General features: G+C 41.3%; 25 protein-coding genes, 2 long non-coding RNA genes, 2 other non-coding genes and 1 pseudogene across 41 annotated transcripts; 19 read left to right on the top strand and 11 right to left on the bottom strand.

Annotated features, from left to right (window-relative positions):
* The first annotated feature begins 1,082 nt into the window (after window positions 1-1,082).
* On the top strand, window positions 1,083-4,970 carry LOC115739399 (annotated as a pseudogene).
* Window positions 4,971-10,637: 5,667 nt separating this feature from the next.
* LOC115739389 (AT-hook motif nuclear-localized protein 10-like) lies at window positions 10,638-16,079 on the top strand. Of its 4 annotated transcripts, none has more exons than XM_030672455.1 (6): window positions 10,638-10,726; window positions 11,623-12,191; window positions 12,975-13,027; window positions 13,691-13,822; window positions 14,889-15,050; window positions 15,453-16,079. In XM_030672455.1, the coding sequence occupies exons 2-6, from the start codon at window positions 11,663-11,665 to the stop codon at window positions 15,687-15,689; spliced, it is 1,113 nt and encodes a 370-aa protein (XP_030528315.1). In that variant the 5' UTR covers window positions 10,638-10,726; window positions 11,623-11,662; the 3' UTR covers window positions 15,690-16,079. The 4 variants fall into 4 exon arrangements, with proteins under 4 accessions (XP_030528315.1, XP_030528306.1, XP_048130543.1 ...); XM_030672446.2 differs by lacking the exon at window positions 10,638-10,726 and adding an exon at window positions 10,896-11,039; XM_048274586.1 differs by lacking the exon at window positions 10,638-10,726 and adding an exon at window positions 11,181-11,297.
* A 5,924-nt stretch (window positions 16,080-22,003) lies between these two features.
* LOC115739354 ((R)-mandelonitrile beta-glucosyltransferase-like) lies at window positions 22,004-28,758 on the top strand. 2 transcript variants are annotated; one of them, XM_048274449.1, is made up of 4 exons: window positions 22,004-22,595; window positions 23,153-24,091; window positions 24,986-24,987; window positions 28,747-28,758. In XM_048274449.1, the coding sequence occupies exons 1-2, from the start codon at window positions 22,061-22,063 to the stop codon at window positions 24,085-24,087; spliced, it is 1,470 nt and encodes a 489-aa protein (XP_048130406.1). In that variant the 5' UTR covers window positions 22,004-22,060; the 3' UTR covers window positions 24,088-24,091; window positions 24,986-24,987; window positions 28,747-28,758. The 2 variants fall into 2 exon arrangements, with proteins under 2 accessions (XP_048130406.1, XP_030528251.1); XM_030672391.2 differs by lacking the exons at window positions 24,986-24,987; window positions 28,747-28,758 and having other exon boundaries at window positions 23,153-24,099.
* A 1,009-nt stretch (window positions 28,759-29,767) lies between these two features.
* LOC115739377 (7-deoxyloganetin glucosyltransferase-like) lies at window positions 29,768-48,193 on the top strand. 3 transcript variants are annotated; one of them, XM_030672421.2, is made up of 2 exons: window positions 29,768-30,376; window positions 47,193-48,185. In XM_030672421.2, the coding sequence occupies exons 1-2, from the start codon at window positions 29,854-29,856 to the stop codon at window positions 48,125-48,127; spliced, it is 1,458 nt and encodes a 485-aa protein (XP_030528281.1). In that variant the 5' UTR covers window positions 29,768-29,853; the 3' UTR covers window positions 48,128-48,185. The 3 variants fall into 3 exon arrangements, with proteins under 3 accessions (XP_030528281.1, XP_048130407.1, XP_048130408.1); XM_048274450.1 differs by lacking the exon at window positions 47,193-48,185 and adding an exon at window positions 31,679-32,628; XM_048274451.1 differs by lacking the exon at window positions 29,768-30,376 and adding an exon at window positions 45,320-45,901 and having other exon boundaries at window positions 47,193-48,193.
* A 37,825-nt stretch (window positions 48,194-86,018) lies between these two features.
* LOC115739370 (7-deoxyloganetin glucosyltransferase-like) lies at window positions 86,019-88,973 on the top strand (the record flags this gene model as incomplete). The annotated part of the gene is made up of 2 exons (XM_048273533.1): window positions 86,019-86,409; window positions 87,934-88,973. Coding segments are annotated over 2 exons (1,326 nt in total), but the record flags the coding sequence as incomplete, so codon positions are not given.
* A 2,451-nt stretch (window positions 88,974-91,424) lies between these two features.
* On the top strand, window positions 91,425-94,117 carry LOC115739385 (7-deoxyloganetin glucosyltransferase-like). The gene is made up of 2 exons (XM_030672432.2): window positions 91,425-92,069; window positions 92,921-94,117. The coding sequence occupies exons 1-2, from the start codon at window positions 91,547-91,549 to the stop codon at window positions 93,847-93,849; spliced, it is 1,452 nt and encodes a 483-aa protein (XP_030528292.1). The 5' UTR covers window positions 91,425-91,546; the 3' UTR covers window positions 93,850-94,117.
* Window positions 94,118-107,032: 12,915 nt separating this feature from the next.
* LOC115739363 (7-deoxyloganetin glucosyltransferase-like) lies at window positions 107,033-109,508 on the top strand. The gene is made up of 2 exons (XM_030672403.2): window positions 107,033-107,638; window positions 108,473-109,508. The coding sequence occupies exons 1-2, from the start codon at window positions 107,116-107,118 to the stop codon at window positions 109,405-109,407; spliced, it is 1,458 nt and encodes a 485-aa protein (XP_030528263.1). The 5' UTR covers window positions 107,033-107,115; the 3' UTR covers window positions 109,408-109,508.
* Window positions 109,509-117,659: 8,151 nt separating this feature from the next.
* LOC115735240 (probable inorganic phosphate transporter 1-9) lies at window positions 117,660-122,688 on the top strand. The gene is made up of 2 exons (XM_030666377.2): window positions 117,660-118,629; window positions 121,356-122,688. The coding sequence occupies exons 1-2, from the start codon at window positions 117,932-117,934 to the stop codon at window positions 122,260-122,262; spliced, it is 1,605 nt and encodes a 534-aa protein (XP_030522237.1). The 5' UTR covers window positions 117,660-117,931; the 3' UTR covers window positions 122,263-122,688.
* LOC115735249 (cysteine protease XCP2) lies at window positions 122,570-124,327 on the bottom strand. Its single transcript, XM_030666389.1, has 4 exons — window positions 123,810-124,327; window positions 123,383-123,618; window positions 123,065-123,205; window positions 122,570-122,943 (listed from the first exon to the last, which is right to left on the bottom strand). Exons 1-4 carry the CDS (start codon window positions 124,279-124,281, stop codon window positions 122,728-122,730), a joined length of 1,065 nt encoding a protein of 354 aa, XP_030522249.1. The 5' UTR covers window positions 124,282-124,327; the 3' UTR covers window positions 122,570-122,727.
* Window positions 124,328-135,595: 11,268 nt separating this feature from the next.
* On the top strand, window positions 135,596-138,307 carry LOC115735793 (protein CUP-SHAPED COTYLEDON 3-like). The gene is made up of 3 exons (XM_030667196.2): window positions 135,596-135,919; window positions 136,796-137,070; window positions 137,470-138,307. The coding sequence occupies exons 1-3, from the start codon at window positions 135,718-135,720 to the stop codon at window positions 138,271-138,273; spliced, it is 1,281 nt and encodes a 426-aa protein (XP_030523056.1). The 5' UTR covers window positions 135,596-135,717; the 3' UTR covers window positions 138,274-138,307.
* Window positions 138,308-141,739: 3,432 nt separating this feature from the next.
* LOC115735964 lies at window positions 141,740-142,389 on the bottom strand. Its single transcript, XM_030667448.2, has one exon. It carries the CDS (start codon window positions 142,360-142,362, stop codon window positions 142,084-142,086), a length of 279 nt encoding a protein of 92 aa, XP_030523308.2. The 5' UTR covers window positions 142,363-142,389; the 3' UTR covers window positions 141,740-142,083.
* Window positions 142,390-142,897: 508 nt separating this feature from the next.
* Window positions 142,898-146,223, top strand: LOC115736072 (protein PLASTID MOVEMENT IMPAIRED 1). The gene has a single exon (XM_030667587.2). The coding sequence runs from the start codon at window positions 143,450-143,452 to the stop codon at window positions 146,009-146,011; it is 2,562 nt and encodes an 853-aa protein (XP_030523447.1). The 5' UTR covers window positions 142,898-143,449; the 3' UTR covers window positions 146,012-146,223.
* Window positions 146,224-148,979: 2,756 nt separating this feature from the next.
* On the top strand, window positions 148,980-153,722 carry LOC115744311 (monosaccharide-sensing protein 2-like). Its single transcript, XM_048274632.1, has 6 exons — window positions 148,980-149,178; window positions 149,256-149,701; window positions 149,887-150,447; window positions 151,217-152,175; window positions 152,599-152,786; window positions 153,010-153,722. Exons 2-6 carry the CDS (start codon window positions 149,623-149,625, stop codon window positions 153,452-153,454), a joined length of 2,232 nt encoding a protein of 743 aa, XP_048130589.1. The 5' UTR covers window positions 148,980-149,178; window positions 149,256-149,622; the 3' UTR covers window positions 153,455-153,722.
* Window positions 153,723-153,938: 216 nt separating this feature from the next.
* On the bottom strand, window positions 153,939-156,348 carry LOC115744651 (protein MULTIPLE CHLOROPLAST DIVISION SITE 1). Its single transcript, XM_030679973.2, has 5 exons — window positions 156,177-156,348; window positions 155,826-156,071; window positions 155,307-155,473; window positions 154,775-155,162; window positions 153,939-154,284 (listed from the first exon to the last, which is right to left on the bottom strand). The coding sequence occupies exons 1-5, from the start codon at window positions 156,267-156,269 to the stop codon at window positions 154,087-154,089; spliced, it is 1,092 nt and encodes a 363-aa protein (XP_030535833.1). The 5' UTR covers window positions 156,270-156,348; the 3' UTR covers window positions 153,939-154,086.
* A 53-nt stretch (window positions 156,349-156,401) lies between these two features.
* TRNAW-CCA lies at window positions 156,402-156,473 on the top strand. The gene has a single exon. It is a non-coding gene; the product is annotated as a tRNA-Trp (tRNA).
* A 562-nt stretch (window positions 156,474-157,035) lies between these two features.
* LOC115744571 (MLO-like protein 9) lies at window positions 157,036-162,291 on the bottom strand. The gene is made up of 15 exons (XM_030679853.2): window positions 161,567-162,291; window positions 161,242-161,299; window positions 160,814-161,097; window positions 160,028-160,144; window positions 159,881-159,938; window positions 159,627-159,715; window positions 159,430-159,504; window positions 159,271-159,359; window positions 159,111-159,160; window positions 158,967-159,007; window positions 158,685-158,858; window positions 158,404-158,439; window positions 158,256-158,323; window positions 158,059-158,119; window positions 157,036-157,799 (listed from the first exon to the last, which is right to left on the bottom strand). Exons 1-15 carry the CDS (start codon window positions 161,696-161,698, stop codon window positions 157,464-157,466), a joined length of 1,668 nt encoding a protein of 555 aa, XP_030535713.1. The 5' UTR covers window positions 161,699-162,291; the 3' UTR covers window positions 157,036-157,463.
* Window positions 162,292-162,735: 444 nt separating this feature from the next.
* On the bottom strand, window positions 162,736-162,807 carry TRNAD-GUC. Its single transcript has one exon. It is a non-coding gene; the product is annotated as a tRNA-Asp (tRNA).
* A 229-nt stretch (window positions 162,808-163,036) lies between these two features.
* On the bottom strand, window positions 163,037-168,890 carry LOC115744434 (protein S-acyltransferase 21). Its single transcript, XM_030679658.2, has 10 exons — window positions 168,491-168,890; window positions 167,672-167,785; window positions 167,465-167,585; window positions 166,982-167,187; window positions 166,076-166,144; window positions 165,391-165,462; window positions 165,125-165,253; window positions 164,730-164,810; window positions 164,411-164,614; window positions 163,037-164,095 (listed from the first exon to the last, which is right to left on the bottom strand). Exons 1-10 carry the CDS (start codon window positions 168,533-168,535, stop codon window positions 163,205-163,207), a joined length of 1,932 nt encoding a protein of 643 aa, XP_030535518.1. The 5' UTR covers window positions 168,536-168,890; the 3' UTR covers window positions 163,037-163,204.
* A 1,046-nt stretch (window positions 168,891-169,936) lies between these two features.
* On the bottom strand, window positions 169,937-173,472 carry LOC115735957 (MLO protein homolog 1-like). Its single transcript, XM_048273532.1, has 14 exons — window positions 173,350-173,472; window positions 173,150-173,207; window positions 172,762-173,015; window positions 172,532-172,648; window positions 172,152-172,212; window positions 171,969-172,048; window positions 171,774-171,848; window positions 171,596-171,684; window positions 171,429-171,478; window positions 171,292-171,332; window positions 170,812-170,985; window positions 170,647-170,682; window positions 170,391-170,519; window positions 169,937-170,185 (listed from the first exon to the last, which is right to left on the bottom strand). Exons 1-14 carry the CDS (start codon window positions 173,470-173,472, stop codon window positions 169,937-169,939), a joined length of 1,536 nt encoding a protein of 511 aa, XP_048129489.1.
* Window positions 173,473-174,623: 1,151 nt separating this feature from the next.
* Window positions 174,624-176,843, top strand: LOC115739639. 2 transcript variants are annotated; one of them, XM_030672851.2, is made up of 6 exons: window positions 174,624-174,659; window positions 174,732-174,826; window positions 175,293-175,416; window positions 175,819-175,921; window positions 176,231-176,317; window positions 176,473-176,843. In XM_030672851.2, exons 2-6 carry the CDS (start codon window positions 174,766-174,768, stop codon window positions 176,605-176,607), a joined length of 510 nt encoding a protein of 169 aa, XP_030528711.1. In that variant the 5' UTR covers window positions 174,624-174,659; window positions 174,732-174,765; the 3' UTR covers window positions 176,608-176,843. The 2 variants fall into 2 exon arrangements, with proteins under 2 accessions (XP_030528711.1, XP_030528720.1); XM_030672860.2 differs by lacking the exon at window positions 174,624-174,659 and having other exon boundaries at window positions 174,667-174,826; window positions 175,825-175,921.
* A 1,716-nt stretch (window positions 176,844-178,559) lies between these two features.
* Window positions 178,560-180,837, top strand: LOC115739624 (glucan endo-1,3-beta-D-glucosidase-like). 2 transcript variants are annotated; one of them, XM_030672840.2, is made up of 3 exons: window positions 178,560-179,745; window positions 179,894-180,181; window positions 180,525-180,837. In XM_030672840.2, exons 1-3 carry the CDS (start codon window positions 178,665-178,667, stop codon window positions 180,554-180,556), a joined length of 1,401 nt encoding a protein of 466 aa, XP_030528700.1. In that variant the 5' UTR covers window positions 178,560-178,664; the 3' UTR covers window positions 180,557-180,837. The 2 variants fall into 2 exon arrangements, with proteins under 2 accessions (XP_030528700.1, XP_030528691.1); XM_030672831.2 differs by having other exon boundaries at window positions 178,565-179,745; window positions 179,888-180,181.
* A 1,270-nt stretch (window positions 180,838-182,107) lies between these two features.
* LOC115739605 (glutamate receptor 3.3) lies at window positions 182,108-187,627 on the bottom strand. Its single transcript, XM_030672800.2, has 7 exons — window positions 186,617-187,627; window positions 185,169-186,511; window positions 184,804-185,081; window positions 183,889-183,920; window positions 183,396-183,802; window positions 182,412-182,872; window positions 182,108-182,334 (listed from the first exon to the last, which is right to left on the bottom strand). Coding segments are annotated over exons 1-7 (2,847 nt in total). The 5' UTR covers window positions 186,942-187,627; the 3' UTR covers window positions 182,108-182,333.
* A 3,213-nt stretch (window positions 187,628-190,840) lies between these two features.
* On the top strand, window positions 190,841-203,140 carry LOC115739586 (Fanconi anemia group J protein homolog). Of its 5 annotated transcripts, none has more exons than XM_048273580.1 (29): window positions 190,841-191,308; window positions 191,625-191,715; window positions 192,260-192,335; window positions 192,931-192,995; window positions 193,090-193,134; window positions 193,210-193,310; window positions 193,396-193,537; window positions 193,754-193,815; window positions 193,889-193,962; window positions 194,046-194,116; window positions 194,732-194,819; window positions 194,900-194,972; window positions 195,064-195,159; window positions 195,691-195,799; window positions 195,992-196,085; window positions 196,174-196,257; window positions 196,349-196,505; window positions 196,746-196,933; window positions 197,252-197,296; window positions 197,415-197,443; window positions 197,525-197,646; window positions 197,834-197,881; window positions 199,574-199,698; window positions 199,818-200,092; window positions 200,306-201,251; window positions 201,410-201,475; window positions 202,230-202,343; window positions 202,427-202,513; window positions 202,793-203,140. In XM_048273580.1, exons 1-28 carry the CDS (start codon window positions 190,933-190,935, stop codon window positions 202,469-202,471), a joined length of 3,807 nt encoding a protein of 1,268 aa, XP_048129537.1. In that variant the 5' UTR covers window positions 190,841-190,932; the 3' UTR covers window positions 202,472-202,513; window positions 202,793-203,140. The 5 variants fall into 5 exon arrangements, with proteins under 5 accessions (XP_048129537.1, XP_048129536.1, XP_030528633.2 ...); XM_048273579.1 differs by having other exon boundaries at window positions 202,780-202,817; XM_030672773.2 differs by having other exon boundaries at window positions 191,634-191,715; window positions 202,427-202,817.
* Window positions 203,141-204,475: 1,335 nt separating this feature from the next.
* On the bottom strand, window positions 204,476-219,247 carry LOC115739653 (high mobility group B protein 3-like). Its single transcript, XM_048273584.1, is given in 10 exon segments — window positions 204,476-204,766; window positions 204,850-204,939; window positions 205,055-205,135; window positions 205,271-205,296; window positions 205,299-205,314; window positions 205,429-205,486; window positions 205,728-205,823; window positions 206,070-206,119; window positions 206,224-206,259; window positions 219,226-219,247. Coding segments are annotated over 8 exon segments (426 nt in total). The 5' UTR covers window positions 206,111-206,119; window positions 206,224-206,259; window positions 219,226-219,247; the 3' UTR covers window positions 204,476-204,748.
* LOC125313710 (pentatricopeptide repeat-containing protein At2g01860-like) lies at window positions 212,425-214,463 on the top strand. Its single transcript, XM_048273581.1, has one exon. The coding sequence runs from the start codon at window positions 212,875-212,877 to the stop codon at window positions 214,363-214,365; it is 1,491 nt and encodes a 496-aa protein (XP_048129538.1). The 5' UTR covers window positions 212,425-212,874; the 3' UTR covers window positions 214,366-214,463.
* Window positions 214,517-215,625, top strand: LOC125313712. The gene is made up of 4 exons (XR_007197302.1): window positions 214,517-214,608; window positions 214,727-214,854; window positions 214,976-215,220; window positions 215,461-215,625. It is a non-coding gene; the product is annotated as an uncharacterized LOC125313712 (long non-coding RNA).
* On the bottom strand, window positions 214,777-216,823 carry LOC115733453 (transport and Golgi organization 2 homolog). The gene is made up of 5 exons (XM_030664109.2): window positions 216,459-216,823; window positions 216,179-216,362; window positions 215,534-215,740; window positions 215,090-215,281; window positions 214,777-215,009 (listed from the first exon to the last, which is right to left on the bottom strand). The coding sequence occupies exons 1-5, from the start codon at window positions 216,539-216,541 to the stop codon at window positions 214,842-214,844; spliced, it is 834 nt and encodes a 277-aa protein (XP_030519969.2). The 5' UTR covers window positions 216,542-216,823; the 3' UTR covers window positions 214,777-214,841.
* On the top strand, window positions 215,620-217,089 carry LOC125313713. The gene is made up of 3 exons (XR_007197303.1): window positions 215,620-215,754; window positions 215,945-215,981; window positions 217,046-217,089. It is a non-coding gene; the product is annotated as an uncharacterized LOC125313713 (long non-coding RNA).
* Window positions 219,248-221,616: 2,369 nt separating the features above from the next.
* On the top strand, window positions 221,617-223,650 carry LOC115732505 (pentatricopeptide repeat-containing protein At2g01860-like). The gene has a single exon (XM_030663159.2). It carries the CDS (start codon window positions 221,985-221,987, stop codon window positions 223,473-223,475), a length of 1,491 nt encoding a protein of 496 aa, XP_030519019.2. The 5' UTR covers window positions 221,617-221,984; the 3' UTR covers window positions 223,476-223,650.
* Window positions 223,651-223,853: 203 nt separating this feature from the next.
* LOC125313711 (transport and Golgi organization 2 homolog) lies at window positions 223,854-225,593 on the bottom strand. Its single transcript, XM_048273583.1, has 5 exons — window positions 225,511-225,593; window positions 225,231-225,414; window positions 224,586-224,792; window positions 224,151-224,342; window positions 223,854-224,070 (listed from the first exon to the last, which is right to left on the bottom strand). The coding sequence occupies exons 1-5, from the start codon at window positions 225,591-225,593 to the stop codon at window positions 223,903-223,905; spliced, it is 834 nt and encodes a 277-aa protein (XP_048129540.1). The 3' UTR covers window positions 223,854-223,902.
* Between the last annotated feature and the right edge of the window lie 256 nt (window positions 225,594-225,849).

The following is a 225,849-nucleotide window of genomic DNA, read 5'->3' as shown; positions in this document are numbered from 1 at the left end:
TTTTAAGTGCATCCACTATGCAAAAGCTGTTGGGCAGTCATTTAAGTGGGGCTTACGCCATATTGGACTTCATCATAGAAACATGTGGATGCCATGAAAATGGATGATTGGGGTCACCCAAGTCCTTCATTATCGCAACAGCAACAGCAACAGCATCGGATTAGATTAGGCACCAATTCTCAACACAGTCCACTCATGGAGTCCTCCAAATCGGAGCCAAACCACAAGAAACACAAGTGTCATTCACTAACTTCCCCTGTTAACCCTATTAAGAGTTTCCAGTCTATTTGAGATAGTCAACTAGGCTACAAAGCCAAAGCTTGGTACATTTGGATGAAACCACAGCAAATTATACCTAAGGAACCTTCTGCTTTCTCATCATGACTAAGATTCCAGCAATCAGCAGAAGAGAAATCACCACTAGAAGCCCAGTAAACACCACACTTGCGCGAATGCCCGAACCAGTCGTACATGACCCTTTGAGGGAAGACAACAGATAACACAGAGGGTGCCAATTGTCATGCTACAAGGAAAAATAGTTGCCGGTACCGATCAAACACTTAACGCGCAGCTGTAAGAAAGATTTTGCATTGAGAAATTTCCTCCAAGCATATGTGCTTTCACATTATGAAACAGATAACATCTAGCCCAAGCAACCCAGATTAGGAGCCAGCCAGATTGCATCAGTAAACCTCCATAGATTCTTCAAAGTACCGAGTCATGAAGCCTCCCTCACTTCTGGGCAGGCATAGAGCACCCCAAGAAACTCTTGCTTCCCCCCCTGCAATTTTAGGTTGACTATTCCACAAGAAACCCCTGCATCTCTGCTCAATTCAACTTCACAACCCTCTTAAGGAGGTTCGACCAAAAAAAAAAAAAAAAAAACTTCTTAAGGATGATCAAAGTTTGGCACCAGTAATTTGCGATGCTGCATGTAGCAGATTTGATGGGCTCAAGTCGACCAGAAGCACCAAGTCATCATCCGAGGAAGCACATGTCGTCACGTATTCGTGTCAATAATTACGTGATTGATTTCTGTCCGCGGGGTCGTTCTCCATTCATGCATTATTTCAGAGACTCGACCGACTTTTACGCACAGGCCCAGACCCACCAGCCACCGTGCATGTCCAAATCCACCACCGACCTCGGCTCTTCCATCTCCCGCTTTTTCCATAGCCGGCTCTCCCTTTTTAGTATGACATGATTCCTTCCTCTCTCATTCGCGCTTTTTCCATTCTCCAGTCATCATCATTATCGGACCCTCTTCTTCCTTCGCTTCTCTGTATAAACATGTTGATGTTTCCCATCATCTCTTGACGAATTCAAGAGGCTCTTTTGTTTTTCGTTCTCCAAGATTCAACGAGCTTGGTTCTTCTCAACTTGCAAGTTCGCATTTTTCCCAGATTCTTCCTCTTTTGAACTCTTCCTTCCCTTTGCTTTTGTTCCTCCCCGCTCTGTTTCGCAGTATATACCATTCGCTCGCTCGCTCATGGCGCATCGGCCGGTTCCGAGTGGTGTTCAGCTTGAGTTTGTCTACTCTCCCTTTGGAGATACCACTTACACGAAGGTGTTTATTGGGGGTCTAGCTTGGGAGACGCGGAGCGAGACGTTGCACAGACATTTCGAGCGGTTTGGTGAGATTTTGGAGGCTGTTGTGATCACTGATAAGAACAGTGGACGATCCAAAGGCTACGGCTTTGTGAGTGATTCATTTCTCTTGCTTTCGTGATATGTTGATCTTTTCATTTTGGTATCTGATAGAATAAGCCTTCATATGAAGTGAATCTATCTTAGTAATCATTTTGAAAAAGGGGATATCTTTGGTGCTTGGATTCCTTAAATTAGTATTTTCTTGGGAAGTTTCGAAAGGAAGCCTGGTAACGACTGTCTCAGTGGATGAACTGCACGTTAATGAGTACCCTGAGAGCGCCCATCACCCTAGTTTCAATTCTGTGAGCTGCGGGCCTGAATCTTTATGGCCACAGACATGCTTTCTTTCTTGCCTTCGTGTGAAATTCGTTTGGATACGGGAATGACTTGGTTTCTGTTCGTTCTCCCTCTGGAGGGTGTAGGTGACTTTCCGAGATCCTGACAGCGCCAGGAGAGCGTGTGCCGATCCGACTCCAGTTATCGATGGTAGGCGGACAAACTGCAATTTGGCATCTCTAGGACGGTCTCAACTGCCTCTCTTTTATGGTATTTGTCTTTCCCATGGCTTGCCATTCTGAAGCTCTGAATTAGCATGCAAGTATATTGACTCAGGGTTCTCGGTCTTCTTGCAATCTTGATCCATAGTCTCTTCATTCCACTGGGGGCAGAGTGCTGGCTGCTATTCTTTTAGTTGTAGGCTTCTGCTTAAGAGATAATTGAGATTTCTGTCAGCACACTAGTTCTCCCTTTATGCGATTTAGGCTCTAGAAGTGAGTAATTTCATCACAAGCAAACTTCTCCTTCTAGGCACTCTTAAAGCTACAAACTTCTTGTTGGTATACATATATACGTACATTTTTTTTTTTGGTGGGGGGTTGGGGGTTTGTTCTTCACAATTTGATGATGGTTACAGAAAGTTGGATAAATCGTTCTCTTTCTGTATTTACTGATAGGTTGCCTTTTCTGCTAGTCTATGAATCCTTATTAAGCGTATTGTGTCTGTTATAGGACATTTGAGACCAGTGACAGCATATGGAGGAGGTGTGCATGCCACTGGAGGAACTCATCTCGGAAGTCTTGGCTACCAGCAACCCGTTTCTTACAGCTTCCAGCAAGGACATGTATACCCTCCTCATGGGTGAGCTCTCCATGCCATACGGTTATTCTGGGGCATCAAATTGGAGGGTTCTTTCTGTCTGGGTCAGGATGTTGAAGTCTGGGGAAGTTGATGTTTGCGTATGACCTTATTTGATTGCATCACATTCTCCTCCTGTTGGAATTCTGACAATGATATCTCGGTGCATGTCTGATTTTCTGGATGAAAACACGTGTTCTTTTCTCTTTCTATATCCGGATCGTTAGTTTACACTGAAAAAAGATTTGCTTATCTACTGAAGCAGAAATGCTAGGCTTGTTTTTTCAGTCAGCAAAAAATTACTGGTATGCCGTTAATTTACAAAAGAATGAAAATAGTCTCTATAGTGAGTCATCTTACTTAAAAGGAAGACTTACTGTAATATCATAGTATCTTCAGTTTGTTAGGGAAAAGCTCCTATTGGTCATTAGATGGGGCATGTATCCTTTGCAGCGACAAAGTTCTATCGGTTTCTTGTTTGTTCATGCAGTTCTTGCATTTACCGCTCACAGAATGCAGCCTTACGTAGGAACTTTAAATGCTTTGGGAATTGCTCTTGGTTCCTTAGAGTCAGGGTTGTTTATCCAAACTGCATAATTGTGACGCGGTGCGATTGGTAATTGCAGGAATGCAAAAACTGGTAGTTGCTGAGGATATATGATCTGGCTCAATGTTTGTTGAAGAGGCAAGAAGCCTGATCTGTGCTTTCTGATAAGAGAAAAACCTTAACATTTCAATAGTCTTATGGATTTTCTCCCTTTCATAACTTCATCAAACAACTTCATCCGCTACCTTTATCGTTATTTCCTCTTATGCCTGTCTTAACTTGAAGATTTACTTTAGAGTTGGCAGAATTACGACTTGGGTAGATCTTATATCTATTTGTTTTACACAGTTCCTTCTATCTGTACATCATTGACAAGGAAAAGTTGACTTGACCATCTTTGAGATTCCCTTTTTTTCCGATGTAGTGGAAAGGAGGAATCAAATCGATTGCTCTCACTTTCCCATCTTAAGGAAAGATTGTCGAAGGGTGTTGATTTTAATTTGACCAAGTCAAATTGTGGCATCGGAGTAAAACATTTGTTTGTTGTGTTTTGGGGACATGTATTCCTCTTTCGTGATCGTTTCATTAGTTGATTTTGACTGCTGAAGTTTTGAGGTCAGTTGGTAAGGGGAATGTGACTTCTTGGTTCATGATTCTATTCATATAGTTTAGTGAGCATGGGGACCTGCATTCTGTAAATCCAGTCTGTAACAAGGATGCTTTAATAGTCATTGAACTACTTAATTCTGGTGGCGTGTATGCAGATATGCAGCATATGAGCCTGAATACGTCATGCAACCGGTAAGGGACTTTCCATTATCAGTGATCCAGATTTCAAATTTGTTTTGCTTTAAGCTTTGGAAGAATTCTTGTTGTATGGTCGTATCTTCTTCCTGTTGCCAAGCTCATGTGGTCTTATTTCAATGTTTTTTATGCAGGGTGTTTACAACCCTTACATGGGTCAGCAGTACCTTCAGATATATGGAGATCCTAGGCCACTTAATGCCACTATCAATCCTCATGGACATTTGGGTCCACTAGTTCCCAATGGTCATAGTTATACAACAATTCCGAGGTATGCAATACCTGGTCATCAGATCGTGCAGTACACTGGACCCAGTGTACATGCAATACCAGCTTCACCTGCGCCTGCGATAATACAAGGCATCATACCCTGCAGGTAAGGATTCTGTCAGGAAATTGTTCTTCGTCAGTTGTCATGCTGGAATCGTCTTCACATTAAATTCTATGATAGGTAATGGTAAACTGATGTTCTTGGGGGCAGTAAGTGATTTTTTTTTTTGGGGGGAATTGAAAACAGCAGCAATTGGCCATAATGTCATGTTAGGTCTGTGATAAAATAACAGAAGGTTGAAGAAACAGTAGAAGTAATAGATTTTCCATGACAAGATGTGTCAATGAAGTGGAGTTCAAAGAAAGTTGCTCTCAGACCGAATTCCTGTTGCTAGAGAAAGCAGGATGAGTACGGAGAAGATAGCAAATGCATAATCCTAAAAACCAAGTGAGTTTGTTTTGCCAGGTACTCCTGCACCTATCCATGCACGGCCACCATGTTTAGTGCCCGCTCCTACTCCACAAGGCAGTGGTTTTCAGGATCTTAATCAGACAGCTGGCTGAGGGATTGGCAAGGTGCGTGATCTTTTCAAGTTGAGGAATATGATACTTTAGGAGTTCTATGCCCACATGCTTATATCTTCCTAAAAGATTTTGCAGGTGTCTTTCGGTTCAGACGAGACAGGAAGAAGCAGAACCAGAACTTCCAGTGGAGAATTCGATCTAGCCTTGCATATTGTCACATTCTAGAGGTACAGATTATGACATGCTTATATGTGCATTTGAATCAATCTTTTGGTTCCTCTTCCTGTTCACGCATTGATGGAACGTTGAGTAAGCATCTCGCAAGTTTCGCGCATTGAAATAGTTAGGTTCTCTTCCTTTTGGAGGCTCCAAATGTCAGAACTTCTCACAGTCTAAACTTTTCACCTGAATCTAGTAGTCCCTCCCTCCCTCCCAATGTGTGGTTTGTTAGTCATAATAGATTCAATCCTTACCTGAAGAAAAATTGATCGAAACTTAGAGCTTGGTCGGAACTACTTACAAACAGTCACTCCCGTTTTTCACGTTTGAAGTTTACGGTCATTCAACATCGGGGCCGACGTACTGAAACTGATATTAACATGAGGAAAGGCGAGTCGGGCTTGCACTGCCTGATTTATCAATGATTGATCTTTCCTAGCTCACTCATTCTTTAGCCTTGCTATAATTCGAGCTTGCAAAACTTGGCTTCACGGTTTTCTGGTTTCCTGGTGCGCCGCTCAGGTCAAAGTCAAGTCATCTTCATTAGAAGTCCAATGTCGAAGTAGTTTGAGCTCCTTGCGGAGGAGCACGACGGAAGATGCACATCGCTCTTCCTTCATGGCATCTTACCGTTCCTGTGGGGTCCTGCTCGGTATCATCGCGGGGTGCGCATGGATCCATGGATGCCAGAAGCGGTCTTCCCGCAACCAATGGAAGGAATGGAAATCTGTAAAGGGTCTTGCATTTTTGTATTCTCGGTAAATTCGATTCGTCGCACCACGCACGATAGAGGTATGATTTCATGGAAGCCGAAAGCATTGTGCTAGAAGCCCGGCAAAAAAGGATTATTTGGCCTTCGTTTGCTACCGTGGTGCCACAAATTTTCTTCAACTCTGCCTGTGTTCGTTTCGTTTTTCCTTTTGTCTGAAAGAAAATGTTCATTTCACGTTGTGAACAGTAAATGAAAGAGAGCAATTTTTCTTATTATGATAATACTGGCTTACATCCATAATGTATAGCTCACTAATCATAAATAGGACTAAAATACCCTTGCTAACATAATTAACGTTTCAACACTCCCCCTCAAGTTAGTGCATAAATATCAAAGAGCCCCAACTTGTTACACAAAGTAATCACTCTACTACCCCGCAATGACTTAGTAAAAAGATCGGCAAGTTGATGCTCGATCCGTGTGCATTGAAGTGTTATTTCCTTGTTCTAAATCTTTTCTCGCACAAAATGACAATCTACTTTAATATGCTTGGTGCGCTCATGAAAAACTGGATTTGAAGCAATATGCATAGCGGATTGGTTATCACAACACGTAACCGAGGGAGCTGATGATGGCATGCTGGGTTTGGATAACAACATCCTCAATCAAAGTAACTCGCTAGTCACATGAGCCATGGCCCAGCTCAATCGGCATCGTAGTAGCTAGTGACACTAAGATGTCCATGATTTTTTAACAAAAGGCCTTTACCTAGTGCTCTCTTCAAGTCCTTAACAACACGTAGTACTGCCTCCCAATGTGTCATGCGAGGAGCACTCATAAACCGACTAATCACGCTAACAACAAAAGAAACATCCGGTCTAGTGACAGTTAAATAGTTGAGCTTGCTCGATACTTGCCCGGATCATGAAGTAAGTCTTCATGTTCTACATCAAGCTTCACATCAGAATCCATTGAAGTATCGATAGGCTTCGCTCTAAGAAAATCAACCTCACTCACAATGTCCAGAACTTATTTCCATTGTGATAATGAGATACCATCACATGAGTAGCCCACCTCAATGCCTAAGAAATACCACAGAGAACTCATATTTTTTGTGCCGAACTATGTTTGTAAAAAATGTTTCAACTTTTATATATCTACAGAGTCACTACCGATTATGATAATATCGTCCACATATACAATCATAAGCACACACCCCCTAGGGGAAGTGGAGCTAAACACCGAATGGTCCACGGTTACATCCCCTTGACCGGTGATATGGGACCGTGAATCGTCAGCAAAAGTAACAGGACTAGGAGACATAGAAGTAATATCGGACAATAAGTTAGAATTACCGGTTATACGATTGGTGGCACCCAGGTCTACGACCCAAGAAGTGGGCGCAAGAGAGAGTAAACAAGACGGATTACCTAAAGAAGACTGTGTCAAAGTAGCGATAGAAGCAGATGAATCTACCACTTGGTTGGGATAAACTAAGGACTCATACTCGGCATGAGACAACATAATAGTGCTAGGCAGCTCTTGTGACCGATCGGGAACTTTCTTCACTTGAGATTCAACAACATCGACATAAGTAGCCCGTGGTCGAAGCTTGGGATGTAGGGTATAACAATAAGCTTCGGTGTGGCCAGCTCGGCGATAGTAGTGGCAATAACGAGAATTTCCGGAACCCCTAACTCCATCACGGCCACGACCGGGAGAGAAATCGGATCTGCCACGACCACGATGACCGCGCCCCCCGCCTCCACTACCGCCGGACGATTGAGAAACCATAGCACTTGCTATAGGCGCAGAAGAGAGGGCGGATGATGAGTTAGGCGTGTACCAAAGGACCCGAGAGAAGACCTCATCAACCGATGGAAGAGTGTCTTGAGAAATAATTTGCCGTCGTAGAGCGGGATGAGTAGGACGAAGCCCTCGGAGAAATAACATAACTCTCATGTCCTCTTAACGCTTGGCCAATTCTTTAATGTCATTAGTAGCAGGCAAATAAGTATCTAGCCTGTCGCAAAGAGTGGTGAACCTGGAATAGTAATCTAATATATATATATATATATATATATATGTATGTATGTATGTATGTATGTATGTATGTATGTCTCATGCACTACATCGGAAACACGGGTCATATTATTTCGACACGAAAACATAAGAGCACACTTGTCACAAATAGCTTTGGCTGATGTACATCGCATAAACTAAAGACTAATTTTGAAATCCATGGTATTCCACAATAATGTCCAAATGGTAGCATCGCCGGAACGCCAATCATCCACCTTCGCTTTATCCGAAGGTGGAAGAGAAGTTAGATAACTCTGCTTCTTGGCAGCCAAGAGATATGTCTCAACTGTCATAGACTAAGAAGGATAATTGATCCCATCTAGTTTTATAGAACTCAACTTCGGATTAGTAATACTAGTGTTCGGGCTCACAACGGGTTCACTAGTAAACACTCTAGCAGTAACTCAATAATAATCAGTGAACTTAACCTTGGCAAATGAATAATCAAATACAATTGTAACTATATCACCACCTAATAAAGTCCCCATGACCCAAGAACATCATCAATCAACCACTTGCATTAGCAAATGGATTCGATAATATCGATGTCACTATATATAACCACTTGTCCCTTCAAGAATCAACAATTGAATTCCATCACTCCACAATAAAGGCTCCAAATATCACGGTTAGAGGACAAATAGCCATTCCTTTCATTAAAATCTGCTTACGTAGATCAAAGGGCAACACAAAAAATACAGCTATGCGTGGAATGAAGAACGGCATGGGACAACCTCAAATCATGGCTTGTTGGCATGGGGGACACTCGTCGGCTCTAGATCGGGTCCCGCCGGTGCCGGAATAGGCCTTGCCGGCTTAAGTGATGCGGGTTAACGCCCTTACAAGGCTGGGTGAGGTCGGGTCTAAGGTCACCCGCCTAGGCAACGTCGGGAGGCGCTAGCACGGGCCTTGCCGGCGCCAAAATAGGCCTTGACGGCCTAGGCGACGCCGGTCGATGCCCCTATAGGGTGGGGCGTCGTCGTTTTTGACTCGTTGGATCCGTGCGACACCAAATCTGGAGGTTCTGAAGGTTCGGGTGAGTTGGTGATATGATTTTCAAGGGTTTAGGGTTAACGGTAGTTGACGGTAGTGGTGAGTGGTTGATATGTTTTCCTAGGGTTTAGGGTTGATGGTGGGGAGTGGCTCTGATACCATGTGAACAATAAACGAAAGAGAGCAATTTTTGTTATGCTAATAATATTAGATTACGTCCATAATGTATAGCTCACTAATACTAAATAAGACTAAATTACCCTTGCTAACATAATTAACGTTTTAGCACACGTGAAAGAGAAGTATATAATTTCAAGATAAAGATGTAAATCCAACGAAGCAAGTTAGTATGAAAGATAAATCAATTTGGTATGGCTGCTGGATACTCACTCATTCTATAAAGACAAGTCTGTCATAACATACAAGCACAATTGGCGGCTTATCATCGATTCTTGCATCAACATCAATAATGAGGACACGCCTAGATTTCTATCTTCGGTAGTTATGGCTTTGCTAAAAGACGGCGCGCTCCTAAATTCGACATTCTTAGCATCACCACCATATAAAAGTAACAACAACACCAATGAGTTGAAAGAGCATATAAAACTATCTTGTAAATTCTAGATCTATTTCTAAATTGGAATAGAAGAGCACCCAAACTTAGATTTAGCTCACTCTGTGTCAAACGTGGTAGAACGAGGGTGAGATTGTAGGCGATGGAAGATATACTTCATTACTCGGATGAGTATGGGACGAGGAAGGAGATGAGTTTGTCATAAAATACGGATCATCGATCGCGCATTCTCGTACAACTTTATTCCATAGGAGCCGCAGGTGCAAGCGATTTAAGGCTCAAGCCAACATTTGACACGATAAGAACGAGCGGCATGTAAATTTTCTCACGAGAAACTTAATCGATGCACGCCGTGCGGCTTTTTGAAAGCACGGCGAGTCGGTTCTTGATCGGAACAACCCGTTGTAAATTTGATCGGCTCGTAGCACGGCAGCATCTTTTCCTCCTTTGGGAGAGAGAGAGAGAGAGGGAGAGAGAATCTGCAAGGCTACCACGTGGCATATCAGAAGATCTTGTTTCTATTGGCCTGAATTTCATCTACACGGCCCGACATTTCCTGGGGCCCACCGAGGCGGTGAATTTCCGACAGGGCCCCACGCGGTGAGTTTTCGAGTTCTCGATCCTCAACCGATTACCAAACTCCCAAACTACTTCCAGGATATTTCCTCGCGATGCCCGAAAACTCGATTTAATTAGGTGACCCCACGGATTAATTTCCCCCCACAAAAAGAAAAAACAGGAGTTGGACTGACCACCAGATTTTGCAACTGTGCAAATTTTGAAAGCTAAAATTTTTTTTTTTTTGAAGACTCAATTTTAGTAAGCGCTTTCATGAAGGTAATTAATGGCCTTAATTTAAGAAATAAAAGGCAGAAGCTTTAGAAAAAGCAACGAAAGGTAACGGACCCAAAAAAAGGAAAAAGGAAAAAAAGAACAAACAAAGAATAAAAGGAAGGAAAAAGCGAGGATTTACAACACTGCCACTGCCTCGAGTGGGGGGCCCACCGTCTTCCGTTGCTCCTCCTTCTCCTCCTCCTCCTCGGCTCGTCTCTCTCTCCCTCTCCCTCTCCCTCTCTTGTCTCGACTCGACAGTCACCTCGTTCCTTCTTCTTCGATATGTTTACGTTCCCTGCTGCTGGTCGGCACGGCACGGCACAGCGCGAGTCGTCCTGTCCTGGCAGAGCGAGCTCAGTGCGTTGACTCGAGCGAGTTTCGGTCGGTTTCTCGACTCGAGCGTTAGGAAGAGGAAGGGGGGGAAAAAAAAAAGCGAAATTAGGCCCTGCTTTTTCCAATAAAGCCCGTAAGCCGGGGGAGGGGCATGAAAAGGGGAAATCCAATTTTCTTCTTTTTCCCAATTTTAAATAAAGAATGGTAATAAGGTGCCTACTAAATATCTCGAATTCTCAGCATTTCTTTAAAGGAAAAAAGAAAGCAATCGTAACCCCTCTGCCTTCCCACTCTGCAACCCTAGCATTGTTGCTGCTCCTCCGACTCCCACCCTCTGCTCCCTTTTTTTGCCAATTTATTGGTAAGTTTGTCGCAGTTTTTTTGGCCGTTTTTTTCCCGACTATTTCCCTTTTAACCGTGTTTTTTTTGGGCATTTTTAGGCCTTAATTCCCGTGAAATTTAATTATTTTCCAGAAATTTGTTTTCTTTCTTCGTTTTTGTCGATTTTTTTACCTGAATTTCTCGCATGATCTACTGCTCAATGTCGGAAAATCGCTTGGTTTTGCTTTTCCCAGTGGAGTCGGAAAACATGCCGTGTAATTTCTGGAGATAATTCTTAGTGATTGTGACTTTTTCTTCGGATTGCGAGAGATTTTTGCTTGGAATCTAGGAATTCCGAGGTTTTTAGGGTCTACATGTTCCCAAATTTTGATCTTTGTCGGAGTTGTTCTTAGTGCAGTTCTTCTACTCTTGCCGATATTTTCTGCGAAAGGTTTTTTTGGCTTACGGAGCAGAACATGCTAATTCTTCTTCGTAAAGCTCTCTTCTTCAAGAATTACCTTTTCTCTCGCTACCATTCTGCTAAAAATTTAAGCTTTGGGGAGTTGAGCTTCGAAGGTTTAGTGTTTTCCGTCGCTGATCTCGTGGAAGAGATTTTTTTGCAGGTGTTTCTATGGAGATTTAAGAAAACCCAGAACGGCAGAAATGTCAGGATCTGAGACAGGAGTCATAGCAAGCAGAGGAGACCCCTTCCCGGTCGGGCTCCAGAAGGCTTCCCTGCCGTCACAGCCGGTGGTGCAGAACATGCGCTTGGCCTTTAGCCCCGACGGGACAGCTGTCTACAAGCCCGCCACTGTCTCGTCACCCTCCTACAAGCCCCCCTCTGCCGCCGGGAACGGCGGCGCCGCGGAGGCCGCCTCAATGGATGGAGGTGGTCCTGCCGCGCTGGCCCACGGGATCAACATGAATGTTGGCGCGGAGCCGGCGAAGAAAAAGAGAGGAAGGCCCAGAAAGTACGGGCCGGACGGCACAATTGCATTGGGCCTCACGCCGGCGGCCCCGGCGAGCACGGTGGCGCCAGCTGGCGGAGGGTTCTCCTCCCCGCACCCGGTTTCCACAGTGGCTCCCCTGACGTCGGCGGGCGAAGGGTCGGGCCCTGCATCGCCGAATTCGTTCAAGAAGAGAGGGAGGCCTCCTGGTTCTAGCAACAAGAAACGGCAGTTGGAGACTCTAGGTAACTGGAAAACATGCGATGCGTACGTGGGTGTTCAAACCTTTCTCGGATCTGGGTCTTTGACTTTTGCAATTTTTTCAGAAAAAGTTGGTGTCTGATCTGGTGGTGCTCGTTCAGCTGTCTGAAGTCATGTGGCCTCTCTCTTTTATGCTAATTCTCCTGGTTTCCAACTTGGGTGTCTGATTGGCTAACCAAATGGCTGATTGGTCGTTGTTGATACATGATGCTGTGCATTTGCGTGGGTTTGTGGATACCATTTCACTAGGATACGTCTTTAAATAAGGGAAAGCAAGCGGGTATCTGCTGCAACTTGGGGGGATCTGTTGTTGCGGTCTTACTTCAGATCTTTTAGGTCGAATGACTTCCGTACCCCTTACTTCTTGTTCTGCAATTTCCCATTTTTCTGGCTTTGGTTTATGTGGACCTTGCCTTGTGTTATTCCTATGCTTACTTGGTGAGGTCAGGTGCCTTGACGGTCTTGGTTTATGCGACTTTAAACGTCGGGGAATTTGCTTTATGAAGATTTTGACTTCTTCCCCCAATGCTTCGTTTCTTTGATTCAGGGGAGTGTTCCTTTTTTTGGGGCTGGATATCCAAACTGTTCATTGCTATATACCTTTTTGTGTGTAGTTTTTCGTGCTTATGATTTCTTTTCTCCTTTCGATTAAGAGAGTTCTCAAATGTGTTTTTTTTTTTTGTATGAAGAATACAAAGGCCTACCTTTCTTGTTTATGGTTTTGCCTGGGAATAAGGTGACTGACTGATTAGAAAATCTTCTTGCAGGATCACTTGGAATTGGATTTACACCACATGTGATCACTGTTAAAGCTGGAGAGGTTCCCTTTGGCCCTTTCAATTTTCTTTTCATGTTTTCTCGGGCTGCATCTTTTCTGTGGAATTTGTACTAGTGATTCCGGAATATTGTCATTTGAGCCATGAATATTTTCTGGTTTATTTTGATAAAACCTTCATAAGGTTACTGAATTACATTCGTGTATAAGACTGGCCATTTCACATGCTAACTAATTAAATCCATTATGTTGTGATTGGTCTTCAACTAAATTCCAAATCAGTCTTCTTTGTGCACTGGTTGGTTCTTCTGCGCTTTGAGTACAAATGCTTGGAAATTTTTCCTGTTGAGTTCAACATAAATGGGTAGCTTTGAGCTAATTCCTTAACCTACATGATACCGGAAGATCCTAATGACGAGTGGAAATATGTACATTGATTAATAGATTTGTATTCACGATATCTTTCTCTTTAATATAGGATTGTTGAAGCTGTTCCCTGCAAAAATTGATAACTAGATATATGCTAAAAGTATATGTGGCCAAAACAGCACGCCTTTACCCACTAGAAACTACAACAAGCACATGAAGTCAAAACATTGAGCAAATTTGGCCTATAGATAGTAATATTGCTTTTCTGTCAAGCTTCTGTTCGTTGACCTCCAAAATTTTTCTGTATGGTTAAGTTGATTTAGTGAGTTGGTGTTTCAGGATGTTTCCTCCAAAATAATGTCGTTTTCTCAACATGGTCCGCGGGCCGTTTGCATTTTATCAGCTAATGGAGCCATATCGAATGTGACCCTCCGCCAACCTGCTATATCTGGTGGGACCGTAACTTATGAGGTTTGTGAGACTGATATAATTCTCTCCTGGTCTTGGAGTTGATATTGAGATTTTTAAGCAATGAGTTGTCAGCGTCTGGACCCATCAGTTTTTTTCTAAAATATTACGCCCTCATGTATTTTCAAACCGAATAATGCTCCATCTGACTAGGAAGTCTCTCTTTTTAAGTGTTACTTTTATTTACTCATCTATTATTTTCGGAATATTTTTTGAAGTGGAATGATTGAAAGAAAGAATAATATCTGTGGCTCGTCCAAGAGGAAAACTGAGATCCTGATTTGTGGGAATTGTTCATTGAAATTCTGTTGAATCGCGTACTTTCTTTCCTCTTCCTTTTGTGCTCAACTGTTAAACTACTGACTGCCATTTGGATCATACTCCAACTAGCCGCATGTTCTTTTTGGTGCATGGAGAGCACTAGGGATTTAGGATGGACGCTGTCTAGTTGTACTCGTCAGTACAAGAAACTGAAACCAAGCACATATAATGTTCGGAGAGTTGAGGAGGAAATATTGTGGGTCACATCATCGAACAGGAGAAGTTGATAGTCTTATAGTTCAATACAAGTTTTCTGGTTTGGTTGTTATGTGAGGCCAAACTGATATAATAGAAAGAGTAATGCCAGGTGTACTAAGATTGGTTTACAGAATTTGTATATTGAGTGATGTAGGATACTGTGAGTGAGTATTTAAATAAATGGCCATAACCCAACAAGAGTCGGCCATACTGGTTTATTCATTATTCATAAGGAAAATGCTGGTCGAACCCGTACAACTTTGCTCTATACACCTTGGCCCTATTTAGGAATAGCTATTAAATACCTGTAACATTTCTTCTGGCCATTTAATCCATCTATAGCTACAACCTCTTTGCTCAGCATCTTCATGTCCAGATTTAAGCCTTCTATATTGCTTTCTGTTGGCATTTGCATTCCGAAATCTTTGTTGCTGGCATTTTTTTACTTGTATGGGTTGAACCAGAATGAACTTTTGCGCAAAAGTAATCACAATAAAGCATCTGTTGTAGCACTTAGCTTCTCTCATTTTTATGATTTCTTTTAATGCAGGGGCGATTTGAAATACTGTCGCTCGCTGGTTCATTTTTGTTATCAGAGAGTGGTGGTCACCGAAGCAGAACTGGAGGTTTAAGTGTGTCTTTGTCTGGGCCAGATGGTCGTGTTTTAGGGGGAGGGGTCGCGGGTCTACTAACTGCTGCCTCCCCTGTTCAGGTTCTTTTTACTCTTTGTACACCTCTTTGTTTGTAGGAGAGAAACTTACAGAACCTTAGATTCAGAATCTCTGTTTGTGTGGTAACTCCACTCATTTATATTTTGAAAATAAATTTCTTCGTTAACTTACAATCTGGTCTGGCCCAAATCTGTGGTGAAGCAACAGTAGAGATGTACTAAGAGAAGATGTTTGGAGGCCAATGTGGGGTAAAGAGATATTTTTTCAAATTTAGCTGAGTACAGGAGGTTCGAGTTTTCTAGCATCTCATAACTTTCTGTCTTAAATTTTACCTTGTGCTTGGCTTAGCGTGCATCACGAGTTTTAGGGAAATAGTCTAATTTGATGTTTATGTTCTCGGTTGCTGCAAACTTATGAAGTGTGCTTTGTGTTCTACATTCCAGGTGATCGTGGGAAGCTTCATCGCTGATGGTCGCAAAGAATCAAAGTCAGCAAACCACGCAGAACCTTTTCTAGGCACAGCGAGGATTGCATCGTCTGGTGGGTTTACAGGGGCCAGCAGCCCGTCTCATGGGACTCTCAGCGAATCCTCTGGCGGCCCAGGAAGCCCGCTAAACCAGAACACAGGAGCGTGCACCAACAGCACCCAACAAGCCTTGCCCATTGTGCCCTGGAAGTAAATCACCTCTCGTCTAGTTAACCTAATTTGTGTGGTAGGCTCCGCATGCTGATAAATAGATGGCTAATCTATGTGATCGTCATTCGTTGCCTCTAGTAGTGCGAGTCCTTGCATGAGATTCTTAGAATAAGGACTCCATAGTGTGTTTGGCATATGTGAATTAAGTAGATAGCCGCCTGTTATGTTTCACCACGGTGTTTGGTCTAATGCTAGAGATTCGCTTTTAGAGTTTTATGATTAGAAGCTTTCATTGATGTGAGATCGGCGAACCTCGTGTCATATGGTCCCCCATGTATTTATGGTATCGGTTTGACGATGGATGATGCTGGAAGGGGATTCTTATCGGCTAATTTGATTTATGAAGTATGATTTGTTGCTTTTGAGTGGAAAACTGAGGCAAAGGTTCTATGAGTTTTTTTTTTTTTGATGAGTTGCATGTACTTTATGATAAGTGATTGAAGTCCGAGAATGACCAGAACTTTATCCAATTTGACAAATCCTTCATTTCCTGATCGAATTCTGGTTGTATCTGTGAGCGGGCCAGAGTCGAAATATATTAAGTAGTATCTCATAGTTTGAATCAGTAAAATGACATCATAATTGCCTACTTCGGAGAGAACAGCAGATGTTCTAGCGGGAACGGGTCGGTAATGAATACTTCCGGAGAGCCTGAGGAGTTATTGGATCCCTGAACTGGAACCCTGCTCGTGTTGTGTTCTTTTTTCGTCGGCAAAACGCTTTCATTCGTTGGTTGAGGAAATCATAAAAAAAAAAAAGTCTTAAATTTGTTATAATTTCGTCAATTTAGTTATAAATTTTTTATGTTTATGCTAATTCAATTCATCCGATTAATATCGGATTTGCATATATGACGTGACAATGTTTTTTTTAATTTTTTTTACTTTTTTTTTAGAAGCTCCTTGTGGAAGATCAATTGAAAGAGGTGACCGTTGGTAGCATTGATTGAGAATTTTTTTTTTTTCTTCTTTTTCTTTCTTCAGCCGGTTGCCGGATTGGCAACCGGCCAAAGGTGAGGGAGAGAGATGAGCTTGCCCAGCAACGTCGCTGGATCGGATCGGAAACTTCCCATCTGATGAACCTGAAATATTGACCATCCCATTCCTTCAACACGCTTGTACTCCTGGAGGGCACGAAAGAAAGAAGGTACATGTTATGCTCGCTCATTCCGCTAATGGATGTGGTCAGTGACTCATTGGAACGACATTACTATTTTACTCTCTCTCTCTCTCTCTCTCTCTCTCTCTCGTACTTTTTGAACACGTGGGTTTAATTTCAAGAACCCAAACAAACGTCCAGTGGACCATCTGGTCCTTGAAAACGTTCAGAAATCTTGAAACCGACAGCTCATGTATGACCACTGACGGAATTAATCAAGAACAGAGAGACGACTCAAACCTGAGCAGTTCCTTAAAAGGCTTAAAGGGAGATAAAAGGAAGAAACTACTCGGCATGGTGGATGGATTTCCCCGTAAATTTTCTCCGTATTTCCTCTCTCCGAAGAAGAAAAAGATATATGAAGAACTTAGGGCCTTTGGCAAGGGAATGTAGAATCTGATCAGCTTTGGCTAGCGATTGCTGGGTAGGCAGGTGTAGTAGCCTCCCGCGCCTGAAGTCACATAGAGGAAGCTTCGGCCTTCTACTAGGTGGATCTGTGCATTACACAGTATCTGATAACCAACTTGTCCATCTAGTACGAATGTTATCAGACAGCGTGTGAACTCTAGGGCAAGACGAAGACTTTCATGTTTACCACTTTCATACTTCCCAATGACTTCCGCAATTCAACAGGTGTTTTTTAGTCACAACAGATGTAAGTAGCCAGTCCCTGTTAAACTTAAGGCAACGATGCAAAACATTTGCATCGCACGATGGATTTTGTATGTTGGAGTTTAGTGGACCCACTCAGTTATACACTTTTTTGAATTGGTACACATTCAGTTTGTTTGGTCAATTTTGTCCGAAAATCGCTAACATGAACAGTCTTTAATTTGCACGGTCAGCTGTGGATATTTTTTTACAATTTTTTTTGTTTACTTTTTTTCTTTCATTTGGCCGGCCATTGGCAAGAGCCATGACCCTCGGTCATTGGTCTTTGGCAACAATCACTTTAAAGAGCCATTATCGGGGAAAAGTACTAAAAAATTCTTAAATCTATTGCGTTGATACCAATTTAGTCCTAAACCTTTAAACTGAATCAATTTAGTCATAAACATTTTTCAGTGATACCAATTCAGTTCATCCAGTCAATTTTTGCCGAAAATCGCTAAAGTGGATGCCAATAGTTTACATGGTGTGGTCGGCGATGCCATTGACATTTTTTTTTAATAATATCTTGTTAAAAAATTATATTATGAGTTATATTTTTCTTTTTTGCCATACTTTTTTTCTTTTAACAACCCTCGCATGCCAAAGTGAAATAAAAAAAAAAGAATGAAAGAAAGAGAAAAAAATTAATTAAAAGTGTTCAAGTCGGCGCCGGCCGTTCTACGTGGCGCGACCAACGTCCACGTCCGCAATTTTCGATGAAAATTGGCCGGATAGACTAAATTAGTATCAATACAAAAATGTTTAGGACTAAATTTGTTCAACTAAAAAATTTAGTATTGAATTGATATCAATGCAATAAATTTAAAACTTTTTTGGTACTTTTCCCCGCCGTTACCGTGATCCTTGGCTAACTAGACCCAGTTAGTGTGAGATCTTTAGTTATAACCAAATAAGCGATTCTTTCCCTTATTGGCTTGAAACTTCGCCACTCCTGCCAAAACTTCATATGAGGGCAAACGAGTTCCACGGTACCATTGATGAACCCCGTTTGCTTTAATGTTGCAGGTTATAGATGTCAATCACAACAAGATTGCGGGTGCATTCACGGATTGGTTGGAACCCTTCCTCAACTACGAGTCCTGATTCTCAGACTCGGATGAATTCTCCGGCACAGTGAACAGTCCGATGACCGATCGGACCTTAATGTTAAGAATTTGGACTTGTCTGAACAGTAACTTCGCCGGTGCTTTTCCTACCGAGCACATTTGTTGTAATATTAATGCGGAATCATAACTGAATTTTGTAAATAAATCAATACGAAATCATCGGAGTAACGAACGAGGTATAACAAGGACATATGAATAAGCCGACATCGGGTATCACTTCATTCGAGATGTTTTAACGAAGAGTATATTTATTGTAAAGAAGATAGAGAAAACGGAGAAACTTTCATATGATGACTAGGTATCTTCTTTTGGCAAAACTCAAGTTGTACTTGAGCACAATTTGTATCTATAGAGAGTGAGCGCCTGCAAGGCATTAAGACAACAATATGGATGAAGAGTACTATGGCTTAGATATAAATCGTGCTATGATGAAAAAATGTTAAATTATACGTCGGGTTTAAGCCTTTTACGGGATTCGACCCCGTTAGAGGACGTCCACCCGTTTATTAAACCGAATCTAATAGAGCGAAAAGACATATCCATCCATTTTCTATTTTGAATTACGAATTTTTTCTTGAAGCACACGCAAGTCCACGTGATGGTAACTTTTTTTTTGGGGGGGTCAAACTCGTGGTGGTACCTGTTTTTGGAGGATTGTATCACGTTTGACCGGATGTGGACTTAATTTTCAAAGACCTACAGTAATTTATTCTCTTAGACTTAGAGGAGACTTAGAGGGCCAAACAGTAATTTTCCTGCAGAAGCCGCACGGTTGAGGACCATACAGTTATTTTGTGATGAATTGATATCTCTCAAGTCTTCTTTCCCAATTTAGAATTAATTTTGGATTTGCGCCCGCTAAATTCTTAATTCCCTACCCTCCATGCATCAACGATGATAAACTCATATCATCCTTGAAGACGAAAGAAGCTTACTCGAATCAGTCGTGTTGTTCGACGAATCATACTGAAAATAATTTCAAATAAATCTTGATTTAGATGAGTCATATACATCGAGGTATTAATTTTGATAATTGATCAGTTTTTCAAACTAAAACTACTTATGTCAATGGGCAGTGGAGGTGGATTGCAATCCGTATGCAAGCATATGGATATTTTATAACAGGCGACTATGGGACTATGTCATGAAAATATAAAGAATGAATTGGAAGAAATGGAATTTTTGAGCCGTGAATTCATCTTTTTTAAAGAAATTATTTTTCCATGATGTTGTTAATGGTTATTAGCAAAATCCTCCAAGATATAACAAAATTCGGAATGAGGATATTAATTGCGGTTCTAATATTTCTCCAAAAACTCTCAAAGAAAAACAATTGAAAACAATGGCCATAGTTTTTTTGAAAAGTAATGAAAATGAAAGTTGTTCTTAAAGATAATGTATGTCTATTAGCGAAGAGAACACAATTCTTCATTCCGAAAACTGTAAATTCGGACACAGTTCCTCATGTCCAAAATCGATTAATTCGGACGCATCTTCATGTCTAAATAACAGTAAATTCGGATACTTCTTTTTGAAGGTTGTAAGAGACCCCAATAACAATTAGAGATAAATAAATAATTAAAAAATTGAAATTGAAATTAATAAAAATAACTGCAATTCCTAAATGAATAATCTGTTTCGGACACATCGGTTAATTTATTACTATAATTTTGAAAATTAAAAAATAATTGTTGATTAGTGTCAATTCTGAACCACGATTGTACAAACGTGCTAAGCGCACCTATTAATCGCACAGTGCACACCCCCACATAAATATAATGAGGTTTAGCTCAATTGACCAATTTCTTCATTTGAAAGACTATAATAGCCTTTTACTAATAAAATATTTTACACTTTCCCATCTAACCTATATGGGATATGAAAAATGTATTTTTATTTTTTATTTTTGTAAAAAAACAAACATCAACAGACTCAACCCCCTATCGACCCATCCCAAAACATAGAAATGTGAGGCGGCGTGATTTGCCCAACGTCCATTAGAATCGGTGGCTCCAACGATCCTATCATCAAGTTCATAGTCGAGGCCACGGGGACCATGGTCCACCCTTCCGAAGCACTCGAGCCGAATGTAGTGCTCGCTCTCATCTCAACGATCCCCGAGGTTCATGCAATTGGAAGCATATCCTCATCTTTCAAAAACAGATCTATTTGATTGGTGGCCCAATTAACGCCGAGATCTCCCATCCCATTTGCGGTGGCCGCGATACACATCGAAATTCAACTCGTTCGAACAGTATCTATCTTTGACAAAAAAAAAAAAGGATTTATCTATTTAATATTAATCATGCTAAATGTTAATTAATCTATTGAGCAGAGGTAGAGACAATATAATGGCTTATGTAACTTTCTTGGTATCTTGGAATGCCGCCTAGGAGAAAATGATGTGCGGTCAAAATCTTTTGTTAATTAGGAGATGTGGGGCTTCATACTTTGTTATTTCATTAGTAAATTTCTGTATCATTTATAAGTTTTAGGACTTTGAGCGAACGTATCTTTACAAGAAAACAAAAAGAATCAATTTTGTATTCCGAATTAGAAATCTTTTCTTGAAGCACACGTTAGACCGGGGTATGGATGGATGGTTCCAGGACTTCTCTGTTATAAAAATCTTTTCTTGAAGGACACGCTTGACCGGACGTGGATGGATTTTTCAATGACTTTTCTACTTTTTTCTTTTTTGTCGGAAAAGACTTTTCTACTCCGAAGTGGACGTCTCCTTGCCACATCTTGATTTATTCTCCTTGAGGGCCATACAGTAATTTTCCTTCAGAAGCCAAACAGTAAAGGACAAAAGAGCAGCCGCCCGAGGACAAATAAAAATGTTTTATTTGTAAATATTTTGGATTTAGGTGTATCCTTCGTGAAAAAGAGCCGCCGGCCGAGAAGAAACAAAAGGTGTTTTCTTTACAAATGCTTTGAATTCTACTGTTGAAAAAGCACTTGCTCGAGAGCGATTATAATATTAATTTTTCGACTATGATTGATTATTTATTAATGGCTTTCTTCGCGATATCAATATTTAGACCGAATCAAGTAAATATTTGATATTTTTTTTTTTTTTTGTTGTTAATCAATCTTTGTTGTCATTTACTGTTCATCATTTATTTATAAAATCCTGCCTGTTATCGCATTAATAGAACAACGTACGAGAGTAAGAACAAAAAAGTTTTGTCTTTGGCCGGCGAGTACAAAAAAGTTGACGGAGTTCTATATAAGCAGAGAAGCTCAGCTCAAAAATTGTCAAACCAAGTTTTGTCTTTGGCCGGCGAGTACAAAAAAGTAGACGGAGTTCTATATAAGCAGAGAAGCTCAGCTCAAAAATTGTCAAACCAAGCCGAGTTTGAAACTCATCTTAAGAAAATCAATTTGAGCCGTCGCTCCCTTAGTGAGAATAAAGATGAGCGCCACTGGGCTCGAATCGGCCACAAAGCCACACGCTGTTTGTGTTCCATTCCCACTGCAAAGCCACATCGGGGCCATGCTCAAGCTAGCGAAGCTCCTCCATCGCAAGGGCTTCCACATCTCCTTCGTCAACACCGAGTTCAACCACCGGCGGCTGGCCAGAGCCCGAGGCCTCGAGTTCGCGGACGGAACGCCGAGCGACTTCCGGTTCCTGACGATACCGGACGGCCTACCTCCTTCGGACGCGGACGCGACGCAGGACATCGCGACGCTCTGCGAGTCGACGAGGAGCCATATGGTCGCCCCCTTCGGCGACCTCGTATCGAGCCTGGTCTCGAGCCCGAGCGTCCCGCCGGTGACTTGCATCGTCTCGGACGGGGTCGTGACGCTCACCACGAGTCCTGCGGCTTCAAAATTTGGGATTCCACTCATACACTTGTTTACTGTAGCCGGTTGTACCCTCATGGCGGTGAAGCACTTGCGAGCCCTCAGAGAAAACGGTCTTGCGCTACTCACAGCCACAACCACAGGTAATGCATAAGGGTAATGTCGGAAATGACGAGAAAAATATGTTTGAGTTCCAATTAATACAAAAAAAAAATTTAACATTAAATTGATATAATTATTATAGGTTCAAATTATTTTTTGGTTAATTTCCCGAGCGGAGAACTGTCGTGCTCAATGGGCATCATCTCGGCTCCTACTCTTACGGGGGATCCTTTGCTCGTGTGCCTACTTTACTAACTTTTTCTAGGTCAGCAAGCTTTTTACATTTTTCTCTGCATATCTCTAAATAATTTTGACTTTGATCACAACATAAGCTAGAATTTGTTAAACTTTTTTCTTTTTTGGTATCCAAAATTTGTTAAACTTCACTTGGCAAGGAATTACACATTATTCCATTCTCCTGGAAATTAATTTATCGGTCAAATCATTTTCCATTATGACTTTGATCGGACATGAAGAGCGTAATACTATGGAGTAGATCTCCAAGACTTGCATTGTATGTGATTTGTGACTTAGAATGCATTCAAGAGCGAGGAAAAGTCACCTTAATGAAATTTTCCACCGTTTGATGATTTTGCAGATGAATCGCAATTTATGAACGCATATGGGAACACCCCTATCGATTGGATCCCGGGATTGAAAAACATGCGGGTGCGCGACATGCCCAACTTCTTCCGAATCCCTGGCTCCGACGACGCCGTGTTCGATTTCTCCGCCGATGTTGCCGATAGGATGGGCGATGCCACAGCAACCATCGTCCACACCTTTGAGGCGCTCGAGGCAGACGTGCTGCATGCCCTCTCCTCGATGGTCCCTAGGGTTTATGCGGTCGGACCACTTCACCTGATGATCGATCGAATCGCTCCAGAAAAATCGTTCCCCTCGAAACACATTGAGTGCAATCTCTTGGAAGAGCACGACGAGTGCCTCCAGTGGTTGGACACGAAGGAGCCCAAGTCCGTGATCTATGTGAACTTTGGGAGTGTAGCGGTCCTGACGCACCAACAATTGGTTGAATTTGCGATGGGACTGGCTAATAGCAACCAGTGTTTCTTGTGGATCTTGAGGCCGGATGCAGTGAATGGAGACGCAGCGATTCTTCCCGAAGAATTCGTGGAGGAAACAAGAGAGAGGGGCTTTCTATCTGGGTGGTGCTCGCAAGAGAGAGTGCTGTACCACCCTTCGGTCGGAGGGTTCTTGACGCACTGCGGCTGGAACTCGACCATCGAGAGCTTATCAGCCGGAGTTCCGATGCTGTGTTGGCCATGCTCTGGAGACCAGCAGACGAACCGCAAGTACATCTGTGATGATTGGGGGGTTGGGTTGGAGATGGATGGCGATGTGAAGAGAGATGAAGTGGAGAGGCTGGTGAGGGAGTTGATGGAAGGAGAGGTGGGGAAGAAAATGAGAAGCAAGGCCATGGAGTGGAAGAAGTTGGCGGAAGAAGCAGCCGGTGAAGAAGGGTCGTCTTCCATGAATTTGGACAAGTTGCTAGACCAGGTTTTGTCTACATGATGTAGTTTGATATTTTTCCTCTTTTTTTGGGTCTAGGATATTTATGCGCTATGTTTACTCGTTTTCTAGTTGAAGGAGAAGAGTTTCTTCAATAAAGTCATAAAAAATATTTATTTGGTGACAATACCAAAGCTTACAATAAATCATAAAAAAATAAAATTCACATATTCATAAAATTGATATATATATTTATCCAACAAAAGAACGTCTAACTCAAAAGCTGAATAGCTATGTACAACTCATACAAAAAGATCTCCCTATCAAAAAGTCCTCATGCTGACAATACACTCACGTCCTAATTGTGGCTCGCTGAAGAATCTGAAAAGTACGTAAGATGAAAGGAATGGCTACCACGACTCAGGAAATAATATATTTCTTTTAAGCGGATCGAACAATCACTATGGATATTTAATATTACAAAACATAACTCATTTACATCAAAGTCGTAATATAACAAACCTTTATGACCAAAACAAATTATATATTACTTCAACATATCCATAGCAAAATTATTCACTTCAATCAATAATATCGAAACAAAAATCAATGTTTCAACTCATTGATCAATCTCATCGAAAACACACATCAATGGTCCATCCGTTGACCAATCTCGTGTTCAAGTATCTAACCATGGTCAAGTATAACACCCCATGACAAAGGCAATCAAGATCCCTCTTGGCAAGATCTCTAACTATAATGCCGGTGGCTCGGCTAAAAAAGATACCCTAAAGCTAGTATAAGCATATCTACAAACCGCTTAAATGGAGCACCACACCCACATCGTTCAATATCCATGAACCATTTAAGGCAATCGACGCAAACCGTAATCAAAAGATAAATTTCCATTTCAAAATGACAAAACGACACTAAATGCTCGATCATGTTTTAGGCAACAAAGATGTCATTTCTTAACTCACAACATATTTTAGTACTTATCGTTTTTTAGATATGAGTTTACAAACACAAAGAAGAAGTAGTAACACTCACTTGGGAAAGCCGAAAATCAACCTATGATGATTATTCGAGCCGACGCACTTGTCTTCCTATCAAATAATTAAAAAATAGTCTGAAAAAACTTAGTTAAACGAGATTCTAATGAATGACTCGGCTAAACCAAGCCCATCCATTGATAAAATGATACATACGTGCCAACGAAAAGCTCCCCGATAGCGAAAACACATTACTCTCTGCTATGGACAGCTTGCGCCTTGAAATCTTTTGGGCCAAAACTTCCTCCATCGAACTTCATTTCAAGCAAAATTATAGTCAATTTAAAGCTCTTTTGAAGCACTGCAAAACCCCTGGCTTAACTGACCCAAAAGACAGACGAAAATGGGAACAAACATCACTAAAAATAGAATTTCATGACTGGTCGACAATGTGCACCGAACTTTAAAAATTCGCTCCAATCAAACTGTAACCCCAAATGGATTTCCGCCAACTTCCACGACTCCATAACACCCTAATATTATACGCAGCTTGAAAACGCCTCAATTGAATGCACAACTCAGAATTGACATAGCTCGGAATTTAAACCTTAATTTCGAAAATTCCTTCGATTAGACGAATAGAGGTTTTGTGTACTCACTTAGCGTTGTGAAAATTCGGCTCCGGATCGAGAACGTGTTAAGGATTTCTCTCTTTATTCTGTTCTTTCCCTCTTTTTCCTCTCTTGGTTGAGCTCCTCCCTTTTCTTCTTCTTGTCTTCGCCGATTCTTCTTCATCAATCGAAGAAGAAAATTAAATGATGGGCTGGGCTGAGGCTATGGAAGACATGGCCTGGGATTGGGTTTTACAAAGATCTGTTAGTTAGGCCCAGTTTGGCCAGAGACCCTTCCCCAATTGCGAGTTCCGGTTCTCAGGTCCAACAAATTCTCTGGCTTGACGAAGACTCCTGTGGCTCATCATCCCTCACCCAAGTTGAGAATCTCCGACCTTTAAAAGAATCACTCCACCGGTCTTTTGCCAAGTACGTCGTAAACCATTCCAAAGCTCATTTCTTCCGAACGTTTAAATATTCCGGCAATAACGTCAAGGTTTCCATACCTTCTTCTCCAGCGAATCTCGCGCTGCTTGAATGGGTGGACTTTTCTTCAAATAAGCTCAAGGGTGCGATTCCTCTAAAGTTGGACTCTTGACATCTCTCTCATTAAAACTATCTTACCGTCCTATAGCACAGGGGAACTGTTTCGATACATTTAACAACAATTTTGACCTTAAGTTACTTATCATGCTCAGACATGAAGCTCAACTACCGCCGCGTTCTAAAACTATTGAAGAAGATGGTATGGATGGACGCGAGTGGAAGATTGAGGGGACGGATTATGGATGCGGACTAGTCCGTGGACTATCCAAAGGACATGTCACGATTCGACTTATGAGACCCGCATGGTTTGTGATTTTTTTTTTTTATGCCGAACTTTGTGGAAAGAAAATTTGGACACGGCATTTCGCGAGTCGGTTTCTCATCTAGACCACCTATTTCTACCTATGATTTCTAGTGGGAAGAAGGTATTTCCTTCGATATCCATTACGATTAACGACTGATGGGTACAAGAGGACTTTCATCGAAAGACAGAAAGACGTTAAATCGGTCGCTTTCTAGAGGATAGAATACAAGGCCATTCGAAATCCTTTTGGTTCAGATTCTCATATGAGTATCGCTAGCCTAACGTTACTATTAGGTAATGGTGCAATCCAAATCACATATTGGGAAAGAATTGATTCTTATTTTAAGAAACAGATCTACTCATATCATTCAAATGGGAGAATTGAAGGCGGAGAAGCCACCGTTCCATTTGCAAGACTTACCACACCCTCAACTAACCATTTCCCCTTCTCAGATTATGAATCCATACTGGTACAAGCTACGGCATTTCAAGCACCCTGCTCCATCACCCTGGCTTGGAATTAGTGACAAAGTTACACTCCATGGTTGAGATGCTGGTCAGCTGCCAAATCTTACTTTCTCAAGAATCGCCATCCACGCAAAAATTTATGTGCAAAGCGATAGAGCCATAAAACAAGTCAAACCACATATAATGAGAAAGCTGGGTAGAATAGGCTTTAATGGTTGCATCGCCAGTCGAAATCTGCACGTTCTCATTTCTTTTACATGAACACTGAGCTCCTAAATGTTTACTTAGCTACAAAACATTATATTTCATTAAATGAAAAAGATTAGTTTAGTTATTTAGATGTACTAATTGAAGATCGCAATTACTGAATTGGTTTCCCTATAAGATAAAATCCGCAAAGTTAGTTCTTTCATTTCTTACACCAAGAGTTGTAGCATAAACATGGTTGATCCATCCGACATCGGAATAGCTCATAAATCATTAAAGTTAATTTTACGGCGACTTAATGAAATCATAAACAAGGGATAAACTGGAAATCCTAAAATGTGAATGGTAGTGTGACATGTATTGAATGAATTGACTTCTTTAAACGCCCAATAGCAACAATCTTTTGTCGACACACTGGCCAGCAACTATGATGTAGTGATAGAAACAACCGACTTGAATGGATGTAATTAAATATTAATCTCTGTTAATATGCTATTGATATAAAATAACCCATGTATTAAATATGCGTAATTGTATAACTATGAATAAATAGATTGAAATGTCTCGTGCAGTATAAATAAGCAGGTCACTATGACCAAAAAAAAAAGCAGGTCACGAAGCTCAAATGTTACATCACATAACTATCTGATTATTTGCAAGAGTTAATGAACTTTCAAAGCGTATTGCATGTAATATTGTGTATTGTTTTATCTCGTTTGGCTTGGTGTCTAGTCGTTTCATGTTGTCACAATCGTGTTAAAAGTTTGAGCCAATGAAATAGGAATCAACTAGATAATATATGGTCTACAATATACAAAATGCACAATGTGAGACTTTTCCAACACCTCTCACACGGGCACTTGAATATGCTCAATAAAATTATACCATGTCTTAATTTGGTGATATTGGATCTTGGCATTGCCACATAAAAATTGTAGATGCTAATAATCAATTACGAAAAATTATTGAAAAGGTCATAAGCCTATTGCGATTGTACCAATTCGGTTCTAAATATTTTCTTTTGTGCCAATTGAATCCCAAATTTTTTACGTTTGTGACAATTCAGTCCATCCACCCAAAAAAATTGGACGTGGACGCCATCCCTCTACGTGATACAACCGATGCTAAAGTGGATAATTTTTAATAATATTTTAACATTTTTAAAAATATTTTTATGTTTTTTCCTTTTTTATTTTCTATTTTTTTCCTTGAAAGTGGCCAGTGAGGGACACCGAGCCCGGCAGCTACTGTCGAGGGCTGGAACGCCCTTGCCGGTGGCTGGGGAGAGCTTGGGGACCTCACTAGCCACTTTAAAGGACAAAAAGAAAAGAAAAGAATCAACAAAATTTGATAAAATATCGAATTGCAGCTTGTTGAAGCTTATGAGTCCGAGCCAAGGGCAAATAAATGCACTTAGAATAATTAGTGAGATAGAATTAACTTACCACAATAGGTATACTATTACAAATAAAATAAAGAAGATCTTCAGCCTACCTCGAAAGGATGCTTTTCTTGAGGTTGTTCTTGTCCCTAAGTTTTGATGTAATTGGAAAAGAGCTACTGCTTATGCTTCACCTTGCTTGCTTGGAGTTAGCTCCTTAATGCGGACTAGAATCTATGGCTCTTTGATTAGGATTTTCAATAGCTTTTGGGGACCAAAGAGCAGAGTAAGCTCTCGTGAGGGTCTTCCTTTTATCGGAATGAATTAGATCATGGTTTTTTTTCGATTTCTAAAAAGAGCCATGGAATCGAATGCATTTCTTCATCAACGCTTGATAAAAAATTGTCCATGTTAGCGCCGATCACACCACATAGGATAGCAAATGTCTATACCAACGATTTTCGGCTAAAATTGATCGGATAGACCGAGTTAGCACAACTGCAAAAAGTTTTGGATTCAATTGGCTAAAACAAATATTTAAGACTAAATTGGCACAATTACAATAAATCTAAGATTTTTTTTTTATCAATCTAATCTATTGAGAAGAGACAGAAAGAAACACAAAAGAGGGCTTATGTCATTTTATTGGTATCTCCGAATGACGCCTAGGAGACAATGAGGTGCGGTGGAGAATTTTTTGTCAATTAGTAGATTTGGGGCTTCTTCCGATGCTATTTCGTTCGGCGTGACTTTTGAAGATCCCCCGGTGAACAGATAAGTCATTTTCTGGGGACAAAATTGGCTTGTTACTTAGTGGTCCCCGGGGAATAAGTGGTCACAATTGAACATTTGTGTGGTCAACTTCTATTTATCTATCAGCCACAAAACAGCCAATCGGACATCAATTAAGAGAAAAAAAACATTTAAAATGAAAAGTATAGATCATATATCGATACTAACACGAGACCACTTACAAGTCACTCAATACGCTTGACGACATCATATAGATAACTCAAAAATAGGAATATTTATACAAAATTCAACGATATGAGACCAAACGCATCAATTAAAACATACATTACCCAATCATATCTTTCTTTAATTGGGGACAAAAGAAACAAGGAGATGAAATCAAACTAAACATGACAACTCATTTTATAATGTGGTGCCATACTTGGAAATTTACGCACAAAATCAGAACAAAAAAGTTGATCAGGTTATATATAAGGGGAAGATCGACTCAATGGTTCTTAAACCAAGCCGAGCTTAACTCATCTTAGAAAAGTCATTTGAGTCGTCATTCTCTTGGTGAGAAGAAAGATGAGTTCCCCTGGATTCGAATCGGCCACAAAGCCGCACGCAGTTTGCATTCCAGCCCCGGCACAGAGCCACATCGGGGCCATGCTCAAGCTAGCGAAGCTCCTCCATCACAAGGGCTTCCACATCTCCTTCGTCAACACCGAGTTCAACCACCAACGGCTCGCCAGAGCCCAAGGCCTCGAGTTTGCGAGTGGAACGCTGAGCGACTTCCAGTTCCTGACAATCCCCGATGGCCTTCCTCCTTCGGACAAGGACGCGATACAGGACATCCCCATGCTCTGCGACTCGATGAGGAACCGTATGGTAGGCCCCTTCAGCGACCTCGTATCGAGCCTGGGCTCGAACCCGAGTGTCCCGCCTGTGACTTGCATCGTCTCGGACGGTTTCATGACGTTTACCACGAGTCCCGCGGCTTCAAAATTTGGGATTCCACTCATACACTTGTTCACTATACCCGGTTGTGCCCTCATGGCGTTGAAACATTTGCGAGGCCTCGGAGAAAACGGTCTTGCACTACTCACAGGTAACGCTCCTTCCTCCACCTTTGCTTAAGGCCCTAGTTCTAACACCATATTTTCCATTCTTCTAAGGCCATCCTTAGAAACGCATACGCGCGTCTTCAATAATCAACTATATGTGTGGGACGGGAGAACTGCCACACCTAATAAAATTAGTCTAACGATGGTCAATGAACAGCTCGACTCCTACTCTAATAGCGTACGCTTAGCTCGTGTGCCTTCTTTACGACTTTTTTTAAGAAAAATTATCCACAGAATCCTTAATTTATTGCACTTTTACCAATTCGATTCTAAATCTTTTCACATTTTGCCAATTGAATCTATCTAACCAATTTTTGCTAGAAATTGCCAACGTGAACGTCAACTGTCCTTGGCATGGCCGATCTTGGCGTGGACAATTTTTTATAAATTTTTATTATTTTTAGAACTTTTTATCAATTTTTTCCATTTTTTTATTTTTTATGTTCTCATTTTTTTTTGTTATTTTTCCTTTTCTTTTTTCCCCCTCTACGGGCCATCGCCAAGCCTCGTCGATGGCCGGTGGAGGTCGCCAACCTTGGGCGAGCGACGCCCTTGTCGGCCCCTAGCCAGGGCGGCCCTCACCCTTCAACGGCCATCAATGAGGCCCGACGATGGCCAACAAAGGGAAAAAGAAAAAGAAGAGAAGGAAAAATTAAAAACGGAAAAAGAAATAAAATAAATAAAATATTTAAATCCTTAAAAAAATGTCAATTTCAGCGATAGTTGGGTCATGTAAGACAATCGGTATCCATGTCAACGATTTTCGGTCAAAATTAACCGAATAGACTCAATTGACAAAAGATGAAAATTTTTAAGGCTGAATTGGCAAAAGCATAATACATTTAAGATTTTTTGGATAATTTTTTCCTTTTTCTAAGCTAGCATAAAACAATATTAACTTCCATCAAAAAAGTCAATCATAGTTGTACCGTTATTGGGATTGCATTTTCCTGAGAGTTCACTTACTTTATGCATGCATCATACCATTAGACTTCACTTGACCAGGAATTACACATTATTCCATTCTCCTGGAAATTAATTTGTCGATCGGATCATCTGCCATTTTGTTGATGAGTTTGATCACACATGAATTGCGCAAATCCATGGACTAAATCCAAGACTTGGATTGTATGTGATTTGTGATGGGAAAAATTAGAACTCAATTAGCACAATTGCAACATGTATAGGACTTTTTAAGTAGTTTTTCCGATTTGTGACCTAGAATACATTCAAAAACGAGGGAAAGTCGCCATTGTTAACCGTATGATGATCTTGCATGCATGCAGATGAATCCCAATTGATGAGCGGGTATGGGAACACCCTTGTCGACTGGATACCGGGAATGAAAAATATGAGGCTGCGCCACATGCCCAACTTCCACCGACTCCCTGGCTCTGACGACACCTTTTTCAACTTCATCGCCGACACCACCGACAGGACCGGCGACGCCATGGTGACCATCGTCCACACCTTCGAGGCACTCGAGCCGAACGTGCTACACGCCCTCTCCTCAATGATCCCTAGGGTTTGTGCCGTCGGACCGCTCCACCTAATGGTCAATCGAATCGCTCGAGAGAAGTCGTTCACCTTGAAGCACATTGAGTGCAACCTCTTGGAAGAGCACGATGAATGCCTCCGGTGGTTGGACTCGAAGGAGCCCGAGTCCGTGATTTATGTGAACTTTGGGAGTATAGCGTTCCTGACGCACCAACTATTGGTTGAATTTGCGATGGGACTGGCTAATAGCGACCAGTATTTCTTGTGGGTCTTGAGGCCAGACGCAGTAGATGGAGACACGGCAATTCTCCCCGAAGAGTTCGTGGAGGAAACACAGGAGAGGGGCTTTTTATCTGGGTGGTGCCCGCAAGAGAGAGTGCTGTACCACCCTTCGATTGGAGGGTTCTTGACGCATTGTGGCTGGAACTCGACCATCGAGAGCGTATCGGCCGGAGTTCCAATGCTGTGTTGGCCATGGTTTGGAGACCAGCCGACGAATTGCAAGTATATCTGTGATGATTGGGGGGTCGGGTTGGAGATGGATGGTAATGTGAAGAGAGATGAAGTGGAGAGGCTGGTGAGGGAGTCGATGGAAGGAGAGGTGGGGAAGAAAATGAGAAGCAGGACCATGGAGTGGAAGAAGTTGGCGGAACAAGCAGCTGGTGTGAAAGGCTCATCTTCCATGAATTTGGACAAGTTGCTGGACGAGGTTTTGTCTAAATGATGTAATTGGGCTTTTTTTTTTTTTTTTTATCTCCATTTCTGGTTGGAGGAGAAGACTTTCTTCAATAAAGTCCTCTAATAAATTGAGTTATAAGCATGGACATCAGTCACTCAAATTTAACTAAAATGAAAGTGAGTGTTTTCTATCTCGATTGATGAAAATACCTTTGCTTTTTTTGGGGGATTTTGGAAAAGGAATTTAAGAAGCTAACATTGTAATAGTGTAACGGTGTAATTTCAACTGCAAGTGTTATGAATGGCAAAAAAAAAATATTTAGCAATCGTGACGGGACTCACCTCTGATCTTATGCTTAGCATTCCACAGTCATATTGCCACATTATTATGCTAGTAGGACCCTTTGGAAAAATAGCTCTAATCGGTATACAACCATATTGGCATAACTTACATGCAAACTTGCCAAAAAAATAAATGTGGGTGGTGTCCATTTTTATGAGCCATAAAACTCTCTTTCCATTGAAGAAAGAGATGACATTTTACATATTCAACGGAAAGACGCATTTTTCGATTTAATAACATAATACTACGAATATTAGGGTTTCAAAATTTTTTAAAATTTGACTTGGGCAGAATTAAACGTGTTGGCTCTTCTTTTTTGGACCAAGTCTAATCGACCATAGGCTTAACCAAGGCCAACGTTAATGTACGTAACATAGATATTTCATCATGGGCTCTGATGTTCTATAGGGGAAAACTTTCTCCATTCAAACCTTTAATTAGTAGGTGACAAGAATAGGAATCATACAATTACAAAATTAAATAAATGAGTGTGCGTTATCCACATTTACAACACCATGAACAGTACCACCATTTTCTTCAATTGATATATTTCGATAAAGACTTAGTTATTTCGGAATTTGGATTCGATCAACCCAATTCATTTGAGTATACAATATCATAAAACTCAGCCAACCGTGGTTTGTATATCTTAAAACATGTATTCCAACCCATATATCTGGTATTATAATATTTATTACAACGTAGCGTCTAGTATGACTTGGCGCATTGATTGATTGATTGATGTTTCATTAGCCGTCATTTTTGGGACAAAAGTAACTCGTTAATCATGCGGTCCACGTTGGAATGTGACATCATTACACATGAATTGACGTATGAAGCGCTGGAATTAGGGATGAGTATGGTCCGGGTATCTCCGATTCCCTCGGGAACTGGGGATCGGACCAATTCAGTCCGATTTCCGAATGGTCCAATGAAATCGGTAAAATAAAAATAAAAATAATATATGTATATATATATATATATATATATATATTAAAAAAGAGACTTGTTCGATATTAACATATTTACGTACAACATTCTCGTGATTCACATGAGGGATATCCATGTCACAATGAATATCAAATATAATGTTCGCTATTGTACAGGGTCAAGCAAATCTCATTTCTATATGTAACATCGTATTTAATGAGAAAATATTTAACCAGAAATGTTTCTCCATGTGCAAGTCCCGTTCTTTGCCTAGAATCTCATTTCTACGCATATAAATTATATTTAAATATAAAAAAATAAAATATGTTGATCCGGGTGGTCGTTGATCCATAGGTTCGGTTCCCTCCTAGAATTGACAACCGGAACACCCGGATACGGGTTTCACCTTGAGGAACCGGGGACTAAACTAGTGACCTCCAAAACCAAGCAAGACCCGCCGGTCCGGTCGATCCATCTTATTCACCTCTAGCAGGAATCCCCGTTGGACCTCTATCTATCCGCCACTTGTCCAATTTGCCACGCCAACATGCAATGCTTCCAAGCAAACCACAGACAAGTCGTCTGAACTCGAGCCCTCTAGCTTGCTGATGGAGACCTTAAACGACTTCCAGTCTCTGGCGATCCCGGATGGGATTAATCCATCAGATGCGAACGCATCACAAGACTTAGGGGCTCTATGTCCCATTTTGGAAAAGTACTTAGCCTCCGTTTATTTTTGCGAAAAATGAATAATTTAAAAATTAATTTCTTAAAAATGATCATTTATATTGTTTCAGAGAATTAATAATAAAAAATATTTTCATTATTAATGATAATTTACGTATAAATATTTAGATGGATAATGAAAATATTGAATGATTTTTTTTTGTGTGTGGTATGGTAAAATATTGAATGATTGATATTGCGTAACTTTTGGAAAAAAATATCCTCGTTAATCACGTGGTCCGCGCTTGAGGAGAGACATCATTGCACGTGAAGGGTTGATTTTTTTTTTTTTTTTTTTTGGTCTGGTAAAATAAATGTAAATAAACAATAATGTTTAGTTACTTTTGATGATATCATTTAGGGTTTATTATGATTGTGGTTACCATTACTAGATAGCGGATTAAAATAAAGGTACATTTGGACAAAGATGTGGCCAAATGTGTATATATGTATCATTAAACCAAGCCAAAGTTGAAATCACCTTAAAATCCATTTGACTCATCATTCTCTAAGGAGCTTCAAACCCGTTCAATTGCGGGTGCAAGAGCGTAGCGACCAGCGAGAGACGGCACGAATGGGTTCGAACGAATTTGAACCGGGCCAGAAACAACATGCAATCTGCGTTCCGTTCCCGGCCCAGAGCCACATCGGAGCCATGCTTAAGCTGGCGAAGCTCCTCCACCACAGGGGCTTTCACATCTCCTTCGTCAATAACGAGTTCAACCATAGACGACTCGTCCGGACTCGAGGCCTCGAGCTCGCAGACGGTACCTCTAGTGGCTTCCGGTTCCTGGCCGGTCAACGGGCCTGTTTCGGGCCAGTTCCGGGCCCATGGTTCCAAATGGCCACCTCTACATCGAGGTATTGATTTCGATGATTGATCAATTTTCAAACTACCACTACTCATGTCAATGGGCAGTAGAGGTGGATTGCGATCCACATGCGTGCATATTGATATTCTAAGAAAAAGAAATGTGAGGCAGCATAACTTGCCCAACATAAATTAGAATTGGCATGCAAATGATAATCATTATGCTCCCGAGAGCTATTTTTTATCAGAAATAAATTTTTTTATTTCTATTCCTTGGAAGGGTTTTTTTAGAAGAGAAACGTCTTTGATAATGACACAAAATTTTTATTCACAAAAAAAAAAATCGTTTGATAACAACATAAAATTTTTACCATTGCTAGCAGTAGTGCCTCAACCGTCAATCGGCTGCCCGGAGGTTGACAATGAGCGTGCACGGCGGTCGGCGATAATGACGCGAGCGATGAGAAGAATTTTTATTTTTATTTTTGCTCCAAATTTTATGCCAAATCCTTCACTCGGGTACCTTAACACTACACGTCAATTAATCCATTAAGCAAAGGCAGAGACAATGCAGGGCTTGTGTAACTTTCTTGGCATCTCCGAACGCCGCCCAGGATAAAATGACGCGCGGTCCGGAATCTTTTGTGAATTAGGAGATGTGGGGCTTCATACGATGTTATTTCATTCGTCATTTTATGGCTTTTTACTTAGTCGTGGTCCATAGAGTAAGTTGTCTCGAGTGAATATTTGTGTGGTCGGCTTCTATTTATCAGCCACAACATAGCCACTCATGTACCAATCAAGAAAAAATATATATGAAATGGAAGGTATAGACCATATGCTATATTGACATGATATCACTAATAAGTCACACGATAAGAGATACATGTGTTTTAACCAATTATTTATTAATGGGGAGCAAAAGAAACAAGGAGATGAAATCAAACTAAATATGACAAATTATAAAATCAAATTATGTCTCCAATTTAAGCTGTTTACGGAATTCGACTCGATTGGAGGATGTAGATCGGATTGTTAGACCGAATCTATTAGAGATAAAAGATGGATGGTGCTATTTCCACCCTGTTTTGGTTAAGACACTCAATTTTTCTTGTTAAGTTACCGAAATACCCTCTCTCTCTCTCTCTCTCTCTCTCTCTCATTTATTGTTTTTTTTTTATCAACTAATCCACAAAACTGCCTTTACTTTTATCATCTCTCTCATCAATTTCACAATACAGATATTCAATTACACCCATTAGTATAACAATTTATCATATCTCATTATCATTTTGCTAGAGAATGTTGTTAATTTTAATTCATGGTATCATACTTTCATTCATAAGAAGTTTCTATTTATGATAGCATATGAACGCATAGTTAATTGCCTCTTTTTCAAATAGTGTGAGTGAAACTATATTTCAAAGTCAAAAATTAAATTTTAATTTAATTATTTAGCCGATCTTAAGAAAAAAATTGAAAAGAAAAATTGATCAAAATATGGAAAAGGTTAATTTAACAAAAAAGCATGATCAAATGTTAAAGATATTTATATTCAAATCATATGTAAACATTAACAAAGGATAAACACATAAAGGAAAACGATATGAAACTTCTTACTGTTTAACTCCAACCATGTTCAACCAAACAAAAAAAAAAAAAAAACAACTTCTACTATGAAGAAAGTAATTAATATCGATTGTAAATTCAATCTCATAGCAAGTGGATCAAAACTTTAGAAGTTGTTTTCTCCTAAAAATAATATGATGGGAGTTTGAAAGTGCAAAATCTTTTAATAAATTTTCAACCCGTCTTGCAATTCATATTAAAATGTGAAAAGCTCAAAAGAAAGCACAAATCAACGATGTTTAACTTTAGAAACCTATAAATTTGTTCCGGAAAATCAATCACAAGGTCAAAATCTGCTAGATAAATTAGATTGAAGTCTAGTTTTCAACTTTGAATCAAAGTTCCCTCAAACTATTGCATAAAAAATCGGCAGTTAATTGTGTGTTCATAAGCCGTTATAACTAGAAATTTTTAACTTTTAACACAACTTTTGTAATTACAAGGATGAGACCATAAATTAAAAATAACGATCTTCTCTAGACAAAGTAATAGCATGATGCATAATGAGATGATATTTTATTGGGAGTAATATAACAATTGTCTAGTGAAATTGATAATTAAGAGAGAAAATAGAAATAAAGGTAGTTATGTTGATCGAGTTGATTAAAAAAATAACAAATTGAAGAGAGATAAGGATATTTCGGTCGTTGATCGAAAAAAATGAATGGCTTAATCAAACTAGGGTGGCGCGGTCATGAAAGAAGTCATAATGGATCACTTTTCTATTCTGAATTAGAAGTCTTTTCTTGAAGCCCACGTTTGGCCAGGCGTGCATGGATTTTTCAAAGGCTTTTCCATTTCGAATCAAAAATATTTGTGATCGTTTTTTTTCTCAATTTTGTCCGTCTTATGTTATGACCATCAAATATGAACTCAAATGTGATCGTTTTTTTTTTAATAGAAAGAAAATCATTTTATTGTTAGGATATGGCACACATTCTCAACAAAGTAAAACGTAAAAGTGAAAAAGAAAAATCGAAACACGATATTTTATCCGAGCTCACCTTTAAACTAGAACTACGTCGGACAGATAATTCCACTATAATTAGCACATCGCAACTCTCATTACAGCACTCAATTACAAACAAAAAATAGTATATATAGTAGTAATTATTTATGAGTTCAAATCCAAACTACATACTTTCCTGTCGCATGGGAATCTAAATCACACCCCAATATTTATTCCATCAAGGATGATCCCAATGACTACTAAAAAGGGTTCCAGCACATATAAGATTCCAAATGGTTTCCGGAAGGTTAAAGACCCAATTTATTTAAATTTTTTGGGTCAAAAAATTTACGCCTTTGGGCCTTAACAATCGCGTCTGCCACTTGATTTACTTTTCTATTACAATGGGCCGAAAGAAAATTTCGTAAATGGGCCAGCAGAAGAGGGAGCAATATCTAAGCCTAAAAGACAATTAATCAAATTCAAGTTGTCAGATTCCAGCAAGTACTTCACTTTGTCTTCTTCCCTTCGTGCATGAAGCATTTTTAGAGTTTCAATTCAAGGCAAGGGTTTCAACATTCATCTCCGAGCTTGTCCTCACCAATTCAGCGAATCCATCCACGATCCTACCCGAGAAGTCCTGGCAAACACCTGCGATGGAGCCTTCTGTCGACCCTTCGATGTAGGATCAGTCGATGTTCCACTTCAGGGTCCCTTTCTCAGGTGGTCGCCACAAATCGAGTGAGCGGCTGTCCTTTGAGCTGATGTTCTTCTACAATTTAGTCCATCGACTTATATTCTGGAACATGGCCACAGCAGAGCTCGCGAGTCGATCTCCGGTGCAAATGTGATTGTCACCATGTGGTTGTTTCCTAGAAAGTTTCATGATAGAGAAAAATGCTTTTCAGGAAAATATTTTCCCTTTTTAGATTAGGAAATTCATTTTTCTAACTTTAAGCATGCGAAATCATTTAACCATAAATGATTCTCTGTTGACTTATCGTTTTTAGCAAGACAAACGCGTGAAAATCTCAAAGACTAATCGGCAGAAAATTCATTCAGCCAAGTAAACACACCCTTATTGTCCGTGCCTGGGTGACTGTGGACATTACCATACTGCTCTTCCAAAATTGGGTGTGTCTAATTTGATTAGATGGTTGGGCTTGGCCCAGACTTCTTATGTTGGTTGGGTTCGACTTGACCATCTGTATACAATTTTGCCGGCCCTCAAGGATCTTGGCTCGACTTGCTCATTGAAAAACTCTATGTTTACGTTTAGTTTAGTCATTTAGGTTTCTAACCATATAAAATTGGATATGAAATTCTGGAATTTTGCTATTTCCTGTGCACTGTTTGGTGAATTGTAGTAATAAAACCGGACATTTCATATGTTGTCCAAGATTTCGTATAAACAACACATAAGTGTAAATGAACCTAAAAATTGCACACAAAAAAATGGTAGGAATCTCTCACGATTCTCTTGCCTACTTCATTTTTTTATTATTATTTTTCTTCTCTTTTTTTAAATTCTTTTCCTTTTTTTTTCTTTCCTCTTTCTTCATTCTGTAATAAATTTTTACTAAATAGTAAACTATCCTAATATACCTAAAATTCCTAAAATATGCAATAAATATAAATATAAATACGAAATATAGATTCATATATATTGAACTTACATAATATCATAGAAACAAACCAGGTTATATAAATACAAATATGAGTAAAGAAAAATGAAATTATCGTTGCTTTTTTATTTGTATATATTTGAATTCAAAGTATTATTCTAATTTGATTAATTTAAGAAGCATATTTCGAGAAAAATAACTTTTATATTATGCTTATTAGAAATCCTATCCACCTTTATCCCACCCCATGGGATAATTTTATTTGGGCCATATCCTTGCTATATCCCATTTTATCATGTCTTGGGCATACACCAAACACAAGATAGGATAAATCTTATCATATCCTGAATTTTTATTCTGAATACCAAACGCAAGAGTAATTGGGGCCTATAAAAAAGCAAACTCACGAGCTTGTATAGCATAGTTGTAATTGCCGAGATGTGTTGTAATTTATATATGATCTTTACATACTTTAAAATTATGGGACACTATAAACCTGGGGAGAGACGGTTTCCTTAAAAACCGTCGTAATAGAGTGAAGGTGTGCCAATTTGAAATTTCTTAAAAATCTCTTTGTAATTATTTGATATTTTTTCATTTTGTTAATATTTCCTTTTCTTTTTCTTTTCGTTACTCCTTTTTTTTATTGAGAGGTGACGAGAGTCGCCGACCAACCCCTACATAACCCGGGCGATAGCCGGGGATCCTCGCCGGCACCGGGCGAGGGTGTCGTGACCCTCGCAGGCTTTGGGTGACGGTTGCGACACCCTCACTCAATCTAGGCCAATTGAGGGCATCACGGCTCACACGGGGTTTGGACGAAAGAATTTTTGATCCAATTGCACTTTGGGTGACGGTTGCGACACCCTCACTCAATTTCAGATTTGGTATTTTAGGGACTAAAGTGAAAGAATTTTTATGCAATTAAGTCCTTAATGTCGAAATTGAGCAAATTAAAGTGCAATTGGATCAAAATGTGAAATAGAATGTTAGAGAATCATGTCACAACCCTCAATAGTAAAGAAAGAAAATAAAAGGACCCCAAATGGTATTTTTGTGTCTAATTTGCGGGGTGCATTTGTGAAGGAACACACAAATCCGAATTGGAATTTTCGAATTTTAAGAGGTCAAAATGAAAATAAAATGAAAATAAAAATACTGACTATTTTTCTGTATTTTTGTGACCTCGACTGGTATTTTTCTTGATTTTTGGGGAATTTTCCTATTTTCTAAAAAATATAAAAAAATACGAAAAATATGAAAAATTATTTTTTGATCAAAAATGGTTCCTTGAGCTTGGCCAAGGCTACCAAAGTTGATTTTGCAAATTTGCAATTTTTTTATGAATTTTTCAAAAATAAATCGAAAAAAGATTGATTAAAAATCAAGTGTCAACAGTGCTAAACTTTAAAAACTCACTCCAATCAAACTATAACCCCAAATCGATTTCCGCCAACTTCCATGACTCCATAACACTCTAATGTTATAAGCAGCTTGAAAATGCCTCAATTGAATGCACAACTCAGAATTGACATAGCTCAGAATTTAAACCCTAACTTCGAAAATTCCTTTGATTAGACGAATAGAGGTTTTGTGTACTCACTTGGCGTTGTGAAACAGCATTGATTCGGCTCCGGATCGGGAACGTGTTAAGGATTTCTCTCTTTCTTCTGTTCTTTCCCTCTGTTTCCTCTCTTGGTTGAGCTCCTCCCTTTTCTTCTTCTTGTCTTCGCCGATTCTTCTTCATCTATCGAAGAAGAAAATTAAATGATGGGCTGGGCTGAGGCCATGGAAGACATGGGCTGGGATTGGGTTTTACAAAGATCTGTTAGTTGGTCCCAGTTTGGCTAGAGACCCTTCCACAATTGCGAGTTCCGGTTCTCAGGTCCAATAAATTCTCTGGCTTGACGAAGACTCCTGTGGCTCATCATCCCTTACCCAAGTTGAGAATCTCCGACCTTTAAAAGGATCACTCCACCGGTCTTTTTCCTACCAAGTACGTCGTAAACCATTCCAAAGCTCATTTCAAAATATTCTGGCAATAACGTCAAGGTTTCCATACCTTCATCTCCAGTGAATCTCGCACTGCTTGAATGGGTGGACTTTTCTTCAAATAAGCTCAAGGATGCGATTCCTCTAGAGTTGGACTCTTGACATCTCTCTCATTCTGAAACCTCTCAAAAAACTATCTTTCCCATAGCACAGGGGAACCGTTTCGATACATTTAACAACAATTTTGACCTTAGTTACTTATCATGCTCAGACATGAAGCTCAACTACCGCCGCGTTCTAAAACTATTAAAGAAGATGGTATGGATGGACGCGAGTGGAAGATTGAGGGGACGGATTATGGATGCGGACTAGTCCGTGGACTATCCAAAGGACATGTCACGATTCGACTTATGAGACCCGCATGGTTTGTGATTTTTTTTTTTTATTTTTATGCCGAAATTTGTGGAAAGAAAATTTGGACACGGCATTTCGCGAGTCGGTTTCTCATCTAGACCACCTATTTCTACCTATGATTTCTAGTGGGAAGAAGGTATTTCCTTTGATATCCATTACGATTAACGATCGATGGATACAAGAGGACTTTCATCGAAAGACGGAAAGACGTTAAATCGCTCGCTTTCTAGAGGATAGAATACAAGGCCATTCGAAATCCTTTTGGTTCAGATTCTCATATGAGTATCGCTAGCCTAACGTTATTGTTAGGTAATGGTGCAATCCAAATCACATATTGGGAAAGAATTGATTCTTATTTTAAGAAACAGATCTACTCATATCATTCAAATGGGAGAATTGACGGCGGAGAAGCCACCGTTCCATTTGCAAGACTTACCACACCCTCAACTAACCATTTCCCCATCTCAGATTATGAATCCATACTGGTACAAGCTACGGCATTTCAAGCACCCTGCTCCATCACCCTGGCTTGGAATTAGTGACAAAGTTACACTCCATGTTTGAGATGCTGGTCAGCTGCCAAATCTTACTTTCTCAAGAATCGCCATCCACGCAAAAATTTATGTGCAAAGCGATAGAGCCATAAAACAAGTCAAACCACATATAATGAGAAAGCTGGGTAGAATAGGCTTTAATGGTCGCATCGCCAGTCGAAATCTGCACGTTCTCATCTCTTTTACATGAACACTGAGCTCCTAAATGTTTACTTAGCTACAAAACATTATATTTCATTAAATGAAAACGATTAGTTTATTTATTTAGATGTACTAATTGAAGATCGTAATTACTGAATTGGTTTCCCTATAAGATCAAATCCGCAAAGATAGTTCTTTCATTTCTTACACCAAGAGTTGTATCATAAACATGATTGATCCATCCGACATCGGAATAGCTCATAAATCATTAAAGTTAATTTTACGGCGACTTATTGAAATCATAAGCAAGGGAGAAACTGGAAATCCTAAAATGTGAATGGTAGTGTGACATGTATTGAATGAATTGACTTCTTTAAACGCCCAATAGCAACAATCTTTTGTGGACACATTGGCCAGCAACTATGATGTATTGATAGAAACAACCGACTTGAATGGATGTAATTAAATATTAATCTCTGTTAATATGCTATTGATATAAAATAACCCAGTATTAAATATGCGTAATTGTATAACTATGAATAAATAGATTGAAATGTCTCGTGCAGTATAAATAGGCAGGTCACTATGACAAAAAAAAAAGCAGGTCATGAAGCTCAAATGTTACATCACATAACTGTCTGATTATTTGCAAGAGTTAATGAACTTTCAAATCAGCGTATTGCATGTAATGTTGTGTATTGTTTTATCTCGTTTGGATTGGGGTCTAGTCGTTTAATATTGTCACAATCGTGTTAAAAGTTTAAGCCAATGAAATACGAGTCAACTAGATAATATATGGTCTACAATATACAAAATGCACAATGCGAGACTTTTCCAACCCCTCTCACACGGGCACTTGAATATGCTCAATAAAATTATACCATGTCTTAATTTGGTGATATTGGATCTTGGCATTGCCACATAAAATTGTAGATACTAATAATCAATTACGAAAAATTACCAAAAAGATCATAAACCTATTGCGATTGTACCAATTCAGTTCTAAATATTTTCTTTTGTGCCAATTGAATCCCAAATTTTTTACTTTTGTGACAATTCAGTCCATCCAACCAAAAAAACTGGACGTGGACGCCATCCCTCTACGTGATACGACCGATGCTAAAGTGGATAATTTTTAATAATATTTTAACATTTTTAAAAATATTTTTATGTTTTTTCCTTTTTTTATTTTCTGTTTTTTTCCTTGAAAGTGGCCAGCGAGGGACATCGAGCCCGGCAGCTACTGTCGAGGGCTGGAACGCCCTTGCTGGTGGCTGGGGAGAGCTTAGGGACCTCACTAGCCACTTTAAAGGACAAAAAGAAAGAAAAAGAATCAACAAAATTTTATAAAATATCGAACTGCAGCTTGTTGAAGCTTATGAGTCCAAGCCAAGGGCAAATAAATGCACTTAGAATAATTAGTGAGATAGAATTAACTTACCACAATAGGTATACTATTACAAATAAAATAAAGAAGATCTTCAGCCTACCTCGAAAGGATGCTTTTCTTGAGGTTGTTCTTGTCCCTAAGGTTTGATGTAATTGGAAAAGAGCTACTGCTTCTGCTTCACCTTGCTTGCTTGGAGTTAGCTCCTTAATGCGGACTAGAATCTATGGCTCTTTGATTAGGATTTTCAGTAGCTTTTGGGGACCAAAAAGCAGAGTAAGCTCTCGCAAGGGCCTTCCTTTTATCGGAATGAATTAGACCAGAGTTTTTTTTCGATTTCTAAAAAAAGCCATGGAATCGAATGCATTTCTTCATCAACGCTTGATAAAAAACTGTCCATGTTAGCGCCGGTCATGCCACATAGGATAGCAAATGTCTATACCAACGATTTTCGGCTAAAATTGATCGGATGGACTGAATTAGCACAACTGCAAAAAGTTTTGGATTCAATTGGCTAAAAAAAATATTTAAGACTAAATTGGCATAATTACAATAAATTTAAGATTTTTTTTTATCAATCTAATCTATTGAGAAGAGACAGAAAGAAACACAAAAGAGGGCTTATGTCATTTTATTGGTATCTCCGAATGCCGCCTAGGAGACAATGAGGTGCGGTCGAGAATTTTTTGTCAACTAGTAGATTTGGGGCTTCTTCCAATGCTATTTCGTTCGGCGTGACTTTTGAAGGTCCCTCGGTGAACAGATAAGTCATTTTCTGGGGACAAAATTGGCTTGTTACTTAGTGGTCCCCGTGGAATAAGTGGTCACAATTGAATATTTGTGTGGTCGACTTCTATTTATCTATCAGCCACAAAACAGCCAATCGGACATCGATTAAGATAAAAAAAATATTTAAAATGAAAAGTATAGATCATATATCGATACTGGCACGATACCACTTACAAGTCACTCAATATGCTTTGACGATATCATATAGATAACTCAAAAATAGGAATGCTTATTCAAAATTTGACGATATTAGAGCAAACGCATCAATTAAAACATACATTACCCGATCACATCTTTCTTTAATTGGGGACAAAAGAAACAAGGAGATGAAATCAAACTAAACATGACAACTCAACTTATAATGTGGTGCCATACTTGGAAATTTACGCACAAAATCAGAACAAAAAAGTTGACAAGGTTATATATAAGGGGAAGATCGACTCAATGGTTCTTAAACCAAGCCGAGCTTAACTCAGCTTAGAAAAGTCATTTGAGTCGTCATTCTCTTGGTGAGAAGAAAGATGAGTTCCCCTGGATTCGAATCGGCCACAAAGCCGCACGCAGTTTGCATTCCAGCCCCGGCACAGAGCCACATCGGGGCCATGCTCAAGCTAGCGAAGCTCCTCCATCACAAGGGCTTCCACATCTCCTTCGTCAACACCGAGTTCAACCACCGACGGCTTGCCAGAGCCCGAGGCCTCGAGTTCGCGAGTGGAACGCCGAGCGACTTCCAGTTCCTGATGATCCCCGATGGCCTTCCTCCTTCGGACAAGGACGCGATACAGGACATCCCCATGCTCTGCGACTCGACGAGGAACCGTATGGTAGGCCCCTTCAGCGACCTCGTATCGAGCCTGGGCTCGAACCCGAGTGTCCCGCCTGTGACTTGCATCGTCTCGGACGGTTTCATGACGTTTACCACGAGTCCCGCGGCTTCAAAATTTGGGATTCCACTCATACACTTGTTCCCTATACCCGGTTGTGCCCTCATGGCGTTGAAACATTTGCGAGCCCTCGGAGAAAACGGTCTTGCACTAATCACAGGTAACGCTCCTTCCTCCACCTTTGCTTAAGGCCTAACACCATATTTTCCATTCTTTTTAAGGCCATCCTTAGAAACGCATACGCGTGTCTTCGATAATCAACTATATGTGTGGGACGGGAGAACTGCCACTCCTAATAAAATTAGTCTAACGATGTTCAATGAACACCTCGACTCCTACTCTAATAGGGTACGCTTAGCTCGTGTGCCTTCTTTACGACATTTTTTAAGAAAAATTATCCACAAAGACCTTAATTTATTGTATTTTTACCAATTCGATTCTAAATCTTTTTACATTTTTCCAATTAAATCTATTTGATCAATTTTCGCTAGAAATTGCTAACGTGAACCCTGGCTGTCCTTGGCATGGCCGATCTTGGCGTGGACAATTTTTAATAAATTTTTATTATTTTTAGAACTTTTTATCAATTTTTTCCTTTTTTTCCTTTTTTATGTTCTCATTTTTTTCTTTATTTTCCTTTTCTTTTTTCCCCCTCTACCGGCCATCGCCAAGCCTCGTCAATAGCCGGTGGAGGTCACCGACCTCGGGCGAGCAATGCCCTCGTTAGCCCCTAGCCAGGGCGGCCCTCGCCCTTCAACGGCCATCAATGAGGATTGACGATGGCCAATAGAGGGAAAACGGAAAAAAAGAAAAGGAAAAATTAAAAAAGGAAAAAGAAATAAAATAAAAAATATTAAAATCCTAAAAAAAATGTCAATTACAGCGACAATCGGGTTATGTAGGATGATCGGTATCCACGTCAACGATTTTCGGTCAAAATTGACGGGATAAACTCAATTGACAAAGCGTGAAAATTTTTAAGGCTGAATTGGCAAAAGTGCAATAAATTTAGGATTTTTTGGATAATTTTTTCCTTTTTCTAAGCTCGCAAAAAATAATATTAACTTTCATAAAAAAAGTCAATCATAGTTGTATCGTTATTGGTATTGCATTTTCCGAAGAGGTCACTTACTTTATGCATTCATCATACCATTAAACTTCACTTGACCAGGAATTACACATTATTCCATCCTCCTGGAAATTAATTTGTCAGTTGGATCATCTGCCATTTTGTTGATGAGTTTGATCACACATGAATAGCGCAAATCTATGGACTAAATCCAAGACTTGGATTGTATGTGATTTGTGACGGGAAAATTAAAACTCAATTAGCACAATTGCAACATGTATAGGACTTTTTAAGTAGTTTTTCCGATTTGTGACCTAGAATGCATTCAAAAACGAGGGAAAGTCGCCATTGTTAACCGTATGATGATCTTGCATGCATGCAGATGAATCCCAATTGATGAGCGGGTATGGGAACACCCCTGTCGACTGGATACCGGGAATGAAAAATATGAGGCTGCGCCACATGCCCAACTTCCACCGACTCCCTGGCTCTGATGACACCTTTTTCAACTTCATTGCCGACACCACCGACAGGATCAGCGACGCCATGGCGACCATCGTCCACACCTTCGAGGCACTCGAGCCGGACGTGCTACACGCCCTCTCCTCAATGATCCCTAGGGTTTGTGCGGTCGGACCGCTCCACCTAATGGTCGATCGAATCGCTCGAGAGAAGTCGTTCACCTTGAAGCACATTGAGTGCAACCTCTTGGAAGAGCACGATGAATGCCTCCGGTGGTTGGACTCGAAGGAGCCCGAGTCCGTGATTTATGTGAACTTTGGGAGTATAGCGTTCCTGACGCACCAACTATTGGTTGAATTTGCGATGGGACTGGCTAATAGCGACCAGTATTTCTTGTGGGTCTTGAGGCCAGACGCAGTAGATGGAGACACGGCGATTCTCCCCGAAGAGTTCGTGGAGGAAACACAGGAGAGGGGCTTTTTATCTGGGTGGTGCCCGCAAGAGAGAGTGCTGTACCACCCTTCGATTGGAGGGTTCTTGACGCATTGTGGCTGGAACTCGACCATCGAGAGCGTATCGGCTGGAGTTCCGATGCTGTGTTGGCCATGCTTCGCAGACCAACCGACGAATTGCAAGTATATCTGTGATGATTGGGGGGTCGGGTTGGAGATGGATGGTAATGTGAAGAGAGATGAAGTGGAGAGGCTGGTGAGGGAGTTGATGGAAGGAGAGATGGGGAAGAAAATGAGAAGCAAGGCCATGGAGTGGAAGAAGTCGGCGGAACAAGCAGCTGGTGTGGAAGGCTCATCCTCCGTGAATTTGGACAAGTTGCTGGACGAGGTTTTGTCTAAATGATGTAATTGGGCTTTTTTTGTTCTTTATCTCCATTTCTGGTTGGAGGAGAAGACTTTGTTCAATAAAGTCCTCTAATAAATTGAGTTATAAGCATGGACATCAGTCACTCAAATTTAACTAAAATGAAAGCGGGTGTTTTTTGTCTTGATTGATGAAAATACCTTTGCTTTTTTTGGGGGATTTTGGAAAAGGAATTTCAGAAGCTAATAATGTAATAGTATAACGGTGTAATTTCAACTGCAAGTGTTATGAATGGCAATATATATATATATAGCAATCATGACGGGACCCACCTCCGATCTTATGCCTAGCATTCCACCGTCATTTTGCCACATTGTTATGCTAGCAGGACCCTTTGGAAAAATAGCTCTAATCTGTATACAACCATATTGGCATAACTTACATGCAAACTTGCAGAAAAAATAAATGTGGGTGGTGTCCATTTTTATGAGCCATAGAACTCTCTTTCCATTGAAGAAAGAGATGACATTTTACATATTCAACGGAAAGACGCATTTTTCGATTTAATAACATAATACCACGAGTATTAGGGTTTCGAAATTTTTTAAAATTTGACTTGGGCAGAATTAAACGTGTTGGCTCTTCTTTTTTGGACCAAGTCTAATCGACCATAGGCTTAACCAAGGCCAACGTTAATGTACGTAACATAGATATTTCATCATGGGCTCTGATGTTCTATAGGGGAAAACTTTCTCCATTCAAACCTTTAATTAGTAGGTGACAAGAATAGGAATCATACAATTACAAAATTAAATAAATGAGTGTGCGTTATCCACATTTACAACACCATGAACAGTACCACCATTTTCTTCAATTGATATATTTCGATAAAGACTTAGTTATTTCGGAATTTGGATCCAATCAACCCAATTCATTTGAGTATACAATATCATAAAACTTAGCCAACCGTGATCTGTATATCTTAAAACATGTATTCCGACCCATGTATCTGGTATTATAATATTTATTACAACGTAGCGTCTAGTCTAACTTGGCGCACCGATTGATTGATTGATGTTTCATTAGGCGTAATTTTTGGGACAAAAGTAACTCATTAATCATGCGGTCCACGTTGGAATGTTACATCATTACACATGTATTGACATATGAAGCGTTGGAATTAGGGATGAGTATGGTCCGGGTTGCTCCGATTCCTTCAAGAATCGAGGATCGGACTAGTCCTGTCCGATTTCCGGACGGTCCAATGAAATCGGTAAAATAAAAATAAAATATATATATTAAAAAAGAGACTTGTTCGATATTCACATGTCTACCTACAATATTCTCGTGATTCACATGAGGGATATCCATGTCACAGTGAATATCGAATATAAAGTTTGCTATTGTACAGATTTAAGCAAATCTCATTTCTACATGTAATATTGTATTTAACGAGAAAATATTTAACCAAAAATGTTTCTCCATGTGCAAGTCCCGTTCTTTGCCTAGAATCTCATTTCTACGCATATAAATTATATTTAAATATATAAAAAAAAATATGTCAATCCCGATGGTCGTCGATCCATCGGTTCAGTTCCCTCCTAGAACTGACAACCAGAACACCCAGATACAGATTCCACCTTGAGGAATCGGGGACCAGACTAGTGACCTCCAAAACAAGACAAAACCCGCTGGTCCAGTCGATCCATCTTATTCACCTCTAGCAAGAATTCCACGTTGGACCTCTATCTATCCGCCACTTGTCTAATTTGCCACGCCAACATGCAATGCTTCCAAGCAAACCACAGACAAGTCGTCTGAACTCGAGTCCTCTAGCTTGCTGATGGGGACCTTAAACGACTTCCAGTCTCTGGCGATCCCGGATGGGATTATTCCATCAGATGCGAACGCATCACAAGACTTAGGGGCTCTATGTGACACGATGGAAAAGTACTTAGCCTCCATTTATTTTTACGAAAAATGAATAATTCAAAAAATAATTTCTTAAAAATGATCATTTGTATTGTTTTAGAGAATTAATAATAAAAATTATTTTCATTATTAATGATAATTTACGTATAAATATTTAGATGGATAATAAAAATATTGAAGGATTTTTTGTGTGTGTGTGTGTGGTATGGTAAAATATTGAATGATTGACATTGCGTAACTTTTGGAACAAAAGATCCTTGTTAATCACGTGGCCCGCGCTTGAGGAGAGGCATCATTGCACGTGAAGGGTTGATTTTTTTTTTTTTGTGTGGTCTGGTAAAATAAATGTAAGTAAACGATATTGTTTAGTTACTTTTGATGATATTATGTCCGTACAACACTTCACATCACCTAAATATTATTACTAGATATTAGGATTTATTATGACCGTGGTTACCATTACTAGATAGCGGATTAAAATAAATGTACATTTGGACAAAGATGCGGCCAAATGTGTATATATGCATCATTAAACCAAGCCAAAGTTGAAATCACCTTAAAATCCATTAGACTCATCATTCTCTAAGGAGCTTCAAACCCATTCAGTTGCGGGCGCAAGAGCGTAGCGACCAGCGAGAGACGGCACGAATGGGTTCGAACGAATTCGAACCAGGCCAGAAACAACATGCAATCTGCGTTCCGTTCCCGACACAGAGCCACATCGGGGCCATGCTTAAGCTGGCAAAGCTCCTCCACGACAGGGGCTTTCACATCTCCTTCGTCAACACCGAGTTCAACCACAGACGGCTCGTCCGGACTCGAGCTGGCAGACTGTACCTCGAGTGGCTTCCGATTTCTAGCGATCCTGGATGGGATTCCTCCGTAGGATGCGGATGCGACACAAGACTTGGAGGCTCTGAGCGACGCGACGAGGAAATACTTGGTCGGCCCAGTATGCGATCTCCTGTCGAGTCTGGCTTCAGATTCGAGTGTCCCTCCGGCAACGCGCGTCGTGTCTGACGGTTTCACGGCGCTCGCGACGAACCCCGCCGCTGCAAAATTTGGGGTTCCGCTCGTACACATGTGGACTATATCGGGCTGTGCCCTGCTGGGGCTCATGCACCTTCGCACCCTTGAGGCAAAGGGTTTTACATTACCCAAAGGTAAATGCAGAATTCTATTATTCCACTCCAAAAGATATGGAATTTATTTTTCCGATTGTTCACCCCCACCTTTGATAAAACAATGACCAGTGACTTTTCTTGTTTGGCAGGTACCATCGTACTAACTTTTTTTATAAAATTATCGACTTTGTTTTGCAATCATTATAGATTAAAATTGATAATTTCTAAGAGGAGTTAGCAAATTTAACCAGTTGGCAAATAAGGTGGATAAAAATTGCTAATTCAACTTCTATTTATTTGCTGAATAGATAGATATTACTTTGAATTTTTTAAAAACTGTCAACGTTATCAAAATTGGCATAAGTGATATCTGGTCAAAATTGGCCGAAATGACTAAACCGACAAATTATCAAAAGGTTTAGGGCTAAATATGCAATACATATTTATAACCCACTAAGCAAAAGACTGGTTAGATGAAGTTTCATTCAGTAGGGACGACGAAAATATGGCACCTTATGGATAATACAAGTATTGATCTTCCAAAAACAAATATTCCAACAAAGAGTCATTTTAGAACTGAATTGGCATAATTATAATAATTTTAAGACTTTTTTTTTGTAATTATCCCGAGTTGCACCCCTCTACATTATGTGAGATTCCTAATTGTCAACCATACGCATCAATGACGATTAACGCCTATTGTCCTTGAAGGCGAAAGAAGCTTACTTGATTCGATTGTATTGTACAGCGAATTGTAATGAAACTAATGTCAAATACAATCTTGTTTAGACAAGTCATACCCATCGAGGTATTGATTTCGATGATTGATCAATTTTCAAACTACAACTACTCATGTCGATGGGCAGTGGAGGTGGATTGCGATCCACACGCGTGCAGATCGATATTCTAAGAAAGAGAAATGTGAGGCGGCGTAACTTGCCCAACTTAAATTAGAATCGATATGCAAATGATAATCATTCTGCTCTTGAGAGCTATTTCCGGTCAAAAATAAATTTTTTTATTTCTATTCCTTGGACAAGTTTTTTAGAAGAGAAACGTCTTTGATAACGACACAAAATTTTTATTCACAAAATAAAAATTCGTTTGATAACAACATAAAATTTCTACGATTGCTAGCAGCCGTGCCTCTGCCGTCAATCGGCTGCCCAGAGGTTGACAATGAGCGTGCACAGCGATCGGCGACAATGACACGAGAAAGAGAGTGAGCGATGAGAAGAATTTTTATTTTTATTTCTGCTCTAGATTTTGTACCAAATCCTCCACTTAGGTACCTTAACACTACACGTTAATTAATCCATTGAGCAGAGCTGGAGATAATGCAAGGGCTTGTGTAAGAAGCCACCTAGGAGAAAATGACGTGCGGTCCATAGTCTTTTGTCAATTAGGAGATGTCGGGCTTCGTACGATGTTATTTCATTCGTCATTTTCTGGCTTTTTACTTAGTCGTGGTCCATAGAGTAAGTTGTCTCGAGTGAATATTTGTGTGGTCAGCTTCTATTTATCAGCCACAAAATAGCCACTCATGTACCAATCAAGAAAAAATATACATGATATGGAAGGTATAGATCATATGCTATATTGACATGATATCACTAATAAGTCACACGATAAGAGATACAAGTATTTTAATCAATTATTTATTAATGGGGAGCAAAAGAAACAAGGAGATGAAATCAAACTAAATATGACAAATTATAAAATCAAATTATGTCTCCAATTTAAGCTGTTTACGAAATTTGACTCGATTGGAGGATGTAGATCGGATTGTTGAACCTAATCTATTAGAGATAAAAGAAGGATGGCGCTATTTCCACCCTGTTTTGGCTAAGACACTCAATTTTTCTTGTTAAGTTACCGAAATACCCTCTCTCTCTCTCTCTCTCTCTCTCTCTCTCTCTCTCTCTCTCTCTCTCTCTCTCTCTCTCTCTCTCATTTATTGTTTTTTTTATCAGACTAATCCGCAAAACTGCCTTTACTTGTGTCATCTCTCTCATCAACTTCACAATACAAATATTCAATTACACCCATCAATATATCAATTTATCATATCTCATTATCATTTTGCCTAGAGAATGTTGTTAATTTTAATCTATGGTATCATATTTTCATTCATAAGAAATTTCTATTTGTGATAGCAAATGAACACATAGTTAATTGCCTCTTTTTCAAATAGTGTGAGTGAAACTATATTTCAAAGTCAAAAATTAAATTTTAATTTAATTATTTAGCCGATCTTAAGAAAAAAATTGAAAAGAAAAATTGATCAAAATATGGAAAAGGTTAATTTAACAAAAGCATGATCAAATGTCAAAGATATTTATATTCAGATCATATGTAAACATTAACAAAAGATAAACACATAAAGGAAAACGATATGAAACTTCTTACTGTTCAACTCCAACCATGTTCGACCAAAAAAAAAAAAAAAACTTCTACTATGAAGAAAGTAATTAATAGCGATTGTAAATTCAATCTCATAGCAAGTGGATCAAAACTTTAGAAGTTGTTTTCTCCTAAAAATAATATGATGGGAGTTTGAAAGTGCAAAATCTTTTAATAAATTTTCAACCCATCTTGCAATTCATATTAAAATGTGAAAAACTCAAAAGAAAGCCCAAATCAACGATGTTTAACTTTAGAAACCTATAAATTTGTTCTGGAAAATCAACCACAAGATCAAAATCTGCTAGATAATTAGATTGAAGTCTAGTTTTCAACTTTGAATTAAAGCTCCCTCAAACTATTGCATAAAAAATCGGCAGTTAATTGTGTGTTCATATGCCGTTATAACTAGAAATTTTTAACTTTTTACACAACTTTTGTAATTATAAGGATGAGACCATAAATTAAAAATAACGACTTTCTCTAGACAAAGTAATAACTTGATGCATAATGAGATGATATTTTATTGGGAGTAATATAACAATTGTCTAGTGAAATTGATAATTAAGAGAGAAAATAGAAATAAAGGTAGTTATGTTGATCAGATTGATTAAAAAAATAACAAATTGAAGAGAGATAAAGATATTTCGATCGTTGATCGAAAAAAATGAATGGCTTAATCAAACTAGGGTGGCGCGGCCATGAAAGAAGTCATAATGGATCACTTTTCTATTCTGAATTAGAAGTCTTTTCTTGAAGCCCACGTTTGGCCGGGCGTGCATGGATTTTTCAAAGGCTTTTCCATTTCGAATCAAAAATATTTTCTTGAAGAAGAGGTTTGACCGATATTGATGGATCTTTCTATGACTTTTCTATTTTGGAGTGGAGGTCTCCCGTCAACACCTCAATTTATTCTTTTTGAGGGCCATGCTGTAATTTTCCTGCAGAAGCCGCACGTTAAGGACCAAAGAGCCGCCGCCCGAGAAGAAAGAAAAGATGTTTTATTTGTAAACATTTTGAATTTGGGAACAATCAAGCATGTGAACTATCTCTCTTATTATGGTGGACTATTTGTTAGTTGCTCTTCCCGTGGGTGTAAATATCGACTCGGATCGAATCGGTGAATTTTTTATATCTTTTATTATTTTTTATTTTTTTTAATGCTCTCGCTTTAGCTTATTTGCAAGGTTATATCACTTTCCACGTTAATATGGTAACATACAAAAATAAGTACAGAGATTTTTTTTTTTTGGTTCCAAGAAGAAAGAAGTTGACAAAGTTATATATAAGGAGAGAAGCTCATCTCAAAAATTGTCAAACCAAGCCGAGTTGAAACTCATCTTAAAAAAAGTCATTTGAGTCATCATTCTCTTCGTGAGAAGAAAGATGAGTTCCGCTGGATTCGAATCCGCCACAAAGCCGCACGTAGTTTGCATTCCAACCACGGCCCAAAGCCACATCGGGGCCATGCTCAAGCTAGCGAAGCTCCTCCATCACAAGGGCTTCCACATCTCCTTCGTCAATGTCGCGACCCTCCTCCTGGAAATTCCCTCATTTCCCGGGGGTGGAATAGGGCTAACGAGCCGATCCCCTCCTTTTATAGGCATATATATGGGGGATCGCGAGTCTCTCCCAAGACCCATTACTCGAATCGCGATGTCGGGTAAAATTTTTCAAATATCGAAATTGACCTTGTGTGGTCGGGTGGCATGTGCGAGATGTACATGCAATTTGGAGTCGCCACCGATCGATTTATTGGAAGGTACGATCGGAAAACCTTACCGAGCGGTCGGGAGAAACCGTTCGGTTCCGCGAAAACCAGAGATTTTGGGTCCGGGGATTTGGTTACGCCAAGTTTCATATTTGACGCCCTTTCGGTTACCGATGTTGATTGTTTTTCTAACCTAAGATTTCATGCGGATGCGATATAAGATGAGGTAGGTCCTAAAAAATCTAAGTATTCATACGGATGGGATTTTTCTATCCTAATCAATCACAATCAGCAAAAAATAATGTACAATCAAAATCATTACAAGCAATCAAATCAATCAATCAAGGTTTGATATGTCTAAAATGGCTCTATCGGCCCACACAAAAATCAATTTTGGGTATCGGGGTGATTTGGTAAAAATTTGGGGGCGAATGGCCCGGAAGGGTAGAATGGTCATTTTTTGGGGTTCGGGACCGAAAATCACAAAATTTCGATTTGGCCAGTTGAATGTGGCCATTTCTCATTTTTTGTGATTTTCTTGAATTTTTCTAATTTTTTCTATTTTTTGGAATTTTTATTTATTTTTAAAAAATATTGGAAATTTTCCGGATCGAAATTAATCGACCCCCGAAGTCTCAAAAATTTTCGATCCAGACTTTATGAGTCCCGAATCGATCTACAAATTTTTAGAAATTTTTTTATGAAAATCCGGGAATTTTTATGAATTTTCTAAGTATTTTTACAATTTTTTTGGATTTTTGGAAATTTTCTTTTTATTTTTTATTATTTTTTTTATTATTAAACCGGACCGGGTCAACCCGGTCAACGATCGGTCAACCCGGTCCGACCGCTCACAAACCCGCCTACAACACCAAAACGACACCGCATATGCATTTTCTATTTATTTTCGATTTTCTAATATCTATTCCTAATATTCGAATATACTAAAATAGAACGGACGGCCGAGATCAACTCCTGGATCAATCTCAGCCGTCGGTGTGCCCAAGATCAAAACGACGACGTGTTTGGCTATGTCCCTAAAACGACGCCGCATCGGTCAAAAATGGACGAACGGCTACGATTAAATCCTATGACTCGATCTCAACCGTTAACTCATCACTAATCAAAACGACATCGCATCGCACATTTGATAGACGGCCACGATTGATTCTCAAACTAATCCTAGCCGTCGCTCCACCTAGCTATAAAACGACGCCGCATCAACTAAAAACTCGAACGGCCGGGATCTATTCTAGACTAAATCGAACCGTTCAACCTTCAAATGCATAGAACGACGCCCGTTCATTCCTAAGCTAAACGGCAACGTTTTTGATTTCTTTTATTTTCTAACTAATATACCTAATATCCGAAAATACAAAATAACGATCCGACGGTCATAAATCAAACTAGGCGAATTATCCTAGCCGTCGGATCGCGTCCGAGTCGGCTCGCTCGCGCCAACGGCCGAGCCGACTCGGATCCGGGGTGGACCAATGGGGATTCGACACGTGGACGTTGACTACTTTGACCGAGCCACATCGTCGTCTTCAACCTCGCGACTATGACGGAATGGACGGCCGGAAGCTTCCGGCGACGATCCAACGGTGAATCTCCGACCAAATCATCACGAAACCAACTCCTATCGACTCATCTAGACCTCCGGTTTCACATATATCAAAATCAAATGAAATCATTAACTAAATCTCGAGAACCGGACTATGCACGATCGCGACATTGCGAGACTTCGATCGAGCAATATAGAGCAAGATAGACCAATTCCTTCACAAAATCACATCACGGGAGGTCGAGAAGGCTTACCTCGAACTCGGATCGAGTTCGGAAAGGCTAGAAAAGCCTGGCCGGTGTTCGGCCGCACCGAGGGATATGGGAGGCTCGACTCATGTATTTCAGGTAAGATCGATGCAAAGAAGATATGCGAACATGATTAGTAAGGTTCCGGAACAAAAACGCACAAAATAATTTCAAGGATCGTGCTCGAAACCGTGTGATGCCATTGATGCACAGTGATGAGAGAGGAAGTTCGACTCACCCGATTTGGACGATTCAAGCGGGCCGAGCTGGTGCGATCAACTCGCCCGAGCTTGGAGGGAGTTCCGGTGATGATCCGCCGCGCCGATTTGGCCTGGATTCGCCGGGCTGAAGTCGTGCGATTCCGAGTTGAACTCCGGCGAAGACGTCGCCCGAGAGCGTCTCTCTCTAACTCTCTCGCTTTCTCTCTCTATTCGGTTCTTGGACGAGCACCAATGAGCCTCCTCTTTCTAGAATCCTCTCTTGGCTATTTATACTCGGATTTTGAATTGGGCGCGCGCGGGTGAAGCTTGGCCGAGGCTCTCACGTGCCATTCACACGCGTTTTTTGGTCACCGGAGGTTGAACGGCGACGGGCATGAAGACACGTTCCGTTTGGTTCTCCGTTAGTCACGAATTAAGCTTGAATTTGTGCGTTTTTGCGAAATGTTGACTTTTGTATGCGCTGAACCTTTGACTCGATCGCTGGAGCATCTCCGGTGACGATTGGTCCCGGCGTCGGTGGCAATCGACTCCTCTTGAGTTGAACCACAAAAGCCCTACAAGAATTGCATCAATTAGGATAGAATTCCCCTTCAATTTGGTCGTCAAAATCCAATGTTGAATTCTGCAAATCGGCTTGTGCTTCTGAAGAAGACGACATTGTTTGGACCGGTTCGACCGGTCCGACCGGCGATCAGACCGGTCCGAACCGGTTCAGACAGTGTTCTTTGCGAAATTCTCAAAATTAGTTGAAATTGAGTGGGGATTTTTGCAATTAAACTTCAAAATTGCACTTAGGGGACTGAATTCTATATAAAAATGTGTTTTTGCCCAAAATTTCTCATCAATTTCTATGAAAACCCCAAATTTTTCAATTTGCCCAAATTGGGGAAATGTTCAATTGAGTGTCAATTTGACCAAATTGGATCCTGAAACCCATTCCAATCGATTTAGAATGCATGAAAACATAGGGTGACAGTCCGATTTTGCAATGATAGTCCCTCAATTAAAAGTAATTTCAAAAATTGACCGATTGAGGGACTAAATTGAAAATATTTTGGGGATTTTGCCTAATTCGTGCAATTCGTGCAATTGAGGGTGGAATTGATCAAATTAAAGTTCAAAGGGACTGCAATTGAATGTCTAGACAACAAATGTGCAAAAATTGCAAATAAAGAGACTCAATTGGTATTTTTTGTGCAAATTCAACCTTAGGCGTTGTGAAGAAACACCTAAGATTAAACTCAATTTTTGATTTTTATTGAGGTCAATATTAAAAGGGAATTAAAAGAAAAAATATTGAACATTTTTATGTATTTTTGCGACCTCGAAAAGTATTTTTTTATGAATTTTTTCAAGTATTTTCCTATTTTCGAAAATATTAAAAAAATGCGAGAAATATGAAAAATTATTTTTTGTTCCAAATTGGTTCCTTAAGCTTGGCCAAGGCTTCCAATGTTGATTTTTTAATTTTTTGATTTTTTGTGAATTTTTAATGAATTTTGGAAAATAAAACTAAAGGAAAACCGACTAAAAATTCGGGTGTCAACAGCTGCCCCTCTTTGAAAGTAATCTCGGTTAGAGGTTGCTTTCAAAGACAAGGTGACACCTGGATCCTTAATCGACTCTGCTGGGGAAAAATCTAAAGAAAATAAGTCTTTGACATTCGATTGCTTTACCTTCGCAGCTTTAAGCTCCGACTCCGTGGGGAATTATTTCGAGTTCATGCTCATTTTATGTGAAAGAGAAATGAGAAGAGAGAGACTTACCCGTAGCTCACTTGTCTATGGTTTGAGATTTGTCGATCCGAGGTTGAAAGATTCGGTGTATGGAATTACCCGTGAATGGCGCGACGAGATTTGCAATGGTCGGCGTCCGGTATGATGTCGAGTGGTGGTTTGAAGATTTGGAAGGAAGGTTCACCCTTGTAACAAAGGGGTTTCACCTATTTAAAATGGGTTTGACTATCCACTAGGGATTCATCATTTAAAAAGGGGGCAGATCGGCTTTCGTCTCTCCAGCTACTAACCGTCCGAAAGGGGAGGTTCACCCTTGTAACAAAGGGGTTTCACCTATTTAAAAAGATTGGCTATCCTCCATGCGGGGACTCACCATCTAAAAAGCGGATCGGCTTTCGTCTCTCCAGCTACTAACCGTCTGAGGGGGAGGTTCACCCTTGTAACAAAGGGGTTTCACCTATTTAAAAAGATTGGCTATCCTCCATGCGGGGACTCACCATCTAAAAAGCGGATCGGCTTTCGTCTCTCCAAACTACTAACCGTCCGAGGGGGGAGGTTCACCCTTGTAACAAAGGGGTTTCACCTATTTAAAAAAGATTGGCTATCCTCCATGCGGGGACTCACCATCTAAAAAGCGGATCGGTTTTCGTCTCTCCAGCTACTAACCGTCCGAGAGGGTGCCATCCGAGGACCTAGGTTAACTAGTGTACCTACGGAGCTCAAACCCTATTTCAAATTTTCAAATAAGCGAGATCGGTTTTCGTCTCTCCAGCTACTAACCGTCCGAGAGGGTGCCATCCGAGGACCTAGGTTGACTAGTGTACCTACAGAGCTCAAACCCTATTTCAAATTTTCAAATAAGCGGATCGGTTTTCGTCTCTCCAGCTACTAACCGTCCGAGAGGGTGCCATCCGAGGACCTAGGTTGACTAGTGTACCTACGAGCTCAAACCCTATTTCAAATTTTCAAATAAGCGAGATCGGTTTTCGTCTCTCCAGCTACTAACCGTCCGAGAGGGTGCCATCCGAGGACCTAGGTTGACTAGTGTACCTACTGAGCTCAAACCCTATTTCAAATTTTCAAATAAGCGGATCGGTTTTCGTCTCTCCGGCTACTAACCGTCCGAGAGGGTGCCATCCGAGGACCTAGGTTGACTAGTGTACCTCTGAGCTCAAACCCTATTTCAAATTTTCAAATAAGCGGATCGGTTTTCGTCTCTCCAGCTACTAACCGTCCGAGAGGGTGCCATCCGAGGACCTAGGTTGACTAGTGTACCTACTGAGCTCAAACCCTATTTCAAATTTTCAAATAAGCGGATCCGAGGACACAGGGACTCCGGAAGACTACGAGAAAATCCAAGTTAATCAAATCTTAAAATGCAACTTTTCGAGGATTTGGGGTCACCGGGGAACCCGAGAAAGTTCAATCAAACATGATTAATATGACAACTTTAAGTTCTTGGGAGAAATTTAAGAATTCTAGACAAATTTTCAAAGTGTATTTGTGAGGGAAATGTGTCCAATCACAATTTCAAATCTCCACTGAGGATGGATTTTGAATGACACATCCCGAGTGTTCTTCAAAAAGGTTGTTTTAAAAAAATTTTCAAAAGGATTTTCCTTCATCCAAGAGGGCTTCTCACCGTTTTGGAAAGGCTTTTTCTTAAAATTCAAATCTGCTCACAGGAAACCTAACCTCGAGGTTTCGGGATCATTCGAGATTCATACAATCTGACTAATCGTAGAAGGCATTTTAAAAGGGACCGTAATTCGGGCCGGGTCAAAGGCTTTTCAAAGGATATTCATTTTGAAGTTTAGAAATGAATTTTGATCAACAATAGTTTCTTCGGGTCTACAAGTCAAGAACCCTGAAGTCATGATAAGACAGGATTGTACTTACCCCTTTAGCGGTAGCTTCTCGTATGATTTCTTGCATCGACCAGAAACACCTCTTAGATCGGAAAAGTTTTGGTGACAGGTTGTATCTTGGTTTAAGGTGGGCTCTTTAAGAACGGCCATATTTTCAAAAGAGGGTGAACTTTGGTGATCACCTTGACATTTCTCCAGCTTTCATTTGCCTTTTGCGAGAAGATTCACGATCATTCTTTTTCCAATTGATTTTGAGGATTTTCCTCTTTTCATCTTAATGATTTTTCTTTAGGATTTGCCCCTTTTCGGGATGCTCTTTTCATGGGCTTTGGCCTTGCTTTTACCAGGCACTTTGCTTTTTCTAGCCCTTTCATTCTTCATCATTTTCGCCGACCGGCTCTTTTGAGACCGATATCAAAATTCTTCCGATCATGCTTTTTGATTCATTGCTGGTAATTCCTTTGCTTTGCCCCGGTGTGGGGGGGGTGATCACCAACAAGGGTTTAGAAATGAATATTCAAAGGCTCAAATTGGCTTTTCAAAGGGTAAGTGTTTGGGATATAGAAATGAAATGCTTTTCTTCACTTTGAGGTGTTCCAAGTCTTTGCCGAAATCACCTGAAGCTAATCACAAAAAGATTGATGCGAGTCAAGTACAATAAAGTCTTACCCGACCTTTTCTCCAAGGAATCATCCAATGAACCTCCAAATATGCCCCATTGTGGGGTGGTTCTTGACAGGGTTATATTCATAAAATTCTCCCTTTTTGGCTCGAGTGGTTATCAAGGGATACAAATGTGTATGGATAATTTTGAAATGGAAATGCCTTTCATCATTTAAATCCATGTAATCACCGCGAATGATCCCTACGTCCCAAAATTAAGCTCTTTCGCTCTATCACTCTCACTCATCACTCAAGTGTGTCGGGGACGTGTTTAAGGACAAAGTTTGCCTCTTTTCATTTGAAGGATCATTCTTTTGAAAAGCTTTCAAAGCATGCCCTTTTATAGAAACTCGGGCGTTTTCGTCAAAATTCATCGTTTGCCAAATGTTCTCATCAAAGATAATATTCAAAAGATGTTTCGTAATTTGTAAGGAATATTTCTTTGAAAGGGCCTTGTGGCTCTATAATTCCAAGTTTTTTTTTCAATTTCAAGCACGACGGCGTATGAAAATTCTTTGTAAAGAAAGAGAACCTCAAACCTGTCTTCTTCAAATATTGGCTTCGTCCCCAGTAAAAACAAAAGGAAACAATCAGTCAAGGTATTCAAAATTTTAAGTTCCGAAGCGATTTCTTCTCGTCTCCTTCGGACGTTGACCCCTGTCTCCTGTAAAAAACAAAAGGAAACAATCAGTCCAAGATATTCAAATTTTCAAATCCCGAAGTGATTTCTTCTTGTCTCCTTCGGATGTTGACTCCTGTCTCCTCTTTCGGGTGTCGACTCCTGTTTCTGTAAAGAACAAAGGAAACAATTAGTCCAAGATATTCAAAATCCGTGATCCAAAGTAACAGATAACTTCCCTGTTTTGACCGGTTGCTCTGCAAAGTTCTTCATGATTCCCAGTCCACCTACAAAATACAAACGTATGCAAATGCATGTATGCAGATGTCATGCAAATGCAAAATTTTCATGTGACTCATATCTGCTCATCAACCGCTCCGAAGCTCAATTTATTTCAAGGAAAATATCTCTTCACGGCATCCGAATTCACTGGACTTGCCAATTCTTCTCCATCCATGTTTACAAGTATAAGAGCTCCCCGGATAAGACCTTCGAATCACATAGGGGCCTTCATAATTTGGCATGAATTTGCCTCCTGGGTGTTGTGCGTTTGGGAGCATTTTCTTCACAACTAGCATCCCCGCTTCAAAACTTCTAGGTTTAACCTTCTTGTTAAAAGCTCGGCCACTTTCTTCGATAACTTTGACCATGACGGATAGCCCTTAATCGCTTTTCGTCAATCAAATTCAATTGTTCGTGTCTCTGTCGACTCCATTCATCTTCGTGAGCCCTACTTGAGACAGAATCCTTAAAGAGGGGATTTCCACCTCTACTTTGGTAGGGCTGCTTCCATACCGTATACCAAAGAGTAAGGAGTTGCCCCGGTTGAAGTACGAATTGAAGTTCGGTAGGCCATGAGAGCATATGGCAATCTTTCGTGCCAATCTCGATATTTCTCGCCAGTTTTGGCCAATATCTTCTTGATGTTCTTGTTTGCCGCTTCCACGCTCCATTCATTTGCGGGCGGTAAGGCGAAGAATTAAGGTGTCGTACCTTAAATTGTTCCAATAGTTGATCGACAACCTTGTTGTTCAAATTTGAGCCATTGTCTGTAATGATGGCTCTTGGCACTCCATATCTTGAGATGATATCTCGCTTGATGAACTTAGCCACACTATTCGCAGTGACATTGGCATATGAGCCGGCTTCAATCCATTTAGTGAAGTAGTCAATAGCCACCAAAATAAAGCGATGTCCGTTTGAGGCCTTTGGGTTGATAGGGCCAATCATATCAATTCCCCACATGCGAGAATGGCCATGGCTCGACATTTGATGTAGCTCGGTTGGCGGCGCATTTATCCTGTCGCCGTATACCCGGCATTGATGACAGGGATCTAACATGCTGGTTGCAATCCGACTCGATAGTCAACCAAGAATACCCGAGTCTCATAATCTTCTTGGCGAGGAGGTGGCCATTCATATGCGGTCCACATTCCCCTTCATGAATCTCTTTCATAATGAGATTTGCTTCTTTGGAATTCACGCACCTCGGCGGGATCGAGTCAAAGGATCTCTTGTATAGGATCTGTCCGCTGAGGAAAAATTTAGATGCCATCTTGCTTATGTACTTTTTATCTTCGGTTGACCGTTCAAGGGAATTCGCCCTTCAGTGAGGGTAATTCTTGATGTCATGATACCACGGTTCCTCATCGGGTTCTTCTTCAATGACCATGCGGTATGCGGGTTGCTCAAGGATGTCAATCCTTAACGGTTCTATCTCAAGACCATTTTGCACTTGTAACATGGCTGATAATGTGGCCAAAGCATCAGCAAAATGGTTACGAGTTCTCGCGAATATTCGAAAGTAATCTCCTCAAAGTGTTGGATCGGCTCTTCGAGGTATTTATGATAAGGAATAAGCTTGGGATCCTTTGTCTTCCACTCCCCTTGAGTTTGTAAAATGATTAGCATGGAATCTCCATATACCAGTAGCTTCTTCACCTTTAATGAGATGGCCAATTGTAATCCTAGTATGCGGGCTTCATATTCGAAATGTTGTTGGTACGGGGAATACCAACTTGGCTGAAACTGGATAATGTTGATCTTCGGGGGATATCAAAACCGCCCAATGCACGATCCGAGTGAGGTTCACTGCGCCGTCGAAGTACATTGTCCATTTGTCTTCGGATATATTCGGGATTTGACCTCCCTTGTTTTGCTCTGAAACCTCCTTAGGAGGGTTCTCGGCTAGCATATCAGCAATCGCTCTTCCCTTGACAGATTTTTGGGGAGAGGTTTTGATATCGAACTCTGAAAGCGTATTTGCCATTTAGCCATCTTTCCCAGCAATGTTGGCTTCTCCAAAAGGTATTTGATGGGATCATTTTCGGTGACCAGCTCTATATGATAATGCGATGTATATCTGCCTCAATGCTGGAGGACCCAAACCAATGCTACGCAAGTCCTTTCCACTTGTTGGGTATTTGACTTCGAGATGTTGTAAACTTTTTGCTCAAATAATATATGGCCCGCTCTTTACGATCCTTGGGGTTAGTTTGGGCAAGTAAAGCTCCCAAGGACTCATCATTAACCGTCGGATATAGAGTTAAAGGAACGTCGGGGATAGGAGGTACCAATACTTGGAGGTTGTACCAAATATTCCTTGATCTTCTCAAATGCTTGTTGGCATTCCGCATCCCATTTCATCTTTGCACCTTTCTTAAGCAACTTGAAGAAGGGTTTCGCCGTTTCGATAGTTGGGATATGAATCTGGATATATAATTCAATCTTCCCAAGTAAACCCCTTACTTCTTTAACGATAACAGGAGTTCCTATTTCCCATATGGCTTTAATCTTGGAAGGGTCAATTTCAATACCACGGCTGCTCACCACAAACCCTAGCAGCTTTCCGGATCTTGCGCCAAATACGCATTTCGCGAGGATTCAACTTGAGCTTATACTTTCTCAATCGATCAAATAACTTCTTCAGCACTTTAACATGGTCTTCTCCCAGGCTTGGATTTGGCAATCATATCATCCACATAGACCTCGATCTCCTTATGTATCATATCATGAAAAAGGGTCACCATAGCCCTCGATATGTTGCACCTGCATTTTTCAACCCAAATGGCATCACCTTGTAACAAAAAGTTCCCCATTGTGTAGTGAATGAGGTCTTGATCTTATCTTTTTCCTTGAGCATGATCGATTATATCCCCGAGAATCCATCCATAAAGGAGAACAATTCAAAAACCGCAGATGCTTGTCGACGAGCACATCAATGTGCGGTAGGGGAAAATCATCTTTGGGACTAGCTTTGTTCAAGTCCCGATAATCCACGCATATTCTAATTCTCCCATCCTTCTTCTTAACCGGTACGATATTGGCGACCCAATCGGCATATGGGACAGCCTCGATAAATCCAACTTTAAGGAGCTTCATCACCTCTTCCTTGATTTTATCCGCCGGTTCAGGATTCATTCTTACGGGCGATTGATTTACTTGGTGTGCAAGAAGGATTTGTGGGCAAAGCATGCTCCACAATCTCACGATCTAGACCCGGCATGTCGGCATACGACCAGGCGAAGATATCTTGATATTCCTTGAGTAACACCGTCATTCTTAAAATATCTGCTGCGAGACGGTGTCCTCCTATTTTCACTTCCTTGACGCAATGATCGAGAATCTCCCAAATTAATAGTGATAGGTTCTTCGGAAATAGGAGGCTTAGATTCTTCGAAACAATCCCATTCTTTCTTGATATCGCTCACATCAACCTCGTCTATATCAACTTCGCATGCATAGTCATCGAGCTGATATGAGTCACATATTAACCTTGTTATGTATGGGTGGGATGACATGCACGAAATGCACCATGATAGGTTAGTATTCAAAGATGATAAAATTGAAGGATGCATGATTCCTATCATGAAAACATTTTTCAAATTTCAATTTTCTTAGATAAGGAAAGGAGAACTAGTCCACGATCTTCCGGACATCCCCGGTTCTCAAAAGCTGTTTAAAATCCTAGATCATATGGCGGATCGGGCCTCAAGTTTCATGGTAGAATCAATTGTCATCATCGGACCAATCCGTTGCTCCACATGTACGTAATCAAATTTGAAATGTTTTTCATTAATAAATGCAACTAAGAACAATACAGATCTTGCACTTCCTGGATCACGACATGTGACCCAAAGGTGCTAAAACATCAAAAAGCTTTAAAGCAAATGCAGTAATCAAAATGCATTAAAAGATAAAGTTCGGAAAAGAGCCTTTTACTCGGGGGTGGGGAAATCATCGTCCAGCCACTCAATTATCACGTTCACCCGATTATCCGGGAACGGGTTGAATAAGTCCGGCTCTGCATCCTCGGAGATGTCTTCATCTTCCAGCCATTTGCCTCCCTTAGAGAATACCTCGAATAAAGGGTTTAGGAGCATTTTTCCTCTAGCTTTCCATACATCGGTACCTATGAAACGGCCACCTTGGCGTCCACGGCGTCCATGGTCTCCATAACGATTGTTTCGACCTCGGCCTCGACCTATGTTATTTTCCACTATTCCGCTATAACCCGGACCAACCTTGTGGTCATTTGAGCCCAAATTCAAAGGGTTACGGATTCACGACCATATTTCCCTAATCCAAGACCCGGAATAAATCCATTCGAGAGTAGCACTTTTCCCGCCATAGTTGCGGGTCTTGAAAGCTCTGGTATAGCCACCTTTGCATCCGGTAACACATGCATGACGGATACAATGTCGAAGGTGTGATAACTCAGCTCCTCCTCTTTTGAGGGTTCGACGTATGGAACCATCCCTTTTAAAGCGGCCCGATGTCCTGTCTCGCCATGGACGGTGATCAATTGACCCTTGACCACAAATTTTAACTTTTGATGCAGAGAGGAAGGTACCGCTCCGGACACATGAATCCACGGTCTTCCCAGGAGCAAGGTGAAGGCGCTTGGAATATCCAATACTTGGAACGGTATAGAGAAAGTTCTTGGTCCAATGTCAATGTCCAGCTCAATCTCTCCTACAACATTCTTGGAGACTCCATCAAATGATCGGATGGTGGCCTTGTGTCGCGACCTAAAAAAATAAACGAGTTAATTTTCAGGCTAATGGATTATCGGGTTAATTAATTAACTAACCTAACTCGGACTCTCCCAAGTCCATACCAAATCGCAACTTAAGGTTCAAATAATTAACATGCAATGTGATTTGAATTTGGAGTCGCCACTAATCATTTTCGGTAGGTTGATTAGAAACCTAAATAAAATAGCGGGAGAAAACTATCTTATTTCCGCGAACCAGAGATTTTGAATTCGGGGATTTGGTTACGTCAGATTTCTCTAACGCCCTTTCGGTACCATTTTCATGAAAAATACTTGATTTGGCAATTTTGATGGATTTTACTTGAAATTCAAAGATGCAATTTTTTGGTTTTTTATCTTCTATTTTATGAGAATGTAAAACATTGAACTTTGTGCGATATACACCATGGATGATTTAGAAAGAAAGAAAACGCAGCCAAGCACGAGTATTTACAGAAATAAATTAACACGTAATAATGCTAAATTTTGGAACACGTGGCATGTCTAAAATAAACAAACAAATGTTCAAACCAAACGATTACATTTTTGTAGATCGAGATGGAAAGGATTACCTTCTATTACACAAAATCTTACTCACATACACGTTATAGTTCCCTTCAAGATCTCGGAGTTGGAAGAACGCGGCTGTCGTCGAAAATGGCAAGCAATGGCGTTGTTGGGTTGCGAGGGCGAAATATGTGTCGGGACTCGTCGAAGATGATGCTCGACTAAAACACTTTTCTTCACTCTCGAATTTTCTCTTCTGATTTTTCTCAAGAACTCTCTTTTTCCTCTCTAAAAATTCCTCTCAAAAACTCTCTCAAAACTCTCTCAATTCTCTTCCACCTCCCTAAAAAAACTCTCTTAATTCTCTTCTACTCTCTCTCTCAATTCTCTTCCACTTCCCCCTTCTAAAACTCTTCTCAAGAGCTCTCTCTTTTATAGGCAAAGTTCTTCATCCTTCATTCTTCACCTTCATTTCTTCACCTTCCATTTTCATCTTCTCTTCTTCATCTTCATTTCTTCACCTTCCATTTTCATCTTCCCTTCTTCATCTTCATTTCTTCACCTTCCATTTTCATCTTCCCTTCATTATCTTCCCTTCATCATCTTCCCTTCTTCATCTTCTTTTCATTATCTTCCCTTCATCATCTTCCCTTCTTCATCTTCTTTTGGTATTTGCAATACGATCCCCGAAGTTCCAAGTATTTGCAATACGGTCCACGAAATTTTAAGTATTTGCAATACAGTCCTTGAAGTTTCAAATCTTCTCGGTGTATTTTTCCATCCCGTGCCTAGTCTAGACGCATGCTAAATTAAGTGTTCTGCTTGCCCGATTATATGACAATGCAATGTACGCTAAAAATAAATATGTGAGATGATTTTTTATAATTTTTATGCAAAAAATAGATTAATCAAAATTTAGGCGTCAACAGCTGCCCCTCTTTGAGTGGAGGCTCGTAGAGGTTCCGCTCAAAGACAAAATTGAATCCTAAATTTTGACAGTGCAAATTATGGATGAACTTTTTGGCGGGAGTTTTAATCCCATTTTTTATGTAATGAAGTGATGCATGATATGCAAGACTGTAAATAACACGTGTCATAATTTCCCTTTTTCATGTTAGAGAAACCTGCACATGGATCGCATACAAGAATACCTGTTTTACCAAATTTCTCGTAAGCTAATGGTTCTCTTAATTTCCAAGCTTCTTTTTGCGGATGCAAGGATTTTAAGGTATTTGGCCTATCTGTTATCGGAGACTTCTCCATAATGCAAGACAGCGCAAGATATGTGTGTCGTTTGAGATCACAAGAGCTACGTCGTTGTGAGTCGAAAGAAGTGGGATCAAGTTCACAAGAGCTACGTCGTTGTGAGTTGATTAAATGTCGAAATCGCCGGTGCATATGTCTTCACGATTCGATAAAGGGAACCAAAATCATAAGAGCTACGTCGTTATGATTTGGTTTGGATAAAAAATATGGGTGCTTATGTCTTCATGATTTGATAAAGGAGCCGAAAATCATAAGAGCTATGTCATTATGAGCCGACTAAAGGTCAAGATCACTAGTGCATACGTCTTCGTGATCGATCACGAAATCATAAGAGCTACGTCGTTATGATTTGAAGAGATGTCAAGATCGCCGGTGCATATGTCTTCACGTCCCGAGATTGAAACCATAAGAGCTACGTCGTTATGATTTGATAAGATGTCAAGATCGCCGATGCATATGTCTTCACGTCCCGAGATTGAAACCATAAGAGTTATGTCGTTATGATTTGATAAGATGTCAAGATCGCCGGTGCATATGTCTTCACGTCCCGAGATTGAAACCATAAGAGCTACGTCGTTATGATTTGATAAGATGTCAAGATCGCCGGTGCATATGTCTACACGACTTGACGGAAGAGGCATATTGCCCGAATTGAACAATATTTGATAGGAGCACCATCGAATGGAATCGATAAGTACAAAAGGGGCATATTGCTTCGAATTGAATCATAACAACTATCATGAGAAGAGTTGTTAATTTGAAAAGGGGTTCGAGAAAACTTACCCGGGTTCTCCAAACGATTAATCAAGGAACGAAGCGATTGCTTTGTATCGTACACGGTAGGCATTTGCCAGCAAAAATTGCTCATTCAATAATCCTTGGATGAATTTCGAGACCTTGGGAGGGAACTCGAACATCGGGAATGTATTACCTATCATAGAATGTCATAGGTAACACACACAAACATATTCAACAATGAGTATAATGCAATCACTCATACTATGGTTCATGCATAACCATTCTGTCAAGTTTGCATTACCAATTTTGTCCAGGGAGGTTCTCACATTACGAATACCTCGAATGTGAGCTGAATGGGGGGACTTCGGTCCGAAAGGGCTTTCTCTCACTCTCGAGAAAAGCTATTTATCCTGTCTGCAGGGATTCAAGAGAAATCACTCAATCTTTCCATCATCGCATTCGATAAGGATCCAAGTAATCTCGCAATTGATACGACCGAGTCGATCCGGAGGTCTTGATTAGGACCGTAATGAGAGCTAGGTCAAAGGTTTACAAAGGGGACTCCGGTTGAGTCAAGGTTGCTTTGAAATGAATTTCTTCATCATTTGCTCCGGATTTACAAGTCAAGAATCCTGCAAAAATGAGAGAGAAATAATCTTGCTCGAACTTTTTCGAGTGATGCTTAAAATCATTTAACTCTACGTTAACTCAAGTGCCCTAATCGGAAGAGACTTTGGAGGGTTATAACGTAGGCTAGGATTGGGGACCGAGGAACGAAAAGGCTCGTTTTGGCTCGAAAATTAAATGAGAAGGGGCTTGACGTTGGTGATCATCGCCGACTAGTCACCGATCTTGGTCTTCCGGAAATGTCTTCAGAAAGAATACCATCATTGAATGAGGGATGTTAGTTTTCTACTGAGAATTGCACTTTACAAACCGATTTCTTGGGGAGTCTTCTTCATAACAAGTGTCTGTCAAGGATTTGCAAGAGACACAATGCAAACATGTACATGGAATTTACAACTTAACATGCAAAAATGTACATTCAAAATTCAGAAGTACTTTACAAATGAATGTGCATTGGCCTTACTTTTGGTAGGCACTTTGCTTTTCCTATGCTTGAAATTTTCATATGAGATCGGCCTTTGCTTTTCTTACTCCCGACTCTCATTTTTCTTTTTTTCTTCTTTTTTTTTTTTTCGAGAAGAGATTTCTTTTCCTTTTTCTTTGAGAGCTCTTCGACATCTCTTTATTTTACTTTTTTTTTTTTTTTTTTTTTTTTTTTTCGAGAGCGGGCCCTTCTCCTTTAAGCTGAGTTTGCCTCTCCTTTTTTTTACAATCCCATGATTTTGAACCACGAATTACAACAAACATAAACATTTACAAAGAAAAATTATGTAAACATAAAAAATCTAGCATACAAGAAATGAGTCCATTCGGGAATTCTCTGTTGACCCGACCATCTCCAATTCTAATCCTTGGGAAAATGCTATCTTCGTCTTTGAAATGAGCAAATGATCACCAACGGGGGTTTAAGAAATGAATTTGCGGGCTCAAGTGGGCTATGCAAAGAATGAAGTGTATAGGATAGAGAAATGAATGCTCTTCATCATCCTAAGGCACTTGAATTAAAATTCGAGTATAAATGCAAAGAAACACCTGAAGATTAATGTTAGTCCGAGCAAGAAAATTTCTAACCATTTGCCTCGTGTTGCTGCTAGAATTAACCCATCTGGACCCCGATGTGGGGTGGTTCTTGACAGGGGTAAAGAAATGAAACCACCGCTCAAAAGGGGTAATCAATGGATAACCTGTAGTGTTTAGGATAGAGAAATGAACGCCTCCGTCGCTTCGGTTATCGTACCTTTCGTGAGAAAACTCTTTACCTCGGGGAATGCGGAATTTTGCCACTGTTTATCTCGCCTGAAAAAATTGGACGTGTTTGGGAAAGGATTGCCTTACATCATCCTGTCGTGCCCCATTCCATACATTCGATGTATCTTATGTAGTTCATGTTCCTTATTCAGAGTTGGTAAATTAAACATGAGGAACAGTCATGCGCAAACTATGCAATGTATGAGTGTTTTTGAGCATATAAAATGCAGCAACTTTTTATCTTGGTGGACAGAATTCGCAAGCACATAAGAAACTTCTTAGGGGCGTGGATCGGGAGTTACCCCTACTCATGCAAATGAGTTGCAAAACTTCATTATCCGGTTCAAGACATGAGATTGTCAAAGGCTCCAGGAATTTCTCATTTCATTAATTTTTCGGGGAGAATGGATACTTTCCTATCCGAAAAGGCGGTGACCCCTGTAAAAATCAAAAGGGAAAGCGTCAATGTACGTTCTCATGTTCTAAACGAGTTGAAACGATACCGCTTTACCCTTGTACGAATTTCTTGTGAACTTTGAATTGAAAGGATCAACTCATCTTGATCGGATTGTATGTCCGGGATGTTATCTCTCCGGTCTTGTAACCATCTGGGCTGAGCTTCAATTGGCATTGAACTCATATTCTGGATTGGACTCATCTAGGTCGTATACTTCTGAATCCACTAAGTTCTCCTCCTCATGTATCCCCATGATGACAAACTTGTTGGTCGTTGGTTATCGTCATCGGGTTGGTGGTTCCATCATACTTCTCAAAGTCGGGCATCTTGAACTTTTACGGCACAATGATCTTTGAAAAGACAGACAGGTCGACACGGGGTATGTTGTGAGTCCCCTCGACCTCTCGGATCCTCTGTTCCATTTGGGCCAATAGCTTGGCCGTATCACCATTCAATCCGGGGGCCACGGGGCTGGCTTGGGGGATTGGGACTATGGGCGGCGTGCTCGACTTTACGCTCGTGATGATCACATCCTCTAGCGGCATTGTCGGATAGGGAGTAGCTTCCGGGGGCTTTACCAAAGTTGTCCGTAGGAGGAACTAGAGCGAGGAAGCGACGGGCTGGCGGGCGATGATTGAAGTTTGGTGGTGAAGGCGGCCATCATTTCCTCCATCTTTCGGGACATCATCCCTTCAAAGCGCTCGGTCAATGAGTTAAGTTTCTCGTCCAGGGCAGCACCGATAGTGGCGTTGATGTCGGCCATCCTCTTTGCGGCGATCGAGTAATATGTGGAGGATCCGTGATAAATTACCTGTACACGAGTAACAAACCCAAAATTAGTACAGGGAGCAAGAATAGCGAGCCGGCCCATGGCATCCCTCTAGACTCAAATGAACAAAGTGATTATGACCAAAGGATTGAAACATGTAATTTTCAGTTTGTCCGTTTTTACGAAAAAATTCGTATTAATTCGTACGTTGATCAAAACATGTCCAAATTTTACGAGCTTGTAGTTGAAAAGATGATGAACAACTTTTATGTTGGCCAATCGGACTAGAAATGCGCGGATCAAATCAGTTTGATGTGTCTTTCCAAAAAAATCATGCTCAGAAAGCTGTTATAACCACATGTTGTTGAAAAAATGAAGGGCCATCTTAAATTATGAATTTAATTCTGAAATTTTGCAAGATATTAGTTGAAACATAGGTCTACAACTTTCATGTTTGGCACTTACTCAAAGCTCGATCGTAGAATTTAGTAAAAATCGTACAACAGGAATAAGCCAAATCAGAATTGAGGACAACCGATGAAATTGTAAAAGCTGCGGAAGCAACGTGCGAAATTGGAAATAAGACAATGAAACTTCTAAACAATCAACCTAAACCATGGACTGGCCCAAAATAAAAATGAGATAACAGGGTACAAGAGACAAGAAATTACCTCTCATACGAAGAAAATGCCAATTACAAAGACATGCGCATGAATCGTGAGTTTAAATCTTATTCTATCTATCCAAAAGGCTTTTGCAAAGTGAAATGATGAACGAAACGACATGTCGCAGCCTCGCGCACGGTCATCATGACTAGTCGCAACCTCGCGTACAATAGTCATGACTAGTCGGGTCCAATCACTTCGGCTTGGTTCGGTCGACAAGGGCAATTCTCATGCATCGTAGCCTCACGTGCATGAGAACGACCCTTGAGCCATTTTTTGAAAAAAATTTCGGGATCCGGATGGGATAACCTTTAGCGAAACCTTACCGCCAAGGTTAAAGAACCATCTAAATACCATCTTAAAACTATTAGTGTGACCCGGGTCCGGTCACGGGTTGTGTGCGAGTGTAGTGCAAATACGATAAATCATGCACAACAATTAAAGGCAAACACCGCTTCAATGATTCAAAAGTTAAATCACAATTCCAATTCACCAAGCTCGCAAAACAAAGGGTTAGCCGATCACTCCTCCCCTTATAACTCCCCATCTGCAAAAACATTTAACACCTAAGAATAAGAATTCAACCAAAGTTTACCAAATCAAGTGATTTCTTTTTCATGAAATTATCCGGCCTAAGTCCTCTTTAAATCCCCAGTGAGTCGCCAAGTCTGTCGCGACCTAAAAAAATAAACGAGTTAATTTTCAGGCTAATGGATTATCGGGTTAATTAATTAACTAACCTAACTCGGACTCTCCCAAGTCCATACCAAATCGCAACTTAAGGTTCAAATAATTAACATGCAATGTGATTTGAATTTGGAGTCGCCACTAATCATTTTCGGTAGGTTGATTAGAAACCTAAATAAAATAGCGGGAGAAAACTATCTTATTTCCGCGAACCGGAGATTTTGAATTCGGGGATTTGGTTACGTCAGATTTCTCTAACGCCCTTTCGGTACCATTTTCATGAAAAATACTTGATTTGGCAATTTTGATGGATTTTACTTGAAATTCAAAGATGCAATTTTTTGGTTTTTTATCTTCTATTTTATGAGAATGTAAAACATTGAACTTTGTGCGATATACACCATGGATGATTTAGAAAGAAAGAAAACGCAGCCAAGCACGAGTATTTACAGAAATAAATTAACACGTAATAATGCTAAATTTTGGAACACGTGGCATGTCTAAAATAAACAAACAAATGTTCAAACCAAACGATTACATTTTTGTAGATCGAGATGGAAAGGATTACCTTCTATTACACAAAATCTTACTCACATACACGTTATAGTTCCCTTCAAGATCTCGGAGCTGGAAGAACGCGGCTGTCGTCGAAAATGGCAAGCAATGGCGTTGTTGGGTTGCGAGGGGCGAAATATGTGTCGGGACTCGTCGAAGATGATGCTCGACTAAAACACTTTTCTTCACTCTCGAATTTTCTCTTCTGATTTTTCTCAAGAACTCTCTTTTTCCTCTCTAAAAATTCCTCTCAAAAACTCTCTCAAAACTCTCTCAATTCTCTTCCACCTCCCTAAAAAAACTCTCTTAATTCTCTTCTACTCTCTCTCTCAATTCTCTTCCACTTCCCCCTTCTAAAACTCTTCTCAAGAGCTCTCTCTTTTATAGGCAAAGTTCTTCATCCTTCATTCTTCACCTTCATTTCTTCACCTTCCATTTTCATCTTCTCTTCTTCATCTTCATTTCTTCACCTTCCATTTTCATCTTCCCTTCTTCATCTTCATTTCTTCACCTTCCATTTTCATCTTCCCTTCATTATCTTCCCTTCATCATCTTCCCTTCTTCATCTTCTTTTCATTATCTTCCCTTCATCATCTTCCCTTCTTCATCTTCTTTTGGTATTTGCAATACGGTCCCTGAAGTTCCAAGTATTTGCAATACGGTCCCTGAAATTTTAAGTATTTGCAATACAGTCCTTGAAGTTTCAAATCTTCTCGGTGTATTTTTCCATCCCGTGCCTAGTCTAGACGCATGCTAAATTAAGTGTTCCGCTTGCCCGATTATATGACAATGCAATGTACGCTAAAAATAAATATGTGAGATGATTTTTTATAATTTTTATGCAAAAAATAGATTAATCAAAATTTAGGCGTCAACACCTTGGATGTCTTCACAAAATCTTCATTGATCCCCAAGCTTCTCAAAGTGCTTAGTGGACACAGGTTGAAAGCGGAACCATTATCAATCAAGACGTGAGGAACCTCCTTTCCGTGACACCTCACAGCTATGTAAAGGGCTTTGTTGTGAACTCGCCCTTCTTTCGGGAAGTCTTCGTCCGAGAAGGATATCTGGTCCTTCAGAAGGATAGCACCCACAAAGTCTCCCAATTGCACTTCGTTAATTGTCTCTGGAACATGCACCTCATCCAGCACCTTCAAAAGGGCGTCTTTGTGCTTTTCAGAATTTTTGAAGAGATCCAATAAGGAAATGCATGCGGGCATCTTCCGCAGTTGGTCAACGACATCATATTCACCGGTCCTCACGACCGATTGCAACTTCTCAACCTCTTCCGCAGTTGGGATTCTCTTTTGGAATCCACTTCTCTCGGGGATAACATCTTCCGGATCTCATTATGGCGTCAATCTCGTCCGTTCCATAATCCCAATGAACTGCCCTTGAGTTGTACTCTTCCACAAGCGGTAATTTAATCCTCACCGGTATGATCTTTTCTGGTAGTGATTCGGATGTTGATGGTTTTTCCGAACTAGAAGCTTCTAACTCCCAGCTATCAACTTTGTTCAAATCAATCACGAAACGAATTGGGGCATCTATCATCCCAATCATCTCATCCTCATGAACCTCCTCGGGGTTATGTTCGGACCGGGCCTTATCGGCGTGGCGTTTTCTTCATCCAGATCTCTCTGCCTTTCCCTTTTGACTCTTAGGATAATCCCCTCAATTCTCATACCAATCTCCACCATATGTTGGAACGACGAGTAAGTGTATGCATACATGCGATCAAAGTATTCCGCCGGAAGTGACTTGATACGAACTCCAACATTTCTCTCTCCGACGGTGGCGGTTGTACCATCACGGCGTGTTTCTTCCACCTCCTAGTGAAGAGTTCAAAACTCTCGTCTTCCCCTTTCCGGATATTCAACAGATTAGCCTTAGTGAAATAACCTCGATTCCAGCTTCAAAGTGTCGTATGAAGTGCTCGATAAATCCTCCCGGCTCGGGACCCGGTCTAGATCGATTGATTGAAACCATACCAGCGCGAGGCCCATTAAACTTTGTCCAAAGTTCCGGATCGGTGTTTCGTCATCTTCATGGTGGCCAACCATTTGGCGAAGATAGTATGAGACATGCGCCGCGAGGACACCCAGCGCCATTATACTTCGTGCGGAAGACCACCCTCGGGTTCACACCTTGAGGCGGGACATTTCTCGCTTGGGTGAGTGGCGTAATCAGCTCCTTCAACTCATCCATTTTCCTCGACACGTCATCTCCTTGCTCTTGTAGTAGAGCGATCTTTCGATTCTGTGTTTCCATGGCCCGCCGTATCTCCGGAATCTGCATATTCTCTTCTATTCTTGTGGCGTTGTTCCTGGCCATTAATTGCGATAATTCTGCTACCATAGTCGTCAAATGACGTATATGCGTCTCAGATTAGAAAGTCGCATATCAACCTCTTGGTTCCTCTTGTTCATCCCGAGGAGCCGCTTGGTCCTTAACTTCATCGATCGTTCCCACAAATTCGTCACTTGTGGGGTCATCCATTCCACCCCACCCATCGGGGACTACATCTCCGAATTGACAAAGAAACTCGGGGGCGCCGAATATAGCACTTTAAAGTTGTACCCACCACTATCTTCCCCCGGGTTATCAACTATTTCGCCCCTCTCTAGGGCTTTACTGCAAAAATCTCCTGTCGCCTCGGCGGGCCTTATCCAGACGGACTTCATATTCGTCTATCTCTTCAATTTCTTGACCATCTTTGACGCTCATCAAATATCCCGAGGGTATTTTCAAAAGAGCTCCCCTCGTAGGTTTCATTGCGAACTCCTCGGACAAAGCATGTTTACCGCCACGTAGGTTCCCTTGAAAGCGACATTTTCCATTCTTCCTATGACACCCAAGCTAATCAATTTTTCCAAGCAAGCCTCTTTTTGCTCTCGGGAAATACTCTCTCCTTCCGGGTATTGCGAGGCTAATGTCAAGACATCCCGCATTTTATCCATATTCACTATGAACTCCCGAACCTCTTCCTCTTCATCTCCAAAGATCGCGTTCACCTCACGATGCTCGGGTAGCGGGTTCTGCTGCACATTCGGTTCGGCTTTATCAAATTCCAGAACTTTTCCGTCGATCAATGCTTGCACCTTGAATTTCGGAGCGAGACAGTTTATCCGCGTTATGCCCCCTTTCTCCCATATGGTATACGCACGTCCTGGGTCTCATCATACCCAGGAAATCTTGGCGGGTGAGCTCGAGGTGGCTCTTTTGCAACTAAACGATTCTCCAAAAGCATGGGTAACAATTTGGATAAGGGTCGGGGTAGTGGGGTGAAAACAACTGGGTTTTTCTTTCTGAATTCCGGTGGTTTGGAAGCGGTCCAGGAGGACGTTCCTTGGGTAGGAATTGAAGGCGAGAAATTTCGGGCTTTGGCGGATTAGGGACAAAAGCTACTTCTCCAGGTTTGCTCCCTAATATCCCTTCTCAAAGGGTATTGGCGTTTGAAAGGCGCCTCGGGTATCTTCTTCTCTCTCGGTGCCCACTCATGACGCTCCGCCACCTTGATCGGGTGTGCAAATGTCGACACCCGAGAGGTGTTCGGCTTGTCGAAAAATTCAAACGGAAGGGCCTTGAGAAACAGATCTATTAGTTCATCTTCCGGGACGGGCGGTTTTACTTGCACGCGCCGGTGCTCTCCATCTCCGGGCGTAGGCGCGAACGGCCTCGCTCTTTCCTTTTTACTTGTCCTTAAAAGGTCCTCTCTAGTTAGGGCGGTCAAAGTGTTAAACTTGTATTGCCGAAGGAACTCGTCTCGCCGTTTATCCCAATCGGCGAGCCTCTCCGGCTCCAATTCAATGAACCACGCTAGGGTCGCCCCGAGATAGGCTTTCTGGAAAGTGTTAACCAAGTAGTGGAATGTTGTCGGAGAACTGCGACATTCGACGCAAGTAATACTTCAAGTGCGCCTTGGGACACCCGGTCCCATTATATCTTCTTACAAAGTCCGGCTCCTTGTAATCGCGAGGAACCTCTATCTTTTCGAACGGTGCAACCTTGTCGAATCTCGAGAGCTCATAACCTTGACTCGCCAAACACTCTTCGATCTTAGCGAGCCTCTTAATTTCCTCTTCCATTTTGAGGACTTGCTTCTCCTTTTTCTCCAGGTCAATCACAATGGGAGGATCCTTAGGCGGTCTTTCCGGATTCGAGTTGGATTGGCGGCGGGCGCCGGATTAGCGTTTGCTCCATCGGATGGCCCCGCAGAGCTTGAGAATTAAGGTCAACGGGGTATCTCCCCGGCTTGCAATCATCATTGCCTTCATCTCCGCCACCATTGTGGCGATCACATTCATTTGATTCTCCAGATTACCCACACGAGGTGCGAGCTCTTCTTGTTCCATCCTTAACTTGCGCGTTTTTTTGCGAGTCCTCGTATTTATCACTCACCTGTTTTCGAATATCAAATCGGTATGGGAAATATTAAGAATTGGAGACATTGATCCGTGGTAATTGACTTTTCTATATGTATGCATGAAATGCTCATAAAAGAAATAGTATGTATTCATTACAAACCAAATTGTTCAAAAGTATCTAAAAGATAACAAATATGTAAAATCTAAATGGGGGAATGGATCTATCCAAGTCGGGCGCTTCCACTCTTCTTGCTCTTCGATCCATCGGAATTCCATAAGTATGGGTCTCCTCCCTCTTCGATATCCACTTGCTCTGGATCTTCGGGAATGTACGGTTCTACTCCCGGTACATATGGTACTATGTACTCTGGCTCATATGACTCTACTTCTTCAATCCGAGGAGATACGCACTCGGGTACATATGGCTCTACCATTGATTGGCGATACTCCTTAAACTTCTGGATATACTCCTTGGAGGCCCCGTGAACGTTCATCTCATCGTCCAAATAGTCCGGCCATTCAACTTGTTGCGGTGGGGAATTCTTCAAAGCGTGAAGAATAAGCTTGATCCGGGCCCGATACAACTCCCTTGTTTCCTTAGTGAGCTTTCCTCGTATCATATCGAATGAGAAGATCCCGGGACAAACATCCGGTGGTATCTCTTGTAGAACTCCAAATTGCCTCACCACTCGAATGGGGTAATACGCCACAGCGCCGGTACATCCCAATAAGGGAATAGGGTTATCTTCAATACCCGAAATGCGAGCTTCTACGATCTTGGGCCAAGTCAAACGCCATCTAATATGCTCGGGTTTCAAATTGTCCAATAGCTCAACCCACTTTTTGAATGAGTATTTGGGTACAAGGGATTGACACTTAAGGAAGGATCTAAGGGGGTGAACGTGCTCATTGATCTCATAACACCCCACCCGGAGTTGGAAAGTCTTTATATGAGAGGTGAACCACAAGTGGAGTAATCCGCTAGACGCTTGGAAAACGGCCTTTTTTGAAGACTTGGAACGATTCATGGAGAGAAAAGTCTCGGCTAAGATCATGTACGAATAATCCCAGCGACAACACGCTTGTCCGGCTATATGGGTTATGGAGGGGTCAAAAGTAGTTCTAGAAGTCGGGAATAGAACGAATGCAAAGAAAGCCAAAATGAACACCTTTCCCGATTTATGACCGGTTTCGGTGGGTAGAGAGGAATAATTATCGAAAAGGAACGAGAATGTGAACTTGTTGGAATTGGACTTGTAAACTTTTTCAATTTCAGAAGTTTTAAGGCGAAGGAAACTCGATAACGAACGAGTGGAATCCATGTCCAAAGGGGGTTGAGCTATACGTTCTTCAAATTTGGCCCCGATAATAGCGGTATACTCCTCAAGCGTAGGGGTCAATTCCAATCCTCGAAAGTTGAACGTCATTGTTCGCGCGTCCCATGCCTTGGCTAGTGCTTGAATGAGCGCCGGTTGGCATTCCACTTTGATCAAATCTACAAGTCGTCCCAAACGTCCTTCCACATAGGCTTTGTTGACGATGTCGAGGCGATCCCACCATATAGCGAGTTCCTTGCGCGGTATTGGGATGACTTTGATGTCTCCATTCCCCATGATCTAAAAATGCAAAAATGATGATCCTAAAGTCAATTACCACGGTTTAATATGCATATGCATGTAATGTGATGCAAATGTGCTAACCAAATTCCATGTCATCTTTTGGTAACATGAGGGTCAACTACTCCCACTTGACCCAAATAAGCCAAATGGGGTAATTATGGACCAAATCTCACCCAAAGATGGCATGTAATTTGATTAGGATCGTTTAAGCGTAATCGGGGTAAAAAGGTCGTTCACAAATTGACAACTCATGAAATTTACAAGTCTAATAAAGTCAAAAAAGATAGAACATGATAATATCCAGAGATGTTCGGACAATAAATGTCGATGAAAGTACATAATAGACTCAAAATATAATGAAACCTAGAAAATGCCCCAAAGTCGTACTAATCTAGACAATGGGAATGGTATCCTCATCCGATGAAATCTCTACTATCTCGGGAAGCTTGATATCTTCTTCATCATCGGAGGATATGGTGATGATTTCCTTCTTCTTAATCGGAGAATGTTTTGGGGCCGTCTTGGTAGCATGAGGCTTCCTCGCCAACTTCATGTACAATTCCCAGATTCTTTCTTTCTCGCGCTCGAGCTCCAAATATCGTCCACATCGGGTATAATCGCAACTCTCGCTACGGATGCGGTTCCGTCCGTTGAGCTCTCGTCCGTGAACAAATCCGAAAACTCGGAATGTAGCGGGTACTCGGTCCTCGCGTCGAATGGTCCTCCGCTCCCATGTGAATACATCGGGTGCATCAACACGACTTTGGGGCGCCATCTATCCTAAAAAGGAAAATTTGACTTTCAACCCCGATCACTTAAACGATCTTACAAATTGTGATGATATGTAGTGGAAATGTATGATATGCAAAATTTAAATTTACAAGTTCAAAATAAAAAGGGTAGAAAGCCTTACCAACCGATGTTACTCTTTTTTTGGTTTTTGGTTTTAGGTATACCAACCATCCATTTCACATGCGCATGAGACAGGTGAGGTTTAACTCTAAAAAAAAATCAAAAAGGCTCGGGTATGGACCTAAAAAGGCTCCCGCTATACAAATCGATGGGCCGCCCACAAGCGCAATCAAACAACAAGTGGGTAGGACCATCAATCTTACATAGCGAGCGGGATCAAATATGGTCAACCCAAGTGCAATCAAACACAAGAGCTTCGCATACCGATCCCTATCTATGGCGACCTAAAAGGTGATTTCGCGGCTCGGGTTTAGGCGCTTGTGTGTGCGGTGTCGTGATCCTCGAAATATGCAAGACATGCACCACAATTTATATTCAAAACACCGCTTCAAAATTTGCATAAATAAACAAACAATCCAAAACTCCATATCTGCATCAAAAATGGTTAGCACAGACGCCACCCCTTATAACTCCCATCTGCATCAACATTTAACACTTTTTTTTGTTAGTGGACGTACCTCATCTTCAAGAGCATCTCGAGAAAACGAGGTTAGAAAACAATCAGCATTTTTATCGGCTTAAATCCTCTTAAAGTATTCCCCGGAGTCGCCAGATCTGTCGCGACCCTCCTCCCCGGAAATTCCCTCATTTCCGGGGGTGGAATAGGGCTAACGAGCCGATCCCCTCCTTTTATAGGCATATATATGGGGGATCGCGAGTCTCTCCCAAGACCCATTACTCGAATCGCGATGTCGGGTAAAATTTTTCAAATATCGAAATTGACCTTGTGTGGTCGGGTGGCATGTGCGAGATGTACATGCAATTTGGAGTCGCCACCGATCGATTTATTGGAAGGTACGATCGGAAAACCTTACCGAGCGGTCGGGAGAAACCGTTCGGTTCCGCGAAAACCAGGAGATTTTGGGTCCGGGGATTTGGTTACGCCAAGTTTCATATTTGACGCCCTTTCGGTTACCGATGTTGATTGTTTTTCTAACCTAAGATTTCATGCGAGATGCGATATAAGATGAGGTAGGTCCTAAAAAATCTAAGTATTCATACGAGATGGGATTTTTCTATCCTAATCAATCACAATCAAGAAAAAATAATGTACAATCAAAATCATTACAAGCAATCAAATCAATCAATCAAGGTTTGATATGTCTAAAATGGCTCTATCGGCCCACACAAAAATCAATTTTGGGTATCGGGGTGATTTGGTAAAAATTTGGGGGCGAATGGCCCGGAAGGGTAGAATGGTCATTTTTTGGGGTTCGGGACCCGAAAATCACAAAATTTCGATTTGGCCAGTTGAATGTGGCCATTTCTCATTTTTTGTGATTTTCTTGAATTTTTCTAATTTTTTCTATTTTTTGGAATTTTTATTTATTTTTAAAAAATATTGGAAATTTTCCGGATCGAAATTAATCGACCCCCGAAGTCTCAAAAATTTTCGATCCAGACTTTATGAGTCCCGAATCGATCTACAAATTTTTAGAAATTTTTTTATGAAAATCCGGGAATTTTTATGAATTTTCTAAGTATTTTTACAATTTTTTTGGATTTTTGGAAATTTTCTTTTTATTTTTTATTATTTTTTTTATTATTAAACCGGACCGGGTCAACCCGGTCAACGATCGGTCAACCCGGTCCGACCGCTCACAAACCCGCCTACAACACCAAAACGACACCGCATATGCATTTTCTATTTATTTTCGATTTTCTAATATCTATTCCTAATATTCGAATATACTAAAATAGAACGGACGTGCCAGATCAACTCCTGGATCAATCTCAGCCGTCGGTGTGCCCAAGATCAAAACGACGACGTGTTTGGCTATGTCCCTAAAACGACGCCGCATCGATCAAAAATGGACGAACGGCTACGATTAAATCCTATGACTCGATCTCAACCGTTAACTCATCACTAATCAAAACGACATCGCATCGCACATTTGATAGACGGCCACGATTGATTCTCAAACTAATCCTAGCCGTCGCTCCACCTAGCTATAAAACGACGCCGCATCAACTAAAAACTCGAACGGCCGGGATCTATTCTAGACTAAATCTGAACCGTTCAACCTTCAAATGCATAGAACGACGCCGTTCATTCCTAAGCTAAACGGCAACGTTTTTGATTTCTTTTATTTTCTAACTAATATACCTAATATCCGAAAATACAAAATAACGATCCGACGGTCATAAATCAAACTAGGCGAATTATCCTAGCCGTCGGATCGCGTCCGAGTCGGCTCGCTCGCGCCAACGGCCGAGCCGACTCGGATCCGGGGTGGACCAATGGGGATTCGACACGTGGACGTTGACTACTTTGACCGAGCCACATCGGTCGTCTTCAACCTCGCGACTATGACGGAATGGACGGCCGGAAGCTTCCGGCGACGATCCAACGGTGAATCTCCGACCAAATCATCACGAAACCAACTCCTATCGACTCATCTAGACCTCCAGTTTCACATATATCAAAATCAAATGAAATCATTAACTAAATCTCGAGAACCGGACTATGCACGGTCGCGACATTGCAGACTTCGATCGAGCAATATAGAGCAAGATAGACCAATTCCTTCACAAAATCACATCACGGGAGGTCGAGAAGGCTTACCTCGAACTCGGATCGAGTTCGGAAAGGCTAGAAAAGCCTGGCCGGTGTTCGGCCGGACCGAGGGATATGGGAGGCTCGACTCATGTATTTCAGGTAAGATCGATGCAAAGAAGATATGCGAACATGATTAGTAAGGTTCCAGAACAAAACGCACAAAATAATTTCAAGGATCGTGCTCGAAACCGTGTGATGCCATTGATGCACAGTGATGAGAGAGGAAGTTCGACTCACCCGATTTGGACGATTCAAGCGGGCTGAGCTGGTGCGATCAACTCGCCTGAGCTTGGAGGGAGTTCCGGTGATGATCCGCCGCGCCGATTTGGCCTGGATTCGCCGGGCTGAAGTCGTGCGATTCCGAGTTGAACTCCGGCGAAGACGTCGCCCGAGAGCGTCTCTCTCTAACTCTCTCGCTTTCTCTCTCTATTCGGTTCTTGGACGAGCACCAATGAGCCTCCTCTTTCTAGAATCCTCTCTTGGCTATTTATACTCGGATTTTGAATTGGGCGCGCGCGGGTGAAGCTTGGCCGAGGCTCTCACGTGCCATTCACACGCGTTTTTTGGTCACCGGAGGTTGAACGGCGACGGGCATGAAGACACGTTCCGTTTGGTTCTCCGTTAGTCACGAATTAAGCTTGAATTTGTGCGTTTTTGCGAAATGTTGACTTTTGTATGCGCTGAACCTTTGACTCGATCGCTGGAGCATCTCCGGTGACGATTGGTCCCGGCGTCGGTGGCAATCGACTCCTCTTGAGTTGAACCACAAAAGCCCTACAAGAATTGCATCAATTAGGATAGAATTCCCCTTCAATTTGGTCGTCAAAATCCAATGTTGAATTCTGCAAATCGGCTTGTGCTTCTGAAGAAGACGACACTGTTTGGACCGGTTCGACCGGTCCGACCGGCGATCAGACCGGTCCGAACCGGTTCGAGCAGTGTTCTTTGCGAAATTCTCAAAATTAGTTGAAATTGAGTGGGGATTTTTGCAATTAAACTTCAAAATTGCACTTAGGGGACTGAATTCTATATAAAAATGTGTTTTTGCCCAAAATTTCTCATCAATTTCTATGAAAACCCCAAATTTTTCAATTTGCCCAAATTGGGGAAATGTTCAATTGAGTGTCAATTTGACCAAATTGGATCCTGAAACCCATTCCAATCGATTTAGAATGCATGAAAACATAGGGTGACAGTCCGATTTTGCAATGATAGTCCCTCAATTAAAAGTAATTTCAAAAATTGACCGATTGAGGGACTAAATTGAAAATATTTTGGGGATTTTGCCTAATTCGTGCAATTCGTGCAATTGAGGGTGGAATTGATCAAATTAAAGTTCAAAGGGACTGCAATTGAATGTCTAGACAACAAATGTGCAAAAATTGCAAATAAAGAGACTCAATTGGTATTTTTTGTGCAAATTCAACCTTAGGCGTTGTGAAGAAACACCTAAGATTAAACTCAATTTTTGATTTTTATTGAGGTCAATATTAAAAGGGAATTAAAAGAAAAAATATTGAACATTTTTATGTATTTTTGCGACCTCGAAAAGTATTTTTTTATGAATTTTTTCAAGTATTTTCCTATTTTCGAAAATATTAAAAAAAATGCGAGAAATATGAAAAATTATTTTTTGTTCCAAATTGGTTCCTTAAGCTTGGCCAAGGCTTCCAATGTTGATTTTTTAATTTTTTGATTTTTTGTGAATTTTTAATGAATTTTGGAAAATAAAACTAAAGGAAAACCGACTAAAAATTCGGGTGTCAACAATCAACACCGAGTTCAACCACCGACGGCTCGCCAGAGCCCGAGGCCACGAGTTCGTGAGCGGAACGCCGAGTGACTTCCAGTTCCTATCGATCCCCGATGGCCTTCCTCCTTCGGACGCGGACGCAGTGCAGGACATCCCAACGCTCTGCGACTTGGTGAGGAACCGTATGGTCGGCCCCTTCAGCGATCTCATATCGAGCCTGGGCTCGAATCCGAGAGTCCCCCCGGTGACTTGCATAGTCTCGGACGGTTTCATGACGTTTACCACGAGTCCCGTGGCTTCAGAATTCGGGATTCCACTCATACACTTGTTCACTATACCCGGTTGTGCCCTCATGGCGATGAAACATTTGCGAGCCCTCGGAGAAAACGGTCTTGCACTACTCACAGGTAAGGCTCCTTCCTCCACCTTCGCCCAAGGCCCAAGTTCTTCCACCATATTTTCCATTCTTTTAAGGCCATCCGTAGAAACGCGTACGCGTGTCTCCGGTAATCAACGTTTTGTGTGTGGGACGGGAGAACTGCCACAGTCGAATGATGTTCAATGGACACCTCGACTCCTATTCTAATGGGGGATACTTAGCTCGTGCGCCTTCTTTGCTACTTTTCCTATGAAAAATTATCCAAAAAATCTTTAATTTATTGCACTTTTACCAATTCAGTGCTAAATCTTTACATATTTTGCTAATTAAGTCAATCTAATCAATTTTAACTAAAAATTGCTAACGTGGATGTTGATCATCCAACGTGACTAGTTGACGCTGGTGTGCATATTTTTTAATAAACTTTTATTAATTTTTTCTCCTTTTTATGTTCCCATTTTTTTTTTTTTCTCTTTTTCCCCTCTACCGGCCATCGCCGGGCCTCGTCGATGGCCAGCGGAGGTCACCAACCTCAGGCGAGGGATGCCCTTGTCGGCCCCTAGCCAAGGCAGCCCTCGCCCTTGACTGGCCATCAATAGGCCCAACGACGGCGAGTAGGACAATTGGCGTCCACATCGGGGATTTTAGGTCAAAATTGGGAGATGGGCTCAATTGGCAAAATGTGAAAATCTTTAAGGCCGAATTGACAAAGTGCAATAGGTTTAGGATTTATTGGATAACTTTTTCCTTTTTCTAAGCTCGCATAAAACAATATATACTTCCATAAAAAAGTCAATCATAGTTGTATCGTTATTGGTATTGCATTTTCCGACCAGGAATTACACATTACTCCATTCTCCTGGAAATTAATTTTTCAGTCGGATCATCTGCCATTTTGTTGATGAGTTTGATCACACATGAAGAGCGCAAATCTATGGACTAAATCTCCAAAGACCTGGATTGTATGTGATTTATGATGGGAAAATTATCAAAAAAGTCTCAAATTCATTACAATTGTGTCAATTCAATCCTAAATTTTTTCTTTTGCCAATGCAGTCCTAAATTTTTTGTAATTGTATCAATTCAAACCATTTAGTAAATTTTGGCTGAACGGCACTGATGTGGATGCCGGTAGACCGGCGAACCAATATTTTAATATTTTTGTTATTATTTTCTTTTTTATTTTTACTTTTTTCCCCTTCCCTCTTTTTCCTCCGGCCGGGCATTGGACCTCACTAGCCGGAGGAAGAAGAGGGAATGAGAAGAAAAAATAAAAAAAATTCAAAAAAATCAAAATATTATGTCATCGGTTGGTCGGCATCTACATCGGTGCCGGCGGACCAAAATTTGTTGGATAGATTGAAATGGTACAATTGCAAAAGGTTTATGATTGAATCAGTAAAAAAAAAAAAAGAACTCAATTAGCACAATTGCAATAAGTTTATGACTTTTTAAGTAATTTTCCTGATTTGTGAAATAGAATGCATTCAAAAACGAGGGAAAGTTGCCGTAATTAAATTGTTTACCGCTTGATGATCTTGCATGCATGCAGATGAATCCCAGTTGATGAACGGGTATGGGAACACCCCTATCGACTGGATCCCCGGAATGAAAAATATGAGGTTGCGCGATATGCCCAACTTCCTCCGAATCATTGGCTCTGAAGACACCTTGTTCAACTTCACCGCCGACACCACTAACAGGACCAGTGACGCCATGGCGACCATCGTCCACACCTTTGAGGCGCTCGAGCCAGACGTGCTACACGCCCTCTCCTCAATGATCCCTAGGGTTTGTGCGGTCGGACCGCTCCACCTAATGGTCGATCGAATCGCTCGAGAGAAATCGTTTGCCTTGAAGCACATTGAGTGCAACCTCTTGGAAGAGCATGACAAATGCCTCCAGTGGTTGGACTCGAAGGAGCCCGAGTCCGTGATCTATGTGAACTTTGGGAGTATAGCATTCCTGACACACCAACAGTTGGTTGAATTTGCGATGGGACTGGCTAATAGCGACCAGCATTTCTTGTGGGTCTTGAGGCCAGACGCAGTGGATGGAGACACAGCGATTCTCCCTGAAGAGTTCATGGAGGAAACACAAGAGAGGGGCTTTTTATCTGGGTGGTGCCCGCAAGAGAGAGTGCTGTACCACCCTTCCATTGGAGGGTTCTTGACGCACTGCGGCTGGAACTCGACCATCGAGAGCTTATCGGCCGGAGTTCCGATGCTGTGTTGGCCATGCTTCGGAGACCAACAGACGAATGGCAAGTTTATCTGTGATGATTGGGGGGTCGGGTTGGAGATGGATGGTGATGTAAAGAGAGATGAAGTGGAGAGGCTGGTGAGGGAGTTGATGGAAGGAGATGTGGGGAAGAAAATGAGAAGCAAGGCCATGGAGTGGAAGAAGTTGGCGGAAGAAGCAGCTGGTGAAGAAGGGTCGTCTTCCATGAATTTGGACAAGTTGCTGGACGAGGTTTTGTCCAAATGATGTAATTTGTTTTCTTTCTTTCTTTATGCGCTATGTTTCCTCCATTTCTGGTTGGAGGAGAAGACTTTCTTCAATAAATTCCTCTAATAAATTGAGTTGTAAGCATGGATATCACTCACTCAAAAGTAAATGAAAGAGTGTGTTTTCTGTCCCGATTGATGAAAATAGCTCTGCATTTTTTGGGGGGTTTTGGAAAAGGGATTTAAGAAGCTGACAATATAACGGTGTAATTTCAACCATGAGTGTTGTGAATGACAAAAAAATATTTAGCAATCATGGCGAGATCTATCTCTGATCTTATGGCTAGCATTTCACCATCATACTATACATTATCATACTAGCAGGAAAGGCGCATTTTTCGTTTTAATGGCATAATACTACGAATTTTAGGGTCTCGAAATTTTTAAAAATTTGACTTGGACAGAATTAAACGTGTTGGCTCTTCTTTTTTGGACCAAGTTTAATTGACCATAGGCTCAACCAAGGCCAACTTAATGTACGTAGTATAGATGTTTATCAATGGCTCTGATGTTCTAATTTCTTGGAAACTTTCTCCACTCAAATCTTGAATTAATAGGTGACAAGTATAGGAATCACACAAATACAAAATTTAATAAATGAGTGTGCGTTATTCACATTTACAACACCTCCCTGAAAAATGAACAGTACCATCTGTTTCTTCAATTCATAGATTTCGATAAAGACTAGCTTGTTATTTCAGAATTTGGATCCGATCAACCCGATTCATTTGAGTATACAATATCATAAAACTCATCCCACCATCGTCAGTATATCTTAAAATGTATATTCCAACCCACATATATGGTATTATAATTTTATTATGACGTGGAGTCTAATTAGACTTGGCACATTGATTGATTGATGTTTCAATAGGCTTAATTTTTGGGGACAAGAGTAACCCGTTAATCATGCGGTCCACATTGGAATGAGACATCATTACACATGTACTAACATATGAAGTGCTGGAATTAGGGGTGAGTGTGGTCCGGGTTGGTCCGATTCTCTTAGGAACCGAGGACCGAACCAGTCCAATCTGATATTCTGGCGATCCAATGAAACCAGTAAAATGAAACTTGTTCGACATTCACCTATCTACGTGCAATATTCTCGTTATTCACATGAGGGATGTCCATGTTATAGTGAATATTGAATATAATGTTTGATATTGTACATATAATATTGTATTTAACGAGAAAATATTTAACTAAAAATGTTTCCCCATGTGCAAGTCCCGTTATTTACCTAGAATCTCATTTCTACGCACATAAGTTATATTTAAAAAAAAATAGAAAATTTGTCGATCACTAGTTTTACCTTGAGAAACCGGCGACCAAATTGGTGACCTCCAAAATCAGACAAACCCGTTGGTCCGGTCGGTCAATTTTACTCATCACTAGCTAAAATTCCACTTTGGACCTATATCTATCGGTCATTTGTCTAATTTGCCACGCCAACATGCAATACTTCCGAGCAAACCACAGACAAGTCGTCTGAACTCGAGCCCTCGAGCTTGCGAATGGAAACCTTGAACGACTTCCAGTCTCTGGCAATCCCGGATGGGATTCCTCCATCAGATGCGAATGCATCACAAGACTAAGGAGCTCTATGTGACACGGTGGAAAAGTACCTAGGCTCCATTTATTTTTACAAAAATAAATAATTCAAAAAATATTTTTTTAAAAATGACTACTTATATTGTTTGAGAGAATTAATAATAAAAAAATATTTTTATTATTGATGATAATTTACGTGTAAATATTTAGATGGATAATGAAAATATTGAATGATTTTTTTTTTCGTGTGTGTGTGGTCTAGTAAAATATTGAATGATTGATATTGCGTAACTTTTGGAACAAAAAATCCTCGTTAATCACGTGGTCCGCGCTTGAGGAGAGACATCATTGCTCGTGAAGGGTTGCATTTACACGTTGGACCTATATCTATCGGCCATTGGCTAATCTGCGACGCCAACATGCAATGCCTCCTGCTAGGCCACCAACCCCCCCAAAGACGACATGTCTCATTATGTAATAAGAGTTTTTCTTTATTGATTATTATTGGTCTCTTTTATGATGGGCCTTGACCTAAATTTTTTTTTTTTGGTAAGGAACCTTGACCTAAATTTCGTCCCAAGATTTATGAATTTCCCATTAATCCAGACATAAATAAGTTGCGAATTGTACCGGAACAAGCGACCTACAAGGAGTTAATAGCACTCTACGAGTAGAAAGATCGATCTCACGATATAAGGTCACTCGTTCGAGCTCGTTTCTTATCTAGTGAAATCAATTTTTTATGATTCATTATAATCATGGTCATTGTTATTGGATATTAAATTAAAATAAATGTACGTAAACAATATTATTTAGTTACTTTTGATGATAGCGTGTCTGTACATTACTTCACATCACCTAAATATTATTAGTAGATATTAGGGTTTATTATAATCATGGTTACTATTACTAGATAGTGGATTAAAATAAACATACATTTGGACAAAGATGTGGCCAAATGTGTATATATGGAACTCGGTGACCATTAAACCAAGCCAAAGTTGAAATCACCTTAAAATCCATTTGACTCATCATTCTCTAAGGAGCTTCAAACCCGTTCAGTTGGGGGTGCAAGAGCGTAACGACCAGCGAGAGACGGCACTAATGGGTTCGAACGAATTCGAACCAGGTCAGAAACAACATGCAATCTGCGTTCCGTTCCCGACCCAGAGCCACATCGGAGCCATGCTTAAGCTGGCGAAGCTCCTCCACCACAGGGGCTTTCACATCTCCTTCGTCAACACCGAGTTCAACCACAGACGGCTCGTCCGGACTCAAGGCCTCGAGCTTGCAGACGGTACCTCTAGTGGCTTCCGGTTTCTGGCGATCCCGGATGGGATTCCTCCGTCAGACGCTGATGCGACACAAGACTTGGAGGCTCTGAGCGACGCGACGAGGAAATACTTGGTCGGCCCATTATGCGATCTCCTGTCGAGTCTGGCTTCAGATTCGAGTGTCCCTCCGGCAACGCGGGTCGTGTCTGACGGTTTCATGGCGCTCGCGACGAACCCCGCCGCTGCAAAATTTGGGATTCCGCTCGTACACATGTGGACTATATCGGGTTGTGCCCTGCTGGGGCTCATGCACCTTCGCACCCTTGAGGCAAAGGGTTTTACATTACCCAAAGGTAAATGCAGAATTCTATTATCCCACTCCAAAATATAAGGAATTTATTTATCTGATTGTTCACCCCACCTCTTATTTTTGAAGCGGCACTTATAAATTTCAATAAGTATAGACCGACCAAAACTTTTGATAAAACAATGACCAGTGACTTTTTTTGTTTGGCAGTTACCATCGTACTAACTTTTTTATAAAATTATCGACTTTCTTTTGCAATCATTATAGATTAAAATTGATAATTTCTACGGGTCAGCAAATTTAACTGGTTGGCAAATAAGGTAGATAAAAATCGTTAATTCAACTTCTATTTATTTGCTGAATATATAGATAGATCGAAAGTATCATAACCATACTTAACAATAAAATACTAGAAAAAGCACACATACGGCGAAGTAATAGAAAAGATGGTAAGTAATAAACGTTTGTAAGCAGTTCAAATAGGACTTGATAAACAAATATTGATTGGTAATCCAATTGGAGTAAAGTTTGAAAGTCATGCAAATAAAAAACGATAAATTCATATAGAGCTGATAAATCCAAAACGCTCGTATAAGAGACAAATAAAAGTTGAAAAGCAATAAAAAAAATCAATAAATATGAAAATATAAAAATAAATGTCGCATGTAAAAGGTTGTTAACATAGAATTAGATGATAATACAGTAAAAGTCACTCAAATAAATATTGTTAAATTCATATGGAAGTTGACAAATTTACGATGTTAATACCACTGAAAATTAAAATTTAACAAAACATAGAAAAAACCTTGAAATATTTAAAATCATACTAAAGGGTAGTTATTTGACAAAAGTGAAGAAAAGAAATAAAATTGTGATTTTGCGTGAATGATCATGCAGACGAATCTAGCTTGATGGACGCACATCTAGACACCCCGATCGATTGGATCCCGGGGATGAAGAGAATGAGGCTGCGCGACCTGTTCAACTTCATCGGACTCCCTAACGGAGACAAGTTATTCGATTTCACCGTGGAGGTCGTCGACAGAGCAAGTGAAGCCACATCGACAATCGTCAACACCTTCGAAGCACTTGAACCAGACGTGCTCGGTGCTCTCTCCTCACTGCTCCCTAGGGTTTATCCGATCGGACCACTTCACTTGCTCATCAATCGAGCCCGTCGAGACGAAACATTCGTATCCGAGCATATCAAGGGCAATCTCTGGGAAGAACACAGTGAGTGCCTCAAATGGCTGGACTCCAAGAAGCCGAAAACCGTGATTTACATCAACTTCGGGAGTATAGCATTCGTCACGCACGAACAGTTGATGGAGTTCGCAATCGGCCTGGCAAATAGTAAGCAATATTTCTTGTGGATTTTCAGGCCTGACCTCGTGAATGGAGATGCCGTGATCCTTCCGGTCGAGTTCGTCGAAGAGACGAAGGAGAGAGGTTTCGTCTCGGGGTGGTGCCCGCAGGAGAAAGTGCTGAGCCACCCTTCGGTTGGGGGGTTCTTGACGCACTGCGGATGGAACTCGTGCATCGAGAGCATCTCAGCCGGAGTGCCGATGCTGTGCTGGCCGAGATTTGGGGACCAGAAGACGAACAGCAAGTACATATGCGACGAGTGGGAGGCTGGGTTGGAGATTGGTAGGGGCGTGAAGAGGGACGAACTGGAGAGGCTGGTGAGGGAGTTGATGGATGGAGAGGTTGGGAAGAAGATGAGAAGCAAGGCCATGGACTGGAAGAAGATAGCCGAAGAAGCGGTTGGTGAACATGGGTCATCTTCCATGAATTTGGACAAGTTCGTGAAGGAAGTCTCGTCTTAAATAATTGAACAAGGGTTGGTTTTTATTTCTATTTTTCCTCCTAATATTTGTGCTAATAAGATGGTGTCTATCTTATATTATGACAAACAAATATGAACTCGAATGTGGTTGTTGCTGTCTGTCTTGTATTATGACAATCAAATGGGAACTCCAGTGTGGTTGTTTTGGGAAAAAGTTTCACGATAAAGGAAGATGTTTTTCAGGAAAATATTTTTCCTTTTTTAGGTTAGGAAATTCATTATCATTACTTTAAGCATGTGTATTCATTTTCACCATAAATGATTTTCAGTTGACTTGATCATTTTAAGTAAACAAAACACTTGAAAATCTAAAGACTAGTTCGCAAAAATTTATTCACTCAAATAAATACACCCTTCATGTTTGTGCCTCGGTGACGGTGGATACGAACATGCTGTGGAAAAACTACCAAAAACGTTCTAAACATATTGTAATTATGTCAATTCAGTCATAAACTCATTTTTTTTACCAATTGAGTTTTAAACATTTTATATCTATGCCAATTCAGTCCATCCGACCAATTTTGGCATGAAATCGCTGATGTGTATGTCAGTCATTTATGTGGTGCAACTCGAGCTGTCGTGGACATTTTTAATATGTTTTTGTTTAATTATTTTTTATTTTCTTTTTTTTTGGGCTAAGGGCCGGCAACCATCGCCGGCTCTTAAACCAAAAGAGAAAAAACTAAAATATAAAAAAATCTTAAATAAATTGAAAAAGATATTATAATAATATTATAAATCATTCACATCAATGCCGATCGCCCCACGTAGGACAGCCGGCATCCACGTCAATAATTTTCAGCTAAAATTGGCTGGATTGACTAATTTAGCACAAATACAAAAAGTTTAGAACTCAATTGGCAAAAAAGAGATTTAGGATTGAATTGACACATTTGCAATAGATTGAGGACTTTTTTGGTAATTTTCCCAACATACTGCTCTTCCAAAATTGGGTGTATCTAATTTGATTTAATGGCAGGGCTTGGCCGAGACTTCTTATGTCTGTCGGGGTTCAACTTGACCCTTGGGACACAATTTTGCTCTCCCTCAACGATCTTGACCTAACTTGCCAATTCAGAGGTCTTTCATTCTATTGGTGACAATGTTATTGTATATATGATCAGTCTATCCAAGATCCTGGAAACTCTAAGAGAACTCGATACCCGTAAAAAAAAAAAGAAGAAGCAAACTCTCAATTTCTGTATAACATAGTCGTAGTTGTTGATATGTGTTGTAATTTGCATATCGATCTTTACGTAATATAAAACTATGCAGCGCTATAAAATCGGGCGAGGCAATTTTCTTAAAAACTGTTGTAATAGAATGAAGATGTGCCAAGGGTCGGTATTTCATCACGGAGCAGCCTTGATCGAGTTATCCGACACCAATCGTTGGGCGAGGGCAAGCCAACCCTCTCCTAGTGGCCGGGGAAGGTTGCTGGCAACCCTAGCCGGCCAAAGCAAAACAATGAAAGAAATAAAGAAAAAAATAAAAAAATATATTTAAAAATATTCATGTCAGCGACGGCCATCTTACATGGCGTTGCTAGCATCCATGTTAGAAATATTCAGCGAAAATTGGCTGAATGGACTGAATTAATACCGATACAAAAAGCTATAGAGCTAAATTTATCCAATCAAAAGGTTTATGACTAAATTAATGTCAATGTAATATGTTTATGACCTTTCTGGTACTTTTCCCGCCATTACCGTGATCCTTGGCTAACTAGACCTGGGTAGTCCTAGATCTTTAGTTATAACTAGAAGTGGAAAAATAAGTCAAGAATCCATACATTAGGTCGTGGATCATAAATGGGTTGTTTAACAAACTTGCATGAGTCATAAATGAGTCACTTACAGGTTTTGAGTGGATCATAAATGAGTTACTTTACTAAGTTACCATTTTAAGTGAGTCATAAAAAGGTTTTCTAATTTTTTTATTTTTTTATTCTTTCTTTCTTTTACTTTTTGTCTCGACGAGTCGATGAGGGTCGCCGACGGACCCTCGCCAACACCAGGCAAGGGCTGGGCGACCCTCGAGGCCGCAAAACCCTCGCTCGATTTGGGCAAGAGTCGAGTCCTTGCCGTGGTCGGCGACCCTCACCGAATTTAAAAAAAAGAAAAAAATAAACAAAGGAAAAGGAAAAAATAAAAAAAAATTATTACTTTATTTTGAATATAAAAAATTATAAAAAAATTTCCTTAATATTTTAGCAATATATTTTTTGATAATTTATAAGTTTTGCTAAATTAGATATAAAAAAAAAATGAAAGTTTTTTAGTCATATGAGTCGAGTTGGGTATGGGTAAAAAAATTTGTATGATAATAAACGGGTCACAAAGGGATTAATGGATCATTTATGGTCCGATCCAACTCATCTATTTAACAAGTCTATTAATAACCAAATCAACGATTATTTCCCTCGTTGGCTTGAAACTTCGCCACTCCTACCCAAACTTCATATGAGGGCAAACGAACTCCATGGTACCATTGATGAACTCACGAGTGAATCTCCCTTTGTTGCTTTTGCTTAATGTTTCTCAAAATGACTTCTCAATCCATGGCCAGGGCCACGTCGCCTGGGACAAGATCATTGACATGTCGAACGATAACTTCACCGGTGCTTTTCCTACCAAGTACATCCCAAATTTTAAGGCAATGATGGATGCACATCCTGGACAAGATTGATTAACTACTGTACACACAAGGCAAATATTACCCATCTCTAGGAGCTCCATTTTTTCTTCTGAACCCATGCACAAATTCTGTGACCGTGAAGTTGAAAGGAATGGAGATCTAGCTGGTGAAAATTTGGAATGCCTTCGGAGTCATCAACTTGTCCAATAAAATTAATACCTTCCAAAACGGAAATGCCTGGGACCATTGGAGAGCTCGTTTTGCTTCGAGGTTTAAGTTTAACCATTTCCTATTACAACATCACAAGTTCCGTACCTCGATTGATCAATCGTGAATCTTGCCCAGCTTGAATGGTTAGGCCTTTCTTAAACAAGCTCGCTGGTGGGATTTCTTTCGAGTTGGTAGGCTTGACATTCCTCTCGATCTTAAACCTCTCAGAGAACAGCCTTACAGCCGAGTCCTATCCCCTAGGGGAACCGGTTTACTATACATTAAGGGACGATTCCTACCTTGGTAACTTGGAGTTATGTGGATTTTCGCTGTCGAAAGCATGCATCAAGATGCATTGGATTGGAAGATTTTGTTGATGGGTTATAGATGTGGACTAGTTCTTTTTTCAAGTAGATGTGGACTAGTTCTATGTCTCATATTTCCTTTTAATCGAAGAATAAACCTACGTGATAGAACTTGAATCCAATATGAATAAAATTCGACATGAACTCTCATGGAGAGTTTGACTAACATGAATTTTTCTCTTATCATGTTTTGATGCATATTACTTCTGTTGCGAAAATTCACATTGACTACATCATTTCTAGTCAATAAAGAATATAGTGTTAGATTCGTATAACGCAGCAACGGTATCTTTAAGGCTATATTTTCCTTTGTCCACGGTTTTCTTAAGCCACGCTTCTTATTTAGGGTCACAAGTGAAGACTAGTAGAAGACTAGTCGGAGGAAAAATTACCAAAAAAAATCCTAAACATATTGTACAAATGTCAATTCAGTCCCAAACATTTTAATTTAGCAAATTTAGTTATTTCGAATAATTTTGTCAGAAATTACTGACTTGGACACCGACTGTCCTAAATGGCATGGTATGGCTAGAGTTGACGCGGACAATTTTTACAAATTTTTCAAATTTTTTTATTTTTACCTTTTACTTTTTTTTTTTTTTCTCTTTTTTTGTCAATGTGGCCGACAAGGAAGCCGTCGCCTAATGGCCAGTGAAGGTTGCCGGCAAACCTAAAATAGAAGATATTGGCTTTCAACACCAAATATCAAACACTTATCTTTGAACTGATGATTCCATTGGTGTGGCAACCTCTCGGGCCCACCACCTGCTTGCTACTCATGCTCTATTTTAATCCAATATAAGATATATAATAGAAGACACATGCAGAAGCTAAATAAACTAAAAATAATCAGGCGGTCATACAAAACCATACACGTGCATGCAAAACCTGGTAGGGACGCCTAAAGGGTATGACCTCATAGAGTTTCACTACTGGTACCTGTTTAGATAAATAACGAAAACTTGATTTCATATGTATAAATAACCATTTTGTGCATTGTCCTTTATAACAAACCAATGTAGTACACTGAGAAGATTTCAAAAGGAGGACGTCTACTCTCGAGTACTAACTAGCACTATCTCTGTGCTCCAACGACACCACTATCAAGCTTAGCTGCCGGTACCTAGGTATCTCAAAAAGGGGCAACAACTAAAGAGTGAGCTGAAGCTTAGCAAGTAGGAATACTAATCTAAATAACTAAATCATTTATTCAGTCATGTAATCGAACAATGAATCACCAGCACCAACATTGGAATACATATGGTTCAAGCGATAGCAACATGTAATCATAACGTCACTTAATAACCACAAAAGAAACTAAATAGACTCCACAAGAATGTCAAAACCTTATGGACAAACACCTACATAGTCTCAATCACAATCGGTTTTGGCATCCATTGCACTTAGCACTATTAATACACTATATCTCGCTGCCCACGTCTTATAGCCACCTACCTAAGAAGATAACTCGACCTAAAAACCATGCAAACCTTCCGTTAAACCCCCATGCTTTCTGACCATTTACCAAGCCTTGATTCCACCACCAAATTTGCGTCGTACCGACCATGACCCAAGCAATCAGCCATTTACTCTTGACTACTCATGACCATAAGTATACGGTCCGGCAATTAAATCAACATGTTACACAAATTTGTCCAAATACCCCATAGGAGTTCTCGGCCGACCACTTCCCCTAATTCCACTTGCCCGGTCGATCACCACGACGATCATCCCTTGAAATCTCACTGCCGATCTCCATAAGGCTCTAATCTATCGAGAAAATTTGACATGCAAAACTGTTTGCTCCACCGTGCAAGACCAACCTCCATTCGATACCATCTCAACTCATGTCGACTTATTTCGCCCAAATCAAAGACTATAAACAATTTAGTGGTCCAGGTTAATAATCTACTTGCCTTAGGATCACATATGAAGAAATGGAAATCGAATTGCCGTCCGGATGGGCTCAAACCGCCATTTTCTTCTTGGTGGGTCACGCGCGAGGAAGAACTAGCGGATGAGATGAACAAGCAATTTTGAGGGGCTGAGCACGGCTAGCGGAGCTCATGGGCAGCCATCGCCGAGTTAGGGAGTCCCCAACGTGAGTTGGAGAGCGAGAGGAGTTGCTCGAGCAAATTCGCCGAAGAAGAAATAAGAAGATGGAGTAGAAGAGAGGATGAGGGAGTTGTCCACAGTGAGAGGAGGGGAAAAATGAGGGAGGAGAGAGTGTATGCCCTTAAATAGAGGGCTTGAGGCGATAGGTTTAGAGGCTGATCGGGGCTTCGTGATTTAATCGCAAACCAACTTTGCGTTGAGACCGGTTTTACCCAGAACTATCTCTCAATCAAATACCAACGGTCCACCTAAAATATCACGTCGGACTATCATTTCAAATATTTCATTGCTCAAAATACTAATAATCCCCTTATTTCACTATTGCCATAATTCAAGTCCAATAATTACTATTCCGCTTGTTAATCTAATTGGGCAAAAATGTAGGCCATCACAATTGGATCAATAAAGAAATCAAAGGAGTCGCCCGTTGTCGGCTCATGTCCATCCAAACGTATTCACGGCACGACAACACGGTGTTGGCTCAACATCCATGTATCGTAATCTTATTAATTTGATCAAATCAGACATTTCGTGATAAGAATACCCTTGATCATAGTGTGAAATAAGGCACATGGTGTGCACCAAGCCGTCATAAAGATTCGAGATAGAGTCATCAATTTGAGGCATTTTGAGAATAATGCCCCACGTTTCCTTATTTCGACACCAAAACTTTCAGAATGCAAGGACACAATGCCCACACTATTTTAGGAGTTGCAAATTTCTTGCACTATTGACTTTGGCTATTCATTAGATGAATATCTACATTTTGCAGAATGTTCTTATAACAACAACTATCATTCCAACATTAAATGGCACCCTTTGAAGCTTTGTATGGCCGTAAATGTAGAAGTCGTGTTTGTTGGGATGATATTAGTTATAAAAGACTAATCGACTAATAATTCATTCAGCAGTCGGAAGAGAAAGTCATATTGTTGGGAATGACTCAAAACAGCACAAAGTTGTCAGAAAAACTACACGGACCTCAAAAGGCGCAAGGTAGAATTCAACATGGGAGATAATGTATACCTGAAAGTTTCTTCTACGAAGCGTGTTATGAGATTTGGCACATGTAGCAAGTTGAGTTCAATATACGTGAGACCATTCTTGATCTTAGAGGAGATTGATGAAGTTGGTTACAAATAGGCTTTACTACTAGCACTATCTACCATATATAATGTGTTTCATGTCTCATTGTTGTGGAAGTATGTGCAAAATCCTAAGCATGTGTTAGGTTTTACATCATTGAAGTTAAGGGAGAACATAACGTATGAGAAGCGGACTATTCACATCAGCGAAAGGAAGGATCAAGTGTTGCATTGAAAAACCATTCCTTATGTTAAGATCCACCAGCAGAATCACACGGAGAGAGAAAGGCTATGTGGAAGCTTGAAGAAGAGGTGAGACTCAAGTTTCACAATTTGTTTGAAAGTTGAGGTAAGTTCATATATATTCGAATTTCGAGGACAAAATTTATTTTTAGGAGGGTAGAATGTAATAATTGAAATTTGACCGGGTTAAATGGACTGAGGAAGTGGGACTCAAAAAAAAAAACGTTGAAAAGTAAAAAGGAAAGAAAAAGAAAAGCCGTGACTTTGGCCCTTTTAAGAAGCAGAGAGCTCGTACGTGATCAGAAAGAAAAAGAAAAGAGGAAGAAGAAAGAAGAGGAGTCCATGCCACGGACGCCTTGCCAAGCCATCCCGACACCGATTTGCAACGCCTATAAGTAATTGCGCCGTTTGTTCTTCCAATCGGAGTAGTTTTTTGAGTTATGGCTTAAACTCGAAGTTTAGTGAAATTTGAGCCGTGTAGTCCGATTTTTGAGTTGTTGACCTTCGGATTTTCTTGGAATTGGTAGATTATGGTGTCCTAGAGTTGTGGTTTTCACAATAGTGGTTTTGAAGAAATGGTTCGGTTGGAACGAGAATTTAAGGGTTTCGCATTTGAGTTTCGCTTTGCGAACAGATTGAATAATTGATTTGGTTGTCCGATTTGTTGACGTGTAAGAGTTGATTTGTTAGCGTTTGAGTTTAATTTAGTCAATTCATCGTTGAGATAGATTTTTACTTGATTTTGACGTTGTTCCTCACTTATTTGTTAGGATCGTAAGTTCAACGATTCGAGTACCACATATTATTTGGTCGTAGGTGGTCATAGGCGAGTGGTGCTATCTTTTCTTCGAAGTTGCAACTCATATTTCGAAAGCATTTTTGGCTTAGTTATATATGAGTTAAATAATAGCTAGGGCATTTACTGTCTTTTAGTGTTTGTGAATGGTTTGAGGATGATTTTATATACTGCTTTGCGAGATGGTTCATGAAATAAGTTCGGGAATGATTTGTGAAATGCTTTATCAAAGTATTGTTGGTGGATGATTGTGTTGCGTAATGATTACATGTTTGAATTTGTGAAATTAATTGTGGTTTGGACTAATCAAGGACTAAGTGTTACACGGCGATGCGTGTCTCATGCGAACCACCTCTAGTGCTTTGTACAGTTGATATATGTTGATCAAGGGCTAAGTGCTACATGACGATGCGAGTATCGTGGGAGTCAAATCTAGGGCCTTGTGCCATTGATATGTGTTGGTCAATTTCTAAGTACTACATAGTGATGCGAGTCTCGCAAGAGCCACCTCTAGAGCTTTGAGTTTAGTATTGAGCATGAATAGACCTCAGAAATGTAATTTGACGAGATTGAGTATTGAACTAGACCGTCCATACTTGTTTTGATATTATTCTTACAAGTTTGTTATATTATGATTTTGGTATAAATGAGCTGTGTCTTAAGTTTTAAATGTGTACTATGGAGGCTATATCTGCTTGGAATGTATTACTCATTGGGTTGTGGTTGTTCATCCCTCACATCTTACATGCTTTTCGGGTTCTTCAGTTATTGGCTAGTAAGGCGGGAGCGTCATCCGAGACTTTTTGGTAGTAAGATTTTTTTATATGGTTTAAGGGAGACGTGCTTATGGTTGTTGACAATTTGTTGTGTTGGCTGAGTTCTAGTGTACATATTCTATTTTATGAACGATAGAAATACTTATGTACCCAATTTGTTGGTCTGTCATGTACATATAATTGGTTATATATATGTTGATAACAGGTTCTTTAGTTGTATTGAGGTTGCGCCCTTTATGTGGAAGAGCGGTCATGTCATCCCCTACTTTTGCTAGTTTTAGGGTGTAACAGATACAAAGGAGGCGATATAGTTACGACGTTTGCTTTCGGAATTTACGTTAGATGAGAATAGTCGATATATACTATTACAACCAGGGTAAAATTGTCTAGCATATAATCCAATTTATCACGAGCGAATGAGGCATATTGACATTAGGTACCACTCATCCGAGGTGTTTGGTTTAGCTTTCTTAAGGGGCTTTCAGCCTCCAAAGCCCCTTGAAAAATATTAAAGCGATTGGTTCATCTTTAGGCCAGCATTTGGCCAAATGCTGGCCTTGAAAAAGCTGAAAGCTCAATGTTAGTAAATTTTTACTAAAAAAAAAAACAAATTGCATCCAAAGCCTCTTTGCAAAGTTGTTTTTACCAAACACCATTTAACTCAAAGCCAATTTTCAAAGAAATTTTAACCAAACGTAATTAGCATTTTCCCAAACCCTTTTAGGTCGAAAGCATTTGTATTTTTCCAAAGTCCATTTAAACGCTGAATCAAACACAGCCTAAGCCTATTCCTTTGGCGAAGCTCATGTTCCGCTTGAGCATAACCGGCGTTTGTAGAGAGTGAATGCCTATCTAGGCATTATGAAGAGCACTATGACTTGGTTATAAATGTCGAGTTAAGATGAAGAATTATTAAATTATATTTCAATCTGATTATGTAGATCGATTTGTTAAATCTAATCTATTAAAAAAACCATAGTGGACCACTCTTCTATTTTGAATTAGAAATCTTTTCTTGAAGCACACAGGAAGTCCACGTGATTTGAAAAAAAGCATCATGTTTTGACCGGATATGCTTGAATATTTCCAAGACGTATTCTTCGTGGACGGCCACATCTTAATTTATTCTCTTTGAGGGCCATAAGGTAATTTTCCTGCAAAAGCCACACAATCAAGGACATCCTGAATTTCCTTCGTGAAAAGCAGCCGCCGCACGGGAGGAAAGGAAAAAACGCAAAACGTTGTTGGTTTTCGGCCGTACGAGGAGTGCTGTTATTTGTGCTACGGTTATTTTCTTAATAATTCTTTGAACTTGGGTGTAATTCAATTATGCGAAACATTCAAACATGTGAGCAATTATAACTGGTGCCCTTTATTATTTCTCGTTGATTTTTTTTATTCTCTCGTATTGACTTAATTGCAAAATCTTGCAAGTTTTTGCGTTAATATCACAACATATAATGTGATGCCATATAGCAGCAGATAAGGGCTTGCAGTCCCTCTCACAATTGCCAGCAAAAGTCACCAATGAATCTAAAATAAAATAAAAACTAAAAAAAGTTCAAAGAATTTTTTAAAAAAAATCAGCGTTAGCACCAACCGTCTTACGAGGCGTAACCAATGTCCGGCCAAAATCAATCGAAATGATTAAACAGACAAATTATTAAAAGGTTTTAAGACTAAATTGACAATCTACATTCTATAACCCACTAAGCAAGAGACTAGTTAGAATGAAGTTTCGACCAATAGGGACCGGCGAAAATATGGCACCTTTTGGATAATACAAGTATTGATCTTCCAAAAACAAATATTCCAACATAGTAGTTTTAAGACTTTTTTTTTTGGTAACTCGCGAGTTGCACCGCTCTACATTATGTGAGATTCTTAATTCTCTACCAACTATGCATCAACAATGATAAATGCCTATCATCCTTGAAGGCGAAAGAAGCTTACTCGATTCGATTGTATTATACAACAAGTCGTACTGAAACTAATTTCAAATACAATCTTGTTTAGACAAGTCATATCCATCGAGGTATTGATTTCGATGATTGATCAATTTTTCAAACTAAAACTACTTATGTCATTGGGCGGTGGAGGTAGATTGCGATCCACATGCATGCAAATGGATACTCTAGAGCAGGTGGCTATGGGGACTCACTAGTCACCTCTCCATCGTCCCCATCCCAAGATAGAGACATGTGAGGCAGCATACTTGCCCAACTCCGATGAGAATCGGCGCGTAAATGATAGTCATTTTGTTCCTAAGAGCTATTTTTTATCAGAAATAAGTTTTTTTTTATTTCTATTCTCCGGACAAGTTTTTTAGCAGAGAAATGCATTTGATGATGACACAATTTTTGTTCCCGAAATATAAATTTGTTTGATAACAACATAGAATTTCTACGACTGCTAGCAGCGTCAACCGATTGCTCGAAGACCGACGACGAGCAATGGATGATAGTCGGCGATAGTGGCGCAAGAGAAAGGGAGTGAGCGATGAGAAGAATTTTTATTTCTATTTTTGCTCTAAATTTTGTACGAAATCCTCCACTCAAGTACCTTAACACTACACATTAATTAATCCATTCAGCAGAGGTGGAGATAATGCAAGGGCTTGTGCAACTTTCTTGGTATCTCCGAACGCCACCTAGGAGAAAATGACGTGCGGTCCCTAATCTTTTGTCGATTAGGAGATGTGGGGCTTCGCACGATGTCATTTCATTCGTCATTTTCTGGCTTTTTACTTAGTCGCGGTCCATAGAATAAGTTGTCTCAAGTGAATATTTGTGTGGTCGGCTTCTATTTATCAGCCACAAAATAGCCAATCGCGTATCAATCAAGAAAAAACTTTACGATATGGAAGGTATAGATCATATGCTACATTGACACGTTATCGCTTATAAGTCACTCAACAAGAGATACAAGTAGTCTAATCAATTATTTTTTAATTGGGGACCAAAGACATGGAGATGAAATCAAACTAAATATGACAAACTATAAAATTAAATTATGTCTCCAATTTAAACTGTTTACGGAATTCGACCTGATTGAAGGATGTAGATCGGATTGTTAGACCGAATCTACTAGAGATAAAAGAAGGTCAGCACTATTTTCACCCTATTTTGGCTAAGACACTCCATTTTTCTTGTTAAGTTACCGAAATACCCTCCTCTCTCTTTTTAATTTATTGTTTCCTTTTTATCCGGCTAATCCGCAAAACTGCCTTTACTTCTGCGATCTCTCTCATCAATTTCACAATACAAATGTTCAATTACACCCATCAATATATCAATTTACCATATCTCATTATCAAAGAATGATGTCAATTTTAACTTATGGTCTCATATTTTCATTCATAAGAAATTTCTATTTATGATAGCATATGAACACATAGTTAATTGCCTCTTATTCTGAATAGTGTGAGTGAAACTATATTGCAAAGTCAAAAATTAAATTTCAATTTAATTATTTAGCCAATCTTGAGGAAAAAAAACCGAGACGAAAAATTGACCAAAATATGGAAAAGGTTAATTTGTTAAAAGCATGATCAAATGTCAAGGATATTTATGTTTAGATCATATGTAAACATTAACAAAATTTAAATGCATAAAAGAAAAAGACATTAAACTTCTTGCCTTTCAACTCCTACTATGTTCGACCAAACGAAAAAAAAAAACTCCTACTATGAAGAAAGTAATTAATATCGATTGTAAATTCAATCTCATAACAAGTGGATCAAAATTTTAAAATTTGCTCAAAAATCTCTCCTAAAAAAATTGTAATGGGAGTTTGAAAGTGCAAAATGTATAAATAAATTTTCTACCCATCTTGTAATTTACATTAACATGTGAAAAGCTCAAAAGGAAGCACAAATCAACGATGTTTAACTTTTAAACCTACAAATTTGTTCCGGAAAACCAATCACAAGGTCAAAATTTGCTAGATAATTACATTAAATTCTAATTTTCAACTTTGAATTAAAGTTCACTCAAACTATTGCGTAAAAAATAAGTAATTGATTGTGTGTCCATAAGCTATTATAACTAGAAACTTCTAACCTTTTACACAACTTTTGTAATTACAAAAATGAGACCATAAATTAAGAATAACAACCTTCTCTAAGCAAAGTGATAACATGGTTCATAATGAGATGATATTTTATTGGGTATAATTTGACAATTGCCTAGTGAAATTGATAATTTAAGAGAGAAAATATAAATAGGACAATTATGTGGATTAGCTTGATTAAAAATAATAACAAATAGAAGAGAGATAAGGGTATTTCGGCCATTGATTGAAAAAATAAGTACATGGCTTAATCAAACTGGGGTGGAAATCGCTAGACATATGAAAGAGATCATAATGGGTCACTTTTCTCTTCTGAATTAGTAATCCTTTTCTTGGAGCACACGTTTGGCCGCGCGTGGTTGGATTTTTCAAAGACTTTTCTATTTTGAATGAAAAATATTTTCTTGAAGAACACGTTTGACCGATATTGATGGATTTTTCAATGACGTTTCTATATCGAAGTGGAGTCCTCCTGGGGACATCTTAATTTATTCTCTTTGAGGGCCATACGGTAATTTCGCCGCAGAGGCCGGCACAGTTAAGGACAACAGAGCCGCCGCCTAAGAAGAAAGGAAAGATGTTTTATTTGCAAATACTTCGAATTTGACCGTAAGCTAAGCGTGGGAAACAGTCAAAGAATGTGAGCCATTTCTCCTACTATGGTGGATACTTTGTTAGTTGCTCTCCCCGTGGATGTAAATATCGACTCTGATCGAATCAGTAAATTTTTTATATATTTCATTAGTTTTTTGTTTATTTTTATAATTCTCTCGCCTTGACTTATTCTCGAGGTTATATTACTTTCCACGTTAATATGGCAACATACAAAGAAGTTGACAATGTTATATATAAGGAGAGAAGCTCAGCTCAAAAACTGTCAAACCAAGCCGAGTTGAAACTCGTCTTAAAACAGTCATTTGAGTCATCATTCTGTTAGTGAGAAGAAAGATGAGTTCCCCTGGATTCGAATCGGCCAGAAAGCCGCACGCGGTTTGCATTCCAACCCCGGCACAAAGCCACATCGGGGCCATGCTCAAGCTAGCGAAGCTCCTCCATCACAAGGGCTTCCACGTCTCCTTCGTCAACACCGAGTTCAACCACCGACGGCTCGCCAGAGCCCGAGGCCTCGAGTTCGCGAGCGGAACGCCGAGCGACTTCCAGTTCCTGACGATCCCCGATGGCCTTCCTCCTTCGGACACGGGTGCGACGCAGGACATCCCGACGCTCTGCGACGCAACGAGGAGCCATATGTTCGGCCCCTTCAGCGATCTCGTATCAAGCCTGGGCTCAGACCCAAGTGTCCCGCCGGTGACTTGCATCGTCTCGGACGGTTTCATGACGTTTACCACGAGTCCCGCGGCTTCAAAATTTGGGATTCCGCTTATACACTTGTTCCCTATACCAGGTTGTGCTATCATGGCGATGAAACATTTGCGAGCCCTCGGAGAAAACGGTCTTGCACTACTCACAGGTAACGCTCCTTCCTCCACCTTTGCCCAAGGCCCAAGTTCTAACACCATATTTTCCATTCTTTTAAGGCCATCCTTAGAAACGCATAGGCCTGTCTTCGATTATCAACTATATGTGTGGGAAGGGAGAACTGCCACACCTTGTAAGATTAGTCTAACAATGTTCAGTGGACACCTCGACTCCCACTCTAATAGGTTATGAGTCGCTCGTGTGCCTACTTTACGACTTTTTCGAGGAAAAAATTATCCAAACGGTCCCGTTGCATTTTTGTCAATCCAGTTATAAACCTTTTAATTTTGTCAATTTAGTCTTAAATCTTTTCACGTTTTACCAATTGAGTCTATCCAACTAATTTTAATCAGAAATTGCTGACATGAACGTCGGTTATCTTACATGACACGACTAGTATCGACGTAGATCTTTTTTAATAGTTTTTCTAACTTTTTATGTTTTCTTTTTCCTTTTTCTATAATTTTCATTTTCTTTGTGTTATTTTTCCCTCCGCCTACCATCGCCGGGCCTCATCGATGGCTGACGGAGGGAAAAAAGAAAAAGAATAAAATGAAAGAAATAGAAAGAAGGAAAAAGAAAAACATAAATAAATAAATAAATATTCCAAAAAAAAGATGAATTATTGCATTATTCCATTCTCCTGGATATTAATTTTTCATTCAGATCTCAATAGATGACTTTGATCACAAATGAAGAGCGCAAATCTATGCACTAAATCCTCAAGATTTATTTGTGACTTAGAATGCATTAAAAATCAAGGGAAAGTCACTGTAATTAAATCGGTTACAGTTTGATGATCTTGCATGGATATGCTTGCATGCAGATGAATCCCAATTGATGAACGAGCATGGGAACACCCCTATTGACTGGATCCCGGGAATGAAAAATATGAGGCTGCGCGACATGCCCAACTTCCTCCGATTCACTAGCTCCGCGGACGCCTTGTTCAACTTCACCGCCGACATCAGCAGTAGGACTAGCGATGCCACGGCAACCATCGTCCACACCTTCGAGGCGCTCGAGCCGGACGTGCTACATGCCCTCTCCTCAATGATCCCTAGGGTTTATGCAGTCGGACCACTCCACCTAATGATCGATCGAATCGCTCGAGAAAATACGTTCGCCTCAAAGCACATCGAGGGCAATCTCTTGGAAGAGCACGACGAGTGCCTCCAGTGGTTGGACTCGAAGGAGCCCGAGTCTGTGATCTATGTGAACTTTGGGAGTCTAGCGTCTATGACGCACCAACAGCTAGTTGAATTTGCGATGGGACTGGCTAATAGCGACCAGTGTTTCTTATGGATCTTGAGGCCAGACTCAGTGGATGGAGACATAGCGATTCTTCCCGAAAGGTTCGTGGAGGAAACAAGAGAGAGGGGCTTTATATCTGGGTGGTGCCCGCAAGAGAGAGTGTTGTACCACCCTTCGATCGGAGGGTTCTTGACGCACTGTGGCTGGAACTCGACTATCGAGAGCTTATCGGCCGGAGTTCCGATGCTGTGTTGGCCATGCTTCGCAGAACAGCAGACAAACTGCAAGTACATCTGTGATGATTGGGGGGTCGGGTTGGAGATGAATGGTGATGCGAAGAGAGATGAAGTGGAGAGGCTGGTGAGGGAGTTGATGGAAGGAGAGGTGGGGAAGAAAATGAGAAGCAAGGCCATGGAGTGGAAGAAATTGGCGGAAGAAGCAGCTGGTGAAGAAGGCTCGTCTTCCATGAATTTGGATAAGTTGCTGGACGAGGTTTTGTCTAAATGATGTAATTTGTTTTTTTTTTTTTTTTCGTTATGCGCTATGTTTCCTCCATTTCTAGTTGGAGGAGAAGATTTTCTCCAATAAAGTCCTCTAATAAATTGAGTGAAAGTCCTCTAATTGGTATACAACCATATTTACATCACTTACATGCAAACTTACCGAAAAAATAAATGTGGGTGGTGCCCATTTTTATAACCCATAGAACTATCTTTCATTGAAGAAAGATACGACATTTTTCATATTTGATGGAAAAAGACGCATTTTTTTTTGTTTTAATAACATAGTACTACAAATGTTAGGGGTGCGAAGTTTTTAAAAATTTGATTTGGACAGAATTAAACGTGTTGGCTCTTCTTTTTTGGACCAAGTCCAGTCGACCATAGGCTCAACCAAGGCCAACGTTAATGTACGTAATATAGATATTTGACCAGGGGCTCTGATGTTCTAATTCTAATATGGAAATGCTTCACCGACAGTCTTGTCATGAACCGTACAATCTCAACCGTAGATCTACATACCATCATCGTGTGTTTTGCATAAAGCACTCATTAATTGAGAGATCCTGTGATCGAAAATAACCGACAAGCTTGTCAAACCGTCGGGCTAGCGGCTTCTTTTCTAATATGAAAAACTTTCTTCACTCAAACCTTTAATTAGTAGGTGACAAATATAGGAATCACACATATACAAAATTAATTAAATGTGTGTTATTTACATTTATATGTTTATAACACCTACTTGAAAATTAAACAAGTACCATGCTTTTCTTGAATTGATATATTTCGATAAAGACTTGTTATTTCGGAAGTTGGATTCAATTAACCCCGATTCATCCGAGTAGACAATTTATCACAGAACTTAGCCAATCGCCGTCCGTATATCTTAGAACATGTTGGGGTGCGGTTCATACTCCCATCGACAGGAAGGCACGTCTCGCTCTTCTTCACTTGTAATTGAGTGATGTAACGAGAGGTGCAAGATGCTAATTAATTAATGTTGTTGATTGTTCCGCTTTTAAAATGTTTAGTTACCCGTGTTATTATCGAGTAAATGATGGTAAGCTCGATGTGAAGGCGGGGTGCATATTCCATGACTATGCAAGAGGTGAGTAGGGCTATCGGTTGTGGTGCTCGAATATAAATTCACCTATTTGCATTAGAAAAGTTACCTTTGACAAGTCTCCGGTACTTCTGACTAAGAGTGTTTGTGGTAATACTAATATGGATCCGGACGGTATTCAGCTTGAGGTGGAGTTGCAATAAGAAATTCCTGAAGTAGTAGGTACTAGCGTGGTAATCGACACAGATGATGCTTGTAGTGAGGTGGAGCCTATAGAGCCAACAGTTGTTATAACTGGCGATATTGACAAGGTACGTATTCCCGATAGATATAGATGCAATGATGGTTTTGCGTTATCCGTGATAGATAAGCTTGTATCGAAAAGTCCTTGCACGGCGGTTAAAGGATGTGGAGTTGGTGTTTTGATGAGATCCATGGTTATGCCGAAGTTCAAGCGCAATTTGGACTTAGATGATGTCTGTGGCGGTTGAGCCCATAGGGACTGTGAGAGAGTAGCAATGCAGTTCGGATTATTAGTGAAGCGATTGTAATTTGGCTCAAATATCAAGTCGAGGTGGAGATTATTGAAAATATGACTCAAATTTGAACTTGTGAATGAAATCCTTCCGAGATTAATTATACGGAAGCTGATTGATTAAAGGACAGTCAGATATGTTGGATATTTTGTGGATATCCGAAGTCGAGCAAAGGGAATATTTGGATATAGGTTTACTGGAGCTCGCAACAATATCCTTGTACGAATTGGAGATTTTACCCTCAACTTGAAAAGTCCAACTTCCCAGTTTGGACTTTGAGTTGGGCGACTCGGTGAACAGAGCACAAAGGATAAGAACAAATAAAATATACGGATGTTACCCGGCAGAGTCGGTTTTGGGTTTCTTTAGCAGAGTGCATAAATATGTTTAAATATGTACTCGTGGGTTGTTTTTAAGCAAGCCACGAAAAAAAGTGAAGTCTTGAAGAAGCACCAGTGACAACTGCTTGGCAGTGGGTTACCTTCTTCGTTGATTTTATTCGTGGAATTACATCAAGAATTCAAGCATCGAAGCCGATTAAATCTTGCGGTGAGATTTGTGTAATTCTTTATCGAGATTAAGAGATTATTTCGCGAGGAATTGGATTAAACACTGTGTGAGTTACTTAATGTAATTGGAACTGAAAAACATTAAAAGTATTTGAGTTACTCGAATGTGATTTGTAATTTCCATGTATCGTTTGATCTATAGTGAAATTCATCACTGTCATTCCCATAAACGTAGGTCTCTACGACCGAATCACATACATTTGGTGTTCGATTTATTTTCTTGCTCTATCTATTTATCGTTTGCTTGCTTGCTCCATGCAATAGATCAAGCTTGTCGAGACTAAACATTCGTATCCGAGCATATCCAGGGCAATCTCTGGGAAGAACACAGTGAGTGCCTCGAATGGCTGGACTCCAAGAAGCCGAAATCCGTGATTTACATCAACTTCAGGCGTGTAGCATTCGTCACGCACGAACGGTTGGTGGAGTTCGCGATCGGCCTGGCAAATAGTGAGCAATGTTTTTGTGGATTTTGAGGCCCGACCTCGTGAATGGAGACGCCGCGATCCTTCCCGACGAGTTTGTCGAGGAGACGAAGGAGAGAGGTTTCGTCTCGGGGAGGTGCCTGCAGGAGAAAGTGCTAAGCCACTCTTCGGTTGGTTGTGGTGGTGGTGGTTGTTTTTTTTTTTTGGGGGGGGAAAGGGGGGTGTTTTCTTGACGCACTGCGAGCGGAACTCGTGCATCGAGAGCATGTCGGCCGGAGTGCCAACGCTGTGCTGGCCGAGCTTTGCGGACCAGAAGACAAACAGCAAGTACATATACGACGAGTGGGAGGCTGGGTTGGAGACTGGTGGGGGCGTGAAGAGGGACGAACTGGAGAGGCTGGAGAGGGAGTTGATGGATGAAGAGGTTGGGAAGAAGATGAGAAGCAAGGCCATGGAGTGGAAGAAGATGGCCGAAGAAGAGGTTGGTGAACACGGATCTATCTTCCACGATTTTACGCGAAAGAAAAATCGAGACGCGATATTTTATCCCGATTTGCCCTTAAATTGCGACTACGTCGAACGGATGATTTCACTATAATTAGCACCTTGCAACTCTCATTACGATACTCAATTACAAGCAAAAAATAGTATATATAGTAGTAGCTATTCATGAGTCTAAATCCAAACTACTGATAAAAAATATGAGCTTCAATCGTAAAAGCCATCTGGCGTCCAAGGGGCGCTGTCCCTTGAGACCCCCACTAGGACGGCTCCTCCGGATCCCCACTTGCTCGGCGTGAAGCGGGACCTATATTCCTATCGCATGGAAGTATGAATCATACCCCGACTACTAAAAGGGGCTTCAGCACATATAAGATTCCAAATGATTTCAGGAAGGTTAAAGACCCAATTTATTTTGATTTTATTTTTTGGTCAAAAGATTTGCACCTTTGGGCCTTAACAATCCAGTCTGTTACTTGATTTACTTTTCTATTACAATGGGCCAAAAGAACATTTGGTAAATGGGCCAGCAGAAGGGTACATTCAGTTGCAAGCGAACTGGCATCCGAGGGAGCAATATCTAAGCCTAAAAGACAATTAATCAAATTCAAGTTGTCAGATTCCAGCAAGTACTTCACTTTGTCTTCAGCCCTTCGTGCACGAAGCAGTTTTAAGAGTTTCAATTCAAGGCAAGGGTTTCAACATCCATCGCCGAGCTGGTCCTCACAAATTCAGCGAATCCATCCACGATCCTACCCGAGAAGTCCTGGCAAACACCTGCGATGGAGCCTTCTGTCGACCCTTCGATGTAGGATCAGTCAATGTTTCACTTCAGGGTCCCTTTCTCTGGTGGTCGCCACAAATCGAGTGAGTGGTTGTCCTTTGAGCTGATGTTCTTCTACAATTTAGTCCATCGACTTATATTCTGGAACATGGCCACAGCAGAGCTCGCGAGTCGTTCTCCGGTGCAAATGTGATTGTCGCCATGTGGTTGTTTCCTAGAAAGTTTCGTGATAGAGAAAAATGCTTTTCAGGAAAATATTTTCCCTTTTTAGATTAGGAAATTCATTTTTCTAACTTTAAGCATGCGTATTCTATTTAACCATAAATGATTCTCCGTTGAATAATCATTTTTAGCAAGACAACGCGTGAAAATCTCAAAGACTAATCGGCAGAAAATTCATTCACCCAAGTAAACACACCCTTATTGTCTGTGCCTGGGTGACTGTGGACATGACCAATTGACCATACTGCTCTTCCAAAATTGGGTGTGTCCAATTTGATTAGATGGTTGGGCTTGGCCCAGACTTCTTATGTTGGTGGGGTTCGACTTGACCGTCTGTATACAATTTTGCCGGCCCTCAAGGATCTTGGCTCGACTTGCTCATTGAAAAACTCTATGTTTACGTTTAGTTTGGTCATTTAGGTTTCCAACCATATAAAATTGGATATGAAATTCTGGAATTTTTCTATTTCCTATGCACTGTTTGATGAATTGTAGTAATAAAACCAGATATTTCATATGTTGTCCATTATTTCGTATAAACAGCACATAAGTGTAAATGAACCTAAAAATTGCACACAAAAAAATGGTAGGAATCTCTCACGATTCTCTTGCCTACTTCATTTTTTTATTATTATTTTTCTTCTTTTTTTTAAATTCTTTTCCTTTTTTTTTTCTTTCCTCTTTCTTCATTCTGTAATAAATTTTTACTAAATAGTAAACTATCCTAATATACCTAAAATTCCTAAAATATGCAATAAATATAAATATAAATACGAAATATAGATTCATATATATTGAACTTACATAATATCATAGAAACAAACCAGGTTATATAAATACAAATACGAGTAAAGAAAAATGAAATTATCGTTGCTTTTTTATTTGTATATATTTGAATTCAAAGTATTAATCTAATTTGATTAATTTAAGAAGCATATTTCGAGAAAAATAACTTTTATATTATGCTTATTAGAAATCCGATCCACCTTTATCCCACCCCATGGGATAATTTTATTTGGGCCATATCCTTGCTATATCCCATCTTATCATGTCTTGGGCATACACCAAACACAAGATAGGATAAATCTTATCATATCCTGAATTTTTATCCCGAATACCAAACGCAAGAGTAATTGGGGCCTATAAAAAAGCAAACTCGCAAGCTTGTATAGCATAGTTGTAATTGCTGAGATGTGTTGTAATTTATATATGATCTTTACATACTTTAAAATTATGGGACATTATAAAACTGGGGCGAGACGGTTTCCTTAAAAACTGCCGTAATAGAGTGAAGGTGTGCCAATTTGAAATTTCTTAAAAATCTCTTTGTAATTATTTGATATTTTTTCATTTTGTTAATACTTTTTTTTGTTTTTCTTTTCGTTACTCCTTTTTTTTATTGAGAGGTGACGAGAGTTGCCGACCAACCCCTACATAACCCGGGCGATAGTCGGCGACCCTCGTTGGCATTGGGCGAGGGTGTCGTGACCCTCGCAGGCTTTGGGTGACGGTTGCGACACCCTCACTCAATCTAGGCCGGTTGAGGGCATCACGACCCACACGGGGTTTGGACAAGGGCCGCAACGCCCAAATTCGACGAGGGTTACAACTTCCTCACGCGGTGCTGGCGATGATTGCTAGCCCTCAATAAACACAAAGTAAAGAAAAGAAATAGAGAAAATGAAAATATATATATTTAAAAGTTTACTTCATCGTCGGTCTTATCACGTAAGACGGTTGGCGTCCACATCAACGATTTTAAGACCAAAATTATTTGGATGAACTCAATTGGCACAATACAAAAGGTTGATGACTAAATTTGCATAATTTAAAAGGTTTAAAACTGAATTGGCATTAATGCAATATATTTAAAACTTTTATGACACTTTTTCCATCGGACTTATCCATGGATTCCTATTATAGCTAGTTATTCATGGGGGGACAAAATTAATTAATTCTTAAGGCGGAGAATAGTGCGCCTCTTCTTCTCGTCTCAGTCCAGTCAAGAGTTCGGCCTCCTGAGTTATTCAAAAGTCAATGGCGGAAAAGAGCGGGCGATGAGTTTAACCAAGATTTCAATTCCCACCTTCAGAGACGCACTCGCATTTCTCTCCCCCTTTGGCTTTTTGGCCTAGCACAGCTCACCGGGATTTCGATTGAAGAAGAGCACCTCAGGATCCTTGGGCACAATTTCCATGCCATTCCAGAATTATAGCAACTTTCTTCTCATGTCTTTCATTTTTATTTTTATTTTTTGGTTCCTTCAGTGATGTGGATCTTCACTAAAGCCAATTCTATGCATATTAAACTGATTGGGAGAGAAATAGTAACGGGGAGACAAGCCGACCTCAAGATTTTCACTTTCTTTTTGTTTCTTGAATCTTGGGTGGCGCAGCTGGCTTGCGCACTCTTCCTCTCGCAAAAGGTCGAGTGTTCGAATCCCGGAGGCGTCGCAGGGTGACTTACCCGGTGGCACGTGTGTGGTGGCTAGCACGTGTTGCCCCCGGGGTTTACCCCCGGGCTGCCGGCCGTGCGGGGGTTCCCTGGGTCATCAAAAAAAAAAAAAAAAAACTTAGTCGGCCATGAGTGCTAATAAGGATAATTACCAAGAAAAGTCATAAATTTATTGCACTTTAGTCAATTCAATCATAAACCTTTTTAATTTTACTAATTGAGTTTTAGGATGCGAATGATAATAAGAGCACGAATGACAACCATTCTCTTCTCGGACTCTATTTCTGATCAAAGATAGATCTTTCTATTTCTATTCTCTAGACGAGTTTATGACCGGAGAGTGAGACACACGTGTGATAAAGACACAAAATTTCTATTCTCGATTCAGAAGTTCGTTTGATAACAATATAAAATCTCTACGGCCCAATAGCCGGTGACCGACGAATGGGAGCCGGGGACCCGAGATAGGCAACCAAGGACTAGGGGACCGACGGCGGGAGAACGGCGATCGGTGGAGGGTAGGCAGCACTGCGGCGACGGTGAATGATAAAGGACGTATGGGAGCTGGGGATCAGAGCCCGACAGCCTGTAGAAAGCGACTCGTGAATAGTGATGGGCAACCGCGAACAAATGACCGGCGGCCCGCGGCCGGGGATCGAAGATTGGCGAACATCGACAAGCGACCGACGGACAGAGATTAATGAACGATGAAGGGAAAAAAGTAGCCGGGGGATGAAGATCGGCGGCAAGCAACCGGCCAATTGAGCTATGGCCAGGCCATAGCCTCCTTTGCCCATGGCCACACCTTGTGCACCCTCACGAGGCGCCACCACAAGTGAAGGCGGCCATGGCCTCCCCCAAATATGGGCAAGGCCGCGAGGGGGCCTTGAAGCCCCCGCTAGTCACAATTGGGAGAAAAAAAATTAAAATACTAATACATTATTAGAAATTGTCCATGACCGTGTCGGTGATGCCAAGTTGGCGTCGGCCGGCAAAATAGGTTGAACTGGCACAATTGCAAAAGGTTTATGATTCAATTGACAATAAAAAAAGTTTTAGACTGAATTAGCACAAATGCAATAAGTTTAAGACTTTTTTGATAATTTTTTCAATTTTAAATTATGTCAACAAATCGCAATGAAGACAACCAAGTTATTTGTTTTTTTTTTTAATTTTTCACGCAATGTATTGAAGGGGATCATACAAATCATCTCCATGGATCAAAATAGTTTGGTATTAGTGCGACAGAGCAAATTCCGACAGAAACATACGGCAAGGGTAATGACACGCTATTTTCACATGTAGAGTCAAAACACAAATAAAGTAGGATATAGAAATATGTATCTGAATTTTGGATTGATTATCTCATTAATTTCTGTTGAGCCACATCGGCATTAATTATAGGGATTGAAGAACGTGCTTGGATACGCTCTTTGGTATATTCCGAGTTCCGAATGGAAAATAAATTCGGAAAAAATGATGGTAATAATAATATTATTATTATTATGTAATAGTGATAGCCGGGCATTCCTTATGGGGAGTTGACCCGGTCTTCGTCAGATCTCACGGCCACGATTCATCCGCACGTATGCATCGACGGCCGATTTCTATAGAAAATAAAAATGTCTCCAGAAAAATGCAAAACCCAATTTTCGTTTGTAATTAATTAATAATAATTCCCCCACCATAGCAACAGGGTAGCGACAAACAACGATGAGGAAGCGACCAGATTCGCATATGTAGCGGAATCCTATACTATTCCGCGCAACCTCGCCAGGCATCCGCCAATCCCCTCCGTCCTCCTCCTTCCTCGTCTCGTCTTCGCTTCCATCACCATCACGAAATTGCTCCGCACCCTCCGATTCACTGACTTCCACCCATCTCGCTCGCACTATATCACCGACCCATCGTCATCCCCTTCTCTCTCTCTCTCTCTCTCGCTCTGTAGCTAAAGAATTGAACCCTTGCGATACGACGATGGCGTTGAAAGTCCTCTCCGCCCTCGACGCCGCCAGGACCCAGTACTACCACTTCAAGGCCATCGTCATCGCCGGCATGGGCCTCTTCACCGACGCCTACGACCTCTTCTGCCTCCCCCCCATCATGCGCCTCCTCGGCCGCATTTACTACCCCAACGACGACGCCGACCGGCTCAGCTTCCCCGCCGCCGTCACCTCCGCCATGGTCGCCATCGCCCTCCTCGGCACCGTCATCGGCCAGCTCCTTTTCGGCCGCCTCGGCGACCTGATCGGGCGGCGGCGCGTCTACGGCCTCGCCCTGCTCCTCATGGTGGTTGGGTCCGTCGGGTGCGGGTTCTCCATATGCACCACGCGCGGGTGCGTGCTGGGCAGCCTCGTGCTCTTCCGCTTCGTGCTCGGGGTGGGGATCGGCGGGGACTACCCTCTCTCGGCCACCATCATGTCCGAGTTCGCGAACAAGCGGACGCGCGGCGCGTTCATCGCGGCGGTCTTCTCGATGCAGGGGCTCGGCATCCTGGCGAGCTCGGTGGTGACGATGGTGGTGTGCAAGGCGTTCGACCGGGCGTCGGGGCACGTGTCGCCCACTCACCCGACGCCTCATGAGGCCGACATCGCGTGGCGGGTGATACTGATGCTCGGCGCTGTCCCGGCGGCGCTGACGTTTTACTGGCGGATGACGATGCCCGAAACTGCCAGGTAACATCTTATTTTATTTTATTTTTTAATATTCCTGAGCTCATTATTGCGCAATAACACATTAACCTGTAGATGCATTCATTTGTAGATGCATTCATTTGTCCTGTCCACTGCATTTCTATAACACTTCGTGGGCTCTAAGTTCCATTTGAGAAACCCCCCATTGGTTGTCATTTTAAACCAAATTGACGAACAAATCAATCGGTCCGGTCCGGTCCCGTCATGTGGTTTAATTTGTTTTCAATTTTTACCCAGTCGAACTAGTCCAGTCCCATGACCGTTCAATTGTGAAATTGAAGCCTGATTTAAATAGGTCTTGATGTAGTATTTGCTTGATGTAATCATTATCTCCAGGTGCATTAACACAGATAAAACTTGCTCAATTTTATAAAAATATAGTACCAGCTGCGCCAATAGGTGTATATGGTGGTGATCCATGGCCTTGGGCATGAGTCAATTTTAGGTATGGAGCCAAGATCATCGCTAGTCTCGTGGCTTTTTAAGAATTATTTTAGATCGCTGTTCACGGTCTTGGCCGGGCTCGCCCTAAACCCGGTGACTGTGGTACTTTCAGTGGGAAAAACGAGAGAGATGAACGCGAAAAGATTGATTTTACCGGATCGTTTGACTAATCCCCCGGTCTGTTTTTTTGACTTATTAGGAGCTTCGTGGCTTTGCCTGTAAGAAGCGTGATTCACGTTTGGTCATTACAACGTTTAGTCACTTTTTTAACTACTTCCATAAGAAATCTTAACCAACATGTTGGTGCGGAAAACAGTCCAAAAATGCCTATAACGTATTGTATTGTGCTAATTTAGTCCTAAGTATTTCAATTATGCCAATTTAATCTTAAATCTTTTGACGATTTATTAATTTATTCATATTTTTTTTAATAATTTGTCAATGTAGTTATGTTAGTCAATTTTGGCTGGAAATCACTTTCGTTGCTATCTAGTCAACACAACCATCCTACATAGCAAAATCGGTGCTAATGTAGATAATTTTTGCAAAAAAATCTGATTTTTTTGTTATCCTTTTCTTTCTTTTATTTTTTTTTCTTTCTTTTCTTCGTCGTTGCCAGCCGGAGGCGAGGGCTAACGAGGTTGAGCCTTGCCCAACAATTGACGAGCTCGACCTCGCTGGCCTCAAGGGAGGGTCAAGCCTTTGTGGCTTGTGAGGTCGACCCTCCCCATGGGCAGGCAAGCCTTGTTGTTGCCGGCCGGCAATCACCGAGCTCGGCAACCAGCCAGAGAAAGAATGAAAGAAAAAAAAAATAATATTTTTTTTAAAAAAATGTAAAAACAAATATCTACGTCGGTGTTAGCCGTCCTAAGAACATGCTATATAGGATAGTTAACGTTTACATCTGCGCTTTCTATCTAAAATTAGCCGAAATAACTAAATTAACAAATCGTCGAAAGATTAGGATTAAATTCTTAAATCATCAGAAAGTTCAGAATTAAACAGATGTAATTGAAAATTTTATGATTGAATTGTCGTTGTACAATAAATTCAGGACTCCTTAGATAATTCTCCCTGCTCTGGTGTTGGTGTTGGGGTCTTGATCAAGAAACCCTTTCGCTGGTCGTGGATTTCATGATATAGTTGCACATGGACCAGTCACTTTCCTTCTATTTTGTGGTCCTAGAGAAAGTCTTGTCTTTTTCTTTTTATTTTTTACCAAGAGCTAAATTAATATTTGGCTTAGTCACTTCTTTTTATTTATTTATATATATGTGTGTGTGTATTTTTTCCTAGTGAAAAACCCAAAAAAATAAATATAAAAAAGCGAAGCAGGGGAGGGCCTGCGAGTCAATCTCTGCTTGGGTCTCCCATCCCATGACAAGCGACAGCCTTCCTAAACGACTCCATGAAGTTACTTGGAACTTTACCCAGTCGCGTATTAACGTTATAGTTGCTTTCAAAATTGGCAGCGAATCCTAGTCAAAGCTAAAACTGCGGTATAGAGACAGCTTTGTCGTTTGTATTGTCTATAGAACGAACTGGTGCCGGGAATTTGACTCTCTTTTGGGTCCGCAAAGTGGCCGAAAAAGAAAGCACGGATAAAGTTTGGAAAAATTTCAAATAAAGGCTTAAAAAGTCTATAGCATATTCATTTTTCTTAAATAAGAACTTAAAATGAATTTTATCTTAAATAAGGGCCTAAAGTAGTCATGTGAGTCTCACAAAAGGATCTAATCTCACCCGTTGATCAAGGGCATTTTGATCCTTTATATTTTTTTCCTTTTCTTCCTTTAAATAAAAAAAAAAAAGCCCTCCTCCACTTGTGGCCGCTGCCCCCACAGGGTCCAGTTTTCTTCTTCTAATTTTTTTTTTAAAGTTTTAGCCCTTTTTTTTCATTTTTGCAAAAGGAAAAAAGAAATAAAAAATACCTTACCAAAAAAAAAAAGAAATAAAAAATATATGTAAATGACAAAAATGCCCTTGACCGGCATGTGAGGTTAGGCCTTTTTGTTTTTTAGACTGATTTAGCTACTTTAAGTCCTTATTTGAGAAAATGACTGCACTTCGGACTCTTATTTGAAATATTCCCAATAAAAAATCATGGGCCGATAAGAGTTTGCGTGGAGATTATATCCATTTTCTGTATTTGATACTGAAGAGTCTCGTCGATTGGTTTTTTTTAAATAAAAAAACTGTAGATGACATACGAGGCATGCTCTAATGCATAAGTTCCAATGTCTCATCGTGTTCTGTTATCTCAGATACACAGCTCTAGTTGAACAAAATGTGCTCCAAGCAGCCATGGACATGGAGAAAGTGCTGGACGTGTCGCTCAGACAAATCGTGGAGGATCAGCCCCTCCTCTCGACCCCGCCGCCCTCCTACCCGCTCTTCTCCAGGCAGTTCCTCCACCGCCACGGCCGCGACCTCTTCTCGTGCGCGTGCACGTGGTTCCTCTTGGACGTCGTCTTCTACAGCAGCAATCTCTTTCAATCTCAGATCTACAATCACTTCCTCCACACTCGGAAGCTCAACGCCTACAATGAGGCCTTCGAAGTCGCGAAGCTCCAGGCCATTGTCGCCGCCAGCTCGACGATCCCGGGCTATTGGGCCACCGTGTACTTCATCGACCGGGTCGGGCGGGTGAAGCTCCAAATGATGGGGTTCCTTGGCATGGCCATAGTCTACATCGCCATCGGCATCCCTTACTATGCTTATTGGAACAAGCACACCAACAACGGCTTCATGGTCCTATACGGGCTCACCTTCTTCTTCGCCAACTTCGGGCCCAACACGACCACGTTCATCGTGCCGGCCGAGCTCTTCCCTGCGAGGTTCCGATCCACGTGCCACGGAATCTCGGGGGCAGCCGGGAAGGTCGGGGCGATTATCGGGTCGATAGGGTTCCTGTGGGCGTCGCACAATAGGAAGGAGGGCGGGTACCCGAAGGCGATCGGGATGACCGCATCACTGATAATTTTGGGCGGGATTTGTGTGGTGGGGATGGCGGTGACCTACTTGTTCACCAGAGAAACCGCAGGGAGATCATTGGAAGAGAATGAGAAGGAGGAGGAGGATGGTGAGGTGATGGGTCAACAGTTGAGATGTTTCGGAGACAATGGTCTTAGGTCGCGTTCGAATTCTAGGAATGGAGTTGATGCTGCATGACACTCAATCTCTCTCTCTCTCTCTCTCTCTCCGAGAAGCATCGAATCAAATTCAAAGCACACACACGTACACGGCGTCTGTACATAGTAATTAGGTCAGAAAAATTCCAGTGTCATACGTGTTTATTTAGTGTGCTAACAGTCAGAAATGTAAATTTTGTACCCTTTCTTTTCTCTCATCTTCAGTTGTATTCAAAGAAAGATCGACCTTGTTGTAGAAGAGTGAGTACTTACACGGAAAAGGAAGATTTCATCACAAGCAAAGTACTCTCGATTAATTTCTTCTGCGGTCTCGTGTATGGATTTTATGTGTATAAGAAACAATCGAATCATCATCGAACATGATCATTCCGACACGGGCAACACAACCGGTCTAAATACAGCACAAAACAAGCATAGGAAAATGAAATTTTCAGGACATTAAAAAGACATTTTCTTGAGGAAATTCAGACACAATAGTGTATCGTCACTTGGCTTTGGTAGGATAAGAGGCCATCTTGTTGATTCCACACAGCCCTTCAGTCTTGCCGGTGTTCCTCTTCATCCGGATGTAACCCTTCTCTCCCCATTTCGGTCCCCACGAGTTCTTCACTATGATGTAGTCCAGGCCCTTGGATGATCCGTATCCAACCGCGGCCACTCCATGATCGAGGTCACTCCCACAATGCCCATCAAAAACACCCTGCAGCACCAAAAACAAAAGAATGATAGAATGAGTTTGTGGCATAATCTTTCCTGAAGAATGTAGATAAAAAACAAAGGGATCGAGCCTGCTGTCTCTTTATATAATTGACAAGACTTACCCCGCTGTAAAACTGGAAGTCTCTGCCCGAGGCTTCGATGGCAACGCTGACCGGCTGGCCGGCGAGCGCCTTCAAGAGGCTCTGCTCATTGTTGGCTGGCACATCCTTGTAGCCGGTGATTGTTACCACCTCTGATTGGTCCTAAAGAGGAAGGCGGAGACGGGAAAGAAAGAAAAACGAGGGAAAAGGACCATCATCAGTCAGTCTATATATACACATTTTAAGCCGTAAAACGCATCTGGAATCCCAATCATTAGTTGCACATTCAGTAAAAGGCAACGCATTTTCATACAGTACTTGGCTATGCTCTCTTTTTACCTTGGTTAGCTCGCAGGTTCCTTCTTCCATGATGTAAGGATAGTCTTCTTCCTTGCGAAGTCCGCCATTTGAGACGATGTAAGAGAATGCGTAGTCCATGAGACCCCCGTTGCACCCGTTGTTGTAAGTCGTGTCACAGTCGATGAGCTCTTGCTCGGAGAGCGAAGTCAAGCTCCCCGTGACTATCTGATTTATGCCCTCAACGGCAGCTACAGTCGAAAATGCCCAGCAACTCCCTACATTTGTGGATACGCGATCAAGAACTACAGCTTACGCTCCTTCTTCTTGTTTAATTAAGGTTAGTGAGAACGATATACAGTTTTCAAGGAGCGAATTTAAAAAGTATACATCCGATACCACCATATTTGATTCGGTAAAATCAGCTTTAGACGATAATGTTGATCGAGAGAGATCCATTGTTGCTTACCACAAGAGCCCTGGTTCTTGACAGGAGTGACAGCACCGTTCTTCCTCCAATCTACAGACTTGGGCAAGTCGACGACATCTTTGTCGCCGGACTCCTCGTGATCGCCAGAGAACTCTCTTCTCCCCTCAGCCTTCAATCCCAAGTACATCTTCTTGAACTCGTCGTGGGTCAAGTCCGCGAACTCGTTCAGCCCGAGCCAGTAGTTGGTCACCTTCTTGTTGGTCTCGTCGATGTGCTTCAGGTTCTCCTTGAACACCTCGAACCGCTGCAGCTTCTCCTCCAAGCTCTGGTACCGCTTCCCGTGCTTCGCCATCCAGGACTCGAAGAGCTCGATCAGCTTGTCGATGGATCTCAAGTCTTCTTGGGCATAGCCGACGATCGAGAACTCGCGATCCATAGCCGAGCAAGCGAGAGCGAACGCCGAGAACACGGAGAGCAGTAGCATCGATCTAGAAAGAGAGAGAGCAGCCATTTTCTCTGGGGTTTCTTCAGGTTATCTGAGTAGATAGATAACTAGAAAGATGGAGGGGCTTCGAAAGAAGATGAGCTCTATATAGATTGCGTTTCTGAGGTTGCTTTCGATTAAAGTTGTTGGGGGCTTGAGGTTTGCCTGAAAACGGACGCTTTAAGATTGGTTCTTTTTAATTAGCTGACTTTGAATCTACTCATGATCAGAGTACTCTCTCTCGTTCTCGTTCATGTGCCTTGCACACTAATGGAGTGACGAATTAGATGACGGGTATAGATCATGAATTATACTACACCTCGCGATTTGATCAGATAGGAGAAAAAAATAAGAACGCATAAAATTTGGAGAGCAGGAATAAGCATTGTCAATAGGGATTTGAAAATTGTCAAAAGATCCATGCTAAAACATTACTAGGGATTTTGGGTCTGTGGAAGTAAGAACAAAGTCATGTCTGTCACATCCTTTTTTTTTTTTTTTTTGTCGGTCGAATTCTTCATCACATCTTTGATTTCTAGATTTCGGTTTGTTTTGACAGTATAGGCTTCCTTTGTTATGCTGATTTCTGAAATTTCCTACGAATTCTTTCATGTATCGTTTTAGTGATGAATGGAGATTTCATTCGACACAACCCAAAAAAATAAAATAAAATTGGAGTATGCAAATTGAGCCCTCGAATAGTCTTTCGAGATATTGTGTCGTGATATTCGAAAATCAACCCCTTTTTGCCGTAGTTCTAGAGATTCGACGTCGTACTGTATATATCTTAATCCCATATTCGGGTGAGAGAAGTTGGTCGGGGAAGGTGCTTGTCTTAGATTAAAGAGAAAGCTACTAATTGCGTGAAGGAAAACGCTGGGAACTTGTATTGGACTTATGCTATATGGAGAGGTGATGTGAGAAGCAAGAAAGTGGGCCCTTCTGATAAAAATGAGTTGGTGGGCCTCCGATGAAATAAAAAGATTGCTTAAAATGGGCCCGTCCATGGTAACTTGTACCACAAGGCCCAGAACCTTTGGCTCAAATGGCGAATGAAGGTATTTTCTTGGCTACGACCAAACTTCAATCAATCAATTGCGTTAATGGAAGATATATTCCGAGGATGTGATTTATGGCCGATTACGCTGTGATTTTACCGTGCGCGAATTGGAGAAAAAGCAGCCCGACCGATGGATCGAGATGTGATCGTCCGAGCGATTTACGAGAACGGCAGAAACGAAGAGGGCGGGATTCGGGATTCGGCACGCTTTGCAAATTGTTGTATTCGGCTCGAAATTAAGGAGTAGTTTTTGACAAGCCGTTTGTTGAAGACAGAAAAAGAAAAAGAAAAAGAAAAAATTATCCAAAAAAAGTCCTAAACTTAATGCACATTGGTCAATTCGATCTTAAAACTTTTTAATTATGTCGGTTTAATTATAAATCTTTTGGCGATTTGTCAATATTATTTTTCCGACTAATTTGGGCCAAAAAATCATTAGCGTCCTACGTGGCACGATCGATGTCGGCATGAACAAATTAATATTAATTATTTTATTTTTTATTTTTATTTTTATTTTCACTTTAAACTACTGGCGGGGACCGCCCCGGGCCCCTTCCCAATAATTAACGGTGAAAAAATAAAATAAAATAAATTCAAAATTAAAAAAATTTGTACAAGTTATCAAAGTTAGAGCTGACTATGTCATATGGGCCATAGCACCCACGTTAGTGATTGCCGGTCAAAATTGGCAAGAAATACTATATTGACAAACTATCAAACAGTTTATGATTAAATCGACACAATTAAAAGGTTTACAATTGTATTAACATCCGTACAATAAGTTTATTATTAGCATTCCGTCTATGACTTTTTGAGTGATTTCCCCCACCCCCCAAAAAAAAATATAAGAATAGCAATGGAATTTTTCATGATCCATACAAACTTAGGTGATGGCATGAGTAATTGTTTCAGGAACTGTACATCGAAAAGATAAACCAACAGAATCTCATCCAAATTAAATGAGACAAGAACCCCATTTTTGCTCCAAGCTACGACAAATCTCTCGATGAAACAAACGGCGTATAGAATGGGGTCCACCACGTGAGAGTCTTTCCTTAGAAATTGCAGCGTGCATTTTGTTTTTTGTTTTTTTTTTTTTTTTTTGGCCTTAAATAGCAAGTTATCATTTATCAACATTTGATAGTGTCAAATTTAGTCCCCCTGTCATGGGAGGCTTAGGTTTAGGTTATTATACTCCCCTAATAATCGGTGATAGTATTTCACATTGCTTTCAGATAAGGGCGGGGCGTTCTGCGGTCGATGTTAACATTTATACCAAAGCCGGAAGTCCACGGCCCAATTTCTCGACCTCTTCACCTTTCATTCATGTTATCATATTAAAAAGGCCTTGTATGGATAAAAAGCATCTAAACCCTACAGCCGCACGTGGAATTTGATAAAGGGCGTAGTCGTACGCGCGAAATGAAATCGAGGCAGAACCGTACTCCGACGCTATGTTAAGAAATCCAATACGAATGCTTAAACCGATAGGTGGGATGAGACAACGAGAACAAAAATAGTATATAAACTTTATGATCAAGAGATGTGAGATGTTTCAACACATCAATACGTGAAGAAAGTCGAATATATATTCATGTTTCGCCAACGGTTTGAGATTTTACTTCTCTATTTTGCGACTTTATTAGGCAAACCACTCACATTTTTCGTGCATTGTGCAGGAATTTGGCGATGTAGTATCGCACACTTACGTGGACGGTGGACCCATGAAAAACACCAGTGTCACGGGTATGTAAAAGCTTTCTTAAATGAACATAACATAAAAGTTTACGACCTAGGTGTAGCAACCTAAATCGCAATAACTTTAGGGGACGGGACCAATATGAATATGGCTTCGGTCTTTATCAGCCACCGGCGGAGACGGCGGTGACAGCCCTAATTGCCACGATTTGCAGATCCCCATCATCAATTCCGTGCGGTTTTATTCTTCTTTTTGCATTTGCATAGGGTAGACATTTCACTTACTGGACCACCTTCAGATACGCCGGAATTAAATTGGGGGCCTCAAAGATTTTGTACGAACTCCATCAGAAATTGAAAATTGTCAATTGCGACGCTGATGATTGGTTTTGTCGACATTTCCAATTTTTCCATTTTATTTCCTCGTTTTTTTGGAATTAATGGGCCGAGCAATTATGGGTTTTTCTTTTTAGGGTTAATGTTATGAAAAACCAGTGCAGGTGGTCCAGCTCCTGATTTCAGGGTGGGAATTGGATCAAAACAATTTTTTTTTTAGGAGAATAAACTAAAAAACAAATAAAAAAGAAAAATAGAGAATCATTCTCTCTCTTCTAGCTCACACATGTTTTAAACCATTCCACCATAGTCAGAATCTCCGGCCGTCCACGCCAGCAAAGATTGGTCGCCTCTTGACGCTGATCTCCTCTCTCCGCTACCATGCGTCACCAAAGCCACAAGCCCCTCTGTGTTTACAGCAAGTCTAATGATACTCCGGAAGCAAGCGATTGTTCCAGTGAGTACTAAACCTTCCCAGCATCCCTAGATGCCATCCCTGTCTCGAGTCGCCATTGGAAACCTGTTGTCCCTCCTTCTTGCTCAGTCAGTAATTGAGTCTTGCCGATTCTTGTTGTCATCCATTGCTCGTTGTTGAGAAGCCACCGGTTCCATTGGAACGCCAAAGAATTGGATCGCACCGGTCGGTCCAGTGCAATCCAGATAATCCGATTTGTGGATGCCATTGAATCAGAAATCGATCATCTACTGAGAAATTTACTAAATCTTGTATAAGGGGAAAATAGCATCAATAGCCTTTAAAAGTTGATCAGCATTTTTACCTTGCATTTGACTATCCTGTTTCCTAAAACTTGAGAGGACAAATAGCATTAACCGCATTAATGATCTCTGTGTTAGTGCAAGAAAGGGGAATCTTACCGTGAATGGTAAAATAGTGAATTTTGACGACTGCCGATGCGGGATACCCTTTTGAAAATTAAAGCAAGAGACTCGGAATTGAAATAAGCAAAATTCGCAATATCATCAGTCGACGGTATGAGGAGTTGAAGACTAGTATTGTCGCAGAGACAAAGTCCACGGACCAAATTTGGGCGGGTCAAGAAAGCATAGGGACCAAATGCAAAATTTGCAGTACATCGGGCGTCTCGTGTTGATTATGGCTTGATAGCTTCCGGCATTATCAGTTATGAACGAAGATTTGGCGGAAAGACTCGAATCGTTGTCCCGAGAATGGTAGGAAGAGTAGGATTATGATCGTTAAACTGTAAGGATCAAAAGTAAAAGCCCAAACCCGTAGAGGAGGCGCTGCCCCCGAATCTCCGTCGGGAGGCGCTGCCCCTAAATCCCCACCCGCTGACCGGGTAGCGGGACACCCGTATCGGGGTCGGCGTCCCGCACACAGGGGTCACATGTCGTTGGGTAACACTTTAGTTTCCCTAAGCTCATGTGGGCGTATCCATTATGAGAAACAAGAGTTCCCGAAGTATTCACCAACTCCAACATTATGATCGATAAACTGTAAGGATCAAAAGTAATATTCCGAAAATTTCATTGTGACCAGAAATGCAATTTCCCAAACTTGAGGGGGGCCTGCGTGGAATTATTCACCTTGGTCCCTACGTTGCAATAGAAAGAATCACAAACGACAAACAGAAGCGGGACCCGTACCTAAGGATCTACCGTCTGGACGGCTAGGAGCCTAGGAGTCTGGGTCCTTTGCGTGCATGCAAGCTGTCCTAGCCAACCAAAACCAGCCCTCACACGTGTGTCCCGCGTTGATAACGTTTTGAAGTAGATCGATCGGTCGGTTCCCCTGTTTTTACCCAAGCGGGGAAGAAAAAATGATATATCGTGCTCCGACCCTGAATTCAATTCCGCTACTCGATTTCTGATGAAAGTTGGTGAGCTCGCTAGTCTCCAGTTAATTTTTTTCCCCTTGTCAGCATATAACGCGACATGTTAGTGGGAAATACAAAATTTCAAATTGTGCGCACACGAGTATTGTTGTTGCAATAATATATGCGCATTGATTACCAACAAATACGAGAGGGATAATTCGTTCGGCTTGGAGATTTCGTTTGGGATGCGAAATGGAAACTTTGGAAAAGTTAGGATACAAATTGATATCGGGAAAAAAAAAATTCAAATAAAGAACCTGAAGTGACTACGACTGTTTTAAATGACGGTCTAACCTCGCCGACCGGCTAAATATTCAGGTGGTCAATGGCGGTTTCGTCAAAAGGCAATTTTAACCTAAATTTTAGTTAAATTTAATTAAAGGATTTAAAAATATATTTTACAAAAAGAATAATACCTACGGGAGGGCTGACCACCTATGGCACCCGTACAATCGCCTACGAGGGGTCGGCGATGGCCGGCGACCCTTGCCAGAACCCGGAGGGCCTAAGTTTTTTGTTTATTATTTTTTTTTTAAGTTTTAGCCTTTTTTAATTTTCAATTTCTTTTATTATTTTTTATATTTTTTCGCTTGATTTAATTAATATTTTGTGTAAAACGCAAAGCATGGCCTGTGGTTTTCAATGGCGGCCTCACCCGGCCCCTTTCTTGGCGTTGCTAGTGGCCGATTATCGCTGGAGACTAGTCACCACAAAAAGGAAAGAAAAAAATAAAAAAAGTAAAGATTGGAAAATCCCTTGACCAGTTTGTGAGGTCAAGCCCTTTTTTTCTTTACTTACACGGCCACTTTAGGCCGTTACTTGAAATAAGATATACTTCAAACATTTATTTAAGAAAATGAGGGCACTTAAGGCTTTTGTTTGGAATTTTTCATTGAAATTGAAATGAAAAGTGGAGATGTTTTTTGAAAAATTTCCTAATACTATATAAGATTGCTTTGGAAAAGCTTTAGGGTGCGAATGATAACCATTCGGTTCTTGAGAGCTATTTCTGGCCAAAAATAAATCTTTATTTATCGCTATTCCTCATACGAGTTTTTGAGAAGAGAAATGCGTTTGATAATGACACAAAATTTATATTCTTGAAACAGAAATTCGTTTGATAATAATATAAAATTTATACGGACGCCACCGCTTGGGCTTCAACTGCGGCTGGTGGCCGTGGACGTGAGAGAGAGAGAGAGTAAACGATGAGAAGAATTTTTATTTCCGTTTGTGTTCCGGAAATAGAAAAGTACAAAATTTCTACTTCTCGTTTCTATTCAAGACGTATTTCTGAGGTAAAAGGTTGTCCCATAAATGGAAAAATGGAATTATTTACCAATATTCCAAGCTTGTTTTCGAGAACAAAAAAATAGAAAAATAGAGAAATATAACGATTTTACTTAATGCATTTTCTAATAGTTCGATTCAATTTCGCCCCTAGGTCGGAAGCGACGCGAACAAAGCAACTTGAACAACACTTGCTTCCGTTAGGTAATTCGACATTTGAAAACGTTCTCGTGGATCATATCTAGTTACTCCTTCAGCTTGACCGACCCGACCCAATTGAAGAGGCGATGCCAAAGCGATCACCTACTTGCATCGCTCGGGCACGACACGAATATGACCGTGATAGCACGCTCGTGATGCATTAGATCGAACTAGCCCCTCCAGATCACCCGCTCGTGAACCAATTTCTTTCTACTAGTCTCCGTACAAAGACGATGAAAGGCATACAAGAAACGTCGTTGTCCTCGAGCAGACTATTGGAGCGGGGTCGGTGGCCATTTTCTCTTGGACTCCTGCCACTTCACACACAGTCGACTGTGTACGTCCCCTGACGACGAGCGGCCCTCCCCCTTCATTTATTGATTCTCTCTTTGTCCCACCCACCCATCACACCCACATTCATTTCCTCCTCCTCCAAACCCTGGCATTGGCAACTCCCTTGTACCGTCTCTTTGTCTCCAAGAGTCCCTTTGCATTATAAATGTGAAACATTAAGAAAATGGCTTTGTTAACATGTCAGTCATCGAGTCACGAAATTCTAAGGAAAATACTTCCCTGATAATATTATCGCGGTACAATCCCAATCATATATTCACACACTATCATCACTTGTTTTGCATAAAATAGTCATTGATTAAAAAATTATGTGGTAAAAAATAACCGACAGATCTATCAGAATGTCGAGCTAACAGCTTTTAATTCTTAAAGAAGTGGATCCCATAATAATTTTTAATTATATATTATTTTTTTGTGACCCAAAACAAATCGTTAATCATACGGTAATTTAAGGACAACCACTTAATCGTTTTTGTGAGGAAAAAAAATGAGAGACCGAAGTTGATTTTTCTTGCATAGACCCCGATAAAGCGAGACCGGATTCATCAAAATCATTTGTCTTATGTAACGCGCGTGTGGAGGACAAAGTAAGAACCCCCTAAAGGGACGGCTATGATGCACCCGATGTGATAGACCCGGGTTTCTTTCTCTATTCAAAACAGACCGTTAATTTCACAGTAGATTAAGTACAATTACTTAATCATATGTGTTAGGAAGAGTAAAAGAAAATGAGAGATTAAAACGTGATTTTCTCGATGAATGAAATCAGGTTTATCAAAGTCACCCCTCCTTATGGAACGGACGTATGGACCACGACGTAAGACTCCCTAAATGGACAATCATGATGCACTCAATATGTTAGACCTGGGTTCCATCCCCTATTAAAAAAAAAAACCACGATAAGAAAGCAGGCCTTCTGCAAACACGCGATGCAACGTTAAGACATATTGTAAAGGGCACATTAGCAACGGTAACCATGACGATCTAGCTTAGTATGTGCGATGGTGCGAGCTAATCGGCAGTTTCAAAAGCTTCAAAACTCCAAACTCCCACGACCAATGTGCACACATCGTGTCCCACAAGACTTGTTTCTTATGCGGATTATTACAGAACCGGGCGAAGGAGAAACGACGGGTGTGAATCGATCGGTCGGCAGAGGGCTCTAGCCAGCTCTATCTAACCCGAAAGGCATTTAAATCGTCACGTACCAATAATGACAAAATGCGAAATCAAAGTTTCGACGGCTGCTAGGACCACGATGTCTCCGGTCGTGGATGCCATGTCGAATTGGTGGGGTACATTATCAATTATTCCGACATACAACCATAGGTGTATAGGACTAATTATTGCAGCTTTTGTATTTATTGTTGCGGTGCGCCCGACCCTAGCGCGCCTAGGAAATCTATACGTTGTTTGTACGTTCCCCGGGACATCTTCTTGCTATAATTAGGATATAATAATGGTAAATTATCAGGTTGTTAGGATCTTCATTCATGCCCTCAGTTCTTTTCCTGGAGTTTATAAGCTATTATTATACATTCGATTACTCGTTATGCAGTCGCGGTCTATAGTACTTTTAAATTTCTTTGTAAGGGAGGGATTGGATGTTAATCAATTCATGGGGTTCAATTAACAAGATTGCGACCCATTGCATTGAATAGGACCCCCGTGACCAAAACTGATTCGAATGGTGTAACCTATGCATACGCTAAGTTTTCACCATATCTCAAGACATTGTTCTCAGCTTGTTATTGTGTTAATTTATGCTCATCTAGTGTCGAGCATGACATCCAAGGAGTCAATTGGCTTGAAAGTATCAAGCACAATCCCCCCTTATAAAATTTAACGGTACTTAAGTAAGATGCACATGAATTAATAATACATCTTTCTCGGGAGAAGGATAATTTGAATTTAAGTCGTATGAAGAAAAGAACTCGTGAAAGAGCAAGGAGTAAAACGAGTAATTGAACTCAGAAATGTCGAAATTGAATGTGCAACCGTTTGTTTTAAAAGCGTGGGCTGTTAAACTATGACGAGTCGCCGCATTCTGTAACTCAACTTAACACTATGCAATTTTTCAAGCACTTGGATTCCATGCCTTATTCCCGTCTCACCCGATCTCTACCCGAGCCTTCGGAACCAGCGATTCACACAGGCGTATTGAATCCTACTTCGAGTCGTCGCCATTGGTAATACCGCACAAACACTGCGTGCATCGCGTTCTAATGAGAAAACTAATTCATCGTGAATCGTCGGGAAACGCTTGGAAAATCTTGTCCGCAACAACATATCTACAAAAAGGGACGCACGTTAAGACTCCCTCGAAAACCAGCAACGGGTGCGAACGAAGACACAGCAGGTCCAGTGACGACCGATGAGAAGATTCTGATCAAATTTGCGTGATACGTAATCGCGTTCATCTGCGTAAACTCTTAACTAACTTCATGTGAATTAGCAACTCCAATGAACGGACGACGTAATAAAACGAAATGGAAAAGCGTTGGGTCGAACGATGATGGACTCGGCAGGTCTCGAGACTAGCGAAAAATTTATTGCCTGTAGCCTCTTTTGCAGAAAGCTAGGGTTTGTAGGCTGATGCAATATGCAAAACCCCATAAATGTTTTCTTTTTTTCAAAATAAATTTATTTTTTTGGAGACGTTCTTAATGGGGGATGGTGGAAAATACCCAAAAGAAGAAAAAAAAGAGAGATAATCGAGGGACTAGATTCTTGCAGTCATTTTTTTTTTCTTTTTGAACTTTTTTTACTTTTAACTTCGTCAAGTCGCTGTTGAAGCATGAAGCTCTCTTGCAATTATTAAGTGATGATAAACCATACGTGCAACGCCGGCGGAATCAGATTCTGGCATTGATGGTGCACAGGAAAAGGTCAGATGCATACAGACATGCACGTAAGCCTCGCTTTAATGTGCAATTTGCTTTCTCCAAAGTAATTTGCCTCTTTTCTAATGATATTGTTTCGGATAATGTCAGGAGAGAGTTAACTATATAACGATCTACAGGTAATTGCTATGTTGACAGCCTATTTTATTCATATTTATATTTCCTCAACGAAAATTGTTATATTATCAAAAAATTATTATGTTAGCAAAGTCCAATTTATAATACCCAACGAAAATATCGCTTTGAATATTTATATTTGTCATGAATAGAATATACCATTTTGCAAATGTTGATCTTTTTTTTTTGGGGGGGGAGTTGTACTGTCAATGTTTTGTCAATAAGTTTTTTCAGGCGAAACTAATCATGGTCGAGAAAAATTGCTTGGCCAACCAATCAACCAATGGCGAGCTCTAATTTTGTAGACAATATAAACTTGATAGAAAGTGAAGATTTCCTTATATCTAGCTTAAAGAGAGTTTAGTGGCTTAAGCACTTGTAGTAACTTATGACTTTGTTCGCAAAACCCTTTTCCCAAAGGGTAAATCAGTATGTCAATTGATTAATTAGATACCCATTTATGTACATTTGATATTGGTGTGAACAACTTCTTGTTCTTGCTTTTTGGTCCATTTTTGCCCTTTCTGCTAATTTTCGTGCACTATTATTTCCTACTCTGGTGTGCTTCGCCTCTCTCAACAGTAGAATTGCTAGAGCGAAGGAGGGAGGTAGATCAATGATATTTTCCCAGAGAAGAACGATATCCTGCAAGCTTTTCGGCCAGCAGCAGACCATAAACAATGAATTGGGTTACATCCCACCGAATGAGAAGAGACTTTGCAGAAGCTCAAAGATCTGGCAATCTCGTGAATGACTACAAAACAAATGTATATAAAAGAAGAAATACTCAGCTTTTGTCAGAAATATATTGTTCTTTGCTTTGTAGAGAATATGAATTTGGAGTGGTGATACCTAAAACTACTTTAAGTGGGAGATTTTGTACTTATGACATGTATAATTTTCTGATCCAAAAACTATAAGCAAGTCGATATTTTAAGCATGCACGACTGAGAGCACACATCGAAAAAATTTAATAATTAAAAAGATTAAGATGTGTTGTTATCGTTTTCACTTTTTTTTTTCGTTCCTTTTTCCCTTCTCCTTCCTTCTTCATAGAGCAATAGCTCCTTTTACGATACACAAACTAGCTTGTTTATTTAATTGACTACTTACGTATCAACTATTAAGAGGAGATAAATTTACCCTCCTCTCACAAAACTTCAAAAGATTTCAGTCCGACATTAAGTTCATTACCGGAGCTTCAAGGTAGTCTTTCACAAGTAGATCAATTTATCTCTAGATAGTTCGTTTCACCCCTGAAAAACAAAAGAAAAAGAAAAAGAAGCTTAACCCTAAATATTGACATGTTACTAGCACAAGTATTAATACAAAGCCGGACCGTCGAATCTCGTGAGATTTACATGAAACCCACATGCAATTAACTATTTTTAATGGTCCAGATTCAATTTGTAGCATGTACGCGCTCGTGCGATCAATTTAATTTTTTTTTTATACCTACCTATTACATCATGGATTGCAAAACACTTCCATTTCGTCTCCCCCTTCGATTTCAGTGCTCCTGCCTATATAACTCCCCGAGAAACCCACCATCTTTTCCCCTTCATTCATCCAAGAAATCTCTCTGTCTCTCTCGGTCTCTCTCTCTCTCTCGATCTCGATCTCGAACACACTCACGCAGAGAGTCGGTATGCTGGGAATGGAGGATTTGCTGTGTGAGCTGAGCGGAGAAGAAGGGAACGAGCAAGGACTACCGCCGGGTTTCAGGTTCCACCCCACTGACGAAGAGCTCATCACCTTCTACTTGGCCTCCAAGGTCTTCAATGGTGCTTTCTCCGGCCTCGACATCGCCGAGGTCGACCTCAACCGATGCGAGCCCTGGGATCTCCCTGGTACTTTCATACATACATTCATACCCACTGTTTGCTTTTCCCTCTCAGCTCTTTTGTGTTAGTGTACCTAGGGAAAAAAAAAAAAAATTCAGCGTTCTCAGATATAAATCTGTACATAAAGTCTGTGCTAGAGATCGGTAACATCGTTAGCTGGTTTTTTTATCCAAAAACGTCTGTCGACTGTAGTCTAGTGGAGTTACCAGTATAGCAGATCGTGGTATATACCTGGGACCAGAGAGAGCTTCAAAAAGGAAACGCAGTTTGCGCCTAGAAAAACGAATAAGCCAATATGCGCACGAGACACCAAGCTATCGCATTAATTTCGTCAGGCTTGTTCACTAGAGATGTTCCTACAGCAGTAATTGCTGTCGCTCTAACTTTTGCTACTAGGTTTCAGCATGCATCCTCATGCAAATGAAAGTTAGTAGTTTCACTTGCAATGATAAACCCTGGAAGATTAAGCCAGCATCTCCACATCCATGAGATTTTTGCTTTGCTTTCTTGTTCAAAACCATTAGCTTCCACTTAGTGAATCTGTAAACCTTGAAGCCTCTAAGAAAGTCTACCAACTGTGGATGAATATGTCGTAATCATGTTCAGGCACCAATAACTTATTGTTTGAGGAACTTTTTTTCGCCAAATTTAGTGTTGCAGCTGCTAAATTTATGTGCATTGCTAGAAATGCCAAGAACTTTGCTGATTTTTATTTTAGTCACGACTGTAAAGTCATATTCTGAAAAATTCATGCTTCGGAAACTGATCAGCCATCAGAATCACTCACGGTATCGATGTTGTGTGAAGTGTGAACCTTCTTGTTTTTCTAGCAAAGTTGAATTTTCGGGCCTCTTAATATTTTGTGAACACTCAACCTGACAGAGGTGGCAAAGATGGGGGAGAGAGAGTGGTACTTCTTCAGCCTTCGGGACCGCAAGTACCCGACAGGGCTCCGGACGAACCGGGCCACCGGCGCCGGCTACTGGAAAGCCACGGGGAAGGACCGTGAGGTCCACAGCGCCGCCACCGGGGCGCTCCTCGGCATGAAGAAGACGCTCGTCTTCTACAGAGGCCGAGCCCCCCGGGGTGAGAAGACCAAGTGGGTCATGCACGAGTACCGCCTCGACGGCCACTTCTCCTGCCGTCACACGTGCAAGGTACGACCGGCCCCTCCCCCTCCTCGCGCGTGCGGCCGTGTGGATCAAAGTTATGATGTTATCGCCCTTTTTCCTGCTTGTCCTTTTCTGGGTTGACTTGTTGTGTGGATTGATAGTGAACAATGAACTGATGGGTTTCACAATGGGTTGATTCTGGATTTGATATGATGGGTCTTTGGTTTTCACAAAACCCACAGGGACAATCTTCTGTTGTTTCTTTTACCCTAGGCTAAGGAAGTTTTTCACTGTACAGTAACTTAAATGAGTTTTGCCAGAATATGATTATAATGAAAGCACAATATTGGTCATATTTGGAGAAAGTACCCTTTAATAATGGTGGGGAAGCAAATGATATTCTTCATTTGAAGTGGAATTCTTTTCTTTGTGCCCTTTTGGCAGGATGAATGGGTCATATGCAGGATATTCCACAAGACAGTGGAGAAGAAGAGCTTGCTCTTCCAAGGCCAAAATTACATGCTCGAAGCTTGTTCACCCCCTAGCACCGGCTCTTTGCCTCAGCTTCCTGAAACCCAGATCACATCAACGCCGCCGCCAAATCATCTGCTCGAGCACCAATCTCAGGCCAATGGTTACCAGAACCAAAACCAAACCCAACCTTTTCTGATTCACCAAAGAGACGCTGATCTCAAAACCCTAATGAACAACCCATTTGTCCCACTGATGCCTGATCTCCAAGCGCCCTCGTTTGCACCCACTATCACCGCCACCGCCCATGACGACTTGTACAGCCACACAGACGCCAAGAGCATCGTCGTCGCCCCATCACTGGTCTCGCCGTCGTCGATGCTCTTCAAGTCCGTCCTCCTCTCACATCAAGACCTTTTCACAGCTGCTCCCAATTTGAAGGAACACCAACGCCACACTGTGCTCGGCCAGTGCAAGACAGAGGACAACTTTTCCCATTTCCAGCTAAGTGGTGTTGATGATGCCGATGGCCTGCACAGTGTCGTGGACAAGATTCACCACGTCCCGTTTCATCAGAATCACCAAAACCCCGTGCTTTTCGAGGTGGACGCTCGCGCCACAACTGCATGTTCTGTTCCAAATGATAATAATGCACCTCATGGGCACACTGTTCATCATGATATGTCCACGTCAACGTTGGCTTTCAACAGGGTCGGGTCGTCCTTTCAGATGCTGGCGGATCCTGCCATCCGAGAATCCTGGCCGTTGGATCCTTGAGAGAGAGATAGAGAGAGAGAGAGAGAGAGAGAGAACTCCACGTAATGTAATTTATATAGTTTTAGAAATTTTAATTAGTTGTAATGAGAAAAGAGAAATGCGCGGTTCTGACATGGGGAACCTTAAACTTTATGCGTGTGTTTCTTGTACTGTTCTGCTGCAAAATGCCAAAAAAAAAAAAAAAACTGGCATGGGGTCACATTGGTCCTGCATTGCATATCCATGGACGTAGTCTTTGTAGATTTGGGAGATTTCCTGTCAAACGTACTGATGGTGGGGGGGAGATTTTAGCTTTAGGAGTTAGTAGCAGTGTGCAGTTTTTCTTGATAATTTTAAAAGTACGCGATGGGTTCTGGTGAATTTCTTCAAGTGGGCAGGTATTTTTGATGTGACGCCAGTGGATGAGATTGTGAGAATTTCCCCCCGCACCCCCGCCCCCCCCTCTCTTTTTTAATGGGACGACGTAAATATTTTAATTATGATTAAGCATGGGATGATGGGACTCGTAGTGTACACAACATCGCTTGGTAAAAAGCCTTATGTTCTTTTATTACATTTACATGCAAAGATGGTCCTTTTTGGTGAACTGATGATGCTGGTCTAGGCTTACGAACTTATGATATTTCAGTGCTTTGTTAGCTAAGTATAAACGGGAAGGAATTTGTAAAATTGTAATGAACACATTGAAGAGAAGTGAAGAGAGAAAAAAGGGGAAAAAAGGGGAAAAAATGGGGTACTTTGCGATTTAATCATGATACCTAAGGAAAACACCACCAAAGATTTCAAACTATGATTATTGTAACATTTTTAACTTGATTTTTTTTGTGACATTAAAAATCTCGAACTATGCTCTAAACTTTTTTTCTGGGGCATAAAATACCTCAAACTTGTACATATATGACACATTTACCCTTCATCTAGATTCGTTAAATGATTTTTCAGCCATGACAAAGTCATTTTCATTTTACTTAAGCAATGGGGAGCTATGTCAACATTGTTTGATTTTCGGTGTCCATATAGGCAGATTTTTAACGGTACTCATTGATAAAGGGTACATGTGTCACCCATATAATGGCCAAAAAAAAAAAATGTGTCACGTATATTCAAGTTTGAAATTTTTTGTGTCACATAAAAAAAATTATGGTAAATAGATCACAATAGGATAGTTTGAGATTTTTGGTAGTTTTTGCCATGATACCTATAATCCCCATTTTCTACTCCATCCAAAGATTTAAGACACAAATCATAAAATAGTAGAGGTACTTTGAAAATTACATGCTTCAGCTTTAGGAATGTTCTTGGTCAATTGCTGCCTATTTTGAAAGGAACTTTCCTTTTATGGTTTGAAGGCGAATTACGTTTCCCTGATTTCTTCTCAATTGCTTTGGTTTTCTTTAGGGTTGTACTCTCTCTTCCCAAGTAATGAGGTCCTAAAACTTTAGTCCTTTCACGAGTTCCCGTTCTATATTTCTCCCTAATCATGAGAAAATTATCCAAAAAGTCATAAATCTATTGCACTTTTGTTAATTTTACCAATTGAGTTATAAAAATTTTCACGTTTTGCCAATTGAGTCTATTTGACCAATTTTGGATGGAAATCGCTGATGCGGACACCGACCGTCTTATGTGGCACTACTGGCGCTAGCGCGGACAATTTTAGTATAATTTTAATATTTTTTTATTATTCATGTACTTTTATTTGTTATCCTTCTTTATTTTATTTTTTCCTTTTCCCTCCGTCGGCCACCGTCGAGCCTCATCAATGGCCGACCACCTCGCCGGCCTCAAACAAGGGATGCCGGGGCCTAGGGTGGCAAGGGCAGCCCTCGCCCGAGTTGATGAGGCCCGACGGAGGAAAAAGGAAAAGATGAAAAATAAAAAGAAAAAGGCAAAAAAAAAAAAGAAGGAAAAAATAGATAAAGAATGAAAAAAAAAACAGAATGTGATTAAAAATCATCCACGTGAACGTTGATCATGCCACATGGGACGATTGGCATCCACATTAGCGATATCCGGTCGGAACCGGCCGAATGGACTCAATTGACAAAACATTAAAAATTTTATGATTCAATTAGCAAGGTTAAAATCGAACCGAATTGACAAAAAATATGTTCGGGGCGTTTTGTGTAATTTTTCCCCCAACCATATTCATGATTATGCTAAAGATACTTTGCAACATTGTCCAATTGTGCTAATAAAGACCTAAACATTTCGACGATCCGCCAAATTAGTCCTAAACTTTTCAATTATACCAATTTACTCTTAGACCTTTTGACGATTTGTCAATTTAGTCATAAATCTTGTTTTATAACGTGTCACTCTAGTCATTTCTATCAATATAGGTTTCTGACTAAATTGGCAAAATTTCAAAATATTTAAGACTAAATTGTTAAATCCTCAAAAGGTTTATGAGTAAAGTGGCACAATTGAAAGGTTTTCTTTTTTGTGGGTCGAAAGCACAATTGAAAGGTTCATGACTGAATTTGGCTGTTGTAAAATAAGTTTAGAGCTTTTTGGACAATTTTCCCCAACTTCAAGATAACACTCGTAAAGAATTCCCGGATCACGACAACCCTAGCATAGTCTTTTCCAACTATTGAAAGCCCTCTTAATCAGCCACACTAAAACTACCATCACGGGAGAGCCCCGATCGGCAGAAAATTAACCCGCAACTTTAGGGGGGTTCTTCTTACTATGTCGAGCCTCTCAAGCCGCAAAAGTATATGAGTGACCAAACATCTAGTGTAGCGATTAATTGATTTTCTCCCATTTGAACGTTGAGGTATTATGTTCATTTCGTTACGAATTCCGAGATGAAATTCGAAAAGGGCAAAAAGTTGTCACAACCTTTCTGATCCGCTTTCGATTTCGATTTCAATGAGGAAAGCGAGGGTAATTCACAGACATCAAAATCAGAGTCCCCGATTGGACAAACCATTCGGCTTGGCAATTTGCTTTTGCTTCAGTTGAGAAAGAAACACGGAGGCTTTTACAGCCGATTGGCTAATCTCGTATGGAGGAACAACCCCAGAACGCGCAACGGTTTAGTGCTAACGTTCCTGAAAACTACTGGGTTGTTCCCCCTCGAATCGGTTCGAGGGATTTGTCTATTTGCCAGCATATTCCCAGTAATCTTATATGATGCACGAAGTTTTCAGGAAACGCGATCGAATCCTAATAAATCCGATCAACAGACCGAGAATGAATTAGAGACATCGGATGTAATGACACTTGAGAAAATAATATGGCAAATGAGCTTGTTCCATTATACTTTATGGATTATGTGTAATTAGCGGAATGTCAAAAGTTAGATTTTTTTTCTTCTGGGGTAATACAATAAATGTGAATGCTACCAAAGAAGAGGGAGGGCTACATCCTCCTACAAGCCCAAAGGAAACAAAACAAAAAAATTTCAAAGCCCAAATGTTACCTAAAACCCAGCCCAAAAGGAAAATCTCTTACCAAAGATGCAGTCTACCTCAGTTCATTCCCATCGTCTTTATCAGAGAAATGGTTCGATCAAACAGGAAGTTTCCTTCTTGCTTGCAACTCATAATGGAAAATTACAGTGGCACGTTCGAATCGACTAAATAGGCTTTCGGATCGGCTAGAAAATTGCAAACTCTTGCTGCTAGTACGAATTTCATGAATTCGATCACAGTCGACGATCGAAGCTAAGAACACGTATCACAGAAGTGCCAAATCATCCTATATAATAGGATTGTCGTGACTATCTCCTATCCTTAATATCCAACCCTAGCACGAATCACTATTCATGGCAAGAGGTCGACGCTAAATTCTAACCTATTTTCAAGACAAAACGTGCTTGTGAACCGCTTCAACCCCCAACACGTTGGTGTCGGAGAGGCTGCTGCCGGAGCGCGTGGGAGCGTCGGTGCTGCCGCCGCCATGGCCGGGCTTGGGCTCGAGGTGGCCTTGGGTGCCGTAGGCTCTGTTCTTGTAGTCCTCCAAGTCCGTGAATTTCACGTAGGGACTGCTTTCCAATGGAAGGCCTTCTAATGATGCTTTATTTTCTCCTCCCTTTTGAGGAGATCGAGTCATTTGCTCGCTGCCACCGGAAGTCATCATCTTCTTTCTCTTAGATTTGAGGTGCCCTCTTTAGTTTGAGAAAAATGTTTGTGATCTTGTGTCAAGCTACTTATATATATGTTCTGATTTGTTAGTTTTGCGAGGGGAAGATCTAATTTTGGCGAGCGTCTGACTCGTTCAACTTCCCTTTTTTTAATCGAAGGCCATCCTCATATGTCTCTAGAGTCACCAATTTCTAAGTGTTGATTGCACCATTCAAAAAAAGGTTTTGAACAATTCTTGACCGTGGGTTGGATGTGCCATTATTTCGTCGACGTTATGGGAAATCCATTTGAATAAGCTAAATCACACCCAATGCACAATCGATGTTCACCATCGCAAATTTGAACAACCCTTTTGGATTTTACAGTTCTTTGGTGTCCAACTTAGTAATTAAAATCTCAATCGATTCGTCTTAATCCGCGTGGGCAAAGCGACGAATGTTTATGCCGTGAAAAACAAAGGTGAAATGACTTTTCCAGAAACATCTTTGATTCATCAGGAACCGCAAAAACACCCGGCTCGCAGGCAACATGCGATGGGAACAGAACGATGGAGAGTCCGCACAAGAGAGCATGCAAGCGACACCTTCCCTCAGTCTCTTTCACTCCCAGTAACTTACAAAACCAGGTCGTGGGAATGAAAAAGGTCGGAAGTCGGCACTGGTATTGGTAGGTTTCGTTGGGAAGACTACGAACCGGAAAGTGGCGACGGTACCAGAAGCAACCGCAATTAAAATCTCTGGGACCTCGTTCCTCTTCTTCCTCTTCTCCTTTCTCTTTCCTTCCAGCCGTCCCTTTCTGCTCATCCACCGACAGGACGAAACACGCACTTCGCTTATCCTTCACTCGTTCATTACTACATCCCCAACTCCGCCTGGTTCTCAGGGCCCCAGAGTGGCCACACTGATCAGCCATCAAAGACCTCTGAGCCACATAAACTCTTTGTCTTATCTTTGCCACTCCTTGTTTCCACCTCTAATTCACCTCATCGTCGTCCATAACGTTCCCCAGTTTCAGACCCTTCTTTTGCAGCCCCTGACCAGGCTACCACCTTCTCGTCTCGCCGCCCTTCCTTACATGCTCCAATGGCAGCCCAACTCTCAGAGAGGAGAAACTCCAATACCCAACTCCTGGAGGAGCTTGAAACGCTCAGCCAATCCCTTTACCAGTCCCACACCTCGGCCAATCGCCGAACCGCCTCCCTCGTGCTCCCCAGGACGTCGGTCCCCTCGATCCTTGCCCCCGATGACGTGGTCCGCACCGGGAAGGTCGAGGATAAGCCGGGGGTGCGGCAACGGCCGAGGCGCATGTCCCTGTCGCCCTGGCGCTCGAGGCCCAAGCTTGATGAGGATGGCGGCCAGCAGAAGGATCAAGCCAGAGTTTCGACTGAGAGAGAGGTGAAGAAGCTGGATGATAAGCCCGGCTCAGTCGAGAAGAAAGGGATTTGGAGCTGGAAACCAATTAGAGCTCTGTCGCACATTGGTATGCAGAAACTGAGCTGCTTATTTTCTGTGGAAGTGGTCACTGCACAAGGCCTCCCGGCATCAATGAACGGGCTGCGCCTCTCAGTCTGTGTTAGGAAGAAAGAGACCAAGGAGGGAGCGGTCCAAACAATGCCGTCTAGGGTCTCACAGGGAGCTGCCGATTTCGAAGAGACTTTGTTTGTGAAGTGTCATGTGTACTGTACTCCTGGCAATGGAAAGCAGTTAAAATTTGAGCCTCGTCCGTTTTGGATATACATGTTCGCGGTCGATGCCGAAGAGCTCGATTTCGGCAGGAGCTCAGTTGATCTAAGCCAACTGATTCAGGAATCCGTGGAGAAGAATTACGAAGGCACACGGGTGAGGCAGTGGGACACGAGCTTCAATCTATCAGGCAAGGCCAAAGGAGGTGAGCTCGTTTTGAAATTAGGATTCCAGATAATGGAAAAGGATGGAGGAATTGGAATTTACAGTCAGGCCGAAGGATCGAAAGTAGAGAAGTCGAAGACCTTCTCGTCTGCTTTTGGCCGCAAGCAGTCGAAGACGTCTTTCAGCATACTGAGCCCGAGGATGCAGAGCCGTTCCGAAGCTTGGACTCCTTCCCAAGGAGGGAAGATTGCGGAAATTCAAGGAATGGATGATCTGAATCTCGACGAGCCGGCCCCAGCTCCTTCGACTTCAACCTCGGTGCAGAAATCCGAAGAACCCGAAGCAAAGATGGAAGATCTTGACATGCCAGACTTTGAAGTCGTGGACAAAGGAGTTGAGATACAGGGCAAGGAAGATACAGGGGGTGAAGAATCTGAAGAAACCGGAGGAGAAAAATCAGCATCGAGCGAGGTTGTTAAGGAAGTTGTGCATGACCAGTTGCATATCTACAGATTAACCGAACTCAACTCAATTGCTCAGCAGATAAAAGCACTCGAATCCATGATAGCAGAAGAGAAGGCGCTTAAAATAGGGGATGAAACAGAGACTGAACCACATAGATTGGACGCGGAGGAAGAAACGGTCACAAGGGAGTTTCTTCAGATGCTTGAGGACGAAGAGCAAAATGAACATAAGCTGAGCTTACCAGAAATTCCTTCGTTGCAGCTTGAGGGAGCCGATGATGCTTCGGAGTCAGAGTCCAAAGTGTACCTGCCGGATCTTGGAAAAGGCTTGGGCTGTGTAGTACAAACAAGGAATGGAGGTTACCTAGCCGCCATGAATCCCTTTGATGTAGCTGTTGCAAGAAAAGACACGCCCAAGTTAGCAATGCAGATGTCGAAGCCATTGGTTCTTGAGTCGCAAAATTCAGCAAGCGGCTTTGAATTATTCCAGAGGATGGCGGCCACGAGCACCGACGAACTGAGCTCTCAACTTATGTCCTTAATGCCCATGGACGAGCTCATTGGAAAGACGGCTGAGCAGATAGCCTTCGAGGGTATAGCTTCCGCAATCATCCAAGGTCGGAATAAGGAAGTCGCCACCTCCAGTGCCGCACGAACAATCGCTGCAGTGAAGACAATGGCTACTGCTATGAGCACAGGAAGGAAAGAGAGAATCTTGACAGGGCTTTGGAATGTGAATGAGAATCCACTTACCGTGGAGGATATCCTGGCCTTCCCTATGCAAAAGATCGAAGCCATGATGATTGATGCTCTGAAGATTCAAGCCGAGATGGCTGAGGATGAAGCCCCGTTCGATGTCTCTCCGCTCTATGGAAATCAACATCCCCTGGCATCTGCTGTACCTCTCGAGGACTGGGTGAAGTCCAATGGATCCACGCCTCCAACATCGGTAACACTAGCAGTAATTGTCCAGCTGCGCGATCCTTTGCGGCGGTTTGAGGCAGTTGGAGGGCCTGTGGTGGCGCTAATTCACGCCATAGAAGCGGAAGTCAAAGGGAAAAAGGATGCCCAAGAAAGGAGATACAAAGTGACAAGTTTACATGTTGGAGGGTTGATGGTGAAGACTGGAGGAAAGAAGGACATGTGGGATAGTGAGAAGCAGAGGCTAACAGCCATGCAGTGGTTGGTGGCCTATGGGTTCGGAAAGCCCGGCAAAAAGGTGAAGCACTCATCATCCAAGGGCCAAGATATGTTGTGGAGCATCTCCTCGAGAGTAATGGCCGATATGTGGCTCAAACCCATGCGGAATCCAGACGTGAAGTTCGCCAAGTGAGAATTTTTTTAACTTTTAAAGAGAATTGTTTCCCTAGTAAGTAGGACAGGATCCATGTCGAGGAAGGCAAATGTGTATTCATGAAGATAAAGTGGGTTGTGCATAAGACATTAGTAAGGTCGGTTCACTTGTCCTGCCAAATAAGCTGCCTTACAATTTGTACCTTGACTGAAAATTAAATAAGGATTGCCCGTTAAGAGAGTTTGACCAGATCATGGAAGCTCTTCTCTGGTTGATGATCTTTAGGATACTGGTGCTACTGCATAAGATGAACATATCCTTTATCTATAGCGCAGAGAGAATTCCAATTCACGGTGAGTACCGTTTATCACAGAGCAGTTCCATAACTGGAATATACGGCAGAGGAAGGAAAGCAACACGATCCCAAAATCTAATTTAGCCGCCATCTCCACGGCTGTGCACCGTCGCCTCCAGAAAAATTGTGAACTACCTTCCTTTACCGAAAGGAAGACATCTGCAAGTGCAAACCAAAACGAAATGCACGATCGGGGCAGACATGAGGACGGGAAATTTCTACAAAAAGAAAACTAACACTGGTAGAACTAGTGTCCACTAGAGAGAACTTGAACTTGTCGACAGCACTACTGCCAAACCCGGCAAGTGAAAATAAACATCCTTTCCTCTAGGAACCATGGGTTTCCCATTGAATAAGCACACCATGTGGCGTCTCATCGAACTCCAGAAAACAGAGTCTCTTGGGCTCATTTTCTCAAACAGCTTGTCCTCTCTATTCAACCAAAATCAGCACAAGCGCACGACCCATTAATCATCATGTTCCTGTCCTAGCTAATAAATTCAGACCCCGACTCCTGGTATTAATCCTTCTCTTATACGCAAGCTAGAGCACTGTTCAGGTCCAGAAACCGAATCGAAACCGTTGTTGATGCAAACGATACGTATGTACAGACGGGACAGAACGAGCAAGTTTGTGCTTTATGCCATTTTCTCGATCCATGAGATCAGTGACTATTTCATAAGCCCGTAGTTAACTCGTTGGTGGCAAATTTTAGGGATCGACACGACGAGTTCATCACGGTAGACATTTACCAGGATTCATAAAATCTTCCCAAAGACAACACTTTACGCCCACCCAATGATGCATACGATCCGATGCCCGGGGTGCCGATGCAGCTCGAGTTTGCCGCGTGAACACGAATTGCTAGCTCCCGTATCAAAGCTGGATGTGCAATCTGGACATGGGTACACAATGAACACGAGGAGATCTTGACGAGGATGAAATGGGAAAGAAGAGGGAATCAAGCAATTTTGGAATGTCACGAGATCGAGCGGGACGTTGTACGTGGACGGCGCCAGATCGAGAGACGAGCGCGTCGTGGCTGGCTAGCGGCCACCGCACCAGATATGATTCCCCTGGCTGCAAGAAAGAGGTGCGACTCAGATGAAAATGTCCTTTTGGCCATGACTAATAACTATCAATCGTGTAGGTCTATGGTAGGACGACCTGAGGATGATTATCCAATCAACCTGGCAATTGCGTTTTAGGGCTTAAAGACAATTGGCACTCCCCACTTATGGCATAGAATCTCACCATCAATCGCGCTTGTAGCATGGGTTCCCGCAATCATGGGCCCGGAAATCACAAATCAATTAACCGTATATCCGAATTTGCGCGAAATTAGATGCGTCGGTTCCCGCGGTTACAGCGGGAACGGGGAGATTAAGCTTCAATTAGCGTCGGAGGAAACCCTAAACGTGATTACCATAGTTTCATCCGGTCCGATAATTGCACGGGGAAGCGGGTCTTTTCCAATTTAATAGGGGCGGATTGATTTCACCCGCGAATTGCAATGAAAGAAGATGAGCATGTGGAGCACGACGGCTCCAACCACCGGTCGAACAAACAAAGACGCAGCGCAGGTGGACCGAAGGGTTCCCAACTGCGTGGGTTTCCACATGGAAAGGGCCAACATTCTTTGCTGCGTTGGCGGGTAATTCCATACCTGTGGGTCAACGGCTCCTGCCAGTTGCGAGAACTTTTTTTTACTTTATTTTTTTGGTCAAATAGTTAAAAGAACTTGCACGAGTTCAATTTGACCCGGACCTAGGGTTTTATCCGGAGGAAACTTCCTCCGATATTAGTGAGTTACAAACATGGATATCGCTCTTATTTACATTTCATTTAATTTTTGCACGTGAGCGATGTCCATGACTTGTAATTCACCAATCAAAAGTGTAATTAGCACAGCTTCCTATGACATGAAATGTAAAAAAAGAAAAAAAAACACAACCCTTTATTTCTATAATCAATTACGACTTTTCGGTAATCAATTACTTGGTGAGTTTGTTTTAATTACTTTTTTTTTAAATTGAAAGCATTATTTAGTTTACCTGCGCATTTTAAAAGGTTTCGGGTATTTCGCATAAAAAATAAAATTCAAAATGCGTGTGTAGTAAGATTTGAATAAAGTAAGACCGAAAATGAAAAGTGTTTTGACAGATGTAGATACCACACCCTTTTGGGATCAGACATTTTTCTGTCATCGTACGAATGGTTAGGTGCTCCTCGTATCTTAGGGAACGATAGGAAACTTCGTGGGAAAGAAACAGGAGAGGAATTTCTCGTCCGAACTCAAATCTCTAGACAAGTTCATTAAGATCTAGTAATTTACGTAAGCAAAGGAGAATTATGCCACGTAAGATTTTGTAAATCTGGTAATTTACGTAAGCGAAGGAGGATCATGCCACGTAAGTGGGGACAATTGGACAGACGCAAAAGGCCCTTTCTCAGTTGCTAAAAAGATAATAAATAAAAAGTTTGCAGAAATTGGAGGGAGACAAAAAAAAAAGATCTTTTTGTCTTCTTCCCTCGGGGCTTTGCTGGGTGTGTCGAGTAAATGCAGAGCACGTACGCAAGATTGGTTTTTTTTTTGTCCTTTTTCTTCTCTCTTGACTATCGAAAATTACTCTTACTCGAACTGCAATATTGGGAAAAAATATGAATTGACAGATAAAACGCTTCGATCGTTCTCGATTGCTTGGACCATTTGGAGGCATCGAGATCAGTGTGGTGACTCTGGGCTGCCGTTGCTTTTCCCTGACGTCCATAAAAGGACATTCTTCTTCACCGTATTCGAAGTCCCAGAGTGTTTAGCTCTGCATTGCGGCTGCTCCGACTGTCGATGAGTGTAATGTCATCGTTTTTCTACACGATTCTTGTCTCCCTTTTCTGTTCTTGAGTTCTCTGGCGTTCCTCCCTCTGCAGCACTCTGCTCTTGAAGGACCGAGGCTTTTTTGAGTTTTATGGGCAAGCTGATGAGGCCTGAGCGAGAGATGTGAGCTGAAACGGGTGTGAGCGATTCCATGGCGAATTTTGTGAAGTGGGTTTAGTTGCAGGAGTTTGTGGGATGAATGGGTTGCTGACCAAGCTTGCTCTTTGAGTTCGTACGAAGGAGACAAGAACTACCTTAATCATCTCTTTAATCTCAGTCTCGCCGTTTTCATCTATTACATGTCTGCTGGGGTACGTCTGTGAAAGGGTATTTGTGATTGATTGATTCGTGAGCATCGGGCAACGCTGATTCGTGCTTCTGCCGAGCCGAATTCGAGTTCTTGATTTTGTTGGTGATAAAATGAAAGGTGCTGTCTTCGTGGCCCTTGCCGCAACGATTGGTAATTTCCTTCAAGGATGGGACAATGCCACCATCGCAGGTAGTCATAACTTACTTTGCAGGGTGAATGTTGAATCATTTTACTCAGAATTTTAAGAGAACCTTCGAAGTTCTGTCAGCAGGTCTCACAATAATGTAAATTTATGGTGTGCTGTAGATGTCTGTTGGCATTTGAACTGACAAAATTCTCCTTTCCTTTTTGTTCTTCTTATTGTTATCCTGCAGGAGCTATAGTCTACATAAAAGACGACCTTGACTTGGGATCAACTGTAGAGGGCCTTGTTGTGGCTACGTCGCTGATTGGAGCCACGGTCATAACTACATGCTCAGGACCTATATCAGATTGGCTTGGTCGCCGCCCAATGCTTATCATGTCATCACTTCTGTATTTCATTAGTGGCTTGGTGATGGTATGGTCCCCCAATGTCTACGTTTTATGCTTAGGAAGATTGTTAGATGGATTTGGAATCGGTCTTGCTGTTACTCTCATCCCGTTGTATATATCTGAGACTGCCCCAGCTGATATTAGGGGATTGCTCAATACTCTTCCACAGTTCACAGGTTCGGGTGGCATGTTTTTGTCATACTGTATGATATTTGGGATGTCTTTTTCAGCTTCACCTAGCTGGAGAATAATGCTCGGGGTTCTTTCGATTCCATCAGTTATTTATTTTTTGTTCACGGTTTTTTTCTTGCCCGAGTCCCCACGGTGGCTCGTAAGTAAAGGGAAGATGATCGAGGCAAAACAAGTTCTCCAGAGGCTACGTGGGAGGGAAGATGTTTCAGGTTCGTCTCCCTGTTCTTGCTTGCTTTCTAAGCTTAATGAAGATCATTGTGCTAGATTAATTAGATTAGTGTTTATAGATAATACCAGAGTCTCATTGATTTGATTGGTTTTGTACGATTCTCAAGACATCAATGAGCGGCATCAGCTTGTATGCTGGCTGAACTCATTTTTGCACTTAATACACGCTCCTTTTTGGCTGATTAAACTAGAGAAGAAGCATGTCCAATAATGGTACAAGTGAGGCTTGTAGCAGCTTTCATTTAGCGGACCTGCCTAGTTGCCCAGCTCCTGCTCATCACTGGCATGGATTGTTCTGTTTTTAAGGACATGTAGTCAATTAACGGGATTGAGTAACGTCATCATTGCGAATGTGGAATTCCAATGCAGCGGGAGGCTTGAAGATGGATCATCTACAAGTGATTCACTTGGCTCCACGACAGGCCATGACTTATGCGCTGGGGATTCATAATTGTTATAATCTGACATACACATCTAGCCTTGATGCAGGCAGATGTTCTGCAACATAAAATGCATTTAGTGGAAATAGGCTTTTCCTGCCGATGAAGTCAATTCTAGGGTAGATAAAAAAGCATCAATTAATCAGCTTGGCCAATATAGACGTTCTGACATTTTGTACTGGGTCTGGCATGCCCTCCTTTCCTAGGCTGAATTGTTTGGAGATTAGTATTTCCATTGTACCTGTCGTTCTTTCATGAGATGAATATCATAACCTCTTTTATTCATAGATCTTGCTGAAATATTTTACAGGAGAGATGGCTCTATTAGTTGAAGGTCTTGGAATTGGTGGTGAAACATCAATAGAAGAATACATGATAGGTCCAGCTGATGAGGCTGATGGAGTTGATGATCATGAGCCATCCGCTGAAAAAGGCAGGATCAAATTATATGGACCTGAAGAAGGTCTCTCCTGGGTCGCTAAACCTGGGGCTGGACAGAGTTCTCTTGCCCTTATTTCCCGTCAGGGAACCATGACGAACCAAAGCATGCCTCTTATGGACCCTCTAGTTACTCTTTTTGGCAGTGTCCACGAAAAGCTTCCCCAGACAGGAAGCATGAAAAGCATGCTTTTCCCTAATTTCGGCAGCATGTTTAGTACAACAGCAGACCCTCATGTTAAAGACGAGGAGTGGGACGAAGAGAGTGTGCAAAGGGAAGAAGGCGAGGATTATGCTTCAGATGCTGGTGGAGGGGACTCCGATGAGAATTTGCATAGTCCACTGATCTCCCGCCAAACAACAAGCATTGAGAAGGAAGTGGGCCCTCGTGCTTCACAAGGGAGTATTTTGAGTACAAGGCGCCACAGTAGTCTGATGCAAGGAACAGGGGAGCAGGCCGGAAGCACAGGGATTGGTGGCGGCTGGCAGCTGGCGTGGAAATGGACTGAGAGAGAAGGCGAGGATGGGAAAAAAGAGGGAGGATTTAAGAGAATCTATTTGCGAGAGGAGGGAGCTCCGGGGTCCCGACGTGGTTCCCTTGTTTCGCTTCCTGGGATTGATTACCCTGCTGAAGATGAATTTGTCCCAGCTGCTGCTTTAGTTAGCCAGCCTGCTTTGTATTCGAAGGAACTTATGGATCAGCATCCACTAGGACCTGCCATGGTTCATCCTTCTGAAACTGCCTCGAAGGGTCCAATTTGGGCTGCTCTTCTTGAACCAGGAGTGAAGCATGCATTATTTGTTGGGATGGGAATCCAGTTACTTCAACAGGTATCATGTGGTTTCATTTAGGTCCATTGCTTGCTGCTATTTTTTTTTTTTCTAAGTTCTCACCGTGGCAACATTTAGGTAACAATAGACCTAAACAAAGGTTTTTCATGAGAATTTTCTTAACACCATTGATCAATGTAATCTGCACTATGATTAAGCCTTCTTATTCCGGGGACATGGAGTCATTAACCCGATGGTAATATGCATTCTCTATGTTTGCAGTAGTCTGTAGGCATCCATCTTCCATTGTTTGATCCAGTTCTGGGATCAAGTAAATGACCCTGTGATTTGTCTGGATCTTCGTATTTGGTCCTTGCTCAATGGCAAATTGCGACAAGTCAAAGCTTTTCTTGTTTTAATTAGCATGTATAAATGGGATCATGAATTTTGATATTGAAGCATTGCTGACACGCTTATATACAGTTTTCTGGAATAAATGGAGTTCTCTACTACACTCCTCAAATTCTTGAAGAGGCTGGTGTTGAAGATCTTCTTGCAGACCTAGGGCTAAGCTCAGACTCCGCGTCGTTTCTTATTAGTGCATTTACGACTTTCTTAATGCTACCATGTATAGCTGTGGGCATGAGGCTTATGGATACCTCTGGAAGAAGGTAAACATCTCTCTCTCTCTCTCTCTCTCACACACACACACACACACACACACACACACACACACACACACACACACACACACACACCGATTTTGGAGGAACAGGGCACTGGACTTGATGGCATATGTACATTCTTCTATAATTTTATGAAATACTGAGATGTTCCAACTTTTCTCCCTTTATTTTCGGAGGTGTTCCAATCAATCAATTTGCCTTGATGCAGGACGCTCCTTTTGACTACGATTCCGGTGCTTGTGGTGACACTTGTAGTATTAGTAATCGTCGAACTGGTGGATTCTAGCTCGGTGGTCACTTCCTTGATGGCAACCATTTGTGTGGTGGTCTACTTCTGCTGCTTCATGATGGCTTATGGTCCTATTCCAAATATCCTGTGCTCCGAGATATTCCCCACAAGGGTGCGCGGTCTCTGCATCGCAATATGTGCGTTAGTCTTCTGGATGGGAGACATCATTGTGACTGACACGCTGCCTGTGTTGCTTGATTCAATCGGTTTAGCCGGCATCTTCGGCATTTATGCCGTTGTGTGTGTCATATCTTGGGTCTTTGTCTTTTTGAAAGTTCCTGAAACCAAAGGCATGCCTCTTGAAGTCATCACCGAGTTCTTTGCCGTCGGAGCAAAGCAAAAAGCTGCTGCGAAAAATGAGTGATTCAAAGCAATCAGCCTCTCATCTGTATTTACTCCTCTTTTAGGTTCTGGAGGAGAGAGCCCTCCTCAGAGGATTTAGGGGGTCATAACTACTTTGAGAGTAAAGTATGTGATGGCTTCAAGGCTACTATCATATTTGCTATGAACTTCTTGTTTTGTATTACGATGCATAAAGCAAAGATTTTTTTGGCACGTCCTTTACTTGCAGGGGGCAATACCTACAATGCTAGTATGTGCCCTGAGTTCCAGCCAAAAGGTGTCTTTTTCCTGCAAACTGTCGTATGATCATGCCAAGAGTGATGTTATCACGGTGTACGTAACCAAACAATTCATGATTTGACAAGAGCAAAGATGATCAGAAAGCTCAGATACCAATCTAGCTTGAAGCATTTCCATGCGCATTTTATTTTACGAGAAAGAACAAGTGAGGCAGCACAGAGAGAGAGAGAGAGAGAGAGAGAGAGAGAGAGAGAGAGATCAGGGCATTCCAAATAGATGCAATAACGCACATCGATGTAAGGATATTTACGTTGATACAAAATCATTGAATTTACAACCAGCTTACGTTTCTGTTCTTTTCCCAAATCTCAGCTCCTTTCAGCAAAAAAATGAAAGCACGCTCTAGAGAGAAGCCTACTGCTTTTGAATTTCCTCAGCGGATGGTTGGCTGATAGAAGGACTTGAAGATGAGTGCGCTGATTCGGAAGAATTTGATGATTGATCATGTGAGGCATTCTGCTCACCGTCTAGTGGAGACGCTGGAAATTTTAAGGGTCTTTCAAAATCCTGGGTGTTCTTCCGATCAATTACCAGTTTATCCAGTTTCTGTTCCTGTAACAATCACAAGTAAATGGATACATCAAACAAGATGATGTATAAAAACCGCAGAGGCAGCGCATTCCCCTTGTGACTGAGTGAATTCATATATGTAGATTTGTCTTGATCTTCATGTATGTAGATTGGACACAGCACAACAAGAAGATTCAACAAAACAAGAATCCAAAAAATCTACCAAAGAAATACAAATACATAAAAAAGAAAAAAAGACTAAGAAACGTTGAGATCTGACACATAACTCATTTTATGAAAAATCTAATTTTCCCATGAGACTGATTAGAGTTGAGTCATTTTTAGCATGGACCCAAGCAGTGAGCACAATAGAATGGCATGATCACACTTATAAATACATACTGTGTTTAAAGCAAGCAGAACACAAAACCGGGAACACGAACTGAAGATGATCATTTGCAACATGCAAATAAGAAAGTCTATGATCAACAACAGAACGGTTAACTGAATGACATGGAGAAATGGTGCTCACCATCTGTAGAGCTTCCAGTTTTCTTTGCAGTTCCTCATGTTCAGCTTGTATGCGGAAGGGGACGCCATGCTTCTGATACACATTAGTTTGTGCCAAGTCCTCATCTATGTCGCTGGCAGTGGTTGCAAAAGGATGATTTGCAGGAATCCACCTTACCGTGTCAGGATCGACATCAGGAGGTATCATATCACCTTCTTTCAGAAACGTGGTGGGCCTCTTCCACTGATAAGCCCGTGACCTTCTCTTCTTATGGATTGCTTGTTGCTCCTTAGTAAGAGTAACTGGAGCCAACCGATAAACCTTTCCACACATCTCGAGGGTCGAGTTTCTCTTACCAACTTTGACTAGTGGGTTGTTGAATGGATCGTCATATTTGAGGGGCCTGGTGCTGTAATGAAAACCACAGGGGATGTTAAAACATATGATGATGAAGCGAAAAGCAAACTAAATGGTACAGAGACATACACAATCCAGAGATGAATGCACAAAAGAGATGTGCCAGGAAAAGGAATCAGAGGATTAGTAATCATACATGCCTCTTCTATCAGATCTCAACTGCCCACGTCTCACAAGATCAGCTACAGAGCCTGAACGATTATAGTTTGCCTTCCTCGCTGCGAAGACTCTCACGGCAATGAACACAAATGCAGTCACAATGCATAACCCAAAAGCAAATCCAGCAAGAGACTTTCTTTTCATCTGATGGGCAAAAACAGCACCCACAAAGCAATTAGATTGAACGCCTCAACTCTCTTAACAGAACAAGCAAGCAAACTAAGTTAAGCCAAACCTACCCAAAACATGTCTTTTTAAGACAGTTCCAATCACAGATAAACCAATGCAAGTTCCAACAACCAGAAGAGACAAACTCAACATTTCAGATTATTCATTTACCACATAACGAGAAAGCTTTTACAACAACAAACAGCATCGTTGGAGTTCTAACAAGTGCAGACAGCAAACGATTTCATTTTTTTCCGTGCGTTCACTCGCGCTTCTTCCTTAAGCACTGAAGCAACCCCAGAGAGAGAGAGAGAGAGAGAGAGATTACCACATAAACAACCGGTGGCAAAGACGTGACAATGCCATGGAATTTAGCAAGTGGGTCTCCTTTCTCTGATTCAACGACCTCTTCTTGGTCAGGCTTGGGCTCGCTAGAGCTCATTGGATTCGCAATCGCTCTCAGCACGACCCTTTTGTTGGATCTAACCACATTCCACCTCACATTCTCCCGACTCAACCCGAACTCCATTCTCAAATTCGAGAAAACCCGGCGCTTCAAAACGCAGGCGCAAGGCTGTACAACACAAACCCACACGCAGTCAAAAAAACTTTTCAGGGAAGAGAGAAATTCAGAACCAAAAAGATGCCAAGAATCATGCAACCGCGACGCGTACGCCACCTGAAGAGAGACTGAAGGAATGTGAAGGCACCAAACCATGGACATGTCGGATAGGGCATGACGAGAGTGAAGATGGGTCTGGGAAGGCGTCATGATTGCTGCTACGGGGAGGGAGAGCTTTTAGGGTTCTTGATTTTCCATTGCAAAAGCAGCGAGATAGGTCACTTCGGTCACCAGATTTTGGACAGATTGAGATAACATTCAGGCAGACCATGTTCCATCCGTGGATCCGTGGCGCAATGGTAGCGCGTCTGACTCCAGATCAGAAGGTTGCGTGTTCGATTCACGTCGGGTTCAATTCCCACCATTTTTCATTTGAATAAGGGGCTGTATTTTGGTTGAAATGTGTGATGGTGTTTCTGAGTTTATAATTTTCTCTAAACTTTCTATTTTTTTAAGGAAATATGAGACAAATAATTTCTAAACTTTGGTTCAACATATAATGCTGTCTCTGACTTATAATTTATTCATTATGATATATGAATTATAACTTAATATGTAATGAGGTTTTCAAATTTCTAATTTATTCGACGTAATCTCTTAACATTACATGCTAAGTTAAAGTTTATGAATCATTTGTCTCTTTATCCCTTCAGATTATAATTTGCCGTAATATCATCTATCAAGTTTCTCGATTCTTAAAAAATTGGATGCGTCTTCATTTTAGACTATGAGGACAAAAGATGATTTATCACGAGTGATCATGCTGCTACTAACAAAATAACGAGCATAACTGGACTCGATGCAAGATAAGCATGCGATGCGGACAATTAACGACACGCACAACGAGTGAGGTACAGACTACAGAGGAATGACACATAAAGTTGGAGTCGCGTGAATATATACTCAAACCATCAAGTAATGTAATTTACAGGCTTCACATTCTCTGATCAAGTCATAAATAAGCAAGAGAACCAACTTTCCAACACATTTGCACAATCAGGTGCTGACTGGGGAGCAGGACTTGGTAGTCGGTACCGTACAGACCATTCGACAATTGTACACAAAATTTTGAGAATACTACCTACAAGATTCGGTTCCTGGGTCCTTTCGTGCTTCGGAAAGTACTTTAAGCCGATGCAGAAACAAGGCATGTGGCTCAACAGATGATGCGTCGACTTCCCCTTTTATCAGTTTGTGGGATAAACAGTACCTAATCAAGAAACAAGGACACCCCCACAACCATAACAAAGATCCACTCTCGACTTTGGAGGACATCCAAGATGATTCTCAGCATGCTCGCAGTTTGTGGAAGAAAATTGCAGACTGTCGAAGCAAATTATATGTCTAAGGACCAGATAGTAGATCATGCTGACCGAACGGAAAGCCTTTGTCATTATTCTGGGGATTGCGTTCCCTAGGAACATCCACACTAGCTGTGATGCTTGCTGCATTGTTGTCCAGAGACGGCGTGTCATTATCTGACGGACGGATGTTTCTAGGATGAGGTTGTTGTGCATGTGTTGGTGAATGCTCGGGCGAGTCTCCAGGGCTTCCACCCAGAGTCCTAGTGGGAAGTTCCGCTTTCCCATCAGCCTTCTTCTTTAAGGCATTCTTGTGCCACTGTTTCAGAGCTTTTGAAGTTTGATCGTCAAAGATTGATCTCTTCATGGTCGATCCCATCTGATATTCCCAAATGACGGGGAAAATGCATACATGATTAGCAATTTTCTTGTCTTCTTAATGCAATATATGGCAGAGATTATGGCAAGCACGCAACCATTTGCATTTTAGACAACGTGAGACTATTTCCTGACTCTTAAAACTCTCCTGAGTTTGCTTTTTGTTTTGTGTCTACTGTAAAATCTGCCTAAAAAAAATGGGAAGGAACACATTCAGCTAGCACCAGTTGATATGAAGGGATGCGGCAGTGGTCGCGTACCTGAGTGACAAGAGCATATAGGGGGAGTGTGCTGTAACTGCAGAGAATTTGGACTCCAACCCTGTGAGATTAAAGCTATCGTTCATTGTTCAATCATTTGCATGCAAATTACCTAGTAAGCTTGAACGAATACTTTTGGAACAGCTTGGTTCTTACTTACTGAGATGGAAATCATATACAAAATTATACTTGCTTACCCCAGTGCGACCCTTATCAAGACAAGAGTAAAATTGTCGTGAAAACAGGATTTCAGACCGAATTCATACTGCATCAAGACGAAGATTTAGAAAAACCAACTCCAAAATAAATGAACTCAATGGTTAGAAATCAGACTTCATTAGTTACCCAAATCCAAAAGAAGTAGGTAATCTCGAATGCGTTCTGCACAGAATGTACAAACTAGTGAGGAAATCTCCCCAAAGGATAGTATTAAAGAAATGAATGGCTAATGAGAACAAGAACAATACAATAACATTATGGGCTTTGGAAAAGCTGAACCAAACCCACCCCATGCCCATTGCAGTGTCATTGTAGATGTGCAAGTGAGCAGGTCGCATCTAAACATTTGTTGAACTCAATCACTACTGTCCAATAATCCCAACTTCCATATAAGGAAAATTTATTACCTGAAATAGGACGAAATGGATTAGATATAGCACTAACTGAGGCCAACCAAACCAAAAATGCCGGTCAGAGACTTGTACAAGGGGTATCCCTTGAACTACAGCATGTCTCTCTTGGATCTCTAGAGCCATCTGTGTTATGATAGATTGCAATTTCGTCCCGACGGCTAAGATCACCTTCAAGAAAGTACAAAAATGATATCTCAAACATAGCAAAACAAAAGAAAGCAAGGCTTCTTCCAATAGTCAAACATAACAAACATTTGCTGTCAAAAAATTTCTTACCACTACAGGTAGAATAGACAGCCAAAACATAGCTTGCCAACCTGGAAAGAGTGAAATGGTTATGAAGGAACTCCTAAACTTAGACTAAACAGAAGCTTAAATTTATAGTAATGCTATTTTTAATTTGATTGAGAGGAACTTTACCGTGGACATTTAGAAGTAGGAAGATCACTACAGAAGCCCACAGAAGCGGACTGTCAAAACAACGGTAGCACTACATCAGACAGTGAGAATACTTGAAGACTTGCCGAAGCATACGGAGCAAGAGACCTTGTACAAAGATGTAGGCGTTCCGATGCATTACCTGATTCCCACCACTACTTTGAAGTCATCTTCTAGTGACCTTTTTATGTACTTTTGAAAATCGAATTTGCTCCCTGGTGCTAAATGAACCTGTTAGAAGATAATAAATAATTCGCGAGGATGAAAAATATGGACCGAAGTGGTTTTCGGGGGAACTCACAGTAACAAATCCATGTCTCATGGTCAAGTAGTCGGCCCTGCGAACTGCCCGGAAAAATTGCCGCCAAAAGCATACCTGTACGAGATGATCTTTCATTAACTCTCCAGAACTATCTTCAAGATCAATACATCCATTTCCAACTTTTCTGAAGCGAAAAGCTAACAATGGGATGAGAAAATGCTGCAAAAATCACGTACGATATAGAAGAGAAATCGTGTCTTGTTTCCTAAGTGACTGTGTTCTCTGACAAACGACGTCTCATGGGTGAGCCTAAACCTTGAAGGATCTGGAAAAGCATGAAAAGACCTCCATTATTCAGCCCAAATATGGAACTCTTTGATGATTCTATGGGGAAAAACCAGCAGCTATGCAAGTGTCCACGAGCTTTATGCTTTCAATCAGGGGAGAATACAGATTCCACATTCGGAATAACCAAAGTCCACTTTCATACCATTCAAGAACTCAAAATCGTTCATTGTCTCCCGCTCCCACTCCTTCCATCCGCGAATCTGCATCAAGAAAATTCGCATTCGCTCCTTAGGATTGTTTAAAGTTTAGAAAGTGGACTACATTGTGAATTTTCAGATTCTTTTATCACCTTCAATCTTCCAAGTGCCATGGTCACCGCGCTATATAGAACATGGAACACTGCTAGAAAGAAAATGAAAATGTGTAACTGATGCAACGCATTAACGGAGACCATTGACACGTACCCCTACAATAAGACAACTATATTAGTAAAGATCTAGGAGAAAAGTTTCGTGCATATGGTAAGCAATTGGTATTTTAAGATCTTGCAATCTGCACAAGAAACTAAGACAGAATTGAAAGACTGATCACAATTTAGAAACAACCATTTCCAGAAAATGCTCTTGCAGAAAAGAGCTAGTGTTTTTCATGGAAATGGAGAGCTAATGCTGTCATACCTGTGACAGACCAGAGAGACAATTGCTCAGGGGTAAAACCAGTGCAGTGACTCGGATACTCAATTTACTAACTAGATTAAGGGCATGATGAAAAAAGAAAAGAACTTGAACATGTGCCAAGATACCATCCAAATTTTAAGAAACGGTGCTCAAATATTGTCCCAAAATTTTATATAGACGATAGGTCATTAAATGAGATGAATGACAAAGTCCAAAACAAAGGAGCATGATGTAAGCATCATAATTTGTAATACACTTTCCTTAAAATCATGTTTCTTCTTGTTTCAAATGATCAACCTTTCAATGAACCAAATTATAACGTGTGATTGCCCTGCCTCCATACTTTTGCCCAATCATATTTGGGCACACTCATACTTTATCCAATTTAGGCAAGAAAGTTATACACTGAAAATAGTCCAACACAAACCCTCGAAGCACTATTACCAAATCATACTTACTGCTTTACAACCTGCGCCTCCACTGTCAGCCGCCAACATCCTATGCGCATACCAGAGGAGCCGACGGTGATGTTTGCTGTCGCTGCCTCCTCCTCCTCCTCCTGCTTCTGCTACATCTCCTCCTTCTCCCCCCTTCTCGCCAGCCTCGTTACCTCCATAATGACTAGTGCGAGCAAGGGGGCACGGTAACATCGTATCTGCCGCACGTTCTGGAATGCAGACTCTAGTTATGTAGTTTTGCCCGAATGTCAATAGCAGCGAAATAAATCCCAAAACCATGAGTTCTGCAGCATTAAAACCAGATTAAGTGGCTGCACAAGCAAATTTTGCAAATTGGAAAAGAAAACCCAATTAACATATAATACGGGTGTACAATGGGAAAGCCTAAAAGCATAATGTCAAGAAGCAAGTAGAAGCAGTTGCCTCACCTCCCTTCAGCTTCTCGAGAGCTTCTAACATGGCCGCCTTGCGCTTTCTACGAAATATCTATTGGGTGCAGGACATAAGTTACTAATATGAACAATAAGGAAAACAGCGATACGAAGACGAACAAAGCTCGGTAAAAGAAGAAAGGAAAGATCAGGAGAAGTATATTTAGATGCCCAAATCTATGACATCTCCTTTCTTCCCAATTCACGAAGATCTTGCTATGCCCGCGATCCAATCCGAACCGCAAGAATGCAAGAGAACGGAAAGATGCACATCACGTGACCATGCCAAACACTTCAAACAAGAATGAGTTCCATCCATTACCGTTCCCACAGAATGAAGAACCTTCTCCAACAAGATGGAAATCAAGACGATGCCAGCGCAAACAGCCGAGACAGCCCACGTTGGCGTCTGATCGAGCTCCCTCGAACCAGCGGTTGCGCCGCCTCCAGCCATTTTCTAAATTGGCCCAGACTAAACTTGTATCATCCAAACTCTAATGCTGATCGATCTCTTCAAGGAGAACAGGAAGTGACCGTCACATTCATTCAAAGTTTCGGCAGCAGCATGCGAATTAGAAGAAGTCAAATGGAATCCAGAATATGTCGAGATCACAAAAACCAACTTCTTTCCCCCCCTCTTTTGGTCCTTACTTTCCTCCCCCAGGGACATTGGCCTAATGGAGGTCTTTCTCTCTCTCCCTCATAACGGTATTCAAGCAGGGGGATGTACGGAGAGACTCATTCGGCGGTTGTTCGTCAAGAATGACCCGATTCTCACAGACTAATTTCGAGTTTGCCCCTTGCTCAAAACCCACAAACGCAGAGTGTTAATAGGGATTTAGTTACATCATGTCCAATTATAGAATAGCCATACACACACACAGAGAGACCCACAAAGTGTCTTTCCTTTCAATCGTTAAAAAGAGTCGTCTTTGTTGCAAAAATGGAAAATGGGTTCAAAGAACTTCCATGGAAGAGAAGAAGAGAAATCATCACTTGGGGTGAGAGACATTGCCTCACTAATTACTACTGTTAGGGGCTCAAAGAACAGTATCTGGGATTAAGATCGTCAACTCCAACAACCAAAAAAGCAATAATGGAGGAACAAATACGAAATATAAGATGAGCGAATGCACCAAGGCATGATAAACATCAAATCCAGCAACAAGGACCGGCGGAGGGAGATCCTAAAAGAATTATATGTGGGCTCTGGTTTCCTCTGCAATGCACCCGAAACTTTAGCTGGGTGTAAAGAGGACAGTTCATGCAGAGACAGAGAACCTCCGAGACACAACCGTGTTGACTGAAAACATCCTTCTATTCTTGTCGCAGAGGCGAATAAGCCGGCGTAGTGAGTAGTGATCAATTCATGAAAGGGGTCGTCAATCAAACATGCTTGAATTTCTAAGCGCGAACATGATCGGAAAAAGGAATTTCTAGTGGACGATAAATAATATTAACAATTTTTTTTTTAAAAAGGAACAATAAAACCGCCGTTGCCGGGGATCGAACCCGGGTCACCCGCGTGACAGGCGGGAATACTCACCACTATACTACAACGACTTGGTTGGCCTTTCTCTGCACTATGTAAAAATTAAACATAATGATTGTATTTCGCGTCCCACATATTGTTACACCAGTAATCCCGGCAGGAAGGCCTTAACGCCAATAACAAAAAGAAAAGTTCCTTTTAATCGGATCGGTCAACTTGGAACTGTAGTATAAGGTCTCGCGAATTCAAGATTGGATGAGAAAGCATTCAATCTAGAATATATGTACCTGAGGGGGAAGATTTAAAAGGAAAATGTAGCTTTTAATAGAATGGATGAGAGAAAGCATTCGATGCAATTAAGTACATAGACCGACTAATCACCTAAAACCTGCACAAGGAAATGAAGTGGACTCGAAGATAATGCGTCTGCTCTAAATCTACGCTCGAACAAGGTGCTCGTCTGAGTGGTCAAGGGAACTGAGACGACCGTTGGTGATCACTCGGAAGAAAAACGGGTAGTTGACCACCTCTCTGGGATCTACCCTGCTGATAATAATTTGATGCCGACCCTCTTTCCCGGTTAGCAACCACAATCCCACTCCCCGTTCCTCTGTTTGGTTGTTCATTCACAAGAGGGCCGCCGAAGAATATGGATTGACCAGTGTATAGAAGCTCAGCCCCTGGTATCTGCGACGAGCCGGCACCTTTGGACGATGATACGAACCGCCCTGCTTCTGGATCCCAAAACACTGAAGATTTAGAGCTCTCAGCTGCACCGGAGTTTTTCCTGCCAGGATTCTGGGGCACATTCCCGCCGAGAGAGTTTTCATTTCCTTCACTTTGTTTGGCCGACCATGGAGACTGGCATGCTGATGACTGATACATCGGGTTGAAGTGATCTCGGTTCGGAATTTGATTGTCCAAAGGAGAAGTAGTAAGATTAGAGAGGTGAGGACTGCTCATGTTACTAAGACTGTGACCACAGGTTTCAGTATCTTCCCTACTCGTCCGACTCGGTGGATATGAACTTTTGGCTCGTGATGTCCCTGCTCTAGCATTTCTATTGTGAAACCCTAGGTCAGAACTGACCGGGCTACTTCTTCCACTTATATTGCTGCTAGATAAGTGGTCTGCATCATATGCATGATGTCGAGAACTTACGGGACGTAGAACAGACGAAGACGCTCTCGCTTGAGCACCTGCTTTGATTGCCTCCTTAGAGTCTAGCTTTGCAAGCTTCCACGCACTTATGCGAACAGGTCGTTGGGGCATCTTTCTCCCCTTGTCTGAAGGTTGTGCAGCATCTGGATCAACTGTCGAGGGGAGGCGTCCTGGCTCCAAGTGTGGAATGATTTCATCCTGCTCAGCGAAACAAGATAAACATAGGCCCAAACCGGTGCTAGCTTCATATGCATACACGCATGTGCATAGAAAGCAGCATTTTACATTTAACCAAATCTTAGATCTTACTTCGAATTTATTTTTTTTACCAGAGAATACTTTTGAAAGACTATTATTTTACTTATATAGGGAAAACCAATTTGGACACAATATTAGCTTTATATTGTAAGTTCTCTCCTAGTACACATACTTTTCTAAATTCCTCCAGGCAAGCCCAAAAAAATGGTGCACGTTAACTGCTTTAAGTGCATCTGCATACTGAACAACTTGTACCTGGTTATCCATGAAAATTCTTGGAGGGGTACACCAAGCACCTCTATATTGCAAGCCCTTTCCAAGAGAGCTTCTTCCACTAACAGCAGTGACAGCTGAACCAGTTGGGGAAGATGGAAGACTTTGCAGATCACCACCTACAGATGGTCCAGGTGCTTCACTCTGTGTTCTCATTGCAACTACATACTCATATGTCGTTATACCCTGCATCAAATAAATAAGTATACTAAAGCGCCGATTAAAAGAATGTTGGCCGGGAAGAGGCATAGGTTTTTTTTTTTTTTTTTAATAAAGGAAGAGGCATATTTCATTGCCAAACCTTTCTAATTAAAATCATGTGAAAGAAGAATAGCTCTCCAAGAGGGACAGTGGCCAGACAAGAAACAGCAGTGCATAGGGCCTACAAGGAAAGAAACAGTGATAAAGCAATATCATCTCCATAATTAATTATGATGAGTAAAGCAGGTTGCTCAGAGGTCATCCTCAATTTCGGGTTCATGAGCAGCAGAATAGTATATCAGAGAGTCTCTGACATGACTCCAACAAAGCATACACAGAATAGAGCGACCTAAAGAATTGCGTGTACTTCAAATAGACAACAATGCATGAAGAGCATGAAAGAGTCAGTCAACTGACCGCGATACACACTTTTTCATTCATATAAACATACTAAAGTTATTAAAATGAAGAGGTAAATGAAAGCAAACAATATACCACCACAATGACAAAGGGAATCCGCGTGAATCCGACTCCAAGCTTGTGAATTATCTGATCTTCAGTGCCCCTTTTATCAACAAAGCACCGGACGAGGACAGCAACTCCCACCCCAAATTCAACGACAAGCTGATGAAGATAAAGGCACGAGCAAATGCACCAGTCCGTTAAGAAATGCAATTAAGGAAATGTGACTAGGAGGAGAAAGCTAACATATTTATAGGTAAAATGAAGTTAGGGACAGTTGGCAATGAACGAAAACTCACCCAAATAAGGCTTACAGCCATGAGACACACAAAGGTGACATAATTTTTCCTTCCCACACAATTATTCAACCACTGAAAAGAAGGTGCAATACAGTCAGACAGTCCCCGACACATAAAAGCTAACATAAGCATAACATCCCAAAACACAAGTGCAAATGATGGTAGGAAATGCAGCATTAAGGGACTTTATCCTATTTGATGCAGGAGCCTAATTCAGATTTTCTATATTAGGTCTTTTCTGTTTTATCAAGTCTTCTATTACGCTTTAGGTTAATAAATAGTCACGTGCCAATCATGTGACTTTTTATGAGCTCCAGCTGTTGAGTTCGGGAGTTCCTATTTTAGATCATGGGTTGAGATTGTCTTTCTTATGCAAGCCTAGTACGTACAGGTTTTTAAGTCCCTTTGTCATTAGTTTTTTCTTCCTTCAATAAACATATTCAGTTTTCATAAACCCTAGAGTAGTTTTCTCTGTACCAGCTTCAGTTCAACTCTATTTTAGCCCTTTTTTTTGTTCTTTCTGCTATCTTTTATCCCTCCGACTATGTCAACTTGCTAGGGTTTTTCCCTGCATTGCTATTGCAAATACAGGGACCATGTTCTTTTAGAGTCATCCCTTTGTTAATATCCATGGAACTAAAGATGTTAATCCCCATAAGGCCATTCATGAGCACACAGAACTTACTCGACAGTGATGATCAAATCCATCAACACATTTGGCACAGCTTCTGCAGTGTTTGCTAAACTTGTGTACCTATGAGAAACAAAATCCAAGCTCTAGAGTAACTCATTTGTCATCCTTCTTTCAGAACGTACCGCGTAAAGCAGGATAAAATCACCAACAGGATTCAACAAGCAGATTGAAATACAATTCACATGAACAGATAATAGTGAATCACATGGAACTATTGACTTTTGTATATAAAAATGAATCAGCAATGAAATGTCGGAAGAAGTACCAATCTATCTTTGCTGGGTTAAGCACAATAAAACGGCAGTAAATAGGCATTTCCTGTCCAATGGGATAGAGCATATAAATTGTTTATAAGAACCCACGGCCATGGAGCCGGTAGCGATCGCAAGCGACATAGGTTTCCGAAGGCTACAGTAAAGGTAGCATCGAATGCCTTACGAAACTTATGTTTTTATTCAGTGGAATGCTGTTGCTCATGAATTTTCCATCGTAATTGTGTCAGTCAAAATACGTCCTAATTCCCAATTTGTCATATAACAAGACAAACAAACAAACAAGGAGAACAGACCGCCATTTAGTTCCAAATTCAGGATTCTCCATCTAACCGCGAGATCATCAAAAGACTCCAAGGAGACTGAAAAGTCCTAGAAGGTTTCCAACTAGAAAATGAGCCCATAGCTAAACAACTAATTCAAGTACCTAAGACTCAATAGAGGTAGGGATACCAACTCAGTGCGGAATTCTGTATTTTTTTTGTATCAGCCTCCATATGTTGCACCAGTGCATAAGTTATATATTATAGGAACCCTACCGCATGCCTTCCTAGTGCCTAGCCAGCTCCACATTTAAAGGTAACCCTGGGCTGGTGGAGCCATAAACCTGGTTCCAGGACTTTACCTCAGCATTGCATAAAGTGCAAAATAGAGCATCCTCATCTCCAGTTTGTTCCTCCAAATGATCTTCATCCTTGCGGCAATCTTCCTTGACAAGGAAGCCACAGAAAAATCCCCCCAATATCAAACGGCAACATGCATTATGACTATCAGATTTTTCTCCGTTCCTCTGACCTGCTTTGCCAGGCTCTTCCATTGAATCAGTATTTCCTGGTCATATATGAAGTTCATCAAAGAGAAGTACAGAAAGACCAAGTACACGTAGTGTTTCTCACACAAGCAAATTGGGTGACTCATTACTCAGCCTCTAGCAGAGACCAGAGTATAAAATAACTCTGAAAACGTTCTTGCGTGCTGAGTTGGTCCGGAAAAAGGAAAGGACAGATTGGAAAGAAAATTCAGAGAAACATCGATTAGTTTAATCGCAGCTTAATGAGCAAGTTCTTCACTGGATCACAAAAGCAATAACAACAGAAACAACACCAACCACCTAAATCAGTTCCTGTATGCGATTTGTATGCTGAAGTTCTGTCAACTTCAACCGAAATCCCAGGATCAGCAGGATTGATGGCAGTGCACCGGACGTACAGTATAAATACGGAGAGCGCCTAGAAGAAAAATGTTATAACCATGAGATATACAGGCAGCAGCATATTCACATGAAACAGGAAAAAAGAGTCCCGAGTGCACCTACCAACAACGAATAAACACCAAGTGCGACATATTCGTATATGTCTTTCCCAAGAAAGGGAGCAAAGAAGGCATAAAATGCCACAGATAGCAAGAAAAACAGTGTTATGGCCACCACCTGCAAACATAGATAAAGATGATTTTTTTTTTTTTGGCATGAGATAAAGATGAGTTAAGTATGGTAAAATGATGACCACGGTGATCGGAACACATAATGAAATTCCAGGGCTTTCAAAATTATGGACGACATGATGACATCAGCACAACATGAAAAGTTCTTCTTCAAGGAAGTTAGTCGGATTCAAAAATTGAACCCGATTCCCATAAATTAGACGAAAACACCCAGGCAAAAGTTCGTGAAAATGGTTCGTACGACTTTTGAAACTGTTTTGAGATTTCCTGTTTGGGAACACAGTATTCCATGCAATAATTACTGTGGTGCTCCATCTCGTAGTGAAAGATGTGCATCGGGGAAAAGTTATTTTCAAAAGAGAAAAGCAATCTAAATTTGACTTTGAACAGTTATGCAAAGCTTCACGGCTTAAACCAAAGTCGAAAAGCGTCCGCGGAAATCAATGACCAGATCCAGCTCCAAAAAACAAGGAAAAGACCACGGTCGCCACACCAGTACAACGGTTTATCCAAATAGATTCGCGAGGAAACCATAATTCTGTCCACATTACCCACTGATCCATAAAAAGCGAAAACTCCACAATCAGCAAAACGCAAAACGAGTAAACACAATAATGGAGAACTTTGAATGTGCAATTACTCACTGGTGCAAGCGGTTGAGTGAGCGCGGGATACACGAGAAGTGCAGTACCTGGAAGGGATGAGCGGGGAGTTCCCAGCCGTGACGCCTAGACATGGCCAAAACCGGGTCGGAGCTCGTCAATCAAGAGCATTCGGCGTTCGAGGTCACTGCGGCAAAACAATGCAGGCCGACATTGGAGGCTCTGGCGAGGGTTTCGCGACTGAACCGTCTTCCTCAGCGATCAGCAGCACCAAGAGGAGGGAGGAGGAGAAGTTACCGAGGTCATCTTAAAGAACGCGCCGAGTCAAACTCGACTAGCGACTCGGCGACACTGGCCACTCCAACGAGAGAGGAAAATTAGGGCTTGGAGTGCGAGAGTTCGAGTTCCGGCCACAGAGCCTTGGCAGAAGAAGAAGAAGGAGAAGAAGAAGCAGAAGAGGAGAAAACGGAAAGACGGAGAGAAGAAAGAAATTAAAAAAGTGTTAGACCGTATTTTAGAAATGAATTTCTTTTCGGCCAAATTCCGTATTTTATAAATGAATTTTCTATCAAATCCCGTTGCCTCGAGACTAGCGAAGAAAGTCGGTGGTGATTGCGACATCTTCGGAGGTAGTCTCGTCCGATATCATCATGTGCTTCGTTTGAATGGTCAAAATCAGATTCTCCAAATCCAAAATCAGCCCTTGGGATCTCTTTCGCGGCAATCAGAAGAACGGCCGGAAGGACAAATAGGCTATTTTCACTTTGGAGATTAGGGCTTAACATTTCCCTAATTAGCTTACAAGAACCATCATCAGTTTGGAATTTTTAAACGTAAGTCGCATCGAAAACGACTGACGTCTCGGAAAAGGACACGCTGGGAAAAACAAAAGATGACTATTTTTTTTGCGCAGATGGGGTCAAAATTGTCGGGGCATATTATTAATATTAATATTCTGCCTAAAATAAAACAAAAAATCCTTGCCTTTTGACTTGACGAGGGTTTGCCGGTGCAGAGCTCGAGCGAGCGAGCGAGCGTGCCTCGGCAAATTAAAAAAATCATATATTTTCCCACGCCCTTCTGTTTTATTCCACGTGGGACTCGATATTAAAAAAAAAATTAAATATCAAAAACTGTTTTGTCATGTCTGAAAAACTTTGGGTCGCTCAATTGCAGTAAGATCCTTCTAATCTACTGCATCGAAGATATCCTTGGATTTGTTTTTGCATGTTTCTGTTCATCGTTGATAATTGGCCCAGCATCGGTAAGTGTTCACATACGTAATAAATGGAGCATCAAGTATGCGAATCTGACCATTTTGATCCTACACTGTCCGTGAAAACGAGAGAATAATGGTAAATGGAAATCGACTGACCTTATCTAATCATACAGATCAAGGAGATAGGATATCTAATCGTTAGAGCTCGACAAGAAGGAAAACCCGATGCCGTGGAGCTCCGCTTCGGTGCTTGCTTGGTGGGTCCGTCCCCGTGGGCGCATCCGCTTGCGTCCGCGGACCCGAAGATGACGGGTGATCAGACGACAGCGAGACGGGGAGGGGCTTCGCCATTACTGGCTTGGGGCTTGTAGACAGAGGGCGATGATGGCGGTGCAGCGTGGCCCATGGCCGCTGGCGGCGAAGATTGCGATGATGGGGACGAGGTATCTCCTCCCGGCCCAGCCTTCTTGAGCTGCCTGTTCCTCTCTTTGGTCTCCTTGTGCCAATTCGTTAGGGCCTTGGCCATTTGCTCCTCGAAGATTGACTTCTTCATGTGCGACCCCATCTGCGCGAGCATAGTTTGAGCTTTATGCCAACTCTTGATTATTTGCAATTAAGGCCCATGTATTTAAGGTGTTGTTAGCTGTTTAGGCGGTCGCAACCCCCACGTAATCACTCAAATCTTTCCAAATTATTCCCAAATTCACAAAAGGAAGAGGGTAAGAGAAGGAAATGAAAGTGCGGAAGAAAGTTTTAATGGTGGAACTCACTTGGGTGACTAGGGCATAGAGAGGGAAAGTGATGTAGCTGCACAGGAACTGAAGTGCCAACCCAAGAAGAACCCTGCTCAAAATGGCTCCAACGTTCTCATGGAAGCACGATCTCCAGCCGAACTGCGACTGCATCAATCCACGTCGCAACGTTCATTAGCATCAAGTATCGCGCCATAATTTCCGAACCGTACTAATGGAGAACCCAAAGAAGAAAGGAATGAATGGAATCAGATCACGAGAAACAAATCCATACCCAAGTCCATAAGAAAAATGCCATCTGGAATGCGTTCTGCGATGATCAGCAGATGATCGGAGTTAGACGTTTCGAGTTCAAGGACGAATCGAAACAAAGATAATCCGATGTCGGGAAGAGAAGGGATCGGATGTTTTCTCCGAGCATAAAGCAGGTGTTACATACCTGGAACAAAGTGAAATGGATCAGGTGAAGAACCCACTGAGGCCGATTAAACCAGAAGAACTTGTCGTTTGGCTCAACAACTGGAGCTCCTCTGACAACGCTGGTCCTTTCCTGGATATCTTGAGCCATTTTCATGATAACCACTTGAAGTTTGGTGCCCACCGAAAGGATTATCTGGCGACCCGCCGAAAAATCGAAAGAAGGGAGAGGAAGAAGAGCATGGTAATAAGTCAGTATATACCGTGCGCCCACAGACTAATCTGATCATATTGTATGAAATACATCGGAACATGTACGCATGCGCTCGCAAGATTGTCGCAAACGATTGATTCATGCATTCCTAAAGTACCAAAGGGTCTCGCATAACATTAATTTTTTGGCATGAAGTTGGAATATTGGAGGCGAGATTGACCCGGCAATCATTCTTTCTCGTACTTGAAGTGAAAAGAGAGGCCGGGGGTCGAGTATGCATGAACTTACGAGCAGTGGAGCCAAAGCTAGCCCGGTGAGCGCGTACGATTCTGAAAAGATTCACACGAGAAGATCACGATTACAACATAAAGAGAAACGGATGCATTGCAAAAGCTCGGGATCGATCTAGAGCTATGTATACTCACTGTATACGTTAAGCAGCAGGAACAGCACAGCAAAGATCCACATTGGGAAACTGCAAAAAAATAGAACGCAAAGAGGAAAGGAGAAATCAGCTTCTGATCAAGATGTCATCGCAGGCTGCTGCTGCAATAGAACACAGTTCAGTTTTCTCCACGGAGAGAAGCAGCACCTGATTCCCACGACGGCCTTGAAATCGTCTTCCATGGACTTCTTGATGTACTTGTGAAAATTGAATTTGCTGTTAGGAGCCAAATGGGCCTGCACTTGTTTCCCATAAGAAGCAAATCACGAGTTTGATTCCTTATTTCAATGGCAAAAAAATAAAAATTTCCTCACTCTGAACTCACATTGATGAAGCCATGGCGCATTGTCAAGTAGTCGACCTTCGATACTGATCCAAAAAATTGCCTAAAGAAAGCGACCTGGTGGGAAAATTGAGGATTTTGAGGGTCAATCATGACCAAAGTGAGGCCCAAATCGAACAAGGGAAGTTAAAATTTAAGGACGATGACATATGTGCGGGAATACAGGGCAAGACGTACGATCCATATAATTCCGGGAACTTTGGAGAAGCCAAAGTGACGCCTCACAAAAGAAGTCTGATGAGTAAATCGGAACCTTACTGGATCCGGAAAATCATATCGGGACTAGCCATTACCATTCGTTGATGGTGTCGTAGTTACGGAATCGGCTCGAAAGGAAGAGGGTTAGTTAGGATGAATCACCATGAGTATATGTGTATTCCAGAGATGAGCTTTCTGCTTCCCAGGCCTTCCACTTCTTCATCTGATTAAGCGTCCAAAACCAAATTTCATGAGGACTTGCGAAATCGTTTGATTTAACCTTTTGGGGACTCAAATTGGTGGTTGCACCGACGAGAAATGGGCTATGAGCCCATTCAGGACACCGATTCATCGACCAGTTCCTACGCGGGCTTTCATGGGCCCAAGAAGTTTATGGGCTAATTGAGGAAAGCAACAACAGCCAATATCCGGGCCTCGGGTCATAATGATAGGCCCATGACGGGTATACTTATGAACCATGATGCAGCAAGAACAAATGCGTCGTTTCTTATATCTTGTGGTGTCAGGAAGAGGAGACTCACTTTGGCCCTTGCTAATGCCATTGTGACGACACTGTAGAGGACGTGAAACACGGCCAGGACAAAGATGAAGATGTGCAGCTGATGCAGCCCTGACTGAGAGATCAACGGTATCTTCCCCTGTTTTCAAATCCATCAGCATCAATGCCTTAAAAACAAAGCCAAAAAAAAAAATGGGACGAGTCACCACAAACTGTTAAAACGGTAATATTAGTTTGGGGAGGAGGTCGTACGTGCTTGGAGCAGTAATCGTCCGAGGCGGAAGCTGCCAAAGATCGGCGCCACATCATGTCCGTGGCGAGGGACAGAAGCTTCCTCTTGTCGTGATCATCGTCTTCTTTGTTAGGATGGCCACCGTCGTCCTTGTTCTCGTGATCGAACTTGCACGGAAGCATGGTTTCGCCGTAACTAGCGGGGATGCATACCTTTGAGATGACACCTATACTCACGGTGAGTAGCAGAGACATGAAGCCTAGCAGCATGAGCTCTGCGCGTCCAAACCATCAAAGCTCATTGATTTTGACACATGATAAGTTTGCAATCGAGCATATAAAATTCATTCTTTTCGAGGGACATGATATTGCGTATGGTATAGAGCGATAGAAGCATGATGGTATCTACCGGCTTTAATTTTCTCTAAGGCTTCCGCCATGGCCTTCTTCTGGCTCTTTTGGAACCACTGCCATCGTAAAAACGAGAATTACATGACTACAGCGGAGAAATTTCTCATACAGTTCTGTCGATCGATGTCAACCGCTGGGTTTCAGATTAATGGAACGCGAATCGCAAAAACGGGAGGAATGAGAAGAAAATTATGATGCCTTGGCCAGAAAATGAATGCACTGTTCCATGAAGACCGATATGATGATGAAGACGGCGCACACCACGGCAGCCGCCCACGTCGGGGCCTCTTGCAATGACTGGCCTCCTGCAGCACCTGCCATGGCCTAAGTACTCCCCTATACTGATGCTTGCGTTCAGCTGAGAGAGAGACTTGGCAAGAATCGACTTTTTTCTCCCCCTCGTCTCAGAGAGAGAAGAAAACGAAAGTTGGGACTACTTTGGCAGAGGAAGAAGAGTGATGATATGCCGTTCTGTTTCCATCAGGCGAAGGAGAAACATAAAGCGCTGGGGCTTCGTGTTCGGAGACAGGAGAGGGAATGAAAATTATGCCCCGTTTTGTCGCGGGTGGTCCGAGGATGAACATCGTTCGGCGTTGGCCCGAATTCCAGCTCCGTTCGTGTGGGATGCTCCTTTTTGTCTGGTCCGCGTATCGAAAGTTACTGTGGAATCTAATGATTTTGGCCAACATTACCGTATTTATGATGAAATTATATCGTCAAACCAAAGAATAAACTTGAACTGAGTCAAGACTCCAGAGTTGAAGTAATTATACATGCGATGTATATTAAGATTAATGCCACAAAAGAAAAAAACTTCAAACTATGCCCAATGCGACATAAATACCCAAAAAAATAAATTCGGTGTCGTAAACAATCCCGAACTTATATTAGTGCAACAAATATACTTTGTATTGAACTGTTGTAGATGGTATATATTAAGTTTGGCATTTTTCGTGACATGAAAAAAAGTTAGGGTATCGATGTCACGATAGACGTAATTTGGAATTTATGGTGATATTTGTCCTAATTATTAAGACAAATGAGTATATTTTCACAAATTAGAGAAACAATCTTAAAAATGGATATTAGATTTTTTGTTTTTGGTATAAAAAAGCGGACATTAGATTGAAAATCACATTTTCGCGCATCTTAATTTTGCAAGCTCGTGCATCATCCAACCACAAAAAGGAGAATTAATTTTACTTTCTTTTTGTAACATCTAATTTCTCGAGTAGTCTTAGGTTCCGTTTGTTTATATATATAATTTGAAAATTATTATTATTTTAAATAATTATTATATCAATTGAAATAATTAATCTATGAAAAAATTATTAATAATAATCTATATTCAAATATTTTCGAGAAAGGTCAAAATATTTTTCATTTAGCGCCGATCATTTTTAGCAAAAGCAAAGACTCTTTCCTAGCGTGGGCCCAAATAAACATTGAAAATGAAGAAAAGCAGGCTCCTGCCAGTTTGCGCATCGAACGTATCGAAACGAAGGAGTTCATCTCTCTTCTTTGATCTCTCGTCTCGTCTCGACTGAGCTGAACTCCTCTCTCTCTCTCTCAAGCAGAAGACACGCACACATCCTCAGTCCCACACGCGCCACCATGACCGCAGTTTCGTGCCCGTCGAGGCCAATGAGCAAACCTGCAGACGGCTTCTCTTTTGGTAAGTCTTATCCTACATTTCGTCCTCTGAACATCTCTAATCTCGAACGTCCTCAACGTCGTTGATCATCTGGTCCAGTGACTCTCTTTCGAGACGGCAATTTGTTCTCGCGGTCCTTCAGTCGCGTCATTGTGGTTGTTTGTTATTTCCATTACTTCCGTGTGATCTGCTTAAACGTGCCTCCTTTGCGAAATCGCTCTAGTTATTGAAATTCACGAGTAGGAAACAGTTGTAGATGAATCGTGCTTCTTCGAGATGAACTTCAGAATTACTGAACCATTCAACGAATTTGCTGTTGTCGGTCAGACAAATGGTGGGTACTAGTCATACGCTTGCTACTCGTGTTTGAACGTCAAGTATTTGTTGTTTTGTCATTGATGGAAAACACTCTCCCTTCTGTTGGAACATGGTTGTGCTCGCCGTCCTTGCCGTCTTTGAATAGCATGTTCTGATTTTGTTTCGGTAGGGACGTCTCTGAAGACATCAGGCCAATCTCATGGGAAACCAGGCAGCACGAATCTATCGTTCACTTCAAATTATGCAGGCAAAGTGAAAGTCTGCACTTCTAGGAAACTCACTGTTCAAGCTAGGTATGATTATGATTCCTGGCTTCCTGCAATTTTATGTTCCACAATCTCAGTTTGCGTCCTGTGGTCAGCGAGATTGCTAGTTGGAGTCCACCGATGTTGCATAGCCATTTGATATCACCTGATGAGTATTGAATCAGTATAAACAAGAACCTTTGAGAATATGGGTCTTGATAAAGCACGCGATGTAATGTGCGCACTTTAGGTACTTGGCAAAAGACCACGAATCAAAACGTATTCCGAACTTGTCATACTTTGCTACATACTATATATCGATAACTTTACCCGTGACTTGGTTCGCTTTAAATAGGCATGTGGTAAATGGTACAACCTCTTACGAAGATGGGACTGAAAGGTTATGGTACGAGAGAGTAATATTCTAACATTCTATCCTTTGCTGGTCAGTAATAGAGATGGTGGAAGTCCTGGCAGCACGGGCATTTTCATTGGTGGCTTTGTTCTTGGAGGAATTGTTATGGGCACACTTGGTTGTGTGTATGCACCTCAGGTGACACTTTCTAAAGCTAGTATAACTGTCCCTTTATCACAGAAGTCCACTTTATTTGATGGAGATTTGGCCACTGTTATTGGTAAGCACATGATGTAGATAGTGAAACAGGCAATTCTGGGCTACTCGATAATTTCATTACTGCAGAGCATACAAACTGATGATAGACATGATTATGCCGACATGAAACTTGCAAATATATGGGTTTCTTGTTTTGTTAAAGTTTATATTGAGGCACTTTTAGCAATAAACACATTCTCCCACTGGATATTAAAAGCCGTAGCAAACAGAATCTTCTTCTATGTGCAGATCAGCATGGCATTAGCTGGAACTGACAGAAAGGAATTGATGAAGAAACTACCGAAATTCATTTACGATGAAGACAAGGCTTTAGAGGTGAGCTCCGCCATCGTTTCTTGGATTCTCTACTAATTGCATGCTTCTTTGTTTCACAAGTCTCGGCAATATCATTCTTATTCTTAATATGTTTGACGAGAATTCTGTGAGTCCATCCCTAAAATACCCTTCTGGGAATATCACATGCTTTGCAGAAAACGAGGAAAGTTCTGGCAGAGAAGATTGCGCAGCTGAACTCCGCTATTGATGGCGTCTCGGCTCAGCTCCAGCCAGAAGATACACCAAACGGCGCAGCTGTTACTTCTGATGAGGTGGAAGCTTCTACATGACGGGCATTCCTCATTTCATAATGAAAACAGTGTTTCAATTTTCAAAGGCAATGAGTTGGAGAGCAACAAGTAGTTGGCAACTCTCCGTTGCAATTTCTTCTTTGCTCGAATCATTTAGGTTTCTAGCAGTGCTTCTTCCTCCTCCCGGCCAACTACTCTTTACTCTTATTGCAGACATTGTTCCCCGTTTTCTATGATTGCAACACTTGAAACACAAGTAAATTTTGATTATTTAATTGTGTCCCGACCCAAGCCAGGACCCCAACCAGGGAAATGAACTATCCGAAAAACTGTGGTGGGCACTTATTGAGTATATAACCAAGTATATCAGTCAGTCCATTGTTTAAACTGACTTTAGATGCCCAGTCTGGATGCTTGGTTTGGGAGGTGGCTTGGATGCCATTTGATCCTGCCAGTACTCACTCGGTGAAGGTCTCGATGTCAACACGGAAGAACAAGTCACGGATTTGCATCACGAGAGTGTGGTGTTGCATCTTTACCTTGTCCTTAGCACTTTTCTGTTATAGGAGGAGAGGAAGATGGGACCCTAGAGCCCATGTCTCATGCATGGAGGAAACGGCTCCATCAACTCAGGCAATCCCGACGTTCCCGGGTACCTTTCGCCTGACCTTTTCTCATCCTTGTGATTTCAACCAGCTAAAACCTTCCAAGTCTGAACACGCCAATCCATCTCCTGCATATCGTCTTTTGCTAGGTACTGGTGCTATTTTGTGTGTGAGCAGGTGACAATGTCTCTTCATCTTTGCCACGCGGTATAGCAACCATGGCCTTTTTCTCGGATTAAATAGGAAAAACATGGGAGATTAAGTGCCTTTGACCCAAGTTTCAGTTTCAGCATTACCTAAAATATAAATCTGTAATGTGTAGATGAAATTATATGTAGGGATTGCAAATAAGTGAGGAGTTATGAAATTGAATGCATAAGCGAAAATTTATTAATCAGAGACTATTCGATACTCGTCAGACCTTATTTATTTTGCAACATATAGATACGACGTTATAGAAGTCTCAACTACAAAAAGTACTCAGCATTTGAAGCTTTAATCACCAAAAACTCTCTTTTTTATATGCGTGATTGTAGATAATGGATGGATGTTTTATTACTAGTGTTAGGCAAGTGGAACAACTCGGCTATGCCTCTGATTATTTATAGATTGTCGCAAAGAAGTGTTGGAAAGAGCATGGGGCGATTATACGTGGGAGAACTCAACGGCCGGCCCAAGCCGACGGAACCTGGGAAGGGGTTTCGACTTTCGAGGCGATGCCGCGAGAGCGAGAACGCGACCCGGTCAGATCCCAATCGATCCGACGGAGCTAATCACGTCCCCTAATCAACGGCCAGATCACCAGATCTGGCCCACACTAGACGACCCTTTTGATGCTCCTTTTTGACAAATTCTCACTACCGCGCATGGAAATTGCAGGCAAAATGCCCCCTTCATTCGTTCAAATAAAGAAAAATATGAAACTACTACTGTGACTGTGCGTCTATAAAAGATTCAAACATCATATTAAATAAAATTAAAATTTCAGAGATCGCATTGAATATTAAACTAAAATTAAAAGATTCATTGAAGGAACTACATTAAACATTAAGTTAAAATTAAAGAGTCATATTGAATAAATTAAAGATTCAGATATCACATTATTTATTGGGTCAAAATTTAAAAATTATTTTTATCATTATCATTTCGAAAAGAAAGCTTCTAGCCTGATAATTTAACAATAATATCGGTTATTTTTTATCACACGATCTCTCAATTAACGAGTGTTTTATGTAAAATATATAATGATAATATATGAATTTAAAGTTGAGATTACATTATCTTACAGTCAAAAAAGTATTTTTCTTTCAAAAAAAAAAAAAAGTTTCTAACGTGACAGTACGATACTTGTAGGTAAGCAGTAATTAGACAAAGCAATGATTAGTCACGTCTGCGTTGCTTTTATATCATCTTCTCCACTCTGGCTCACCCAGCTCCGCTGCCCAAGCACGCAGCCCCACTCCCCATCTGAAACCTGCGAGGCTCGCTCTCATGGAGAACCCCCACCTCCATTCTCACCTTTCACCGCTCCCTCTCCTCCTCCTCCTCCTCCTCCTCGGCTCGGCCTACGGCGTCTCTGCCGTCGGTGTCAACTACGGCACTCTTGGCAACAACCTCCCCCCGCCGAAGAAAGTGGCGCAGCTCCTCCAGGCCACCCTCATCGACAGGGTCAAAATCTACGACTCCAACCCGGACATCCTCGCCGCCTTTTCCAACACAGGCATCGACCTTGTTGTCGCCGTCGAGAACCGCCTCGTTGCCAACCTCAGCAAGGACCCCTCCGTTGCGGCCCAGTGGCTCGCCTCCCGCGTCGCCCCCTTCCTCCCGGCCACATCCGTCGTCGCCATCGCCGTCGGCAACGAGTACCTCACCTCCGGTGACGACAAGCTCGAGCCGAACGACCTGGTCCAGGCAATGCAGAACCTGCACGCGGCGCTGGTGGCCCGCGGCCTCGACCGCAAGATCAAGGTCTCGACGCCGCACAGCATGGCCGTGCTCGCGGCGTCGTTCCCCCCGTCGTCGTCCACCTTCGCGATGACTCTGCTCCCGACCATGACCTCGATCGTGGAGTTCCTCGCCGATACCGGAGCTCCATTCATGATCAACGCCTACCCCTACTTCGCCTACCGCGACAACCCTACCTCCGTCAATCTGGAGTACGCATTGCTCGGGAACAAGACGACCGTCCGCGATCCGAAGGGGTACGTCTACACGAACATGCTGGACGCGCAGATCGACGCCGTGAGGTCGGCAATCGGAGCGCTGGGGTTCGGCAACCGGTCGATGGAGATCACTGTGTCAGAGTCGGGGTGGCCATCGAAGGGAGAGGACGGGGACAAGGCGGCGACGCCGGAGAACGCGAGGACATACAACACGAGGCTGATAGAGAGGGCGCAGGCGAACAGGGGGACGCCGATGAGGCCGGAGGAGAGGGTGGAGATCTTCGTGTTCGCGCTGTTCAACGAGAACAAGAAGCAAGGCGGCGTCCCCGAGAGGAACTTCGGGCTGTTCAACGGCGACGGATCGAAGTCATACGACGTGGACTTGAGCTGCCAGTTCTGCAGCGGCGGAGGTATAACTTTTCAAATCTTTTCTTTAAATGCTCGTTTGGAAGGTAGTCAGTCAGTCATTTTCCCTCCAAAAGGGGGTTTTCTCGTGATGAAACGCGATAATTTAAATATGCTAATCCTATAAAATGATGTGATTCAATGTAGTGTTAGGGTTCGGAGAGAAAGCGGTTGGGAGCAGCACGGCCGCGAGAGGGCCGTCGGTGTGGTGCGTGGCGAAGCCGCACGCGGAGGAGGGGGTGCTGCAGGCGGTGGTGGACTTCTGCTGCGGGCCCGGGGGCGTGGACTGCCGGGAGGTGTACGAGGGAGGGGAGTGCTACATGCCGGAGAAGGTGCACGCGCACGCGTCGTACGCCATGAACGCCTACTACCAGATGCACGGGAGGAACTATTGGAACTGCGACTTCAAGGGCACCGGCCTCGTCACGTTCGGCGATCCCAGTAAGTCCGATTTAGCAGTCCATTGGGAAAATGGCACCACCACTCCCTCAATTTTTGCTTCACATGCGATGTTGGTCCTTGATTTTTTAATTTGTTCAACTAGTTTCTAAACTTTTAGTATATATTCAATTTAGGCTCTAGATTATATGAAAATGTTTAATGTAAGGATCACATTAAATATGTACTAATAATTTAAAAGTTCATGGATTGTGAATAATTATATTATATATTGAGTCAAAACTCAAAAGATCATTTATGTCGTTAACACATGACGGAGGGCATTCAAGTCGATACCTTTCGATTCTACATTTCTGATGGTTTGCATCGTCTTGTCGATGATCAGGTTACGGAAGATGCCGGTATTCTCAGCAGTAGAAGCAAAGGATGGTACCCTGTGCGCTTGAACAGGGGAGCACTGTTGTCGATGAGAAAGCACTCCGCAATCAAGTGTACTCGATTAGAGATTTTGAATATGTCCCAAACCCCATCGAACATCTTGAATTTATCGCTATGGTTTCTGTCTAGATTGTCCTTAAAAGTGATGGCCTTTTCCTCGACCTTAGCAAAAAAGCATGACTTTTTGTATACAGACAAAACCAGCGCGAGCTGGTCTCTCGCTGGCTTTCTTTTCGGTGGTCGTGTTTTTCGTTTTTTTTACCCTCCTTTTTTTCTTTTCTTTTTTTGTCTCTCTTTTGGACAACAGCTAGTTTTTTTTGTTTTTGGTCGAAAGCTAGTTTCCGGGGTCCTTTGCAGGGTAGGGGTAATAGGTTGGTGGGCCAATTCTCAACCCATTTGGTCTGGACCCAATCGAGAGCCTGACCGATCGGTTCGGTTCATTTCTCGGATGGCTCCACAAACCGGCGGTACACTAATTTGTAAACTTGAGCAGCCAACTTCGTTTGTCTTTGAACCAAGCAAACTAATGCGCGAAATGAAATATTCCAAATCCATCTTGCGGTCCCTGACCATAGCAAGTTACCAAAAAAATCATAAATTCATTGTATGGATATCAATTTGGTCTTAAATTTACAATTTGACCAATTTGACCAATTTAGTTCAAAACTTTTTAATAATTTATTAATGAAGTTTTTTCAGTCAATTTTGACTAGAAATCGTTGATTTTGACAGTTTGTACAATTGTTTTCTATTTTTTCATATTTTTCCTTTTGTTCTTATTTCCCTTCTTTGATTGCCTGGGCCTCGGCATTGGTGATGAGGGCTGTCCTCACCAGCCATTGACTGGATCGTCACATCAATGATTTCTGGCTAAAATTAGTTGAAGCGATCAACATTGACAAATGGTCGAATGACTTATACATAAATTGGCCAAATTAAAAAGCTTAGGGTTGAGTTGACATCCATATAATAGATTTATAACTTTCTTTTTCATATTTATTCCCGTTGAAGGGCGAGTTTCTCAAAGGCCTCGAAATCAGATTCAAGCTGGGTTGATACGTGGCTCACTTCCCATGCTGCCTTCGTTAGGCTTTTGCTTATTGGAGCAACAATGATGTTAGGAAGCCTTTGAACATGACCAGGCCCAACACAACAATACATCTTTCTACCGAGACATTAGGGGACTTCTGTATGTCCAAATGACGCCAGGTACTTAGCAGTGAGAGATCAAACAAACGATGTTTTCATGGAACAACATTATTTAGCCGACTTTGGGTAACTCCAGAAAATGAAAGATGCGCAGACATCTACTTGTCAGCCACTACGTGCATCGTTCTCGTTCAGTGAAGCAAAATTCACCTGTCTTTTTTGCTCGACGGAGCATATCGCTCCCCCCAAGAATTCAGGGACGCATCATCCGGAGCTCGAATTTCCTTGTAAGTCCAATGCAGAAACCAAACTGAATCGAGGGCTCTGAGCACAAAAGCAACGTTCGGCCCTCGATTTGACATCTTAAATCTGCAGTCAACCGAGAAATGAGCGTGCTTTATTGCTGAAGGCTATACTGCAAAACTTCATGGTACACTATCGTTGACGTTGGACAGTTTGATTGACAAACCTCTCAGGCAAGAATCTATCTCTGCTATTGGCTTGACAGTACCATTCAGATTATCTACTCTGTACAAAAACATAGGACGAACAGTATGGAAGTGGCGGCGACCAAAAAAGAAAGGAAATTCGTATGAGCGGGTAGAAATCTATATCCCTGGAAAGAAAGATCTCGTACATTTGTATTATTAAGAGGTGATCCAAAAATTAGCTGACAGGGGCCAATCACTGCTGCTCGTCCTGAATCCCCATTTGTCTCCTCCTATTATCTCTTTCCGGATTGATGTCTATATCACTTTCGGACAGCGCCCTTTCCACTTTCCTCTTTTTACTTCTTTTGGAAGGGTCTTCCTTCTCATCCATTAGCGACAGAAATCTTTGGAGAGGCCTAGAGCGGGAGCTGCTCGCACCATCCGAAACAGCTACGGCGGGGGCGGTGTGGTACAACAGGTGCAAAATCTGCAGGAAGTATATGAAGAGAGCAATAAAGCAAGCAATGCCACAAATAAGAAAGAGACCCCAGAAGCTTCTGAGGTGAAGTCGGTCTGATTCAATCTCGGCACTGTCCGAACTGCAACCAGTTTGCAACAGCCACTTGTCATGGATCCTCTGGAGATCGCCATTCTCGGAGAGCGCTAGAATCGCAGTTGACAAGTCGACTGCTAGGGGAGAGTCCCGAGGAAATGCCTATCATGCAAAAGAGAAAGCGTGTGAATCAAGGGGAACAGGAGAGTTGAATGGGATCTTGGTACTTAAATGGGGTCTTTTGTATGATTCGACATGGATCTTCCCAGAATGACAACCAAGAATTCAAAAATAACTTTTTTTGAAGTTTTGCATTTTTCACACGCAGTCCACAGCCATCCAATGTAATTAGTCCGCTTAGGCGACAAAGATCCTTGATTTCAGCAAGTTGTTCTCGCTTGTACTGGAATATCAACAAAAGCGGAAGGAGCTGTTTCAAAACTCCTCCTTTAACAGATCCAAAAGGCTCAGAAGATAAACAAGAGAAAAACAACTGCTTAATTAATTTTTAAAGGACCTTATTTTGGCAAGTCCTAAATCCTTTCGAAAGTGAAAAAACTTTAGGGGAAATAGAAGGCCTCTGCAATTTATCTAATTTATCTTCTTCTCAAATCGGTGAGCCCAAAGACGCATTTTTCAGGGAAAAAGAAAAACTCTAGCAGAGCACTCAAAACAAATTACTTACAAAACCCCAGCCGCTTTTGGTAAATTCTGGACCAACAATCCTAAACGAGCATTGTGTCGAGAGAAACAGTTCTACATATGGAAGTTCATCAACCAGAGCAGCCACGCCTCCATTCCCTGGACCGTCTTTTAGTGCTCTAGCATATTTATCCGGTGATCCCAGGGCGATGAGCCGAGACTTAGATATCCCAAGCTCCTCTGTCAAGTAATGTTCTGCAAAAGAACCCACTTGATACCCAATAGGCTCATCACCCTTTATCAAGCTTTCAATTCCTTTAACAGGCGAAGATAGCTGCTGCACTGTGAGGATGGAAGTCAAACTTGCAGTGTAGCTTGAGTTGATTATCAGAACAACAAATAGCCATATGATTAGCACAATCCGACCAAGAGTGCTCGCAGTGTTCTCTCCTGCAAAAGACATGGTGAAGCCAGCTCAATAAATGCTGCTGCATGCCACTCCGTAGATCTGAAATTGGAGGAGCAGAGGAACTTACTGTGGGCAAAAAATAACGTTGAGAAGCTAAACCTGAGGCATCAGCAAGTCGGGAAAAAAAATAGTTATACACCAAATAAACGAGTAACAGGTGATAAATCCGAGACAACATTGCATTTGACAGAGTCTGACATTTGCTGAAAGTAGATTTAATCGCATCCTCCACAGGGCAATTCTAATTGCAGAAGAAAAAATTAGATGAAACACATCATTTCTCTGGGATACACAGTTAAAGCACATGATAACTCAAGCACCCACGGTTTGATAAAGTGCATTCACAACATGGTAGAAGTGGAATTTTCTCATTTAACAAGGAACAAAGACTGGAAACAAGGCCGCCCAGCCCCTCCCCCTTGAATAAAAACGGAAAGGAAAAAAAGAACAGAAATTCAGTCTGCCGGGTTGACACGATTAGCACCTCATAATCTTACCCATACACCTCCCTGAAAAATGGAAAAAATATCAATAAAGTAGGCAACATAATTCCTGTTTGTGCAGCAATTTAAGACTTCATCGATTCCCTTTATACTCCTTTTGGCTGTTTCGTGCCTGTTGTCTACCATCTCAAGAGGAAACAAAGAGTAGATTCATTGACAGAGAACCAATCAAGGCCTCTCATAAAAATTCTTTTATCTATCTCAAGACTAGAGTGGCATATCCAGCCTAAAGAATGGTCTCTTACTATTCACCCACTTGTTTGTATTATTGACAAATTCTTGGCATATGGAACTCCTACAACAATAGTTTAGCTGATAACAGAACCCCGCAGCGCAGCCTCCTCAGAATCTCCTATTTAACGGATTAACTTTGAAATGAATTTTACACAATTTTTGCAAAGAGTGCACAAGGGCATCTCCATGCTGGATCATGTGTACAATACCATATCGTTACAAGAAGTGTCTATAGAAGAACTCACCACAAAATGGTTGTTAGTTGCTTTTGGGGAGGACCTCTAAAGTCATCGTTTGTCCTATGCTCCAAAATCCATATCACAATCCCGATGACGAGGAAAAAAGCACCAGTCACAATCCACATGAGAGGGGTGAACGGGCGCAAGAAGGCCCAAGCACCAGTGTTCATTTTCCTTAATGGGGCCACAACGACAAGTCCAGATGCAGCATATGGCTGTGTAAAATCTACAATCCTTGTCCTATTGGTAACAATGGCAATATCACCGACGGCAGCATCAAAGAACTGTCACAGCACATGAAAACATAAGCCACCAAAGTAAACAAACATCGTAGAAAATTCTTTCAAAGCTCAGGTCTAATGAGTACTCACACCCGTTGCGATCAAATCCACAAGCTCTGTGTAGCTAGGGTTTTCACTACCATTTCCAAAAGGAATGAGTTGATATGGAACTGCATAAGGTAACAAGTTTATGGCAGCCACAAATACATCAATGCAAAACCCTTTGAACATATTTTCTGTTCCGCGAACTTTTGATACAAATTGACGGAAACTGACTCGATCGGGTACACCAACCCGTAATTGCTTGCCATTATTTGGAAAGACCCATCCACGAGGTTTTGACAGTGTCTCCCCTGGCCAAATAACACCATAGAGCTCCTGGCTTTCAGTAGAACGGTTAGGTGGCCTCCCATAAAGCACTTCAGGAGGTAGAGTTGACAACCCAGAATAATTGGACCAATAACCAATACGTCGTAACCCAGTTCCAACCACATTGATAATATCATAGGCAGGATAAATAAGACATCTATCAGAATTGAACTGAAAAGGACCCGTTAAACCAACAAAACTAGTCTGTAGAATGTTCTTTAATAAGAGTGGTCCATTGTTAAAGATGCTCATTTCTTCGAGGTGGAGGCCACCACCTTCAGTAGAGTTTATCCTGGAGTCATTAGAGAAAGAAATTACACCACCCTGCTCGAAGAACGCTTCAAGAGCATGAGCAACAAGCCAAACAGAGTCATAAGCATAAAGTCCATAAGAGTTCAGGCCGGGGGAGCCACCGGTCAGTCTGTTCCACCGAGAGGCAAATGCTCTCTTTTTATCTGAATCTGCTGTGTGTTGACGCAAAACGAGAACTCCCTGCAAAGACTCCATGGTTTCAGATGGAAAAGGAGAAGCAGAATCTAGAGCAGACGAAAGCCAGTCCGTGGCTATCCAAACATAGCCATTACCCATCATAGCAAGATAGTGTGCCACGGAGAAAACCATGAAACCTGATTCAGGAGTTACATGCAAAACAATGACCCTTGATTCCATGAGTGCAACCTTGACAAGAACATCCATGATTTCACCACGTTTAACTGGCCCTGGTGGAATTCCTACTTTATATGAGATTTTACAGCGCCTTTCCGCAAGCTTATCATTCAATGCCGACACAGCGTTTCTGCCATAATCATCATCGAGATAAATGGCAGTCACCTCCTTCCAACTATAGTGATCAACAAGCTCCGCTACAGCACTCATTTGATTCAAATCACTCTGGGTCGCCCGAACAAAATAGGGGTACTCGAGGGATGATAGGGTAGGATCTGTGGCTGCAAATGAAAGCAGAGGCACTTTGAGTTCACTGGCAACAAGTCCAGTAATATGAGCTACCACAGAAGACTGTGGACCAAGGATGGCGACGACATCAGTCTTCATCAACTGCAGAACTGCAATAGCAAGAAAACACATTAAAAAAAAAAAAGTTAAAGTGCATTTCCAAGAAGAAGTTGTTGTTCTGTTCATGAAATCACACACAGACAGAGAAGCCTGACCTTGAATCATTGCAAGGAACCCACTGCAATTGGTGTCTTGCATCGTGACAGCAAGCGTGGTTCCAGGGAGGATGCTGGAATTAAAGTTGACATCCTTCACAGCTTCCTCAATGGCGATCTTGGCGACTCTTCCGATGGGGGAATCGAATGTGAAGAGGCCTCCAACATTCACGACAGCAGGTCTTGAAGTGAGATCCTTGCTAAATACAGAGGGAAACACTCCAAGAAACAAAAATGGCAACGACAGAAGCCAAACCCTTCTCATTTTACATGACCAGCATCTCCCCTTCAATGGGCCACAAATGCCACTAGCACTCTGTAGCATACAAGACTAATTCCAAGAACTTAACTGAGGCAATGAACAAATTTCAACGGACATTCCACCACTTGGAGAGAAATGAGAGAAATGCTAAAGGAAGAAAGAAAAGAAAACAAGGAACAACTAGTGATGGGTTTCCATTAAAACTCGTCTCCGACTAGGAATTTGACCCGATACATGCTGATGTGACCAAGACTTGCAACCCTCCCATTTTCTTTACTTTTTCTCCGCAGTTCACTGGCGAACAAGGCAGAGAGTCTACAGAATAAAACAGGACAGTGCGACGCAACAGCAGCTGCTCAAGAGCAGGAACCAGATGCTGATTCTCCCAAATACAAGATTAAAGCCCACAAGCAAAAGGTCGCCGACATCATTCGATTCTTGTTTCGCGGAGAGAAGCGATTCCCACTAAGCAAAAGCAACCTCCCACGACCCCCGAGTTCCTTTTCTGACCTGTTGCCGTCTCAGAACTCGGTTCTTGAAAGCAGAGAGAAAGGAGGGGCTGAATAAACTAATGCGCAGCGAGGGGTCTCACCTGAGGAAGGCCAAAATGGGGGCGGGTTGAAAAAGGTGGTGGAGTTCCGTAGAGCTCGAGACGGAGGAAGAAGGACCTGGACCACCACCAATCACCAATCACGGTGAGGTTAGAGACTTGGGGAGGCGCGCCTCTTTTTGGCCTCGCCTGGTGAAGTTGACAGAGGAAGGTGACGTTGAAGGTGGATTTCGCCCGAAAGAGAAAAGAAGCACGCACGGGCCGGGGGGCCTGAATCAGGATCACGTGGTTATTTATGATTTTGCCCATACGAGGGGCCATACCGATGGTCGGAGAGGGGAATCCGTACCTCATCACACGTCTGATCGGATACGATCGCGGCCGTATCCGTGTGACCAACGGTCGTAATTCGTCTCTGATCCCGGTCCACGCGAGAAAGGGATAATTAAGTATATAGTCAACGTATTTTTGCCCCTCGAGCAATATTATTTCTGAACTTTTAATTTGTTCAGTATGATTTATAAATTTTAGACCACTGTACAATATGATCCCGGAACTTTTAATATGTTTAATGTAGTTTCCGAACTTTTGGTAAATATTTAATATTGTCATCTAAACATGAATTAATGTTCATGTATGTAGTTCAATGACTAAATTGAACGTGTACCATAAGTTCAAGTGTCGCATTGAATAAATTAAAAGTTCAAAGACCGCATTACACATCAAACTAAAATTCATGGATCACATTAAACAATTTAAAAATTTATGGACGATATTGCACACTAGGACTAAAGTTCATAAATTATTTATATGAGAAATTCCCGATCGAATTTTGCCCCTTTGATTGAAGGGGTTACTTGCAACATTTAAAAAGTATTAAGTTAGAGGGATTCGTGAAGCGATGCATTTGATTCCACTTGTATGTTCTTGGCTGAAAGGACAAACCCGATGTATTTGCAAGGATGAAAAGGAAAACAAAATTAACAAAAGTTGGATTTGGATTATCATGGGAAATGAATTCAAGTTGTCATAGGATGGGGAACTATTTAATTCAACTTTGGAATATGATTATATGATTAGGGTGCACGATTTTCACTCATCTTATATTAATCAAAATCATTGATTGAACCAGAAAGTCGTATAAATTGGATATTATTGAAGTCATTTTGATCGAATTTTGAGCTTGAAAGTGATTTTGAGATTAGTATAATAGAGAGAGAGAAGATATAAATGATTTGAAATTGCTCGAGAATTGAGGGGGGGAAGAAAAAAGATGACGACGACCTCCTAATTCTGTGATAAGTTCGTAATATCAAGTTTCGGAGCTTAAACTTAGAAGGTAGAAGGTTGGGATAAGCTAATGCGACAATTTAAAATACTTTAGAATTGAAAAGGGAAAAAATATAAAAGATGGCAATTTGCACACGTCTTGTCGATAATATTATGGAAAGAGTCTTAAAATTATTATACACGTGTCAATTTAGTCATAAACCTTTTGATGCGATCATGTTTGACTTAAATTTATTGAATCTATGTCAATTTAATTTTAAACCATTTACTTATGCCATTGACTCGTACGTTTTTAATTTAGCTCCGAACCTTGTGACAATTTGCCAAGTTAGGTATTTCGGCTAGTTGTGGTCGAAAATCGTTGCCGATCGGCCTTGATTGTCCTAGCACCAACATGGATGGTTTTTGTAATGTTATAAATTTTCAAAGTTTTATTTCATTTTATTCTTTTTTTTTTTTTTTTTTCCTTATTTCCCTCTACCAGCCACCGACCTCAATAATGGCCGACAAAGATCACCTGCTGTTGGTGAGGGCGAGGGCGAGGGCAAGGGCGAGGGTGAGGGTAGGGATGCCCTTGTTGGCCTCCCGCAAGGTTTGGCCTTTGCCTAGGTGATGGGTGGCCTTGCTAGTTGCCAAGGCCAACGGCCAATGGTGGAGATAAGCAAAAAAAAAACATAAAGGAAAGAACAAAAGAAAAAAAAATTGCAAAAAAAAATCATTCATGTCAACCTTAAACGTGCTAGGTATGACGATTGCTGCTAATTGAACCGTTGCGTCAACAGTTCCAACCAAAATTAGCAAGAATGACTAAATTGATCGAATTGAAAATTTTATGATTGAATTGATGCAAATACAATTGATTTATGATTTTTTCGATAATTTCTCCTATCTTTTTACGATGAAAGATATCATTCCTCGTGGCCATCCATGAGTTTTAGAGGCATCGTTTTCCCTTAACAAACAGGAACCTTCTTGGCATTTCAATCCAATACAACGAAACGTAGATGAGTACGGTCCACGTGCATCTAAAAGCTTTAAAAGTCAATCACGTATATTAACACGAGTACCCTGATTTGGTATCATCTAACGTTGGTGGGAGGCGACCGAACACCAGGCAAGCGAACAAGTTCGAACTCCGGCGCTCGACCGCGATATTTCCACCTTACGATTGGGTTGGATCGACGGTTAATCGAGCAGAGACGACGATTTTGACAAACGAACAGCTTACTGCACACGACGTCATTTTCATTTGGTTCAACAATTTGTTATTAAGTCGTCCCATCAAGCTAGCCAACCCCACACCATAAAGACGAGAATGCCCAAAACGGATCTTTTCATGACACGCAGGCAGCTTGAGAAGCCTTTTTCTTCACTTAAACGTGCTCCGCGTGATATAAATTTAGGTTAATTCAATCATAAATTTTTTAATTTTGCTAAGGAAGTTATAAAACTATTCACGTTTTATTAATTGAATACATCTAATCAATTTTGCCCGAAATCGTTAACGCGGACGATGACCGTCCTATACAGCACGATTGATATTGATGTTGATAATTTTAATAACATTACAATATATATTTTGGAAATTTTTATTTTTATTTTCTTCTGTTTTCTTTTTTTCCTTTTATTTTTATTTTTTCATTTTTTCCCTCCACCAGCCGTAGGCGAGGGCCATCCTCACCACACCCCTAGCGAGGGTTGCGCTCATTTGGGCGAGCGTGGGCCGCTCTTGCTCAATTTGGCGAGAGGCGGCCCTCACTAGGCCAACGAGGACCCTCGCTTGAGGATAGTAGAGGGAAAAAAGAAATTTCTATCAAAAGTAATTTTTTATTACTAAACGGATTTTTACTTTAAAATTTTAATTATTAAACGGATTTCTACTCCGGAATCACTTTTAAAGCAGGAAGTGTTATCATGCGCACCCTTCGTGCAACATGCAAAGCCAACATAAAAGAAAACGAACAGCCAAGTCAAGGCCCATGTTTTTGGCACGCGCGGGGTCCCACTGGCCACTGGCGATTTTTTTTTTTGTCGGACACAAGCGATTTGACTCAGCGAGTCACCGACTCAAAATTTTCTCCCAAATCGCGCTCCTTCATTTTCCCGCCAGAGAGCCAAACTTCCTAAAACGCTCAGCTGCGCTAAAACTCTCTATCTCAATCTTCACTCTTCGATCTGGTTGCCCTGAGCGAAAGAGACATCGACGAAGCGAAGATGGTGGCTGCAAAGCCAGGAAAAGGGGTGATCGTCAAGCCGAAACCGGATCCCAAGAACCCTAGGAACGTCCTCCACATCGGGGGCGTGCCGGTGGAGTTCCCGTACCAGCCGTATGGGACTCAGCTCGCGTTCATGGGCCGGGTCGTGTCCACCCTCGACCGAGCCCTGAGAGAAGGCCACTGCCATGCGCTGCTCGAGTCGCCGACTGGAACGGGGAAGTCGCTCTCGCTGCTCTGCTCGACCCTCGCCTGGCAACAGAATTACAAGGCGAAGGACCAGGTCGTGAATCCCTCGCAGTCGAAGGCCGCTCCGGAGGCGTTGCTGGATCCACTGAATTATGGCGGTGGGTTTGTTCCTGATGCCGAGCCATTGGGTGAGTTTTTGGGCTGATCATTTTCAAAAACCCAGTTTTCGATGGTAGCTCTAGGTAGTGGACAGAAAATGGCGGTGGTGTTCTTTGCTTAAATGTGTGAAACCTGGGAGAAATGTAGAAATCTAGCTCATCAAGTGAGTGTTGCAGTTGACAGAGCTGATCACGGTACTCAAAACATGCGCCTTTGTCTCTTTCCAAGGGGGACGGGGAAATTGATTTTTTTTTTTACTTTGAGTGAAGACGGGGACATTGATTGATTTGATATAGTTTCTGTTAATCTGTATCCAGTATGTAACCTGTATGTTATGTTGATTAGGCAATGCAGTCCCAGGAAATCCAGAGCCAGTTCAGTCAGTACCAGATGGCAAGAGTAAAAAAAAATCAATACCCACCATCTTTTATTCATCGTAAGTTTATTTTTATGCAATTACTCTGGTGGAATTGTTAAGGTATGGATAGTTACCTTGTAAGGAAGGGGAGAAAGATGAGAATGTTACAGAATGAAGAGAGTATATGGTGAACATGTCGGTAACGTTGACCGGTGTCCCTAAATTTAGCAGCCATGCACAGTGCTTTGCAAAATGACCGTACTTTTGTTCCGTACTTAGGTTTTTGGTGCTTATGTTGATGAGGAGTTACATTGTGTTCTCTTCTTATAAATATAGTGGCAATCCCAAATATTTTGTTAGGGAACTCCCAACCTTTATAAATTGGCTTTGGTATTCTGCTTCTATCGATATTTTTTACATATGTGTATGTGTGTGTAATGAGACAAATGTTCCGTGTGATAAGATACTAGGAAATGTTTTCTCCATGTATCTTCTGGAAATAAATTGAAGTAAGAGCTTTGGGAACAGAATTTTCTTTGACTTACATGATGACCGAGCCCAAGTGCTCACCAAGGTTTATAAGCATTATTGACAAAATGTTTGATTTGGTGTTGTTTGAAAGGAGGACACACTCTCAAATTTCTCAAGTCATTCGGGAATATCGGAAAACTGCTTACCGGGTGCCAATGGCTGTTTTGGTAGGCCACTATCGTTCCCTGTGTTTAATGCTCAATGATGTGCTTGTCCTGAGATTTTCATGTAACTTTAGGCCAAGATGCGAGCAATCTAATGTTCTTGCCGGTCCCCACTGCTTGAAAATGACCAGATGGATTAGTCCTTAAATGCAGCTTGGCAGCTGCTGTGCTGCCTCTTAGTTAATAAATAGATTGAGAGAGCAGGCAGTCATAAATGCATCCTTTCCACTGGCTATATAAAGCGCATCCAATCCCTCTGTAACCTCCCCATATTGTGGGATCCGAGCATTATTTTCGGATACATGCAGATATCGAGGATTGTATTTCTGTTTTTAAGTCAGAACATTGCAGCTGCATTTGGAGTTTCGTCTTTCTGGACATGACAATTCATTTCTGATGTGGAGATTCACTGAATCAAGAAAGTATTATTGCAAACCTGTTGAAGTTACAAAGATTAAAACTTTGTCCTGAACTTACTGGGTCCTGTAAATTGTTGTTCTTTTAGCATTCTTGTACCAACGACATCTTAAGAGCTTTGGGTTTAAATGTCCATTTGTTGAAGCTTTTCTGTCTCCATCTGTATCTTTTTTACGTTTAGGCCTCTCGGAAACATTATTGCACAAATTCGAAAGTCCGAGGGAAAGAGAATGTTGACGAAGAATGGTGATGCTTTTATCCAAAGGGCATCTGTTTATTGCTTCCTCTGTCTGGTCAAGTTTGTTTTCTGACTTTCTAAGTTATGTTATTGTAACTCCAGCAAGATGCTTCGGCGAAATCAAGTTGTTGGATGCTGCGAATTCAAGTGAGTTTTTTCCCTCTAAGTTCTTTATTGCTTTCTTCACATGGAAAGAAAAAAATAACTTGAAAGTCCTTACAGAAATGCTAATAAAGTTAAAGCGCATCCTTCCCTTCAGAAAGGGGGTTGCCACGAGGCACATGACATAGAAGATCTTGTGAAAATCGGTCAAGTTGTGAGAGGTGCACTTCATGTTCCTAATAACATTTCTTGTCTCTATCTTTCTTGCTCTGATGACTTCTCTGAAGAAACATTGTTGCATTTCAGGCTGTTCATATTATGCAGCAAAATCTATGGCAGATGATGCGCAACTTGTTTTCTGTCCATATAGCTACATCATTAATCCAGTTGTTCGGGGAGCGATGGAAGTGGATATAGAGGGAGCAATTATAATTCTTGATGAAGCCCAGTATGTCATTTTCACTCCTGGTTTATTTGTCACATCACTTAAGTCAGAAATAAAATGCCAAGAATTTCAGCGGGCACAAAACATGTTGAATTTGATCTTTCCATCAATTGTTGTTAAAAAGCACCACTAATCTAGTAAATAAAATGTTGTCAATTGCTGAAGTTGGTCCATATTGGCTTCTAATCTCATTCATAAAGCTGGTTACATTGTTGACAGCAATATAGAGGACATTACTCGTGATGCTGGTAGCATGGATATCGAAGAAGATGTTCTGCAAAGTATGCTAGACAGCTATTATCTTTGTCTTTTGTCACAGTTGATGTTGGTGGTAATTTTTACCCACTATGGCAGGATTGCATGATGAACTGGAGGAACTTTGCCCTGTCAATGCCATGATTTATCAACCTTTATGTGAAATGGCACAGGTAATAACGTCATTTTATTTATCTCATTCTACATAGCACCCAGAAGATATTATTAAGAAACTGAAAGTACTGCAAATGCGCAGGACCTCATGAGTTGGATGGAGCGGAAAAAGAGTTCATTAGAGCAGCGAGATTTTCAGCACTACGTTTCTTGGTGAGAAACCTCAGTTACTGTTTGCATCCTTCCTGTCTTTTTTCTTTTCTCTTTTTACAATTTACTATTTGTCTACCCACGGCCACTTTTTAATAGTGTTAGTTGTCCTAAGTACGCTCAAAATGATTATAGTGCGTGAAACACAAGGAATTTCATCTGTCCAACTTAAACAAGTCTATCGGTATTGGATGTGGCGATTTTTAATTTCATATGAACTTGTTTTTTCGAAATAGTCTATTGGTACTTGTGCAGCATGCTATGATACTTTTTATTTGATGAAGACTCACATGGGTACTGTTGGAAAACTTGGCATTTGATGTCAACTAATATCTCCAACTACAGGCCGCTTAGTTTCAGAAATCCTACTGGTGTTTCTTACATCGTCAGAAATTTCTCTATTTAAGTTAAGAAAAAATTCTAAGTACGATATGGATAGTTGTAAATGTTCTAACAAGTAAGTCGTTTTTAAGTTTGCATGGCATATAAACACTAATCTTACTTATCAGATTACACCTCTATGCTGACTTAAGAGATGGAATTCCTTTGCATATTCAGAAATTAATGAGATTTCGTCTGACTTGGTCCTGAACTTTTGCTATTGTCATATTTTTTCAGTTGGACGGGTGACAATGCCATGAGAGAGCTTCAAGAGGCTCATATATCACAGCAATGCTTCCCAATTTTGTTAGATTGTGCTACAAAGGTGCTATACTACTTAGGCTTTCAATATGCATTATTGTATTTATAGATTTATGTATTATTGACTCAAGTTTTCTACTTCAGGCAATTAAAGCTGCGACAGATTTAGAGTCTGAAGTACCCTATTTAAGTGGCCTGTCTGTGGTCACGCTAGAAGGTTCAGTTTCTTGTCTCAACTAAAAACTGAGCTGGCTCATTGAGCAATTTTTCTCTCAACATTGTGGATTGACATCAACAATTTGTTGCAGGGCTATTCTCCGCACTTACTTATTTTTTCTCTCAAAATGGGGATCATACATTTGATTATCAGCTTGCTCTGCAGCGGTATATTAAGCGAGATAAAAGTGAGTATGTGACGGTCTTTCTTAAATCTGGAGTATGCTTATGCAGTAGTGAAGTCTGGAAATTGTCTGATACTGAATACAAAGTTTGGTAGGAAAAGTGATTTCTAGACAGCATTGGAATAATGGCCAATTATTCTTGTTCTATTTTCCTTGATCTGCACAGTCAGTTATATCCATCGGGCTATTGTCGTCGCAATTAGACTCAGCCGCTGGAAGGTTTTAGAAACATAATATCTATCTATGTATACACCTATACTAATATCTGTATATAAACTTTTTTTTTCTATGTAATGGCGCCTCTGAAAATACTTCAATTAGGGAAATCCAGAGTGTGTTTCCTGAATTTGAGTGGCGACAAGTGGATGGACTAGTATCAAGTGTGATTAGATAATCATAACTACCGATTTAATTTTTTTAATTGTAGTAAAGCACAAATTTGTCATATCATATTTTATGTATTTGTTTGATGTTTCAGACAATATTAAATGCTCAAGTAATTACTTTTCTAAGACATAATATCACTAAATGCAGAACAGGGTATTGGCTACCCGATACACAGTTTTAGTTTGTGGTGCTTAAATCCGGCAGTGGTTTTCAGAGACATCGCTCAGCTCTCCTTGTCGGTAATTTTAACATCTGGGTAAGCAACTCAGCTTGACATTTTCGTTTTCCAGAAAACAGACTGTAGGACTAGAAATATAAGTAGCAAGCATGTACAAGAGCATTCTCACACGTGCTAAGAGACGGAGTTTCTAAACTGATTGTTGGGCTTGTCTTTATATATGTTCTCTTCGGAAGTCCTTTGTTAAATGTTATTCCCCATTCACTATAGCACATTATCACCAACGAACTCCTTCTCAAGTGAGCTCGGGGTTCAATTTGGCACTTGTCTGGAAGCTCCACATGTGATCAATGTCAAATCACAGGTACCAGCCATGTTTTATCATGCCTTGAATGTAGTCGATTACTCTGTGTGTTGACAACAGCAAGATCAAGCTTTTCTCCTTTTGGCAGGTATGTGGTGCTATAGTTACAACTGGACCGAAAAACTATCCTTTGAACGCGAGCTATAAAACAGCACATGTGTATGCATTCCAGGTATGCCGTGCTTCTTGTTCTTGGTCTACTTGATCTAGTGTAGCTCTTCACCTAATATATCACAAAGGATTTTTCTCCTGTCGTTCTGTAGGATGCACTTGGCAAAACTTTGGAGGAAATTTTTAATATTGTCCCAGGTGGATCTCTTGTGTTCTTCCCAAGTTACAAGCTGATGGAAAAACTATGTAGTCGATGGCATGAAACAGGTCAATGGTCACGGCTAAGTGCACGAAAGACCCTATTTGTGGGTAAGTTTTCCTTATGAGCTCGTCTTTGGTTCCCCTTTTTGGTTTATCTTGCAACTCTTAACCGGTCTTGCTGCCATATCATTTCAAAATTGTGTTTGGTACTAAATCTTGTATCACTCACTCACCACACTTTGACTTCTTAGAATTTTTTTTTTTGGTCGGAGACTTCTTACAACTTCAACTGCCCCGTTATCTCATTTTTTTTTTTTGTAAATTCTTTTGCTAATTCTGTGCACACAGAACCGAGGGGACAGGATGATTTCGAGCCTGTTTTGAAAGGTTATTATGATTCAGTTCGCCACGGTAACAAAGCTGTTGCTGCTAAAAAGAGAAGAACTAAGAGGCTAGAACATACCCAGTCCAGTAAAGTGGAGTCCTCAGGAGAATTGAAGAAAGGAGCTGCTTTCCTTGCAGTTTGTCGAGGAAAGGTGAATATTAGTCCTCTAAAAATCTGAAGGATCAGCAAGATTAGATTTCAAGTGATTAAAACATAAGAATGTAGCATTTTTCTCAATTCTGAAAGATTCTGCCTTGAAACGAAATGACAAGGAAGTTTAGAGATTCAAAAGTCAAGGAGTTGGAGGAAAAGACAGGAAATGGCATACTCTAATGGAGATGTCTGACATGTTATAAAGAAAATGCAAAGAAACTTTAGTTGCTATCCAGGGTAGGGCTAATTAGAATTTCTCATTCAGCTTCATATCATCACCATTGCATGTAAGATCATCTGAATTTGATACTTGCAGGTTTCTGAGGGGATTGACTTTACTGATGATAATGCCCGTGCGGTTGTATCCTCTTCAGAAATTTTTTTCCCAGCTATATGCCACTTATATGTGTACAATTTCCTCTGATAGTTGTCGGTAATGTCAAAATTGATTTCTACCTCTGATTTCTTAACTGGCTAAGATAATTGTTGGCATTCCATTTCCCAATGTGTAAGTGCTAAACTTTCTCACTACAAGTCTAGAACATCAGCTGATAGCAAAATATGCTGATTGATGCTAGCTTCTTATCAGGAATGACACCCAAGTTGCATTAAAAAAGAAATATAATGACACATATAAGTCATCAAAGGACCTTCAGAGTGGAAGTGAGTGGTACTGTCAACAAGCCTTTCGTGCTCTAAATCAGGCTGCAGGTACATTTATGTTATGAATAGTCCTTCCACTGATCAAACAGTTTCTATATGTCCATGTCCATCTTGAATAAACCTTTTATACATTTGCATTATCTCATTGGAAGTTTTGGTGCTTCGTTTTTGCGTTAAATAACATCACTGACATTTTCTGGAGATGAAAGTATTGCATTGTCTCACTTTTATGCAGGTCGCTGCATAAGACATGTGCTTGATTATGGGGCCATCATTTTTTTAGGTAAGTGTCCTGCTTTTAAGTTTCATAGATTATGAACAGTGCTTTCATACCTGGACTGGATTGGTTGAATTGGGAACAAAAGCATGGTCTGGTTTTTGTGAGAGAATCGGAGTGGTCAAGAACCGGTCAAACCCAATGTGGACCCTGTTCAACTGGTTAACGTGGTGAACCTGACGATGCTTTGACCCGTTCTTTGGCCTTAAAGATATAATTAACCTTGCACGAGCAAGGTTCGAACCTTTGTTCACGTGGAAAAGCACTGAGGCACTTTCCATTTGGCCATTGACTCTTTTTGACATACGATTATAGTTTGTTTTACTCAATATTAAACAAGAAGTAAATGACGTAGAAAAGGGTAGTGATATTGATCCACAAGAAGCTTAGAAAACTCTTGAGCTAGAGGACGCTAACTTAAGGATAGCTGAAGGTAAGAAACAAACAATTGAGGCAAATCTGAATGGGAAAACCTTATATGACCCAATATAGTTGCACCATACATCAACCCGAGAGGCATCTTCCTCTCTAGGTTGTCTGCTGATGGATTCAACAGCAGTTCAAAAGGTTGACCTATTCAGGAATCTCTTGAACTCGAATAGATAAGACGAATGGATTCGACAAGGAGTGCCCCAACCAACAGAGCTACACAGTACATGACTGTCTAGATGGTAATTTAAAGTAGTTAAATATGTAGTTTAACACAAGAAGTGTTTAAACAATTCAAAAGCCAGTTGAACGTGTTGACCCCTGGGCTGCCAGGCCTACTAGTTCTTTGACAGCGCCAAGATTAGCATGACTATCAATGACAATGTATGATAGTTTTTCTCAGTAGATTAGTTTTACGTGTTGGAATCTGACACATCTGGTACAGCCATATAGCCATCACACTTGGAGTATTATCATTAGTAATAGGGGGAACAAAAAGGCACAAAATAGTTGATATTTAACTGCAGCATGCTAAGTATGATTCCTTGGGGGCAAGACTAAAAGTAACACCATGTGGAGAAAAGAAAATGGCAGAGAATCACAGGTGGTTAGCACTGACTACTGCTTGTAGTGGGTGCTGTGTTTTTATGAAGGTATACCTTCTCACAGTGGAGGATGACAGCTATCTTATATCCTTCAGCGTTGTCATCCATCTATTTGTCTTCTTTTTCGAAGATGGAAAGGCTGAATGTGCGACTGCCCTATTAAGCCATCTATACAGCATCCTTCCTGCTTTAATCAGGTTGACAATCTTCATTTAAAAGGTTCTCATACTTTAATGGTTGGCAACCTCATTTACGGGTTGGAGATGCATGTCTTGGCCTCACACGATACATTTTCTGTCCAACACTACTTAATTATTTTGATTATAAATGGAACCGCCAATCAGAAATGAACTAATGACACAAGCATACTTTCTCACTTAATAGCTCAAGTTTTTGGGTGAGAAATCATTAACATCTGTCTCTTGTCAAATAAGGTTAAATGTAGAACGTGACAATATTAAGCAGAAGCTATGGTGTTGAACTAATAATAGCACTAGCCTTGATATTAGCGAGGATATTGCAGCTCCAGATATTACTTTTCAAAGTTTCTTTTCTCATATTACTGCCATCACCGCCTTTATTAGCTTACTAGCAGATGATGCAATCTTTAGGTGGTCTACTTACGAGTTTAGTCATTCCCTAAGACATTATATTTTGAAAGCAGATGAACGCTATCGTGAAGAAAGGAACAGAGCTTATATTTCAAAGTGGCTCAAGAAGTCCTTCAATCTGTACGAGTCCTTCTCTGACTCACTTGAGGGTTTGAAATCGTTCTTCAGAGTTGTCAGGGTATAATGCAATCCCTGTCTACTTTTCTGACTCTAATTTTTGCTGCTTTTGTCGGTAGTAAATTAATGACAGAATCTGCCAACCCACCAAGTAAATGATTCTTCTCATTTTGCTTACAGGAACAGGTTGGTGATAAAACCGTTGATATGGTAAGGGGTTGCACGGATTCGGAAACTTCTTCATTCATCAAGGAAAGTAGGCTGCTTGCTAGAAAGAATGATCCAGGTGACTCTGATTGTGTGGAACTGGAGGTAATTTCTGATTCAAAGCCAGAGGCTGCTTTCATCCAATGTCGAGGAAATCTTGAATCAAATAATCTCCAAACAGCTGTTATGGGTTGTGACAGAAAGAGGGACTATATAGACCTGGACTGCGATTTTGAGGAAAACCCAAGGTAAACTTAGAAAGCATATATTCACAGGGAATGCTCTGCAAAGTTAATTGAAAATCTTGCATCGTGAAGTTTTTTCCTCATACTAACAGCTCATGTCATTCCATAGACTTCCCAGGTTGAAATAATTGAACATTTTCTTTTGGAAAAGTCACTCTGCAACAGTTTTCCACAACAAGATAAGCTTTATCTTTGTCTTCATTTTAATGGAAGCAGGTCCCCTGCAGCATACAACAATGAGTTATGTGAGGATCCTGAAGTATCTCTAGTGAAGGAGACATGCGATATATATTGCAGCTTTGCCCCTCATGCTAGGGGACCTCTTTCTAAGGATAACGCTTCTCCCTCATCAGTAATTCAGTCTTCCGTTGATTGCCCAGATCAATCGTCACCTCATTCAGCGTCCTTGTCAGGTCTTAGCAAAACTCATTCTGTAACCAATTGTTCCGCTGTTATAACTCCTGAAAGAGAAGCTGCAACTGGAACCTTCGGCTTGAACTCAGAAAGAGAAACTCTGTGCTCTAGTGTCAATTCTCATGCACAAAAAAGGAGAAAGTTCATATCTTCTCCATTAGCTGGCACTGTCATGGATGAACAATCAAATGCTCTCAACACCAATAAGACCCGATTGAATTGTTCAACAGAAAAGTCAACAACCCATGGAGATGCGAATCGGAGAATCAAGTTTGATTCTGAAAGTAAACCTGCAGATATACGCAAGAAATCAAGTGTTGCTACATTATTTCAAATTACTGATCGTGTCGTAGCTGCTGCATCTTCCTGTCCTGCCGTGGACAAGAGACTCCAGATATCTTGTTCTCTTTGTGGAGCCCCCTTTGGTCTTCCCGAGAGCGATTTCTATGTCCCATCCTCACCAACCTCACTGTCCAAAGTCCACTTAGCAAAACTGGTGGAAGAAAAGATCGAAGCTGGCAATGCATGCATGTCAACAGGAATACAAGTGTTAATAACCGATATTTCGTCAGTAGCTCAGCAACTCTGGGATGATACTTCTGATGGATATCGAGGACAAGCTACTTGGTGTGAAGAAGATGGATGTGTGTTCAAGACCATCTTTTGCCCATTTTGTAATTCTCCTGGAAATTGTGTCGGTGTACGGATCATGGCAACTGATGCTTCTAATATCAACTTACTCAACAAGGTAGGTTCCAAATAAAAACCTATGAATTTCTCGTAGTATCTTAAATTTGCATGGTGTGTACTTTGGACCGCTTGCTGTGATCTCAATTTTTAGCCTGCTGTCATGAGGCCCTTTGTTTTCTTTTTGGTTTCTGACAGTCAAATGATTTTGAGGTGCAGATCTTGTTCTTTGCCAATCGTTTGGAAATTAAGGAGCTTAAATCATTGGAGGACAGTGATACAAAGGTGAGCTCAGTGTGTGGCTTGTTAATGGTTCCATTATTCAAGTATGATGTATCTCACATAGGGTTGGTATCTTGATTATGCTATGCTAGCATTAGGAATGTTCAAATTCTGGCCAAGCCCACAAAAAACAAATAAACAAAAGCTCTAAGCAGAACTAGTATTTTATTGTGTGTTTGTCCTTTTCTCGGATCAATTTAGATTTACTTTGGTTTATTGTGTCCATAAGTAAAGTTTTCTGTGTCCAATTTGCCAAAGATCGTTATGCAATCTGAGTTTAGTTTTAGCCGTAGAAGGTAATTTTTGTGTTGACACAGTTTTCATCCCATAGTCAGCATATTAATCTGGGACAATTCCTGCATAAACATACACAGAAATTTGATAGTATACAAAATCAGAGAAACCTCAGACATGTTTGGTTTCACTAGTCAAATTGCAATAAAAACAGTTTATTAGTTTCATTCTTTGTCAAATTTAAACAAAGCCAATAAGACCATTAAGCCAGAAACTCTGCCTTGGTTCAATTTGATTTAGTTTGGATCGGTGGCCTTCGGTTCTTGAGCTCCATGAAGGAACAGAGAAGTGAGATGGTAATGATATGAGTTTGAAGATGGTAGACTTTCTCACTAATTGAAGTGCAGAAATCATTTTGACAAGAAAAAGATTACCAGTTAGGGTTCTCTACCTTTTCGAATTGGGTGATAGTAGAACTTACCCCCTATTGTCAGTTAATTGGCAGTTCTCTGCAAAATGGCAGGTTGTAGTAAAATCCTCAGACCAGGCTGAGAATGATGCTTTGAATTCCATTGAGAAATTTGCATACAGTCCTAAAAAGCAGAACTCTGGAGGCTGGAGGACAACAAAGTCTAAGGTTAGAAACATGAATCTGCTTCATTGAGTTGAATAGTAATCTCGTTGAAAAGAAAAAATGCATAAATCCTGCGTAATTGGCAGTTGCGGCTTCCAAGGAGACCACTGCTTTCTGACTGGAAGGAATAATCCAACTGCTTGGCTGGTTCTCATCTGGCTACAATGCAAACTGTGAGGCATCTGATCAAGTATATCACGCTCCTCTGAAATTGAAGGTGGTCTCTTAGAGATTTAGATATGGGCATGATGTCTCCTGATAATTTGATGAGGTCGACCATTGGCTGGACAGCCAGTAGCGCTATACTTGCCTGCATCATTACATTTCTTCAACTTCACTGAGATTGTAGATATATATTTAGCTATTGCTTGGTTGTTTTCCTTAATTTATTTTGGGGAAGCGACTGACTTTAGCATACCGAGATAAGAAGCACGTCAAGTTCTGTTCCGCAGAGATACAGGTTGGCTTGTGGCATGACGAGAACGTGGAAAAGCAGTTCGAACAGAGGAACTCTCAGATGTCAAAGATAGTTCACATGCAAGTGGGAAATGTTCAAATGGAGAACTTCGTAAATGGTGACCTTTAGGAAACCGCAAACGTGTACGTACTATTCATTTGAGCGAGATGGGTTTGTTACTTAAGGCATTGACCAAAGGATCTCAGATTTTTACGTCACAAGCTCAGGGCATCATCTTTCGAACTTCGCAATTTGATGCCTATGGGGAATGTGCAAGGGAGAGCCTACTCATCTCGCACGTGCGGTCTTGTTGATGTCATCTTCCCCTTTCTCGGGGTTATTACCTCAACGTACCTATGAAGTGCTATAGTTCTCTGTAGTCAGATCCTGAAAGCAGGCTTTGCAATTAGGAGGCCGCGCTTATTTGGGAGTTCTAAAGTTTTTGTTTTCTTCACATCTGGATTCATTTTCTGAGACTGAGGCGTGCTGGTTAATTTAGTCTGGCAAAACATCCAGTATATATGTTACGATCAGCAAGACTTGTCATGCATGTTGTCACAAAAGAAGAAAATTCGATTGTAATGCTCGAGCCAGTGCTCAACATTTTTGTTTACTGCAAAGTGATAATGAAGGAGTTTGCTGGAAGGCTGCAAAGTTAAAATGATTCTCGGGAAAAATACTACTATTGCTTGTAAAATGGAAAAACGTGCCGTAGTCACCAAAAAGACGAGGCCAGTTTTGGGTCCCGAAATGATACATCAACATCTCACTGTATTTCCTGTACCGCTACGTGCACCAAGCATTCGGGCTCCCGTGCCTATCTAGAAAAGGCGATTGTCATACAAGCATATATCTCTCTTCTGCTTTAGTCTGAAAATCTTTCGGCTTTACTTAAAGTCCAAGCGTGCCATCTAGTACAGATGCTAAAATAACAGCGGTCCTTCCTCTTTGGATACTTCCAATTCTAGCAGATGCAAAGTGTGTTTCACCTAGGTTGCACGCTACTTGTTTGCCAATGCCAGTGGAATATCCAGGTCCAACAAAAAAACATCTTCAAAAACTCTTTTCAGCAAAAGGTACTATCCTGGCAAACAGACAAGCTCGCATGTAACCATAACCGAAAGAAAAGCGTTATCAGCAAAGTACTAGGGAGCATAAACTCTCCGCAGTGAACCATCATCTACCAAACATCGCCACGCATTACGATTTGACAAACCAACATAGCATCACAACCCATTCCAAGACTAAATTACCAATAGCTGCATATTCCATTTCACCAAATTTCAATGCACTCATTGTCGCAGAACTGATCAGGAAAACATTAGCCTGTTGAAATAGGGTTACTCATTAGAGACAAAAAGATGCAGGCCGAGTGATTAGCTGATCACTTGATCGTGCACGCAAATAAACTATCCAAACCCAACTTCAATCCAACTCAACTAGATCGCAATTCCATTGTCGAGAAAAAATTGGCATTCAGTTTACACCAGGAAAATTTACATCAACTCCCTAAGAGTTTATTTCACAACACCGAAACAACAGTATCAATCAGTAGAACAGTCATTCCATCCCATTTCATGCTTCAAGGACAAACATGCAGTAGATTGCAAGCATACCGGGAGATATTGCCGATTAAACTAGAACTAGCTATTCATTTAAGTAAAATTGAAGTGAAATATAAGAAGAAAAGTACGAACTGGATAAAATCACAAATCGAATTTACTTAATAATAGCTCTACACAATATAAAAGCCCCCATCTAAAAGTCATTAAAGCACAATACAAGTCGCTGTGCTCTCCCCCTTCCACAAGTACTCATCTTCATTCTTCAAAGGGAACAAAATCAGAGGGCCACCAAAAAATAAATGAGCATCAAACTACAGATGCCTTGACAAAAGAGAACTAAACCGATTTGATGACCTAGATAAAAACTACCTTCCCTTCCCAAATATCTACTCCTCATCATCATCCTGCAATCAGCAAAGAAATAGCAAATCACTAAATATAAGGCTGGAAAGAGCTGACTTCATTACATGACAGAGATTCAACTCACCTCATCACTGCCATCCTCATCTTCCTCTTCATTGTTCACCTCAGACATAGATTTCTCAGATTCCTCTTCATCTGCTTTGGTACCTTCAGCCTAGTTTCCACAAGAGCAATTAACCCAACAAACAAAACGCGAAAATGGTCATAGAAAACACTTTCTTACACCACCGAGAACAAGTTACACTTATATAGCCTACCGAAATATGTACCTGTTTTTTGTTGTAAGCTTTCATGTTCTTCTCATACTCAACCTTCCTTTTATCAGCCTTGGCTATATAAGGAGCTTTCTCCTGCAATTTTCATGGCCAAGTTTAGCTCATGTAGAATTACGTTTGCAGGATAAATTGAATTATAAACTTCAAATCCCCCTCGATGACAGCAACTTCAGTGATCAATCAACTTGAGACTCTAAAGAAATCACTTACAGCATCAGACAATGACTTCCACTTGTCCCCCCAGCTTTGCCAACCTTAACATAATTACAACAGACAAAAGAAAGTCATAAACTACGTCACCAGTATCTACTCAAATAAACAAAAAGTAACCGTTAGAGCCTGAGGTTGGGAAGGGCAGATCCACTCACAGCAGCAACGGATTTATTATTAGGGTGCTTCTCCTTATACTGCTTCCTGAACTCTTCCCTACAATGGTTAGAGTTAAGTCAACACATTTTAGTGCTATTCCAGAAAAAATTACAAGACATGCTTCTGCTTTGACCACGCAATTCTAGCTAAATCAACAGGTGGACTTTCATCAGATGAACCAGTTTAGCATACGAAAGTTCTTAAAAAAAAAAAAAGATAACACGTCTTATGCAGGGCGAGAAACCTTCAAGACATCCAGACAAAATAAAAGCATGTTGAAGACCACGAATAGGCTTACATGAAGACGAAGAAGGCACTGGCAGGCCTCTTAGGCTTGTTAGGATCCTTCACCTTCTTCTCCTTCTTAGTCGATTTCCTTTTGTTCACCGAGAGCCTATACAACCGCACATCACGCCGCAATCACTTCAACAATCATCGCAATAACACACACATTTACGCGAGCAATTTCCATCACGGTTTCTCGACGAGCAAAATAGATCTTAGATCTAAAATCACGGGAAGCGACGACGACCGAGAAGTAATCGGCGTTCACGAGGTTCGAAGCAGCGAATCATGCAAGGAAGGAGAAAAACACACACGCAAACACACAAGGAAAAGGCCGAAGGTAATTGCAACTCACGCAGCGTTCCTGGACTGCGACTTCGAGTTGCCTCCCTTCATGATTGAAACCTGCAAGCCAAACGAACGCCGTCTGAGCAAGAGCACCGAAGCAATGGGCGCGTGGAAAAACGAACGATTCCTCGAAAGATTGATCGGAAGCGATCGAAGCTTACCTCTTCGACGACCTTTAGGGTTTCCTCCGAGAGAGAAAGAGAGAGAATGGGAATGGGCTTGGAGGAAAGGCCGGAAGGCGGAAATAATAAAGAGAGAGGGGTTAAATCGTGAAATCAGCGCTCGGGGGGGTTTAGGCGGGATTTCAAATGTTCTTTGGCCACGTCAGCGATCCGCGTCCTCGGCCTCCATTGGCCGAGCTCCTCTCTCGATTCGGTGCTTGTGCTCCCTGTGTTTCTGCCTTTGTGCTTCTTGTGCTTCGTGAGTGAGGGCGTTTCGGGGCGGGGATGGGCCGGATTCCCGTGGCGGTCCCCGGTTCGAGCCCAGGCGTGCGCTGGCGTTCGTCTCGCGGGGTAATGCGGCCGTGTTTTTAGTTTGATCGCGTTCGGGAGACCGTGCGATGATCACTGCCCCGTTCTAACCTAAGTAAACCGTCTCGAATTCGCGACACGTGCATTGGGCGGGCAAAAACGTTCGCACAAACAAAAAAAGATGTAAAAAATCGAAGCAATGCTCGAGTGTCGCCTCCTCATTTTGATGCTCAGACGATGACGTTTCCAGATAAGACACAAATATTGCATCCATTCCTATAAAAGTTGTATGTTTATTTTGATGACTGATGAGTCGACGTGTGTTTTTATAAGGCCAAATCACGAAATGAGAGGTACTCAATTGCAAGCCACTAAAGTGAAAGCAAATCGTAGAATATCGAGACAAGGGATCAGAAACTGAATTAGGTAGTTTGATTTGGTTCGAAGTGTGACTGCTTTTGATATGCATTGCAATGCTCAGTTGAGCTTAGGATTTGTGAGGTGGCTTGTCATAGCATTTTTTAAATGCCTGCTCGAAACGATTTATCTTCGATCTAACGCGATGGACCTAAAACCTTCCAAAATATACAAATAGTATCATGCTCGATCGATCATGTATAATTTTTCATGATATTTCAAAACTGTACTTTTTTTAATGTATTTGAAATATTGGAAAGGACGTAATAAGCAATAAATAGGAGTGGTGGCGAACGGAATTTAAAAAATTACTTTGCGTCTTTAATTCAGGAAGTAAACTCGGGGAAAAAACCCGAAAAAAAAAAATACATATCTGGTTCAAATTTGCTAAAATTGGCGATGTAGGGACTTTATTGGGGGAAAAACGTACTAGTTCATGAGTCCAGGAACTTTATTGTGCAAAAGAAAAAAAAATCGAGGATCAAATTGAAAAAATAAATATAAGTTGCAAGAAGGAGGAGAGAATGCCCCCAAAATGGAGAGTAAATATCTTAGCTCATGTCAGCAAGATGTACACTCACCCACCAAATGAGTCAGCAATAATTGTTCAAGTCTACTAAGGGCACCAATAATAATCATTATCTTTTCGGACTCTATTTCTATTCATTAGGCGAGTTTCTTAATAGAGACGCGCGTTTGATAATGATACAAAATTTTTATTCTAAAAATATATTTTTTTTATAGCAACATAAAATTTATACGATTGTTGGCCATTGGGCCTCAACGGGCGAGGATTGGTGGCCTGTGATTGGCGGAGGGCGGATAGAGACCGATGGCTGGTGACAGGTGACCCGTGGCATGGACGCGAGTGAGGCAACCGATAGACGGTGATCCTCAACCGATGGCCTTGGATCGGAGATTGGTGAAGGGCAGCTAGAGACCGGCAGATAGAGACCAAGGGTCGACAAGAGGCAAACGTCAAAAAGAGGAACTGGAGTCTAGGACCGGAGACCGCCGGTAGGCAATCAGCGGCAGGCAATTAGCGGCCAACGGATGGCGAATGACGGCTAGCGAGAGGGAATGAACAACAAGAATAATTTTTATTTCTATTTATATTCTAGAAATATAAAAGTATAACATTTCTACTTTTTATTTTTGTTCCAAATCTATTTTTAGATAATAAATTTGACCCGAAAATAGAAAAATGAAATTACGTTACCAAAATGATTTTTGTTTCAAACCCGTTCTCCGGAACATAAAAGTAAAAAAACAAAGAAATATGACTATCGTCGCCCTAAGCAACTCTTTTAGCGTCGATATTATGTTATCACTTTTTTCTTTTCTTCTACGATGGTGCACCGCCTGGATACCTCGCCTAATTTTATTTTAATTTTTTGTTGAACCTCGCCTAAAAGTTCAAAATATATGGAAATTGCATGAGATAGGCTATAATTGGGTAATGGCTATGCTATATTTTTCTAGAAATGATTGCTTTTATCTTTTGAAATAATTAGTTCATGAAAATACTTTTATTATCGATAATAATTAATATTTAAATGTTTTCATAAATGACGAAAATGTTTTTGATTCATTCATACTTACAAGTAATGTAAGCCATTGTTTCTTAAAATTTTGACGGAACAAGCAGAGCGCGAGAGTAAACCCACATAAAACACCCGACGAAGCATCCGTTTTAACTTTGTCGTGCAATGGGCCAGCAACGCTTCATCAGGTCGTTAGCTCAACCTTCACATCTTTCCTTTCTTTTTCTACCAATAAATAAGCGAACTTAGGATGATTTGCTACTCAAATTATCATCACAATAGTTAGCTATTACTATTATCATCGTTATTACTGTACAATCAAAGTTGGGACCGAGAAAATGTTCGCTTCTATACTCACTCCTTACGGCATAATCGTGCCACATGAGTCATGACCCATGTTCGTGCATTCGCCTTGCTTTAGCGATTTGTCGTCCTTAAAGACCCCATCAACTTGTCCAATTTCGATTTAAAATTTAAGGATGGATGAGAAGGAAAAGTCTATTCGACCAATAATGTAGATCAAATAAAAATAAATCATCTTATTCTACTATACAAGTCATGCTATGTGGCTATGTACCGCGTGTAGGTTACGAAATGTGTGCTATCTTTAAAATTGAATGGGGCCTTGCACAGGGAAAAATTCAAGAACTGGTTAGGGTTACCTGGGCCGCACGTGCGGGCCCTTGAACAACAGTGGAAGAGGTTTGCTCATGGACGGGGGGGGCTTGTGGGCTGAATTGGGCCACGCAGGCACTGGGCAGCGGCAGCTGGACCTTTGGGTCTTGAAAGACAATTCAATATATTCACCCGGCAAAGATCTAAGTTACATCATCTAACCCCCGCCATGCGCCTCCTCGCAAATCATCGACGCAATGCCGACTTGTGCCTACGCGTTGCTCATGACGAGATCCTAGCCCAGAATAGCAACTCGGCGACTAGTCTATGGAGTCGCCCATTCATCAGAAGTGACAATATGGGAGAAAAATCGCCAACAATCAGTGCTCGTGTTGAATTGGGTCAGGTACGAATTGCTGAAAATTATATGGGTTAATTTGAATCGGACTACCTTTGATCGGATCCACTCACTCAATGGCCCTACCCGTGAGCTTAGTTTGGGTTTTTCATCTCACGTATTTTCAATTTCGGTCTTATTCTCTCATTTCTTTCAATGATTCGAGAAAGCTTTTTAATGATTACATATCATCCTGTGTTCATGACGTGACGAGCGAGTACAAAAAGACAATTCATTTTTTCTCTCTCTCATCTTCCTCCTCCGTCCACGTCCGCAGCCTATCTTCTTCGTCTAGTGACTACCAGAGTCGCCGGCTCTGCCTCAAATCCGACCATTGTTGCCAACTCAAAATGAATAACACCCAGGAGTTTCCAAGCGTTGATATGTCTTGTTTGTTTTTTTAAAAAGCGTTGAATACGTTGAATAATACACGAACTCCATGGAAACGGCATGAAAACTAACAGAATGCAAAATCAAACTTTTAATTGCTAAAAACCATAGGTGTGTCGATTTGGATCTTTTGTGTAAGTGCTCTCGAAATGTAGAAACACTAAAATGGCGAAATCACATGAACTCAATGGAATCAACGAGAGAAATGACACGAAATCCGATCGAAATCGACCACCAAGTCACCGGTGAAATCCTAGGGTTTGTTTAGAGAGAAAGAGAGAGAGATTAAGCGAGACGAATTCACATGAAATTCATTTAGATCACGCACGAAATAAAATTCAAGGATTTGGGCGGGATTTTGAATGGTGGAATGAATTTCTCGTAACGTTGATTTGATTATACGATATCTTTAAAAATCTATCAAAAAGATAAAATCACAAGAAAAGAGGATTCTTAAAGCTGCGTTCCGTCGTTAGAATAAAAATCGTGATATGATATGTTTTATCGTATTATGTGTTTGGTAGACGTCCATATAGGATAAAGGGTGACACGGATGGGATATAGTCTGGATAAAAATATCATCAGAGAGGATATGTGATATGTGATGGATTTGGATAGGATTTCTCAAGAGAGCAAATAGAGAATCAAAATTTTCAACAAACATTGCCTCTCCTTTGCACCAAGCCACCTCTCCACCATCCCGAGTCGCCTCTTCAATGGGGGGTCGGCTCCTTGCGGCGGTGATCGTCAAGTGTGGTTATCTCTTCGGCGATGCCAAGCTAGAGTCTCCGGCAACAAAGTAGGGTATTTCCACAACCACATTATTTAATCGACAATTTAGTATGATATGAGATCACATCCCCAGTTTTTTAATCTCTTTATCCTTTCCAACATTTGAAAGGTCTCGACATGTTATGAATAACTTGAGGCTAAAAATCAAATTTCAAGATAGCTCTCTTGCACGACTTGCATGAGTATATCTTCAATTTGTGAAAAGAGATAGAATAATTTCATTGTTTAACACTTGTTTACTGGCTCGACAATACAACAACAAGGTCAATGGGTCATTTTCAAAGATTTGACTTTAAATCAAGACCTTTGGTTCTACTGGATCTGCTCGAATTTAGATGGCACGAACCTCTGCTCAATAATAATTTACTCATCAAAACTTATCATTGAATAATTTCTAAAGCATTATGATGTTTCAGCAAAACGGAGTTGATCTTAATCACGCCTTGCCTCTACTCATCCGACATTATATTTGCAATTCACCAAACAATAGATAGGATATAACAATTTTTTTGGATTTCTTGTCCTATTCGATCTAGTCGTATTTTGATTAAAAATCCGGACGACCAAACGTAGTCTAAAAAATTCACAAGTGAATTGATTTGGAAATGGAGATAAGACGAGAAAATAAAAATAAAAAAATACACTCGTCTATGATTAGATTGGGAAAGAGAACAAATAAAGAGCACCAAAGGAAATTATTGAAAATATTTATGTTAGTTGAGAAAAGAAAAAAAAAAAAATGAAATGAAATGAAATCTCTTCTCAAAGAAAATCAAAAAGAGGAAAAAAAGATAAAAAAATAACAATATAGATATGGCAATCTTACAATGGCATAAGGGTGAGCAAAAAGAATCGACAAGACCAAGAATCGCCCCGGACGGGGAACCTCTTGGACTAGCCGGTGCTATTCCGGTTTCCGGTTCCATAAAAACGAAACCAAGAGTGCCAATTTGGGAGTTGAAACCGCCCACCCGGACAGGATAGACAATTTTTTTGGTTTTAATTTTTTTAAATCATTTAAATTGTTAAATTATTAGATTTTGGCTGCTAATGCTAGTCATATTAATGTGAAGAAATAAGTGTGATTATTCTTAAAATTTGCTGTAATTTATCACACGGTAAATGAGCCCATTTTGTATTTCTTCTTTAGAGTTGTCATCTATCATCTATGGGTGGAGTGCTGACTTCTCGTTGTGATATCGAGGAGGAATTACGTTGTGAGGTTTGAGTTTATTGATGAAAATAGAAGCAGACTGAGGAAGCTTTGGTCAATTTGCAAAGCCAGTGGCAATAGGATCAAGTATGGGGCTATCCTCCATGGGATAGACACGGCATGCATGTCCACTGTCCAGGTAGGCAGGCATGGCATGTGAATAGTTGTACGTTGACTCTCTCGAAGAGCTGTGAAGACATGTTTTAAGCATGTGCAATCGATTCTTTTAGACCGCCCGAGAATTAGGCCCGACTAATTAGTCCGAGCCGATCTTTGATTTCAAAAATTTATGAACTCGTGTCTTTGATTTGATTTTCAATTTCGGGTGGACGTAAATGTGCCAACACAATTCCAATAAGGTCTCTCTAGCTTATGAAAATAGCCCGATTCCGATGAGTTGTTAAACACGACGATTACATCTTATAACACCACATCTTCCTTTTTTCACTCTTTAATCAAGCTTAACATATATAACAAGCTCGGACCTTTCCATCCGAACGCACAGCATTCGTTTTGGTTTGATTTGGTTCGGTTATCCGGGTCGGATCTAACCTAAATATTGGAATCGCTCGACAGACCGGAGGAAACTAGTTCAAATACGGACCGCCCTGTCCAACTATCCATGCACGCACGGACGAACGCACTTCCGTGGGATTAATGGCTCTTCGAAGCTCCCTCTTCTTTCCAGCGATTCTCCACTGTGTGAGCGGCATTGAAGATTGATTCTATTGCTATCACCTCGATTCGAGCTTTCCTACGTTTGTACCTCTGCTCTGTTCCCTCCTACTTTAATACCCGATTGTGCAAGATTTTAGCGCGATCTGCCTGGCAGACCAACCGCTCGATGAAATGCCCGTGTGGGGTTTCCGGTTTTATCTGCGCAGAAAACTTCAATCTCCAAGTTGAAGATTATTGGAGCGATCTCGTCTTGGTCTAGTCGATTTGGTCCGTTCATTTTCTCGTCTGCGTGAACCATGCCCCGTGTGTTGCCGCCACCATGTGAACTCTCAAGCGGACATTCACTGAAATTGAATACTTTAAGTTGTAGCTTGACAATTTTTGCAGTAAACCATGGTAATAGAGTTCGCGGCAAAAGGCTACCCAAGAATCTTCGTTACCCTCGGCGCGACAAGCTCCCTCCTGCATTTGGAACTAATCTGTTCTTGAAGAAGACGAGCGATGATACTGAACAGACCCACGTTGATCCGTTTGATGAAGAAGGACTTGATTTAGAGATTGAAGGAGGAGTAGGAGGAGATACTGATGTTGTATGGGATCAAGATGAGATTCAAGCAATATCATCGCTTTTCAAAGGAAGGATTCCTCAGAAACCTGGGAAGTTAAGCAGAGAAAGAGCTCTTCCGCTCCCACTTCCTTATAAACTCAGACCTTTGGGACTCCCCACCTCGAAAAAACACGTCAAACTTGGTTTGGCCAATGGGGTTTGTCCTAGGGCTTCTGTCTCCGAGCAAGTGTACCGGAACCCACGATTTCTCATCGGTCTGGCAAGGGAGATTGGGAAGCTTCCTCCTGAAGAGAATGCATCTAAAGTTCTCAACAAGCGGTTGCGTTTTCTTCGGAAAGGATCGCTGTCATTGACCATCAGGGAATTAGGTCACATGTGTCTACCTGACAAGGCTCTACAAACTTTCAGTTGGGCTCAGAAACAGCCTAATCTATTTCCTGATGATCGGATACTGGCTTCAACCGTTGAAGTACTAGCCAGGAATCATGAGTTGAAGGTGCCAATCAACTTGGAAAAGTTCACTTGTTTGGCAAGTCGTGGAGTAATAGAGGCAATGGTGAAGGGGTTCATCAAAGGAGGAAGCTTGAATCTTGCTTGGAAGCTCCTCCGAGTTGCCAAGGATCATAACAGATTACTGGATTCAAGCATCTACGCAAAGCTAATACTGGAGCTTGGAAAGAAGCCAGACAGAGGCACGCTTGCTTTAGCATTATTAGAAGAGCTTGGTGAAAGAGAAGATTTGAACTTGAACCAGCAGGACTGTACAGCTATCATGAAGATCTGCATTAGACTTGGAAAATTTGAAATTGTTGTAAGTCTTTTTAGTTGGTTTAAACAATCTGGCCACGAACTGAGTGTGGTCGTGTACACTACCATGATTCATAGCTGTTATGTAGAGAACAAATACCGGGAGGCATTGCCTGTAGTTTGGGAAATGGAGGCTTCGAACTGCCTGCTTGATCTTCCAGCATACCGCATGGTAATAAAGCTTTTTGCAGCATTGAATGACCTCCCTAGGGCTGTCAGGTACTTCTCAAAACTCAAGGAGGCGGGATTCTCTCCAACATATGATATATACCGTGCCATCATAGGTATTTATTTGATTTCGGGGAGGCTGGCTAAGGTTAAGGCAGTTTGCAAGGAGGCAGAGATGGCAGGTTTCAAGTTGGATAAACAAATTTTATCCCAACTACTGCTGGTAGAAAGTGAGAGAAGATAGTTGTCCATATAGTCGTAATGTTTGTAATGTGAATGTTCCAAGGCAAGTGATGAAGCAGCAATCTTGCCATGGTGAATTGCTGGATCTCTGACCATTAAGCTTGCTGATGTTCCACAGTTCAGCAGAAGTTCTCCTACTCGTGTATATACTGATGTTATGCAGATTCAAGTTTTTCTCTCGGTCAGGCAAAGATATAATTACTTGGTAGCAGTTTCCAGGAGAAGCCTCTAGCCTCTAGATGGTGTGTTGAACGACTCATGAACTCTGACTCCATTAATCCATGGTTACATTACATTCGCACATAAGGAGAGTTTTAATCTTTTTCTTTTATATCTTTTGAATGCATTCTTCTCAATCCAAGAGGGTCTCAAAAGAAAATCATTCTAAGTGAGGCACTAAAAGACCTTCTATGCTGAGAGAAGTGCCATTCGAATGATATGTACATAATGTTGTTTCTATAAATGACTCCGACTTTATTAGTTTTGAGGGGTAGATTTCTGTCCTTCTGTCTTCTTCATCTTCTTTATGTGGTATTTCACAGTTTTTTCCTTCCACTGGTCCTTTTCGAGGTACTTCTCATATAGGCTCACTTCTCCATTTGCTCTCACAGACAAAACAGCTGTGCTCCTAGTGCCATAACGTCCCTGAATATCATAAGCCGGTTTGTCAAGAAATTTTTTTAAGTCGTCTCGAATATAAAGACTTAAATGAAAAAGATGCTTACCAATGGAGTGTCAACTTCAACATATATGGAGCTTAAATTAAATTCCCAGTCCGGAGAACAGATATGGGGTAAACTGCTCTTATCAGCTTTAACTGTGTCCTCCATCAATTTTTCGACCATCTCTTTTACTGGTAAGTCAAATTCGCCATATTTGTTCAATAGTTCCCTGAAATTCTGTTCCAGACGCTGAGCCTGCAGATGTAGCTCTTATCAAATTGTGCAGATGGACAAAAATTTAGTGTATCTGGCTATATTATATGGAGAACAATGGAATATTCAGGCTTTCACATCTTGTGCCTCATGCGAAAGAGCTATGATAGGCCAATTATGCTAATTATGCTACTATCTCTTAGGACTTCTATCTTTTGTAGGCCTCTCGTTCACACTAATCTCCTAATTTCTGGGAGATCAAATTCGCAGTGCTACTAGCTAATGGTCTTTTACCTTATGCCAAGGTGAGTCAAGTTTCGCATTGGACAGCACATGAATTCCAGGGGAAACCTCTTGAATGGTTATGGGTTCTCCTTGTGGACGGTTGGAGATATAAACCATGGTTTTGGAACAAGTGTCGGCGACAATGAGATTGAAGCCATTGTACTGATGAGCCTCTGTCGCCAGCTGCTCTGCAAATTCTCGTGGACTCTTTGTGCTCTGCAAACACTCAGGTAAACCAGCTGAAGAACATATATCCCAAAAAACTTGTCTTTGTTGTCCAAAAAAAGGATTTCGACCAATTTCAACCAAGAGTCGAACCACTTGTTTAGACTCGATCATGCACACATTTATGCAAAATAAAGGTTGAGGACTCGAGCAATAAGCTTTTCCTAGAACTTGAAGAAGGTGGAATTTCTGCAGGTACATACAATGGTGGCCCGAGAGTCAGTCTTAAGAGGTAAGGTATACAATGCACCTCTTTGGCTTGAACCAAGGAATTGAAAGCACCAATCTTTTTCTCAGGGTCAGGTTCGAGGATAGCCATTTTCATTGTGAGTTAGAAACATGGTAATCCGATCTTATGAATTCTCCTATAAGTGGACCGGTCTGGGAGACTTTGTTAAGTTCAGAGAATAGAATAAATGCAGTGCATACCTCCAAGAAAAGCACGGGAAGGTCGCCCCGGCTCTTCGCCTCATGGAGTGTATGAAGCTCCAACACGTTTGTCAAGAAAGCCACTCTTCCCTCTCTTGAACAGGCCAACCAAGTCCCTCCAGCAAGTTCATCTCTTCCCCCCAATATCTCAATCTCTTCCCACCATCCCACTGGCTTTGTTGGCCTTAACAGATTTAACAGAGAGAGGGATCACGATCTTCACGAAAACGGAAGAAGAGTACAGATAAATGGAATATGGAGAGTTCAAGCATCAACTTGCCTGTTGTGATACTCATCTCTGTTCTGCAAAAGAATCAAAGGGTAAAGTGGGTGAGCTTGCCAAACAAAAGCTGCTATGCACATTGTCCCTTCTTTAGCTCTGATTCCGCTATCTATCCGAAGAAGACCTGAATGCGGATTTGCCTGTTATGATCTCTCTCTGCAGAATTCCCTCAGAAAGCTAATGTGGGCAGTTGCAGTTAGCATGGGGTGAATGATGTATATTTATGTTGGCTGATCGTTTGCACGATTTTTGCATGGACGTGGTTGGGATGTGATGACTACTTTATATTAAACTCTGTGGGACTGACTTTACTTTTGACTCTCTCTCTCGATCGAAATTCTGTGGTCTCGAAAACAGGAAAGCTCAACTCAAAGCAGTAATTGCTGGCTGGCCTCCTGAGTCCTCAAACAATAAAAGAGAGAGAACAAAAAAAAAAAAAACTGTAACCACAATTCACAACCCTTGGTACAAAGTCATTAATGGGGACAGATTTTGCTAAATATGCGGTCAGTTAACGCTAATTGTCTATGGCTCTCATGAATGCATTGCTTGCAAGGAAATGAACTGGGAGTCGGATTTTGCAGATCTGATTCTCTTACATGATAAAATATGGGCGGTGCTTATCTGCAACAGTCAATTTGGTCGTACAGTCAGCCAGCTTATGGCACGCGCGGGGCCACTTCGTACCGTCTGGTGAACGGCGTTGAAACCAGAGGCGCCGCACTTAATAACAAATATAAATTTTCGCACTTTCATTCGCATGCTGATCATCTTTCGATTCAATCTCTTAACGTACGTCATGCATCCTATGCCAATCCAAGTCACTCCGAGCCCCTCTTTTGTTTTTGTTTTTGTTGTGTGTGTGTGTCTTTTCCCCTCCTGTTAATGGCTGACGTTTTGGGGAGATGTCAATCGATAAAGTGCCTTTTTTCAGAGGGATGCTAGTGAAATATTTGGATAGAAGACGCGTGTAGCAATAAGAAAAACTACAATTCATGCCATATACGACGAATTCATACGACTTAAAAGATAAATAATTAAGATTTGACCTGTTTAAATTGAGAGTTCACGGTACAGTAAGACACGCAATATCTTGGTCACGGACAATTATAGCCCTCTTGGAGGATCCCATGAAGGTACTCTTCCCGCGCCATGGTGATTAAATCGAGTGCGCAAAAGAGAAAGTTAGGTTGATTGATCCCTTTGATCATTGAGGAAAAAAAAAAAATCTCAAGTGGTCTTTGGCGCCGACGTAAGCCACGGTCGAAAGTTCGAAACTTTCCTAACGCGTTTTTCGGACTTAAGTGGGGGGCCTTTGCTAGTGGGCTGCGGGGCCAGCCTCCCTCCAGGTATAGTCGTCGTCGGAAAAGGCGAAGTCCGATTACGATTGGCGGATCCTGAATCATAAAAAAAAAATAAAAAATTCTCAAGTGATTTATATGTGAACGGTAGTTTTATAGATCCATGTCTGAGCCCGGGTTCGAACCGGGGACCTCTATTCATGGTACGAGAGGTCAAAGGGATCGTAACATCAGATTACGCGAAAAATGATTGATTCGGACAACACTTTCATGAAACCGAAAGTGGCGACCCCAAATTTATTTACTTTCCTTCTTTTAGTTTTTAACTTTTTACGTGGGATTTAGTTGCCAAAAAAAAAAAAAAGGAAAATCTCCATGTATATTAAAAGCCGCTATATTCTTTTAATTGTTAGATTTTAATTCCATAAAAAATTAGTTTTCTTTTTGTCCAAAAGAGAAATCCCAATAATTGTGATAAGGAAGATAAAGAGTAGAGAAGTTACTTTTAAGAGCAATGATGAAAAAGGCACTGGGCAGCGCCAGCTGGACCTTTGGGTCTTGAACAACAATGAAATATATTCACCCGGTAAAGATCTAAGTTACATCATCTAACCCCCGCCATTCGCCTCCTCGCCATCGACGCGATGCCGACTTGTGCCTCCACGTTGCTCGTGACGAAATCCTAGCCCAGAATAGCAACTCGGCGACTAGTCTATGGAGTCGCCCATTCATCAGAAGTGACAATATGGGAGAAAAATCGCTAACAATTAGTGCTCGAGTTGAATTGGGTCGGGTACGAATTGCTGAAAATTATATGAATTAATTTGAATCGGATTACTTTGATCGGATCCACTTACTTGACAGCTCTACTTGTAAGCTTAGTTTGGGTTTTGCATCCCACGTGTTTTTAATTTCGGTCTTATTCTCTCATTTCTCTCTATTCGAGAAAGTTTTTAGTGATTACGTACCATTCCCGTGTCCATGACGTGGCAAGTAAGTGAAAAAAAAGAAATTACTTTTTTCTCTCTCTAATCTTCCCTTCCTCCTCCGTCCACGTCCGCAGCCTATCTTCTTCGTCTAGTGACTTGCAGAGTCGCCGGCTCTGCCTCAAAAGTCAAATCCGACCACTGTTGCCTACTCAAAATGAATAACACCCAGAAGTTTGCAAGCGTTGATATGTCTCGTTTTTTTTTTTTTTTTTTGGGTTCAAAGAGCGTTGAATACGTTGAATAATACATGAACTGCATGGAAACGGCATGAAAACTAACAGAACGTGAAATCAAACTTTTAATTGCTAAAAGCCATAGGTGTGTTGATTTGGATCTTTTGTGTAAGTGCTCTCAAAATGTAGAAACACTAAAATGGCGAAATCGCATGAACTCGATGGAATCAACGTGAGAAATGACATGAAATATGATGGAAATCGATGATGAAGTCACTAGTGAAATCCTAGGGTTTGTTTAGAGAGAAAGAGAGAGAGAGAGAGATAATTCACATGAAATTCATTTAGATCACGCACGAAATAAAATTTAAGGATTTGGGCGGGATTTTGAATGGTGGAATGAATTTCTCGTAACGTTGATTTGATTATACGATATCTTTAAAAATCTATCAAAAAGATAAAATCACGGTAAAAGATGATTCTTAAAGCTGCATTCCTCATAATAAAAATAATGATATGATATGTTTTATCGTATTATGTGTTTGGTAGACGTCCATATAGGATAAATGGTAATATAGGTGGGATATAGCCTGGATAAAAATATCATTAGAGATGGGGTGTGATAGATTTGGATAGGATTTCTCAAGAGAATAAAGAGATAATCAAAATTTTCAACAACCATTGCCTCTCCTCCGCATCGAGCCACCTCTCCACCATCCCCAGTAGCCTCTTTAGTGGGGGGCCGGCTCTCTGTGGTGGTGATCGTCGAGTGTGGTCACCTCTTCGGCGGCGCCAAGGTAGAGTCTCCGGTGGCAAAATAGGGTATTTTCACGATCGCATTATTTAATCAATAATTTGGTGTGATATGAGATCACGTCCCCAGTTCTTTAATCTCTTTATCCTTTCCAACGTTCGAAATGTCTCGACGTGTCATGAATAACTCGAGGCCGATAATCAAATTTCAAGATAGCTCTCTTGCACGACCTACACGAGTACATCTTCAATTTGTGAAAAGAGACGGAATAATTTCATTGTTTAACACTTGTTTACCGGCTTGACAAGACAACAACAAGGTCAATGGGTCATTTTCAAAGATTCGACACTAAATCAAGACCCCCGGTTCTACTGGATTTGCTCGATCGATGTCGCGCTCGAATTTAGATGGCACGAACCTCCGCTCAATAATAATTTACTCATTAGAACTCATCATTGAATAATTTCTAAAGCATTATGATGTTTCAGCAAAACGGAGTCGATCTTAATTATGTATTGCCTCTACTCATCCGACATTATATTTGCAATTTACCAAACAATAGATAGGATATGACAAAATTTTTGGAATTTCTTATCCTATTCTATCTAGTCGTATTTTGACTAGAAATCTGAATGACCAAATGTAGTCTAACGGATTCACGAGTGAATTGATTTGGAAATGGAGATAAGATGAGAAAAAAAAAAAAACAAAAAAATACACTTGTCTATGATTAGATTGGGAAAGAGAACAAATAAAGTGCACTAAAGGACATTATTGAAAATATTTATGTTAGTTGAGAAAAGAAATGAAACAAATTTCTTCTCAAAGAAAATAGAAAAGAGGAAAAAAAGACAAAAAAAAAAAGATATGGCAATCTTACAATGGTATAGGGGTGAGCAAAAAAAATCGACCGGACCAAGAACCGCTCGAACGGGGAACCTCTCGGACCAGCCGGTGCCATTCTAGTTCCCGGTTCCTTAAAAACGAAACCAGTAGTGATGGTCTAGGAGTTGAAAACGGCCCACCTGGACCGGACAAACACTTTTTTTAGTTTTAATTTGCTTTTTGAAAAAATCATTTAAACTGTTAAATTATTAGATTTCGGCTGCTAATGCTAGTCATATTAATGTAAGAAATAAGTGTGATCATTCTTAAAATTTGCTGTAATTTATCACATGGTAAATGAGCCCATTTTGTATTTCTTCTTTAGAGTTGTCATCTATGGGTGGAGTGCTGACTTCTCGTTGTGATCTCGAGGAGGAATTACGTTGAGAGATTGAGTTTATTGATGAAAATAGAAGCATACTGAGGAAGCTTTGGTCAATTTGTAAAGCTAGTGGCAATAGGATCAAGTATGGGCTATCCCCCATGGGATAGACACGGCATGCATGCCCACCGTCCAGGTAGGCAGGCATGGCATGTGAACAGTTGGACGTTGACTCTCTTGAAGAGCCGTGAAGACATTTTTTAAGTATGTGCGATCGATTCTTTTGGATCGCCCGGGAATTAGGCCGGACCGATCGATCCGAGCCGATCTCCGATTTCAAAAATTATGATCTCGTGTCTTTGATTTGATTTTCAATTTCGAGTGGACGTAAAGGTGCCAATACAATTCCAATAAGTCTCGCTAGCTTATGAAAATAGCCCGACTTCGATGAGTTGTCAAACCCGACGATTACATCTTATAACATCACCTCTTCCTTTTTTCACTCTTTAAGCAAGCAAGCTTGACATGTATAAAAAATGGAAAGATTGGACGGACCGATCGCACAACGACACGAAGTGAATCGTGGTGCACGTGCAAGCTCGGACCTTTCCATCTGAACGCACCACATTCGTTTTGGTTTGATTTGGTTCGGTTATCCGGGTCGGATCTAACCTAAATATTGGAATCGCTCGACAGACCGGAGGAAACTAGTTCAAATACGGACCGCCCAGTCCAACTATCCATGCACGCACGGACGAACACACCTCCGTGGGATTAATGGCTCTTCGAAGCTCCCCTCCCTCTTCTTTCCAGCGATTCTCCACTGTGTGAGCGGCAAAGAAGGTTGATTCTATTGCTATCACCTTGATTCGAGCTTTCCTACGTTTGTACCTCTGCTCTGTTCCCTCCTACTTTAATACCCGATTGTGCAAGATTTTAGCGCGATCTGCCTGGCAGACCAACTGCTCGATGAAATTCCCACGTGGGATTTCCGGTTTTATCTGCGCAGAAAACTCCAATCTCCAAGTTGAAGATTATTGGAGCGATCTCGTCTTGGTCTAGTCGATTTGGTCCGTCCATTTTCTCGTCTGCGTGAACCATGCCCCGTTTGTTGCCGCCACCATGTGAACTCTCAAGCGGACATTCACTGAAATTGAATTCTTTAAGTTGTAGCTTGACAATTTTTGCAGTAAACCATGGTAATAGAGTTTGCGGAAAAAGGCTACCCAAGAATCTTCGTTACCCTCGGCGCGACAAGCTCCCTCCTGCATTTGGAACTAATCTGTTCTTGAAGAAGACGAGCGATGATACTGAACAGACCCACGCTGATCCGTTTGATGAAGAAGGACTTGATTTAGAGATTGAAGGAGGAGTAGGAGGAGATACTGATGTTGTATGGGATCAAGATGAGATTCAAGCAATATCATCGCTTTTCAAAGGAAGGATTCCTCAGAAACCTGGGAAGTTAAGCAGAGAAAGAGCTCTTCCGCTCCCACTTCCTTATAAACTCAGACCTTTGGGACTCCCCACCTCGAAAAAACACATCAAACTTGGTTCGGCCATTGGGGTTTGTCCTAGGGCTTCTGTCTCCGAGCAAGTGTACCGGAACCCACGGTTTCTCATCGGTCTGGCAAGGGAGATTGGGAAGCTTCCTCCTGAAGAGAATGCATCTAAAGTTCTCAACAAGCGGTTGCGTTTTCTTCGGAAAGGATCGCTGTCATTGACCATCAGGGAATTAGGTCACATGTGTCTACCTGACAAGGCTCTACAAACTTTCAGTTGGGCTCAGAAACAGCCTAATCTATTTCCTGATGATCGGATACTGGCTTCGACCGTCGAAGTACTAGCCAGGAATCATGAGTTGAAGGTGCCAATCAACTTGGAAAAGTTCACTTGTTTGGCAAGTCGTGGAGTAATAGAGGCAATGGTGAAGGGGTTCATCAAAGGAGGAAGCTTGAATCTTGCTTGGAAGCTCCTCCGAGTTGCCAAGGATCATAACAGATTACTGGATTCAAGCATCTACGCAAAGCTAATACTGGAGCTTGGAAAGAAGCCGGACAGAGGCACGCTTGCTTTAGCATTATTAGAAGAGCTTGGTGAAAGAGAAGATTTGAACTTCAACCAGCAGGACTGTACAACTATCATGAAGATCTGCGTTAGACTTAGAAAATTTGAAATTGTCGTAAGTCTTTTTAGTTGGTTTAAACAATCTGGTCACGAACTGAGTGTGGTCATGTACACTACCATGATTCATAGCTGTTATGTAGAGAACAAATACCGGGAGGCATTGCCTGTAGTTTGGGAAATGGAGGCTTCGAACTGCCTGCTTGATCTTCCAGCATACCACGTGGTAATAAAGCTTTTTGCAGCATTGAATGACCTCCCTAGGGCTGTCAGGTACTTCTCAAAACTCAAGGAGGCGGGATTCTCTCCAACATATGATATATACCGTGCCATCATAGGTATTTATTTGATTTCGGGGAGGCTGGCTAAGGTTAAGGCAGTTTGCAAGGAGGCAGAGATGGCAGGTTTCAAGTTGGATAAACAAATTTTATCCCAACTACTGCTAGTAGAAAGTGAGAGAAGATAGTTGTCCATATAGTCGTAATGTTTGTAATGTGAATGTTCCGAGGCAAGTGATGAAGCAGCAATCTTGCTGGATCTCTGACCATTAAGCTTGCTGATGTTCCACAGTTCAGCAGATATTCTCCTACTCGTGTATGTGAATTTGATACTGATGTTATGCAGATTCAAGTTTTTCTCTCGGTCAGGCAAAGATATAATTACTTGGTAGCAGTTTCCAAGAGAAGCCTCTAGACTCTAGATGGTGTGTCGAACGACTCTTGAACTCTGACTCCATTAATCCATGGTTACATTACATTCAAGAGGGTCTCAAAAGAAGAGGGTCTCAAAAGAAAATCATTCTAACTGAGGCACTAAGAGACCTTCTATGCTGAGAGAAGTGCCATTCGAATGATATGCACATAATATTGTGTCTCTAAATGACTCCGACTTTATTAGTTTTGAGAGGTAGATTTCTGTCCTTCTGTCTTCTTCATCTTCTCTATGTGGTATTTCACAGTTTTTTCCTTCCACTGGTCCTTTTCGAGATACTTCTCATATAAGCTCACTTCTCCATTTGCTCTCACAGACAAAACAGCTGTGCTCCTAGTGCCATAACGTCCCTGAATATCATAAGCCGGTTTGTCAAGAAATTTTTTTAAGTCGTCTCGAATTTAAAGACTTCAATGAAAAAGATGCTTACCAATGGAGTGTCAACTTCAACATATATGGAGCTTAAATTAAATTCCCAGTCCGCAGAACAGATATGGGGTAAACTGCTCTTATCAGCTTTAACCGTGTCCTCCATCAATTTTTCGACCATCTCTTTTACTGGTAAGTCAAATTCGCCATATTTGTTCAATAGTTCCCTGAAATTCTGTTCCAGACGCTGAGCCTGCAGATGTAGCTCTTATCAAATTGTGCAGATGGACAAAAAGTTAGTGTATCTGGCTGTATTATAGGGAGAACAGTGAAATATTCAGGCTTTCACATCTTGTGCCTCATGCGAAAGAGTTATGATAGGCCGAGTATGCTACTATCTCTTAGGACTTCTATCTTTTGTAGGCCTCTCGTTCACACTAATCTCCTAATTTCTGGGAGATCAAATTCGCAGTGCTACTAGCTAATGGTCTTTTACCTTAGGCCAAGGTGAGTCAAGTTTCGCATTGGACAGCACATGAATTCCAGGGGAAACCTCTTGAATGGTTATGGGTTCTCCTTGTGGACGGTTGGAGATATAAACCATGGTTTTGGAGCAAGTGTCGGCGACAATGAGATTGAAGCCATTGTACTGATGAGCCTCTGTCGCCAGCTGCTCTGCAAATTCTCTTGGACTCTTTGTGCTCTGCAAACACTCAGGTAAACCAGCTGAAGTACATATATCCCAAAAAACTTGTCTTTATTGTCCAAAAAAAAGGATTTCGACCAATTTCAACCAAGAGTCGAACCACTTGTTTAGACTCGATCATGCACACATTTATGCAAAATAAAGGTTGAGGACTCGAGCAATAAGCTTTTCCTAGAACTTGAAGAAGGTGGAATTTCTGCAGGTACATACAATGGTGGCCCGAGAGTCAGTCTTAAGAGGTAAGGTATACAATGCACCTCTTTGGCTTGAACCAAGGAATTGAAAGCACCAATCTTTTTCTCAGGGTCAGGTTCAAGGATAGCCATTTTCATTGTGAGTTAGAAACATGGTAATCCGATTTTATGACTTCTCCTATAAGTGACCGGTCTGGGAGACTTTGTTAAGTTCAGAGAATAGAATAAATGCCGTGCATACCTCCAAGAAAAGCACGGCAAGGTCACCCCGGCTCTTCGCCTCATGAAGTGTATGAAGCTCCAATACGTTTGTCAAGAGAGCCACTCTTCCCTCTCTTGAACAGGCCAACCAAGTCCCTCCGGCAAGTTCGTCTCTTCCCCCCAATATCTCAATCTCTTCCCACCAGCCCACTGGCTTTGTTGGCCTTAACAGATTTAACAGAGAGAGGGATCATGATCTTTGCGAAAACGAAAGAAGAGTATAGATAAATGGAATATGGAGAGTTCAAGCATCAACTTGCCTGTTGTGATACTCATCTCTGTTCTGCAAAAGAATCAAAGGGTAAAGTGGGTGAGCTTGCCAAACAAAAGCTGCTATGCACATTGTCCCTTCTTTTGCTCCGATTCCGCTATCTATCCGAAGAAGACCTGAATGCGGATTTGCCTGTTATGATCTCTCTCTGCAGAATTCCCTCAGAAAGCTAATGTGGGCAGTTGCAGTTAGCTTGGGGTGAATGATGAATATTTATGTTGGCTGATCGTTTGCACAATTTTTGCTAGGACGTGGTTGGGATGCCATGACTACTTTATATTAAACTCTGTGGGACTGACTTTACTTTTGACTCTCTCTCTCTCTCTCT

This window comes from Rhodamnia argentea, chromosome 2 (assembly GCF_020921035.1).
Source record: "Rhodamnia argentea isolate NSW1041297 chromosome 2, ASM2092103v1, whole genome shotgun sequence".
NCBI classification, from domain to species: Eukaryota; Viridiplantae; Streptophyta; class Magnoliopsida; order Myrtales; family Myrtaceae; genus Rhodamnia; species Rhodamnia argentea.
This window is presented reverse-complemented; position numbering and strand designations above follow the sequence as displayed.

Bases quoted from the DNA above. Each gene is read 5' to 3' on its own strand.
- LOC115739389 (XM_030672455.1), top strand. From the start codon at position 11,663: ATGTCAGGATCTGAGACAGGAGTCATAGCAAGCAGAGGAGACCCCTTC. The intron at 13,823-14,888 runs GTTTGTGAGACT...CTTTTAATGCAG, and splicing joins GTGGGACCGTAACTTATGAG to GGGCGATTTGAAATACTGTC. The intron at 15,051-15,452 runs GTTCTTTTTACT...TCTACATTCCAG, and splicing joins CTGCTGCCTCCCCTGTTCAG to GTGATCGTGGGAAGCTTCAT.
- LOC115739354 (XM_048274449.1), top strand. From the start codon at position 22,061: ATGAGCGCCACTGGGCTCGAATCGGCCACAAAGCCACACGCTGTTTGT. The intron at 22,596-23,152 runs GTAATGCATAAG...ATGATTTTGCAG, and splicing joins ACTCACAGCCACAACCACAG to ATGAATCGCAATTTATGAAC.
- LOC115739377 (XM_048274451.1), top strand. From the start codon at position 45,379: ATGAGTTCCCCTGGATTCGAATCGGCCACAAAGCCGCACGCAGTTTGC. The intron at 45,902-47,192 runs GTAACGCTCCTT...GCATGCATGCAG, and splicing joins CGGTCTTGCACTAATCACAG to ATGAATCCCAATTGATGAGC.
- LOC115739385 (XM_030672432.2), top strand. From the start codon at position 91,547: ATGGGTTCGAACGAATTCGAACCAGGTCAGAAACAACATGCAATCTGC. The intron at 92,070-92,920 runs GTAAATGCAGAA...ATGATCATGCAG, and splicing joins GGGTTTTACATTACCCAAAG to ACGAATCTAGCTTGATGGAC.
- LOC115739363 (XM_030672403.2), top strand. From the start codon at position 107,116: ATGAGTTCCCCTGGATTCGAATCGGCCAGAAAGCCGCACGCGGTTTGC. The intron at 107,639-108,472 runs GTAACGCTCCTT...GCTTGCATGCAG, and splicing joins CGGTCTTGCACTACTCACAG to ATGAATCCCAATTGATGAAC.
- LOC115735240 (XM_030666377.2), top strand. From the start codon at position 117,932: ATGGCGTTGAAAGTCCTCTCCGCCCTCGACGCCGCCAGGACCCAGTAC. The intron at 118,630-121,355 runs GTAACATCTTAT...CTGTTATCTCAG, and splicing joins ACGATGCCCGAAACTGCCAG to ATACACAGCTCTAGTTGAAC.
- LOC115735249 (XM_030666389.1), bottom strand. From the start codon at position 124,281: ATGGCTGCTCTCTCTCTTTCTAGATCGATGCTACTGCTCTCCGTGTTC. The intron at 123,206-123,382 runs GTAAAAAGAGAG...CTTCCTCTTTAG, and splicing joins GAACCTGCGAGCTAACCAAG to GACCAATCAGAGGTGGTAAC. The intron at 122,944-123,064 runs GTAAGTCTTGTC...TTGGTGCTGCAG, and splicing joins ACTTCCAGTTTTACAGCGGG to GGTGTTTTTGATGGGCATTG.
- LOC115735793 (XM_030667196.2), top strand. From the start codon at position 135,718: ATGCTGGGAATGGAGGATTTGCTGTGTGAGCTGAGCGGAGAAGAAGGG. The intron at 135,920-136,795 runs GTACTTTCATAC...TCAACCTGACAG, and splicing joins CGAGCCCTGGGATCTCCCTG to AGGTGGCAAAGATGGGGGAG. The intron at 137,071-137,469 runs GTACGACCGGCC...CCCTTTTGGCAG, and splicing joins CCTGCCGTCACACGTGCAAG to GATGAATGGGTCATATGCAG.
- LOC115735964 (XM_030667448.2), bottom strand. From the start codon at position 142,362: ATGATGACTTCCGGTGGCAGCGAGCAAATGACTCGATCTCCTCAAAAG.
- LOC115736072 (XM_030667587.2), top strand. From the start codon at position 143,450: ATGGCAGCCCAACTCTCAGAGAGGAGAAACTCCAATACCCAACTCCTG.
- LOC115744311 (XM_048274632.1), top strand. From the start codon at position 149,623: ATGAAAGGTGCTGTCTTCGTGGCCCTTGCCGCAACGATTGGTAATTTC. The intron at 150,448-151,216 runs GTTCGTCTCCCT...AATATTTTACAG, and splicing joins TGGGAGGGAAGATGTTTCAG to GAGAGATGGCTCTATTAGTT. The intron at 152,176-152,598 runs GTATCATGTGGT...GCTTATATACAG, and splicing joins GAATCCAGTTACTTCAACAG to TTTTCTGGAATAAATGGAGT.
- LOC115744651 (XM_030679973.2), bottom strand. From the start codon at position 156,269: ATGACGCCTTCCCAGACCCATCTTCACTCTCGTCATGCCCTATCCGAC. The intron at 156,072-156,176 runs GTGGCGTACGCG...TGTGTTGTACAG, and splicing joins TTCCTTCAGTCTCTCTTCAG to CCTTGCGCCTGCGTTTTGAA. The intron at 154,285-154,774 runs GTGAGCACCATT...TGATTGTTACAG, and splicing joins AACTGGAAGCTCTACAGATG to GAACAGAAACTGGATAAACT.
- LOC115744571 (XM_030679853.2), bottom strand. From the start codon at position 161,698: ATGGCTGGAGGCGGCGCAACCGCTGGTTCGAGGGAGCTCGATCAGACG. The intron at 161,300-161,566 runs GTAATGGATGGA...TGCACCCAATAG, and splicing joins TTCTTCATTCTGTGGGAACG to ATATTTCGTAGAAAGCGCAA. The intron at 159,939-160,027 runs GTGATAAAAGAA...TTCTTGATGCAG, and splicing joins TGGCACTTGGAAGATTGAAG to ATTCGCGGATGGAAGGAGTG.
- LOC115744434 (XM_030679658.2), bottom strand. From the start codon at position 168,535: ATGTCTAGGCGTCACGGCTGGGAACTCCCCGCTCATCCCTTCCAG. The intron at 167,188-167,464 runs GTTGGTGTTGTT...ATATATGACCAG, and splicing joins TACAGGAACTGATTTAGGTG to GAAATACTGATTCAATGGAA. The intron at 164,096-164,410 runs GTACAAGTTGTT...TTCGCTGAGCAG, and splicing joins GAATTTTCATGGATAACCAG to GATGAAATCATTCCACACTT.
- LOC115735957 (XM_048273532.1), bottom strand. From the start codon at position 173,472: ATGGCAGGTGCTGCAGGAGGCCAGTCATTGCAAGAGGCCCCGACGTGG. The intron at 171,685-171,773 runs GTGAGTTCAGAG...AAACAAGTGCAG, and splicing joins TGCGCCATGGCTTCATCAAT to GCCCATTTGGCTCCTAACAG. The intron at 170,186-170,390 runs GTGAGTTCCACC...ATGCTCGCGCAG, and splicing joins TCTATGCCCTAGTCACCCAA to ATGGGGTCGCACATGAAGAA.
- LOC115739639 (XM_030672851.2), top strand. From the start codon at position 174,766: ATGACCGCAGTTTCGTGCCCGTCGAGGCCAATGAGCAAACCTGCAGAC. The intron at 174,827-175,292 runs GTAAGTCTTATC...TTGTTTCGGTAG, and splicing joins TGCAGACGGCTTCTCTTTTG to GGACGTCTCTGAAGACATCA. The intron at 176,318-176,472 runs GTGAGCTCCGCC...CATGCTTTGCAG, and splicing joins ATGAAGACAAGGCTTTAGAG to AAAACGAGGAAAGTTCTGGC.
- LOC115739624 (XM_030672831.2), top strand. From the start codon at position 178,665: ATGGAGAACCCCCACCTCCATTCTCACCTTTCACCGCTCCCTCTCCTC. The intron at 179,746-179,887 runs GTATAACTTTTC...GATTCAATGTAG, and splicing joins CCAGTTCTGCAGCGGCGGAG to TGTTAGGGTTCGGAGAGAAA. The intron at 180,182-180,524 runs GTAAGTCCGATT...GTCGATGATCAG, and splicing joins CGTCACGTTCGGCGATCCCA to GTTACGGAAGATGCCGGTAT.
- LOC115739605 (XM_030672800.2), bottom strand. From the start codon at position 186,941: ATGCTACAGAGTGCTAGTGGCATTTGTGGCCCATTGAAGGGGAGATGC. The intron at 183,803-183,888 runs GTAAGTTCCTCT...TGTCTTTTGCAG, and splicing joins AACGTTATTTTTTGCCCACA to GAGAGAACACTGCGAGCACT. The intron at 182,873-183,395 runs GTAAGTAATTTG...TTTGCATGATAG, and splicing joins CCAAAAGCGGCTGGGGTTTT to GCATTTCCTCGGGACTCTCC.
- LOC115739586 (XM_048273580.1), top strand. From the start codon at position 190,933: ATGGTGGCTGCAAAGCCAGGAAAAGGGGTGATCGTCAAGCCGAAACCG. The intron at 192,336-192,930 runs GTAGGCCACTAT...TTTTACGTTTAG, and splicing joins GGGTGCCAATGGCTGTTTTG to GCCTCTCGGAAACATTATTG. The intron at 202,344-202,426 runs GTTAGAAACATG...CGTAATTGGCAG, and splicing joins GGAGGACAACAAAGTCTAAG to TTGCGGCTTCCAAGGAGACC.
- LOC125313710 (XM_048273581.1), top strand. From the start codon at position 212,875: ATGCCCCGTGTGTTGCCGCCACCATGTGAACTCTCAAGCGGACATTCA.
- LOC115733453 (XM_030664109.2), bottom strand. From the start codon at position 216,541: ATGTGCATAGCAGCTTTTGTTTGGCAAGCTCACCCACTTTACCCTTTG. The intron at 216,363-216,458 runs GCAAGTTGATGC...AAATCTGTTAAG, and splicing joins AGAGATGAGTATCACAACAG to GCCAACAAAGCCAGTGGGAT. The intron at 215,010-215,089 runs GTAAGCATCTTT...TATGATATTCAG, and splicing joins TTGAAGTTGACACTCCATTG to GGACGTTATGGCACTAGGAG.
- LOC115732505 (XM_030663159.2), top strand. From the start codon at position 221,985: ATGCCCCGTTTGTTGCCGCCACCATGTGAACTCTCAAGCGGACATTCA.
- LOC125313711 (XM_048273583.1), bottom strand. From the start codon at position 225,593: ATGTGCATAGCAGCTTTTGTTTGGCAAGCTCACCCACTTTACCCTTTG. The intron at 225,415-225,510 runs GCAAGTTGATGC...AAATCTGTTAAG, and splicing joins AGAGATGAGTATCACAACAG to GCCAACAAAGCCAGTGGGCT. The intron at 224,793-225,230 runs GTATGCACGGCA...GAGTGTTTGCAG, and splicing joins TTGCCGTGCTTTTCTTGGAG to AGCACAAAGAGTCCAAGAGA.